The sequence below is a fragment of the Pomacea canaliculata genome, linkage group LG7, assembly GCF_003073045.1.
Source record: "Pomacea canaliculata isolate SZHN2017 linkage group LG7, ASM307304v1, whole genome shotgun sequence".
NCBI lineage: Eukaryota > Metazoa > Mollusca > Gastropoda > Architaenioglossa > Ampullariidae > Pomacea > Pomacea canaliculata.
The window spans coordinates 28,106,225-28,370,572 of NC_037596.1; the positions used below are offsets into that span (position 1 = coordinate 28,106,225).

The 264,348-nt window shown below is 36.0% G+C and overlaps 17 protein-coding genes and 6 long non-coding RNA genes across 37 annotated transcripts in view; 16 read left to right on the forward strand and 7 right to left on the reverse strand.

Moving 5' to 3' along the window:
* LOC112569271 overlaps window positions 1–1,546 on the forward strand; it is a 2,918-nt gene extending 1,372 nt beyond the window's left edge. The window contains exons 4-5 of the mRNA XM_025247011.1: window positions 459–575; window positions 1,193–1,546. Of these exons, the coding sequence (XP_025102796.1) occupies window positions 459–575; window positions 1,193–1,245 (170 nt within the window). The 3' untranslated portion in view covers window positions 1,246–1,546. The remainder of the gene's footprint in view (window positions 1–458; window positions 576–1,192) is intronic.
* A 1,218-nt stretch (window positions 1,547–2,764) lies between these two features.
* Window positions 2,765–5,435, forward strand: LOC112567582. Its single transcript, XM_025244278.1, has 4 exons — window positions 2,765–3,260; window positions 4,119–4,493; window positions 5,007–5,137; window positions 5,430–5,435. Exons 1-4 carry the CDS (start codon window positions 3,203–3,205, stop codon window positions 5,433–5,435), a joined length of 570 nt encoding a protein of 189 aa, XP_025100063.1. The 5' UTR covers window positions 2,765–3,202.
* A 1,228-nt stretch (window positions 5,436–6,663) lies between these two features.
* LOC112567584 lies at window positions 6,664–8,811 on the forward strand. Its single transcript, XM_025244279.1, has 6 exons — window positions 6,664–6,718; window positions 6,845–7,159; window positions 7,591–7,911; window positions 8,228–8,349; window positions 8,590–8,629; window positions 8,786–8,811. The coding sequence occupies exons 1-6, from the start codon at window positions 6,664–6,666 to the stop codon at window positions 8,809–8,811; spliced, it is 879 nt and encodes a 292-aa protein (XP_025100064.1).
* A 2,003-nt stretch (window positions 8,812–10,814) lies between these two features.
* LOC112567585 lies at window positions 10,815–15,060 on the forward strand. The gene is made up of 7 exons (XM_025244280.1): window positions 10,815–10,988; window positions 11,471–11,573; window positions 12,495–12,869; window positions 13,182–13,312; window positions 13,599–13,770; window positions 14,305–14,547; window positions 15,056–15,060. The coding sequence occupies exons 2-7, from the start codon at window positions 11,504–11,506 to the stop codon at window positions 15,058–15,060; spliced, it is 996 nt and encodes a 331-aa protein (XP_025100065.1). The 5' UTR covers window positions 10,815–10,988; window positions 11,471–11,503.
* Window positions 15,061–15,381: 321 nt separating this feature from the next.
* LOC112569467 lies at window positions 15,382–16,693 on the forward strand. Its single transcript, XR_003100434.1, has 3 exons — window positions 15,382–15,496; window positions 15,897–16,208; window positions 16,658–16,693. It is a non-coding gene; the product is annotated as an uncharacterized LOC112569467 (long non-coding RNA).
* A 129-nt stretch (window positions 16,694–16,822) lies between these two features.
* Window positions 16,823–53,466, forward strand: LOC112568878. Its single transcript, XM_025246392.1, has 9 exons — window positions 16,823–16,951; window positions 18,095–18,421; window positions 49,694–50,005; window positions 50,295–50,615; window positions 51,085–51,243; window positions 51,557–51,596; window positions 51,834–51,895; window positions 52,407–52,523; window positions 53,082–53,466. The coding sequence occupies exons 3-9, from the start codon at window positions 49,738–49,740 to the stop codon at window positions 53,132–53,134; spliced, it is 1,020 nt and encodes a 339-aa protein (XP_025102177.1). The 5' UTR covers window positions 16,823–16,951; window positions 18,095–18,421; window positions 49,694–49,737; the 3' UTR covers window positions 53,135–53,466.
* Window positions 33,954–35,660, reverse strand: LOC112568879. The gene is made up of 3 exons (XM_025246393.1): window positions 35,434–35,660; window positions 34,744–35,102; window positions 33,954–34,507 (listed from the first exon to the last, which is right to left on the reverse strand). The coding sequence occupies exons 1-3, from the start codon at window positions 35,610–35,612 to the stop codon at window positions 34,155–34,157; spliced, it is 891 nt and encodes a 296-aa protein (XP_025102178.1). The 5' UTR covers window positions 35,613–35,660; the 3' UTR covers window positions 33,954–34,154.
* Window positions 37,697–41,773, reverse strand: LOC112568877. Its single transcript, XM_025246391.1, has 6 exons — window positions 41,678–41,773; window positions 40,488–40,816; window positions 39,916–40,259; window positions 39,638–39,746; window positions 39,121–39,281; window positions 37,697–38,888 (listed from the first exon to the last, which is right to left on the reverse strand). The coding sequence occupies exons 3-6, from the start codon at window positions 39,946–39,948 to the stop codon at window positions 38,088–38,090; spliced, it is 1,104 nt and encodes a 367-aa protein (XP_025102176.1). The 5' UTR covers window positions 39,949–40,259; window positions 40,488–40,816; window positions 41,678–41,773; the 3' UTR covers window positions 37,697–38,087.
* LOC112568882 lies at window positions 41,884–44,019 on the forward strand. Its single transcript, XR_003100232.1, has 3 exons — window positions 41,884–41,991; window positions 42,475–42,577; window positions 43,651–44,019. It is a non-coding gene; the product is annotated as an uncharacterized LOC112568882 (long non-coding RNA).
* Window positions 53,467–55,024: 1,558 nt separating the features above from the next.
* Window positions 55,025–57,878, forward strand: LOC112568880. Its single transcript, XR_003100230.1, has 4 exons — window positions 55,025–55,237; window positions 56,290–56,653; window positions 56,933–57,063; window positions 57,696–57,878. It is a non-coding gene; the product is annotated as an uncharacterized LOC112568880 (long non-coding RNA).
* Window positions 57,879–60,645: 2,767 nt separating this feature from the next.
* LOC112568881 lies at window positions 60,646–61,722 on the forward strand. Its single transcript, XR_003100231.1, has 3 exons — window positions 60,646–60,705; window positions 61,184–61,294; window positions 61,642–61,722. It is a non-coding gene; the product is annotated as an uncharacterized LOC112568881 (long non-coding RNA).
* A 5,738-nt stretch (window positions 61,723–67,460) lies between these two features.
* Window positions 67,461–76,059, forward strand: LOC112568875 (hemicentin-1-like). Of its 2 annotated transcripts, XM_025246389.1 has the most exons (16): window positions 67,461–67,712; window positions 68,009–68,133; window positions 68,493–68,667; window positions 68,943–69,185; window positions 69,930–70,206; window positions 70,799–71,108; window positions 71,785–72,078; window positions 72,426–72,752; window positions 72,859–73,170; window positions 73,508–73,813; window positions 74,186–74,314; window positions 74,618–74,642; window positions 74,863–74,906; window positions 75,104–75,214; window positions 75,474–75,578; window positions 75,859–76,059. In XM_025246389.1, the coding sequence occupies exons 7-15, from the start codon at window positions 71,850–71,852 to the stop codon at window positions 75,572–75,574; spliced, it is 1,584 nt and encodes a 527-aa protein (XP_025102174.1). In that variant the 5' UTR covers window positions 67,461–67,712; window positions 68,009–68,133; window positions 68,493–68,667; window positions 68,943–69,185; window positions 69,930–70,206; window positions 70,799–71,108; window positions 71,785–71,849; the 3' UTR covers window positions 75,575–75,578; window positions 75,859–76,059. The 2 variants fall into 2 exon arrangements, with proteins under 2 accessions (XP_025102174.1, XP_025102175.1); XM_025246390.1 differs by lacking the exons at window positions 67,461–67,712; window positions 68,009–68,133; window positions 68,493–68,667; ... (1 more) ...; window positions 69,930–70,206; window positions 70,799–71,108 and having other exon boundaries at window positions 71,922–72,112.
* A 927-nt stretch (window positions 76,060–76,986) lies between these two features.
* LOC112568235 lies at window positions 76,987–82,494 on the forward strand. 2 transcript variants are annotated; one of them, XM_025245434.1, is made up of 8 exons: window positions 76,987–77,104; window positions 77,646–77,825; window positions 78,937–79,296; window positions 79,474–79,601; window positions 79,978–80,164; window positions 80,615–80,884; window positions 81,166–81,210; window positions 81,787–82,494. In XM_025245434.1, exons 2-8 carry the CDS (start codon window positions 77,750–77,752, stop codon window positions 81,918–81,920), a joined length of 1,200 nt encoding a protein of 399 aa, XP_025101219.1. In that variant the 5' UTR covers window positions 76,987–77,104; window positions 77,646–77,749; the 3' UTR covers window positions 81,921–82,494. The 2 variants fall into 2 exon arrangements, with proteins under 2 accessions (XP_025101219.1, XP_025101220.1); XM_025245435.1 differs by lacking the exon at window positions 76,987–77,104 and having other exon boundaries at window positions 77,451–77,825.
* A 1,086-nt stretch (window positions 82,495–83,580) lies between these two features.
* LOC112568187 lies at window positions 83,581–90,542 on the forward strand. 5 transcript variants are annotated; one of them, XM_025245353.1, is made up of 12 exons: window positions 83,581–83,845; window positions 85,171–85,542; window positions 85,893–86,023; window positions 86,749–86,935; window positions 87,535–87,777; window positions 87,874–88,182; window positions 88,530–88,850; window positions 88,953–89,108; window positions 89,269–89,314; window positions 89,488–89,540; window positions 89,891–90,004; window positions 90,390–90,542. In XM_025245353.1, the coding sequence occupies exons 1-12, from the start codon at window positions 83,788–83,790 to the stop codon at window positions 90,440–90,442; spliced, it is 2,043 nt and encodes a 680-aa protein (XP_025101138.1). In that variant the 5' UTR covers window positions 83,581–83,787; the 3' UTR covers window positions 90,443–90,542. The 5 variants fall into 5 exon arrangements, with proteins under 5 accessions (XP_025101138.1, XP_025101141.1, XP_025101140.1 ...); XM_025245356.1 differs by having other exon boundaries at window positions 85,899–86,023; XM_025245355.1 differs by having other exon boundaries at window positions 83,582–83,845; window positions 89,897–90,004.
* Window positions 90,543–92,637: 2,095 nt separating this feature from the next.
* On the forward strand, window positions 92,638–94,015 carry LOC112568525. Its single transcript, XR_003100115.1, has 3 exons — window positions 92,638–92,724; window positions 93,140–93,214; window positions 93,745–94,015. It is a non-coding gene; the product is annotated as an uncharacterized LOC112568525 (long non-coding RNA).
* A 14,281-nt stretch (window positions 94,016–108,296) lies between these two features.
* LOC112567586 lies at window positions 108,297–117,478 on the reverse strand. The gene is made up of 9 exons (XM_025244281.1): window positions 117,412–117,478; window positions 115,209–115,565; window positions 114,808–114,938; window positions 114,148–114,334; window positions 112,857–113,102; window positions 111,264–111,671; window positions 110,744–110,785; window positions 110,402–110,443; window positions 108,297–110,245 (listed from the first exon to the last, which is right to left on the reverse strand). Exons 1-9 carry the CDS (start codon window positions 117,476–117,478, stop codon window positions 110,178–110,180), a joined length of 1,548 nt encoding a protein of 515 aa, XP_025100066.1. The 3' UTR covers window positions 108,297–110,177.
* Window positions 117,479–120,761: 3,283 nt separating this feature from the next.
* On the reverse strand, window positions 120,762–139,554 carry LOC112568727 (deleted in malignant brain tumors 1 protein-like). Of its 6 annotated transcripts, XM_025246179.1 has the most exons (21): window positions 139,456–139,554; window positions 138,092–138,239; window positions 137,660–137,832; window positions 137,147–137,294; window positions 136,735–136,907; window positions 135,724–135,871; window positions 135,253–135,425; window positions 134,142–134,289; window positions 133,811–133,983; window positions 133,361–133,508; window positions 128,830–129,008; window positions 127,737–127,893; window positions 127,237–127,409; window positions 126,114–126,261; window positions 125,612–125,784; window positions 124,905–124,955; window positions 123,342–123,375; window positions 122,863–122,918; window positions 122,474–122,515; window positions 122,283–122,330; window positions 120,762–121,945 (listed from the first exon to the last, which is right to left on the reverse strand). In XM_025246179.1, the coding sequence occupies exons 1-21, from the start codon at window positions 139,499–139,501 to the stop codon at window positions 121,929–121,931; spliced, it is 2,556 nt and encodes an 851-aa protein (XP_025101964.1). In that variant the 5' UTR covers window positions 139,502–139,554; the 3' UTR covers window positions 120,762–121,928. The 6 variants fall into 6 exon arrangements, 4 of the variants coding, with proteins under 4 accessions (XP_025101964.1, XP_025101965.1, XP_025101966.1 ...); XM_025246180.1 differs by lacking the exon at window positions 124,905–124,955; XM_025246181.1 differs by lacking the exons at window positions 134,142–134,289; window positions 135,253–135,425.
* Window positions 139,555–141,876: 2,322 nt separating this feature from the next.
* On the reverse strand, window positions 141,877–154,233 carry LOC112568729 (deleted in malignant brain tumors 1 protein-like). 3 transcript variants are annotated; one of them, XM_025246184.1, is made up of 12 exons: window positions 154,090–154,233; window positions 152,972–153,143; window positions 151,718–151,865; window positions 151,284–151,462; window positions 150,519–150,666; window positions 150,021–150,193; window positions 149,729–149,764; window positions 149,208–149,243; window positions 147,532–147,679; window positions 147,035–147,207; window positions 146,173–146,319; window positions 145,742–145,880 (listed from the first exon to the last, which is right to left on the reverse strand). In XM_025246184.1, the coding sequence occupies exons 2-11, from the start codon at window positions 153,054–153,056 to the stop codon at window positions 146,267–146,269; spliced, it is 1,179 nt and encodes a 392-aa protein (XP_025101969.1). In that variant the 5' UTR covers window positions 153,057–153,143; window positions 154,090–154,233; the 3' UTR covers window positions 145,742–145,880; window positions 146,173–146,266. The 3 variants fall into 3 exon arrangements, with proteins under 3 accessions (XP_025101971.1, XP_025101969.1, XP_025101970.1); XM_025246185.1 differs by lacking the exon at window positions 149,208–149,243; XM_025246186.1 differs by lacking the exons at window positions 147,035–147,207; window positions 147,532–147,679; window positions 149,208–149,243; ... (5 more) ...; window positions 152,972–153,143; window positions 154,090–154,233 and adding exons at window positions 141,877–143,058; window positions 143,514–143,561; window positions 143,743–143,784; ... (2 more) ...; window positions 144,976–145,011; window positions 145,326–145,379 and having other exon boundaries at window positions 145,708–145,880; window positions 146,173–146,317.
* Window positions 154,234–173,132: 18,899 nt separating this feature from the next.
* Window positions 173,133–175,904, reverse strand: LOC112568363. The gene is made up of 6 exons (XM_025245641.1): window positions 175,742–175,904; window positions 174,965–175,351; window positions 174,414–174,458; window positions 174,052–174,096; window positions 173,705–173,758; window positions 173,133–173,269 (listed from the first exon to the last, which is right to left on the reverse strand). The coding sequence occupies exons 1-6, from the start codon at window positions 175,809–175,811 to the stop codon at window positions 173,232–173,234; spliced, it is 639 nt and encodes a 212-aa protein (XP_025101426.1). The 5' UTR covers window positions 175,812–175,904; the 3' UTR covers window positions 173,133–173,231.
* Window positions 175,905–180,476: 4,572 nt separating this feature from the next.
* LOC112568737 lies at window positions 180,477–184,629 on the forward strand. Its single transcript, XM_025246204.1, has 7 exons — window positions 180,477–180,540; window positions 180,924–180,998; window positions 181,357–181,463; window positions 182,866–183,033; window positions 183,223–183,269; window positions 184,143–184,235; window positions 184,518–184,629. The coding sequence occupies exons 2-6, from the start codon at window positions 180,955–180,957 to the stop codon at window positions 184,197–184,199; spliced, it is 423 nt and encodes a 140-aa protein (XP_025101989.1). The 5' UTR covers window positions 180,477–180,540; window positions 180,924–180,954; the 3' UTR covers window positions 184,200–184,235; window positions 184,518–184,629.
* A 3,203-nt stretch (window positions 184,630–187,832) lies between these two features.
* On the forward strand, window positions 187,833–233,427 carry LOC112568735. Of its 2 annotated transcripts, none has more exons than XM_025246201.1 (7): window positions 187,833–188,010; window positions 188,383–188,449; window positions 188,806–188,900; window positions 189,389–189,556; window positions 189,735–189,781; window positions 233,023–233,112; window positions 233,396–233,427. In XM_025246201.1, exons 1-6 carry the CDS (start codon window positions 187,860–187,862, stop codon window positions 233,077–233,079), a joined length of 585 nt encoding a protein of 194 aa, XP_025101986.1. In that variant the 5' UTR covers window positions 187,833–187,859; the 3' UTR covers window positions 233,080–233,112; window positions 233,396–233,427. The 2 variants fall into 2 exon arrangements, with proteins under 2 accessions (XP_025101986.1, XP_025101985.1); XM_025246200.1 differs by lacking the exons at window positions 233,023–233,112; window positions 233,396–233,427 and adding exons at window positions 190,514–190,603; window positions 191,663–191,769.
* A 12,841-nt stretch (window positions 233,428–246,268) lies between these two features.
* LOC112568738 lies at window positions 246,269–248,509 on the reverse strand. The gene is made up of 3 exons (XR_003100165.1): window positions 248,374–248,509; window positions 247,979–248,068; window positions 246,269–246,641 (listed from the first exon to the last, which is right to left on the reverse strand). It is a non-coding gene; the product is annotated as an uncharacterized LOC112568738 (long non-coding RNA).
* A 5,882-nt stretch (window positions 248,510–254,391) lies between these two features.
* Window positions 254,392–258,544, forward strand: LOC112568736 (calcium-binding protein-like). Its single transcript, XM_025246202.1, has 7 exons — window positions 254,392–254,455; window positions 254,848–254,922; window positions 255,280–255,386; window positions 256,780–256,947; window positions 257,135–257,181; window positions 258,074–258,163; window positions 258,438–258,544. Exons 2-6 carry the CDS (start codon window positions 254,879–254,881, stop codon window positions 258,128–258,130), a joined length of 423 nt encoding a protein of 140 aa, XP_025101987.1. The 5' UTR covers window positions 254,392–254,455; window positions 254,848–254,878; the 3' UTR covers window positions 258,131–258,163; window positions 258,438–258,544.
* The last annotated feature ends 5,804 nt before the right edge of the window (window positions 258,545–264,348 follow it).

Sequence of the window (264,348 nt, forward strand, 5' to 3'; positions counted from 1 at the left end):
ATGCTTCATAATTTATGTTTTTCAATAAACAGTATTGACAGAAAGCATCGTATAAAGATTGGTTACTTACTTTCTTATATATAAATAAATTATGCAAGATAATAAAGCAAACACAATTATTTTTTTATTATATGGTCACTGTACATTGTTGCTTAATTAGTCTTTAATACATAAAGAGTGACATTGATCTAGCAAAGATTCTGAATAAGTAAAAACAACAATAACACAGATAAAATTTACAAATAAGTAAAACAATTTATATCTACATATTATTTATATATTTTTGTTTCGGAATAGTTACTACTATCCCAGTGTGCCGACTTTACATCTTTAATCCTTCTCATTGTTTTTTTTTTAAGAGGTACATTAAAATATTTCAGACAAAACATTCACAACTTTTTCAAAAGACCTAAGAAAACATATAGAATGAGAAAAGGCAGCTGTATTTATGTTTTCAGTCGTAGCACAAGAAACTTCGCTGTATGCCGGATTAAAAATGCAGGATGTAGGCAAGAGATCCCACTATGAAGAGATTCAGCGATACCAGAATGCACCGGCAATGTCGCCGTACGAAGGTATTACAAATATAATTTCCCTTCAAGTTTATTTATTGAATTATTTTCTATTTTGATAGTAGGGAACACCCATTTGAGGGAAGTTGAGAATTAAACAGCTACCTCTTACTAATTACAGTCTCGGCCACTCTGTCATTCACGCTGACATTGAGGGATTCACCTTTTGCTGGCACAGAATCTGTTCGTCTATCCTTCTTGTCGTTACTCTAGAGAACATAATACTCTTCGCACCTAAGAACGAGAACGAAACAGGGACAGCCCTAAAGGGACAGAAAAGCAAGAAAAAAAACAAACAAAAAAACAAAAAACAAAACAACAACAACACAAAAAACAAAACAAAACACAACAACAACAACACCGAAATGAACTAAGAAAGAATAAACAACAGTTCTAATGATGAATAAAAACAAATAAACAAAACAGAAAGAAGAACCAAATAAGAAAAATATCCTTAGGGAAGGGTGTGAAGAAGGACTAGCATGATGGGAAAGGGTCTTAGGAATGATGTTTACGGAAGAGGCACGTGTTTAGTACACGTTTAAATGACAAATAAACCATGTTTCTCATGTTGTCTTGTGTATAATGTTTTGACTAAAAATAACAATATTTTGTTTCAGTTGTGAGTGACACATCGGGCACAGATAAAGAAGAACACAGCTACGTTAACTAAGATGGAATGATTTATGTAAATTCTGCTTCTCAAGAAACATAATCGCTAATGAAACACTGTTTGATCTTCAAAAAGCAACTTTCTATAAATTTAGCAAAAACGTATATTTTCACCTTATTTCCTTATAAATGTCAACAGAAATAAAAAGAAGGGGGAAAAAAACTGAGTAAAACAATGATAAAGAGGATATATGTGTATTATACTGTGACTACTGTTGCACTACTATGAATTATAAGAAGTGTAGACTACTCGTTAGACTAGGAAATACGTTTTATACAAACATAAATGTATATCTTTAATATATATATATATTCAACCATTTCTCTTTGCCTTTTCTCTGTCCCTGCCTCTCTCTCTCTGTGTGTGTGTGTGTGTGTTCGTAAGTGAATGCGAATTAATGAAGGAAAAGCGAGAATCAATTTAACACCAATGTCTTTTAAATTGTTTACTGATAGCATTTTGTCAGTTTGATTGTTAAAGATTTGTCTCCCTTTTATGACTATATTGCTAAATGCTTAATTGAAATATGTTTTCATTCAGAATTTTTGTGCAATAAAGCTTGTGATTTTGTCTTGCAATTATTCATTGTAATACACACCGGTTGTTGCAGTTTGACGAAGACTTTCAAATATGCATGTGTGGGATTGTTAGCACATATTTACACAAAAACAGGGCTAACATTATGTGTTTTATGATAAACATAGCAAACTCTTTTTTCGTTATTCTCAGCTAGGAGACCTTTACATAAAGGATGTTAGTCAACTATAAACGAATACTTAAACACAGTCACCGGGTGTAAGGTGAAAATAATGTTGCTGTGGGGAGAATTTAAAAGAGAAGAAGAAATGACAACAACTACCTCAACATTGATACAAAAATACTAACTTCAGGTATAGAATGGTACTTTGGCACTCAACCACAATCTGTTCTAGAATGCTTGTGCTGATCAGTTTGAAGTCGAACATTTTTTCCGTAATAAATATTTGGCAAATGTAAAATATTGATTTTATTGAATTTACACATATGCTTGAGGCAAGTAGCCTTTGGAGTGGAGAAAGTAGTACACGGGCATTAGTATAAACACCTGGAAACCGACTACCCGTTATATACTACGGCAATTTGTCTTTAGAAGGTGAGATGTAGATTAATTAGTCCAGTTACACTAATAAAGACAAACAGGAGCAAGTAAATAAAGTCGAATAATAATAATGTTAGAATAACTTCAAGCACCTGCTAAAGGGAGAGAGAGACAAGAAGCTCTGGTGTAAAAGTGTTTGCATGATCATTTAGTTTAGATTACAGTTTGAAGAAAAGTGCGACGAAAGAATGTTGAAGGCTGTCATGGGCCGGGTGTTTGACCCAGTTCCTTAGTGAATATCAGTGTGTAGTGTGAACAGGAATGTGGACAGGAGAGCGAGCGTGGTACAGAGACATGTCGAGTAGACGCAAGACTGAAATTATTTTGTTGAGGTTTTTTATTAGCTGTGATAAACCAGCCAGTGAGTGTGTATGTGAATAATAGATACTATTTATAAAGATTAACATGTATGTATAGATTGTTAATATCTTAAAACCCATTAAAGGGTGACAGAATAAAGATATTGTCGGTTGTGTTGATACATGGGAGTGGGCTGTGGTGATATCTGTGCTTTTGTTAAGCACATACTTGTTAGCGAATGCCTCTGTGTTTGTGAAGTTAAGAACGAACACTCGGGTATTGATATGACTACAAGTATGGAAATGTAGGGCATGACTGTTTGCCAGTGACAACACATACACCTACTTACTTCCTTGTTTGATAACACACGTGTCATATCGCTTAAATATTCTGTGCTATTTGATAAGAACAGGTCAAGACCGCGAAACAGTTTCACTTAATGATATAAAAATATTACTATGAATATTTCCTAATTGCTTTCAAGTATTGCAAAGATTTTTGCTCAATTGGATTAAAGCAATGAAGAGCAGCCTAGTGAAGGTTTGCTTGCTACTCGTCCTAGTGAGATTAACCAAAGGTAAGTGCATGACACATTTCCAGTTGTTTCTTAATATAAGCAGTTCAAGGGATGTCAATGACACATTTCTGCTAGCTTCTAAAGTGTTTAAAAACACCAGTCGTGATTAAACTTACAGTGTGTCTAGGGGAAGGGAGACAATCTCTAGAAACGCAGTTAATACCGCACGAGTTTCTTCCCTTGTCCCCGCTTTCCACAAATCTGCTGAAAATGTTTAGGGTCTAAGAAAGTTGTACTGACATCAATGAAAATCACTGTTACTGTTTCCCTAAACAAAGAAGCTCCCGAAGAAAAGTGTATGATAAATACAAATATCGAAGTCACCAGAAAGCCATACATCATCACTTAAATATATGAAAGATTCTGTACTTACACTACAGCACAAGAAAGCCCTAGAGGTAGTGTTGAGCGATGGATTGCGGGTAAAGATTTTTTTCTATGCCTACTGTCACATGGAACATTCAAATCACCAACAACTAAGGTCTAGATTTCAAATTGGTCATTCGTCCCCAGCTAAGGTACCGTTTCTTCTCCTCGTCAAAACATTTAGGCTGAGCTAGAGCTAGTCATTGCTCGGGTGAAGTATGGTCTTTCTCTTGTTTGTGGCCGCTGGTTGATGATAGGTGAATTGATGGTAGTTGTATGAATTTGCCCAGCCGTATCCTTGTGTGTGTGTGTGCTAGCAGAACATTTGGTTAACAAACGACAAGTCATCGTTTTTTTCCTAGTCTGGCCACCTCTAGCAAAATAAAAACATATGTTTCATTTGATAGAAAAATACATACGTTTCTGCATTGGTATCAAGGAAATGAAGTATTTATAATGATGCAATAATTATCAAAAAATTTTTTTTATCAGGAAACATGACATCGCAGTGTAGCACTAGCGACAGTTATTGGGAAGTGCAGCAGGACAAAAGGAACAACACCTTCACCTGTACTGGACTGACAGCACAGGACACTATAGAGTGGTATGTCTGGAAAAGCAGCACTGATTATTTTTACCTTGGCAATTGCAAACCTCTAACAGCAGAACCAACTCAGTTTGTTTGTGACAACTCGCAAGGGCAACCAATTTTTATAGCAAGCAGAACATCTGCTGACGCCGGTCTTATGGTCATCAATCCAGTTGCTGGTGGAGATGCTAGCCTGTATCAAGACTCTCGGCTTCTGTGCTATGCCACGCGATCAGGGACTGTTGTGGGGAAAGCGAGCTGTCGCTTCGACTATATACGTAAGACACTTTTACATGTTTTCAGTCGAATTTTATACCATCTTTCATCAGAAATCGCTCGTTTGTACTGAATATAGTGTAGCGAGATAGGTTGCATAGGGTAGAGCTTATCTCTGACTGTGTTTGTGCCCTCCGCCCATCACCCCGTTGGTCACACGAATGGATGATGCCGCACCCAAACTTTGTAGAGTAAATGGCAGGAAAAACTCGGGGCTTGCACCTGTTTACCGAAAGGTGACTGGTCCTGCTTGATAGAGCAGCAAAAGTTTTAGTTTTCGATAGGCGACTATAGGCTCTGCTTATATATATATATGTAATGCATGTTTCTTTGTGTGTGAATAAAAATAGAGATTGACAAATGTCCGTACAGATATCTGCATGATATCTTACAATTTTGTTACTTATCTAATTCTGCGTGTCTGACAGTTTTTAGCTCTTTCTTGATGCCAGAACTCTACATTAGCATGTTCCATCTTTAGATAAAAATTGTTTTTATTTTACTTATGTCGCCAGATGCCAGTGAAGACACATCATGCACAGTTCAGTTTCGTAACGACACGTGGTCTGTGTACGGCCAGTGTAACATACAGAAAGCCTATTCCGTGCAGAACAGGTATCGATGTGAATGGATTCAGACGAAAGAGGTAAATATTGATAAGTGTTTATGTCATAAAGAAAACTGTAAAGGTAATTAACTATTAACCATAACTTTTATGTTGGGTCGTGTATAACTTTACACTGTTGCAGTTATCTCATTACTGTAATGACTTTATTATATACACTTTTCTCAAAATTTGTAACAGATGATTATATTGGTTACATATTTATCAAAATGTGCTACTTACTAGTTATATACTAAAACGAAAATCTTGTTCACCAAGATAAAATTCTTAATCCGATATACTTTTTCCTATCTCTATATTAATCTCTTTGAAGTTTTGAGATTTTTTAAAGATTTTTTCCCTGTTGTCGATAACCTCAAAATTGAGTAAAATGTTTGTATTCTTACCATTTTTATAGTCTATGTTTCAAAAGCCTATTTTGTATAAATGTGTTTCCCTGTAAGCAGTACCTGCTTATATATATATGGGTGTGCGCAAAATTTATCGGAATATAAATCGAAATAAGTTTTTAAAGGAAATATTTACAGTTATTTTAACTTTATTTAAAGAATAAGACGCTCAATTTAGTTGATAACTCGAACATTTTTTTTCATGTTTATTAGGTAACAAAGGAAGAGAAACTTTTGGCCAATGTCTCAATGTCGACTGCTCCATCCGTCGGAATCTATGTTAATGGCTCTTGCAACTTCACCAGCTTCCTCCCGCCTGATGATCAGTACACTTACCACGTGACTGTTGTTCCCGGAGAAGTCCGGGTGACTGCAAGTTTCATCGGAAGTAATGTAATCCGTAAGTCGTTCTTACTGTCACAAGAACCGTTTGAAGTTGCTGGTTATCAGTTCTGCATCTTCAGTTCAGATATTTACGGAACCCATTTTTCTTCCGGTCATGCAGTTTTGACTTCAGAAAGCAAGTGTTTCAAAGTAATGTGACATTGTATACCTTAACCTCTTGTTTTAAGCTATTATGCGATTGATTGTTTTACTTGAATGTTACTTATCGGAACCATCGTCGAAAGTGGATGGAAAAAATATTAAGAATTGAGCTTTAATACAAATGTCTACTGATATCTATCACATCATAACAAAACAATAAAATATAAATACAAACGCAAAACTGCTAAGCTGGTTTAAGCTACATGCCTGAAATATTAAAAATAGACATAAAGATAGACTATTTCTTTGAGCTTCTAAAGTAATTGAAAAAATCGTATATTGTCTTTTGAATTTTTATATATTTACAGAAACGTATTACAATGATTCAATGTTAGTAGTATGAATAGGTGTGAGTTTTTATCTTTTTTCCTAACTTTGTGAGCAAGTGAGTAGTTAAGCTTTTGCTTTAAAAAGTTAAATATCTTTTTGATATTGTCAAGAAAGGTCGCCCCTCCGGCACACCTTACCACAACTGTCCACAGTATGTGCAAGAAGGTGGCGCAATCAACTGCAAATGTTTTATCAGTGACCTGGGTAGCCCACCTGGTAAACTACAATGGAATACTTCTCTTTCATCAGAACTACGTCTTCCAAACGTACAACAATTTGACTATGGGACATACACCTGTCAGCTACTTTGGAACAACACGGTTGTCCAATCTGTGGAGTATGTCTTAAAAAAGGGATGTAAGTAGACGTTATCATTATCTTTATGTCCAATTCTGTATTCATTTGTGATTTTTTCTCTCTCTTTCTTTTTTAAATTAATTGTGAATGTCACTGTTTCCGACAGACTCTGCAAAAGTGCCGACCTTTAATATAAATAGCTTTGACAGCAAGGCAGTCAACGTTGATGAGAAATCTCATGTGGAGATGAGATGTTATTTTGATGGAAAGCCCAATCCGAGCAGTCGACTGATAAATGCAGCAGAACCTTCTAAGTTTCTCAATCACAGTGAGCCTGCAGATGACGATGTTGGCGAGGAAAGGTCAGGGGAGGTCAGCCTCAGTATACATCAAGTACAGTGTCAGGCGTCAGGAGTGTACAGGTGTGAGGTCAACAACAGCATCGGACAGGATAGTCAGAGTCGTACACTACTGGTGTCCTGTAAGTGTTTGAAGCGTAAAATAATAGAAAAAAAACTTTCAGGGCTTTTAACTTGTTTAAAGAAACAAAATCTAACTTTCAAGGGGTTTAATGAATATTATCTAAAAAAAACATGGTATGAAAATAAACTCACATACAATATTAAGAACTATAAAATGTAAAAAAGAGTGTAGTTGTGAGAAAAATAACTGTTTTTCCTAGTTAAAAACCATATTATATTTTCTTTTGTGCTGTGAATTTAGAAATGGAAATTTTTTCTACAAACAATTTATGATGTAAGCTACGAAATTAATCTTAGTTTACATTTGTTGTTTTAGTCAATATAAATGTTTCTATAGTTTTAAGTTTTAATGTCAGTACGTATTATAACAGTCAGACGTCTTGTAATTTTTTTTTGAGTAAAATTACATCCTTAAAATATAATATTACAGGTGCCCCCAGGAGAACCAATATCGATGGGAATCCTCCATCTGTCAATGTAACAAATGGTTTGGGAGTGCTAACAGTTAACATGATGGCTTACCCTACACCACAGATTAAGTCATCAACCTATCTTGGCACAAACGACAGTTCTGGTGGACACCAAGTGAAAGAAAACAGTGTTTATGCTGCCTGTTCCACTACTTTGCTTGCACCAGCTTTAGTCACCTGTAATGTCATAGTCATCAACATAACACATAATGACGAGGGCTTCTACAGAATCGTATTCAGCAACAGTTTAGGAGACCTGCCTTTCACATTCATTGTCAAAGGTAATTGTAGCCAGGGGAACAATTTACAAACCCACGAAGGCTCTTTAATAAAAAAACAAACCTAGTCCTAAATGTAAAATCAAACACATGACCTTATTTAAAGTTAACTGTTTATTATTCTACTTCTTATAGACTAATCAGTATGAATTTGTATTTATCTTAAACTAATTTAAAATGAAGTATGTAAATATATTTCTTTTTGCGTTTAAGAATCTTATCTTTTCTGTATTATGCTAAAGATTTTGTTTGTTCTAATGAAATGGAAAATGGGAAAAATGAAAAAATGAGCTTCAGAGATTTTCATTGACCTATACAGTGTCAGAGAATGACCAGCAGGCCTGGGCGACCACAAAGACAGACGAGAAAATCGCTGGAATCGTCGTGTTGGCCGTGATGTTGTCCGTTGTCGTTGTGTTGATTCTTGTGACCGTCATCTGGGTATGGCGACGTGGATGGACTTTACCGTGTGCTGGTAATGATATACTGTACAACTTATCACAACTGTTGTGTTTTCTTCCTCTTTCTGTGTGTATGTGTGTGTGCTTTCTTTTAGATGTTGTGTTCATGTTCATGTTTATATCTGCATACATAGTTACAGTTAAGAAAGACATGACTGTTATGTCAACAAAATGATATATGTAAATAAACATGATTTAATATACTATTTTTGAATTGCAGATAGAGCTAATCAAAGAAACACGCAGCAAAACCAAAGAAGGTAAGTCGTGGTAATTTGTACGCAGTTAGTTTAACAAAATACAGCCTGAAAGACTATGGCAAAACTGTTTACTATTGGATAATATTGATACGAGCTCTCGTTATTCGGTTGTAAATCTTTTTAGTTTTTGAGAATAAAAGTTTGGTATACTTGCAGCGGCGTTATATCAGAACAATCCTTGACTCCTGTAACCACAGAAACTTCAGGCACAACAGATGGTAAGTCCCTCACAGTATGTCTATACTATCTCAAAATATAGACAGAGACGCAGTTTAATTTATTCTGATATATGCGAAGGTGTGATTATGTTCAATAGTTAATTTAAGTGTTACCACTGAACAATTTCCTCCTGACTGCATGAGCTGATTGATTAGTTTATTTAATTGTTTTTTTTTTACTTAGCGACGACTTCGCGCTTTTAGTGTAAAGGGACATAATGGAAGTGGAGAAATAAATGTTCCCCTGGTAAACTCGAGACGTCCGTTGAATAAATGCAGGTGCGAAAGATATCATTGACAAATGAAGTTTCAAAATATTTCAGAATTCTTTATAAAGAACAATAACTCTAAAAAATGTTTAGAGATCTGCTCTCTCGTAAAAAAAATGCCTCAGCAAAACAACGGCATCCTACTTAATAAAGAAAACAGAAATATTTGTCATTTATTGCTGCAGGAAGAGTGACTCCGCTTTATGATGCATTACAAATGAAAGATGTAGGAATGCGATCACACTATGAAGGAATACGGGGACAGCAAAATGTCTCGGAAATATCTTCTTATGAAGGTAGGACGCATATGAACGAACTTTTAAAATTTTGCTTGTACTTTGTGAATAGGCGATAAATTTTTCTTTGCAACCTTTGCTGAACAACCTGCAAAATTAAGTTTTAAAGTAAATTCCAATATACTTATATTAATTTTGTAAGAAAACTTTGAACTAAGGAAGTCAGAATTACCATCTTTTCACTGAAATATTGATCATAATTAACCTTAATGATTCATACTTACTTGTAGTATCGCTTTTTTTGGTAGTGCTGTGCCTGCTTAGAACTTTTAATTGACATATTCTAAATAAATACAACAAAAAGCTTAATGTTTTTAACAAGTTATAGATTTTTTAACCGCAATATGGTTTCAGATGTGAGCAGCCGTATGACGAGAAACGAACCCACATATATGAACTGAGGAATGCAGTTGTTTAAGAAGTGCTCCAAGTGCTAAATCAAGATTTTATACACATTAAAAAACTTTTCGCTATCCTTAAAAGTTGAAAGAGTTTTTTTTCAATATTTTCACCAACACAAACAACTTAACTATTTAATGATGCAAATTCAATTACTTTTAAATCTAAATTTTAAAGCATTGTTGAAGATTTACAAAGAAATAAAAGGACCTATGAATCCTCCTTTTATTGATCGAGAATTCAGTATCGCAGGGCCGATAAATATTGTTACAACATTACTGCAATACCTACTATGGAGCCACCAGAGAAGTAGCTTTTGAGAGAACAAAACACGATTTCAAAGTCTGATCAGAAAATCACCATACCAACAGCTAACCCTGTACAGAGTCGTCGCATCAAGAGCGAGCTATGTTGTAGCCGTGATGCTAGCCCACGAGACCCGAAGAAAGTATCAAACAAGCATATATTTTATTAGAATATATATTTGAATTTAAATATTACTTACTGTTTTTTTTCTCTCATTTTCGGTTGTTTGAGTACAAATCCATGTTGAATTGAGTAACCGGTAACCGACTTCGACATGGTGCTTGATCGACTAGACCTTCGCCGATTTTCAAACATAACGAAATACATTAGGTTTACTTTTTCCAGGAGTTAAAGGGAAGTAATCAGCAGTGGAACAATTTCTAAATATTCCAGTGTTTTCTCCCTTATGTCTTCATTCATTCACGCACAGAATTACAAGCTCAAGACTTCTATTGTGGTTAATGCATTGCATAGCATCGCATAGGTCACGAGCAAGGCCACCTGCTGTGGTGGCTTAGCCTCTACAGCATCAATAATACAGGAAAGTACTTACACATTTCCTTGAACAAAAACTAGTTGGCATTGATAAGTTCATAAACATAGAAATGTAGGGCATGTGTCTGCCAGTAACCACACACCTCAATTTACTTCCTGATCTAGAAGCGGACATGTCAGATGACTGAGCTCACAGAGTGCAAGCTCGCGATAAGTCCTGAGCAAATGAGAAAGACAGTGATATGAACAGCAGATGACTTACATTTTATATGTTTTTTCCACAATCTGGGACTGTCTTACACGAAGTTAGCCAAGACAATGAAGAATGGCCTGCTACAGTGCTGCTCCTTTTTCGTGTTATTAACTTCAACTCAAGGTAACTTCATTTATCATTGGGTGCATTAAGCATTTAGAACACCAACCGCCTGTCTATACATAGCCTGTGTTGGGAAAAAAGGAGATAAATTCTGAAATGTAAATACCGAAAGAGTTGTTTCCCATATCTTTCTAGATACACGTGGGAAAAGAATATTTATCAGCTGGACTGATGTTCATGACAAACAATCAGGCTGGAAATTGCTTGTTATCACCCGTTATCTTATTAAATAGAGGAAGTTATTCTTCTACGATAAAATGTGTTTATAGACGAAAACTGATTCTAAAAACATTTGACTCTGGCGGTATAGGGATTTAAAAAAAAATATTTATTTTGCTTTTACTTTCTTCTGCATATTATCTCTGAGTATCTAGTGAAGATAGACGATGTTTCCATTAAGTATTCAGCAATACAGCTGACTACGCAATATAATAGTTTGGGAATCATAATTATTAATATGATATGTTCTTACATTTCTTCAGTTGAGGTGTGGTCCTGACTATACTTCAACTCAGATGAGCCGTAGAATGGCGGGTGAATTACTGAAGTATTTCCTGCTGCTTGATTTGGTGAGATTAAGTCAAGGTAAGGTCACACATAGTAACTATTACATGTTTCATTTGGGTTAATTAAGTATGTAAGACTGTCTGCTTTTATCAAAAGAAGTGATACAAAGCGCATTTTCTCTGAAATGCTTGTCTCTGCTTTTGTATCGAAAACAGTAGGCATGATTTTCTCAGGAAAAGAATGGGTGAGCTTTAAATGGTACCACTAAAGATTGGGAAGTTCAAAATGCATTTCGGTGAAAACTCTTTTTATCAGTCTATGATCTCTCTATTTCTCTTCTAGAATCTAATAAACTACTTGATTACTCGACCTGCCCGCGCAGTAGTGAATCATTCCTTCACTTGCATTACAAGCCACCCGTGTGTGACATCTATATACGTAAAACTATTTCATACTGGGTTTCTTTTCACAGTTGGTGTAGCTTGAGGTAAGCTCCTCATATTCCTGTCCATCTTCCTTGGTCATTAATGGGACTAAGGTATTGTACTAATGCGCATTTCATCCGTGGCATAGGTTTATTGCAGCATCTCTATGACCATCGTTACATCAGCTATCAATGGTCTCTAACTAGACGAGTACCAATGTTGCTGGCCACTCATAAAAACCTTTGATCTCACCGCTCTCATCGATCTTGCCTCTCGCAGACGAATGAAATGAGTGGGCCAATACAAATGAAGTGAATGGACAAAGATGGACTGAAGAAAGGGAAGAGGTTTACCATAAAATCACGTATAGATACACCATAATGATAATTACACAAGATAGAAATTATAGCAGTATTTTAAAGTTCTGTAAAGCGAATCTAAACGTGACTTTTTAAAAAATGAAAATTCATTTTTAACAAAGGTGCTTCATATTAGGAAGGAAATAGAAAAGGGAAATGAAAATTTGTACTACTCAAGTGAGAATCAAACAAATATTTGTTTATTTCTTCCTCAGCAAACATTGCAGCAGTGTGTGCTACAAGTGACAGTTACTGGGAAGTGGACGGGAATAAACAGGATAACACCTTCACCTGTACAGGGCTGTCAGCACAGCACACAGTGCAGTGGGACCACTGGGCGCCTGCTACAGGAGCGAGCTCCAGTCTTGGTGAATGCAAGCCTCGTCTATCAGCCGGAAGTCAGTATGTTTGTGACCAACCAGTCAGCCCCCTTTTTCTACCGACCAGAACTTCTGATGACACAAGTGTGATGGTCGTTAATGCTTTAGCCGTTACAAGTACTAGATTATTTGACAATGGGCGACTGCGCTGCACGGCTGCTTATGGAACAACACTGAATGGATCAGCGAACTGCCGCCTGGATTACATAAGTAAGGCATTTATTGTACATGCTACATTCAAGCTTTAGTTTGATTATTTCAATGAAACTAAATTTTCTTTTATATTACAAAAACTAGGTTGCGAAAACAAGACGAAAACGAGCAAAATAAAGGAGGAGAAGTGGAGAAGTGTCGACTCAAAATAAAGGAAAATATATTTCCAGATCGATCATTACTAACTTGTATTCTTGTCTCTGATTACATCGCCAGCATTTTTGCTTTACCTTTAATCGAAGTTAGTAAAGTTATTTCCCTAATTCAATTTATGACTTTTGAAAATAACAATCTGACTGTTATTTATAGTTGCAGGTACCAATATATCATGCACAGTTCAGTTTAGGAAAGATACCTGGAGTGTGTTTGGTCAGTGTAGCACGGAAAAAATCTACTCAGCTCAAAACAGATACCGGTGCGCATGGATCCAGATTAAAGAGGTGATTACTGATCCACACAAACGCTAATTAAACAGGTTCAATGACAATTTTATTTACTGAAATGTCTATTAAATTATTATTTGATTTATGAGCTGATACGATGGAAATGGTAATCTACTGAAAATGAAGACCGACATGAAATAAGATCGCTTTACCAGAATTATTCTCACACTATTTTGTGCCTGCACAGTAGACCAATAGAAAATATGTATTTCTATCCCATCATGACTTAGTTTTACAAAATCATTATATTTATTCTGTACAAAATATTGTTCGTGGTTTGCAGTCAAGAGAAGAAATCCTTATCGCCAACACATCAATGACAGTTATGCCTAAGGTCAGTGGATGGTGTAACATGACCAGTTACCTGCCACCTGTCGGTCAGTACACTTACCGTGTGACTCTTGTTCCCGGTGAAGTGACAGTCAATGCGAGTTTCGTCGGAAATAACACAATCCGTGAGTGTTTATGAGACCCATACAAGGTTTTCTAACTGTCCTGCCATCTCACTCGTTGGGAGAGTACAAAATATACATTTATTAACGATAAAAGAACAAAAATAGAAAAAAGACTCCGAAAGAAAGAAAGAAAGAAACAAACAGATTAAAGGACCTAAACGCAACGCCACATAGGCTCAACGCGATTTTCTCCACACCACCTCATACTGCGAGCGCGGTGTCCGCACACCATGGGAAGAGTCCGCCCTATTCATCCCAAAGAAAAGGCAGAACTACGGGAGAGAAAGGGTCGCATGGGTCCTTTGTAATGAAGGCTTGTCTACCGTGGCCAAGGGACAGAACTAGTGTCGTCATGGCCGTAAGGCCCCCTCCCTCCCTAATCCCTTACCCCCACCTGTGCTGAGCCAGAAATGCGACACGCGACACACATGAACTCATACATAAATGCATAATTCATAAATGTGGATACCAAACACAGGTATACAACTTTCGAGGAGCTTCCATCTGTGGTTCAAGTTTATCTTTTTTTGACAGGTCTCCCTGGCAGTAAACCTTCCCACAACTGTCCACAATACATACCAGAAGGTGGGAATCTCAGCTGCACATGTTTTGCGAATGACCTGGGCAGTCCTCCTGGTGAACTGCAGTGGAATAGTACGAGATCATCACAACTGCGTTTTTCAGCTGTTCAGCCTGGAGATACAGGCACTCACACCTGTCAGCTCCTGTGGAACAATACAGTCGTGCAGTCCCTGGAGTATATCTTGACCGTGGCATGTGAGTTGAGTTTTTGTCTAATTCTCCGTTATGTCTACCTGTGTATGCTGTCCATGAATTTGTGAGAATGATCCGATATTATAAATGTTATAAATTGTCTGGGGAGACGCCAACACCTTGTATTTGTTACCCTTGACTCACTCACAAACTGCCAGGTGGGTATAAAAAAACCAATCTTGCTTAGGCTTCCACGAAACACGCTCTTGACAATAATTACAAAATACTCGTTCTTAAATGTGTCTGTTTAGCAAGATTTGTACATCATTAATAGTAATTATACAAGAGGCTTAGCGTTAGTAGTACTTACAGATATGCTTTAGCGAAGTTCTTTTGAGTTATTTCAAATATTGTGAACAACATTGGTACAAATAATCGACCAAATGTTGATATTTTCCTTGATCTATCCGCTTTAAATCTTTAATAAAACCAAAAACACGTGAATTTTATGAGATTTCTCAAAATTGTTCAATTTTATAAGCAATTATTAGATAATTTTATACTGTTGTAGGTTAGAATATTCCGTGGTTATCTGGACTGGGACTGAAAAAATGTCTGAAATGTAGTAGACTTTAATTTTGTACAACTTATAATACTTGAAATGTTTATGTAAATAATTTTTTGTTGTCAAGATTACGAAAATGATTGCTAAGTGTGTTCTGATACAATTTATTAGATGGACCAAGAACTGTGACAGCTACAGTGGTCAGCCCGCAGCCCTTTGATACAAATGGTTCACAGGCTATAAGTCTGAACTGCTCAGTCTCCGGGTCCAATCCATCCTCCACAATCACCTGGATCAGATCAGACAATAAAAGTGTTCTGTGCAACACTCAACTGTGCACCCTGACCCCCAGGCCTCCTGATGACGATGGTCTCAAGATTGAATGTCTGGCCACAAACCCTGTCACGAACAGAACCAACTCAAGCAGTGTGACACTCGCACTCAACTGTGAGTATTCAGCATCCTTCATTGTGTCTCCTTTAAACTGTTGGGACATGAAATATACATCTACTTATAAAGAAACGTGCAATACCCGGTCTGTGTCATATTTTACTCTCGTGGGTAGAAACAAGGCTGTAAAATACTGTTTTGTTCGAGTAGTTCAAATAAACGAACTACTTTAGCAGTACACTGCTATCAAGAAGGAGACTTTTATTTGTTCACGACACCACAATATTAGCAGGACACCTTTTTACTTTACTGCATTGTCTCTTCAATTACTTATGCACAGTTTTCTACCTAAAATGTTGTGCAGTGTAAAGGGTTTGATGAAGAAATATTTTTTTGCAATAAATAACTTTAATGTTTGCTAGCACCAGTAATTTGATATTCGTTTTGTTTTCTGTAGACCCCCCTACATCGCCGCCAGTGATCACAGGAAACCCGACTCTCCCTGAGGGCCAGCCTGTGTATGAGGGAGACACCTTCACTCTAACATGTACAGTACGAGGCAGTAAACCTTCTAACGATACTGTCATAACGTTTACCTGCCCCAACAGGACCGACACACCTGACAGCAGCTTGGACTCATCCAGTGTCACCAGCAGCTTGACCTTTGATCCCGTTACTTCAAACAACCATGGCAACTGCAGTTGTACTGCCGCATGGAAAAGTTATGATTGGTACAGACAAAAAGCTAACTGGATCATCAATGTATATAGTGAGTTTCACTAACGAATATTTGTACTAATGTCAATATAAATCTAAAACAATTAGGCAAAATAATTGTAAAATAAAATTCTACACAAATTTGGCAGTGACTATCTGCTGTCTTTAAAATATTTTTCGGAGGTATTAAGGATACTTATTTTTATTTCATCTCTTATTTTTCTACAAGCTTTTTTCTTTCTAAAGGGATTTTTAAAAGGACATTTTTCGTGTTAAACAGTTTATTATTTTATAATGAATAACATTCTAGTGATATATCTGTGTTGGTTTTTCAAACAGTATTTAAAGCTTTTGGATTTGATATACATTGTTCAAATATAATTCTGTTGCCTTATTAGCCTTTTATAAATTCCCTGCCTACAAAAGTAAATTATTATTATTATGACTTAATTTTATTGTCGACCTTTTTAAACAAATAAACTATGCCTCCTTGTGTTTCAGCTCCTCCATCTATTCCAGTAATTTTTCCACTCGGTGACACAACAGGAAGACCTGTGTATCCTTTCCTGGCGGGTTCGTCGGGTATCTTGAGATGTCAGAGCAATCAGACAGGTCGACCGGAAGCTGCATACACCTGGCCTGTCCCCGCTATAGGCCAGGATTCAGGGAGTAACCTGACTTTCTACAACCTGTCGAGAGAAGATAACGGGAGAACAGTGAAGTGCAGGGCCAGCAACGATTACACAGATAACAGGCGGCCTGTTGATGATGCTACTTTTGTCCTACAGGTCTACTGTGAGTCTCTGGCAACTTGAAATCCTTACCAATAGTACTGTTTTTTTAATTATCTGGTATACATAAGTGTCCACAAGCAAAGGGTTAGTAGCTTCTATTTAATATCTGCAGTGAACAATATGTTAACAGGCATCAGAATTTATAATTCAGACCCCATCTCTGATTCCTCTAAGCACAATACATTTTAGTATTTATGTCTTCGTGTCATCTGCATTACTTAGAGAATAGATATTGACCATTGACTTTTGACATGAGTATCCCACAAATTTACTTTTCATTTCTGTTATTCATCATTTCACTCTGAAGTCATCGAACTTAGTTGTAACGGTCTTGCTTCACCGCAAGATGTAGTCTTGTTGATACAGAAAAACGAATCAATTAAATGATACCAAGTCCCCACATAAATTGCAAAGCAATTTTTACAAGAGGCACAAGGCCAACGAGCATGACAGATCACAGTCACTTCCCTGTTGGGTCAGAAAGAAAAACCATTATAGCAAGCTTGCCTGGCTTGATTATGTGACACGGTAAAAAGTAACCAACACCATATTTCAGGATGTGGCTTGGAAAAAATACAAAATGTTCAGGGTATCGTTTGCAGAGCTTGATAGTCTTCACTCATGAAAAGCCAGAGATGCGAGCCTTGTCAGTAAAGCCATCTGTCAAGCTCTCATTTGGGGAGCTTACCAGCTCGGAAGTATTGTTGAGTTAATTCCATCAATAAATGAATTGTACACTGGTACATCAGGTCATCACCAATAACGTTTCATGAAAGCCTCATTGCAGCAAGTCTAGAAAGTTTTCCATGTCCTTTCTCAAACAATTCTCCTCAGTACTTCACAGGTAACATCTACTTCCAGGGCAGTCTGCAAACAGTCGTACTACACTAGTCTGGTAGGGTAGAATTTGATGCATAGGACATGTGAGGCTAAGAAGCTATCGGGACACCAACAAGGATATTGTGTCATGTCATAAAAATATTTTATTTCGAAATAATTAAAAGCGTAACTAAAAACGGAAAGAGAATTTGTAGACATACGGTTTACACTTTATTTGAACAGTGATTTTCCAAGTTTTGTCCAAATTGCATTATGCTAGTATGTGGAAAATTGTGTGACACGTGTTGTCTTTACTTTTTTTTAGATGAACCTGTCGTCAGCTTCACACATGTTTTTGATGGCAATGATTGTGTTGAGGTCTCCAGCCTGTCTGATTACAAACAGTGTGTTGTTGCCGAAGGAAAGAGGGTTCACATCAACTGTACTGCTGACAGCAACCCATCCCCTTTATCATTCCGGTGGCTGAGTGAAAACAAAGATGTCTACTCTAACTCAAGCGAGCTGCTAATTACATCTGCTAACCACACCATCCACAACGGTGACTACAACTGTACGGTGGTCACGAAACAAGTGAACAACGACAGCCGCTTACCTCTAACATCTTTTGCCATACTGACTGTTATTGTTGGTTGTAAGTAGAAATTAAACTTATCCACTAGTTTTATTACATTATCAATACATAACTATAACATCTTTTTCACATATTATCATTGGCAATGCAATGTTTATGTCTGCAGACTCTCCCAGTGTCCTGAGCTTTACCATAAACAACGTGGATGACATGACTGTGAATGTTCAGGAGAAATCTCATGTGGACATGCATTGCGTTTGTAATGGCAGACCTGCTCCGAGCATTCGACTCACTAACTTAACAAATCCAGAACAATCTTTAAGCCAAAGTCAACCTACAGACATCTCTGCTAACGAGCAGAGTTCAAAGGTCAACTTCAGCATTGAGCAAGTTCCATGTGAAGCTTCCGGTGTCTACAGATGTGATGTCAACAACAGTCTTGGACAGGACAGTCAGAGTCGCACGTTACTTGTGTACTGTAAGTTTTATCGGCAGTGCGAGAATTTACACTTCTCAAAACAAATTTTAGGGCTACATCTTGAAAAAAAACTTTTACAAAATTAGTAAGTTATTTACAGGAAATCTGCACAACAAAGTATGTTCAAAATGGTAATGACATACACACTCTAATCTATGATCATGAAGCAGCATATTCTTCACAGCAAGGCAGTGATGTAAAATTGTCTATAAAATTATGTTTTTAGAAACAGTGAATGTTTATGTGATTTTCAAATTTATTAGCGCATATTTTCTATTTTTACTGACAGGTGCTCCCAGAAATGCTGATTTTGATGGAATTCCCCCATCAGTCGTTTCGATAAATAGTAAAGGACATTTCAGTTTTAAATTGACTGCTTACCCCACACCAGTGGTCCAGAAATTAATTTATCTTGGCACTAATGAAAATTCTGATGGACATCTCGCGAAGGAAAACAGTATTTCTGTGGAATGTACTGGAAGCTGGTTGGCTCCTGCTACAGTCATCTGCACTATCAGAGTTGTGAACATAACACACCAAGATGAAGGTTTCTACAAAGTTGATTTGAGTAACAGTGAGGGAGAAATGTCTTTCATCTTCTCTGTCAAACGTAAGCGATATTTTACAAAGAATAATGAACTGTTTGTTGTTCATATGTTTTAGTATTGTCATATAAGGTTGATCCATCGGGTTGATAAATTTATTTTTCCAAAATTTAAAATCATTATGGCAACATGCTTACCCTTAAAATGTTTTGGGACTCGTTGACTCGGAAAAAAATAATATAGTTTATTGAACTCTGCCAAGTTAAAAAAATTGTTGCCCACAGTTCGATTGTTTTCTAGGTTAATGGCATATTTAGAAAAAAGTAAATATTTAAGATATATATATATATCTAACAGATGTATTTTGGATTTAGGTTACAGTTATGATTAGCCATCATTAACATAGTAGATGATAACATGGAACTTTAAGATTATTCGAAGGTTTAACGTGTACATGTGCGCACTCGTAAAGATACCGAGTGTCGTCTGACGACGAAGAAAACTAAAATGAGAATTTTCAGTGTTGATATGTTGACAGAAGCGACGTTAGACGAGGATCAGCCAGCAACAACAACCACAAAGACAGACGACAAAGCAATAATCGCCGGACTGGCCGTGGTGTTGGCAGTTGTCGTTGTTGTAATTATCGGTTTTGTCGTCTGGATGTGGCGATGGGGATGGATGTTACCATGTGCTAGAGGTTTACAGTTTTATGTTTCTCTGTTTATCTGAATATGTGGCAGGTACAATTCATAGCGTTATTAATGTAAATTAGAATAACTGGGAATATTTAGCAAAAATCTGATGAATTTTACCTACAGTCTAACCAAGTTCTTTAAGGTGAGTTTGCCTGCGTGCATGGACATGTTTGTGTGTATGTGAGTCTATATGTGTGAGTTCTAGCCTGTAGGTGTGTGTGACTATCAAATTTATACCAAGAAATACAGGCATGGAGAGGCTTAAAGTCAAATATTGCTCCAGATGACTAGAGGCATTTGTTTTGATTCACAGATGGTGTCAACGAAAGACGTCAACATCAAAATCAGACGAAGTAAGCATTTTCTTGCACGGGACGCTGGTGGATTTTGATTATTTTGTGCCTAGCACATTCATTTAGCATCTAGACAGAGAGATGTGCCTTACAAACTCAATTACTACTGCGACTGAGACCTTTCTTGGACATATGTGAATAAAATATAAGTATTAAATAAAGAAGGAAACCAGATTAATTCTGTTGTACTGAACATTATTTAATCAAATAACAACACTTTTATTATCATTCTTTTAGTGGTGACTCATCAGATCAACGCCTATCTTCGGCGATTTCAAAAGCATGCACCTCAAGAGAAGGTAACATCATTAGATGTTGTATAATTTAATCGGACATGATGAATGAATTTGATGGCGTCTTCATAATTTATGTTTTTTAATAAACAGTATTGACAGAAGGCATCGTATAAAGATTGGTTACCTACTTTCGTGTATATATATATATATTATGCAAGATAATAAAGGAAACAAAATTATATTTTTATTATATGGTCACTGTACAATGTTGTTTAATTAGTCTTTAATACATAAAAAGTGACATTGATATAGCAAAGATTCTGAATAAGTAAAAACAACAATAACACAGATAAAATTTACAAATAAGTAATACAATTTTTATCTACGTATGAATTATATATTTTTGTTTCGTAATACTTTAATCCTTCTCATTGCTTTTTTTAAGAGGTACATTAAAATATTTCAGACAAAACATTCACAACTTTTTCAAAAGACCTAAGAAAACATATAGAATGAGAAAAGGCAACTGTATTTATGTTTTCAGTCGTAGAACAAGAAACTTCACTGTATGCCGGATTAAAAATGCAGGATGTAGGCAAGAGGTCCCACTATGAAGAGATCCAGCGATACCAGAATGCACCGGCAATGTCGCCGTACGAAGGTATTTCAATAATTATAATTTCCGTTCACGTTTACTTCTTTGATTATTTTCTATTTTAATAATAGGGCACGCACAACTGAGAATTAAACAATCACTTCTTACTAATTACATTCTCGCCAACTCCGTCATTCACGCTGACATTGAGGGATTTTCTTTTTGCTGGCACAGAATCTGTTCGTCTATCCTTCTCGTCGTTACTCTAGAGAACATGATACTCTTCTTGCCTAAGAACAAGAACGAAACAGGCAGAGCCCCACGGGACAGGAAAGCCAAAAAAAAAACCACAACAAAACAACAACAACAACAACAACAACAACAACAACAAAATGAACTAAGAAAGAATAAACAACAGTAATAATGATGAATAAAAACAAATAAAGAAAAAAGAAAGAAGAACCAAATAAGAAGATCATAATAAAGACGAGCAGGGAAGGGTGTGAAGAAGGACTAGCATGATGGGAAAGGGTGTTAGGAGTAATGTTTAAAGAAGTACACATTTAAATGACAAATAGAACATGTTTCTCATATTGTCTTGTGTATAATGTTTTGACTAAAATAACAATATTTTGTTTCAGTTGTGAGTGACACATCGGGCACAGAGAAAGAAGAATACAGCTACGTTAACTAAGATGGGATGGTTTATGTAAATTCTGTTTCTTATGAAACTTAATGACTAATGCAATCTTGCTTGATCTTCAAAAAGTTACTTTCTGTAAATTTAGCAAAACGTCTTTTTTTCACCTCATTACCTTATAAATGTCAACAGAAACAAAAAGAAAGAGAAACCTGAGAAAAACAATGATAATGAGGATATATCTATATATACGGTGACTACTGTTGCATTACTATGAATCATAAGAAGTGTAGACTACTTATTAGATTAGCAGGTACGTTTTATACAAACATGAAATCGTATATTTAATATATATATATATTTTCAACCATTTATCTTTGCCTTTTCTCTGTCCCTGTCTCTCTCTATGCGCGTGTGTTCGTGAGTGAATGCGAATTAATGAAAGAAAAGTGAGAATAAAATTTAACACGAATCCCTTTTAAATTGTTTGCTGATAGGATATTGTCAGTTTGATTATTAAAGATTTGTCTCCCTTTTATGGTTATATTGGTAATAATAATTAATTGAAATTTGTTTTCATTCAGAATTTTTGTGCAATAAAGCTTGTGATTTTGTCTTGCAATTATTCTTTGCAATACACACCGGTTGTTACAGTTTGACGAAGACTTTCAAATATGAATGTGTGCGATTGTTTGCACATATTCACACGAAAACATCGCGGAACTGGAAGGTGAAACAATCAGAGAGTGTCAGGAAACTGTTTTAAAACTATTCTTGAAAAGCTGGGACTAAAATAAAAAATATAAAGAGACTTGGATGCTGTCCATCGACTATAGGGAGAAGGCTATACAGCAGAACCAGCCACGACCGATCATCGTCCGCCTTGTATCAAGAAAGACGCGTGAAGAAATAATCAAGAACAGGAAGAAACAGAAAGCACAGCCAGGACAGAGATCGGTGGTCATCGTGGAAGACCTCTCCAAGCACAATTACCTTCTTCTTCAGCAGGCCCGGCACACAGAAACAGTCAAGCAGTGCTGGACAAAGATGGGCAAAATCTTTGTGAAGACTCGCTCTGGAGTTAGCAAGCAGATCAGGGCTCTCTCTGATCTCAACAACGACAAGCCAGCACAGAACTTTACAAGAGAGAGAGACAGCACCACCAGACCGAACTGACTGACCAGAGGGAAAGACCTATCAGAGTCCAACAACAGGGTACGGCAAGGACTACTAAATGTCAAGGCCGAGGCCGCGGGCTGCACAAGGGGCGGTGTCAAAGGTCGTGTGACATGTCTCAGAGCAGAGCGGGCAGTCAGAGTGACATGAGTGACAGCGAATGGATCTCTCAAGGTGATAGTGAAGAAAACGAGGCATTCGGATTCCAATAATTTAAATGTGTATAGTATGTATGTGTTTAGAATGTAAACTTTCTACCCTTTACCAGATGATTTTTCACCGAAAGGATGTACTCATCATTTTGATATGCTCCCCCTTCACAAGCAAAAGATCGAGTGACAAGACTTGTTTAATAACCAGGACGGAAGTTTCTTCCAAATACTCTATAACAGATTACTCATAATAAACCGTCATATTCAAGAGACAGAGGGATTTGTGCAGGAGAGCTGCGAAACCCTTCTAAATGATTTGTAAGTGCAAGTGTGTATTGTCAGCGAGAGTGAGTTGTGTGTACCATTATGTGTGTTGGCTATGCGTTTCTATTCTTAACTCCAATAACTCTGCTATCCTCTTTTTGTCTCTTACTTCTAGCACTGACATCTCCAGGTCCACTTATGTACAAGCTATATAATTTAATATCTTTCTCTTTATTTCAAAATAATTGTAGAGAGTTTGGGACATTGAAAAGACCCAGTGAAGTTATAAGAATCATTGCAACATTTCTGATATTATCTCTTATTTAATGTTGCACTCACCGATAACCCCCCTATTTGGTATTAAACCAAGAGAAAACTTTCTCAACCATAGGCCTTAGCACTATTTTACAGTATTAACTAAAGTATTAGATGTCGATTGTCCAAATAATATTGCATCACATTATTGTATATTTCAAGGTCTTTTGCTAATTATTGTACAGTTGTACAACTTACTTATCTACTATAATGGATACTAAGAAATGCGTTAATATTTGTTCTTTTAACTGTAATGGCCTTGGGAACCATATGAAACGCAAAGATGTGTTTGATTATTTACGGCAGTGATGCCCAACCTTTTTCGGCCTGCGGGCCATACACATTTCCGACATGCGTGTCGCGGGCCGCTTCACCGCAAAAATACGAAAAAAGAATTAAAAAATAGAGCAGATACCATTTTTATTAGAAACAAGTTGTACCTACCATTAATTATGTAGTAACTAGTGGGATATTTGAAATTGTTTTCCCGAAACCAACTTCTGAATGTCCGGCTGCATCGTAGACACCAAGTTGGAGCACTGAATAGAAATGTTCGTCCATCGAAAAAAAGATTGAGAGACGCCCCTACGTGGGGATAAATACTTCTTATTCCCTTTTTTTCGTTTCTTTAGGTCTTTTTATATTACTAACATGCCGATTTCCTGCACTGTGGGCATTAGTTTCGCGGGCCGGATGGCACCGCGTCGCGGGCCCGATATGGCCCGCGGGCCGTAGGTTGGGCATCCCTGAGTTAAGGATTCTCCACAGAACTTTGCCAACTAACAGGTTTCTCTTTGTAAGAAAGATCGTAAATTCCCCCAAATGTGCTATATGTCTTAACGATGAAGAGACAATAAGTCATCTGTTATGGCAATGCCAACTTGTTAGTGCTTTCTGGATAGATTTACATTCAGTCATGATTAGTAAATGTACAACACTAAGAAATTTTAATTTTGCTGAAAAACTTATTTTATTTGGTGTACAGGACAACATTTGTACGGACAAAGTGTTAGACCTAATTATCTTGTTAGCAAAATCTTACAATTATGTATGCAAATGGAAAAACGATATACCGTCTATGCACGCTTTTTTTTTTGAAGACTGTAAAATACAGATATAATATAGAAAGATACCATAGTAGTTTAAGTAATAAATTAGACGTATTTGAAGTTATGTGGAAACCATATCAAAAATTATTAATAAAAGCACAGTTAGTAGAAGCTGGGATGAACTCACTAGTTCTATCTTTCACTCCTCCACATCTTTCCTCTCTACTCTTTTCCCCCCCTTCTATACTGAATGAATGTGTCTTGAGAATGGAAATGGTTTTGTAATAATGTGATAACTGTCATATCTAATAATAATAATAATAAATAGTAACTTCAGGTATACAATGGTACCTTGGCACTTAACCATAATCAGTTCTAGAAGGCTCCTGCTGATCAGTTTGAATGTCGAACATTTTTTCCATAACAAATATTTGGCAAATGTAAAAGAATTGATTCATTTACCTTTCTGTGTTTTAGTATTGCTGATATCGTCGATTTAACCATACTATACCGAATGGCGAATTTACACACACTCATGCTCGAGGCAAGTAGCCCTTGGAGTGGAATAAGTAGTACACGGACATCAGTATAAACACCTGGAAACCGACTACCCATTATATACTACGTAATTTGTCTTTAGAAGTGGGATGTAGATTAGTCCAGTTAAATTAATAAAGACAAACAGGAGCAAGTCAATAAAATAGAATAATAATGTTAGAGTAACTTTAGGCACCTGCTAGAGAGAGACAAGAAGCACTTTTGTAAAAGTGTTTGCATGATCGTTTAGTTTTAATTACAGTTTGAGGAAAATTGCAACGAAAGAATATTGTAGGCTGTCATGGGCCTGGTGTTTGACCCAGTTCTCTAGTGAATATCAGTGTGTAGTGTGCACAGGAATGTGGACAGGAGAGTGAGCGGGGTACAGAGACATGTCGGGTAGACGCAAGACTGAAATCATTTTGTTGAGTTTTTTTTTTTATTAGCTGTGATAAGCCAGCCAGTGAGTGTGTGTATGTGAATAATAGATACTATTTATAAAGATTAACATGTATGAATAGATTATTTATATTTCAAAACCCATGAAATGGTGACAGAATAAAGATATTGCAGTTGTGTTCATGCATGGGAGTGGGCTGTGGTGATATTTGTGTTTTTGTTAAGCACACACAGCTAATGCCACTGTGTTTGTAAAGTTAAGAAAAAACACTCGGGTATTGATATGACCGCAAGTAATGAAATGTAGGGCATGGCTGTTTGCCAGTAACAACACATACACCAGCTTACTTCCTTGTTTGACAACACACGTGTCATATCGCTTAAATATTTTGTGCTACTTGATAAGAACAGGTCAAGACCGCGAAACAGTCTCACTTAATGACATAAAAATATTACTATGAATATTTCCTAATTGTTTTCAAGTATTGCAAAGATTTTCTTTCAATTGGATTAAAGCAATGAAGAGCAGTCTAGTGAAGGTTTGCTTGCTACTCGTCCTAGTGAGATTAACCAAAGGTAAGTGGAAGACAAATTTCCGGTGGTTTGTTCATATTAGGAGTCCAAGGTATGTCAATGACACATTTCTGCTGGCTTCTAAAGTTTTTAAAAACACCAGTCGTGATTATACATGTACTTACTAAGTGCGTCCAGGGAAAAGGAGATAATCTCCTCTACAAACGCAATTAATGCCGCAGGAGTTTCTTCCCTTTTCCCCCCGCTTGCTACAAACCTGCTGAAAATGTTTAGGGTCTGAGAAAGTTGTACTGATATCAATGAAAATCATTATTACTGTTTCCCTAAACAAAGAAGCTCCCCAAGAAAAATATATGATAAATATAAGTATCGAAGCCATCAGAAAACCATAAATCATCACTTACATGTATGAAAGATTCTGTAATTACAACTACAGCACAAGACAGCTCTAGAGGTAGTGTTGAGCGATGGATGGCAGGTAAAGATTTTTTTCCATGCCCACTGTCACATTCAAATCGCCAACAACTAAGGTCTAGATTTCAAATATGTCACTCGTCCCCATCTAAGGTACCGTTTCTTCTCCTTATCAAAACCTTTAGGCTTAGCTAGAGCTAGTCATTGAGTGGGGTCTTTCTCTTGTTTGTGCCGGCTGGTTGATGATAGGTGAAACGATGCTAGTTGTATGAATTTGCTCAATCGTATCCTTGTGTGTGTGTCAGTGCTAGCAGAGCATTTGGTCAACAAACGACAAGTCATCGGTTTTTTCCTAGCCTGGCCACCTCTAGCAAAATAAAAACGTATGTGTTATTTGATAGAAAAATACATACATTTCTGAACTGGTATCGAGGAAATGAAGCATTTATAATGATGCAATAATTATCAAACAATTTTTTATCAGGAAACATGACATCGCAGTGTAGCACTAGCGACAGTTATTGGGAAGTGCAAACGGACAAAACGAACAACACCTTTACCTGCACTGGACTGACAGCACAGGACACCATAGAGTGGTATGTCTGGAAAAGCATCACTGATTATTTTTACCTTGGCAATTGCAAACCTCTAACAGCAGAACCAACTCAGTTTGTTTGTGACAACTCACAAGGGCAACCCATCTTTATAGCAAGCAGAACTTCTGCTGACACCGGTCTTATGGTCATCAATCCAGTTGCTGGAGGAGATGCTAGTCTGTATCAAGACTCTTGGCTTCTGTGCCAAGCCACGCGATCAGGGACTACTGTGGGGAAAGCGGGCTGTCGCTTCGACTATATACGTAAGACAATTTTACTGATTTTAATTTTATATCATCTTTCATTAGAAATCGTTCTTTTGTACTGAATATAGTGCAGCGAGATCGCTTGATTAGGGTGAGCTTATCTCTGACTATAGGTTATCCTTATATATATCTCTAATGCATGTTTCTTTGTGTGTGTGTAAAATAGTGATTGACAAATGTCCGTAAAAATATCTGCATGATATCCTAGAATTTAGTTACTTATCTAATTCTGCATGTCTGACAGATTTTAGCTCTTTCTTGATGCCAAAACCCTACATTATCATGCTCCCTCTTTAGATAAAAATTGTTTTATTTTACTTATGTCGCATGTCGCCAGATGCTAGTGAAGACACATCATGCACAGTTCAGTTTCGTAACGACACGTGGTCTGTGTACGGCCAGTGTAACATACAGAAAGCCTATTCCGTGCAGAACAGGTATCGGTGTGAATGGATTCAGACTAAAGAGGTAAATACTGATAAGTGTTTATGTCATAAAGAAAACTGTAAAGGTAATTAACTATTAAGCATAACTTTTAAGTTGGGTCGTGTATAACTTTACATTGTTGCAGTTATCACATTACTGTAATGACTTTATAATACACACTTTTCTCAAAATTTGTAACAGATGATTATGTTGGTTACATATATATCAAATTTTGCTACTTATTAGTTATATACTAAAACGAAAATCTTGTTCACCAAGATACAATTCTTAATCCGATATACTTTTTCCTATCTCTATATTAATCTCTTTGAAGTTTTAAGATTTATTACAGTTTTTTCCCCGTTGTCCATAACCTCAAAATTGCATAAAATGTTTGTATTCTTACCATTTTGATAGTTTATGTTTCAAAAGCATATTTTGTGTAAATCTGTTTCCCTGTAAGCAGTACCTGTGTACATGTATACATATATATGTGTGTGCGCGCAAGATTTATCGGAAGATAAATCAAATTAAGTTTTTAAAGGAAATATTTACAGTTATCTTAACTACTGTCAAAGAATTAGACGCTCAATTTAGTTGATAACTTGAACATTTTTTTCATGTTTATTAGGTAACAAGGGAAGAGAAACTTTTGGCCAATGTCTCAATGTCGACTGTTTCTTCTGTCGGAATCTATGTTAATGGCTCTTGCAACTTCACCAGCTACCTCCCGCCTAATGGTCAGTACACTTACTACGTGACTGTTGTTCCAGGAGAAGTCCAGGTGACTGCAAGTTTCATTGGAAGTAATGTAATCCGTAAGTCGTTCTTACTGTCACAAGAGCCGTTTGAACTTGCGGGATATTAGTTCTGCATCTTCAGATATTTTCAGATATTTACGGAACCCATCTTTCTTCCGGTCATGCAATTTTGACTTCAGAAAGCAAGTGTTTCAAAGTAATGTGACATTGTATACCTTAACCCCTTGTTTTAAACTATTATGCGGTTGATTGTTTTGCTCGAATGTTACTTATCTGAGCCATTGTCGAAAGTGGATGGAAAAAAAATTAAGAATTGAGTTTTAATACAAATGTTTACTGATATCTATCATATCAAAACAAAACAATAAAATATAAATAAAAACACAAAACTGCTAAGATGGTTTTAAGATACATGCCTGAAATATTAAAAATAAATATAAAGATAGACTATTTCTTTTGGGCTTCTAAAGTAATTGAAAAAAGCGTATATTATCATTTGAATTTGTACAGATTTACAGAAGCGTATTACAATTATTCAAAGTTAGTTGTATGAATAGGCGTGAGTTTTTGTCTTTTTTTCCTTCCTTTGTGAGCAAGTGAGTAGGTAAGCTTTTGCTTTAAAAAGTTAAATATCTTTTTGATATTGTCAAGAAAGGTCGCCCCTCCGGCACACCTTACCACAACTGTCCACAGTATGTACAAGAAGGTGGCGCAATCAACTGCAAATGTTTTATAAGTGACCTGGGCAGCCCACCTGGTAAACTACAATGGAATACTACTCTTTCGTCAGAACTACGTCTTCCAAACGTACAACAATTTGATTACGGGACGTACACCTGTCAGCTACTTTGGAACAACACGGTTGTCCAATCTGTGGAGTATGTCTTAAAAAAGGGATGTAAGTAGACGTTGTCATTATCTTTATGTCCACCTCTGTATTTATTTGTGATTTTTTCTCTCCCTTTCTTTTTTGAATTAATTGTGAATGTCACTGTTTCCAACAGACTCTGCAAAAGTGCCGATCTTCAATATAAATAGTTTTGACAGCAAGACAGTTAATGTTGATGAGAAATCTCATGTGGAGATGAGATGCTATTCTGATGGAAAGCCCACTCCGAGCAGTCGACTGATAAATGCAGCAGAACCTTCTCAGTCTCTCAATCACAGTCAGCCTGCAGATGACGATGTTGACGAGGAAAGGTCAGGGGAGGTCAGCCTCAGTATACATCAAGTACAGTGTCAGGTGTCAGGAGTGTACAGGTGTGAGGTCAACAACAGCATCGGACAGGATAGTCAGAGTCGTACATTACTGGTGTCCTGTAAGTGTTTGAAGCGTAAAATAATAGAAACAAAAACTTACAGGGCTTTTAACATATTTAAATAAACAAAATCTAACTTTCAAGGGGTTTAACGAATATTAGCTAAAAAAACCCATGGTATGAAAATAAACTCACATACAATATTAAGAGCTATAAAATGTGTAAAAGAGTGGTGTTGGTAGTTGTGAGAAAAATAACTGTTTTTCCTAGTTAAAAACCATATCATATTTTCTTTTGTGTTGTGCCTTTAGAAATGGAAATTGTTACTACAAACGATTTATGATGTAAGCTACAAAATTAATTAGTTTAATTTGTTGTTTTATTCAATATAAATATCTCTACAATGTAAAGTTTTAATGTCAGTACGTATTATAACAGTCAGACTTCTTGTAATTTTTTTAAAGTAAAATTACATCCTTACAATATAATATTACAGGTGCCCCCAGGAGAACCAATATCGATGGGAATCCTCCAACAGTCAATGTAAGAAATGGTTCAGGAGTGCTAACAGTTAACATGACGGCTTACCCTACACCACAGATTAAAACATCAGGCTATCTTGGCACAAACAACAGTTCTGATGGACTCCAAGTAAAAGAAAACAGTGTCTATGCTTCCTGTTCCACAACTTTGCTTGCACCAGCTTCAGTCACCTGCAATGTCATAGTCATCAACATGACACACAATGACGAGGGTTTCTACAAAATCGTATTCAGCAACAGCTTAGGAGACTTGCCTTTCACATTCTTTGTCAAAGGTAATTGTAGCCAGGGGAACAATTTACAAACCCACAAAGGCTCTTTAATAAAAAAAACAAACCTAGTCCTAAATGTTAAATCAAATGCATGACCTTATTTAAAGTTAACTGTTTATTATTCTACTTCTTATACACTAATCAGTATGAATTTGTATTTGTCTTGAACTAGTTTAAAATGAAGTATTTAAATATATTTCATTTTTCGTTTAAGAATCTTATCTTTTCTGTATTATGCTAAAGATTATGTTTGTTCTAATGAAATGGAAAATGGGAAAAATGAAAAAATGAGCTTCAGAGATTTTCATTGACCTATACAGTGTCAGAGAACGACCAGCAGGCCTGGGCGACCACAAAGACAGACGAGAACATCGCTGGAATCGTCGTGTTGGCCGTGATGTTGTCAGTTGTCGTTGTGTTGATTCTTGTGACCGTCATCTGGGTGTGGCGACGTGGATGGACTTTACCGTGTGCTGGTAATGATATACTTTTTTTGTACAACTTTTCACAACTGTTGTGTTTTCTTCTTTTTTCTGTGTGCATGTGTGTGTGCTTTCTTTTAGATGTAGTGTTCATGTTCATGTTTATATCTGCATAGATAGTTACAGTTAAGAAAGACATGACTGTTATGTCAACAAAATGATATATGTAAATAAACATGATTTAATATACTATTTTTGAATTGCAGATAGAGCTAATCAAAGAAACACGCAGCAAAACCAAAGAAGGTAAGTCGTGGTAATATGTACACAGTTTGACAAAATACAGCTTGAAAGACTATGGCAAAACTGTTTACTATTGGATAATATTTATACTTTCTCTCGTTATTCGGTTGTAAATCTTTTTAGTTTTTGAGAATAAAAGTTTGGTATACTTGCAGCGGCGTTATATCAGAACAATCCTTGACTCCTGTGACCACAGAAACTTCAGGCACAACAGATGGTAAGTCCCTCAAATTATCTCTATACTATCTCAAAATATAGACAGAGACGCAGTTTAATGTATTCTGATATATGCGAAGGTGTGACTATGTTCAAGAGTTAATTTAAGTGTCATCAAAGAACAATTTACCTCCTGACTGCATGAGCTGATTGATTAGTTTATTTAAATGTTGTTTTTTTTTTTACCTAGCGATGACTTCGCGCTTTTAGTGTAAAGGGACATAATAGAAGTGGATAAATAAATGTTCCCCTGATAAACTCTAGACTTCCCTCTAATAAATGCAGGTGCTGAGGAAAGATATCATTTACAAGTGAAGTTTCAAAAATTTTCAGAATTCTTTATAAAGAACAATAACTCTAATATATGTTTAAAGATCTACTCTCTCTTTAAAAATGCTTCAGCAAAACATCGGCATCCTACTTAGTAAAGAAAACAGAAATATTTGTCATTAATTGTTGCAGGAAGAGTGACTCCGCTTTATGACGCATTACAAATGAAAGATGTAGGAATGCGATCACACTATGAAGGAATACTGAGACAGCAAAATGTATCGGAAATATCTTCTTATGAAGGTAGGACGCATATGAACGAATTTTTAAATTTTGCTTGTACTTTGTGAAAAGGCGATGAATTTTTCTTTGCAACCTTTGCTGAACAAACTGCAAAATTAAGTTTTAAAGTAAATTCCAATATACTTATAGTATTTGCTGCTTGTCTTTTTTTGTAAGAAAACTTTAAACTAGGGAATTCCGCATTACCATCTTTTCACTGAACACATATTGATCATAATTAACCTTAATAAATCATACTTGTAGTATCGCTCTTTTGGTAGTGCAGTGCCTGCTTAGAACTTTTAATTGACATATTCTAAATAAATAAAACAGAAAGCTTAATGTTTTTAACAAGTTATAGATTTTTTTAACCGAAATATGGTTTCAGATGTGAGCAGCCGTATGACGAGAAACGAACCCACATATATGAACTGAGGAATGCAGTTGTTTAAGAAGTGTTCCAAGTGCTAAATCAAGATTTTATACACATTAAAAAACTTTTCGCTATCCTTAAAAGTTGAAAGAGTTTTTTTTGTAATATTTTCACCAACACAAACAACTTAATTATTTAATGATGCAGCTTAAATTACTTTTAATTCTAAATTTTAAAGCATTGTTGAAGATTTACAAAGAAATAAAAAGACCTATGAATCCTCCTTTTATTGACCGATAATTCAGTATCGTAGGGGCTATAAATGTTGTTACAATATTACTGCAATAGGTACTATGGAACCATCAGAGAAGTAGCCTTCGAGAGAACAAAACAAGATTTAAAAGTCTGATCAGAAAAACACCAAACCAACAGCTAACCCTTTACAGAGTCGTCGCATCAAGAGCGAGCTATGTTGTACCCGTGATGCAAGCCCACGAGACCCGAAGAAAGTAACCAACAAGCATATATTTTATTAGAATATACATTAGTATTCAAATACACAGGCCCCTGATGTGAATTCCAGTGACATTCCGACACAGGGCGGGAAAAGAAAAAGGAAACTGAGAGGATCTAGAGGAGGAGTCAGACACAGACTGAAGAGGAGAGGGTGCCGACATCCACTGCCAGCCATCACCTGTCGAATGTGCGTTCTCTTCACAACAAACAGGATGAGCTCTCTGCGCTCATTAAATTCGATGGAGACTACCGACGCTGTGACCTCTTCTGTTTCACTGAAACATGGCTAACAGAGGAGGAGACATTCGGACTTGAAGGATACACAACGATTCGATTTGACAGGAATGCACAAGCGACAAATAAGCATGTAGGGCAGCGGTTCTCAACCTTTTACTTGTGACGCCCCCCCTTACGAACACCTGAGATCGAGATTTTGGCTTTCGACTCCTGACTCCGATCGTCAATATTGGCCATGTTGTTGAGTCCCTGCCAAGCTACTCGGATGTTACCTGTAGCAAACTGAGACTCGATTTTGGACTTGTTCTTCACCTTGACCCAACGGATAGCATCATGGACCTCTCTATGTACAAATCTTCTGTCAGCACAACATTGACAAAACACGCATGCATACTCACACACACACACACACACACACTGTCATACGCTCCTTGCCAGCTTTTATTAAGATCTCATTAGACTGGACTAGACCCAGGAAGACATTTAATTTCACACTGTTATAATTTGAGGTTAAGTAAACAAAACTGAGTGTGTATGATGTTGATGTTGATGCTAGTTGTTGTGGAAACAGAGACACGGACTGCACCTCGTGTTGTGAGTATATATATAATTACGTCATGTGTATGATGTCATAAGGTGATGATGTCAGATGATCAGCAGTTTTTCATCAGCGGGAGACAATCACAAGCTGTGACGTACACCGTGACATGAAGTGAAGTCGAGAGAAAACATCATCAACATCATTGACACAGACGACGACTTTTCTCTCCAGCCCACGAACTAGACCTCCATCAGCCGCCCACACCACGTCACTGCGGGCCGTGGCCACGTCTTCAGTGTTATCATCCTTCATCACCCGCACTGGAATACCCGCTTTTTTAAGCGCTTTCACCAAACCCGAGTCGTCACTAACTGGCCACCCGTTCAACACTAGCAGGTCTCTCCACTGCAGGCAGGGTGAACAGGGTGATGTGTTGCCGCTGGTGGTCGTGACGCTCAAGGTAGTTGACGTGACATTCTCTGTTATTAACATACAAAGTGTGTTTCTTGTGTAAGTCACATGTCGTAGATACAGCGTACACACTGACAGACACATGGATATAAACAGTGACGTAATAACGTGGTGACATAACATGAGAGACACACGTGACAACACAGTTTTCTTCACAAGACCGTTTCTCACCTGCCTGTTATTTATCACATCGTTAACTGTTCACCTGTCAACTGACGTTACACTCCACAACACCCACACCTACCTGTAACACCAACACGGAGACTGTGTAGGAAGCTGGCCACGTCACGACCGCACGTCACACAGTCAACTGGCCTGCGACATGAGTGACCCTGACCTCGGTGATACAGCCGTCTGACTGACGGGCCGTCTGTGTGGTCGGGCACACCTCGCTCACTGTACTCCTGCACATTACGGTACTCAGTGATGTTTGCGTCCTGCTCGACTTCCCTGACGACGGACGGTGGAGAGCGGAGGGGTCTGGTTAAATCTTCCACTCGCCAGCCAGCGGGTGCGTGTCCATAGTAACAACTTGCCGCCCAAAGATGGAGATGAGGAACTTGTGTCAGCAACTTGTCACATACAGTCTTGAAGAGGTCTGACCTGTCACGTGTGTTACAGAGGCTGATAGACGTGCTACACCATGTACTGTCACTAATATGTGTGTTTATGTTAGTTCCTTGTCGGTGACGTCATCAATTAATAAAATCATAACTTTATGTAAACAACGTAAACATAATGACACCTGTTGCTATACAATCTGTATAACAGCCGATGTAAAAGAACAAATTTACTTTTACCTGTAGTACAACACCTCCATCAGGTGTGCCAGCCATTTAGGAATTATCACCTGTTAAACACCTGCTAGTCATTATGAGATCAAAAATAGCGCCATCTCCCTGGTTATCATCACATCACAAGCTGTGCTACTCACACCACTTCATCAGCGATGACGTACAAGGACCCTTCGCTCGACGCCTGTGACAAGTCGTTGACGGCCTTCTCCACGGCTTCATGGTCAGCAAGGTCATACAGCAGAAGGTGAGGCTGACCGGGTGATACACCTGCTGACTGTTGTGTCTTTACTGTCTGCAGCAACAGGTGATACAGCATGGTGCACGCTGCACGACTCCCCCACCACGTACTGACAACGTAGACGTGGTGACCACACTGCAGCCACTGTATGGCCATCAGCAGCAGCACCACAGTTTTACCTGTACCGGGCGGTCCGGTGACAAAGAGTCTGGAAGGCGCCGTGTGTAGCAGGTGAACTTGCTCCGGGAAGAGTGTTATTACAGCAGTGTAGCACTCTCCTGTCCACCACACGGCCTCACCCAGGGTCTTGACCCTCACACGTGGAGGACTTGTACATGGCACAGTCACTGTTGTCGCCGGACCACAGAATCTTGTGCAGTCAGTAAATAATAATGTATATTTCAGATGTTTTCCAAGAACAATTATTAAGAAGTACAGTAATGAAAGTATTTTAAGTTAATTGTTTGTTACCTGCATTGCCTCTAATAGTAAATTTGCCATTTTTCTCAAATTAAAAAAAAATTCATTTCATTTAAAACTAAAGAGAACATTTATTTTACCTTATTTATGCTAACTCCAGTTATTTCTGTAGCTTATTTCTATAGTGGACAACACGAACTGCTTGAAATTGAACATTTACATACTCCAGTACAATGCAAAGCAACAAACTAAAGAAATTTCAAGGAAAAGTGTGTTTATAATTCAACAAATTTATAGCATGCAATCAGTGAAAACAAAAACAACCAAAAAATTTGACGAAATGGAGTTACGATTTACTTGTTGGCAATGATTAATGAATACAGAAATATTAAATGTTATGATTCCAGATAAAAGCCAAACCTTGAAAACCTGATTTCATTGTCCGGTGACATTTTCCTACTGTACTGCCAGGAAGTGAAGCAGATGACAGTTCAGTGACATAAACACTCACTGACCTCAAGTATTAGACATCTTGTGATGTTCTTTGAGCGATGTGAGGTAGGAGAAGTACACAGACAGAATATTTTACAGTCTTACTGTTCATACTCCTCTGGTGTAAACACAACGTGAGCGGGAAGTAACCTTCGTTTGTTGAAAAATTCCTCCGCGTGTCATCCCACTGACTGTGAATCACTTTAAAGTATTTATTGCAAGTGCAATAACCTACGGACCGTTCCGAGGACGAAACACTTTGTTTTTTATAAAAAAAATTTTTTTTTGACGAAACATTATTAGACCAGACAGTTTGGTAACTGTGTTAACAGGCGCCTAATACAGAGAGTAAAAATTATGTGTGCCTCCGGACAAGATGTGAATTCAGGACCACTGTTCACTCCAGTTGTGACAAGCGAGCGTCTGACCAATACGCTACCAGTGTGCCTCCGTTCAACCCAGGTGCCTCACATCTGCTTTGATCATCTTTCACATGAACACCTTACGAGATTAGTGAGGTGAGGACTGATGTAACATCTAAGCAGCGACCTTGTCGTTCACTATAGGGCTTAGACTTCTACAGGGTTATGACTACACATTATTGTAATATTTACCTGGCTACAAGGGTCTTGTACAACTGAGATGTCATGTGACTGTCAGGTCCAGCCCCAGTCACACGTCGCTGCCACCAGTGTCCGAGTTCCCTCAGCACGTGACTACTGACGTCACACGGTGTCTTGGGGTCAGACAACTGATCAGAACACAGACACAGTCCAGTGATGTCGGTGGGCTCTCTAGTTCCCAGACACCAACACAGGTCCTGTAAAGGAACCACATGGTCCACATCATGTAATGTGAAATAAGTCAAATATAAGATGACAGATGTAAAATCGAGTAAAAGACAATAGCATTAAACTATAACCGAGTGGTGGGGTTTTGGTGTGACAACAAATTTCCAACACTCGAACAAAGTCAGGAACAACCAGGATGTGTGACCCTTTAACACGCGGGCTTGTACGATGACCAGGGTTGTGTCGCATCGTCAGAGGCAATAAAGTCAGGCTGTCTCTTCTCTGCCGCATGTCTGTCCTCTCTCTCTCTCACATCCGCCGGACGAGACCCTCGTCTCGGTTTTTTCAGTAGAAAAGTGCGTCCACCTTACAGCAATTTTGCAGTATAGAGGAAGAGGAAGAGGAAGAGGAAGAGGGAGGAAACCGGAATTCCAGGAAAAAAACCCCGACGCCAGTCACTGCCGAGTTTCCTCTCACACGATGCCTCCGCAGGTCCCGCCAAAAACTAACAACAAAACGCCAGCCCACTTGCCCTCTACAAAACACATTAAGTAGAATTTAAATACGAGTCAGTAATTTCGTAAGGTACTTACACTACAAGAATGTTGTTAAAAGAGCGGTCTACTTGTAATGACTTCATTTAAACAAATCATTTATCTCGCACAGGAGATAATGTGCATCGAAAGCGATGCCATATACTGTGTAGCCGCTAATCTAACGTCTTACCGCCCAGACTGCTTTGTTAATTGACAACATTCATTGGAGAAACACTGTCAGAACCAAAACCAAACACTTTACATATCATATGGTCTACCTGTGTTGAGCCCATTTCGAATAAATGCTAAATATGTCAGTTGACAAAGCGTTCATAGAAGGTAGAAGGTAACACAAGGGAGGTAAAAACCTGAATGAGGTTGTTGTCGCTGGAGATGGCCTGTTGAAGCTGATGACCCGTTAGGTTGGGAAAGGCGATGACCTTAGTGATGCGCAGACCGGGAGCGATGTCAGACACCAGGTGAAACAACATGGCCTCCGCCTTGTCCAGCTGTGACGCGGCGTCTTTTAGTTTCTTTTTAATGTTATTACTTACATCCTGCTGTGACATCTTCAAAACTCTGATATTATCACCAAATGCCTTGACCTCACAGACTACCAGTCCGTACTGTCGATGAATCAGAAGAACATCAAAGTCTCCTCGTTTCCAGTTTTGTGGTAAAGAAGAAGGGAGGCTCGAGGGTAGGGGTAGGTGCATAGCGGCGGCAGCGTAACAAGGTTCCCCCAGGTACTGTCCGAACTGAAGCTGAGTCAGTCCAACCACCACATCTCTGTTCTCTTCAAACATTTTCTGAAGACAGACAAAAATCCTTTGCATGGATGCATCGTCTCTGACATCACTGTCCTGAAGGCGAGGAGGGTGAGAAATGGATGGATGAGCAGCAGAAAATGAACTCGTAGGCACTTGGTTAGACTGACCAGCCTGTCCAGGTGCTGACTGTAGGACGAGAACATCCTGACCAGCAACCGACTGTCTAGTCACGGGCACGCGGTTGAAGTAGACAGGAGGCAGGAAGTAGGCGCGAGAGTGGAGATCAGGGAACGCGGCCTGGACCCACTGGAGCCAGAATGTCTGAGCCTGGTCTGATAATGTTTCCTGCATTAATACAATTTTTGTAAATTAAACAATATTTGTCTATAATCCTTAAGCTATTTGGTTTATTTTAGACTATTTTTATTCAAACATTTCTTGTGTTACCTACTACTATTTAATACTGGAGACGGCCCGTTGTATTATTGTGTCATCCAGTGAGGTAGTTTTGGTTTCTCCTCCGTTATAGTCTGTTACACTCTGTTGTAATACACGTGTGTTTTGTCAACAAACAAACCTTCGAACCAATCTTCTGACTGACGAGACCGACTGCCGCCTGGATCTGAGAAGGAGCCCCGCGGATGTTGAGAATTTTCATACCTGGTACAGGTGAGGGGTTGGAGTCCAACTCTACGTCAACGCCTGACTTCTTGACCTCTTCTAGGGGACTCGTGTTCACTTAAAACAGCCATTTCGTTAGAGATTGTCAATACGCACACACATTTATCTTAAAAATAACAGTTGCTTTTGAAATGGTCACTTATCATTACGAAGACCTGTAATGCCCTATTACGCTAACGGTAAGTTTTATTTAAAAATATTTAAGAAATACATCTAATACACACCATCACTACTGTAATCAAGATCATCAAGCTCGTCAATATTATTATCATTTCTCTGCAAGCTCTCCATCATTCTCATAGATTTACTGATTATGTTGCTTACATCTGAATGCTATCTTACTACTGTGGTATGCTTTTTATCCTACGTTCATCTATAGTTCTTTTAAAACAATAAAGTAAAAATACACTCACATGTATCAGTAAGTAATTCCGCCTGTTCATCAGTCACGGCGTGTAGGTATACACTGACCCGGCCACCGCCTCTAGAACTTTGTCTTCCGCCTCCTGTAGGGCGCTGTCCCTGTGATAGTTGTTACAGTGAGATGACAACATCGTGACACTGAGCGACAGATGCATCACTGAGATGATAATACACAGGGCGGGATATTGAATATGTGTACCAGCTTTACAATAAATCAGTAGAATAAGAGACTGACGGTGATGATGATGATCTCTACCCCTTGTCTCACCTGTTGTGGAGCAGACGACGGATGAGCAGCCATTGTTGACGGTCTTCCCTGTACAGGACACTGTTAGAGGCGGTTTACCTTCTCAGGACAGCAAACCTACAGAATACTTGTGTGCAAGGATTACCTGCGATTGTGCCAATGGCAGGGTATCAGTGTCGCAGTGTCAGTGTCAGTGTCAGTGACATAGTGTCAGGTCGATATGATGAGAAAGTCGCTAGGTGTCCCCATTCAAACGTGCTAATGAGCTTGGTATGTGGTGACTATGGCCGCCTCTTGTCATGGACATCAGCTTCCAAAGAGTAGACCGCCGTGGTCAGCAATATGGTAAATGACTTCACTGCCGTCTGGAAATAACGATAATTACAGTGATAATATTGTAACCACAGTGTAATGTTAGCATCACTTCTCGTTAATACCAGTACAGCGGCAATGCTACACCCGCAATGTCAATCGCTGTACAGCTGTTAGAACAACGTATTAAAGCGGGGATAATTCCACCCGTAATGTCAGAAAGTTTACAGACTGCTAGTACCCACATACTGTAACGACGATACGTACACATGAGGACCTACCTCGAACACCAGACTTGTGATTTTGCATCCCCACTGGTATGTGGCAAAACCCAGAGTCTATCTACATGTGAGTGTATGCGAGAACAATAACAGTTTCGGGGGAAGTAGGAAGGAAGAGAGTATGTGTGTCAAGTGTTACGAGTGCGTGTGTTCTTGAGAAGATATATAATGTCTATTATTGAGACAACCCGTCAATGGTAGAGCTGTCTTGTTATGTGGAGTAGAGCATGTAGACGTCAGCGCATGCGTGAGAGTAGGGATGCGTGACTTGACACCCTGTTAAAGCAAGTGATGAAGTCCTTTATTTAGGTAGAAGGCTCATCCCTCACCTGTTGTAAACAGAACTGATATAGTTTTGCACTTCACCATCTAACAGAGCTAACACAAACAAACTTTTTAAAATGTAAATAACTGACTAGGGTTCATTGGGATTTTTGAACATTAGTTCAAAAATGTTTGGGTCTTATAGTTTTCGATTCTCACGAACCTGGGGGCTTTGTTTAAGGGAAGTCACTCGCAGGTGATGACGTTAATCTTTCAAGCCTCATAGGGAACATAAGAAATTATGTGAGTGGTCAAAACCGCAATCAAGACCCAAAAGAGCTATGTGTGGCAACGGTACTATCTTTACGGTGTTTATCCCTTCTTCCACCCCTGTACGCGCAGTTTTGGCGCGAAAAACGCGTGGGGTTGTGGTGTGATCGATGGGTTCCAGCTTCTGGGAGACGTGGCGAACCCCACTATGTCGTAGCCGTGATCCAACCCCACGAGACCCGAAGAAAGTACCCCAAAAGCATATATTTTATTAGAATGTACATTAGTATTCAAATATTACTTACTATTATGTTCTCATTTTCGGTTGTTGGAGTACAAATCCATGTTGAATTGCGTAACCGGCAACTGACTTCAACATTGCGCTTGATCAAATAGACCTTCGCCGACTTTCAAACATAACGAAATACCTTCGGTTGACTTTTTCCAGGATTTAAAGGGAAGTAATCCGCAGTGAAACAATTTCTAAATATTCCAGTGTTATCTCCCTTATGTATTTATTCATACACGCACAGAATTACAAGCTCAAGACTTCTATTGTGGTTAATGCATTGCATAGTATTGAATAGGTCACGAGCAAGGCCACCTGCTGTGGTGGCTTAGCCTCTACAGCATCAATAATACAGGAAAGTACTTACACATTTCCTTGAACAAAAACCAGTTGGCATTGATAAGTTCATAAACATAGAAATGTAGGGCATGTGTCTGCCAGTAACCACACACCTCAATTTACTTCCTGATCTAGAAGCGGACATGTCAGATGACTGAGCTCACAGAGTGCAAGCTCGCGATAAGTCCTGAGCAAATGAGAAAGACAGTGATATGTACAGCAGATGACTTACATTTTATATGTTTTTTCCACAATCTGGGACTGTCTGACACTAAGCCAAGACAACGAAGAATGGCCTGCTACAGTGCTGCTCCTTTTTCGTGTTATTAGCTTCAACTCAAGGTAAGTTCATTTATCATTGGGTGCATTAAGCATGTCGAACACCAACCGCCTGTCTATACATAGCCTGTGTTGGGAAAAAAGGAGATAAACTCTGAAATGTAAATACTGAAAGAGTTGTTTCCCATATCTTTCTAGATACACGTGGGATAAGAATATTTATCAGCTGGACTGATGTTCATGACAAACAATCAGGCTGGAAATATCTTGTTATCACCCTTTATCTTATTAAAGGGAGGAAGTTATTCTTCTACGATAAAAAGTGTTTATAGACGAAAACTGATTCTAAAAACATTTGACTCTGGCGGTATAGGGATTTAAAAAAAAAATATTTATTTTGCTTTTACTTTCTTCTGCATATTATCTCTGAGTATCTAGTGAAAATAGACGCTGTTTCTATTAAGTATTCAGCAATATAGTTGACTACGCAATATAATAGTTTGGTAAGTATAATCATTAATATGATATGTTCTTACATTTCTTCAGTTGAGGTGTGGTCCTGAATATACTTCAACTCAGATGAACCGTAGAATGGCGGGTGAATTACTGAAGTATTTCCTGCTGCTTGATTTGGTGAGATTTAGTCAAGGTAAGGTGACACATAATAACTATTACATGTTTGATTTGGGTTAATTGAGTATGTAAGACTACCGGCTTTTATCAAAAGAAGTGATACAAAGAGCATTTTCTCTGAAATGCTTATCTCTGCTTTTGTATCGAAAACAGTAGGCAAGATTTTCTTAGGAAAGGCGGGGTAAGTTTTAAATGGTACCAGTAAAGATTGGGAAGCTCAGACGGCATTGCAGTGAAAACTCTCTTTTATCAGTCTAGTGAGAGTTGTTAACATGCGAGTTTAAGTCTCATCTACGCATTCTAGTGCAAATGTAATTTTAAAATCATTTAAAATCATACTTTAGGCTTATTTTTAAAGTTTTGGCTTATTCTAAGAAATGGTGTGTCTTTATGCGAGTTTCTGCGCCTATTTATAAGTTAAAAAAAGAAATTAATAAGCGGAAATTACAAGAAAATACCAATAAGTTGTACAAAATCTAAGACAAAAAATGTGGTTAGCAGACACTGCTTGGCAGATGCTGTAGTGTCCAGATACTTGCCGCGTGTACCAGGAAAGTAAAGTACTGGCCAGTGACGGTTAATAAATTATTATTATATGATCTCTCTCTCTTCTAGAACCTTCTAAACTACTTGATTACTCATTTAAGACGTAGGGCTCGACCTGCCCGCGCAGTATTCAATCATTCGTTCACTTGCGTTCCAAGCTACCCGTGTGTTACATCTATATATGTAAAACTATTTCAATACTGGGTTTTCGTTTCACAGTTGGAGTAGCTTGATGTAAGCTACTCTTTTTTCTTTCCATCTTGGTCATTAATGGGACTCAGGCCATGTACTAATGCGCATTTCATTCATGCGTGGCATAGGTTTATTGCAGAATTTCTCTCGGACCATCGTTACAGCAGTTGTCCACAGTCTCTGACTAGGCGAGTACCAATGTTGCTGACAACTCTCAACAAACCCTTTGATCTCACCGCTCTCAAAGATCTCGCCTTCCTTGACCTCTTGCCGACTGCTATTAGGGAGAAAATAAGAGTGGGAAATGAAAATTTGTGCGATTAAACAAATATTTGTTGATTTCTTCCTCAGCAAGCATTACAGCAGTGTGTGCTACAAGTGACAGTTACTGGGAAGTGCAAGGGAATAAACAGGATAACACCTTCACCTGCACGGGCCTGTCAGCACAGGACACCGCCCTGTGGGACCACTGGGTGCCTGCTACAGGAGCTACCACCAGTCTTGGTGAATGCAAGCCTCGTCTCTCAGGTGGAAGTCAGTATGTTTGTGGACAACCACTCAGCCCAATTTTTCTACCGACCAGAACTTCTGATGACACAAGTGTGATGGTCGTTAATGCTTTAAATGTTACAAATACTAGATTATTTGACAATGGGCAACTGCGCTGTGCTGCTGCTTATGGAACAACACCGAATGGATCAACGGGCTGCCGCCTGGATTACATAAGTAAGGCATTTATTGTAGATGCTTGATTCAAGCGTTAATTTGATTATTTCAATGAAACTAAACTTTCTTTTATATTACAAAACTAGGTTGCGAAAACAGGACGAAAACAAGCAAAATAAAGGAGGAGAAGTGGAGAAGTGTCGACTCAAAATAAAGTAAAATATATTTCCAGATCGATCATTACTGACTTAGATTCTTGTCTCTGATTACATCGCCACATTTTTGCTTTACCTTTAATCGAAGTTAGTAAAGTTATTTCTCTAATTCAATATATGACTTTTGAAAATAACAATCTGACTGCTATTTATAGTTGCAGGTACAAATATATCATGCACAGTTCAGTTTAGGAACGACACCTGGAGTGTGTTTAGTCAGTGTAGCACGGAAAAAATCTACTCAGCTCAAAACAGGTACCGGTGCGCATGGATCCAGATTAAAGAGGTGAATACTGATCCACACAAACGCTGATTAAACAGTTTCAATGACAATTTTATTTACTGAAATGTCTATTAAATTATTCTTTGATTCATGAGCTGATACGATGGAAATGGTAATCTACTGAAAATAAAGACCGATATAAAATAAGATTCCTTTACCAGAATTATTCTCACACTATTTTGTGCCTGCACAGTAGACCAATAGAAAATATGTATCTCTATTCCACCATGACTTAGTTATACAAAATCATTAAATTTATTCTGTACAAAATATTGTTCGTGGTTTGCAGTCAAGAGAAGAAATTCTTATCGCCAACACATCAATGACAGTTGTACCTAAGGTCAGTGGGTGGTGTAACATGACCAGTTACCTGCCACCTGTCGGTCAGTACACTTACCGTGTGACTCTTGTTCCTGGGGAGGTGACAGTCAATGCAAGTTTTGTCGGAAATAACACAATACGTAAGTGTTTATGAGACCCATACAAGGTTTTTTAACTGTCCTGCCATCTCACTCGTTGGGAGAGTACAAAATATACATTTATTAACGATAAAAGAACAAAAATAGAAAAAAGACTCCGAAAGAAAGAAACATAAACAAACGAACAGATTAAAGGACCTAAACGCAACGCCACACAGGCTCAACGCGATTTTCTCCACACCACCTCATACTGCGAGCGCGGTGTCCGCACACCATGGAAAGAGTCCGCCCTATTCCTCCCAAAGAAAAGGCAGAACTACGGGAGAGAAAGGGTCGCATGGCTCCTTTGTAATGAAGGCTTGTCTACCGTGGCCAAGGGACAGAACTAGTGTCGCCATGGCCGTAAGTCCCCCTCCCTCCCTAGTCCCTTACCCCGACCCGTGCTGAGCCAGAAATGCGACACGCGACACACATGAACTCATACATAAATGCATAATTCATAAACGTGGATACCAAACACATACAACTTTCGAGGAGCTTCCATCTGTGGTTCGTTTATCTTTTTATGGACAGGTCTCCCTGGCAGTAAACCTTCCCACAACTGTCCCCTATACATACCAGAAGGAGAGAATGTCAGCTGCACGTGTTTTGTGAATGACCTGGGCAGTCCTCCTGGTGAACTGCAATGGAATAGTACGAGATCATCACAACTGCGTTTTCCAGCTGTTCAACCTGGAGATGCTGGTACACATACCTGTCAGCTCTTGTGGAACAATACAGTCATTCAGTCCGTGGATTATACCTTAACCGTGGCATGTGAGCTGAGTTTTTGTCTAATTCTCCGTTATGTCTACCTGTGTATGCTGTCCATGAAATTGTGGGAATGATCCGATATTATAAATGTTATAAATTGTCTGGGGAGACGCCAAGACCTTGTATTTGTTACCCTTGACTCGCTAACAAACTGCCAGGTGGGTATAAAAAAAAACCAGTCTTGCTTAGGCTTCCGCGAAACACGCTCTTGACAATAATTACAAAATACTCGTTCTTAAATGTGTCTGTTTAGCAATATTTGTACATCATTAATAGTAATTATTCAAGAGGCTTAGCGTTAGTAGTACTTATAGATATGCTTTAGCGAAGTTCTTTTGAGTTATTTCAGATATTGTGAACAACATTGGTACAAATAATCGACCAAATGTTGATATTTTCCTTGATCTATCCGCTTTAAATCTTTAATAAAACCAAAAACACGTGAATTTTATGAGATTTCTCAAAATTGTTCAATTTTATAAGCAATTATTAGATAATTTTATACTGTTGTAGGTTAAAATATTCCGTGGTTATCTGGACTGGGACTGAAAAAAAGTCTGGAATGTAGTAGACTTTAATTTTGTACAACTTATAATACTTGAAATGTTTATGTAAATTATTTTTTGTTGTCAAGATTATGAAAATGATTACCAAGTGTGTTCTGATACAATTGTATTAGATGGACCAAGAACTGTGACAGCTACAGTGGTCAGCCCGCAGCCCTTTGATACAAATGGTTCACAGGATATAGCCCTGAACTGCTCAGTCTCTGGATCAAATCCACCCTCCACTATCACCTGGATGAGATCAGACAACAAGACCATTCTGTGCAACACTCAGCTGTGTACCCTGACCCCCAAACCTCCTGATGACGATGGTCTCAAGATTGAATGTTTGGCCACAAATCCTGTCACGAACAGAACCAACTCAAGCAGTGTGACACTCGCACTCAACTGTAAGTATTCAGCATCCTTCATTGTGTCTCCCTTAAACTGTTGGGACATCAAATAAACATCTACTTATAAAGAAACGGGCAATACCCAGTCTGTGTCATATTTTACTCTCGTGGGTAGAAGCAAGGCTGTAAAATACTGTTTTGTTCGAGTAGTTCAAATAAAAGAACTACTTTAGAAGTACACTTCTATCAAGAAGGAGACTATTCGTTCACATCACAATATTAGCAGGACTCCTTTTTACTTGACTGCATTGTCTCTTCAATTACTTATGCACAGTTTTCTGTCTAAAATGTTGTGCAATGTGAAAGGTTTGACGAAGAAATATTTTTTTTGCAATAAATAACTTAAATGTTTGCTAGCACCAATAATTTGATATTTGCATTATTTTCTGTAGACCCACCTACATCACCGCCAGTGATCACAGGAACCCCGACTCTCCATGAGGACCAGCCTGTGTATGAGGGAGACAGCTTGACTCTAACATGTACAGTACGAGGCAGTAAACCTTCTAACGCAACTGTCATAACGTTTACCTGCCCCAACAGGACCGACACACCTGACAGCAGCTTGGACTCCTCCAGTGTCACCAGCAGCTTGACCTTTGATCCAATTACTTCTTACAACCATGGCAACTGCAGCTGTACTGCATCATGGAAAAGTTATGATTGGTACAGACAGAAAGCTAACTGGATCATCAATGTATATAGTGAGTTTCATTAACGAATATTTGTACTAATGTCAACATAAATCCAAAACAATTAGGTAAAATAATTGTAAAATAAAATTCTACACAATTTTGGCAGTGACTATCTGCTGTCTTTAAAATATTTCTCAGATGTATTAAGGATACTTATTTTTATTTCATCTTTTATTTTGAAGTTTCTCTACAAGCTTTTATATTTCTAAAGGGATTTTTGAAAGGACATTTTTTGTGTTAAACTGTTTATTGTTTTATAATGAATAACGGTCTAGCGATATATCTGTGTTGGTTTTTCAAACAGTATTTAAAGCTTTTGGATTTGCTACACATTGTTCAAATATAATTCTTTTGTCTTATTGGCCTTTTATACATTTCCTGCCTACAAAAGTAAATTATTATTCTTACTTAATTTTATTGTTGACCTTTTTAGACCAACCAACTATGCCTCCTTGTGTTTCAGCTCCTCCATCTATTCCAGTAATTTTTCCAGTCGGTGACACATCAGGAAGACCACTGTATCCTTTCATGGCGGGTACCTCAGGTAGACTGGGATGTCAGAGTAATCAGACAGGTCGACCGGAAGCCACCTACACCTGGCCTGTTCCCTCTACAGGTCAGGCTTCAGGTATAGTACGAGGCAGTAACTTGACTTTCTACAACCTGACGAGAGAAGATAACGGGAGAACAGTGAAGTGCAGGGCCAGCAACGATTATACAGAGAACAGGCGGCCTGTTGATGATGCTACTCTTGTCCTACAGGTGTACTGTGAGTCTCTGGCTACGTGAAATCCTTACCAACAGTACTGTTTTTTTTAATTATCTGGTATACATAAGTGTCCACAAACAAAGGGTTAGTAGCTTCTATTTAATATCTGCAGTGAACAATATGTTAACAGGCATCAGAATTTATAATTCAGACCCCATCTCTGATTCCTCTAAGCATAATACATTTTAGTATTTATGTCTTCGTGTCATCTGCATTACTTAGAGAATAGATATTGACCATTGACTTTTTACATGAGTATCCCACAAATTTACTTTTCATTTTTGTTATTCATCATTTCACTCTGAAGTCATCGAACTTAGTTGTAACGGTCTTGCTTCACCGCAAGATGTAGTCTTGTTGATACAGAAAAACGAATCAATTAAATGATACCAAGTCCCCACATAAATTGCAAAGCAATTTTTACAAGAGGCACAAGGCCAACGAGTATGACAGGTCACAGTCACTTCCCTGTTGGGTCAGAAAGAAAAACCATTATAGCAAGCTTGCCTGGCTTGATTATGTGACACGGTAAAAAGTCTCCAACACCATATTTCAGGATGTGGCTTGGAAAAAATACAAAATGTTCAGGGTATCGTTTGCAGAGCTTGATAGTCTTCACTCATGAAAAGCCAGAGATGCGAGCCTTGTCAGTAAAGCCATCTGTCATGCTCTCATTTGGGGAGCTTACCAGCTCGGAAGTATTTTTGAGTTAATTCCATCAATAAATGAGTTGTACACTGGTACATCAGGTCATCACCAATAACGTTTCATGAAAGCCTCATTGCAGCAAGTCTAGAAAGTTCTACATGTCCTTTCTCAAACAATTCTCCTCAGTAGTTCACAGGTAACATCTACTTCCAGGGCAGTCTGCAAACAGTCTTACTACACTAGTCTGGTAGGGTAAAATGTGATGCATAGGACATGTGAGGCTAAGAAGCTATCGAGACACCAACAAGGATATTGTGTCATGTCATAAAAATATTTTATTTCGAAATAATTAAAAGCGTGATTAAAAACAGAAAGAGAATTTGTAGACATACGGTTTACACTTTATTTGAACAGCAATTTTCCAATTCTTGGCCAGATTGTATTATGCTAGTATGTGGAAAATTGTGTGATACTTGTTGTTTTTAATTTTTTTAGATGAGCCTGTCGTCAGCTTCACACATGTTTTTGATGGCAATGATTGTGTTGAGGTCTCCAGCCTGTCTGATTACAAACAGTGTGTTGTTGCCGAAGGAAAGAGGGTTCACATCAACTGTACTGCTGACAGCAACCCATCCCCTTTATCATTTCGGTGGCTGAGTCAAAACAAAGATGTCTACTCTAACTCAAGCGAGCTGCTAATTACATCTGCTAACCACACCATCCACGACGGTGACTACAACTGTACGGTGGTCACGAAACAAGTGAACAACGACAGCCGCCTGCCTCTAACATCATTTGCTGTACTGACTGTTATTGTTGGTTGTAAGTAGAAATTCAACTTATCCACTAATATTATTACATTATCGATACATAAATATAACATCTTTTTCACATATTATCATTGGCAATGCAATGTTTATGTCTGCAGACTCTCCCAGTGTCCTGGACTTTACCATAAACAACGTGGACAACATGACTGTGAATGTTCAGGAGAAATCTCGTGTGGACATGCAGTGCCTTTGTGATGGCAGACCTGCTCCGAGCATTCGACTCACTAACTTAACAAATCCAGAACAACCTTTAAGCCAAAGTCAACCTACAGACATCTCTGCTAACGAGCAGAGTTCAAAGGTCAAATTCAGCATTGAGCAAGTTCCATGTGAAGCTTCCGGTGTCTACAGATGTGATGTCAACAACAGTCTTGGACAGGACAGTCAGAGTCGCACGTTACTTGTGTATTGTAAGTTTTATCGGCAGCGAGAATTTACACTTCTCAAAACAAATTTTAGGGCTACATCTTGAAAAAAAACTTTTACAAAATTAGTAAGCTATTTACAGGAAAGCTGCATAAAATAGTATGTTCAAAATGGTAATGACATACACACTCTAATCTATGATCATGAAGCAGCATATTCCTCAGTTAGCAAGGCAGTGATATAAAATTGTCTATAAAATTATGTTTTTAGAAACAGTGAATGTTTATGTGATTTTCAAATTTATTAGCGCATATTTTCTACTTTTACTGACAGGTGCTCCCAGAAATGCTGATTTTGATGGAAGTCCCCCAACAGTCGTTTCAATAAATAGTAAAGGACATTTCAGTTTTAAATTGACTGCTTACCCCACACCAGTGGTCCAGAAATTAATTTATCTTGGCACTAATGAAAATTCTGATGGACATCTCGCGAAGGAAAACAGTATTTCTGTGGAATGTACTGGAAGCTGGTTGGCTCCTGCTACAGTCATCTGCACTATCAGAGTTGTGAACATAACACACCAAGATGAAGGTTTCTACAAAGTTGATTTGAGTAACAGTGAGGGAGAAATGTCTGTCATCTTCTCTGTCAAACGTAAGTTATATTTTACAAAGAATAATGAGCTGTTGTTCATATGTTTTAGTATTGTCATATAAGGTTGATCCATCGGGTTGATAAATTTATTTTTCCAAAATTTAAAATCATTATGGCAACATGCTTACCCTTAAAATGTTTTGGGACTCGTTGACTCGGAAAAAAATAATATAGTTTATTGAACTCTGCCAAGTTAAAAAAATTGTTGCCCACAGTTCGATTGTTTTCTAGGTTAATAGCATATTTAGAAAAAAGTAAATATTTAAGATATATATATATATCTAACAGATGTATTTTGGATTTAGGTTACAGTTATGATTAGCCATCATTAACATAGTAGATGATGAAATGGAACTTTAAGATTATTCGAAGGTTTTACGTGTACATGTGCGCACTCGTAAAGATACCGAGTGTCGTCTGACGACGAAGAAAACTAAAATGAGAATTTTCAGTGTTGATATGTTGACAGAAGCGACGTTAGACGAGGATCAGCCAGCAACAACAACCAAGACAGACGACAAAGCAATAATCGCCGGGCTGGCCGTGGTGTTGGCAGTTGTCGTTGTTGTAATTATCGCTTTTGTCGTCTGGATGTGGCGACGGGGATGGATGCTACCTTGTGCTAGAGGTAAACAGTTTTATGTTTCTCTGTTTATCTGAATATGTGGCAGGTAAAATTCATAGCGTGATTAATGTAAATTAGAATAACTGGGAATATTTAGCGAAAATCTTCTGAATTTTACCTACAGTCTAACCAAGTTCTTCAGGGTGAGTTTGCTTGCGTTCATGGACGTGTTTATGTGTATGTGCGTCTATATGTGTTAGTTCTAGCCTGTAGATGTGTGAGTGACTATCACATTTATACCAAGAAATACAGGCATGGACAAGCTTACAGCCAAATATTGCTCCAGATGACTAGAGGCATTTGTTTTGATTCACAGATGGTGTCAACGATAGAGGTCAACACCAAAACCAGACGAAGTAAACATTTTCTTGCACGGGACGCTGGTGGATTTTGATTATTTTGTGCCTAGCACATTCATTTAGCATCTATACAGAGAGATGTGCCTTACAAACTCAATTACTATTGCGATTGAAACCTTTCTTGTACATATGTGAATAAAATATAAGTATTAAATAAAGAAGGAAACCAGATTAATTCTGTTGTACTGAACATTATTTAATCAAATAACAACACTTTTATTATCATACTTTTAGTGGTGACTCATCAGATCAACGCCTATCTTCGGCGATTTCAAAAGCCTGCACCTCAAGAGAAGGTAACATCATCAAATGTTGTACAATTTAATCGGACATGATGAATGAATTTGATGGCGTCTTCATAATTTATGTTTTTCAATAAACAGTATTGACAGAAGGTTTCGTATAAAGACTGGTTATCTACTTTCGTATATATATATATATTATGCAAGATAATAAAGCAAACAGAATTATATTTTTATTAAATGGTCACTGTACAATGTTGTTTAATTAGTCTCTAATACATAAAAAGTGACATTGATCCAGCAAAGATTCTGAATAAGTAAAAACAACAATAACACAGATAACATTTACAAATAAGTAAAACAATTCATATCTACATACTATTTATATATTTGTGTTTCGGAATACTTACTCCTATCCCAATGTGCCGACATTACATCTTTAATCCTTCTCATTGCTTTTTTTACGAGGTACATTAAACTATTTCAGACAAAACATTCACAACTTTTTAAAAAGACATAAGAAAACATATAAAATGAGAAAAGGCAGCTGTATTTATGTTTTCAGTCGTAGCACAAGAAGCTTCGCTGTATGCCGGATTAAAAATGCAGGATGTAGGCAAGAGGTCCCACTATGAAGAGATCCAGCGATACCAGAATGCACCGGCAATGTCGCCGTACGAAGGTATTACGAAATAATTATAATTTCCGTTCACGTTTACTTCTTTGATTATTTTCTATTTTAATAATAGGGCACGCACAATTGAGGGAGACTGAGAATAAAACAATCACTTCTTACTAATTACATTCTCGCCAACTCTGTCATTCACGCTGACATTGAGGAATTTTCTTTTTGCTGGCACAGAATCTGTTCGTCTATCCTTCTCGTCGTTACTCTACAGAACCTAATTCTCTTCGCACCTAAGAGCAAGAACGAAACAGGGACAGCCCCAAGGGACAGGGAAGCAAAACAAAAAGAAATGAACTGAGAAAGAATAAACAACAGTAATAATGATGAATAAAAACAAATAAACAAAACAGAAAGAAGAACCAAATAAGAAGAATATCTTAAGGACGAGCAGTGAAGGGTGTGAAGAAGGACTAGCATGATGGGAAAGGGTGTTAGGAGTGATGTTTACGGAAGAGGCACGTGTTTAGTACACGTTTAGATGACAAATAAACCATGTTTCTCATGTTGTCTTGTGTATAATGTTTTGACTAAAATAACAATATTTTGTTTCAGTTGTGAGTGACACATCGGGCACAGAGAAAGAAGAATACAGCTACGTTAACTAAGATGGAATGATTTCTGTAAATTCTGTTTCTTATGAAACTTAATGACTAATGCAATCTTGCTTGATCTTCAAAAAGTTACTTTCTGTAAATTTAGCCAAACGTCTTTTTTTCACCTCATTACCTTATAAATGTCAACAGAAACAAAAAGAAAGAGAAACCTGAGAAAAACAATGATAATGAGGATATATTTATATATACGGTGACTACTGTTGCAGTACTATGAATTATAAGAAGTGTAGACTACTTATTAGATTAGCAGGTACGTTTTATACAAACATGAAATCGTATATTTAATATATATATATATATTCAACCATTTATCTTTGCCTTTTCTCTGTCCCTGTCTCTCTCTGTTTATGCGTGTGTTCGTAAGTGAATGCAAATTAATGAAAGAAAAGCGAGAATAAATTTAACACCAATGTCTTTTAAATTGTTTGTTGATAGCATTTTGTCAGTTTGATTATTAAAGATTGGTCTCCCTTTACGGTTATATTGTTGAATGATTAATTGAAATAGGTTTTCATTCACAATTTTTGTGCAATAAAGCTTGTGATTTTGTCTTGCAATTATTCATTGTAATAAACACCGGTTGTTCAGTTTGACGAAGATGCATGTGTGCGGTTGTTTGCACATATTTACACGAAAACAGTCTTAACTGCGTGCTTTATGATAAACATAGAAAACTCTGTTTTCGTTATTCTCAGCTCGGAGACCTTTACATAAATGAGATTAATCAACTATAAACGAATACTTAAACATAGTCACTGGGTGTAAGGTGAAAATAATGTTGCTGTGGGTGGAATTTAAAAGTGAAGAAGAAAGGACAACAGCTACCTCAACATTGATACAAAAATAGTAACTTCAGGTAGAGAATAGTACCTTTGGTCTTTGGAGTCAACCACAATTTGTTGTAGAAGGCTCCTGTTGATCACTTTGAATGTCAAAATTTTTTCCATAATAAATATTTTTGCAAATGTATAAAAATGATCTATGGACCTCTTTGTGTTTTAGTATTGTTGATATTGTCGATTTAACCATGCTATACCGAACGGAGAATTCAAACTCATGCTCGAGGTGAGTAGCCTCAGATTAGAAGAAGTAGTACACGGGTATTAACACAAACACCTTAAAATCGACTAACCCAAAATATACTACGGTAATTTGTCTTTGCCACGTTGGATGTAGATTAGTCCAGTTAAATTGATAAAGACAAACAGGAGCAAGTAGCTAAAGTCGAATAATAATGTAGGAGTAACTTCAGGCACCTGCTAGAGAGTGACAAGAAGCTCTGTTGTAAAAGCGTTTGCACGATCGTTTAGTTTTGATTACCGTTTGAAAAAACTTGCAACGAAAGAATGTTTTAGGGTGTCATGGGTCGGGTGTTTGACCCAGTTGCTCTAGAAAATATCAGTGTGTAGTGTGCACAGGAATGTGGACAGGACAGCGAGCAGGTTACAGAGACATGTCGGGTAGACGCAAGACTGAAATCACTTTGTTGAGTTTTTTTTTTATTAGCTGTCATGAACCACCCAGTGTGTGTATGTCAATAACAGATACTAGTTATAAAGATTAATATGTATGTATATATTGTTAATATTTCAAAATCCACCAGCGGGTGACAGAATAAAGACTGTTGAACTTACAGCAGAGGTTTCGTCTGCTACCTATATTGTCTGTTGTGTTGATGCATGGGAGGGGGTTGTCGTTGGATTTGTGTTTTTGTTAAACACATACCTGTCAGCGAACGCCTCTGTGTTTTTAAAGAACGAACACTCGAGTATTGATATGACCACAAGTATGGAAATGTAGGGCATGGCTGTTTGCCAGTAACAACACACCTACTTACTTCCTTGTTTGATCAACACACGTGTCACATTGCTCAAATATTCTATATGTTAGTTGATAAGAACAGGTCAAGATCACGAAATAGTCTCTGAATAGTTGAAGAAACTGTGACCACTAAATGACACGAAACTAATACTATGGATATTTGCCTGATTTTTTTTCAAAAATTGCAAAGATTCGCTTTCTGTTGGATTAAAACAATGAAGAGCAGTCTAGTGGAGTTTTGCTTGTTTCTTGTGCTAGTGAGATTAACTAAAGGTAAGAGGATGACAAATTTCTGATGGTTCATTGAGCATTATGTTTAAAGTTTAAGTTATGTCGATGACACATATTTGTTGGCTTCTGAAGTGTTAACTTGAAAACACCAGTCGCATGTCTGTTTACAGTGTTTCTAGGAAAAGGAGATAACCTCAGCTAGAAGTGCAGTTAATGCCGCACGAGTTTCTTCCCTTGTTCTCGCTAGCCTCAAATCAAATCAAGACAGACTTTATTGTCTGTCGAGGAGACCCAAGACAGAAATTTTTCTTTTGCTCACAAGGGCAGGTATACATACTCATACAGATATTTAACACACAGAGTTAGGGGTAAAGATACATTATCATGGCAGTTTATCATCCACAGAAAATGTTCAGGGCCTGAATGATCCATATTACATCTCTATATTATGTACAGTTCAGGTTGAGATAAAATACCGTATTACAATTTTTGTTTAAAACATTTGTTTTCCTTGGGTTGTTGTAAGTCAAGTATTTACTTTGGTGTTGTGCAGTTTCTAATTCTATCTAAGATGAATGAAACCTACTGGTGTAGACCGTAATTGTAGGTTCAGTCAGTTTTGTGTTTCTACTAAGACGTTTGCAGTCTAGGAACATAACTTGTGATGTAATGGTGAATTATGTGGATTACTCAATTTATTACTGTTTTTAATGCTCGTACATCATGTTGCGGCTGCCAGTTTAGTCTTCCAGAGTAGCATTTTCTTTCTCCCGTTACTGATCGTTGCATATATAAAAAGTGACATGATATACTGACCAGTGATACCCTTTCCCGCTCCCCCAAATTGCGATGTGAAAGATCAAACCTGGAAAAAAGAATGTCCAATCCATGCAAACTCATCTGCCATAGACGAGTCGCTTAGCGGATGAGTGTCGGGATTCTTCCTTTCACATGAATTGCAAAATGAAGGTTGGTCAGAAGTTTATATGACTAGATACAAATATTTCTGGTAATTTTACAAAATATTTTAATATGCAGTGGTAGACAACTCTTAGATGTAAATATAGAATAATTATTAACGGTCACTTTTTCAGGAAACATCAAGGCCTTATGTGGCACATCAGACAGTTACTGGGAAGTGAGAGAGGGTAAACAGGACAACACATTCACCTGCACGGGCTGTCTGCACAAGACACAGTGTCGTGGCTCTTACGAGGGATCACTCAGTGGACACTAACGTTGGCTCATGTCCGCCTCGTCCATCAAATGGAAGTGAACCTGTCTGTGAGATGTTTTATTTTCCTGTTTTCAAGCCAAGCAGAATTTCCAATGAAGCGGGTATAATGGTTGTTAATACAACGGTAAATTCATTAACGACATGGTTTGAGAAAGGACAACTGGTCTGCTCTGTTTTGGGGTCAGCTGATGCTCCTTCTGGTTGTCGCTTGGACTACATATGTAAAGTATTTTTAGTGACTTTGTAACATGTTTATCAAATAGATATATATTAACTCAAAAATAGCTATTCTAATATCTGAATAATATAAAATGTAGAAATTCAAAAAAAAGTAGAACAAAAAAAAAAAAAAAGATTTTAGACGGCGAACAAATTTTTATTTGGTTTTTCTTTGTGTGATCGAGTATATTCGTTTTATATTTGCTGCTAACTGGCATTGATTTTATCATAAATTGTTTAAACTATTCTATAGTAAAATGAGTCACTTCTCATTTTTCCAGATTTGGCTGAAAATATATCATGCACTGTTCAGTTCAGAAACGACTCCTGGACTGTGTTCGGTCACTGCGACATTAAAAACTCCCGTTCGTCACAAAAGAGATACAGGTGCGAGTGGATAGAGAGAAAAGAGGTGAGCATTTCAAATCCTTTATTTTAATGTCAGCCTGCCAAGTCGGAAAGGGACTTTTTGATTTTCTTGAGTTACAGTAAACACTTAAAACTTGTAAGAATAATCTTTATCCAGGAACAGTTATCGTACAGATATCATAGAACAGAAGAATACTTATATATCATAGTCTACGCTATTGTAAACGTCTTATAATCCCTTCTGGCGACTGGAAAGAGCGACACAAGCTAGTCTGGGTTGGAGCATGTCACCAAAATGACATTGTGGAAATCATTTCTTTATGCAGGAGATAGTTGACGAAGATTCGGACAGAGGGAAACATTGCTGGGTAACAATAAAGAAATGTCTGTCATGGAGTATTTACTTTCCTTTGTAGAAGTGAGGCCTATGTGGCAAACCTTTTTAACCCTGCCATCTATACTCTGTTTTCTTCTGATGATGGATCAGCGTAGTTAATACCAGTTATGGCAAATACCAGTTATGGCATAAAATATTAAATCCTGGAGCTTGCCAGTAGGATGCACTGTCATTGTTTATCCGGGCTTCGACCTCCAGTTCAGCATTTCTTCCTCATTTTGTCAGTCTGAAAGAAATAAAATAATCTTTAGTAAGAAACATTTTTTTGCGACTTGCAGTCACCAAAAGAAGAGATCATCATCGCCAACACATCGATGCTAGTTATGCCTCCTAATGGGACATACATTAACGGAACTTGTAACTTCAGCAGTTACTTGCCCTCTGATGGTCGCTACACTTACAGTGTGACTATTGTTCCCGGCGAGGTGACTGTCAATGCAAGTTTCATCGAAAGTAATGAAATACGTAAGTAATTTGCTACCTAACATCGTACAAGATATTTTTTTTCACTTTTGTATTGACATCGTTTTACAGAAGGAAGCTTAAAAGTTTCCGCAAAGCTGAATATTCAATGTCCGTTTGGGTAGACAATTCATAAGGATTAAATAATGCAGTTAATGCAATTTTCCATAACTCCAAAAAAATGTAACTAGATGTTTTGTGTATTTCTCTCAAAGAATTATCATGTACGAAGTGTATTAAGAAAATATATTTTATAATTTGTATCAGTGCGATTCTGTATATGCATATGCGTGCGTTTCTATGTGTCTCTTTTCCTACATTTGTGATCTAAAGAGAGCAAGTATTAATATTGATAAGCAATTTAATATCTGTTTTAATAATATTGTCGAGAAAGGTCGCCCCTCCAGCACACCTTACCACAACTGTCCACAGTATTGTACAAGAGGGCGGCGTCATTAACTGCAAATGTTTTATCAGTGACCCTGGCAGTCCACCTGGTAAACTGCAGTGGAACACTACTCTTTCATCAGAACTACGTCTTTCAAACGTGCAGCAATTTGATTACGGGACGTACATTCAGCTCCTTTGGAACAACACGGTTGTGAAATCTGTGGAGTACGTGTTACAAAAGGGATGTAAGTCTACTTTATTATTATCTCCCTTCCCTAATCTGTCTTCAATTTTGTTTCTGTATCTCTGTTGAATTGATTGTGTTCATCGTGTTTATTATCTATATCATTTTGTCCAACAGACTCTCCAAGTGTGCCGACCTTCAATATAAATAATCAGGACAGCAAGACAGTCAATGTTGATGAGAAATCTCATGTGGAAATGAGATGTTATTTTGATGGAAAGCCCAAACCAAGCAGTCGACTGATAAATGCAGCAGAACCTTCTCAGTTCCTCAATCACAGTCAGCCTGCAGATGACAATGTTGGCGAGGAAAGGCCAGAGGAAATCAGCTTCAGTATACATCAAGTACAGTGTCAGGCGTCAGGAGTGTACAGGTGTGAGGTCAACAACAGCATCGGACAGGACAGTCAGAGTCGTACACTACTGGTGTCCTGTAAGTGTTTCAAAGGCCGAACATGTGTCCTGCCTTTCCCCTGGGTGTAATCCATTTTTTTTTAACCACGAGTAAAAAGTTAAGGGCAGATTAGAAAGTTTTAGTGGTTTTAATGTCTTTCAACTAAAAAAAAGATATTTCATGAAATAAATCTTTTCATACACTTTATATATTAGTAGTTTTGAACATAACTGTTATATTGAAATTAATACAAAAGATTTTCTAATGTGTTATGACTTTTGTAACTGAAATTCTTGCCACAAACGCCTTATGAAGGAAGACAAAAATTTCTTAATTAGAATAAAACCTATCTGTGAATTAGTTACTTTATTTGGTGTTTACCGTATTATTTATGTTAGTAGAACTTGAATGTCAGTACGCATTACAGCAGTGAGAAGAGCTGTTTTCTAGTATTTAACTAAGTGAAATTATATGTCACGACACTGTCGTCTTACAGGTGCTCCTAAGAGAATCAACAATGATGAGAATCCTCGAAACTGCGAATGTAACAAATGGTTTAGGGTTGCTTGCATTTAAAATGACGGCTTACCCGACACCAAATATGAAAAATGTGAGTTATCTTGGAACACATGACAGTTTTGATGGAGTGAAAGTAAAAGAAAACAGCGTTTTTGCTGCCTGTTCTACCTCTTCATTGGCTCCAGCTTCAGTCACCTGCAATGTCATAGTTGTCAATATGACACACAATGACGAGGGTTTCTACAGAATCGTCTTCAGCAACAGTTTAGGAGACTTGCCTTTCACATTCTTTGTCAAGGTAATTGTAGCCAGGAGAACAATTTCCAAACACACAGATCTTAATAATGCACAAGGGTTCTTTAAAAACTCTTTTAATAACTTGGCCCAAAATGTAAAACAAATGACCTCATGCAAAATTGACTGTTAATCTACTTCTCACACATTAATCACACAAAGAATTTGTATTTATCTAAAACTATTTTAACTAAGGTAAACAAGGTATAAATATATTTTTCTGAGTTTTTTAAAATCTTTTTTTTGTGTCTTAAGATAAAGATAATGTTTGTTCTAATGAAATCCAAAATGAAACAATTCTAATATGAAAAAATGAGCTTCACAGATTTGCATTGGACCTATACAGTGTCAGAGAACGACCAGCAGGCCGGGGCGACCTCTAAGACAGACGAGAAAATCGCTGGAGTCGTCGTGCTGGCTGTGATGTTGTCAGTTGTCGTTGTGTTGAATCTTGTGACCGTCATCTGGGTGTGGCGACGTGGGTGGACTTTACCTTGTGCTGGTAACAATGTACTTTTTTTGTACAACTTTTCACAACTGTTGTATTTTCTTCCTCTTTGTCTCTCTCTCTGTATGTGTACGTGTGCATGTGCGTGTATGTGTGTAATTGCTTCAAGGTGTAGTGTTCATGTTCATGTTTATATCTGCATGCATAATTACAGCTAAGAAGAAAATGAAAGTTATGTCGACATATATATATATATAAACAGTATTAAATATTTTTAAATTGCAGACAGGACTAATCAAGGGAACACGTGGCAGAAGCAAAGAAGGTAAGTAGTGGTAATATGTATGCAGTTAGTTTGAAAAAATACAGCTTGAAAGACTATTGCACTTTACTAGTGCATAATATTTATTCATTCTTGTTTATTCAACTTTAAATAATTTCTAGTTGCATAGATTCATAGTTTGATATACTTGCAGCGGTGACACTTCAGAACATTCCTTGACTCCGGGAACCACAGGAATGTTCAACACACCAGAAGGTAACCTTTCCTGGCATTTTCTCCACACTATTCTTAAAATATAGACAGAGAAAAGCAGTGAAATTTGTTCTAATATATCGACAAAGGTTTGAGTTTGACTATGTTTAATAGTTAACTCCCCCTGTGTCATCACTTAACTATTTCGTATTGACTGCATAAGCTGATTGGCTGCTTTATGTAAAATGTTTTTCACCTCGCGATGATTTCGCACTTTAGTGACAGGAAAGATAATATGAGTAGAGAAACTAGAGGTCAACTAGAAAAATTTATACCTGTCCCTCAGATAAATGCATTAACGAAAGACACATATCATAAAAACACAAATGAAGTTCAGTAAAATTCAGAATTCTTTAAAGAACAATAACTCAAACAGATGTTTTAGATACTTGCTTTCTCTTAACTGAAATGCTTCAGAAAAACAACGAAAACCTAGTGAATAAAGAAAACAGAAATATTTCAGACACTGAATCTGTTGTAGGAAGAGCGGCTCCGCTTTATGATGCATTGCAAATGAAAGATGTTGGAATGCAATCACAATATGAAGAAATACTGCGACAGCGCAATACCTCTGGAAGATCTTCATATGAAGGTAGGAAGAAGATGAATAAATGGTTTTAACTCTGTGTGTACTTTGTGAGTATGCCATACACTTCCTTTACGACTTTTGTGGTACTGTTCCGCTTTCAGGTAAATACCAATATATACAGATCGCTTGCTTTTTGTCTCTATTTTGCAAGAAAGTTTCGAGATGTTAGAATAAACACATTTTTGTTAAACAAATTGATCATAACTCGACAATGAATCATGCTTACTTATAGCATCGCTTTTTTCGGTAATATAATCCTGCTTATAATTTTGATGAATATGCACCGATAAATATAACAAAAGCAACAATTTCAACAAGTTATAATTTTTTACGGCAATATGTGGTTTCAGATGTGAGCAGCCCTATGAGCCAGACGAGAATCGAACCCACATACGTGAACTGATAAACGCAGTTGTTAAAGTGCTCTGAGTGCTATGTCGAGATTGTTCACATATTAACGAAGTTTTCGCCATCCCTAAAACATATACCAAGGAATTTTTACTGCAATAATACACCACAAAAAATTGATATAAAATTGCTAATAAATATTTTGTCTAGATTATACTCAGACTTTTGAATTGTGCTGGGGGTATTTTTTAACTAGACACTTTTCTATCCATAAAGTGAGTGATTCTTAAGCTATTAAGTGACCTGCGAGCATAGTTATAATAATATGTAAGGAGATGTTTTACTGTGAAAAAATGATATTGTGGGATTTGAGATAAAAAGGTTTGACATGACTGTAGTGTATTTGGAAACCGCTTAATTTGAAACTCTTAATTTTACAATTTATTTGTATTACTTCCTATAGACTTTTCCTTCTAGAGAGTCATTAGCATCTCAGTGTCAGAGGACTTCTAATGTGTGACAGTATGGCAAATAGTTGATCGCAACCAAAGAGGAGACTCTCACCATGGATTATGAACATTTATAAAACGTATTATAATATCACCACAATAGGTAAATGTCAAGTGGTACAGCAGAAATACCACGTCATCGGATTTTCCTGATGTTCTTAAATTACACCTGTACTGACAGTTTGATTAAATGATCATGACAAATGCTGGCTATTGTGGTAGCATGCACGGTGGTTTGTTTTGTATTAACTGCAACTTTCATAGGTCTGACATGAGCGAATATTTTCCCAGTTCTAACTTGTTCTTACTGATGTTTTCCACTTGCTGATACTTTACGGTGTCTCGCTGCAACATCTGTTAACACTGCTTTAAAATTAAATTGTCAACTGTTCAAGGCTGTATGTAATTAAGATAAAATCGCACTTTCTTCATTCCATAAAAAAATTAGGGGCATGTCGATATGAAAGTATAAAACGATACCACAATGTATTATCACAACATTTATTTCCGCCAAACACCAACCACTTCTGCACTGATACCATTCTCAATTTAAAAAATGTAGGGTATGGGTCTTTGCCAGTTACTACACACCTCATACACCTCAACTTACTTCCTGATCTAGAAGCCGACCTGTCAGGTCACCGAGCTACTCACAGTACAGTTGATATGACAGTGATATGAACATTACATATATTTTTTTACCAATATCTGGGACTGTATCTTAAGTTAGCGAAGATGATGGAGAATGGCCTGTTGGAGTGCTGGATATTTTACGTGTTATTACTTCAACTCAAGGTAAGTTCATTGATCTGTTGGCCTGTTAAAAATTTAGAACACCAACCACCTGCTTATATACATGATCTGTATTAAGAGAAGGGAGATAAATACTGAACTGTAAATACCGAAGGAGTTGCCTCCCATCTCCTGCTGGATAGAAATGGGATGAGGATCTTTTTTACCGCACAGCTGTACTGATGATAAAAAAATCAGGTTAAAAACCTGCGTCGAAGAGCCTCATGATATTCTATATCACAAATGGGATTAATGGCTATATGTCCTTTAGTTTTTTTTCATCTGTCGGATATTTGATACTGGATGTGATTAATGAGATTAGTATCTCACGAGAAGTGAATCATGTAAACAAACTGTCAAGGACCAGTCCGTGCCTCCTGTGTTTTTCAAACTGTTTAACCCTTGGTGGCTCAGTGACTAAATGTATGTTTGTCGAGTGTTATTCGAATGTATGAAAATATTAGACTGAAAACTGTTAAAAGCGTGACCAAGGTGTTTAGTGAACATGTTCATCGGTAGCTTTGGCCAGACAGAGGTGTAGAATGTAACTCAGCCCAAAAATACAGAGAAAGAAGACGTGCTGAGTCACGAGAGAGATTTGTCTGTTGTGAAGAGTAGTGTCCATCGACGATGGATACCGCGTGGTACTCACCCGTTTATGGAGTAACCTCGTCTAGACGAGGTATGACAACTTTTGTCGGGTTTTTGTTCATGGCAATACAACTTATGGTTCTCTAACACAGATACCAGAAGCTGGTAGTAGAGAAGCAGCCAGCGTTTGAATAGCCATCAGCAACCGTAACATGTGAAAAAGGAGACAGATGATGAGGACAACACTACTCAATCTTTGAAAAAAAATTGAACAAACATCCTGTAACGAACCTTAACGAATTGTGCCCAGTTGCCAGCTATGATTTTCGTGAAGAACCAGGAGGTACCAGACTGAATTCGCTGTTCTTCATGCAACACTTCTTTAACAGGCAGAGGACGTAACAAAAAGAAAGCCAAATTCTGCGCTGCTGAAGCAGCCATGTAAGAGATGCTTGGTTTCAGCTTTGATGAAAACTTTAAAACACGATGTCACCAAACTGTCAAGGCTCAGGTAGCACTACAACACACTCGCACCAGACTAAATACGCGTTCTTAAAAAAAAACAACACAAAAATGATTGCCTGAGGCTGTCCAAATAATGTTATAAAGTTGTTGAGTGGCTCGAGGACTTTATACACTACCTGACACAGAAGCATAAATAATCATTCGCCTCAGCCACTCTGCTTCTACTGGCGACACACAGTTTAGGATAACTACAATAATTCATCCAAATGTTATAAAGTACGAAGTTCCGGCTCTTATCATCTTATCGTTGATAATTGCATTAGCAGTCTTGACAGCCTGGAATACTCTACTTACAGTTCACTGCTTTTCACATGTCTCGTAGCAATAATCCACAAACATGAATAGCACACACCCTGGTCACACACAGGCCATACACACTGGTCACACTCTGGCCGGACACAAGGGTCACAGGAGAGGTCCCTCAGTGACGTCACGGAGCTCGTAGCTCACGCGGAGCCAAACCGTGATCCCGGAATGGTCCTGTGGTTTTTCTTCTTTCCAGTAGACTTCCAGCTCTTGTAGTCCATACTCTTGAAACCTGTAACTCAAAGTTACACTATACTTCTATTTTCAACCATATTCTCTAATCCACGCAACTTCCTCTCATACGTTCGTTCTTTAAAATTTACGTAAGTTGTATTACCATAAACAAAAACCCAACAAAAAGATGTCATACCTCGTCTAGGCGAGGGTAGGTGAGTTGGAAGCTGAGTGAAAGCCTCCCCTCCACCGGCGTGTTAAACTCGGGCTGCTCTGGTACTCTCACTTCCAGAAAACACAACCAGTAATGTACATCCACCGTGGTAGTAGTACATCCACCGTAGTACATTCACAGTAATATGTCCAGAAATATCGCGGCCAAACCTATCGGTGAACAGTGTTCACTAAACTCTTTGTCACGTTTTTAACATTTTTCAGTCTAATATTTTCATACATTCCACATACACTCGACAAACACGTTTAGTCACTGAGCCACCAAGGGGTTAAACAGTTCGAAAAACACCGGAGGCACGGACTGGTCCGTGACACAACAACTGACTGTGTGTTTTGAGTGTTTAAGATTATTTTAAAAAAATATTCTTTTTACTTTTATTTGCTTGCCAGCAACAGTCCATGTAGCTACACAAGGAAAACAGCCTTGGTGCTGGCAAAGAAAGTAATTATTAAATAATTAAAATAACATTTCCATTAGATTTGAATCGATTTTAAATGACATCGAATGAAATCCTTTCTAATAAATATGTCAAACAGTCAGTCTTAAAATATTTTGAAAACTTTTATTAAAGTGTAATGAGATTGAAGAGTTAGCATTGCCAGCATAATAAGAAAGACATATCCTATATGAAACGTTCGTTTCGAATTTGTCAAGTCTTAACACCAATGTTGTCAGCTAATTTCGCGAAATGAATTCAGTAAAAACTCTTTTTAACAAACAGTTTTGGCCCTATTATGTGTGTCTGGTTCAAGTTAACTATGAAGGTAAACATCCTCTCTCGCCCCAATAATATAATAATGGTAAGTATAAATCACGTTTACTATTTTTTAAATTTCTTCAGTTGAGGTATGGTCCTCACTATGATTTTCATCAGACGACCCCTAGAATGGCGAAAAAATTACTGAAGTATTTTCCTGCTGCTTGTGTTGGTGAGATTAAGCCAAGGTAAGTTGACATATCAACCATAACTTGTATTAGTAGGAATACGTATTCAACACTATCCACCTGTACGAACACAACTGATACAAAGTGCATTTTCCATTTTCTTCTATGCAGGCAAATCTTCCCAACGTCTATAACTGCTTTTGTGTGAAAACCAGTAGGCAAGGTAAACACTCTCAGGAAATGAGATTGAGAGGAGGAGGGATGATAAAAGAAAAGATTTTTGTATCCTAAGCAACAAGGCGCAAATAGAAGGATGGGTGGTCAACCTTTCGACGGTTCCAGACCCAGTTTGGTCCCTCGACTGAAGGTAAACTGGACAGTTTACTGGTCTTACAAGGTATCCTCTTCTTTCTTTTTTTATGTCTTCCTTTTGGAAAAATAGAACTGGGGCTATTTCCATGGTGAACGAAGCTCGCGTCTCTATCTGATGTAGAAAATGGCGCAGACGTCAGGCCCTACAGACCTCTGAAGCTTCTGGAAGTTGTTACAAATTTTCTGGAGATTATTGGCATACGTATATACAACAAAGAAAGGACGGAGACAGGAAATGAATCTTTGATCGCTTGCTGGAGAAACCCACGTGTCAGTCTGAGTGCTCGGGGTGTAGGGTTGAGGGCTGGGAATTACCGGGGTGTACTACAGTCGTGTAGGTCCGTGACCTGTGTGAGGTCGGACGGTTGGACGGTTGGACGGATTTTATGACAGCCGGTACTCCTTCATATTTCTTCAGTAAGAGACATCAGGAGTTACTGGGTAAATGAGGAAAATTATTCCTGGCGCTATTACATCTGCTCTTCTGACCAAAATGCAGATGTCTATAATGCACGAATGTGGCTGCGAGGAAATATTTGTGAGGGGATTAGGTGTCTCTGTTACTACTTAGATGTAGCAGACGACTGTGTCAATAAAAACACTGTGAGAGAGGCCCTGGAGGGACAAGCCAAGGAGTAACATGGGAGATGGAGGACTTCACTCATTGCCAAGGAACATTAAACTGTAATATGTTTTATTTTCCTGCACGCTTTCTGTGTTCCATCGACGCTTTTTCCACGACGGATTTTGTTTTGTCGACGCATTCTTATTTAGTGATTGTTAATGCAAAAAATCTTATAAAGATATAAAAACAGAGTATTACATCTTACATATTACTTACTCCAAAACATGTGTGTTCTAAAATGACTCTCAGAAAAGCAGTCATCTGAGAATCGCAGAGTTAGCATAATTATGAATAACATAATTTGTAGTGCATTTTATTGTGTGGAAGCGAACGAAATGCCTTCTGATTAAAGACTAATAACAAAACGACATCTCACCTTACAACGAAGAAACAACAATTGCAGCAAACATTTGACATTGAGGCAATAGAAGTGCATGTTCAAAGATGATTAAATGAAGGGAGAGAAGAGCGATATCAAATACCGATATCAAACAGTATGATAATACTTGCAGGATGAAACAGACTATAGAATTATCTTATAAATTCTTTAAAGGTAGTTTAAAATGATATTTTATTAAAGTTTATTTCGAACAAAGGTGTTTGAGATTAGGGTGAAAATCGGGGGACATCGTGTACCGCAAAAGAGACAAACAAGCAATTATTTGTTGATTTTGTTTCCCAGGAAATCTGACATCAGTGTGTGGTACCAGTGACAGTTACTGGGAGGTGCACAGTAATAAACAAAATAACACCTTCACCTGCACGGGGCTGTCAGCACAAACACATACCAGTGGGATCGCTGGGAGCCTGTCACAGGTGTTAGCACCTATCTTGGTGAATGTCCGCCGTTAGCAGCAGACGGAAGTCAGTCTGTGTGTAAAAGACCAGTCAGCCCCACTTTTATACCAAGCAGAATGTCTGATGACACAGGTGTGATGCTTATTAATCCTGTAATAAATCCAGTATATACTCCCTTATACGATAAAGGTTTACTGCGCTGCACGGCTGTTCGTCAGAATTTACCTGCTGGAACCGCGGGCTGCCGCCTGGATTACATAGGTAAGGCACTTCATATGTTTGATCTAAACTTTAAATCTAAAAGAGATATTGCAGGCAACATAAAGCTAGCTTTCTCTAATAAACTACTCAAGAGTAATAAACCATTGGTTTGTAAAATCACAACCAAGAAGAATGAAGAAGAAATGGCGACTCACAAGAGAAAGAAAAACACATCTAAGACTATTTCTGACTTCGATCTTTGTCTGTGATAACATTAACAACAATTAACAAATATTCTCTTTTTCTGATTAAGTGTATGACTTTCTAAACACATTATTTCTTCTTTTTTTTTACAGATGCAGGTGCAAATATATCGTGTACAGTTCAGTTCAGAAACTGGAGTGTGTTTGGTCAGTGTAGCACAGAAAGAGCTTACTCAGCTCAGAGCAGATACCGGTGTGAATGGATCCAGACTAAAGAGGTGATTTTTGATGCATATATATGGTAATAATAGAGTTCTTATGAAAATATGTTCCATAAAAACAAGTTATTTAACTGATTCGATAAAAATAGTAGCTTGCTCAAAGGAATCGCCGCTATACAAAATTTGAATCTTCTCGATGAAATGGCTTTGTTGTACACAATCATTTCATTTATCATCCACAAAATAGTGTTCATAGTTCCAATAACGGATATTCATCTTCTTTTCGTAGACATACATTTTGTTGGAACTAAGAGCAACTGTGTACTGCAAAAGAGGCTAAAATACACTTCCTTAATATCTACCCTGACATGCATTTCTTGTAAAAGTTTGTAAGAAACATTTCTCGTTGTTTTCAGTCAACAAGAGAAGAGATCCTAGTCGCCAACACATCAATGACAGTTGTGCCTAAGGTCAGTGGATGGAGTAACATGACCAGTTACCTGCCACCTGTCGGTCAGTACACTTACCGTGTGACTCTTGTTCCCGGGGAAGTTACAGTCAATCCAAGTTTCATTGGAAGTAACACAATACGTAAGTGTTTATATCGAAAGAAGTTCGTGTAAAAGTTTCAAGCTTGACCTGCCATTGACTGAGGCGTACTAGATATAAGAGATCCGTCTTTTGGGTGTGGCTTTGCTTTAAAAAAATCTATAACATCAGCACAACCCATTATTACACCTCTGTAATCCTTATTTGCCTTTCTTTTATTTATATATATATATTGTCTGTGACAGATACACAATTAGTTTCACACATAAACAAAAGTAGAAACTTTTATTTGTTCTTTACATTGATTTCTTTGACAGGTCTCCCCTCCAGTAAACCTTCCCACAACTGTCCACAATACATACCAGAAGGTATTAACTTCAGCTGCACGTGTACTGTGAGTGACCTGGGCAGTCCTCCCGGTGAACTACAGTGGAATACAACGGGATCAGCAGAACTGCGGGTTCTAGCTGTTCATGCTGTGGACACTGGGACACACACCTGTCAGCTCCTGTGGAACAATACAGTCGTGCAGTCCGTGGAGTATACCTTGACTGTGGCATGTGAGCTGAGATTTTCTCTTATTCTCCGCCGTTTCTTTGGCACGAAGAAATAATTTACAATCTTCTATGTGTGCACACGCGCTTGTATAAAATCGTCTGGCTGCTTCCACATATTTAATTTATTTGAGATACCAATATTATAAATGTAATAAACTACCTGGAAGGCGTCAAAAGTTAGTGCGCTTGCTCAAGAACAAACTGACAAATCCTGAATTTGAAAAATGTTTGTCCACCATTTTCTACCCTTTTATCAAGGAAGGTATTAAGTCTACACTGCATAACTTTTTATAGTAATTATATAAAATGTGCGATGTTAGTATTTTCAGACAAGCGTTTGCTTTGATGACTTTAGATATTTTAAATATTGCTCACTTCACACTATTGCTACAAGCAGGTAATCAAAGTTTATATCTGATTCATACTGTCCATGTTAAATTATTGATGTCCAAAGTGATAATGTTGTGTAGTTTTATAGCTGTTGTATCACTCAATGAATTAGATCCTAGTGCTTGGTTAATATTATTAACAGATATTTTAACATAAATGTTAAATTTTATGAATGTTCAGATAAGTTTTTAATTATACAGACAATTATTTAACAGCTATTAACATTTTATATAAGCATTATCCTTAAGCTAATTAAATTGGTAATTCTTTTGTAAACATAATGAGTCCTTTTGTGATTATGATTGCGAGAATGATTAACAAATAAAATGATAGTTCTGGTACAATTTACATTTCCAGATGGACCAAAAACTGTGGCAGCTGTTGTGCTCAACCCCCAGCCATTTTGATACAAATGGATCACAGGATATAGCCCTCAACTGCTTCGTCTCTGGATCAAATCCACCCTCCACTATCACCTGGATGAGATCAGACAACAAGACCATTCTGTGCAACACTCAACTGTGTATCATGACCCCCAGGCCTCCTGATGACGATGGTCTCAAGATTGAATGTCTGGCCACAAACCCTGTCACCAACAGAACCAACTCGAGCAGTGTGACACTCGCACTCAACTGTGAGTATTCAGTATCTTCAATCGTACTACATCAAATTTTTTACACATTACGATTTCATAACTCATCAAAAAAGCACAACTCCATATATTTTTTTAAAAATAACTATTAACGTTAATTTATATAACACTTTACACTACCATCAAAGGCAGGCTCAAAGTAGCTGAGAGTAAGTACGATGTTTTTTTATGGAACTTCAACTGTCAATCCTTGGTGGAGTTGCTTAAGTTTTGCAGACAGAAATATGATTCCGTAATGATAACTTTTGTTAGAGCATCATGCTAACGGTCACAAACTAGTTTCAGAGAGATGCAAAATGTAAACCTATCAGACCTGAGTGTACTCTGTTTTTTTTTCTCTGTTATTATCTTGCTACTAACAACTTCTTCTCTATAATAACTTATTAATGAATTTTGGAATTAGCAGCCCGTTAAACTAGTTAGACATACATATTAACAGAAATAAACTGAATGAATCTGATGTTGTGTGTTATGTAGGGTCTGTTAAAGAATATTTTTTAGGTAAAAGCAACTAATAATTTTGAAAGCACCATTATCGTCAACAGTGCTTTGATATTTGGTTTGTTTTCTGTAGACCCCCCTACATCACCGCCAGTGATCACAGGAAACCCGTCTCCATGAGGACCAGCCTGTGTATGAGGGAGACAGCTTCACTCTAACATGTACAGTACGAGGCGGTAAACCTTCTAACGCAACTGTCATAACGTTTACCTGCCCCAACAGGACCGACACACCTGACAGCAGCTTGAACTCCTCCGGTGTCACCAGCAGCTTGACCTTTGATCCCGTTACTTCTTATAACCATGGCAACTGCAGCTGTACCGCCGCGTGGAAAAGTTATGACTGGTATACACAGAAATCCTGGTGGAAGATACATGTTTATAGTAAGTTGCAGAATACCGAAATAATTTCTGACTGCAAATTTACGATCATTTTGTAAGAATTTCCTTTTTTTTTTTTTTGATGTATTCTGCTCTGCTTAATTTTTTTTATTTATTACACAAAAATCGCTCATCATACAGTCACGAAAGTAAAACTAAGGCAGTAAATTTCTCCTGTTTTTTTGAGGAATGAATATGAGATTGGATGGAATTTTTGTGTCAAAAGCTGGATAAGCCCTGCCATCTCGACACTTAATGAGAAATACCAAAGTTTTAAGCTTTAGTAACTCATTACTTAAAAATATTTGTAAAACAGCTCAATCTTTTCGCAAGTAGTACAGAAGACACTGAAATACTTTCTTTTCCTTAAACGTCTCTTTCTTTGCCGTTTTTCTGAAAGGGTTTCTTGTAAAGTGTTTTCTTTTAATCAAACTTTTCATCTTAGACATTTTAGTGTTGAAAAATAACAAATGTGTATCTATTTATCTTAGTTGGTTTTTCTTTTAAAAAAAGTAATTTAAAGCTCGCACATTTATTGTAACAGTGTTCGAGTATAATTACTATCTATAATCAAGCATCATATCAGTTTTCCATCAGCAAAAATTCAAACTATTTTATTATAATGATATTTTATATTCTACTTTTTTTTCAAAAATGACCATTGTCATCTATGTTCCAGCCTCTCCATCTATTCCAGTAATTTTCCCTGTCAGTGACACACCAGGAACACCTGTGTATCCTTTCATGGCGGGTACCTCAGGTAGACTTGGGTGTAGAAGCAATCAGACAGGTCGACCGGAAGCCACCTACAGCTGGCCTGTTCCCGCTACAGGTCAGGCTTCAGGTAGTAACCTGACTTTCTACAACCTGTCGAGAGAAGATAACGGGAGAACAGTGAAGTGCAGGGCCAGCAACGATTACACAGAGAACAAGCGGCCTGTTGATGATGCTACTCTTGTCCTACAGGTCTACTGTGAGTCTTTCGTATATTTCGAAGTTTAAAAGAGGTACAAGTTCTTTCTTTTATTGACTTTATTGACTTTAAATGAAGGAAACACTGGTAGGGTAAAATTTGGATCTCGGACATGTGAGGCTAAGAACCTTTTGAAACATGAACATAGATATTATGTCTTTCAGTAAAACATATTTTATTTCGAAGTAATTTGAACCGAATTCGAAAATTGAAAGAGAGTGTGTATACATACATGATATACTTCGCTTTATACATCTCTGAACAGTAATTTTCCCATTTTTGGCTAAATCATATTTATGCTAATATGTGGCAAATTGTGTGACACTTGTTCTCTTTATTTTGATTAGATGAGCCTGTCATCAGCTTCACACGTTTTTCCGATGGAAATGATTGTGTCGAGGTCTCCAGTCTGTCTCATTACAAACAGTGTGTTGTTGCCGAAGGAAAAAGGATTCACATCAACTGTACTGCTGACAGCAACCCATCCCCTTTATCATTCCTGTGGCTGAGTCAAAACAAAGATGTCTACTCTAACTCAAGCGAGCTGCTAATCACATCTGCTGACCACACCATCCATAACGGTGACTACAACTGTACAGTGGTCACGAAACAAGTGAGCACCGACAGCCGGCTTCCTCTAACATCTTTTGCCATACTGACTGTTATTGTTGGTTGTAAGTAGAAATTAAACTTATCCACTAATATTATTACATTATCGATACATAAATATAACATCTTTTTCACATAGTATCATCGGCAATGCAATGTTTATGTCTGCAGACTCTCCCAGTGTCCTGGACTTTAACATAAACAACGTGGATGACATGACTGTGAATGTTCAGGATAAATCTCGTGTGGACATGCAGTGCCTTTGTAATGGTAGACCTGCTCCAACCATTCGACTAATTAACGTTTCAAATCCAGAACAACTTTTAAGCCAAAGTCAACCTACAGACATCTTTGCTAACGAGCAGAGTTCAAAGGTCAACTTCAGCATTGAGCAAGTTCCGTGTGAAGCTTCCGGAGTCTACAGATGTGATGTCAACAACAGCCTTGGACAGGACAGTAGGAGTCGAACGCTGCTTGTGTATTGTAAGCACTTGTTAATAATGTTTCTCTTTTTATATCAAAGACATTGGTGTTCTCAGAATATTATACAGTTTCATTAACATTGTAAGCGTCTTTACTATTGGTAAATGTGTCTCATGAATTGACTGCATTGGAAATGAATAATTAAATGTTTAATAGATGCAGACCTTACACATGTTCTATACTTATTAGACGATATGAAATTTTCTTTTCAAACATTAGTAGCAGAGAGGATTTAATAGAACTGATTGTTGAAGCTAGGGTGTTTGTACTGGAGCAAAAAGACATATTTTCAAACTATTGATAAATATTTACATAAATGACAACGTATGATTTGCAGGTGCTCCCAGAGGAATATTTGGTGATCAAGATGTAAATATAACTAGTGGGGAGCTTACTGTTAGAATGACTGCATACCCCACGCCGATGGTCAAGAAAATAACATTTCTTGGAAACAACAAAAGTTTAGATGGAGAACCAGTGAAGGAAAATACTTTCAATGTGCAATGTTCTGCCAGCTCGTTAGCCCCAGCTGCGGTCACCTGCAATATTAAAATGATGATGATAACAAACAACAACGAGGGATTTTACAGAATTATTTTCAGCAACAGTTTTGGAGATCTCTCTTTCACCTTTTTTGTCAAAGGTAATTGCATTTATTTGTGAGACACGCTAAAAGTCTCACACACTCCCACTCTCTCACATGTCAGCTTTATATTATGAGCAGAAATATAGTGATAGGTCATTTCGATTCAAACGAGAAAATTATATTGGAAAGGGGTTATTTTTTTAAATAGAGATGCTCTCACGCACAACTGAATAACATTTTTCCCAAACACTGACATTATTTGTTATTAACAATTTATATTGGAATTTGTAATCCATCAACAAAAATCGTTAATGAAAAATTGTATTTTTGTTTTGTCAAACGATCATCTTGCTGGCTATAAGTTAACCTTTATAAAATGACCCCTAAATAAGGTAATAATTTTTATTAGCCTTTTAATAAAATTTTCAGATAGTAAAGACCAAGACAAGGATCAGGAAAAAGGACCTAACATTCCAGCAATAGTTGGTGGAAGTTTTGCTGTTTTCATAATAGTTGTCGGGATTATTGTTACCGCATTTGTAGTGCAGCGTTACAGAAGTAAGTCTCCGATGAACACTAATTTGCATAAGAAAATAAAAAGTGAACAGCAAGTCTGTCTTGCAACGAAAGAAATTTACCTTATTTAAAGATATGTCAAAAAAGGTATTGCATTCAACATTACAAAAAAAGAAGAGTAAATTTATAAAATTTAAAATAAACATTTTGGTTTAGAAAAAGAAAACAATTATCCTTCTTTTCATTTATTTATAAATGCATCAGTCTTTACAAGATTTATAACAATCTGCACAATTTTATAAATGCTGCCAGACATAAACATGTTTAAAGTTTTATCTTTTACAGGAAAGGGGGGACAACAGAGATCAAGGCAAGTAAATAGTTTATATAATTATTTTCTGAGCATGACACATTTTGCAAAAACGCTATTTCTATACTCTGAATATGATTTAAGAATTCTAGTTCATCCAGTATGCTTAAACCTTTTAAGAACAGGCAAAACACACTAAGTTGAATTAAGCTTTAAATAAGCATGCCTCTAATTATGACAGAAAGTGAGACTAAGTCATACTTTGTTATTATTCATACAGAAGTAATGATCCTCCAAACATAAATCCACAGAAGACTGCTGATGGTAAGTAACAACTTTTAAATTGTTAGTTCTTAATGCTTTCTTTGTATGTAATTCAATTTATTACCAAAACTCTGTCAAGATGTCTTACCAAGTTTGATTTCTTCTAGAAAACGTTGACTGAAGAAAGTCACTGCCTTGATGATATTTCAGAAGTAAAAGAAACGGTGACTATTATATAATTCTATTCTTTGTTGTAGAAGGAGGGACAGCTCTTTATGAGGGACTACAACTGGACAATGTCGGGGAAAGATCCCAGTATGAAGAACTACAGCGATACCAGAACACATCGGCAATATCGCCTCCGAAAAGTATTGAAAATCATCATCATCAATCATCATCATCCATCATCCGTCATCAATCATCCGTCATCAATCATCCATCATCATCATCATCCGTCATCCGTCATTAATCATCCGTCATCAATCATCATCATCAATCATCATCACCAAGATTAAAATTTTAAACTAAGAATTGTAGCGACTTCCATAGTTTCGTTTCTTCATGGTGCTGAGTAGTGGTTCTTGAGTCTAACAACTATAGCTATAGTATTGTGTTGCCAACATGTAGCATCTCCGCTGTATGAAGCTTTACAAGTGCAGGATGTAGGGAAGAGGTCAGACTATGAGGAGCTACAGCGATACACGAACACCTCAGCAATATCACCATAGACAGGTATTATTAATGCTACAATTTTGATGTATTTAAATAAATAAACATTGTTGTGATTAACAATTTTATTCTATGAAAGTAGCATATTGACCATTCATTTCAATAAATATAAACAGTTGGGCTTTATCATGAACTATGGAAATACGCATAACTTGTAAATACCTTAAAGTGGCTAAGACAGCAAAATGACCAAATATATAGCTAACGAATGTAACTAAATGAACAAGGGGTGTTTCTGTGTCATTTTTGTTAAAATTATGTTTGAATATAATTTTTGTTTCAGTTATAAGCAACAGTATGCGAACAACCACAGATTAACACCTATGTCAACTAAGACTGGATGAGCTTTTTCGTGTACACTCCCTGCATCTATGCTTTAATATTTGATGGTAAAAAAATTGACCGTTAAGGAAACAAATCAATAAACAAAAACCTGGAGAAACAAGTTGTGCAAACAGTTGAAACCATAGAGGCTTTCATAAAACTCTCGATATTCTTTGGCAGTGCCTTCTCTTGTATGTCCATGTGTATGTGTGTGCGTGAGTGTCTTCACGTGATAATACTTATGTACTTTTTTCCATGTGTGTGCCCTGTATGTGTTTTAATAACATTTGCTTGATACAAGGGAGGCGATTGACTCGCTGATGCATTACTTCCCTTTACCTGCTTGACGCGAAGGTCGTGAAAGTAGGAGAAGGAGTTAAAGTATCGCTGTGTTTCCTGTTATGTTTTAAATTTTAAAATCACTGTGTATTTATTCCCAATATACTTAATGCATTTTTTAAAAATAAAATACATATACAATCATAACTAGAATTATCGCAAACGTCAATTCTTCTGCATACACGGTGAATGTATTTTCTGTTATAAGGAAACCTAGGTTGGTGAGCGTCAATAACATTTCTTTTTCTTTTTGCCAGTTAGTAACCCACACTGCTGTTAAACTGTATACAGATAGCGTTAAATAGTTCACAACATGTTGATGAAGCGCTGGTAGCTTTGCAAAACTCACTGATTCTTGTTTACTTTTGCTCGAGGTAAGGTGACAGATATTAACAACACCTAATAAATTTTACATATTTTTAAAATAAACAAATGCAAACGTGGGGTACTAGAGGCTCATGACTTATAAGGAAATAAATGTAAGTGGTTCCCTATGTTTAGGATTAGGTGAGAGAAAGGTGGAACAGAACCTCTGCCGTTTTCTATCTACACCTTTCCTTGATAACTCCGGTACCCGGACAGCCACTAGACGGGTGGGGAGAAGGGGGATATTTTCAGCCTAGGGTACGGCAAAAAAAGCCGTGGGTTTATTTGTTTGGTGGAATAAGCCAAAAGAAATTTTTTTCACTATAGACGGATTAGAGTACACTTGAATAGTTTCCCCGAGCTGACCTCTTTACAGAAGGAAAGTAAACCCTAATCAAATAACCAGCATCACAAACTGCGTAGAACACACAGGTGAGAGCAGGGCATGATCCTAACACACACAAGCTACCTTCTGTCAGTGGATTTTTTCTCTCCCACAAGTAAGTAAATTATTCCACTACCACACTACCATGCGAGGCGTTCAATGAAGAATGTGTTTGCAGGTATGAATGTTAGTATCTTAGTAAAGTGGTGGGTAAAGACCGTATAATATAAACACTATTATTTTATGTATTAATATCTAATGAAGAGGTCAGACTTATTTAGAAACAGTTGCTATTATATACAAACGAAAACCTTAGGGGAGGTCATAGGTAGCGAGCTTAAAAAATGCTGGGACAGCAAAGTTCACGGTGACACCCGACGACCAGGTTCAGGGTGGAATGTTTTCCCGTCCGTAATCACCGAAGCGAGACGAAAACTTTCTTAGGATTACGACAGGTGTGTAGTGTGTGCTCAGGTAGGAGTTGAATAGATGCTGGGGAACTATTCAATCTGTATTGCAGTTTGATAAAAAGATCGAAACACAAAAGTACTGCGGTAAGAGTTTCCTAGGCATTGACATCTGACGTATGATAAAGTAGAGATGTAAATATCGAGTATGTAAAACCTGTGAGCTTATACTGTCAATGGTTTGTACAGTTACATGTGGAATACAGCAGTACAACGACCGTTCGTACAAATTCTTTTAAACAATTGGCAAGCTGGCACTTCACTGGAAAACTTTAAAAAGACGAGATATATATATGGGGCCACTCTCTACAATGATGAAGATATTGGTGGAGTGCTGCTTCTTTCTCGCAATACTGAGTTCAAGTCAAGGTAAGTCTATAAATATTTATTAATAATTAACAATAAATAATTATTTCACAAAACACGTTTGTTGTACACAAATACAGGGTACAACCTTCCGTAGCTACTGAACCGATCAAAAGGTGAATTTTTCATATTGATGTGTGTAAAGAGTTTGTCTCGCGATTGCTCTGTGTTGGATAATGCGAGTACAGCGAGTCGTCTGTGCGTTTGTGAGTGAGTATTCATGTGTTGATGTGTGGGTTAGCTACTCTTGAATGTCCTGAATGTAAAAGATTTATAAAACATCATGTTTATGTGATATGACAAAGGTAGGAGTAATCCTCTAGCCTTTTCATGTCATATAACCCTAAAATTATTTCCTTTACGGCCTGCCTTTAACCAGGCACATAGACCTCGGTGGTCGGGGTGTATGCCTTCTAGGTCAGATGTAGCGAGATAAGAGACTGACGCAGGTACACAGGTACACTCACTCTCGCACATAGCCTTTCACACGTACACACATGCACGCACACATCTACACGTACGCTCACACGCGCGCACGCAGTGGGGCAGTTGGGTTGAGCACCCGGCGAATTTGATTTCTGCCATCACTGGTCAAGGGTGGGTTACAACAGCGAATATGGTTTGCTCCAACGCTGCAGTGGGGTAGAGGTAGTGGACTGTTTTCTGGATATTCGAGGGGTAGGGCAGTAAGCAACTAAGTTTTTGTTTCGCTCCCTTCACCCGCCGGGTGCTTCTGTACCCTGTACCCCGGTGACCTCAAGTGGCGCTCACTCAGGGCTGTGATACCATTCCCTTAGTTGGCTGGTTTATTTAGTAGAAAAGTACTTCCACCTTAATTTTGCACTATAAGGGGAGAGGGAGGGGTAGACATGGAGTACCTGGGGCCCGGTCCCACGGGCTGGTCGGCCTGCTCTGAACCCGACTGGTCTGATGATGTTGACTTTTTTTTTTACTATTACCTTCATGATCACTTTGCAATAATATAATTCGTGTGAGTATTATTCCCATTTTATTTATCCCTTCAGTCTACAGTGCATGAATTTTTTTTCTGATTTCTTACCTTTTGTCGCTTAGCTCATAGTCACATAAAAATAAAATTGCAATATCTTTTCAGCAAACATAACAGCTCTGTGCGATTCGGCGGACATGTACTGGGAGCTACGAGAAGACAAACAGGTTAATATGTTTACCTGTACTGGACTGGCAGCACAAGATACAGTGCGGTGGGTCCTGCAGGATCCAACTTTTCGGTACATTATACTGGGTTCCTGCCCTCCTCGCTTGATGGGAGGTGAAGTTGTCTGTGAGTCACAATTCTCCTATGCACCACCAAGCCGAATTTCTGATAATACAAGTGTGATAACAATTAACACATCTGGAATATCAACATCAATACTGGATGGAAAAGGACGCCTGATCTGCTCAGTTCCGAATGTACCCGGTGCTGAAGGAAGCTGTCGCATGGATTACATATGTAAGATGAAGATTTCAATGGTTATAACTTTTTTAACGAATTCAACTTCGTATACGTTTCAGGAAAACAATTGTCTCACAAGTCCGATTGTAACCTACTTTAAACACAGAGCAAATAAATTTATATAAAAGGTAAAATCGCTTTCACAACTTTCATTCCTTCTGACTGTTTTTCCAGATCCAGGTGAGAATATATCCTGCTCAGTTCAAGTAAACAATACCCAGACTGTGTTCGGCCAGTGTACCGTTGGCAAAATCCGCTCATCACAGAACAGATACAGGTGTGAGTGGATCCAAACCAGAGAGGTAATAATTTAAGTGTGGTAAACAGAAAAAATAATGATTACCTTACCTGGGCTGGTCAAGTAAATAAAAATACTGAAAAATACGATCTACAAAATAAATTACTTTAATTACACCATGTAAAATAAAATGTAGATATGCATGAACTCTACCAAGACATTGTATCATTAGTTTATTTTGTAGGTATCACTTAGTTTCAAATGTGCTGTTAGAATGATTTTTTTTGTTTATTTAAAAAGTGTTGTGATAAAAGCAGACGATACTTTCATGTACATTATTAGACTCTATAAAAATTGCTTGTAATATGCCAAAACAATCTGCCTTCAAAGCGATCATATTAATACATAGCTCCATCCATTAAAAAAATAATGGTTTGCAGTCGTCATCTGAAGACATCCTCATCGCGAACACATCGATGACAGTCGTTCCTTCTCTCAGGAGTTACTTCAGTGGAAGGTGTAACTTCACCAGTCACCTGCCATCAGATGGTCTGTACACCTACCGTGTGACTATTGTTCCCGGAGAAGTGACTGTCAATGCAACTTTCATAGGAAGTAGCGAAATTTGTAAGTGATTCATGATATCTATTCATTCAAATCATTGCTGAATATCGTCTAACTCTTTCGTTTAATATTTTGTGCTTTCTTCTGAAAATGTCAGTGGTTTTCTCCGGGTACTTCGGCTTACTTCGCGTGCGAGCGCCCGAGTTTTCGTCTAGTAGTTTGTGCTCCTGTATATCTTTATGTAAACCACTTTAAGCTCCAAATAAATGTGCATTTTCTTTGTTAGGGAGTGGGTTTCCGGAGACATTTTTGGTATAGCTTTTTATTAGATTTTAATGACTAATAGATATTTGAATAGCAATAAAATGAGGTGATCACATGCAATGTTATATTTTAATACATAATTGAAAAATGGTAACGGTACATTCACTTCTAATTTCATGACACAAATGCTATTTGTTATTTCATTTTCCTGGGAGATGTTCTTATTCTTTTTTTCTAAATATTTTGCAGTTAAAACAACAGTGACTACTTCAGCAGAATCATCATCAGCAGCAACAACAAAAACAACAACATTAAAAGCAGAAGCAACAACAAAAGCAGCGGTTACAACAACAGCAGAAACAAGAGAAGAAGAGATAACAACATTTGAAACAACAAAACTAACCACAGAAAATGCAGGATCAACAACAGAAGGAGCAACAGAAGCAGCTACAACAACAAAAGAAGCAGCATCAGCAATACAAATGAGTAAAGCAGCATCTACAACAACAGCAGTTAGTGGTAATGTTTATTTTTTCTTCTTAATTTGGTTTAATTAATGATGTGCAGTGTTCAACCTCCTGCAGCATTCATTACTGGTGTCAGTGACCCCGTGAAATACTGTACATTTTCTCACTACTCTTTCAAATTACCGCAATCGTTTTGGTGAATCTAAGGTAGGAAGTTACTAATAAATTATTTAACGCTTATTGGCGCATATGCCGATATCATAAACAGTTTTTGTCAACAAAGTAGGGAGAGTATTTAAAAAAGTAGGCGTACATTATTTTCATGTTTTGCAGACTATGCTACTAGGGACATCAGTGGTACTACAGTTACCAATACAGGTAAACACATGCTTCTACAAAACCTCTTTCTTATTTCTAGAAAAAGTGTACATCTGAAAAAGAAATGCATATAAATATAAATATCCGTTTTTGTTTTATTTCTATCGCAGAAGATGGCGTACCACTTAAAGTTTCTTTTTTTTATTTTTAGTCTGGGCATGCCTTTGAATAAAACCAGTAATATTTTTTTTCAAAACTAGTTTTGCCATTTCTAATACCACAGACTACAGTGTTTTATTAATGGTTGCGGAATCTTTGCAGCTAATGAGCTTATGAGTGATTCGAGTGGCAATCTTTCTTTCCTCCATTCATGCATGTACTGATTTTTATCCATTTTTCTATCCTGGAGTATTTTAAGTTGAGAATATTAACGAATAAGAAAGCGGCAATCACAAGCTCAGACTCGCGCCTTCTATCGGAATGTCTTGAAAGAGTTAGTTATAGACTATTCCACAAAGGAACATAGACATGCAAAACACAGAGGAGGTCCTGATTTTGTTAATCCATTTTTTTAATCAATTTGCAGTGTTGTGTATATTTTAATTAACCAACTAACTATTTTGTGTGATGTCACAGTCCTCTTGGGTCAGAGATGTCAGGAGCGGTGTTCAGCCTGTAAACGTGTGAAAGTGCAGCTCGAACTGGTGAGTGGTCCAGTGAGTTACCCTTCAGACACACAATCCTTCAGTTTTTCAAATTCTGGCTACTAATTTTTTATGGACCGGAAAAATCTACTGGACTTGCAATCCGTTTTACACAACATTGTCTATTCATCTGCCGTTCAAGTGTTCAATAAGGCCTTTATTGGTTTACACCTCATTTCTTCTACCAGCCTGCTTGGACATAAGTCTAGCTTCAACATGTATTTGATTCTGACATTGTTGATGCTTGTTTGATATTATTGATTAGTTTATTATTTAAAAATATTTTTCGCTTTGCTTGTGCGTGTGCGTGCGAGTGTTCGCGTAGGTGCATGCTCCCTGGCAAGAAAACAAAAACAAAACAAAAAAAAAAAAAAAGAAACAATTAACATTAAACTTTTTTAATGATAGTGGCGGTTGCGATTGTGGTGGTTGTGGTGGTGATGATGGTGATGATGATGATCTATAATCGCAGCTGCTTGTCAAGGATAAGCTTTAAATGCTGGCTACTCACATTTTATTTTTACAGTCATACATGTTCAGATAAATACAGTTGTCAATTGATTAACACTTTTTTAAGTACTTCAACAAATACTTTTAAAATATGTTTTATTGCAAAGCATCAATAAAGAATGTGACTCAGTGATTGTTTGAATATATGTGTGTGTGTGTTATGTAGACAGTGTCTTTTGTGAAGCGTGAACATTTCGAGTTGAGTTTTCCCCTGTAGTGAACAAACTGTTGATTCTCAGTTCACAGCACGTAACATTTTACTTACGACTTAAACTCCTTAATCACAATCATGTTTTCGAACATTGTATGTGTAAGGTAAAACATTAAAATACGATGAATCATTACACGAAACTTAAAAGATATTGCCACAGGAACATCAGTCATTTATCAAATACAGATTTACAAGTCTTTTGGTAAAGATTTTGCTCAACTCAAATAATTACAGTACAGTAGATACTTAAAAATTATTATTGTGATATTATTTGATGGTCATATATCTCTTTGTTAGGAATGAGAGGTTGTCGCCCTTGTCTGTCTTGGGAGACAGGGGTTGTCCCACTTTACTAAATGCTAGTGGGTACGCATGGAGTGAATGCATGCATGAGTGAGCGAACGGTTCATTGAACCCCTGTAGTTGGTGGGAAACTGAGTTTATTCCCACGCAAATCGTTGAAGAAGAGAGGGAACTGTAGCAAACACGTTTCTTTCATTCAACAGTCAACTTGATATTGATATGATCCAGTGGGTGCACTTGTAGGTGACAATAGTTTGCCGGTAATGTCAGACAACAGTCTACTCCCTCTTTTAAAAACACACCTCAGGCTTTTAAGTCAGACAAACAAGTACTTGTAAAAAAGAGTAGTAGAAACTCAGAGACAGACCCGTTAGTGCTCAATAAGCTATTTCCCTTTTCCTGGTTGACACTGCTTAGGTTTTAGAACGACAACCCCAACATTTTCTATATTTTAGAATTTATCTGGATAATACAGAATGCATTTCATAAGTTGCATCATTTCACCCTTTAACAGATATAAGGCTGGATTATTTTTTAAAATGTGTATATACTTAAAACCGACTTTTGCACTCAAGTGAGGATTCTGAACTTCAAAGAATGTTCCTGGAAGCAATTGTTGACTCCACTATCTGACGACTGTACAGGTTACACGGTTTGAACCACTGAGTCTATTGAGTCCCCTGTGAAAGTAGCACAAGACTGTATGTAGTGCAGTGTGTGTCTCGGGTACCTGTCTACTTCCTCCTCTAGCCACCCAGTGGATTGTACAGAGTGTATTTATAGCTTCAGTACGACCTCGCATAATATCGAGGTGTCTGATCAGACCAGTGACCTAGACGATATCCTCTGTTGTATTTGAACAGCTCAGGTGTAGTCAAGAATACTCCTGACAACAAATGAACCTACGGAATGGCGGATAAATCGCTAAGGTATTACTTGTTACTTGTTTTGGTGCGATCAACTCAAGGTAAGTCGAACGATTTAATTGTTACACCTTACAGTTTAGTAAAAGCTTAAGCAAAGTTGGATTTAATTTTAACTTAAGTATATAACTCCAAACACAAGTTAGATATTTCGGTCCCTCCACTTTCAACCACGACGCTTTATTATTATTAACTCTTATCACCGCGTCTATGGGGAAAAAGTTAAGGACACTAACTCTTAACGAAAAGCTTGTTAAGGTCGGAAGAGTTGCTTACCTTACTCCAAGTGACAAGACGCTTACAGCATGGTGATCTTAGTGGTTTATTAAATGATGTGGCATTTGAACAGCGTTGTGTTAAGAAGAAAACTGTCATCAGTCGAACTGGGTTTAAGGTCTCATCTCGCGACGAATGCACATCACTGCTGCAAAATCTTCCCTAAATAGAGACTAAGACATCAACATCAACTGTCGGCAGTCTAGTTCAGACATTCACTAAGTGTATTTAGGAGGGTATGTCTTAGCATTGAAGTAGTAAGCAATGCGTTAGGATACATGCCCACAGTTGCTGAAAACAGTGTTCTACAACCCAACGACTACAGACCGGTCGCTCTTACATGATTCATCATAAAATCACTTGAGAAAAATATAAGGAGCGAGATTATGACAGCTGTTGATGCACATCTTGACCCGCTGCAGTTTGCTTACAGAGCTAGAAGAGGTGTCGATGATGCTATGTTGTTTATACTAAATACTCGGTACAAGCATCTGGAGAAACGCAGAGCTCATGCCAGGCTTATCTTCTCTGATTTTTCTTCTGCTTTTGACACCGTGCAACCTCAGTTGTTGGCTAAGAGTCTAGTTTCAGACTTCCATCTGTCTCACCAAATAACTCTACGGATCCTGGATTTTTTATCAACAGGGAAACGAGTCCTCTGTATTTCTGATCATGGGTTGGCATGAGAGTTTTCACTCTTACTATTTGTGATCATGTGTTGACATGCGAGTTTTCACTCTTGTAGTCTGGCTGGAGGTACGCGATGTCTGTCTACAGAACCAATCGTCACCGAAACTCATTCACTGCACGTGCCATTCACTTGATCAACTCTACTGTCCGTCATCTTGTACTAGGCTGAGGTGGCTTGGTGTCACCCACTGTATCTGATGTTGTTAGAAATGTGTGTATATATTTATAGTGTGAGTGATATGAATTATTTCAACAGGTATATGTATGTACTTATCTGTATATTGCTAGCAAACTAGAACTAGCTGGAATTTACGATGTGTATTAATAAAGTTGTATAGTAACTTGAGTATAAGGGCTTAGTTTTTCTTCTGTTAAGCTAATGCTTGTTAATGTTTTTCTTCAGGAAACATCACATCAGAGTGTAGCACTGGTGACAGTTACTGGGAAGTGCAGGAGGGCAAAACAAACAACATCTTTACATGCACTGGTATGTCAACACAAGACACCATACAGTGGTATTCCTGGTATAACAACACTCGTGTCTCTAACCGAGGTTCATGTCCACCTCGCACATCTGAAGGAAGTCCGTTTGTTTGTGACACACGAGGGGAACCCGTTTTTATAATAAGCAGGACTTCTGATGACACTGGTGTGATGGTCATTAATGCAACTGCTGCTCGAGATTCAAGTTTATTTGACAAGGGGCAACTGCAATGCCACGCTTATCAACAGGGGATGAAAGTTGGTGAAGATGGTTGTCGCCTCGACTACATACGTAAGACAGAGCTTCTTTTGTACGTTTTAAAAAGTGTAAGATATATATATATATATTGAATTTTATATATAAATACTGATATATATATATATATTCAATATTATTTATAAATACTGTATATAATATATATATACTCTTTACATACAACTTCTTCCCTCTCTCCGATAACAGTCCATTAAAAAAGGTATGCAGCGAAAAATGTTTATAATGAAAACATTAAATATCTACTGCATTCTCTTTTTTTTCTCTTGTATAATTTAAGATATTTTCGTTCCTCTAAAACCCTAGAATATACTTTTTTATACATTATTTTATCGCTTCAAATTGTAATCTCCTACTTATATTACCAGATACAGGTGAAAATATATCATGTACAGTTGAGTTCAAAAGCGACACGTGGACTGTGTACGGCCAGTGTGGAATACAGAAAGTTTATTCGGCACAGAACCGGTATCGCTGTGAATGGATTCAGCTGAAAGAGGTAATCATCGCATTATACTCATGTCAAAGACAGTAAAAGGTAAAAGTAATGGTTCAAGAACGTTGAGGGAGTACAGACAACTGTAAGCGTACAGAGGTCACACTATAAGCATGTAGGCATATTTCTGAAAGGACCTATTAATATTGAGCAAATAATTATGGTAATTCAGTATAAAAGGATGTAGTAGCACCATTTGACCAGCAAAGGTAGGTCGAGACTAGTCTGTTCGATACTAATTTTATTGATTTGAAAAATTATTTTGTAAATAAACTTTAATGATTATATATTAAAAGGCTGCCTTTCACTCACATTTGGTATATAGATAAACGTTTATATACGCATGCACACTCCGAAAAGCTCCTAGATAAACAGTCAATATATAAAGGGATGAAAACGACAAGCATTTAAGTTTATATTTCCGACTTTACTAGCCTCCCTTAACCATTTCAAACAGCAAAACCACGATCAGGAAAATCAACAAAATGAAAAAAATTTAGGAAAATATTGTGCCTAATATTCTGAATGATGATTTTTGAACTTCTTTAAAAAATGTATAAGTGATCTATTTAATACTAATTAATTATGCTACAATTATTAAGTTTTATTTTTAGTTGAATGGCTTGGTGTGTTTACATAAAACAAATATTGAATTAGGAGAGGATGATGATGATTAAGATTTTGATGATTCCCTGATAGTAACTTTCAGTAGCATTGACATTCAACAGGTAACAAAGGGAGAAACACTGCTCGCTAACATCTCAATGACTGTCGTGCCTCTTGTGGATAAGTACGTCAGTGGATGGTGTAACTTCACCAGTCACCTGCCGCCGCCAGGTCAGTACACTTACCACGTGACTGTTACTCCGGGTGAGGTGACTGTCAATGCGAGTTTCATCGGAAATAACGAAATACGTGAGTGCTTCATGTCAAACCCTGTTTAGTATTTCAAACAATAACTTGTCTACAGTATTAAGAATCAATCTTTCTAAACGCTATTTGTGCAACTCATCTAAAATAAAGTTTTGTCTTTTGTAAAAATATTTTTCAGAAATAAGGTATCAAGCACATTAAAAATGTTTAATACTAGTGGACATGTACGCGAGTGGTTGCTAAGTACTCTCAGAGTAAACTTTACCTGGTAAAAAAAGCCGCTGTGATCACCAATATATTTTTACATTCGGTAAACATAAGTAGTTTTTAAAATAACTGCAAAAATAATAAAATTTGCATTTTTTACATTAAAAGATGGAATCGTTTCAGACAAAACTTTATGCCATTTTGTCTTTTAAAAATATTTCAGTAAAATAAACTTTGTACAAAATAAATACATTATATTATACATTGAATTTTTTTCTATATCACATATTTTTGCTTCAATGTATATGATTCCGTGATTGCTTGTGTGTCTATTTTTAAACGTGTACGTGTACGCGTGAGTGTGTGCGTTAGTGATTGTTTTTTGTCTGTATTGTTTAAACTCAATATTTCTTTGTATGGTTTTGCTTAGAAAGGTCGCCCCCTGAGTACACTTTACCACAACTGTCCACAATATATACGACCTGGCGACTGCCTGTCATGTACGTGTTTTGCGGATGACCTGGGCAGCCCGCCTGGAGTTGTAGTCTGGAACACAACTCACTCAGCAGAACTACGTTTGACAGGTGTGCAGGTTGTGGACAATGGCACACATGTATGCCAGTCCTTCTGGAACAACACAGTTGTGCGGTCTGTGGAATACTTCGTACAAATTGGAAGTAAGTTTCTGCTTTAATGAATTCATTGCTCCCTCGCCTTTTTCTTACTATTTACCACGTGATTTATCATCATTATCAATTTATTGTTTCTAACAGACTCTCCCAATGTGCTGACCTTCAGTTTGAATAATGTTGCCAGCAAGACAGTGAATGTTGATGAGAAATCTCAAGTGGAGATGAAATGCAGTTCCTATGGAAAGCCCACTCCTAGCATTGGACTTGTAAATGTAGCAGACCCTTCTACACTGCTCAACCAAAGCCAGCCTACAGGGGGCATCTTTGAACATTCAAAGGAGGTGACTTACAGTATACATCAAGTCCTGTGTGAAGCTTCAGGTGTCTACCGATGTGACACCAACAACAGCATTGGACAGGACAGCCAGAGTCGGACATTGCTTGTGTCCTGTGAGTGTAATCTGGGCAACATAACAGTTTCTAGTGGGTTTTTTAAAAGACATGTTACACGGTGTATTATGTGTTACTGAGAAAAATAAATATCACAACAATTATTTATGAGTGGTAACATTGAAAATGATTTTTTTTGCAACATAAGGCTGAACGGCATACATTCGTTCCTGAATTAAATTGATGGAATAGTAATAACTTTGGTTTCCTTTGTACGTAGAGTATCCTAAAGTGTTTTAGTGAAACTTTCTAAGATGTAAAACAGTCTTAGAACTGATAGTAATAAACAGACGTTGTCACTATCCAAGTTTCATATATAATTATATCACACAAGTGTGACATTACAGGTGCCCCCAAGAGAGCCGATGGTGACGAAAAGCCTCAGACTGTACAGGTAACAAATGGTGTAGGAGTGCTGAAAATTAAAATGATGGTGTATCCTACACCAGAGCTGAACATTATTACCTACCTTGGCATGAATGACAGTTCAGATGGATATCCAGTGAAAGAAAACAATGTTTATGCTGCCTGTTCTACAACTCTGCTGTCCCCAGCTTCAGTCACCTGCAATGTCATCGTCATCAACATGACACACAATGATGAGGGTTTCTACAGAATCGTCTTCAGCAACAGTTTAGGAGACTTGCCTTTCACATTCTATGTCAAAGGTAATCTTATTTGAAATATGTACGAATGGTGAGGTTCTTTTAAAAACCACTTTAATAACACTATTACGAATAAACTACAGAGATTTGCATGGTATTGTGCAGTGTCTGAAGATGACCAACAGGCCTGTGTCATCACAAAGACGGATGAGAACATTGCTGGAGTCGTCGTGCTGGCTGTGATGCTGTCAGTTGTCGCTGTGTTGATTGTGGTTGTCATCATCTGGGTGTGGCGACGTGGATGGACTTTACCTTGCGCAGGTATCGTTTTCATTTTCACATTTTTTGCGTATTTTACTTTTATAAAAATAGATGCTACAAAATAATGGAGATTTTTATTTCAAATTCGTATAGAAGGGAAGGTACAAGGCGAAAAGGAAGAGCATAAAAACCTAACATTATCTATCTTTCTTCTTCTAAGTTGCAGATGGAACTAACCATACAAACACGCAGCAAAACCAGAGAAAGTAAGTCGTATAAGCCAACATGTTGTTAGTTTTACAAATACAGTAAGCCTATTGTAAAAAATAACATTACATAATATTTTTACTATTCTCTGTAGTCAGTTTTTAGTACATCTTCAATACCTTGACAAAATAGTTTTCAAATTTCTAAGAATCACAATATTATATTCTTACAGCTCTGACGCATCAGGACAGTCTTCGGCTCCAAAAATAATGGACGCAACAGGAGGTAAACATTTTTCACAGAGTTACCTGTATTGTAAAGTTTATAAGACCGTGTAGTTGTTCTGACATTTCTATTTAATTTGGTTGCCACCGCTTTTAGTTATTTTTTTAAGGCTGTCTCAGATAAACGGTTTGTTTAAATTAAAAAAGCTAAATGACTAATTTATATGTTCCGACGATTTCTTATTTAGGGCAAGGGGAGATAAACTTAAAAACTAAACAAAAAAGATGCATTTTTGTACTGCTTCCATGTAAAATTGTAAATGCAAATCTTTGTCTTGACATCATTCTCACTTAATAAATAAAGTAATTATAACAAAATAGTTGAGATAATTATTTGAGTCATCGAATTTGTTGTAGGAAGAGCAGCTGGGCTTTATGATGCACTACGAATGGAAGATGTAGGGAAACAATCACACTATCAAGAGATTCGGCAAGACCAGAACGCCTCGAAAACATCTTATGAAGGTAGGTCTATATACAATATACTTCACATGTATGGTATTTTCCTGCTCGAAGTAATTTAATTACTTAAAGCATCTTGATTTTTACATAACCCTAACCCTAACCCTTCGTGGACCTTTGGCATATTTTAAAATTAAGTACGAATCAACCGTAAACAAGCAATTTAAATACCGTTTGCTGCTAGTCTCATTTTTTTATTCATTTTGAGACAGTAAAAATAAAATTTCTGCTGATTATTTTAGCATTTAGCGATTCTAATGAATACGATTTTTATGTAGTATTGCACAAATCCTATTGGTTTTTTTTAAACTGATATGATCTAAATAAATAACACAATGAGGTATTGGTTTTATTAAATAAAGTGTCTTTCCACTATATATTGTTTCAGTTGTGAACAGTCCTACGAGGAAAAGGAGAGAAGAACCCACTTATATGAACTGAGTGCTGTTGTCTCCATAGTGCTATACATTTCAAAGACATTTCTGCATCGCTATTTTATTTAAGTAGCAGCAATAAAATAATAAAATTTCCAACAATAAAAGTTGACATTATCAGCACTTGTTTTTGTTATTCTTTTGTATTGAGGACTTCGATGTATCACGATTATATTAATGATGTCTGCTACAAGCGGTGTAAGTAGTTCATGACAATAACATAAGGCCAGTTAATTCATACTTTTCTTAGAGAAATTACACTTAAACTAGTGTAGGTCCTCAACTACTTCATCTTTTTGTAGAAAAGTGCCCTCGTTACAGTAGATTATAATATTTACTACACTTTATATATAATTATATACATTTCTTAACACTTTTTGCACTATAGAGAAAGATTGACCCATCGTGAAGCCGCACCCTTATATTTCTATCTTTTTTATTTTTGATTTTGCACTCCGTGAAGAAATCATCAGTAACATGAGAATGTTGGACACGACTCTTCTCCAGTCAACAGACCACACCTACATACACTTCCTCACTTTCATCACGCTCACACATCTCCCTCTCACCTGTTCTGTGTACACAGCTATTTTCTATCACAGAAGAAGCTTGGGAAAGTCAACGGACGGTTGAGACATTAGAGACTAATTAAACAAAGCTGTCACAAACAAACTTTCCTACATCCTATGTGACAGACACGATGTTCATATCTGGCATCGTTGTGCTTGTCTGTAGTCAGAAGACGCTTGCTACCCAGGGTGCAAACACAATGATGGTTAGAGTGGTGATGCTCGACTCCCAATCGAAGATTCACATGACCGATAGGCTTTATTTTTCTTCGCTTCATGACAAGACGTTTGGTTTCGCTGCTGTGCCTTCGAATAGTTTGCTGATATTTTCAAAATATCATCGGTCGTGGTATAAAATATTTTAAAAATATCAGCGTACTAAGAAAAATAAAGCCTATCGGTCATGTGAATCTGTCTATTCCCATTGGTTGGTCTGTTTATCACAAAGTATATATATTTCGTCCCTCTAACAAGTGATTAACACAACTCAAGCTTTGTTTGTTTTGTGGTCCTGCTACTTCTTTGCAAGGTAAGTGCGCTGTAACAAGAAAAAATATAATTAAAAAGTCTTGTTTTAGATTGTGCAACGGTATGTTATTATTAAGATAGGTAACTACGGCTTTTTGTTCTTTCTATTCTTATAATGTACATGCAGTTTGAAGAAGTCGTGTATCTGTGGATCCACGATAACTTGAGCTGTGATGTGTGCGGTCAGTAGACAGGAGGACGAACTAGATGCATTGATGAGTGATTAACAGACAAGAAAATCAAGAAAAGGGTTTTTAGAAAGAAAATTTCCACTTCGTTTCAGATAGGAACTGAGCTTGACAGGCGACAGTGTGCTCAAATCGACAGTCCCATAATGTATGAGGAAAAAGGATGATAATTAATCTATAATCTAATCCTGATTGCAAATAATTTTCCAGCAATGTTTCCGCTTCTTTATTTTAAGCTTCAATGAATTTACGATTTGTTACATGCATTTGACCAAAGCAGCTCTAGTCAGAATAATGCGTGTCTGTTGTTGATGATGATTGTAGGCGTTAAGCAGGAGAAGCAATGAGCCGTGGTATATTGTTTGTTGTTGGGCTTGATCCTTTGACGAACACACGTGCAGCTCTTGGCGTTTTGAACGTCCTTTTTTTCGTAGTATGTAGACATGAGTCAATATGCGAGAAGGCAGTGTCAGATGACACTTCTGAAAATGAGAGATGATGATGATGACGACGACGACGACAATGAGAGCCACGTGTGTCGAAGTCCGGTAACTAGCCACGTGCAGCAACACGGATGATTGCGTCCCCTGCCTGACGCCTACACATACAAACAAGGACAGACACGTATTGCGAGTAGAGCTGCTGCAGATCAATGTATGAATAAAATTCGTTAATTCACAGAAATATAAAAATATATACGCGAAGACAATGCTGGAAATCAATTGCCATCAAGGAAGGCTTTCTCCCGGATAAGGATTATTATTGTTCAAAACTTTTTCACATACATAACGGAATTGTCTTTAAGTTATCTTTGATCATCCCACTCACCTGTCAAACTTATAGTTTAAAATTCGTCAACGGTTTTCCTTATGACAAGCTTAGTCTTGATTTATTAATCTCTTCCTCACGAAGTAAAGTATATATTTCAACCTGCTATCTACTAACGGCACACACATTGCAACCAAAGTTCTCTCTGTTCCACTGACTTGCTCCTTCTTCAAACGGTAAGTACATTGTAAAATGCAAAATTTCATTGAAAACCTTAATTTATCTTTATACAAACATTTAACTAAACGATATATCTTAAGTAAATTGTCGTGCTGCATTTGTATAAACCATGCAATGATGACCAACTGTAGAATTCCTCTTTGCGACTCAATCTACCTGATCATTAAGGTGTACCTAGGTACTACTGTTTATATTTGTGTTTTCAGACATGATTTTCTGTTACAATATAACATTTTGCATTCAACACGTGCAACATGTTCTCTCACACTTATATTTACATCATACAATTGTTACCCAGTTTGGCCTCAAGAACCAATATTTTTGTGATTATATATAAAAAAAAACCAAAAAAACCCCAAAAAACCCCACAAAAAAAAAAACAAACTTTTATTTCCTTTTTTCCAAACACAGATGAAACTTCTTGTGCTTCTGCTGGTGATGGCTGTAGCCACAGAGTGGCAGATGTCTGAAGCACAAACCACTAGCGTAAGTAAATATTGAAATGATAGGTTATTCATCTTGACAAGAGGAGAAATTAGAAACATGTGATTCCCGTGTAACTAGCGGTCAAAGGTGTGGGGATGTCTTCCCTTGTCAGAGGTTTCTAACTGTATACTTAGTACAGTATGATGTGTGTGTGTGTGTGTGTGTGTGTGTGTGTGTGTGTGTGTGTGTGTGTATACGTGTGTGTGTGTGTGTTGCAGTATCAACCAAGAGAAACGTGAAAATGTAAAAAGATTTTCTTCTTAAGCTCGTTTTTCAACATTTCAGAAAGTTATTTTTTATCGAGCTGCTTTCAATGTAGGTATATAAAAAAATATTTCGGTTTATGGTTTCTTTGTGTGATTTTACGTTTGTGTGAGCGTGATGTAATATCTTGATAATTTTCAATACATTATAAAGCGAGATACATTTCCATATTATCGTTCCCTTACATGAAATAATTAAGTACATAATGAGCGCTTTGTGTGTCTTTGTGCTGTGTGTGTTTCTGTGTGTGTGGTTGTGTGTTGCAGTGTCGAACAGCTGGGCAAGGTTGTGGTGTTGGCACATCAACTATTACCCCTTGCTGTACAGGTCTGACCTGCGAAAAACGCTCAAGTTCAAGCAGTGTCAGAATATGTAAGTGAGCTGCTGGGACAAGCTGTTGTGTACGCTGACATGTTGCATAATGTGCAGTTCACACGAGCTAACATCTTATCGTGTACTCAAGCAGTTTTGTGTCAGCCTGCCTCACGCTCTCGTCCTCATAACTGACTGACAGTCAATAAAGAAAATGATGCAGTTTCTGGTGTGTGGATTCGTGATGAAAATGAAAAAGTGAGAACGATTTGTGTTACAGACGATTGTTTTTAAAGCACGTAGGAGACCTATCTGCTCAGTTCGAGTAACTTGGTGTGAAGAATGCACTCGGGGATGTAGGATAATGGTCGGCAGTATCAGGCCTTCATCGCGAAGCTGTGTAAAAGGTTATAAACAGTTTGTCTCTTGTGAGGTGTAGAGAAAAAGCGCGAATACTTTTTTGAAAAAAATGTAGTAAATGTTAGTGTCTGTGTGTGTGTGTGTGCGCGCGGGAGATAGTTTAGTGCGTATGTGTACACCAATGAATAATTTTTTCTAACAATAATATGTTTATCAATCGATTACATAAATACTCTCAGATACAAAATTTAGTCAAAGTTGGTAATGCAAAGTTAAATTTTTGTTAAATAGCTTTTAACGGGTTTTAGCTAATAAGAGATTGTAGATAAGACCGGAAAGAACAAACAACCTGCATATAGCTAGGTATGTATAAGTGAGTTATTTTTGTATAACGCGGAAGTATATAGAAATATATATCAAAACTGCCATGGCTTACATCGCATTAGACCTATGTGCATATCCCTGCCAACTTTTGCACATGTCTACTTGCTCACTATGAACAAAGAAGGGTATTAATATACATATGAAGACATCATTATATGGGACCACTATTTTTTTTTTCTCTCTCTCTCTCTCCACACACACAAACATACAAACCACACAGACACTTACTCTCTCTCCTTTTCCGAAAAACATAGACACACCAACGTGCGCACTTACACAAGAACGAACACACATACACACACAAATACGATTTCCGTAAAACATAGAAGCTCAGGCACACAGACGGACACATTTACGCACATAATTTCACAAAACACACACAGAAACTTATTCACCCACTCAAACACTTACACATAACATATTTAACAAACACAATTAGTATGTAGAAGGTGAAAGTCCGGGCACTAAGCAGAGTTAACACGCAAGAACAGCATAGCGGGTACAAGTACACAAACACAGGTGACACACAAACACAGCATGTTTGTGACAGTAACACCTTCACATCAAGGTGAGCAGAACCACTTTACTTAATGTTGATAGAAATTCTGATTTATTTCCAGAAAGCGAAAGGCGATTAAACTATTCTAAAAATTTAATTAGTTAATGCTGTTGTGTTTGAAGTAAACTCGCAGAGAGACCGAGGGAACACATACATGGGTCTAAAGTGAAACTAGGATACCCCGATGATGTTCATAAAATATGAGTAGGTTCGTTTGTGATGATTGTAGGAATGTAAAACTTAAGTGCAGTGTGCTGACTTTGTTTTAAAATAAACTGGCGTTCCACACAAGGTGGTAAATGATGTTCTAATCTTCACTTCAATGACAAAAAATTTGAGGTGAGTACATGATTGACCTAACTTATTTCATGTGATAAGGAGACATGCGACACATATTTTACTTCCTTCTTCTAAAATGTCGGGTTGACAAGCACATTGTACCCTAGTGTGACAACACACAAACAAGGTCGCTTGTAATCTATGAGTAGATAACAGAAGTATGATCGAATACATGTGTTATAATCAGTCCAACGATGATAAAACACTACAAGTGTGGTGAGAAAATATTTGTACTTGAAAGAAAATTTCTTACAGCCGGATTGTTATAATCAATGTCTCATTTGAAAAAAAGATAAATAAGATACTGAAATTCTTTGAACAAACTTTATATACACGGGTTAGGCATGGTAGTATAGATTTAAATTAACATGATAAAATACAAAATCAACAGTAGATTGAAATACAACAACGGCTGGTAGGCGGCAAGAACAGTTAAAAGTTGCGACACACCTAGAGAACTAAAGATGAAGCTGTCATGGAGACAAGGACGCAAACCATCTGAACTGTCGACAATTGACAAAGAAACGTTTACTAGATGTATAAAAAAGGAACATATAACAATTACAGTGATGCATCATTTAAATATTAAAGTCATGTAAGGTTCAGTAACTCATACTTCTTCCAGTTCGAAAGTGCTGTAAGGATTATGAACTCCAACGTCCTCCAATTTCAAAGTACTGTACTGTTCATTACATCTATCCTCTTCCAGTTTTAAAGTACTGTAAAGTTTATTAACGCCCACCTCTTCCAATTTCAAAGTACTGTAAAGTTCGTGAACTTCCACGGCTTCCATTTTGTGAAGTTTAGCAACTCTATAACTTTCCGTTTGATAAGTGGTGTAAGCTTCAGTAACCCTTGTGTCTTCCTTTGGTAAAGTTACCTCACAATCGGTGATGTACGCGTCTTTTTTACCTGTGGAGCAATATATTTAGTCAAACTTTCTACAGAAAGAGCTTTTATCACCCGGACCAAAGAGATGATAAATTAAAGAAAGAAATAAATGAAGATGGAAATCACTAAGGGATTTAATTTTGTAATTTTGAATTAGTTTCTGAAAGTAAATATATAAATGAAGGAACAATCACAAGTACACATGGGCGAACGCAGTTACCATTCTTCCTTTTTTTTCTTTCTCTCTTTTTCACACGAACACACATACATAATGGTGAGCACGTAGGCATTCATGTGCACTCAAACAAGAACTTGGAGATACATATACCTCTGTTCGATTTAAACTTTACTGCACACACATTGCACGGTTTTTCATCTGACACATTCGTCCTGAAATCAAAGAACCAGAATTTTAGCAAGCATTTTAATGAGTACATCTAATGGAAAAAGACTCGTCACATATTTTCATCTGATTATACGTTTTCTTTTTATCCTATATTAACGTTTAGGGCATTTTCTACACAAAACACGGGTTTCTTTTTATCCATTGTCGACATTCCTTGAAATCTTCAAATAATATGACAAATCTAGAGAGTTTAGGGGTATTTTACACACTAGGCTAAGCTAAGAAATAGCCACTGTCTGTTTTCAAGATTAAAGCCTATATGCAAACACAAAAGAAGGTCAAAACACACTGAGATCAGGATTCTTCTGGGATATGCTACAATGTAAAGGCAACAGGATACAAGAAAAGTAAAGCCATTGATTACGATCTCGTGCATTAACCACTTTTTGAGCATGGCGGCTGCGTCTCGGGAAGAGGAAACGGTTATTCATTAGGATTTAGGAAAGTATTTTCTTTTATTATGTTCTCTCTAAAGAAGTTACAAAAGTGTATTATAAAATGACTTCACATAGGAAATTCGTGAATGCATCGACCTAGTCGGAAAAAAAATTGTAAAATAGAAAATATGTCAAAAATATTTATCTGAACTATAAATAAAAACCAAGAGTTTACATTTATGATAATTTTCTGGAGATTATTTTTATGTAAAAAGTTTTGAGGTATATAATTCTTTTATATATATATATATGAAGCTTTTGCTGACCTGGGGGGTCTTTGTTGTGTCCTTTCATTGGACGTACCTGAAATAAACGTGTTATATATATATAGATATTAAAGTAACGGAGAAAGGAAGAAAGAAGGATAAAAAAGAGAAAGTTTTAAATAAAAATACTTATAAGAACATTTATAAATTTGGACAGGGGCAGATGAGAGATCAACATTAAGGTTGCGAAAGAACACTGGTACTTCAAGATGACCATTTAATGTAAAAGTCCAACCTCGTCGGCAGGACCAGATGAGGAAGACACAAAAGAACACTGTTACGCCCAGTAGAAAAACATAGACGATCTTTCCGAGTGTAGATGGCTTTTCAAATGCTTTTTGCTTTTCATCTGAAGAAAACGGATGGTAAACACATGACTAATGTGTGTAAATATGTTTGTGTATACCCTAATTATTCAAATCAACAGCATTAATGAAGTGGTTTTTAAAAGATTTAATATATCAGTTAAAGCGAACTGTTTTGCCAGAAGAAAAGATGACCCCCCTCTGTTTTTTTTTAAAAATCGTCTCAAAGCACTTTATGCTCAATCCGAAACCTTTTTCATATTCCCAACAGTGTAAATTGTAGGTGTAAATTTATTCAAAATTGACACTGATACGCTAAAGAAATGTTAGTAACAGTACTGTGGCTGCATTGCTTACCACTAAAGGTTACAATCCATCCCCGTCCCCAGGACCAGACGAAGAAGAGAACAGAGAGAGAAGTGGGCGTGACCATCACCACTGATACAAAAACGACGAATTTTCGGTCTTTAGCTGCCTTCTCACCTTCATTTTGACTTTGTTCTGAAGTATACATGGTAAGTGCATGAACCAACTAGCAATTTGTTGCATAAAAATTAATTTATTGGATGGTACATTGAGCATTAAACACATTGAACATTATTACATTGAACTTTTTCAGCTTCTAGAACATATGATGACGCGCTAGTTGAATATTTAATATCCATATTAAGACCCTCCGTCACTCATTCGTAAATCCCTTCACATTTAAATACCTTTTTACGTTTGATCTCAATAGTTTAGTATGTATTTAATTAAATTTTACCAGCATAACTAGTAAAAGTGAAAAAGTCTTAACCAAGAAATACCTATTTAACAGAAAATTGTTTTTTTGGTTGATTCAAGTGACTTGCTGAACCTACACATTTAACAGTGGTCTGTCCCAACACTATTTTCTCCTATTTTTGTTAAGTGAAATCGGGGTTTACAGCGATATATAAATGAGCTTATATACTGTTACGGTAAAAGAAGAAAATGTGATATTAAATGGCGACGAAGCTTAAGTCCCAAGCACTTGTGTCACCGTAGCAACCTCTCCAAAAGCTTTTGCAGTCAAAGATATTTTCAAATACAGCAATTGCATACAGTGCAGCACAAAGTCTTAACTTGCGAACACGCGGAAAAACCGGGAATACACACCGGAACACACGCTGAAAACTAGATTCCTCTCGATCAAACACTAACATATGCTGGTTGAAGGTGACACACACCCGACATAGCTTCTCTTGAGGTTTATATAATGTAGAGGTATCTATAAACATCAATCTAGAGGCGCACGGTAGTGTAGTGGTTAAAACACTCGATTACCACTGCACTGAGAAGCTCTGGGTTCAGATCTCGTCTTAGGACTCTCTCTCTCTCTCTGTTTTCTTGGCACCTGTCCCCCTGTCCCGGAGGTTTTCTTCGCATAACTCGGTTTACTACCCTCTTCATCTTTCACCATGGTGCAAAATCAAGGTTGAAGCACTTTCTTACTTAATTCAGTGACCCAACAAGAACCATCTAGCACCTACTAATCACGCATGCGCTTCATTGCACCGAACATTTCAGGTACCAAGGTTTGCGTCAGTCACACTAGCTCGCGTGCCTGCTAAAACGTAGGTGTGCTCGTTCACAGCCTGGGGAACAACAGGTCATGCGGGGTCAGACACTGGTTAGAGCGCTGGCAGCAGCTCCCACAAATATCTACAGCATTTTAATTAGTAACATATGAAGATTTTATATCTAGGTACAATATTTGTTCCTACTATCAGTGAATATGACTAATTTTGAACGTGTGTGTGTGTTTTTTTTTGTTGTTTTTTTTTTGCTATTAGAACATATTGCATTGGAAGATATATATCTTCTTGTGTAGTCTGAAGATTTTAGCAATATCTAAATATACTAAAAACAAGAATTTTATGTCTCAAAATTACAGCTTTGATCAAAGGAAATGGAAATACTGAATTTATGAAAGGTGTAATATTATTATGTTATAAAATAAAGCAAAGCATACACTTAAATTTTAACTCACCTATCATTTTTAGAAAAGTCCTCAGAACACGCTAGGCGCACTAAACAATGATCATACCTTCCATTTCGGAACTTTCTAAGTGTGCTGTCAATGTAACATGAATTTCATGTTGTGCACTTTGTTTAGGTTTTAAAAGGCACTTATTCAACTGGCACTAAGCCAGCCGTTTGATAAGATTAGAATGTTAAATTGTGGCCAGGTGCTGGACGTAGAGATTTGAATTTGTTCTAGAGGTGCTACTTTCTAATTTATTATGTGTCAGTTAAGGGTGAATCGATAGGACAGGACAAAACCCAAAATCTTCCGCTACTCAAACATAAGAGACCTGAGTGTAGCTGGATCATAATTTATTTCTCTAACTGTTGGTGTGTGAGAACTATCTAAAGGTCCTTCGCGCAAGGTAAAAAAGCATTTAGGGGATTGTGTGCTTGTGTGGGAGTGCATGCGTGTGTCCATGAGTGTGAGTGTGCGTGTGTGTTTTTTGTTGTGTGTGATCCCTCTCCAGTGCGTTTGTTTAAAATTATATGAGCGAGACAGTATGTGTGTGTGCTCGCATATACGAGAGGTTAAATGTGTGTGTGCACGTGTGTGTGTGTGTGTGTTAGTTTGTGTGCACGCGCTCGTAAGTTATAAACTCTTTCTAAAATTACTATTCCATTACCTTTTTGTTATAAGACTGCTCAAAATCAGACAGTATTTATCTTGATCTGTATTGACTATTACGCTTACTGGTAATTTAGTTTAAATCACAATTATTAAATGGTAGCTTTAAAGCAGATTAGAAAACTTTGCTACCTTTTTATGTCCATTATTTCGATTTTACCGTGTTTAGGGTGCATGGAAGATTAGGGGGGGGGGAGAGAGAGAAGACAGTGCAATACAAGGTAGGGCTCATTTGCTAATAATATACAAAAGGTACATGTATACATGTTGATATAATTTCTCTCCTTCTCTCTGTCACACATATACACATATACAATACACGCGCGCACTCAAACTTTCTCCGTTATTCTGTCTCTTTTTGTCTTTGTCTCTGTCTCTGTCTGTCTCTCCCTCTCTCTTTGATCTACGTAGTCGCTTAAAATTAATACAACCACTAGATTGCTTTAAAATAGCAGTTGATGTTTTATTCAAGTTATTCCAAACCTCTAATCTGTATGAATCTAAGACTATTAGCCTAAACGAAGTATACATTAATAAGCAGACAATACCTAATTACTATAAATTTAGCTCTTAAGTGATGATACAAAATATGTACAGCAAAATACTTCGGCTATACATATACATATAGTGCATATATGTATATATGATAAAATGGTGATAATGATGATAATGATTGTAATGAAGATAACTTTTTAATATTATACTGATCTACATATAATATAGTCACGAATTACAGTGGGCATTCATAAAGTACAGTCATTAGTCATTCAACTAATCTCTAAATTTTAAAACACTATATGTACATTTATTCACATTTTGAACATGTAATATACCTTTGTTAAAAATTAAGTTGTAGTGTTAGGCAACATGCTAGTTCTACTAAGTAGTGATTTTTTTCGTAGATAGCTGTTTACAACTTAGAAAAATGCTTGTAAAACAAAGAATTAAAACTGGTATGCTTGAACATATTTTTAACATCAATTTTAATAAAACTTTATTATTCACCCAAAAAACAAACTATCGCCGTGAATAAGGTATAAGGGAGGCAAGTCAGATATTGACTCATTGCCTGATACGGTAAAAGTTGTCGGTCCTTCTGTTTACACTTAAGTCTTTGTTACGAGATTAAAAACGACGAGAGAGTGAAAACAATTTACGTTTCTTGAAAGATATAAACAATAATATGTACAGCAGTCTCTTCGTACACTGACGGGATTTGCTGAAAAAAAAGACATGGCAATGAGGTTGAGGTCAAGTGCCAGTTCCCGCCATAGTGAGTGGAAATATTTTCTTATTTTTGCTTGATGAAGAAAATATAGGGCTAAATTATTTTAGTAAGTGGGAAATCTTTTTATTAGAGACAACATCTAATAGTTTACAACAATCGAACAAGAAAAATAGTTATACTTTAAAATAAGATGTACTAAGAAAATAACTTACAATGAAGATGAACTTTCGTATATTGTTGAATAAATAACTGGTCTTTAAAAATATTATCTCGTTGTCTTATTAACGTGAAATCAATATTTTAGGGTTATAATATTAGCTTGAAAAACTGAAAAAACAACATTTTTTTTTGGTTTATGTATCTATGCATCTACCTAAATACTTACTTTTATGCGGTTGTGACAAAAAGTTAGCGGAAAATCACTCTGATTATAACTTCTTTCTTTTTATCTGAAACAAGTATTATGAAATCATTAGTCTTTTTTTCATAATCACCTTTTACAAACAGTTTTAAAAAATGCTATATTTTCACACAAACTGCTTCTAAATCTTGTAAAAATATACTAAAATGCTTGCACATAACAAGTGAGCTAATACAGACAATTTACGTACATCTATTACTTTTCCTAAATAAACACTTTTGAGAACGTTAACAATATTTCTCTTGAACAATAAAATACCATTCCATTTCTGCCGTATGGCATGTTAACTTATTTTTGGTTGTAATGTCTGGTAGCTGTGTCCTTCTCCCTAAACTTGAAACAAAAATAGTTTTTAGTTCCGTTGTGTTCGTTAAAATGTGTACTCATTGTCAAAACATATTTTTTTTTTGTTAGCAGCAAAGGCAAAACCATCATTGTTTTGGTAGTTTTCTTTTTATGTTGTAATACAATTAAGAAGTAATAAAGTTATATTGTAATTTAACAGTATAGTTAGAAAGTAATCAGTAATGTATTCATAGGTATTGTTTAAACAACCATATGCCTTTATGTATTTATGCAAAAAATGATTATTGCAGTGTAATATGTAACACTAATGAACACTTACAAGCTCCACCAGCAAGAAGAAGCAGCAAGCCACCCCCAACGACTGCACCTGCACAGGTTGTGTCACAGCCACTCGACCCCGAAGACCCCGAATGACCTGAACCTGAACCTGTGAAAGCTAAACAGTCAAATAAAATTCAACGTATAATTTTGAGCACTTAAAGGCTTCAGAATTTACTAAAAAATAACTTCTTTAATTTTTAATATTTATAAAGTCAGATCCTAAGCTAACAAAAACCGTCAAACAAAATAGACTAGACATGCATTTAAAACAAAGAAATAAATATACATGAATTTACATACCAAACATATTTGCACTTAGACAGTTTGGAGTGACGTATTCCTGAGGAAATGGTGTCAGATATGGAGAGAGTCTACAGTATATCATTCCTCTTTTGTAATAATTAGCGGAGGATGAATACACCATCATGTTGTACTGGTATATATATGTATTGTTAGTTTTGCTGGCACAAAAGCAGGGGGTTGACACTGTGCTTGGCATACATGACCTGGGAGGAAACGAAGTCGAACACATTACTGTTGTCTTGTAATTAGTGCTTCTGTGTATGAAATCAAGGCTTGTATTACGACCAGTCGAGTTGATATAAATACTACTGTTGACTTCGCAGGTGATGTTGTTGACCTCATTCGTCACAAATATTTGTGGACACGAAGTCACAATATCTGAATCATTTGGACCTTTGCCTGCACAATGAAACATTAGATTATGCATATTATGGTTAGTTACAGAACATACCCAGCCAACATGCAAGATTCGGACAAGCTTGGGCCAATGTTAAAGCTATGCCCAAGCTTGGCCGAAGCTTGGCCGAATCTTGCGTTTGCTGGGTACTGATTTAAAGACGGTAGCATAATTGAGGTGACAGAAGTAGCTAACTTAGATATTTTAATGAAGGCATGATATGCAGCTTTATAAATCCGTAAACAAGTAATTAACCGTGACATACAAGTCTCTTGTGGTTACACAGGATTGGGTCAGTCGAGCAAGAAATCACAACATCAAGCATAAAAAATTACTCCTTGTAACAACCTAGTAATTATGTAACTCAACACAAAAATGCATCTTTACGAATCTTTAGCAACTTGAGAGTTATATAAATTCTAATTTAATAGACAGAAACATATTTTATGGGTTTCATTAGAACTGTAGCTAAATTTTGTTGCAGTTAAAGATTATGTCATGGTGTGCGTGTGTGCCGATTAAGTTCATTACAAAAAATAGAAATAATTCGAAAAGGAAGATATTGACGAAGTCTACGTCTGCAAGTTTGTGATGAACATATTTAGAGAATTGTGTTTGTAATATTGTTCAGGAATATATATCTGTACCGAAACAGTAAATACAGATTGAAAAAGTCGTACATACCAAACTGGATGTTTCTGCAGGTAGGGCTGACATATACTTCTAGAGGTCTTGCAGGTAATGGTGACAATCGACAGTTGATCGTTCCTCCAGTGAAAACATGAGAGTCATTTGCCTTAATTAACATGTTCATCTGATATATGTATGCATCAGCAGTTTGATTTGCGCAAAAACAATACACTGTACTATTATTATTTGTAGGAGCACAAACTGTGGGAGGAAATCTAGCGAAACATAAATCAGTATTTCGAGGATACAAGTTAAAAAACAATACTGTGTTAGAAGCATTAGAGCCAGAAATATGTCTTTTGTTGACGACACAGGTGATCGTGTTGACTTCCTCCCTTTCTAAGTACTGAGGGCATGATGTAATTATGTCTGTTGTATTGCCTTTACCTGCACACCAAAACACAAGGCAACAACGGGAGATTTCAATGATAAGAACATAATTTTGCTATTTAAAAAAATTGCGTATATTAGAACTAATGTAAACTACTGTCTTTTAGCTGTGTTCAGCTTGAAATTATATATTAATATTCGTACAACATAGTCATTACTAATAAACATAATTCGAAATGCTTTTGTAATTAAACATATCACAGTAATTTTGAAGTATATTACTCACAACCGATAAAATAATTGCTCCAGAAAAATACGCCAAGGAGGACAAGATGCCTTTTTTGCATGATGAAGAACGATTTGTCCTAGTGCTACAAGACAACAAATTATTTCGTTGGCCGAAGAGATCTTTGCTTTTGACTACAGCAAAGGGCGGTGGGCTATATATTCGTTGTAGTAAAGTCACGTGACTAACGATCCATCTTTTCCTGGGAGGAAAGTTAGTTGAATACTCGCAGCTGCGCATGCGCAAATATATGCAAAGGTTGCGGCTAACGCACATTTAACGTGTGTTTCTACAATCAAAGCCATAAGCAAAAACATGCACAGAGGAGGGACTTTGGCCTTGTTTGATAGCTAGTTACACGCCATTTCCAGACATAAAATATAAAACGATCGAAAATAGTCTTTTTATTGCTAAGATGAATTACCTGTAAAAGTTAGAGCCATGTAAAAAAAAAATTTTTTTGCTAGTATTTCTCAGAACCCATCTGCAGTCTGTAAGCTCTATGATTTTTATTGCCTTTAGTTCGTGATCCCTGCATATCGACAACCCTTTGGCTTGGGTGGGTCGCCAATATTTTGTAGAGGAGACATAACACCTGGCCATAAATCTGGTCTCCGCAGGTGCTTAAGGCGGGATTTGTTACTGTTGACCTTTTTTCCGAAAAATTCTAAACTCTGCTTAGCGTAGTTTTTTATCATTAAAACAGTTTACGTAGCAAAGTTTAAATTACATGCTTGTTCATTCCGATATTATACCACATAAAGCAGGTTTTCTCTTACTATGAGAAGCAAATTTACAAGTTCAAAATAATCTACCGGCCACTATATTCGACATAAATAACAGATGGGTTTGAAATGACAGTAACTCTACTTAGAAATAAAATATTTTCAAAGATGTGGTTTGTAAAAATCATTTCATTAAAATGAGGACATTTCAAAGTATATTTAGTTTCCTTTTTAAAAATGATTTTACATAGGATTGCTTAGTAAGTGAAGACATTAGACTTTAATAATGTTTTTGGGACAATAATAAAAAAGCGTGTATTTAAAAAAATGCAGAGCTTTAAACTAACCAGGAAGAATCAAACTTTTGTCTTTTCCATACTATTATATTGATATAATAACGTCCATACCTTACATCTCACTGCAATATTTACAAGCATTATAAACAATATATAGAATTTAATAGCAATTGTTGTAATGTGCAGCAAATTCTTATTGTTATTCAGATTACCAGCCTTACGTGAGTCCTTCTAACGATCTGACTTGACAATAAAAAAAACTAGATTATATGTTCTTCAGTTAACACCCATCCGGCCACAGTTTGTTTAGAATCCGGAAAAGTCCAAGGCTGTTAAGGCCATATTTTGTGCTACATGTGACATATGGTGATAGCTACTGACTGCAACGGGAAGAAATTTATGAGTTTATTGCCGACTTCGAAGAGAAGGAGCTAGGCGTTCCCCAAGAAGTGCCCGATGAGAGGGTGCTTCTAAGGTTATACAGGAAAACTTGAAACCAATTGCTTTGTATGAAGTACTATTGAATTACTTGCGGGACATTTACTCGAAACGCCCAAGCATCGTAAGTTTGTCTACTTTGACATTCCTCAAACGACCTTTACCAGCACGGAAATGAAAAAAATAAAATAATCATTTACAAGTTTTTCCTTCATTGACTGTTAAACTCCCCCAAACCTTCATCCTCCAAGCACCTTTAAGTTGCATCACAACGGGTTAGGGTTAGGTAAGCAGCACAAAAGTGTATTTAAAATAAATTGACATCTTTGATTTAGTGTACTTTATATCACAGTAACAGAAGTGATAGTAAAAAAGAGTGGCAGGTACAAATGAAACAAACAGGTACAAAAAATAAACCTTTAATAAACAAAGCTTCTAGAAAAAAGTAATATTCTCAGGTGCCACACAAAAACATCTGGCCTGGCAGACACTTTCAATCTAGTCAACTTAATGTCACAGCAAAGCAAAAAGGGAATAATGTATAATGTTGTTTCCACCCCCTTTGATCTCCCCAATCATCTACCAGCACAAGTTACCAGAAGAAAAAGACTAAAGAACACTCAGCCCATACGTTTCACAAAATAATCTGTGCACATTTATGCAGGTCGCTGAGACGAATATGAGACGATGACTGCCTCCGTGATCATTTAATTCGGATCATAAATTTTTCCAGCAATCTTAACATTCCCTGGAGTATTTTCACATGTTCACGTATTCGTCAACAAACTATTTTTTATATGATGAAAGATGCATAAGATAAAGCACACAGTAAAGAAAGCTTCATGCATTTTGTAAAAACCTAAGCATGAACTGACGAGAGAATTTGTGTTATTAAGCTCAGGTAAACATTTCACCATGTCTATATGTAGAAGTACCAGACACCTAAACTCGTTTGTGCCATTTGCAGTCCAGCTGCTCAACATCAGATAATGTCAGTGGTGTGTGTGTGTGTGTTTGCGATGCTGTAGGTGCACACATGATTATTCTTGATGTAATATTTTGTTTGTTTTATATTTTATATGTATAATTGTCTCATGCCTTCCTTCCTGCTAATACTTTTAAAGTTGACATCATTTAATGCGGTACCTTGCAACCAATTTTATTTCTTATTTTTATTTTTAACTTTTACTTTTGTTACTAGAGCATCTTTTCATGTTCAAATCGCCAGCTTGGAAAAATAAAGTCGGTCATTGTCATTGTCATTGTAGGTCGTACCTGACCTTCTCTGCCATTCGAAAGTGGCGTGAGTAATATGAACTAAAGGATTTATATGCGCTCCATTCTCTGTCTCCTGTCTCGGGATTTACGAGCTCTAATAAGGACCTTGACAATAATAAGGACCTTAATAAGTACCTTGACACCTTGACACCAACTAGGAAGTATAGTATAAGCCTAGTGGTAGATATGCTCTTTTAACCAAGTATTTTTTATAAACCAAATGCATGCTTCTTAGAAGGACTGGTGCACACAGTGAGAATTTTCTTCTTACACAAAATTGAAGAATTTACTCAGAACATTCTCGAGTCATGTACACAGTACTAGCAAGACTTTCAGTAAAACGAAGATATTGTCTTCTTACAGAGTGCCAACTATACAAACGCACAAGCAACAACAACTGCTGGTAAATAGCTTCATAGATTTTAGGTTTGTTCTAGATTTTCTTTTTGATATTTTATTTATCTTCATAAACTTGATGAGTGTGTGGTTTGAGGACAAGACATCGTGCTTGTGGTTGGTCTCCTTGCCACTGAAACACAAAGTGTAGCCCTTGAGCATCTGCATCTAACAAAACCCAGTTGAGAGGAGCTTATCCGCAAGCAGATGGCCGTGTAAGGGAGCTTTCAGATGGTCCTTTGTCTCAAGCAGGCTCATCTCTGTCCGGGTCGCCGCATAACATGGCCATCATCAGGATTTCGTACATTGGGGACGAAGAGGTGAACTGTTCTACGAAAAAATGGAAAGGTTTATCCGAGAGCAACCAATAAAATACATCCTCACAGTGATAGAAGAATTTAATCCAAAGGTCATCCCATGATCTCGTCAGTATTGTGTCAAGAGATTTATGGTAGTATAGCCCACGACGGTGGAGACAGCTTGGAGCATGCTATCTGTTCTGTAAATCCTTAATTTACACACAGCCTTAAACATATAAAATGGCAAGAGATTTTAATTATTTATGCCGTTTATTTATTTCTTCGACTTCAATTAGCAGGCAAAGAAAGATATTTTTAAAACCTCTTTGTTGGGTAAACATCTAACAAATAATAGATAAAATACAACACATTACGATGATATAATAGGAAAATATAAACGACGGTGCGTGGCATACATATTGAGCTCACTTACGCCTGTCTCTTGTGAAACTGCGTTTCAGCGAAATTTCACTACTTAAAATGTTTAACAATTTCTTTAACTTAATTTTATGGTCGCCTTGACAAATACAGTTGCCGTTTCCTCAAAAAAGAACGCGTTGTTACATAATTTACAATCACAACAAAGAGAAAGTATTTTGTATTAATGTTGATCTATATGTTAAATTTTTAAGTTTGAAAAAAAGGAAACAGTAAACACTGTAAAGAATACTGAACGATAAGCCTAAGTAGTGTCAAAGCAAATTCATTGAGAAAGTAATTTAAAATCCAGTTGCCAATGCTGCTGAGGAATTGAGCTAAGACATTAGGTGTCTCATAACGGGCAAAGATACGAATAGATATGTAATAGGAATGTCTACAGGGGAAAAATACTAGATTACAAGTTTCGAAACTTTGTTATGGCTTTTAAAAATAAAGGGTTATTATTCAATAGAATTTGAACCTTACAATGCTGCGTGTGCTTTTCTGCGTTATTACTAGAAAGGAAACAACTATGACTTACACAACCTACCCATACTTAGTTGTTAGGTTAAAAGCAGTAGAAGGCTTTACCCAGTCACTGCTTCTTTGACTTAAGCATCAACAGCTGATCCGCAACTGTGTTTTTGTGCTCATTAAATAAATTGAACAAGTTCAAGGAATAAGCAAATAGAAAGATTGGTTACAAATATGCTCTAATAATATACAGAGTTCTGCTGAAAAACATATCTTATTCACAATAAATACTTCTTAACAATTTATTTATAAGTGACTTTAAATGTAGATGTGTGTCTTAGATATATAAATAATTATCATTATTGTCTAAAAATAATCTACATAGTTTAAAAAAGTCTGAATTACAATATATATATACTTATAATATACTGGATATACGTATAACATTAATTCAAAACATATTAACATGCAATACCTCACTGCAATAAGAATCAAAAGATCATTAAATTTAATTAAATAAACAGTATATGTAATCCACTACGTAAAAGTACTATATACAAAAGTTTACATGTATTTATTTTAATTGAGGGTCTTGTAATAATGAATAATTAATCAAGTAACTTTAAGTCATGTCTGCAGTTATTTGGCGTTTTGAGAATCCCGTCAACATCATTTTTCTGCAGAATTTGTTTCTTATGGCGCCGATTGTACTGCAAAAAATGATAAATATAATAACAAAATCTTTTAAAAAGTATTCTTGAATCTTATACTAATGAACTAACATTATGCTTACTGTTAATGTCGAAGCAGACATCTTTACAGGTCTTTGTCTCATTTCTCTTAATAAAAGATGTTGCTTAAGTTTGCTCTGCATTATATTGGTATCTCGCAATTTGCTCTTTGTTGTAAGCATTAAGTAGTACCTATCATTTAAATTTAGAGACCGGAAAAAACTTAAAAAGTAAATGTACCGGAGCAGCCTCCTCTAACGACACAATCTGTATAGACTACTAACCCTGGTAAATATAAATATCAGACTTAAAAGACACCGTGAAAGCGCCGTGGACTTGCACGTGATTTTAAGAAAATCTTATTTTACACACAATCATACAAATATATATCTTTTTTATATAAATAAAAGACAGGTTTGTTTTATTACTATGAAAAGAAAAAAATACCAGTGGTAGTAATTTTCGTTGTCGTTGATGTTGTCACTGTTGTTGTTGCTGCAACAGTTAAAGTTACTGCTAAAATAAAAAGTCATTCATAATAAGTATAAATAACAAAAATCGTGAGTATATATATATATATGAAAGATATGAAAGAATATAAATATTTACATAAAAGAAATGAAAATGTCTATACTTTAAACTTGTTAGTACCGTTTGCGGTTATTGAAGTCGTTGTTGTAGTCACCGTTGTAACTGAAAACATAACGCAATGTGTCAATTAAATTTTTAGTTTTGAAATCCTTTAATGGCATTCATACGGAATGTTTTTAAAGTTTATATATTTAATTAAAACAAACGGAAAATTGAGGATGAAGGCTTTAGCAAGTGTTATTAGGTGTTCTAAATCAGTTTCAACAATCAATTGCAAACATAAATAACTAAGGACATAACGGGACTACATTATTTGTCATGTGATATATTTTAAATTTTATTATTTCTAGGTGTCATAACACACATACACACACGCATACAAAACAAAAGACTGCTCCTAACCTTTTTCTGTGGTTGTGGTTGTTTTTGTCACTTCTGGTGTTTCTGAAAACAGACATTAAGATATTCAAAAAGTAAATTTGTCTCGTTATGTTTTCCATTTACCTTTGAAGTCATTCAGTTATTCTTGGCAGAGTTCGAGGTGATTGAATATGTTATTTTATAATTGTCACACTAGCTGTTATTATATATATAGGTGTTTCGCTGTTCACAAAGAATGTTGGTGGTAAAAATCAAAGCCTTGCATTGTCATAAAATCGTAAAAGAAACAAAACTAACACCGATACTATATAGACAGTCACGTTTAGTGAACGTTCTTGGTCTGCAGTATACCACATATAAGACAAAGAATATAAACACCTTTGTTTATAATTGTATAGCTGCCGTAAACACGTCCACAAATATTTTTATTAGGTAGCAAAATATTGTTTTATTACGTTTTCTCTGCAATAACGTATTTAAATTTTTTTGAGCATTGTGATCAGTTAGGTATGCTAAAGTAAGGCGGATACTTCGTACTTACCAAAGTACACATTGGTACAGTTACCGGATGTTGCTATTGTTTTAGCTATTGTGACGTAATTTGAATCCAGGCATACAGGCACGCATGCCCAGGACCCTCCCAGGTGCATGTGGACGTCAGCAGTTACTGTGTACTCCAAGATGTACGTGTCATTGGCAGTCTTCTCTCTACACCGACAGCCCTGTTCGTTAAATACACCATCGCACGCAGAATCCAGGTAGGGGGTGATCATACAGGTGGTAACTTGTGAGCCCCCACGTGTTACAAAGTTGAACGAGATTTTTCCTGAAAGACCTGGACAAGCTGCGCAGTTCACATGTGAAGCATCGACTTCGCAGGTCAGAGTCACTGTCTCCTGGTCTTTCCACACTGACGGACATGTCAGAGTACCGTCGTTTTGAGGAACAGCTAAAAATGCAAACACTTTTAGATTACAATCAGCTTCCTTTCTAACGATACTTTGAGAAAAATACTTCTGTTAAATAGTAATATATTTAGTTAACATAATTAGGACACGGTGTTCTAGTAGCATAAAAAATTAAAATTACCTTTAGTTAGAGATGTTGGTGACGATGTTATTGTTGCTAAACTTGCTGTCAATAAATGCAACTTATTGCTTAATGTCATAACCTGCTGTTGATGCTACATATTCCTCTCTCACTCTCTCTTTCATCCCATCCCTACATACAAACACACAAAGAGCAATAAGAAAAAAAAAAAAGAAAAACTGTTCGGAGCTTACAGAAACAAGTAGCGTCAGATTACTTTATGTATTGTATTTTGCGGGAAAATATTTTACATCAAGAAATTTTATGGACTTCTTATCTAAATTCGCCGATGTGAAACAATAGATAGTGCGATTACTCTAATTGCTGTTGAGTTAAATTTGAATGATCGCGACTATAGCTGCATGAAAAAAAAAATTCAAAAGAAAGACTTCTGAGAGATGCTAATAATTGTCAGTCAATCGTGACCAGTTGAAAAAGACACTGTTAAGTTTAGATACTCTTTCTGTTGACGGCAAACGTTCTTGTGTTTAATTCTCTATTTACAAAGTATTCCGGACTCGACAGAATATCTGCGCCATGTTGCTATGACTGCAAATATAACATTCGTTCGATCGTATTTTAGAAATGCAAAAAAGTTTTCATTAATTTTGTAAAAGGTGTAACGCACAAATCTGAAAGTTAACGTCTTTATCTTGAAAATGAATTTAAATGATTTCTTCAGACCTAGATTCAGAAAGAAAAATTATAAGAGACTGAGATTTGTAACATATTCTTCTTTACTTAGTTGCAGCAGCATATCTCTTTTAGAGTTTTAGCGGTTACACCACCTGCGATGCAAAAAAACAAAAACAAAAACACAAAACAAAACAAAACAAAACAAAACTTTCCTTTAACTGGGTTAATACTATTTTTCTTTTCCCTGTTGTTGTGACATAAGCAAACTCCTCGGAGAGACTGAGATAATACCAACAACTGTAATGATTGTTTACAATGATTGTATGAATTTCATGCCGCATTTGCAGATACCTATTTACAAACAGTAATAAGAAGGATTAAGACAAATCGAGAAACTGTTTGAACCCACTTGTCAGTCTTAAAATGTACTCCACAAACTGAACAAGCGTATTGTTCCATATGAGCTGGCAGATGTGTGAGGAAGAATCATCGGAAGCCTGTACATTCGACAGTTGCAACTGTGCTAAATTAGTTAAATTCCATTGTAGTACACCAGGAGGGCTACCCAGGTCACTGACAAAACAAGTGCAGTTGAGGTCACCGCCTTCTTGTACAAACTTTGGACAGTTGTGGTACGGTGTGCTGTGTGGGTGACCTGATAAAAATAAAATAGGAAATTACACTAGCCAAAGCACATTGTTTTCCCTGCACTTATCTATTCCTCGCAAAAATACAGAATGTAATGGACTAACCATATGTATCGTTTGATTATTTTACACTTTAAGTCAAGTTACAAAAAATGTTCATACTTGAAACACTAAAAACACTAATTTCGTTTAAAATAACAATAATGTAAGACCTAATACTTAAAGATTAATGCATTGTTTGTTTTTACATTGCTTTCTTATACAGTAACACTCGACGACCATAACAAAAACCTCTCGTCTGCTAACCTTAAATGAATAAGTCGTACCCGCCCCAAGTCGTCTGTCTCAAAACAGTAGTCACAAACAACACTTCTCTATATCATGTAATCTGATTTGGCTTTGTTCATATTTCCCGATGCAAAAACCAAAAGAAAACAAAAAAAAAAACAAACAAACAAACAACAACAACAACAACAACAACAACAACAACAACAACAACAACAGCAACAACAAACCAAAACCAAACCAAACAAAAGAAAAGAATGATTCCCAACACAAGGCACACTAAAAAGAAGTTTAGTAACAGCGCACATATCTACACCCGACACTAACAGTAACAAATGCAAAAATAAAACATCCCCCAAAATACTTTGATAATTAAATGTAACCAATCAGCCGACCATCGTTCCTTCTGCGTAATAGCATCGAAGAATGTATGACATACAACAGTTGTGAAAGTTGTGACAAAAGAGTAATCGCCACTTTGCGAGGGTTTTCAAAAAAAGTTATCAAATAATTGCTTCTCAAATTTGTAAAAATCCTAATCTCATGCATACAAAACGATCATTCAAAAATCAGCTTCAGAGCTAATCGACTTTTATTAAAAAGTTTCATGGTTGTTTTCGCTTTGTAATATTTTTCAAGATTTTCGATTTTTTTTTGTAGGCTGCAAAACGTTTTTAAAATATCCTAAAAAGTAGTCTAAATGTATAACGTTACGATAAAGAGATACAGGTTGCACAAATATTAGTGTATATTCAACACATTACTTACGTATTTCGTTATTTCCAGTAAAACTTGCATTGACTGTGACTTCACTGGGAACAAGGGTCACACGGTAAGAGTACTGACCCACAGATGGCAGGTAGCTGGTGAACTTGCACCATCCACCGACAAAGTTCTCATTAAGATTCACAACGTGCATAGATATGTTGCCAAGAAGAACTGATTCTCTTGATGACTGTAATTAGTAAACAGTAGACAATAGTTCGAGAAATGTGGCTAATAAATAAGCTATTTTCCTATTTGTATCGCAAGAAGGCCAAGAGGTCGAGTGTATTTTTAATACCATTATATGCCAAAGCGAACGGTTTTCTTCTTATAAAATTCATACACGACAAAAGGGACCCTGACTTGAGGAGAGTTCAAAAACTTAACACGGATAATGGGCACCCCCCAACACACACACACATACACAATCCGACCGATCAAAGCGATTAAATTAGCTTGAATATATCTAAAAGGTATAATGACGTAAATTACATTTAGAATGGAGTGATTTTATTTTATTCAGTAGTATTCAGTATATGGTAAGTTAATCAAATTGCTTCATAAATTACATCTTGTGTAGTGCGTGGCTGAGAAGTATAGTCATTTATTTATTTACCTATTTTAAGCAAAATTAAGGACACATATTTGTACACAACAAATTACCTCTTTAGTCTGGATCCACTCACATCGATATCTATTCTGAGTTGAGCGTGTTTTTCCAATTATGCACTCTCCAATTACAGCCCAAGTGTAGTTGCTGAACTGAACCGTGCATGAAATATTTTCACTGGGGCCTAGAAATGTGAGTACGATAAATATACTCGCAAAAAAAGACCATTAGCTGATTGACATATGTTCAAAAAAAGGTAAAAGAAAATTAAGGCATCACATTTTAAAGCAGATAAAGAATGAATTTAGCTAAGAGAACTTTATTTCCTTTCTTGTATATCATATTTAAAGTCGATTATTTATAAATCAGAATCATGCCAATAACCTAATGCGTAGCCGAACCGAATAGGTACTACGCATTAAAATAAAAAAGAAATTCTCAGTAAAAATCTTACATATGTAGTCCAAACTACACCCGGCTGAAGTGTTTTGGACAGAGCAGATAAGACGTCCTCTTTCAAATAACGCAGTATTTGGCGCCGCGCTTGTGTTGAGGATTACTTTGCTAGTATCATCAGAAAGTCTGTGTAGACTGAAAATAGTAGAAGCTACCGATTGACAAACAGCTGGAGTTTTGCTGTCTGAAAGTGGAGGGCATGAACCGAGATTAAAGTTCCAAGAAGTTTGGTCCCAAATGTACCAGTATACTGTTTCTTGTGCTGACAGTCCCACGCAGGTGAAAGTATTGTCCTGTTTATCCTCTTGAATCTCCCAGTAGCTGTCACTTGTTCCACACAAAGCTGTTGGACTTCCTGAAGAATAAAGTTAAATATTTGTTCAGTTGGGCTACTTATTTTTTCTAATGTCATGTCGGGGCATTCCATAACATTGGGCTAGTACCAGTCGTAGGGTTAAGCTAATGGAGTGACGCACTCATGCCAACCTGAACGGCCTTGGGCTCACTCCTCCAGTGGTTATCAAGTCTGCTTATTTATGGTGTCACCCACCATTTAATTTTTTTTAAACAGCGTAAAGAATCTTTGTTCGTAGCACTGATGCATTGAAGCTTTTTAAATCCGTCTTGGAGAAAACACAAACTTGAACGATATCAACTGGGAACAGTATCACCATTTCCCTATGTGCGTTTTAAAAGTAACGAATATTGCTTATAAAGCTTTGTGGTTAAAATACTTTAATGTTTTCGAAACAATACAATAGACAACAAAATAGACGGTTATGAACAAGCTCTACCGTGTAAAATAAATCTTGGTTTTTAAATTTAAATAACAAAAAGTGAATTGTATCTTAAAATGCTAATGTGGACTTTATCTTCACTTTCCAGTCGTATACCTAAAGAGAACACTCCTGTGTGTAAAGAAAACAAAATGTGATAATAAATAGTCTATCGTTCATACATTTGTGTCTTAGAAATAAAAGTTATAATGATCTGGCGGCTTATACAATTATTGTTAAATTATAATTACGTATAAACAAAACTACATTTTATCATAGTCTAGTTGTTGTGGGTCATGCTGTGTACCGACCATTACTGTTTGGTGGGTAGATTAAGTTCCTCTTTGAAAGTGAGTATACTAATTCAAATACTATATAACCTTACTGTTTTCAAGTGACAATGTAATAATGCGTCGCCTTAAGTTGGCTGAAAGTCTGTAAAGTATGAGGAACCACTAAAAAAAGTAAAACATTATCAACGATTAAGATGAGCTCCCTTTCTAATGCTACCTTGAGTAAAAGCTAAATCTTAAGAGGATGAGAAAAAAAAATTCTAGTAGGATAAATAAATAAGGAAAATGTAAATTACCATTGGTTGGAGACGTTGGTGATGATGTTATTGTTGAAGAACTTGCTGTCCACATACAAATTCTTTTATTAAATTTCTTTAACTGGTGTTCATGTTACAGATGTCTTTATCCCAGAAACAGACGCGCACGCACGTACGCACAGACGCACAGATACACACAATCAGAGCTAGGTAAAAACTACACATTTCTTACTCTTTTGGTATAGGGGGTAGTGTTAAATAAATAGTGTATTCCCATAAGAAGAGAATTTTTTCGTACCGTGAAAGTTTATTTTATGAGTATACGAAAATCACTTGTTTGACATATAAGAGATTATAATACTTCTTTTCGTAATTCTGCTAAATTTAAACAATCGAGACTAAAGTCAAAAATAAAACAAACTTCAAATTAGCAACTTTTGATTGTCATATTCATTTTCCTTACTACTACTAGCAAGAGGATTGCAATAAAAGCTAATACACTACAAACACGCTTTAAACTACAGTTTGTTGTTTATGTAACCGTTCTATCCATTTAATGTATTGTAAGCTATACATACCAAGCTTGATTCTTGAACAGTGAGGACTGCTTTCTTTGATTGGAGGTATTAAGAATAGTGTACGGACGTCGCATGTAAAATTCTCTCCTTCATAGTACTTATTTGCTACGAAATTAAACTGATATGTCAACATGTCACCAGTGCGATTTGCACAAAAGCAAGTTCCTGATGTCCCCTGGGGTACGCAATGTGAGCTAGGATAGGCAGAAGAACATAAAATTCTTGGTATTCCAGAAACACTGGTGAACGTAAAGTCAATACTGTACGGTGGGAGAATGCATTGAGCATTTGAGATACTTGTCATGTTGACAACGCACGTGACTGTATTCACTTCTCCATCTGCGAAGTATTCCGGACACGTCATAATATATGCAGCATAGTTTTCTACGGCTGCAAAAAAAAAATCGTTTTATTTGCATTTTAGGAAAGCAAAGGAAGGCTTTAAATAGTGCTTTCAAATGTAACTTACAAACCTGCAAGTTAATTAACGTGTTAAAAAAGAGTTAACTGCAGGACATTCGTTTTCTAAATAGTACTTTTGTTTCACGAGGAAATTTTTAAGCGGCTAAAATTCATTAAGTATTTCAGTCTGCTGACTTGAATCAGTATTTATATTTTAGTGTTCACCATCGGCCATCGAACAACAGCAATCTGTAGCGACTAGAAGACTACATGATACACATGCAATTCCTTAGGATTATATGTAAATAAGCTGTTTGATTTTTTTCTTGAAGCAAAAAAATAGTTGTCTGCAGAAAAGGAAAACAATTTTGCCAACAGCAATGCATATATAAACAGTGCACTACTTTAAAACTAAAAAGAAACACACAACAGCGTTCTCTCGTTTCTAATCCAGTAAAAGATATTAGTCGTACATTTTAGTCCTTTTATAACAGAAAAAATACCTTCTGTTGTTGGCTCTTGTGTTGTTGTCGTGGTCATTGTTGTTACTGTTAAGATAGAAATATTGCTAGAAAATATTGTATTTCATTCTATTTTTTTATGCTAGTATAAATGCTACGATAACAATGATCGTGATAGTTGTAGTGGTGGTGTGATGATGTGTAAGAGGGACAAGAACGAACCACAGTTGTTGAGCAGTCCGTCTCTACTCGATAACACAAAACACTTAAGACGGTCGTTCACAAAATTCTAAGCCTCATCCAGAAAGAACAACGAGACTAATTATTTTTGTGGGAGCATAGTAACACTTCTTAAATTAATTCATAGAAAAAATGCTCCACTGTGTTGTCACAGAAGTGTTTATTTAATCCTTAAAGTCAGTGCTTCTCTAAAAACAAATTGTGAAAAAAAGCAAGAAAATTCTCGTAAGTTTTCATATCTAATAGGTTTTCCCCTCATTATCTCGTTGTGAAACATTTCTTGTCTTTGTTTTTGCTTTTTCCGTAATAAGGATTTGATTTCAACGGTGTATATGTGACAAAGTACGAATATTGATGTAATTGATAGAACATCGTTTAGAAAATGCTTACCTTCAAAATATTGACTCCAGAAAAATAAACAAAAGAGGAATAGATGCAAGAAATTTCTGGTGAATTTCATGTTGTACAGCCAACGCTAATGAATAACAACATCAGAAAAAGTAATCTTTGTCGTCAGGACAAATCCTTTCCTGGGCTTGTTTTATATATGTGTGTGCTATGTTTTATGATAGCAACACGTGACTAGCACTCATGTTATTGGAACAGGGCCACCATGCAAGGCCACTACGCCTATAAAAACCTTGACAACTTAACAGAAAAAATTTACAATGAGCAGTTTAACAAGTGAACACTTGAGAACACGAATGTTTTGTACTTAACGCACTATGGTAGCTAAGATACTAAGTAGCATTAGTCGTTATAAAGTCTTCAGCATAATCTTTAACCGAGAAACTATGCTATTAATTTTACAAAAAGGAACACCTGTGTCAATACACTTGGAAAAAAGCTTAAACTATTTTCTAAACCTCAAACCTAAGATTACATTTAAACAATGCAATAATAAAAACTAATGGTCATTGACCATGTAACTTTAATTTCAAATTTCAGTGCATATTTAAATAGGCTGTAGGTTTAGCAAAATTTGCAAGCATGTGGTGGATAAATACATAAATCGTTTTTACAATCAGTGTATTTCACTCTTTAATACTGAACTTATTTGCTTAATACCAAATGTGAGATTGTAAAGAAGTTGAGAACTACAGAAAGCGGACAGGGAAATTCATTTGGTCATTGTAAAGACGATTTGTTTATTATCCAAATTTCCCTTTCTGTTTCACATCAGGTTTTGTAATTTGTCTTTAAAATGTAGTTACAGAACAAGTAATATGCTAGAAACATGCTACTAAACCCAGTAATTTTATTGTCAAAATATAATATTAGCACAAACATATTAACGAAGGCTATCCAAGATAAAAGATTCTTATTTTACAAGTAAACTCATGTTATGTTACGAGAAATAAATAAATACACTGAGAAGAACCTATGTTATATTAAGAAGAGAAATGTTATACCTATGTTGTACAACATGTAAGTCGAGCTGGGTTTTAGTATTTTAGTTTCTAAGGCACTGAGATTTTTATAATAAAAGCTCTCTTATAATTCAGTGTGAGGCCTGTGAGCTTCCCACGTGATCATGTCAGAGAAAGTACACAACAGTGTGTTGTAATATATATAAACTAATAATATTCTCGGGCTATAAATTCTTAGCAGCAGCACCAGCAGCAGAAAGACTTTTAAAAAAATTTTATTGTCTTTTTGTCTTCTATAAAGCAGTGGTCTGTCTTTGCCTTTATTTTGCTCAATTGCTATAGGTGTATAACTGTGTGTATTTATTTGTGTGTGTGTGTGGCTTACTTGCTAGCTCTAAAATCTGATGATGTATCCGGATATCATTATAATAGTCATAGCACAGTGCACGACGTACACCGTTACCTGGGTCTTACCCAAGAGTTACTTAACCTTTAGGTCAAGGTTATGCTGCGCGAGGAAGTATTGTTTGTCAAAGGTGACCTAGAAATGATAAGAGTCCTCAAGCTCTCGTCGAGTCGCTGGGTTATTGTAGGCAACACACAGTGAAAACATAAGTGTCAAGTTATTAGCCTTGAAGATCCATCAATACATCTGTACTCAGTGATCAATAGCACAACTTCTACATTAACTCGCTGCGTCACAGGCGGGTCTATGATATTTTGTCAGAGGGGAGGGCGGGTATGATCTATTTTTGAAAGGGGGGCGCGGTACCTTGTACCTGGACTTGTACCTCCCTAAGGATAGAAAGATTGCATGCATTATTATTTCAGACCAAACACACCCTCTCTATTCAAACATTCAGCTGTATCCAACATGCAGGAGCTACAAACTGCCAATTGCGTGGAAACCTGCTTCCTAAAGGTCCTTTGCACCAGCATCTACAACCATCCTAAATAAAAGTCACAAGGACGTAGTACGTCTACAATATTACCTGGTATATTGTTTAGCATATTAACATGTGTGTGTGAGAGAGAGAGAGAAGGAAGGTGTATGTGTGCGTGTGTCTTGAATGCCATGTATGCGTTATGTTGTTGTTGGTGTTGTTGTTGTTGTGTGAGTGGTGTAGTAGCAGTAGTAATTGTGATCGAACGAAATAATTATATCTCAGACTTCTTTTGACAAGGAAAACAAAGTTTAATTTGACTTGATTCCAGTAGTATTTTTCTCGTAAAGGGAAAATACTTTGTAAAGCTCAAAGATCAATCAGCATTTACTTCCCCTTGACTACCAATCATATATGTGGAAAAAAAATGTTTATAACTGCGTAGTAAATGCTGATATCAATAACCACTGTACACAGTACATCACCTTATTGTTGATTATTAAAAGCAGATTCTTATATTAAGGTAGTAAATTCAATTTTTCTCTTACAAGTGCTGTTTTGTTTTTGTTATTGGATTGTTATTGTAAGCATGAAAACTAATACAACATATGTATAACTAGCAAAATGTCGCATATGTCAAAATCAGCTCGTCAGCCACCTTTCAGTTAGAAATACATCATGTCCAAATAAAATTGGAATATAGGAGAAGGTAGGACTGGTGACAAAAAGACGAGGTACATAATACGTTTGTAAAATCAAATTCTTAGGATATGGTTCACTCAACCAAAAAAGTATAAAAAAAAAACAAACCGAGAGATTGTTAGCTATTCAAGCACACGACAAACCCGAAGCAGATTTAACCATTAGTCTATGAAGACTGAAAAGACCTGGTAAACGTATAAAAGCGAGGCTAACACATTGTCATATAGCAACACAAATAAAATCCTCGGAAAACAGCAAGACAGAAGGAGTGCACTCCTTCCCTTAGCTGGCTATATGCAAGAACATAACGATGTAGCATGTTGCGGGTATCTTGTTTCTAATAACATTTAGAATATTGCTTTATTAAGTAGATATCTAAATAAAAGTTTATGGTAGAAAAATCTATGACATTAGGTAGATGAAGTTTACTGTCTTTGAAAAGTAGCTTACTTCGGTGAAGTGGGTCTCGAAACAAATGGCAATACAATATAGAAAAGAGACATATTGCTAACACGGATTACTTACTTGTTATACAGAGTTTGTAATAGTCAAATATAATGTTCACATAGCGATTTCAAAAATTGTACATTTTAGAAAAAATTAATTATACATAAAGTGGTGCAGCTTTAAATTGTGCAAATATTATTGTTTTACAGATCAGCTTTCTATAAAGAAAGGCCAATAAAGTGATATAATGAAAAGCAATAATTAAAAAAAAATATTAAAGTTGTAGACTGTAGTCTTCCAAAGTCAGCCTAGGGTTCCAGGGTGACTGAAAAAGAAAAACAGTAATTGTTCTTATGGACTTCTCCGGACATGATCATAATATGTGTTTAAAAACGTTTATAGACATTATGAAGATAATAGGTAAAGATTGATTATATCAATTTTGCACCCATATACTTTAAACAAAGTAAAGATCATTAAATGGTTATAAAGCAATAATTTTGTTAATGATTTGTGTGTAAAATGCGAGTTGTATATGTTAATTCTGAATAAAAACTCTTTTGAAATATCAGTAACAAAATGCTCTTGTAGCTGCCAACCAACTCAAACTATAACAGCCTAATGCAGAGTTCTTCGAAACGAATGAGGGGAAGAAAGTTTACCAGTGGTGGTAGTAGATGTTGTAGTTGTTGACGTTGTTACTGCTGTTGCTGTCGACAAAAATAGCATAATAAAATGAATTTTTGATCTTTAAAGAAAGTCTTTACATAAAATGTAAAGTTTTAGAATACTTCTTACTATAAATATTAAGTAATATTTTACGAACACTATTAAGGTAAAAATAGGCTTTTACCGTTTCCGGTTCTAGATTTCGTGGTTGTAGTCACCTTTGTAACTGAAAAAATAAATAAATCGAGAAAGCCGTTATATCGTTATTAGGTAATTTTATGATATAAAAAATTATAATGTTTATTGCAAATGCAGTATATTGAAATTATGTTTATGACTTTAAAATAACTCAATAGTTGTCATCTTCAAAAATGTTTTATATTTAGTTATATAAAAACATGACTGTAACAATCACGTGCATTCCGTCCCTCCACATTCTTACTCACTTAGAAGACATTGTAAGTGCTATAATGTTTAAAAACAAAAAGTCGTATTGCTTATCCCATAAGTTATAAAATGTTTATCATAGAAATTCTAAAACTATTTTGGTCTAGAACAAAAAGTTGTGTATACTCTTTTCCGTTGTAGTTGTTGTTGTCGGCGATGTTGTGGTTGGCAAGGATGAGTCTGAAAGTATGTGCCAACATTTGGAATGAATTTAAACAATAAACAACGATTCTCAGCATTTGATAGGAATCTTTTGTTTACTTTTTTATGTACAGGTGAAATATGTTTACATTTTTAGTTTTTTTCTTTTATATCTAATTTAAAAAATTGTGTTAATAAGTTTCAAAAGTGTAAATATATTACATGTGTACTGTTCCCACTCGTTCGTCCGTCAGTTGATCATCATTTATGATATTTGTCTTAAAAATGTCAAACATTTAGGTCAGAAAACTAAAGAAAAGATAGGTGTATACCCTTCTTTATTGATATACGTATAACGTATACGTTATTTTTTTTCTAATTGAAAAAGTGTAAGAAAAAAAAAAGGTTTGCAGAAATGTTGTATTTAAAAATATTTCAGTTCACACATAAAATATGTGCATACCTTTTTAATGACAGACTTAGTAGTCGGTTTGGTAACTGCAAAAAAATAGGAAAATAAAAAAAAAACTTATTAAATCAAAGCATTTAAAAACCGTAAAAAAGTTTAAACTCAGCTATAAGAAGTTGTTAATGTTTAGCTGAGGTGGTGTCAAGATATCACTCCTTGAAACTCCGTTACTGAACTATAATGGTTACTGCAATGTTTGGAAAACCTTTTACTGCTTCCTTGTCTAATTATCCAACAAACTGTAAGTAATATAATGTTTAAAAACAAAAAGTTGAATTATTTACGCTTATCCCATAAGTTATAAAATGTTTATTATAGAAATTCAAAATTGTTTTGCTCTAGCAAAAAGAGTTGTCTATACTTTTTCTGGTTGTAGCTGCTGTTGTCACTGTTGTGGTTGGCAAAGGATGATTCCGAAAGTATGCACAAACATTTGGTAGATATTTAAACAAGATATAACGATTATAAATATTTGATAGAAATCTTTCGTTTACTTTTTTCATAGAGTTTAATTATTCTTACATTTTTAGTTTCACTACCTTTTCTTTTACAAAAAATAAATATGTAATAATACATTTTAAAAGTGTTATTATAGGACATGTGGAGTGCTCACACCCGTTCGCCCGTCAGTCTAAAATCATTTATAACATTTGTCTGAAAAATGTCGAACATTTGGGCCAGAGAAACAAAAGACCCAGCTTTGGTGCGGTTGTTGTTGGCGATGATGAAACTGAAAGAATACCATGTTGATATATTTTACATATTTATTGCATATTTTACTTTTTAAGTCTTAAAATTAAAATGTGTTAAAAATGTATCTCTTAATCTATTACTGACAATAAAAGTAATAAAATCTGACTCACAATAACAAAAATTTTCATTGCAAATTATTGTACATGTAAAAATAAGTTTCTTCCATGAGCCAGCACATGTGTTGTCACTTTACCTCTAACCGGACAACGATAATATAAAGCCGTTGTCAATTTTGTCTACAACATCGACAATTTTCAAGTAATTTAGTGTGACATTTCTATGTTCGGGTAAGAGCAAAAGTAATTTTTATATTTTGTTCTATTAATTATTTTGCGTTTCTTTAGTTAAGTTAGTTATCTCTATATACGTTCGCACTTTCCTTTTCTTTTTGAGTGTGAAGAAGGATGAAGTTGCGGAAATGTTTTACTTATAATTATGTAAGTATAAACATAAAGTATTTGCATGCCTTTAGTAATGGTAGCATTATTAGTCGGTTTTCATTCAGTAATAAATTCGGGAATAAAAAACTACTTGTAGTAAAGCATTTAATTAAAAACCAGAGACCAACTTAAACTCAGCTATAGAAAACTCTGAGGTGGTGTCAATATTTCACTCCCTTTACTCCCTTACTGAACTATGCTGGTTACTGCAATGTTTATTAAACCTTTTAATGATCTCTTGTCTAATTATCCAACACATTGCTTCATCTTTCTATTGTTATCACCATATATGAAAAGATAACAAGATACGGCTAAAGTTAAAAACTGCTTTATTTTTGTAGTTTGGCACATAAAAAGGTGCTTACCCGTTGTTAGTTTAACAGTAGTAGTACCTGGGCTTGTAACTGTAGTGGTTTCTGAAATAAGATGATTATAAATGATTGGTTTGAACTATATCTTTAAAAAAACTTAAGTTGATAATATCAATAAAACAATCGCTTGCTAAATTACTCGTTATGTGTTTTTTCCATGCATACAAGTGAATCTTTATAACAATGCCTTTTTTTCAGCAGTTCCAGACCTCTTTTAATCAAATCAAATCAAAATCAAATCAGACTTTATTGTCTGTCGAGGAGACCCAGGACAGAAATTTGTCTTTGCTCACAAGGGCAGGCTTACATATACAGACATTTAACACACAGTTAGGAGTAAAAGTTAGGAGTAAAAAAGTGTAGATTGCACCAGTCCATCAAAGCAGTTTATGTTTATCCTAACAACAAACCTTGGGTACCCAGGGGCCTAAAAGCAGTGCTTAACAAAAAGAAACATGTGTTCTTCACGGATTCTGCCCACGACAGAAAATTGGCACATAGAGATACACTTACAGCTCTTTGTTTATAATAAATCAGCAAGGAAGCAAACAAATAAAAATGTTAGAGTTACAGCAAATAAAAGGAGACAAACTACGACTTTTTATCATTTCATATAGCTTAAAAGAGATTTTAACAAAAGCTTATTTTATTAATAAAAAAGAAATGAAAATAATAGTATCATAAATATAAATGTTTCTCGCCCTCTTTGCAGATGACCCCAATGTCATCGGAGTGGTCACATTCGGTGATATCGAGCTTTTTGTACCTGCAGTCCAACAGGCTGCTCTCTGTTCCTCTGCACTTCACATAATCAAAGATAATTCTTCCTGCTCCGGATCCGTATGCATTTGATGTAGCAGCTACTATTGCAGAACTGTTATAGATATATCAAAACTGACTTAAGCTTTTATTAGCAACACAGATTTAAGAAGACATTAAGTAAAATGTTTTTAATTGAAGTTTACTCGAGAAATCTTTAGTGTAAAGCTAGAACATTAAACGAAATGAAGTGTAGCATTCCTAAAAAAATGTTTAAATTAAAATATTTTTTACATTTAGTAGCATAAATACTTGTGTATATATAAATATATGTGCTTGTATCTATAATATTATGAATACTTTAAGAGGATCTTAGCCATGTAACAAGACTTTTAATCTTAGCTTATGAGCTATTTAAGACAAAATTATCCAATGCACAAAAACCTGTTAAAGCCTGCCATCCTGCAGGCCACCAAAGCAGATTTGTCTCCAAAGCGACTGCTGCAAACTGACTTCCATTCTCCGTTGTGAAATAGTTCTAGACGTCCCCCCTCTGCGTCTCCGTCAGCTAGTCGGGCTGCTACCGGACTATCTGTTAGTTGTGAAAACGAACAGATTACTTCTTTATAAACGGTTTCTACTAATGCATGGAAATATACAGAATGAAGTACAGGATACTGATTTTCTGTTAGTAGTACTAGCTGTTTCAGTGTATATAACACCTGAAAATCGAAAGGTACATCATATATTGTCAGAGGAAGATGACACTAGACTGGTAAATAAAAAAATGGTTCGGACAAAAGGATAAAGATTTTGTACTATTTTTGCTATTTAAAAAGAATAAATTTCTTTTAAGGGCTTCGTGAAGTTTTAAATGTCAATCCTATTTTATTGTATGTAGATATATAGATATAAGTTGTATAAAACTACATTCTTGATAGTAATAAAATATGTATAATGTAGAAACATGCATAACAGCAATGACTTTTACCTTTATCCAACCATATTTTTGCTAAATAAAAGAGATTATATTTGAATTTTTGTTTCACATCTACTAGCCGTTTGTGTACATCTTGACCAAAAAAGAAAAAAGAGTCGCCATCATTTACAGCATTAGCCATGTTTATAGGACATTCATGTATATGTTTTAGCACCCAGTAAACGAAACTTAGAGAATGTGGGCCATTTGACAAGATAATCTTATAAATAATAACAAAATACATTATATTTGATACAAAATTACAAACAACTTAAAGGTTAATCACTTTTTCTGATTAGTAGTGTGCTGAATTTGTAAAAAATATTGGTTGATATTTATTTTTCCTTATGTTAACAGTTTCAGACCAGTCTCAAAGCCCAGGATCCAGAGATAAAATAACATTAAGTTTTAGTTAAATTAATTATGTTTATTTGCATATAGCCTGGAAATATTAATGTTAAAGTAAATAAAAAAATTACATAAGACTGATTTAACTGCAAAAAACCCCCAAACAAAATTTAAAAAAAAAACCGTTAGGAGAGGAGGGAGGAGAGTAAAAGCTAATGTCATAAAATATCTCATTCGTGCCTTCCTTGCAGATAACCCCGACATCTTCGGAATGCCTGCAGCCGATGGAGTAGAAGTTAGAGACTTCACACTCCTCAAGACTGTTTTCTGTTCCTCGACACGCTACATGATTGAAGATAATTGTTCCTGCTCCTTGTCCGTATGTACTTGTGTCAACAACTGTTGCTCCAAAGCTGTTAGATAAATTAACAATTTCAGCAAGTACATTTTAACACATTTTAAACAGGTTAACACACACGATGTAGAGTTATACGTTAATTCTAGATTAGGTAGTTTTACAGAAAATATTATTTAAAAAGACACGCACAAAACCTTTGATTATAAACCATTTTTTTTTCTAAAATGCTGCCTATAAAATAATAAATGTTTAATAGCGCCAATACTCCCCAGCTGGGGTATTAGAATCCCGCTATGTTACAAAAGAGAACATAGCTTTTACAATTGGTTCATAAGCTATTGCTTTTAGACAAAAATTAATTTTATTTTAAAATAAGACAAACCTTTTTAAGCCTAGCATCCTGCAGGCTACCCTGGCCTCCGTGTCCTCAAAGATATCGTTGCAGACTGTACCCCACTCTCCGTTATGAAATATTTCTAGACGCCCCGACATTCCGTCCCCGTTAACTAGTCGGGCTGTTAGCTTCAAATCTGTGGAGTCTGAAGACGAACGGATTGTTTATTTATAAATGGTTTCCATGCATGGATGGAAATATATACCTTGAATTACAGGATGCTGATTTTCTGTTAGTAGTACTAGCTATTTCAGTATGTAAACATGGGGACATTAAAATCTACGCTGTGCTTTTGTCATTAAAAATTAACACAAGACTTATTAAAAAAAGAATAGTTAAGAGTAAAAGGATAAAGAAGGCCTTTAACTACTCTTGCTCATTTTGCTAATAAAAAGTATAAACTTGTTATGAGGTCTTCGTGTGCTTTTCTAGGTGTAAACATTCTTAAATTAAAATTGTTGTTAAATTTGTGAAACAAATTATTGATAGTTATGGCATATGTATGATGTAAAACCCAGTATGACAGCAAAATTACTGTAAGCTTTATATAACTGTATATTTGATAATTAAAAAATATTGTTTAACTTTATGTTAGCATGTCTACCAACCGTTTTCTACACCCTTTCGAGGAAAGGTGAAAAATTAAGAAAGGGCCTCGTCATTATTTACAGCAGTATCCGTGTTTCTATGACATTAATGTGTAATATCTTTTTGGAAACCCACGAAACAGAACTCATAGAATGGTGGAAATTTTACAAGAAATTCCAATAAATAATACCAGAAATCACCACCTAACAGAAAACGACAATTACAGAGCACAATCGCTTGCTTTCTAACTTGTTTTATGCTGCTTTGTGAAAAATATTGGTTAATATTTAGTTTTATTTTATTTTGAACAGTTACAGACCAGTCTCACATTCCAGCATCCAGAGCTAAAAAAGCACAATGTTTAACTAAATGAATTAAAGTTAATTGTGCATATCCTGTAAATGTACTAGTAACGGGGTTTAAAGTAAGACGAAAATACAGTTGGGGGAGGTGGTAGGAGAGAAAGCAAATTTCACAAAAACCTCTTTCTTGCCTTCATTGCAGATAACACGGACATCATCCTCATGAAAGCAGGAGGAGGTGTCGCTCGAGTAATCGCACTCCGCAACACTGCTCTCTGTCCCTACACAATTTACTTGACTGACGGCAATTCTTCCTTTTCCTTTTCTCCAAGGACGGAAAACACCTGCTTTATCAACTCTTGCATTAGAGCTGTATGATAAATAAACAACAATGTCAGCAAACAAACACGATGTAAAGCTATATGTTATTTTTTGACCAGGTAGTTTTACAGAACAATCTTCTAAAAAACAACATACACGACACCGATAAAAATAAGCTTGTATTTTTCTAAAATGCTGCTCAATAAACAAATCAATGACTGTGTCGATACTCCGTAGCAATGACATTATAATACAGATATGTTAACCTGGAGGATACATCTTTTATATTTGTTGAATAAGCTATCACTTTAAGACAGAAAACATTTTGATTTTAAGGTAAGACAAACCTGTTAAAGCCTAGCATCCTGCAGGCTACCCTGGCCTCTTTGTCTCCAAAGCGATTCCAAGCATCGCAGACTGTGCCCCATTCTCCGTTGTGAAATAATTCTAGACGCCCAAATCTTATGTCCCCGTCATCTAGACGGGCTCTTAGCTGCATAACTGTTCGTTGTGAAAATGAACAGATAACTTGTTTATAAACGTTTTCCATTCATCCATGCAAAAAAATAGCTGGGAGTACAGGTTGTTGAATTTTTGTCAGTAGTACTAGCTGTTTCAGTGTATATACACTTAGAAATCAAAAGGTTCACTATTTTCTATTACGATAAAGATTACACTAGACGTGTTTGGGAGAAAAGGACAAAAAAAAAAAAAAAACCTTTGTACTACTCGTGCATGTTTGGGAATTTAACAAAGATAAACTTCTTAGGAGGGGTTTGAATGTTTTTCCAACTGTAAATCTTTTTTTTTTTTATTGTATAAAGATATTCAAATATAAGTTGAATAAAAAGTTTCTTCATAATAATAACATATTTATGATGTAGAAACAAGTATGAAAGAAAAATTAATGAAAACTTTATAAAACTATGTCTACGAAAATTAAAAAAGATTTTGTTTGACTCTCAGTTAGCCTGACTAATAACTGTCTTAACCTTTAACGGAAAAAAACAAAAAACAAAAAACTGAAGAAAAAGAGCGTCGCCTTTATTTGCAGCAGTATCCACGTTTATATGACATTAATGTTTTAGCAAACCCAGGTAAACGAACTGATAAAATGGTGTCCATTTTATAAAGAAATTCGAAAAAAATAAAACCAGAAATAACTATACCTGATTGAAAACGACAAACAATTACAAATCACAAGCGCTTGCTTTCTTACTTTTGTAAATGATGTCAGATGATGTTAACTTTTTCTTATTTCAAAAGTTTTTGTATAAATCTTACATCCCGGCATTCAGGGCTAAAGTAACATTAGTTTTAACTTAATAAAAGATACTTAATTGCACATAGCTTGTAACGGTAATGTAATAGTAAAGGGGTTTGAAGAAGGACTGATTTTACTACGAAAGAAGCAGTTGGGAGAAGAAGAAGAGCGAGAGCCAATGTCATAAAATATTTCTTTCTTGCCGTTCTTGCAGATAAGACCGACATCTTCGTTATGACTGCAGTTGTGGGAGTCAAAGGTCGTGTGATTGCACTCTGCAAGATTGATCTCTGTTCCTTGACATTTTACTTTATGAGGGTAAATTCCACCTGTTCCTGCTCCGTATACACTTGTTGGAACAAATTTTGCTTCTCTTCTGTTAGATAAATCGACAACAACGGGAGCAAGTACAAATAAACATCACATATTAACACACACGATGTAAAATTAAACGTTATTTCTAGATTAGTTTTACAGAAAGGTCTATGTTGCCTCATAAAATAATAAGTAATATTAATGGTGTCGATACCAACTAGCACATGCATTATAATACCGTTATGTTAAGGTTGAGAACATATCTTTTACAATTGTTTGATGAGCTCTTACTTTAAGACAGAAACAAATTTTTTTAGGGAAAGGCAAACCTGTCATAGCCTAGCGTCCGGCAGGCCACCCTGGCCTCTTTGTCTCCAAAGCCATCGGTGCAAACTGTGCTCCATTCTCTGTTGTGAAATACTTCTAGACGTCCCGTCTGGTGGACCCCGTTAACTAGACGTGCCGTTAGCGGACTAACTGTTAGTTAGGAAAACAAACAGATATCTTGTTTAAAATACGTTTCCATTAATGCATGAAAATATAATGTAGCTGAAAGTATAGGATGCTGATTTTCTGTTAGTAGTTCTAGCTATTTCAGAGTATATACACATGAAATCAAAAGGAACTCTTTGTATTGTCAGAAGAAGATGACACTAGAGTGGTGAAGAAAGAATGGTTGGGAAAAAAATAAAAGACTTTGTTTTACTCCTGCTCTTTTTGCTAATAAAAAAGGACAAAGATTTACGAAGTATTTTTTAGTGGAAATCTTCTTTTATTGTGCATAATAAATGTTGTATAAAAATTAATTCTTAATCTATAAAATATGTATGCTGTAGAAACCAACATGACAGCAAAATGACTGTAAGGTTTATCAAGCCTTATTTTTGTTAATTAAAAAAGATTTTATTTGACTTTATGCTAGTATGTCTACCATCCGTTTTTATACACCTTGACACAAAATGGAGAACAATTATAAAAGGGTGTTACCATTGTTAACAGCAGTATCCATGTTTATATGACATTGATGTATAATATGTTTTTGCAAACCCACGTAAAGGAACTCATTAAATGGTCAGGTCAGGTCCCATGCCCTCGATAGGGGGAAAACGTCCGGCAGCAGCAACAGACAGAATTTTCCAGGTCCTGTCTTGAGCAGATGAGAGCAGGTCTGGCATCTCGCGTTCGGTCCATTCTTTAATGTTGGTGACCCTTTTTTAACAGCTTCACGACTAGGCTCCCTTCGAGGGTTCCTTGTAGGATCGTCTTGGACAGGGTGTGTCGGGTGACGTGACCGAACCAGGCGAGCTTGCGCCGCTTCACTGTTGCCAGAAGGGGCTCATGTGGGCCCACGAGGGAGGTTACGGTGCTCCGTACGTATGCGTTGGTCTTGTGTTCGCGGTACGAGATGCGGAGCAGCCTTCTCAAGCCCACTTTGTTCTCAAAGGCCTGGAGCTTCTTTTCCGTTGCGGCAAGCAGCGTCCAAGTCTCGCAGCCGTAGAGTAGGATTGACACTACGAGGGACTTGTACAGCCTGGCTTGGTACTGAAGCTGATTGAGTTGCTTCGCCAGATCCTATCCAGCCTGGACATTGCGGATGTTGCCATACCAATTCCTGATACGGATCTCTGCTGTACAGCAACCATCTCTAGTCAGGGTGGCACCCAAATACTTGAAGCTGTCTGACAGTTTCTGGCCGTTCATGAACGATGTTGCTGCTGCTGTCGGTGGTGGAAATAATCATTACTTTGCTTTTTTCTCGAGCTTATTTCCATCCGGAGGCCCCGCTCGCCTGGAGAGTCCCGAACACTCCTGAAGTTCGTTGTTACCTGCCACGTGAGGTCAATGTCATGCAAAGCGGAGGTTACGCATCTGCCACCAATGGAGATTGAGGTAAGGTTTTTTGTGTCGTCTGCATGAAAAGATCGTTAAAAAGCGATGGGAGAGTAGGCCTTGAACCCCTTTGATCGTCATGCAAGAACTCGCCTATACGGTGACGATGTTTAGTACGCGCTGGAGGCGTTCTTGTAGTGTGTTGCTATCAGTCCCTCTCTATGTTGAACTCATTAAATGGTGTTTTTAAATTAAAAATACATATAATATGAAAATCCACTCAACTGATAGAAAACACAGACTTTGAACTTTCACAATTGTAATGTACTCAAAATGGCTTGATATTTAAATTTTCGACCTTTTTTAACAGTTTCAGACTAGTCTCACAGCCAAGGATTATGGGTTAAATTACTAGTCACGGGGTTTAAAGAAAGAAAGTTTTTACTACAAAAATCACAGCTGTGAAAAGAGAGAGAGAGAGAGCGAGAGCAAATGTCATAAACAATCTTTTTCTTACATTTCTTGCAGGTTACGCCGACATCATCGAATGTTTGCAGTCGTGGTAGTAGAGACGATTGCGAGAGCACTCCGCAAGACTGCTCTCATTTCCTTTACAATTTACATCATCGAGGATAATTTCTCCTTTTCCTGCTCCGTATATATGTGAGTGAACCACTCTTCCTCCAGAGCTGTTAGATATATCAACAGCAATGTCAACAAATACACATTAACAACACAGATTAACACAAAAAGCAGTTTTATTTTGCCTTTAGAATTCCTTTAATAGTGTCGTTACTCCACAGCAGTGCCACTATAATACAGTTATGTTATTAAAGTTATGTTTTTAAAGTTATGTTATTAAAGTTATGTTATGAAAGTTATGTTATTAAAGGTATGTTACTAAGGCAAAGTTATGAAGAAAATATTTTTTTATTGGTTCATACGATATTACGTTTAGACAGAAAACAATTTGATTGTAGGGCAAGACAAACCTGTTAAAGCCTAGCATCCTGCAGGCTACCCTGGCCTCTTTGTCTCCAAAGCCATTGTTGCAGACTGTACTCCATTTTCCGTTGTAAAATATTTCTAGACGTCCCGCCTTTCTGTCCCCGTTAGCTAGACGGGCTGTTACCGGTCCAACTGTTAGTTGTGGAATTGAACAGATCTCTTCTTTAAAATACAATTTTCATAAATGCATGGAAATATAATATAGCTGAAAGTACAGGATGCTGATATCACATCAACTGATAGAAAATGAAAAAGCATTACAGAGCACAAACGATTGCTTTCTGACTTGGATTGCTTGTGTGAATGATATTGGTTGATATTTACTTTAAATTTACTAGTCACGGGTTTTAAAGAAAGAAAGTTTTTACTAAAAAAGTCCCAGTTGTGAGAAAGGGGAGAGTGAGAGCAAATGTCATAAAAAATCTTTTTCTTGCATTTATCGCAGGTAACGCCGACATGATCGGAATGTCTGCAGTTGTGGTGGTAGAGTCTATTGTGATAGCACTCCACAAGACTGCTCTCTGTTCCTTTACAATATACATCATTGAGGATAATTTCTCCTGCTCCTGCTCCGTATATACGTGGGTGAACAACTCTTCCTCCAGAGCTGTTAGATATATCAACAACAATGTCAACAAATACACATTAACAACACAGATTAAAGTTATATTATTAAGGCTAAATTATGAAGAAAATATTATTTTGATTGGTTCATACGATATTACGTTTAGACAGAAAAAACTTTGATTCTAGGGCAAGACAAACCTGTTAAAGCCTAGCATCCTGCAGGCCACCCTGGCCTCTTTGTCACCAAAGAAACCGGCGCACACTGTACTCCATTTTCCGTTGTGAAATATTTCTAGACGTCCCCCATCATGCGTCCCGTTAGCTAGTCGAGCTGTTACCGGACCAACTGTTAGTTGTGGAAATGAACAGATAACTTGTTTATAAACGGTTTCTATTAATGCTTGCAAATGCTAGCTGGAAAACAAGGATGCTTATTTTCCGTTAGTAATACTAGCTGTTTCAGTGTATATATGCCTAGATTAAAAGGTTTGCTATGTTTTGTCACAGGAAGATGACACTAGACTGGTTAGAAAAAAGAATGTTTGGGGGAAAAGGATAAAAAAGACTTTGTACTACTATAGCATTATATTGCTAGTAAAAAAGGTTAAAATTTTTATGAGGGTTTTCCTTACTAAGTGTTAATCCCACTTTAATTGTAAATACATATAGGTTATAAAAAAATCTCGATAGTAATAACATACATAGGATTTAAAAAAAAAACCAGCATGACGGGAAAAGGACTGAAAGATTTATCAAACTATATTTTTGTTAATGAAAAAAGGTTTAGCTTCACTTTATGTAAAAGTGTCTTATAACCGTTTTCCTAAACCCTTATCAGCAAAGGTAAACAATAAATAAAAGAACGACATCATTATATGCATTATTTTCCATGTTTAAATTTTATTTATGTAAAATATGTTTTCGCAAACCGCGTGAATGAACTTATAGAATGGTTGCTATTTTACAAAATATTCCAATAAGCTCTACCAGAAAAGACTATCTGATAGAATTGAGAAAAAATTGCAAAGCACAATCACTTGCTTTCTTATTTGTATTGTGCTGCTTGCATAAAAGATATTAGTTTCATATAACGTTCCTTGTTTTGCCGTTCCAGACCAGTCTCACAGCCCAGGATCCAGAACTAAAATAACATTAAATTTAACTAAATAAAAGATACTTTATTGGAGATAGCCTGTAATGGTTAATGTAATAGTAAAGGGGTTTTAAAAAAGACTGATTGTACTATTAAAGAAATATTTTGTAGAGAAGGGGCAGCTACAGCCAATGTCATTAAATATCTCTTTCTTGCCCTCATTGCAGATAAGACCGACATCTTTGGAATGACCGCATCTGCTTGAGTGGAAATTACTAAGATCGCACTCCTCAAGACTGCTTTCTGTTCCTTCACAATTTACTTCATGGGGTAGAATTCTTCCTGCTCCTTCTCCGTATCTTCTTGTTTCAACAACTAATGAGTCAGAGCTGTTAGATAAATCAACAACAACGTCATCAAGTTCATATCAACAACACGGATTAACATACACAATGTAAAGTTATACCTTATTTCTTGATTAAGAAGATTTACAGAAAAAAACAATAAAAATTAGAGATGCAGTATAACAAAAAATAATACTTTTGTTTAAATGTTGCCTTATAAATTAATTTAAAAGTTTAACAGCGTCGATACTTCTTATCAGGGCCATTACGATACCGTTATGTTATGTGGGTTTATAAGCAAATACTTTTAGAAAACACATTTTTATTTTAGGGGAAGACAAACCTGTTAAAGCCTAGCATCCTGCAGGCCACCCTGGCCTCCCTGTCCTCAAAGCCAATGTTGCAGACTGTACTCCATTCTCCTTTGTGATATATTTCTAGACGCCCGGACTTTCTGTCCCCGTTAGCTAGACGGGCTGGTCCCGGACTAACTGTTAGTTGTGGAAATGAACAGATTATTTTAACGGTTTCCAATCATGCATGCAAATATTTAAGTGGCAGTAAGGGATAGTAATTTTCTGTTAGGAGTAAAAGCTAATTCAGTGTTTATATACCTCGAAATCAGAAGGTACGCTTTGTATTGTCAAAAAAAAGATAGCACTAGACTGCTTTGGAAAGAATGGTTTGTAAAAAAATGATAAAGGAAGATTTTGTACTACTCCAGCTTTTTTTCAATTATAAGAATAACATTTTTATGAAGGGTTCTTGTGTTTTTCAAAGTGTAGATAAAAAAAAATTCTATAGATATATAGATTTATGTTGTTTGAACATTTTTTTATAGTTATGACATATTATGATGTAGATACCAAGCATGTTAGCTAGTTGAACTGTAAGCTTTATCAAACTGTGTATTTGTTAATTTAAAAAAAATTGACTTTATGTTAGCCTGTCTATCACCCGTTTGTGTACACCCTGGTCAGAAAAGACGAACAAAAAAGAAAAAGAATGTCGCCATTTATTTACAGCAGTATCATTGTTTATATGACATTCATGTATAATATGTTCAGCAAACCCAAGTAAGAGAACTTATAGAACGCTGGCTATTTTACCTGAAATACAATAAATAATACAAGATAGAAAACGACAAACAATTACAGAACAGAATCGCTTACTTTTCCGAGTTGTATTGTGCTGCTTGTGTTAATGATATTGGTTGATATTTACTTTTCTTTATTTTAACAGTTTCAGACCAGTCTCAAAGCTAAGAATCCAGAACTAAAATAACATTATGTTTAACTAAATGAGTTGTGAGAAAGAGGAGAGCGAAAGCCAATGTCATAAAATATTTATTTACCTTCATAGCAGGCAACAGCGACATCATCGGAATGACTGCAGTCGCTGGGGTAGAAAGTAGAGACATCGCACTCCGGAAGACTGCTTTCTGTTCCTTGACATTTTACTTCTTTGAGAAGAATTCTTCCTGCTCCTTCTCCGTATTTGCTTATTGTAACAACTGTTGCACCAGTGCTGTTAGACAAATTAACAACAAAATCAGCAACTACATATTAAAAACAGATTAACAAACACCATAAAACGTTATACGTTATTTGTTGATTAGACAGTATTACAGAAAATATAAACTATAATTTTTTTCCTAAATGTTGTAATAATAATACCGTTACTCTACCTTACAGAACCTGTTTTATACAATTCCTTCATAAGCAATTGCTTTAAGACAGAAAACAAATGTTTTAGGGAAGACAAACCTGTTCAAGCCCAGCATCCTGCAGGCCACCGTTGCCTCTTTTTTTCCAAAGCCTTTGTCGCAGACTGTGCTCCATTCTCCGTCGTAAAATATTTCTAGACGCCCCGAATTTTCTGAACCGTTTACTATACGGGCCACGAAATGCTTAGCTGAAAGTTTGGCAAAGAAAACAGATTCATTTTTTATTATATATTCTATTAAATAATGTATAGCAAAATAATAGTTTTATATAGTGTTCTTCTTAATGGGATTAAAGTTGAGTGGTTATTTCATAAACGATAAATTTGATACAATTCTCTAGCATTTTTACACGTAAAGGAAAAGACTTAAAGGTAATTAATATACATCAGAGATAAAATAACATTAAATGTGAAAGATATCTAGATGTAACGGTCAAGGTAATAGTAAAGGGGTTTGAAGAAAGATTGATTTTACTAAAAAGGACACAGTTTATGTAAATGAGTTGTGAGAGGGGGAGAGCGAGAGCCAGTGTACTAAAATATCTCTTTCTTGCCCTCATAGCAGATAACTCCGACATCTCGTCTATGACTGCAGTCGCTGCTGTAGTAAGTCATGTGACGGCACTCTGCAAGACTGTTCTCTGTTCCATGGCACTTTACATCATCCAGGAGAATTCTTCCTGCTCCTGCTCCGTATGCACCTGATGCAACAACTGTTGCTCTAGAACTAGTTAGATAATCAGCAACAACGTAAGCAAGTACATATTTACAACACAGATTAACACGATGTAAAGTTATACTTGTTTTGATTAGGCACTTTCACGCACAAAAATAATGCACGTTACCTAAAAATATAAACCATTTTTTAAATGCTGCCCAGTAAAATAACAATTAAGTGTGATAGCGTCGATACTCGGCCATTATAATCCCGTTATATACCCTATTACTTTTAAAAAGAAATATTTGTACTTTAAGGGAAGACAAACCTGCTAAAGCCTAGCATCCTGCACGCAACCCTGGCTTCTTGTATTCCAAAGCCATCGTGGCAGACTGTGCTCCATTCTCCTCTGTAAAGTATTTCTAGACGCCCCGCATTCGCTGTCCCGTTAACTAGGCGGGCTCTGAACTCTTCGGCTGTCAGTTAAAAAAACATTGATTATTCATGACAAGTTTATATGATATTATCCTTTTTTATTAAAGGATATAAAATACAAATAATAAGCACAACAATTAGTTTATATTTCATTTAGTATGAGACGATCATTGTTTTAGAATTGCAGTCCTCTAGTATATCTGTGTTAGTAAATAATTCTTGAAAAATGACATCTGCACTTGGATAGTAAGAGGAAAAAACATGTGTTTTATATACTTAAAAACATTTTGACTCAATGTCAGAAACATTTTCGATGATAAATAGGTAAAGGACGATATGTTAAAATAGGCACTAATAACTATAAATGGTTGCCTTTTTATTATGAAACTACAGTTAGTGTTTACAATTTTTTGTGTGACTTGTATCACTCCTTATTCATTGAATTTTTTTTCAGTACTACAAGTTATAGTAAGAAAATCCTAATTATGTGTGCGTAGTTATTAAACATTTAAATGATTATATGGATAGCACTGTAAATTTAATAACTTATAAAGGACCTTGTCCTGTCCCCTCTTTAATGCTAACAGCTAAATCGTCTGTCATTGAAGCGGGTGACACCGACAGTTTGGAAGTAGAACCATTACTCTTACTCTCTTACGTATATAAGTAAAGAGGCTTCAGTGCTGATTGACATAGCATCGGTCACACACACGACAAAGAAATAAAATAAATGTATTCTCTTGATTACTTTATTTTTTATCGTATTATTTGTCGCTTTAATTAAATTGTAACATCTTCCAGTACGTTTGTGTGGATGTGTGGATATGTTGAAGAGAGAGATAAGTAGTAAAGCCTTCACCTTAACGTCTTAATTCTTCTAATTATACAACTACTTGTCTTAATTATATATATATAAAAGGATAAATATGATCCATAAATGTAATATACATATATATATAACTTGTTTTAGAGTTATATAAGCGCTCACCATTGCGTTCTTGAATATAAAAACAAAGATAGATAACCAGTCTAATTACGATAAGGACATTGTACAATTTATTATATAATAATACAATAGAGCCAAATCTTCATGCTCTTGCAAGTTATACGTATTTACCAGCTGCATGTGCATGTCACTGCAGTTCAGTACATTTCTATTCTTCACAATAGTAGTTGTCAAGTTGTATTACATGTGTTTCCTGTTAACTAAATTCATAAAAGCTAACAGACACACTCAAAAAGAGGTTGCTTACTTACCTAAACCAGGGACGAAAAGAAGCATCATGAAAACAATCCTAGACATGATACACGATGGCTGGACCTTCACAAAAGTGTTGAAGCTGCAGGGATACCACTGCCTATAAAAAAAAAACAATGGCAGGCGAACGCTGGTCAGCAGGAAGCGTGGTACAGAGAATATCAAGATGTCTGAAGTGACTTGTCGAGAGCTTCAAGATGCTTGCTCTCAACAAGTGTACTTGAGTGCACATCGGCGTGTGTATTGTAATAGGCACAGACCAGAAAAACAGTAAAAACGTGAAAAGTAAGATCGACTGCATTTAGTATTGAACAGTTTTAGGCATCATCATTATCATCCATCATCCATCATCCATCCATCATCCACCATCCACCATCCACCATCCACCATCCACTCATCATCCATCATCCACAATCATCATCATCATCATCATCATCATCATCATCATCATCCGTCATCATCCATCATCATTCATCAATCATCATTAATCATCATCATTATCATCATGGCAGTTAAGATACAAAGTAGCATAACTCTTTAAGGTCTTCAGCCAAATGTTTAACGGAGAAACTACGCTCTTATTTTTATAAAAAAACACGTGTAAATACATTTAGAAAAAGCTTAAACTACTGCGTAAACCTAAGACCTAAGCTTCTAGTTAAATAATGCAAAAAATAAAGCTAATGGTAATTTACCATGAAGTTTTTTTTTTAATTTCAAATTTCATTGCCTATTTAAATAGACTGTGGCCTTTGCAAAATGTGGAAGCATGTGATGTAGAGCTGATTTTCTTTTCGCATACTTGTTGCTTAGACGATTTGTTTTTATTCTAATTTCTTTGTTTCACATCAGTTTTAAAATACAGGATTAACACATTGTACTTGTTTATTAAATTGTAGTTACAGAGCAGTTGTAATGTTCTACTAAACCCAGTCTTTTTAAAAAAAAATTTAAATGACAATCAAAATATTAAAATGGCTATCCAAGATAAAGGATTCCTAATGTAAAGTTAATCTTGCTTTATTTTCCAAACAAAAAATAGATACACTAAGAAATTTTACAGCTATGTTGGAAAAACATATATGTAGAGCGGAGTTTTGTTTTTCGTTTTTAAGGTACTGAGATTTAAATAACGACAGCCCTCTGATTATTTCTAATTATGCATTTAGCCTGAGGTATGTGAGCTTCCCATGTAATCATGTCAGAGCAAGTAGACATATTTACAGATTTCTTTAAATTTTTGAGCTATACATTTTTAGCAGCAGCAGCACCAACAGTAGTAGGATTTCTTATTTTATTAACTCATCTCTAGGTGTTTGTCTTCTATAATGCAGTGGTCTGTATTTGCCTTTTGTTTTGCTCAGTTACGACCTATGTTTAATTGTGTGTATTTATTTTTTGACTTATTTGCAATCTCTAACATGTATCCGGATATCATTATATTAGCAATAGCACAGTGCACGAAGTACAGCTGGGTCATGTACAAGAGTTGCTTAACCTTGAGGTCAATTCGAGGAGGTATTGTTTGTCCTCTAGTTGTCGTCGAGTCGCGCGGTAATTGTAGGCAACACACTGCGAAAACATCAGTGTCAAGTGATTCAGGCTTGAAAATACACCAGTACATCTGTACTCAGTATCAATGGCACAACTTCAATATTAACTCCCTTTGTCAAAGTCGTGTCTATGATATTTTATCCGAGGGGAGCGTGTTAGGGCGTGGAGTGAAGTTGTGTGCCGTCAATGAACTCTTTGATGATAAAGGAAATGTTAAGGTTTGAGGTTAGGTTTATGGTATGAAGTACATGAAGTAAGCAGATGGCAAAGGCCAAGGAGACGACATCAGGCAAGTGCGTAGTGACGTCACTGTTAACTTAGCTCCGCCTACAGACACATCATTGTTGTTATTGCCGTTCAGAGTTACTCTCTATCGAGGATGTTCTATGTTAACTGTGGAAAGATGTACATAACAAGATTAAGGCATTACAGATTCTGTAGGTGGATCACAGCTGCTACTTTCTGACTTGTACCTTCCTAAAGTTAGAAAGATCGCATGCAACATTATTTAAGGCCACACAAGCCCCCTCCATTCAAACTTTCAACTGTTTTCAACAGACAGGCGCTACAAACTGCCAAGTGCACGGAAACCTGCTTCCCAAAGGTCCTTCGCACCAGCAGCCATCACCATCGTAAATAAAAGTTTCAAGGACTAGTAAGTCTACAATATTACCTGGCATCTTGTTTAGGATGTTAGCATGTGTGAGAGTGAGAGAGAGAGAGAGATAGAGAAAAGGAAGGTGTAAGTGTGTGTGTGTGTGTGTTGAATGTCATGTATGCGTTATGTTGTTGTTGTTGTTGTGTGTGTGTGGTGTAGTAGTAGTAATAGTGATCAAACGAAATAATTCTATCTCCGACTTCTTTGGACAAGGAAAACAAAGTTTAATTTGACTTGATTCCAGTAGTATTTTTGTCCGTAAAGGGAAAATACTTTGTTATGATCAAAGATAAATCCGCATTTATTCCCTCTGACAACCGATTGTATATGTGAAAGGAAAGCTGACTATAACTGTGTAATGAATGCTGATATTAAATACCGCTGTACACAGTGCATCGCCTTATTGTTCATTATTAAAAGCAGACTCTTATATTAAAGTAGTAAATTATATTTTCTTTTACAAGTGCTGTTCTGTCTTTATCATACGATTTTTATTGTAAACATGAAAACTATTACCAACATATGCATAACTGGCTTAAAAATGTCGCAAATGTCAAAATCAGCTCGTAAGCCAACTTTCAGTCAGAAATACACCATGCCCAAACAAAATTGGATATATGAGAAGGTAGGACTGGTAACAAAGAGACGAGGATCATAATGCGTTTTTTAAATCAAATTCTTAGGATGTGGTCCATACATAAGAAATAGTTTAAAAAACGAAAGGAGGTAAGCTATTTCATCAAACAACAAAAACGAAGCAGACATGACCGTTAGTCGATGAAGACTGAAAAGACCTGGTAAACGTATAAAAACGAGTCTAACACATTGTCATATAGCATTACAAATAAAATCTTCGGAAAACAACAAAAAGAAAAACGGAGTGCACTCCTTCCCCTAAGCTGTCTACATGAAAGAACATAATGCTGTAGTATGTTGCGGGTATCTTGTTTGTCATAATATTTAGACTGTGTTTTTATTAAGTACTAAATGATTGTTTATCATAGAAAAAACTATGACTTTTGGGAGATGAAGTTTACAGTCTTCAAAAAATAGCTTTCTACGTTGAAGTGGGTCTCAAAACAAATGGCAATACAATATAAAACAAAAAGAGATAAAATTTCAACACGGATTATTTGTTTGCTATAAAGAGTTTGTAAAAGTTTAATATTATGTGCACTTATAACAATAGAAAAAATTGTACATTTTAGAAAAAAAAATGAATTATACGTTAAGTGGTACAGCTTACAAATTTTGCAAAATATGATTGTTTTACAGATCAGTTTGCTTTAAAGAAATGCCCACAAAGATAATATAATAAAAAGCGATAATTGAAAGTATATTAAAATTGTAGACAGTAGTCTTCCAAAGTCAGCCTAGGGTTGTAGGGTGACTGAAAAAGAAAATAATAATATTTCTAGATATTATAAAGATGTTAGGAAATGATTTATTATAAAATGTTTGCATCCTTAAACGTTTGTAAATTACGATTTTATGAAAACAGTTGTTTGAATGTTTTTACTGACGAGTTAAGACAGTTGTATAAGAATAAATAAGATTAAATATTTTTTTAAAATGTGTTCGCAGTAATAATAAAATCTGGGCTTTATAATGTTTGTATTCTCTATTGCACAGTTTAATCAAAATAACAATCATGAAATGATTTTAAAGCTGTAATTTTGTTAATGATTTCTTAATCAGCAGAATACGCGTTGTGTACGTTTATTCTGATTAAAAACTGTTTTAAAATATCAGTAACAAAATGCACTTGCAGCTACCAACCAACTCAAAATATAACATCCTAATGCAGAGTTCTACCAAAAAATATTGAGGGGAAAGAAAGGTTACCAGTGGTAGAAGTAGACGTTGTAGTTGTTAACGTTGTTACTGTTGTTGCTGATGAAAAAACATAATGTAATATAATTACTTTTAGAACTGTAAAAAATGTATTTCTGGTTGCATAGAAAATGTAAAGTTTAAGAATACTTCTTACTATAGATATTAAAGTAATAACTTACGAACTATAGACATTAAAGTAATAACTTACGAACACTACAAAACAAAAATATGCTTTTACCTTTTCCGATTCTAGATGTCGTGGTTGTAGTCACCTTTGTAACTGAAAAAAATATTCCGGTATATCATTATTAGGTAATTTTATACTAACAAATAAATTTAAAAATGTATGTTCATTGCGGGTATGGTATCTTGAAATTATGTTTATCACCTTAAAATAACTTAGTAGTTTTTATCTTTAGAAACTTTTTATTTTAAGTACTGTAGCAATCACGCACATATCGTTGCTCCACATTCTCACTCACTCAGAATTCAAGTGCTGTAATGTCTTAAAAACAAAATGTCCTTATTATTAATCTGATCCCATAAGTTATATGATGTTTATCATAGAAATTCTAAAACTCTTTTGCTCTAGCAAAAAAAGTTGTGTATACTCTTTTCCGTTGTAGTTGTTGTCGATGTTGTTGGTAAGGATGAATCTGAAAGTATGCGCAAACATTTGTTATATATTTAAACAATAAATAACGATTATAACCATATGATAAAAATATTTTATTTAATTTTTTTATACAGTTAAATATTTCTTACATTTTTAATTTTACGTCTTTTTTTATTTAATAAAACATGTATTAATAATTTTGAACAGTGTAACTATAGTACATTTGTGGTGTTCCCACTCGTTGTTCCGTTAGTTTATTGACATTTATGACATTTGTCTTAAAAGTGTAGAATATTTAGGCCAGAGAAACAAAAGAAAAGATGGGTGTATACCCTGTTTTGGTGCGGTTGCTCTTTGCGATGATGGGACTGAAAGAATAAAATTTTTCACTATTTTACATATTTACTGCATATTTTTATATTTGAATCGTAAAATTAAAATGTGTTAAAAATGTATCTCTTAATCTATTACTGTCGGTAAAAGTAATCAACTTTATATTCAATATGAAAAAAACTTGATTGCAAATAATTGTGCATTAAAAAAAGGCTTAAGTTTTCTCTAAATGTCAGCATATGTGTTGTCACTTTCCTTCCAATCTGAGAACGATAATAAAATGTCATTCTCGTCTACAACATCGAAGATTATAGAATAGGTTAGTCTGATATTTTTATGTCCGGTTAAGACCAAAATGTAATGCGTTTATATCTTCGCTCTTTTAATCAAATAGTGTTTCTTTAAGTATGTTTTTTACTATGTACGTTTGCAATTTTTCTTATTAAAAAGTGAAAGAAAAAAATAAGGTTGCAGAAATGTTTTATTAAATTTTTTAAGTTGACACATAAAGTATGTGCATACCTTTAGTAATGGTAGTATTAGTAGTCGGTTTTGTAACTGCAGGAAATTCAGAAAATAGAAAACAACTCATTATAGCAAAGCATTTAAAACCAGAGAACAATTTAAACTCAGCTATAGAGAGCTGTTACTGTTAAGCTGAGTAGGTGTCAAAATATCACGCTGTTAACTCCCTTACACAACCATGCTGGTTACTGAAATGTTTGGAAAACCTTATACTGCTCCCTTGTCTAATTATCCAACACATTGCTTCATCTTTTTAGCGTGATCAGTTTATATCAAAAGATAAGAAGATATAGCAAAAGTAAAAAAATTGCTTTTTTATGTAGTTTGACACATAAAACGGTGCTTACCCCTTCTTGGTTTAAAAGTAGTAGCAGCAAGTGGTTTTGACACTGTAGATGTTTCTGAAATAAGATAATTACAAATAATTGTAAACTATACCTTTAAAATATTATAAATTAATGATATAACAAATATAATCGCTAAATTACTCGTGATGTGTTTTAACGTTATGCACGCAAGTTTATCTTTATTACGATGCCTTCTCTTATCAGTTCCAGAGAGCTTTTAAAGCAAGCAGAAAAACAAAAATGTTTCAGTTACAACAAATAAAAGGAGAAAAACTAAGAATTTTAATCGTTGAATATAAATAAAAAGAGATTTAATCAAAAGCTGATTTTATTGGTAAAGAAAAAACGAAAAAAAGGTATGATAAAAATAAATCTTTCTCACCATCTTTGCAGATGACTCCGACGTCATCGACGTGGTCACATTCTTGGGAGTAGAGCACACTGTGTCTGCATTCCAACAGGCTGCTTTCTGTTCCTGTACAACTCACACCATCCAGAATAATTCTTCCAGCTCCTGCTCCATATGCATTTGATGTAACAGCTACTACTGCAGAGCTTTTATAGAGATTTCAAAAGTAAAATGAGCGGATTTAAAAGGACATTAAGTAAAAAATGATTTTAATTAAATTAGAAGATTTATCGACCAATAAACGAAACAAAGTGTAGCATTCTTAAAAAATGTTAAAGCCTAATAACTTATAGATTAAGTAGCATCATTTCTATTATATATATATACTTGTATTACATATTATAAATGTTTTAAAAGTATCTGAGCTATGGAACATGTCTTTTCTTATTAGCTAATAATCTCTCATTTTTAAGACAAAATTTTCAGAAGAAGACAAACCTGTTAAAGCCTAGCATCCTGCAGGCCACCCTGGCCTCTTTGTCTCCAAAGCCATAGTTGCAAACTGTGCTCCATTCTCCGTTGTGAAATATTTCTAGACGTCCCCCATTTCTGTCCCGTTAGCTAGACGGGCTGCTACCGGACTATCTGTTAGTTGTGAAAACAAACAGATTACTTGTTTTGTAAACAGTTTCTATTAATGCATGTAAATATATAGCTGAAAGTACAGGATGTTGATTTTCTGTTAATATTACTAGCTATTTCAGTGTATATTCACCTGGAAATTAAAAGGAACGCTATGTATTGTCAGAGGAAGATGACACTAGACTGGTTAATACAAAGAACGGTTAGGAGAAAAGGATAAAGAAGACTTTGTGCTACTCATGCTTTTTTTCTAATAAAAAAGATAAACTTTGTATGAGGGCTTTATTTTGTTTTCCAAATGTCAATCCCATTTTTTATTGTATAAAGATATATGTAGATATATGTTGTAGAAAACTAAATTCTAGAAAGTAATATGTATGATAGAGGAATTAGCATTGCACCAAAGTAACTGTAAGCTTTATTAAGCCATAATATTTTTATAAATTAAATAAGATTTTATATGACTTTATCTTAGAATGTCTACAAATCGTTGTCTACATCCTTACCAGAAAAAGGGAAGCAAAAAAGAAAAAAAGGGTCGCTATCATTTATAGCAAGTGTTCTCAAACGGTGGGGCGCGCCCCCTAATTGCACATACCTCGTAACTGTTAATGTAAAAGTAAAAAAAAAATTAAATAGAGACTGATTTTACTACAAAAACACAGTTGGGAGATGGGAAGGGAGAGAAAGCCCATTTCATAAAATATCTATTTCTTGCCATCCTTGCAGATAACACCGACATCATTGGAATGACTGCAGAGGTGAGAGATGAAACCCAAGTATTCGCACTCCGACAGACTGCTCTCTGTTCCGTTACACTCTATATCATCGAGGAAAAGTCTTCCTTCTCCTTCTCCGTATATACTTGATCCAACAGCTCTTGCTACAGAGCTGTTACATAAAGTAACAACAATGTCAGGAAAGATATTTTAACAAAACAGATTAACACACACGATGTAGAGTTATACGTTATTTCTAGATTAGGTAGTTTTATGGAAATATCTATTAAAAAAGAGATCAACGAAATTTAAAAAAAAACCCATTATTTTTCTAAAATGCTGCCCTATAAAATAATAAATAAGTTTAATAGCGTTGATACTCCCTAGCAAGGCCATTAAAATACCGCTATGTTACAATAGAGAAAAAAAGCTTTTACAGGTGGTTCATGGGCTATTACTTTGAAACAAAAAAGTTTTATTTGAGGGGAAGACAAACCTGTTAAATCCTAGCATCCTGCAGGCCACCCTGGCCTCTTTGTGTCGAAAGACATAGCTGCAAACTGTTCTCCATTGTCCGTGGCGAAATATTTCTAGACGTCCTCCCTTTCCGTCCCCGTCAGCTAGACGGACTGTTGGCGGACTAACTGTTAGTTGTGAAAACAAACAGATTAGTGATTTACAAATGATTTCTATTAATGTATGCAAATATTAAGCTGGAAGTACAGGATACGGCTTTTCTGTTTATAGTTCTAGCTGTTTCATTGTATATACACCTGGAAATCAAAGGGTTTGCTATGCATTGTACGAGGAAGACTAGACTTGTTAGAAAAAAGAATGGTTGGGGGAAAAAGGATAAAGAAGACTTTGTACTACTTACGCTTTATAATAAAAAGGTTAACATCTTCATGAGGGCTACCTGTGCTTTTCTAACTGCAAATCCTAATTTTTTTGGTATACAGATATATAGATATATGTTGTATAAAACTACGTACTTGATAGTAATAACATATGTATGATGTAAAAAAACATGACAGCAAAATAACTCTAAGTGCTGTCAATAAATATTTTATTTAATTAAAAGAGATTTTGATTGAATTTATGTTAAAAAAGTCTTATAACCATTTCTCTACACTCTTATCAGCAAAGGTAAACATTAAATAAAAGAAAGTCGCCCTTATATGTTTTAGCAAACCACGTAAACGAATTCATATAATTGTTGCCATTTTACAAAATATTTAAATAAATGATACCAGAAATGACTATGTCTGATAGAAAAGAGAAACATAGATAGAGGATACAAGTTACAAGCACAGCGATAATTGATATTGTATTTAGAGTCAGACGATCATTATTTTAACATTACAGTCCTCTAGTCTACACTTGGAGAGTTAAAGAAAGAAAACGTGTGTTCTTTATACTTAAAATGTGTGAGGTGACACTATTAACTACAAACGGTTAGAAACTACAACTGTTATTTACAAAAAGAAAATCGTTTCTTTTTAAAAATTTGTATCATTTACCGCTTCATTTTACTTTCCAATACTACCAGTTATAATAAGAGATTACTAATATGTGTGCATAGTAAATAGTAAAACATCTAAATGGCTCTATGGATAACACTGACAATGCCAATAATCTATTACAACTTATGAACTATCTTGTCCTGTTCCCTTTTTAATAGTATTGGCTAGAAACTTTTGTCACTGAAGCTGGTGATACCAACAGGATTTAAGTAGAACCATTGTTCTTATTCTCTTCCCTATGTAAGTCCAGAAGCTTCAATGCTGATTGACATTGCAGCGGTCACAGGCACGGCAAAGAAATAAAAATAATAATTGACTCGAATACCATTTTGTTATCATATTAACTATCCCTTTTAATAAATTGTTACCTCTTCCAATAAATGTGTATGGATGTGTGAATATGTGTTAAAGATATAAGTAGTTAACTTTCACTTTAACATCGTAATTGTTCTAGTTATACATCTGCTTGTCCTAAATTTATATATATAAGATAAATATAATCCATAAATGTAATAAATGCATAACTAATTTTAGAGTTGTAGAAGTCTGTGCTATTTTATGTTTGAATATCACAAGCAAGATAGATATTTGTTTTAAAGCTATAGCACATTTCGGACTAAGAAACAAACAAAAAAAGATGTGTCTATACCCTGTTTTGCTGCAGCTGTTTTTGACGATGATGAGACTGAAATTATAGAATGTTTACCTATTTTACATATTTACTGCATATTTTAGTTTTGAAATCTTACAAAAAATGTTGTGAAAAATTGTATCATTTAATCTATTACTGCCAATCAAATTATTAAAATTTGACATACAATAACAAACAAACTTTATTGCAAATGATTGCACATGGGACAAAAGACTTAAGTTCTTTCCAAATGTCAGCTTATGCGCTTTCAATACCCCTCTAACGAGAAAACGATAATTAAATATCGTTGACATTTTTGTCTACATCAACAATTTTCGGGTAATTTAGTCTGACCTTTCTATGTCCGGGTAAGAACAAAAAGTAATACGGTTATATCTTTGTTCTCTTAATTATAGTTATATAGTTATTTCCATAGGTATTTGCACTTTGTTCTTTTTTTAAGAAAAACGTAAGAAAAAGATAAGGTTAAAAAATTAAAATATAAATTTTTCAAGTTTACACATACAATATGTTCATACCTTGAGTAATGGTAGTATTAGTAGTCGGTTTTGTACCTACACGAAATGTGGAAAAAAGAAGACAACACATTGTAGCAAAGCATTTGAAAACCAGAGAACCATTTAAACTCAGCTATAGAAAGCTCTGAGTAGGTGTCAACATATCACTTCTCATACTGCCTTAATGATCTATCCTCGTAACTGCAATGTTTGGAAAACCTTTTTTATCAGTTCCAGACCGCTTTTACAGCGCTTTGTTCAAAACAATTTGACAAGGGAAAACAACTGGTATCATAAAAATTTACTTTATTACCGTCTTCGCAAATGACACCAACGCCATCGGAGTGGCGACAGTTGTGGGAGTAGAGCGGCTTGTGTTCGCATTCCAGCAGGCTCATCTCTGTTCCTGTACAACTCACACCATCCAGAATAATTCTTCCTGTCCCGGCTCCGTATGCATTTGATGTAGCAGCTACGACTGCAGAACTTTTATAGAGATACCAAAAGTAACAAGAGTAAGCATTTAATAGCTACACAGATTTCAGAATACAAAGTAAAAATGTAAAAACTCGAATTTCTATCAAAGAGCAGTAGTTTAGAACAAGCAAAATAAACGAACCTAACTGTAATATTCTTTCAATAACATTTAGATTTCCTTTTATAAATATTTTTATATCTTAATAGATATAAATACATATGTAAATACTCGTATATAGTTATTATAAATACTTTAGTAGAATCTTAGCCACGTAACATGTTTTTCACTAATTGCTGATAAGCTTTAATTTAAAGAAAAATGTTTAAGGCAAACCTGTTGAAGCCTAGCATCCTGCAGGCCACCCTGGCCTCCTTGTTTCGAATGCCATCGTCGCAAACTGTGCTCCATTCTCCGTTGTACAATATTTCTAGACGTCCCCCCTTTCCATCCCCATTAGCTAGACGAGCTGTTAGCGGACTAACTGTTGTGAAAACAAATAGATTACTTCTTTTAATGGTTTCCATTTACACATGCAAATATATAGCTAGCAGGATAGGAAGATGATTTTCTATTAGTAGTACCAGTTGTTTCATTGTATATACACCTGGAGCTCAAAGGGTACGCTTTGTATTGTCAGAAAAAGATAACACTAAACTGAATGAGAAAGAATAGTGTTCTGAAAAGGATAAAGAAGACTTTGTAGTACCTGACGTTTTCTTGCAAATTAAAAAAGAATTTTTTTTATAATAGCTTTGTCTGCTTTTCTAAGTATTACCTTTTTATTCTATATAGATATATAACTTTATGTTGTATAAAAAAACTTCTTGATAGTGACTACATGTATGAATCAGAAATCAGCATTGAAGAAAAAAATGACTGCAAGCTTTTTAAAGTATATTTTTGTTATATAGAAACTATTTGTTTGACTTTATGTTAGCATGTCTACGATCTGTTTGATTACAGCCTTACCCGAAAAAGTGAACAATAAAGAAAAAAAAAGCTATGGGTTTGTAGAAAGACTAATTTAACTAAGAAAAACAAAGTTGAGAGAGAAATGAGAGAGAGAGAGAGCCAATGTCATAAATATCTCTTTCTTGCCTTCATTGCAGATAACTCCGACATCTGCGTAATAAGTACCGTCCTTGTAGTAGAAAATCGAGAAATCGCAATGGAAAAGACTGCTCTCTGTTCCGTTACACTTTATTTCATCCAGAAGAATTCTTTCTCGTCCTGCTCCTGTTCCGTATACACTTGAGCCAACAGCTACTGCTCCTGAGCTATTCAAAAAATCATCAACAACGCCAGGAAATACTTATTTACACAATAGATTAACACACACGATGTAAAAGTTATAAGTTATTTGTAAGCATTTTTTACCCAAACGTTGCCTTGTGAAAAAAAATTACTAGCGTCAATACTCTCATGCAGGGCCAATATAATACCGTTATCTGATCGAAAAGAACATGTCTTTTACAATTGGTTCATAAGTTATTAATTTTCGATAGACCACAACTTTGAGGTGGAAGACAAACCTGGCAAAGCCGAGCATCCTGCAGGCCACCCTGGCCTCTTTGTTTCCAAAGTCATCGCTGGAAACAGTTCTCCATTCTCCTTTGTACAATATTTCTAGACGTCCCCCCTTTCCGTCCCCGTCAGCTAGACGGGCTTTTAGCGGACTAACTGTTAATTTGTTGTGAAAACAAACAGATTACTTGTTTAGAAAAGGTTTCTAATAATGCATTGCAAACATATAGCTTGAAGTACAGGATGCTGATTTTCTGTTAGTAGTACTATCTGTTTCAGTGTATATACACCTGGAAATTAAAAGAAACGTTATGTTTTGTTTGACGAAGATGACACTAAACTGGTTGACAAATAATGGTTGGGAGAAAATGATAAAGAAGACTGTACCACTTATGTTCCTTTTTGATAAAAAAGTATTAATGTTTTATGATAATTTCGTGTGCTTTCCTAAGTGTAAATCTTTTTTTTATTATAATGAGATATAGAGAGAATCGTTTTAAAAATTAAATATGTGATATAATACCATTGTGTATAATGTAGAAACCAGGATGACAAGAAACATACTGTACGATCTATAAAATTATAGTTTTGTGAATTTAAAAAATATTTTAAAGTTATGTAAGGCTGACTACCAGCTGTTTGTCTAAATCCTTACCAGATAAGTAAACAATAAAAAAAGAACATTACATTATTTACAGCAGTATCTATGTTTATATGACAGTCATGTAAAAATATGTTCTAGCACGCAGTATCCGACCTAAAAGAATGGTGGCATTTTACAAATCTACCAATAACTAATACCACAAATAATACATCTGATACAAAAAAGCAATTAGAAAGCACAATCGCTTGCTTTCTAACTTGTATGTGATGCTTGTATAAATGATATAGGCTGATTTTTACCTTTTCTTATTTTAACACGTAATAGAAAGCTAAGTAATACAGCTTATACTTTAACATCTTAATTCTCCTAATCATACATTTGCTTGTTCTAATTTATGTATACATGCATATATATATATACAGAAGATAAATATGATCCATAGATGTTTTAGATACATAACTAATTTTAACTAACTCAGCTATAGAAAGCTCTGACTAGGTGTCAATATATCACTCCCTTTACTCCTTTACTGATCTATCCTCGTTTCTGCATTGTTTGGAAAACTTTTTTTTATTCGTTCCAGACCACTTTTACAGCGCTTTGTTCAAAACAATTCAACAAGTGAGAAGAACGGTTAATATAAAATATACTTTTTTACCCTCTTCGGAAGTGAAATGGACGTCATTGGATTGGCGACAGTTGTGGGAGTAGAGCGGCTTGTGTTCGCATTCCAGCAGGCTCATCTCTTTTCCTGTGCACTTACGTCATCCAGAATAATTCTTCCTGTTCCGGCTCCGTATTTTTCTGATGTAACAGCTATTACTGCAGAGCTTTTATAGATATATAAGAAGTAAAACGAGTAAGCATTTATTAGCAACATAGATTTCAGAATACAAAAGTAAAACGTAAAACCTCGAAGTTCTATCAAAAACCTATAGTGTAGAGCAGTGATGCCCAAACTTTTTCGGCCTGGGGGCCAATACATTTCCGACATGCGTGTTCCTCCACCACTGCTAGCAAGCACTTGTTTACGCATTATCCTTCGGAAAATGGCTTCACTCCTCTGCTCAAAATGTGAGCAACTCTATAGCTTGCCCTTGCCTCAATTTCTTTTCTTTTCTCTGTAAATATTCTCGTCAAGCCTCCAATTTCTTGACGTTACTTAGCAATCTTGTCTTCGCGGCTCGAACCAAGGATGTCGCCATACTTGTTCTTGCGCTTTGTTTCATAGTGCCGTTTAATGTTGTGTTCCTTAAAATTAGCCACACTTTCTTTGCAAATCAAACACGTTGGCTCATGATCATGTTGAATAAAAAAGAAAAGATCTGTCCACTTGGAAGTTTCTGCACTCAGAGTCAACTCTTTGTTTCTTCGGCTCTCCCATTTCACCAGCACCAGAGCGCAAATGTTGGCCGCCACGACCAAATGACATTTTTGTACTAGAGGCACCGAAAGGTGTTGAGGGTCATTTTGTGCAGTTTGACTGTTCTTTAGTAACTGTGGGCAGAAGTTTCGCGGGCCGGATATGGCCCACGGGTCGTAGGTTGGGCATCCCTGGTGTAGAGCAAGGACAATAAACGAAACTAGGTGTAGCATTCTTTCAATAACATTTACATTTCTAGTATGAATACTTTTATATCTTAATAGACATAAATATATCTGTAAATGCACTTATATAATTATTATAAATACTTTAGTAGGATCTTAGCCACGTAACATGTCTTTTACTAATTGCTTACAAAAAATCTAATTTCAAGAAAAATGTTTAAGACAAACCTGTTAAAGCCTAGCATCCTGCAGGCCACCCTGGCCTCTTTAGTTTGAAAGAGTTTCATGCAAACTCTACTCCATTCTCCGTTGTACAATAGTTCTAGACGTCCGCCCTTTCCGTCACCGTTAGCTAGTCGAACTGTTAGGGGACTAACTGTTGTGAAAACAAATAGATTACTTCTTTCGTAAATTTTCTTCAATTATTCATGCAAATATATAGCAAAAAAGAGTCCCGTGTAAATTCTCTTATTTAACACAACATTCTGCTAAAAACCTTTAACGTTTCCCACATGAACACACATATAAATAGACGAAATTCAAATTTATCATACTCTTTACGCGATTCTAAGTAGTTTTATTTTGCCTTTAGGATCCATTTAAAGCAAAATGACTGCAAGCTTTTAAAAACTATATTGTTGCTATATTGAAACTATCTTTGGTTTGATTTTGTTAGCATAACACCAGAAATCACAATAACTAAGAGAAAACGACGATTACAAAGCAAACTCCGTTGGGTTCTGACATGTATTCTGCTGCTTTTATAAATGACATTGGCAGATATTTAAGTTTCCTAATTTTAACAGTGATACACGATTCTTACAGCCCAGCTTCCAAAGCTAAAATAACATTACATTTGACTAAATAAAAAATACCTAACTGCACATAGCCTGAAACCTAATGCTATAGTACATGGGTTTGAAGAAAGACTAACTTAACTAAGAAAAACACAGTTGAGAGAGGAATGAGAGAGAGAGAGAGAGCCAATGTCATAAATATCTCTTTCTTGCCTTCATTGCAGATAACTCCGACATTTTTGGACTGAGTGACGACCTGGGAGTAGGAGATCGTAAAATCACAATGCAAGAGACTGCTCTCTGTTCCGTCACAGCTTACCCAGTCCAGGAGAATTCTTCCTGCTCCTGCTCCGTATACACTTGAGTCAGCAGCTATTGCTAGAGAGCTGTTAGATAAATTATCAACAACGCCAGGAAAAACATATTTACAGAACAGATTAGCACACACGATGTAAAAGTTATACATTATTTTTTGATTAGACAGTTTACCTAATATATAAAAAAGATGCATGATACCTAAAAATATATACAGTTTTCTCTCAAATGCTGTCTTATAAAATAACAAAAGAGCTTAATACCGTCAATATTCTCTTGCAGGGGCAATATAATACCGTTATCTGAACAAAAAGAACATGTCTTTTACAACTGGTTCATAAGTTATTAATTTTAGATAGACCACAGCTTTGTTTGAATGGAAGGCAAACCTGTTAAAGCCGAGCATCCTGCAGGCCACCCTGGCCTCTTTGTTTCCAAAGCCACTGCTGGAAACTGTTCTCCATTCTCCTTTGAAAAATATTTCTAGACGTCCCCCCTTTCCGTCCCCGTCAGCTAGACGTGCTCTTAGTTGAATATCTGTTTGGTTGTGAAAACAAACAGATTACTTGTTCAGAAAAGCTTTCTAATAATGATTTGCAAATATATAGCTTGAAGTATAGGATGCTGATTTTCTGTTAGTAGTACTAGCTGTTTCAGTGTATATACACCTGGAAATCAAAAGAAACGCTATTTTTGTCTGACGAATATGATATATAGATAAACTAGGTGTGGTTTCCATAAAACTAACTTCTTGATAGTAATAATATATAAATTATATAGAAACTAGCCTGACAGTAAAATGACTATAAGCTTTATAAGCTTATCAAGCAGTAATATTTTTGTTAATGTAAAATGATTTTGTTTGACTTTATGTTAAAATGCCAACCGTTTTCTATACCCTGACCAGAAATAAAGAACAATAAAGAAAAATAACGTCCCTATCATTTACATTGGAATGTTTATATGACATTCATGTATAATATGTTTAGCAAACCTTCGTATACGAACTCATAGAATAGTGTCCATTTTACAAGAAATACAAATAAAAAATACGAGAAATACACCTGGAAATTAGTAGGTACGCTATGTAATGTCAGAAGGAGATGACACTAGACTGGTTGACAAATAATGGTTTGAAGAAAATGATAAAGAAGCTTGTTCCACTTATGTTCTTTTGTGATAAAAAAGGATATACGTTTTATGAAGGTTTCGTGTTCTTTCCTAAGTGTAAATCTTTTTTTTTATTGTAATAAGATATAGAGATATTTGTTTTAAAAATAAATACTTTATAGTAATACCATATGTATCATGTGGAAACCAGCATGCCAGGAAACAGACTGTACGATTTATAAAATTATAGTTTTGTAATTTAGAGAGATTTTAAAGTTATGTAAGGCTGACTAGCAGCTGTTTGTCTAAATCCTTACCTGAATACGAAGGAAAAAGCTACTGCCAAGACAGTGAGGGTTGAAAGTGAGTAAAAGCTACAGTGGAATTTTGTGATTGCGTTAAAAGAGCCATTGCCAGGACATGTTAATTCTATTATTCAGATATCTGCTTGTCCTACTTTATATGTATATATAAGATAAATATGATATGTAAGAGTAATAGGTACATAACTAATTTTAAGTAATTCAGCTTAAGAAAGCTCTAAGGTTTCAATAAAGCACTCCCTATACTCCTTACTGATCTATCCTGATGACTGCAATGTTTGGAAAACAGCGCTTTGTTAAAACAAAAAATCAACAAGGAAACAACTGGTTTCATAAAAATATACTTATTTACCCTCTTCGCAAATGACAATGACGTCATCGGTGGGGCGACAGTCGGTGGAGTAGAGCGGCTCGTGGCTGCACTCCAACAGGCTCATCTCTGTTCCTGTACAACTCAGACCGTCCAGAATAGTTCTTCCTGTTGCGGCTCCATATTCATCTGTTCTATCAGCTACTACTGCAGAGCTTTTATAGAGATATCAAAAGTAACACGAGTAAGCATTTCTTAGTAACACATATTTCAAAATACAAAGTAAAATGTAAAAACTCGGAAGTTCTATCAACAAGCTAGAGTGTAGAGCAAGCGTAAGAAACAAACAAAGTGTCATGTTCTTTCAATAACTTTTACATTTCCTAGTCTGAATACTTTTATATCTTAATAGACATAAATATATCAGTAAATGCTCGTATATAATCATTATAAATACTTTTGCATGATCTTAGCCACGTAACATGTCTTATAATTGCTTACATAAAATCTAATTTCAAGAAAATGTTTAAGACAAACCTGTTGAAGCCTAGCATCCTGCAGGCCACCCTGGCCTCTTTGTTTCGAAAGTCTTTCTTGCAAACTCTACTCCATTCTCCGTTGTACAATACTTCTAGACGTCCCCGCTTTCCGTCCCCATTAGCTAGACGAGCTGTTAGTGGAATAACTGTTGTGAAAACAAATAGATTACTATTTTTAATGGTTTCAATTTAACGATTCCAATATAGAGCTAAGAGTACAGGAAGATGATTTTCTGTTAGAAGTACTAGTTGTTGTAGTGTATATACATCTAGAGCTCAAAAGGTACGCTTTGTATTGTCAGAAAAAGATGACACTAAACTGAATGAGAGAGCGAATGTCATAAAAATCTCTTTCCTGTTTCATTGCAGATAACACCGACATCTTCGGAATGAGTGCCATCCTGGGAGTAGGAGATCGTGAAATTCGCACTCGAAAAGACTGCTCTCTGTTCCGTTACACTTTACTTTATCGAGGTGAATTCTTCTTGTTCCTGCTCCGTATACACTTGAGCCAACAGCTGTTGCTCCAGAGCTGTTAAAAAAATCAACAACAACGGCAGGAAATACATATTTACAACACAGATTAACACAGACGATGTAAAAGTTATACGTCATTTCGTGATTAGACAGTTTATCTGATCTATAAAAAAGATGCATGATACCTAAAAATATAAACGGTATAAAAATTTTTGATTTTTAAAATAACAAAAATGTTTAATAGCGTCAATACTCTCATGCAGGGCCAATAAAATACCGTTATCTGAACAAAAAGAACATGTCTTTTACAAATGTTTCATAAATTATTAATATTAGATAGACCACTGCTTTGCTTGAGGGGAAAGCAAACCTGTTAAATCCCAGCATCCTGCAGGCCACCCTGGCCTCTTTGTTTTTAAATTCAGTCATGGAAACTGTTCTCCATTCTCCGTTGTAAAATAGTTCTAGACGTCCCCCATTTCCGTCCCCGTCAGCTAGGTGGGCTGTTAGCGGACTAACTGTTAGTTGGTTGTAAAAACAAAAAAATTACTTGTTTAGAAAAGGTTTCTAATAATGCATTGCAAATATATAGCTAGAAGTACGGGATGTTTATTTTCTGTTAGTAGTACTAGCTGTTTCAGTGTTTCTACACCTGCAAATCAAAAGGAATGTATTGTCTGCGGAAGATGACACTAGACTGGTCTGTATGTTAAAGGGATACTCAAGGCTTGTGATATGGCTCTGGCGACGGTCAAACATTTCAAAAATATATTTAGTTACAATTACAGAGCACGAGAGCAATACAGGAGAAATAAATGATTCGTTTCTCACTTAACCACCACTTATTAGCACTATTTCGGTTGCCGATGTTTATAAAAAATTTTAAAAAATACAGTGACATCGACCCTTGTGTCCTTCCGCAGAGTAACCGCGATATCTTCCCAAGATGGTCAATAAGACGAGTCTTTTACGACATCAGTCTCCTTATGACGTCACAAGCACAGGAAATTTCTGTGGTCATTGCGAAAATTTGACGTCAGTTTATTCGTATGACGCACTCTGTGTGTAAGGCTTGTAAGGCTCTGTCTTTCGGAAACTGATGAAAATAAAATTTTGAATTTTTTCCCATCTTTTTCCGTGGCAATCGGGTGGCAGCAATTTCTCGAGGCATGGTTCTCACTATGGAACCACACGTCATAGGGTTCCCGTGGACGGAGAACGAGACTTCGTGGAAGCAAAAAAAGAGTCCCGTGTCATTTCTCTTATTAAACACAAAATTCTACTAAAAGCCTTCAACGTTTTCCACATGAACACACATATAAATAGATGAGATTAAAATTTATCATAATCTTTACGCGATTCTAAGTAGTTTTATTTTGCCTTGAAAATCCTTTTAAGCTAAACAAAAAAAAGAAAGACTTTGTATTAATTATGCTCTTTTTTGCTGATGAAAAAAGAGGGCTTCGTGTGGTTTTCTAAATGTCAATCTCATTTTTATTGTTTATAGATATATGTTGCATAAAATTAAATACTTGATAGTAATAATACATGTATGATACAGAAACTAGCATGACAGTAAAATGACTGTAAGCTTTATCAAGCCGTAATTTATTTGTTAATAAAAAAATGATTTTGTTTGACTTTATGTTAAAATGTCTGCCAACCGTTTTCTATACCCTGACAGAAAAAAAGAACAATAAAAAAATAACGTCGCTATCATTTACATCATTAGAATAGTAATAACATATGTACAATGTAAAAAAAGGGAATGACTGTATGATTAATAAAATCATAATTTTGTTAATTTTAAAAGATATGTAAGTCTGTCTACCAACTTCTTGTCTAAATCATTACCAGGAAAAGGAAACAATAAAGAAAAAGAAAGTCGCTATCATTTACAGCAGTATCTATGTTTACATGACAGTCATGTAAAAATATGTCTTAGCACCCAGTACACGAACTTAAATAATGGTGGCATTTTACAAAATCTACCAATAAATAATACCAAAAATAATAATCTTGACATAAAATGACAAACAATTACAAAGCACAATCGCTTGCTTTCTAACTTGTATGTGATGCTTGTATGTATGATATAGGTTGATTTTTACCTTTCCTTATTTTAACAGTAATAGAAAGCTACGTTTTAATAAATTGTTAACTCTTCCAGTAAGTATGGATGTGTGATTATGTGTTTAAGAGATAAGTAGTAAAGCTTACAGTTTAACATTTTAATTGTCATAATTATACATTTGCTTGTCCTAATTTATATGTATATATAAGATAAATATGATCTGTAAGTGTAATAGGTACATGACTAATTTTAACTAACTCAGCTATAGAAAGCTCTGAGTAGGTTTCAATATATCACTCCCTATACTCCATTTACTGCTCTGTCCTGATGACTGCAATGTTTTGAAAACCTTTTTTTTATCAGTTCCAGACCTCTTTTAATGCGCTTTGTTGAAAACAATTCAACAAGGGAAAACAAATAGTATCATAAAAATATACTTTCTTACCCTCTTTGCAAATGACACCAACGTCATCGGAGTGGTTGCAGTTGTGGGAGTAGAGCGGCTTGTGTTCGCATTCCGACAGACTCATCTCTGTTCCTGTACAATTCACACCATCCAGAATAATTCTTCCTGTCCCGGCTCCGTATGCATTTGATGTAGCAGCTACGACTGCAGCGCTTTTTATAGAGATACCAAAAGTAACAAGAGTAAGCATTTATTAGCAACACAGATTTCAGAAAACAAAGTAAAATGCAAAAGTTCTACCAAAAAGCTATATTATAGATCAGTGATGCCCAACCTTTTTCGGCCTGCGGGCCAGATCCATTTCGGACAGACCGTGTCACGGGCCACTTCACCGCAAAAATACAAAAAGGAAAAAAAATAGGCAGATACCATTTTTTATTAGAAAGAAAGTTGTACTTACCATAATTATATAGTATTAGTGGGATATTTGAAGTTGTTTACCCGAAACCAACTTCTGAATGTCCGGCCTCATCGTAGAGACACCAAGTCGGAGCACTGAATCGAAATGTTCGTCCATCAAAAAAAAGATTGGGAAACGCCCCTACGTGGGGATAAATACTTCTTCCTTTTTTTCTTTTTTTAAGGTCTTCTTTTATTACTAACATGCCGATTTCCTGCACTGTGGGCAGAAGTTTCGCGGGCTGGATGGCACCGCGTCGCGGGCCGGATATGGCCCGCGGGCCGTAGATTGTGCATCCCTGTTGTAGAGCATGCGCATTAAACAAAACAAAGTGTAGCATTCTTTCAATAACTTTTAGATTTTCTAGAATGAATACTTTTATATCTTATTAGATATAAATATATCTCTAGATACTCGTATATAATTATTATAAATACTTTAGTAGGATCTTGGCACGTTACATGTCTTTTGCTAATTGCTCCTACGCTCTAATTAAAGAAAAATGTTTTAAGACAAACCTGTTAAAGCCTAGCATCCTGCAGGCCACCCTGGCCTCTTTGCTTCGAAAGCGTTTCATGCAAACTGTGCTCCATTCTCCGTTGTACAATAGTTCTAGACGTCCCCGCTTTCTGCCCCCATTAGCTAGACGAGCTGTTAGCGGACTAACTGTTGTGAAAACAAATAGATTACTATTTTATGAATGTTTTCCATTTATGCTTGCAAATATATAGATAAAAGTACAGGAAGATTTTTTAGTTAGTAGTACTAGTTGTTTTAGTGTATAAACACCTGGTGCTCAAAAGGTACGCTTTGTATTGTCAGAAAAAGGTTACAATAGAGAGGTTGAGAAAGAATGGTGTTCTGAAAATGATAAAAACGTTTTTCTACAACCCATGCTTTCTTTTGCTAATTTAAAAAAGAAAAACTTTTTGTAATCGTTTTGTGTTCTTTTCTAAGTATTTACCTTTCTATTGTTTATAGATATATAAATTTATGGTATCTTTATTCTTGATAGTAACTAAATGTATGAATCAGAAATCAGCATTGAAGCAAAATGATTGCAAGCTTTTTTAAACTATATTTTTGTTGAGATTGAAACGATTTTTTTTGACTTTATGTTAGCATGTCTACAAACTGTTTGACTACAAGCCTAACCGAAAAAGTGAACAATAAAGAAAAAGAGCCATCAGTTACAGCATTAGTTGTGTTTATGTGACAATCACATATAATATATTTTAGAACTTAGTAAGCGGTATCATAAAATCGGGGCCATTGTGGAGGATGTTCAAATAAGTAACACTAGGAATCACAATACCTGATAGAAAACGACAAACAAGTACAAAACACAATCGTTTGCGTTCTGACATGTATTGTGGTGCTTGTGTGAATGATATTAGTTGATATTTACTTTTCCTTATTTTAACAGTGTCAGTCTTAAAGCCCAGCATTGAGAGCTAAAATAACATTACGTTTGATTAAATGAAAAATACCTAACTGCTCATAGCCTGTAAGAGGTAATATAATAGTAAATGTGTTTGTAGAAAAACTAATTTATCTAATAAAAACACAGTGAGAGAGGGATGAGAGAGAGAGCCAATGTCATAAAAACCTCTTTCTTGCCTTCATTGCAGATAACACCGACATCTGCGTAGCGAGTGTAGTCCTGTGAGTAGGTCGCAAAATCGCAATGGAAAAGACTGCTCTCTGATCCGTTACACTTTACTTTATCCAGAGAAGTCTTCCTGCTACTGCTCCGTATACACTTGAGTCAACAGCTATTGCTCCAGAGCTGTTAAAAAATCAAGAACAGCAGGAAATACATATTAACAACACAGATTAACACACACGATGTAAACTTACGTTATTCCTTAATTAGACAGTTTATCTGATGTATAAAAAAAATGCATGATACCTAAAAATATAAACGTTTTTTCTTATATGTTGCCTTGTAAAAAACACAAAAGTTTAACAGCGTCAATATTGTCTTGCAGAGCCAATATAAAACCGTTATCTGATCGAAAAGAACATGTCTTTTACCATTAGTTCAATAGTTATTAATTTTAGATAGACCAAAACTTTGTTTGAGGGGAAGACAAACCTGTTAAATCCCAGCATCCTGCAGGCCACCAAAGCTTCTTTGATTCCAAAGCCATCGCTGGAAACTGTTCTCCATTCTCCGTTGTACAATATTTCTAGACGTCCCCCCTTTCTGTCCCCGTCAGCTAGACGAGCTCTTAGCTGAATACCTGTTAGTTCTGAAGAAAACAGATTATTTGTTCAAAAATGTTTCTAATAATGCAAATGTAAATATATAGCTAGAAGTACAGGATGCTGATTTTCTGTTAGTAGTACTAGCTGTTTAGTGTATCTACACCTGAAATTCAAAAGGAACTCTATGTTTTGTCTGAGGAAGAAGACACTAGACTTGTTTATAAAAAGAATGTTAAGCAGAAATGGATAAAGAAGACTTTGTAATACTTATTTTCTTTATTGCTGATGAAAAAAGATATTTTTTTATGAGGGCTTGGTGTGGTTTTCTAAATGTCAATATCATTTTTATTGTACATAGATATGAAGATATCTGTTCCATAAAACTAACATCTTGATAGTAATAATATATGTATGTTATAACAACTAGCATGACAGTAAAATAACTCTAAGCTTTATCAAGCAGTAATATTTTTGTTAATTAAAATTGTTTTGTTTAATTTATGTTAAAATGTCTGCCATCCGTTTTCTACACCCTGACCAGAAATAAAGAACAATAAAGAAAAATAAGGTCGCTATCATTTGCAGCATTAGAATATAAATATATGGCATTCATGTACAATATGTTTAGCAAACCTTCGTATCCGAACTCATAGAATGGTGGTCATTTTACAAGAAATACAAATAAAATAAATCAGAAATGCACCTGGAAATTAGTAGGTACGCTATGTAATGTCAGAAGGAGATGACACTAGACTGGTTGAGAAACAATGGTTTGGAGAAAATGATAAAGAAGTTTGTTCCACTTATGTTCTTTTTTGATAAAAAGGATTAATGTTTTATGATAGTTTCGTGTGCTTTTCAAAGTGTAAATCTTTTTTTTACTGTAATGAGATATACAGATATTTGTTTTAAAAAATAAGTAATTGACAGTATTACCATATTTAATAGGTAGAAAAGAGCATGACAAAAAATGACTGAACGATTTATAACATTATAGTTTTGTGAATTTAAAAAATTTTTTGATGTTTTGTAAGGCTGTCTACCAACTTTTTGTCTAGATCATTACCAGAAAAATGAAACAATAAAGAAAAAGAACGTCGCCATCATTTAAAGCAGTGTCCATGTTTATATGAAATTTCTGTAGAAATATGTTCTAACAACCAGTATACGAACTTAAAGAATGTGACATTTTACAAAATGTACCAAAATATAATACCATAAATGATACACTTGATACAAAATGACAAACAATTACAAAACACTCAACATGCGGTGAAGAAGGCTCAACAACGCCTCTTCCTTCTCCGGAAGCTGAAGTCTTTCTCTGTCTCCCACCAATTTCTTCAGCTTTTTTACAGATCGCACATAGAGAGCGTACTGTCCTTCTCGTTTATTTGTTGCTACAACAGTTTATCGGTGAAGGACAAGAGCAGCCTACATCGGGTGGTATCCACCTGCTCCAAAGTCATTGGGTCAACTCAGAGTTCTCTTCAGATTCTGTACAATAGGCGGACTCTACTCAAGGTGTCCGCCATCCTTCGTGATGACAGGCATGCTCTGTCGACAGAAATTGTCCGACTCCCCTCGTGCCGCCGATGTTGTGTGCCTACATGCAGGACAAGCAGACTGCGGCTGTCTTTTGTTGTTTCTGCCGTGGGACTTTTGAATGGTTTATGAATGAGACATGAATAGTTTTGTGGATGCAACTGTGTTCAAATTTTAATTTTCATTTTAATCGAGCTGCAACAGAATTGCCCTCTGGGACAAATAAAGTTTCATCTTATCTTATCTTATCTTATCTTATCTTATCTTATCTTATCTTATCTTATCTTATCTTATCTAAAACAGAATCGCTTGCTTTCTAACTTGTATGTGATGCTTGTATATATGATATCGGTTGATTTTTACCTTTCCTTATTTTAACAGGTAATAGAAAGCTACGTTTTAATAAATTGTTAACTCTTCCAGTAAGTATGGATGTGTGATTATGTGTTTAAGGGATAAGTGGTAAAGCTTACAGTTTAACATGTAACAATTCAACAAGGGAAAACAAATTGTATCATAAAAATATACTTTTTTAACTTCTTCGCAAATGACACCGACGTCATCGGAGTGGTCACAGCTGTGGAGGTAGAGCGGCTCGTGGCTGCACTCCAGCAGGCTCATCTCTGTTCCTGTACACCTCACACCATCCAGAATAATTCTTCCTGTCCCGGCTCCGTATGCATTTGATGTAACAGCTACGACTGCAGAACTTTTATAGAGATACCAAAAGTAACACGAGTAGGTATTTATTAGCAACACAGATTTCAGAATAAAAAGTAAAATGTAAAACCTCGAAGCTCAATCAAAAAAAAACAAACAAAACAACAAACCAAACTATAGTGTAGAGCAAGCACAATAAGCAAAACTAAGTATAAATACTTTTACATCTTTGCACAAATAAATATATCTTTAGATGCTCGAATAGAATTATTATTAATATTTTAGCAGGATTATAATTACATAACATTTCTTTTTCTAATTGCTTCTAATTTAAAGAAAAATGTTTAAGACAAACCTGTTAAAGCCCAGCATCCTGCAGGCCACCCTGGCCTCTTGGCTTCGGAAGCGTTTCATGCAAACTGTGCTCCATTCTCCGTTGTACAATATTTCTAGACGTCCCCGCTTTCTGTCCCCATTAGCTAGACGAGCTGCTAGCGGACTGACTGTTGTGAAAACAAACAGATTACTTTTTTATGAATGTGTTCCATTTAGGCTTGCAATTATATTGCTAGAAGTACAGGAAGATCATTTTTGTTTGTAGTACTAGTTCTTTCATTGAATATACACCTGGAAATCAAAATGTACGCTTTGTCAGAAAAAGAGGACACTAGACTGTTTGAGAAAGAATGGTGTTCTGAAAAGGATAAAGAAGACTTTGTTATACACATGTCCTGTTTAGCTAATAAAGTTAGGAACAACTTTTTATAATAGATTTGTTTGCTTTTTTAAGTATTTATCTTTTAATTGTTTATGGACTTATACTTCTATGTTGTATTGAAAAAACTTCTTGATAGTAACTACATGTTTGAATCAGAAATCAGCATTGAAGCAAAATGATTGCAAGCTTTTTAAACTATATTTTTTAATATAAAAACTCTTTTTTGCTTGAATTTATGCTAGCATCTCTACCAACTCTTTGATTACATACAGCCTCACCCGTAATATGTGAGGAAGAAAGAAAAAGAGCTTCGCCATCAATTAGAGCAGTAGCTATGTTTAATGTTTATATGACTTTCATGTATAATATGTTTTAGAACTTAGTACAAAGTATCATAAAATCGTGGCCATTGTACAAGATATTCAAATAAATAACACAAAAATCACAATACCTGATAGAAAATTACAAACAATTAAAAACACAATCGGTTGTGTTCTGACATGTAGTGTGCTGCTTGTGTAAATGATATTGGTTGATATTTATTTTTCTGTATTTTAACAGTGTCAGACAGTCTTACAGCCCAGCATCCAGAACTAAAATAACATTACTTTTAACTAAATGAAAAATACCTAACTGCACATAGCATGTAACAAGTAATGTAATAGCAAATGGGTTTGTAGAAAAACTAATTTAACTGAGAAAAATACAGTTGAGAGAGAGAGAGAGAGAGAGAGAGAGAGAGAGTGAAAGAGAGAGAGAGAGAGAGAGCCAATGTCATAAAAATCTCTTTCCTGCCTTCATTGCAGATAACACCGACATCTTTGGAATGACTGGCGTTTGGGGAGTAGAAGATCAAAAGTTGCACTCCAAAAGACTGCTCTCTGTTCCGTTACACTTTACTTTTTCAAGGAGAATTTCTCCTGTTCCTGCTCCGTATACACTTGAGTCAACAGCTGTTGCCCCAGAGCTTTTAAAAAATCACCAAGAACAGCAGGAAATACATATTTACAACACAGATTAAGACAGACGATGTAAAAATTATACGTTATTTCTTGATTAGACAGTTTATCTGATCTATAAAAAATGCATGATACTTAAAATATAACTTTTTTTTTAGCAAATGTTGCCTTGTAAATTATAAAAAAGTTTAACAGCGTCAATACTGTCTTGCAGGGCCAATATAATACAGTTATGTTAACAAAAAGAACATGTCTTTTACAATTGGTTCATAAGTTATTAATTTTATATAGACCAAAACTTTCTTTGAGGGGAAGACAAACCTGTTAAATCCTAGCATCCTGCAGGATACCCTGGCCTCTTTGTTTCCAAAGTCTTTCATGGAAACTGTTCTCCATTCTTTGTAGTAAAATATTTCTAGACGTCCCCCATTTTCGTCCCCGTCAGCTAGACGGACTGTTAGCGGACTCGCTGTTAGTTGTGAAAACAAACAGATTACTTGTTTAGAGAAAGGAAACAATAAAGAAAAAGAACGTCGCCATCTTTTACAGTAGTATCCATGTTTATGTTACATTTATGTAAAATATGTTTTAGCAAAACGAAAAGCAGAAATTACAATTGCTTGCTCTTTAACTCGTATGTTATGCATGAATGAATGATATAATGTGATTTTTGCTTTTCCTTATTTTAACATTTTCAGACAAGTGTCACAGCCCATCATCAATAACTAAAATAACATTAAGTGTAACGCAATAAAAGATACTTAACTACACATAACCTATAACGGTTAATAGTAAACGGCTTTGAAGAAAGATTTATTTTAGTACGAAAGACGCATTTGGAAGATGGGGAAAAGGAGGAACAAACAGGAAAAAATATCTTTCTTCCCCTCCTTCCAGATAGCACAGATCTTTTTTATGACTTGTGTGTGTATGTTTCAGAGAGAGATAAGTTGTACAGCTTTAACTTATACATCTTAATTGTCCTTATTATACATCTGCTTGTCAAATTTATTATATACATATAAGATAAATATGATCCATAAATGTAAACATACATACTTAGTTTAGAGTTGTATTAGTCTGAACGATTTTTAATTTTGAATATCACAACAAAGATAGATAAATAGTCTAATTAATTTAAGGACATTGGCAGTACACTTATTTGATAAGAATACAATATAGCCAAATCTGAATTGTCTTGCAAATTATAAGTAGTTAGCAGCTGCATGTGCGTACAATCGCAGTTAGGTAAATTTCTATTCTTCACAATAGTAGTTATAAAGTGTTATTACAGGTGTTTCTAGTTAACTAAATTAATAAAAGCGAAAAGACATGGTCAACTCTTTGAATACTTACCTAAACCAGGGACGAAAAGAAGCATCATGAAAAGAATCCTAGACATGACACAAGATGGCTGGACCTTCACATCAATGTGAGAGCTGCAGCGACTCTGCTGCTTATAGAAACACAATATCGGGCAAAGGCACGTCAGCAGGAAGCCTGCTACAGAGAATATCAAGATGTCTAAGTGACTTGTCAAGAGCTTCAAGATGCTTGCTCTCAAGAAGTGCCCTTGAGTGTGCTTCGGCGTGTGTATTTTGGAGAAGAAAGAAGAGAGACATAAACAAAGGGAGAAGTAATATAGATTGCATTTCATAATAAACAGTTCTATGCATCCTCCTCCTCCTCCTCCTCCTCCTCCTCCTCATCATCATCATCATCATCATCAGCAGCAGCAGCAGGAGCAGCAGCAGCAACAACAGCATCATTATCATTGTAGTTTAGATAAAAAATAGCATTACTTGTTAAGGTATTCAGCAAACTCGTTCACAGAGAAACTACGCTCTTTATTATACAAAAGAAACGCCTGTGTCAATACACTTAGAGAAAGCTAAAACTGTTGTCTAAACCTCAGACCTAAGCTTCCATACTGACAATATCATAATTAAGTCGAATAATCATTGACGGTATATTTTTTAGTTTCAAATTTCAGTGCATATTTTAACAGGCTGTGGGTTTGGCAAAATGTGAAAGCAAGTAATGTATGAATATAAAATCTTTTTTGAGATCGGTGTGTTTGACTCTTTAATACTAACCTTACTTACCTGATACTAAATGTGAAGTTGTAAAGACGTTGGAGAACTAATACAACTGGACAGGAAAATTTATTTGGTCACATACTCGTTGGAAATATAATTGGTTTATTATTCAAATTTCCCTTTCTGTTTCACATCATCTTTTGGATGCAGGATTAACACTTTGCATTTTGTCTCTAAATGTAGTTACATAACTAGTGTACTATTCTTCTAAAGGCAGACTGTAATTTTATTGTCAACAGATAAATGACAATCAAAATATTAAAAGGCTATTCAAGATAAAAGATTCCTAATTTACAAGTAATCTGACTGTAGGTTCGAAACAAGAAATAGATACACTGATAAATATCTATGTTATATTACAAAAAGAAATGTTACAGCTATGTTTTAAAACATGTAAGTCGAGCTGTGTTTGATTATTTTAGTTTTTAAGGAATTGAAATTTTTATAATGAAATCTTTCTTATTATTTCTTAATGTGGATTTAGCCTGAGGTCTGTCATCTTCTCATGTGATTATGTCAGAGCAAGTAGACAATAGTGTGTTGTAATATAAAGCAACACTAAAAATGCTCCTGCTATACATTTCTGGTTTCCTCTGTTTTCAGCAGCAGCAGAACCAAAACAATAGGATTTTTCATTTTATTAACTTATCTTTAGGTCTTTGTCCTCTACAAGGCAGAGATCTTTCTAGGCCTTTAGTTTGGTCAGTTGCTATATATGTATAACTATATTTTTTTGCCTTACTTGCAAGCCCTTAACATCTGATGATGTATCCGTGACCTGAATCTTGTCCAAGAGTTACTTAGCCTTTAGGTCAAGGTTATGCTGCGCGAGGAGGAATTGTTTGTCAAGGGTGACCTAGAAATGATAAGAGTCCTCTAGTTCTCGTCGAGTCGCGGGGTTATTTTAGGCAACACACAGCGAAAACAGTGTCAAGTGATTCAGGCTTGAAAATACACCAGCACGTCTGTACTCAGACTTTATTATCAACGAGACAACTTCAATAGTAACTCACTGCATCATACGTGGGTGTATCATATTTTGTCAGAGGGAAGAAATAGATTTTCTCCCTTTTTCTGTTTTTAATCTTTTTAGTTTTGCCAAAAAATATTTTCAGTAAGCTTGTTTAATTTTTTTTCCCAGAAATGCTAACGCAAAGAAACTTCTTACACTTCAGTTCACCATGCTGCGGGCAAAAGAAAAGAGCGCAGAGTTGTCTCCTCTTAAGGCCTTTCTTTTTGTCTAGCCAATTACAATAAAATGCAATATGTTGTGAAGCTTCAAGATGCTTGCTCTCAACAAGCGCCCTTGAGTGTGCATCAGCACGTGTATTGTGGTGAAGAAAGAAGAGAGACATTGTAATCAAAGGGAGCAGTAATATCGACTGAATTTAATAATCAACAATTTTCATCATCATCATCCATCATCCATCATCATCCATCATCATCCATCATCAACCATCATCCATCATCATCCATCATTATCATCATCTTCACCAAGTGTTAATACAGTCAATTTTTTAGTCATACCTTGTGTCGTTTAGTTTGTTTCAGTCAAGCCGTTGTTCCTATTCCGTTCATTCTGTTGATTAGTTACATATTCAGTCTTTCTGACAGTCAATCGACACACTTACTTTATTCCTTCTTTTATTATCGTTTTGTTTCCATCATTTTTCCCATTATTATCGTTAATTTTAACTTATCTATACCCTTACTTGTTTTTTTTCTGTTTTCATTTAAAAAAGCTTCTTCTCAATTTAGAGGAGATAAATAATTCTGACGCGATTGTAGTACACCGTTCTTAAAGTTCATGAGAATCTGTAACTATAATATTTCTTTTGCTGTCTGTTGGTGGTGAACTTGGCTATGTACTTATCACAAGTACAGTGAAAATCGGGGGCATGACTTTTGATGTCGTGTATATCACACTATTTTTCTGCCTGTACTGTATATTTGGGTCTGGCTTGCTTGCCTTAGTTGTTCCACACGTGCATTGATGCTAAACATGGCGCGTGTTACGCTCATTCTTATCGTCTACTGCCATCAACTAGTAGTATCATCGCCATGTAGAAGTAGAAGACAATGTAGTTGTTGGCGCCACTGGTTTTGACCACAAAGACAGAGAGGAAAAACGGACTCAAGTGTAGCGAGCTAATCGTATGGAGGACCACTTGAGCTCAGTACTTACCGAAGAGGTTGAGGTTAAGGTTTTTTTCCTGCAGTGAAGTAAATAAAAAGCTTTTAGCAAATGGACAAGAATAAATGATAATACTTTATATTTTTATTAGTTTAAAAGAGTGATTATTCCTATTTCACTAAACTCTATCGACCTACAATAAACTTAAAGGTGACAATCGGATTTGTAAGTATATATATATATGTATCCTTATATATATAGTGCTTTGCGCATTTATGCATGCATATATGTATTGTGTTTAATTTATATATTTGGGTATGAATAGATTGATAGATGCAAGTTTTTGTTTATGAGTGAATGTCTGCATCTTTTGAAGTGTAAATAATGGAGTAGCTGCCCTTTAACTAGTTTTTCTAAGTCTCTAAGACATCACGTGTACACATCCCCTCCTTGGAAAGTGCTAAAACATAATGGCAGGTAAGTACAGGTTGAATTAAAAACACGAATCAGCAGTGTACAATGATTTAAAATTTTTTATCTATCACTTAATACAAGGTTAGTACGATTACAAAACATAAGTTTTGTTACAAAATGCTCACAGGGCATAGTTATGAGAAGTATGTAACCGAGGATCCTTCAAATCTTGACTTTTGTAGCTTTCGATTTAAAGACAAGTCAAACTAATTTCTTTTAGCCTGATAAACCACGTGTCAGCTATAAAAAGGTTTCTACATCGCAATCACTCAACCAGTCTGTATCCTTTGTCCAGAGTGGAAAGACCTATACAAATATTAGTAACATAAGTGAAATAAGTACATGTATTATCATACATACCTGATTGAAATTCTTTGTAATACGGTTAGTGATATTCTCAATATTTTGTTCTGTGCAGAAGGAAGCAAAAAAAAAGTTTAGGGATATCCAAAAGATCTTTTTGCAATACTCTCAGTAATATCATAAGTAATACTTAGTTTCATGTTTTGTGATGAAAGTCGCATACAGAGATAAAGAATATCCTACAAGCCTACATGCATATAAAATTATATTAACACTTATATTTTTATATGAACTTCTGGTCATATTAGATCAGTAAGAATTATCTAACATTAAAACACGACAAACTGATTGAAGGAAACATTTAAAAAAAATTAGGAAAAGAGAACTATCCAGGTCAAGCTAAATTCTGCATAATGACACGACGGTAAACTCTGCATTGACGGGAATAAACCTCATAATGGGGCATACACTGTTTAGTAAATAGTAAGCCAATATAAACGTAACTATTTGCAAACAAGCCACGAAGACCGCAATGGTCAAAGAGAGACAACCTCAAAAAGAAAAAAAAATATCTGAGACTCGAGCTCCTTGAGTGCCGTCCCTTTACACTTCTTCACACTCGCTCAAATATTGAAATATAGAAACGGTCGTGGCAAAGATAACAAGTATTTAGGTTGACTAGGTGGGACTATCAGGTGTTATATACAGGGAAAGTGATAAAAAGGAAGATAACTCATTTTGTACTAGATTGTAAACCTAGAAATATCTTTAACTGTCACTGTGTGTTTTCTTTGCGCGGTCATGTGTGCGTGTAAATTAGAGAGGGCTTAGTGAATAGCTTAAGACGTGACAAAGGTGTTCGAGGGTCTAGTGACCACGATTTGACTAAAGAAGTCCAGATAGGTCCTGCACCACACATTAGTGTTTCAAAGCCAGACTGTTGTTTGAGTCGACCCATCAAACCCAACTTCGCTACACCTTCTCTCCGACCTAAGTCTCATTGAAACTGTAACGGGATGTCAAGTAGCTGACTGTACTTTATTCCAAATGTAGAATGAATAAGAGTGCTTTTGAAATTGGTCTACTTTCGATGTTCATGCCTGCCTTTGACTAAGCTTGCTCGCTCACTAACGCCTTCACACGCTTTTCCATGCTTCCAACCCAAAAAAAAATTAATTGTGATGGTTAGTGAAATAATTGAAACTTTTTTGGAAATTTTTAAGTTTATGCGCATTTCGAGAAAGTTTTTTTTTCTAGTAGCAATCATAAGTAAGTAACAGACAGAAAGAAAGTAAGCTTGTCAACAATACACGGAGATCGTAGGCTGTGGGTTCAGATTTTGACTCAGACACGTGCAACTTTTTTCATGTTTATTTTTTAGCTTTATGTTAGCTTTTGTAAAAGTTTTAATTCTTGATAGCTTTACTGTAAAAAACATATCACAAGAATTTAAATTTTAAACAACAGGTTCCAACTGCAATGGTTCCGGAAGTACTGGAACAAATCAAAACATGAGATCACTGTTAACAAATGAAGCAATTTAAACCTTTTTTTAAAATTTTTATTTACATGTATGCTTCTGTTACTGATTGGTTCATACTGTTTTTTTTTTACTAGAGTTAAATGTAAACCCTTAGCTTAAAATACTTAAAAACTTTAGCTACTACAATTTTAGTAACAACAACACCATTGACAAATTGGACTTCTACTTCTTCTAATACAAAGCTCTTCACAGATTAAACAGTAGATAACTGTGAAAGATTAATACATTTTGTGTTGAGTAGGATGAAAAAACAATGTTTTATTGCAGTCATTACAAAATAATAGTATTGCAAAGTTTGATTTTCCGCTTACTGAATATTTATGCGCTAAAAAATAAAAAGTAAAGATGTTTCTATAAATCTGATGTTAAACTAAAGAACTGAATACCTGTAGTCGTTGTTACAATAGTCGTTGTATTCATTTCTGTTGTAGTTGTTGTGCCTACAACATAAAAGTACATGTGCAACAACTTTCAACACAGCAGGAAGGATTTCGTATGTCTTAATGACATACAATGCTAAAGGAATGTTGCTCAAGGAAAAGAAACATGACTGCTAAACCATACTCATCGTTTGATATCACCAGTCACAACTGGAAACATCAACACTTTGCCTGTTGATAACATATATTTAAAGCTCAACACACGCACAAACAAACACACACACAGATACATAGTTTCTCAGGGCTTAGCACCACATTTTTAATGCAAGAGAGTAAATAGTAAACGGACATACCGTTTGCGGTTCTCGCTGTGGTTGTCGTAGTCACGGTTGTTATAACTAAACATACAGAAGTCATGCTTCACCTTCTAGATAAAGAATATGTCAAACTATATTTTCGGGTAAATGATATTAATGTTTAATAAAGGTAGCGCATACTGCTGAAGAAGAGAAAGAAAAAGTGGAGAGAGAGAGTGTGTGTAATTGATCATGTGCGTGTGTTGTGTGTGTGGAAGAGAGAAATACAAAGAAAAATACATAGAATGAGCTAGTGTAAGAAATTACGGCGAAAGAAAAACAGTCGAAATCAAGTTCCGAATAACTATAACAGATCTGATAAAAAGAAACTTATTTATAATTCACTTAAAACTGTATACCTTTTTCTGTGGTTGCCGTTGTTTCTTTTGTGGTGGTAGTTGTCACTAAGACATTCATCATAACATGAAGAAGTAAGTTAAAAGACATTGTTATGACAGTTAACTCATGACTAATTAACTCATTGTATATCGAATAACAAATCTTAAGTAAGTACTAAGTAGTTAACGAAAAATCTTATTGGTGGGCGCACAAATGTACATTAAATACGTGGACTGTATTGTATCTTACTCATAAACTAGTCCAAATATGTAAAAGTGAGTGTGCCAGACAATTTACAAATACTTTTTTTCAATCACTGCAAGAGAAAAATCGTGATTTCTCATCTCAAGAAACCTTCTAAAAGTTACCTCTCTTTTCCGCAGTTACACATTTTAACCTTTTACAGAATATAGTGTAAAAACTAGGACAGATTCTTATTTACTAACAGCTTTTTAGACAGCGGTAACAACTCTACAAAAGCTGCTGCTGCTGCTGCTGATGATGATGAGGATGAGGATGAGGATGAGGATGTGGATGAGGATGAGGATGAGGATGAGGATGATAGACCTACCAACAGTAATGGATTGACAGCCAGCCGTGACATTCGTAGAAAGTGGTGGCACAGAAGCACAGTTGATGGAGCATGACAAGGATCCCCCTCTGTGTTCATTCTCGTTTGCTGTAAACAACAGCTGGTAAGTGTTTGTTCCTCCCACGCTGCTGACACACCCACAGTTGCCGTCTGACGCGCTGCTGCACGATCCCGGGTAGCTGGTACTACACAAGGTGTCGAACTCACCCGCCGACTTCAACAACCCGAACACCACAGTGGATGGCTGGACTGGACAGCCAGCGCTTGTCACAGCCGCTCTGTCGATGTGGCAGGTGACTGTGCTAACGACTCCTTGTGGAAAACGCTCCGGGCACACGGTAGTAATAACAGCTTGTCCAATGACTCCTGTAAGAATACATACAGACTAAATTGTTTATACAGACTTCCCATTCCAAGAGTAAGTTTTTACCTATCACTAAAAGTAGGTAAATACAAATTCTTACATAGTAGCAAACTACATCTAGCAGTCTATCGGATATGCTTGAGTATAAAAATGCGCTAGCCTTACATGTTTAGTACATTTTGTTACACGAGGTTAAATACAAAGAATTATAAAATGCAATTCATACACCGACAATAGTACGTTAAGAAAATAAGTTTTTACTTTATGAAGTGCACTAAAAAAGAGTGTCAATAAAGGTCATAGGTACATACTTCTGATAGTAAGACAATGTTACTAAATATAACTGTTACCACGATACGACTCCGGGCAATGTCGTTAGCAATATTACTTACCTGTTAGTAAATAATGACTGCAATAATACACAATGAGCACACAAGTCTTCACTTTACGCACGAAATCCATGAAACAAACTAAAACAACGATTGTTTACGAAACTAGATCACAAGAAACACAGTGTATTACGGACACCGTTGAGCCCGACATGTGTGTATGATTTTATCTTAGAAAGCACAGATGACAGAGACAATGACAGATAAGGTATAGACAGACCTGACCCTTGATGAGTCACGTGATTAACTGAACAAGTAGGTCTGTCACTTTATCACTTTCGTTGGCTGTATATGTATATAACACTCTCACACACACAAACACTGCGTGAAAACGTGGTTATCAGGACTAACGTGAATACACTGCGTTTAGAGACTTTTTAAGCAAAGGTAAGCAGCGAGAATATAGCCAAAACAGCTGTAAAAAATTCATTCTTTCACACACACACACACACACACACACACACACACACACACACACACACACACACACACACACACACACACACACACACACACACACACACACACACACACACACATAATAATAAAGGTTTTAACTTACGATCAAAATTAGTCAAAGTTCGGTTCAATGCGAAATGTTAGTTGTTTTTTTTAATTAAAAAATGATTAAATTGCTTTGATTGATGACAGGATGCAAGGTTAGCTACAACAAGTGAGTTGACGAAGCCAATAACATTGCAACAGTTGCTCCAAATCAAGGTTCCCTTGATCCGCTTCATCATGTGAAAAAAAGAGTAAAAGGCCAGAAAGATAAAAAGCATGGTAAAAAAGAAATTGGTCACTTGTAAATAACAAGATAGCCATATACAAATAAATTAACATATTAAATTGTACGTGTTACCACACTTACGTTACTAGTAATTATAGTAGTTAAACTTTTTCAGCTAGTTTTCTTACAAGAAGGTTTTTAAAGCATGTGATGATAAATAAAATTCCCTTTAAGTACACCGAAACTAAATGTTTTTCGCATTCTAAGCGAGATAAGCGATGTAATACTCAAGGCGGTAGTCACTACTCAGTAGCGGCCCCTGTCGTCGTACACCTTGTCATACACTTGCTCCAAGAGGAGGTCATCGGAAAGTTACAGCAGTTAGAAATACCGTTATGCCATCACCAAAACTGTTGATATCTGAAGAAAAGATAATGCTGACTTTTCTTTGCAAATTATGCAAATGATACATATTATTCACTCAGTGTGGACTGGTTTTATTCTAACGGCAGTGTTTAAATACAAGCAGGGGGTTCAATGTCATTATGTTATTAAGATATTTTTTTTATGTGTTTTATTGTGGACTCGTGTAACATACACTTGAGAAAAACTACAAAGTTAAACTAGAATTGTATATGCATTTATCCATTGGCAGCTGTACAATCCAAGGGGACGGAAAAGATGTAAATGATGGTAAGCTACTTATTACATATACACTAATTACCATCTGGAGTAAATACAGCTCATGTCAGGTTCATCTTGGATGATTTCTCTTCTGGTTTTAGGGTCGTTTGTACTCACTTGTTAGCAGAATGTCTAGTTTCGAGAAATTAATGTTCTACACCGAGTAAGCAACTGAGGTGAAATCACGGCAAGCAACCAGCAACACAGGTAAATCAGCCTCAAAACTATATTGTATAGACACACGTGAAGACAAGAATCACGTGATGTTGACATGGCACTCAGATGCTAAATAATATCTCAAAGTTTGCCCTTTTGGACACCAGGTGTGCTGCATACACGCGGATTAAAGCTTTAGAACTACCGAAAGTCGGTTAATGCTGGAAACAGTTGGCGTGGAACTAAGAGATCAACATGAATTAAAAATGTCTAAAGGACTGATGTTTGCCTACAGTTCGTGCAGTATATACAGAACTATAAGCAAACCACACACATATATTGATCAACATTATTCAATATTGGCGTTAGATGCCATGATTACACAGCAATAAAAACTAGCTTGAGAAGTCGTCTGTCATTGTTATATAAACACATACAAAGACAACAGCAGAATTTTTTAACCCTTTTGGTAATGGACACAAAGAGGTGTTGGCTTGGCGACAGAACAACAGACTGTTTATAAAGGATCATGTAGCAAAGTGAAACAGCTGGTGTGCCGATCTCTGCCGACAGAACGAATAACTATTCTCAGATCTTGTAGTAAAACTTGTTTAAAGACCAACTGGAGCAGTTTCGGTTTTTTTCGGGTTTCAGTAGATATCGGTGATATAAACCTATCCTGTAAAGTTCAGCCTCTAAAGCCCATTCGTTCATTTATTTTTCACTATGATTCTCACCTGCAATCAACGATAGCCGATAACAGTGTATTACGTCACGTTAATGCGCCAATCACAATCTCGTTAGAAGTCCACACCAATCAAAGAGACAGTTTATATTATTCGGGCACTGACAGTCTGCATTTCCCGTGGTTCTGAAAAACTGCTAATTTGTCATGATAAATGTAGATATTCAACGTCCAAATGACTGGAACTGTCGCTATGGTTGGTGTTGACGGCTAGCAATCTTGTGAATGGTGTACAAACGTGACGTAGTGCACTGTTATCGTCACGTAGTACACTTGTAGCGGCACTCGTTGTTCGCAGATGCGAATCACTTACTTTGCTAACGGATAATGAATTAATGGATTGGGTTTGAAAGCTGAAAATACAGGTTAGGTTTATATCGCCGGATATCTGCCAACAAACAAACAAACAAACAAACAAAACCACAAAGTATTCAGTTTGGTCCACTATAATGTACTGTTTGTTTACACTGGTTGAAAGTAAGATTTGACGGGAAATAAAACTTTTAAAAATTTGTTTTCCATATTTAGAAGTGACATTTTTTAGATCATTTGCTTTACATCTTCATATTCCCAGCTTAGATTGTGACAGCGATGATGGAGGAGTTAATATGCGTGCGTGTGTGTGGGTGGGTGACTGCTTGCACCTGATGCCGGTGATGGAGTCGATCCTCAAGTCGGCTTTTGAGCTTCATCTCGTTTTCTCGGATTAATGACTAGAATAATCGCCACCACAAAGTGTGAAAGTATAGATGCTATAAGGAAGAAGCAATCGTTTTAAAGTGCTTCTCACGTAAAGCTGTGTCTTTTATTACATAAAAGCTGTGTTTATACCTTATTCATGGCACAGTCACTGCTTAATCCAAAATATTTAGGAGTAAAGTCTTGATCAATGGATGAACACGGTTCTTGCTAAACTTTCCGACAGGACAAGCGCACAAACACATGCTTCTTGGTGTATGAATAAATCTTAGAACGCACATAGTCAAACCTTTTTGAACGCGATGCGAATGATTGAGATTAAACTCCATCCTAAGTCAGCTTTTAAATTTCATCTCCAATTCTCTAAATGGTTATCGTAATTACCGACATCTCAGAGGGTGACCCAATAAAGTGCAGATTCTCGGAAAAAAATTGTTAATCCATCTTAAGTGAAGTCGTGTGTTTTGATACCTAACAGCTGTGCTTTAAGCCTTGTTTATAGGACATTAACTGTTGAATTCAAATAATTTACAGCTTCAGACTAGGATGTGCCAGCCATCCGTGAAAAGCTGTGCTAGCTTATACATTCTTGCGAAAATTTCTGACGGTAAAAGTGAACAAAAACACTGTGAAGCTCTCTTACTCATAGTAAAGCATATCAACTTTGAAATCAGTCAAAAAAAGTCTTAGATACGCCCATAGGACCCATGGTCACGTAGCTAAGATATTCATGTTTCTGTTTTTAATCATATTATTTATATACAAAATACTTACGCAATAAGTATGTTTTTTATGTGATGGGTAAATCTTAGTAAAAGGTATCATTGCTTATTATTATTTTGATTATTTACATTTTAGACATAAAAGTAGCATAAAGGCTGTTAATTAAAAAAAGCAAAAACAAATGAAATTAGAAACGAAAAAAATAAGATTACTAAAGGTAAAACCACTCCACGGATTCCTTTTGTATTGTCAGGGTATCAGCAAATGAAGGAGATTTAATACTCTGTTAATTAGACATTTTAGAAATATACTTTACTATTTTAAAAATGTTGTTATGTTTACAAGTCTACATTTTGCATTTCAACTACCGGCACATATCAACATTAATACTTCTAACTCTACGATGATAACTATCATATAAATACATATGCTTAGAGGCATCCGAACTCAATTGCTCCCAATGTATCCAAACGAACAGAAACAATTTTAAAAAAAAACTTCTAACTAAAGTCACGATAGAGTAAAACAATGCTACTTGACCTGTTTTTAATTAAACAAAAGGATATATTCGTACATATTTCTCTCAAATTTTGGGATGAAAATATGTAGCGAATAATATTGACAACAAACTCATGCCTGAAACAATTTTTTTCAAAATGTATTAATATATGCATTTAATTAAACAGCTTCATAATTAGTTTCTTAGTAAAAATAGGAGACCGTCGTGTGCCAAAAACTTGATTTTTGACTTTATGGTTGTGTGTGCTTTCTTGATACATTTACTGTTCTTTTCTTAGTTATAATTAGGTATGTGCTAATACTTACCGCCATATTGTCATAACACTTTGTCATGACGTGGACGGTTTACAGTTCACCCATGTGTTGCTCGTTCACTTTTCAACCTTTAAGGATCAAATGAGAGAGGACTTTATTTCGTGGCGGAAAGCCTAATCCCTATTGATCTTGTTGCCGAGAGGCAGAGTATATATGTTGCCCTGCAATCATCATTAGACACACCAGCTCTCGAGCAAGCTACATTCTGCTGTTGTTTATCGAAAACAAGTGGTAAGTTTAAATTATTTTGTATTGAACACTTTAAGGGGAGCGTATAATATTTTACAAGTAAGATGACGTACCAGAGGGTGATACTAGTCAACTTGTTTAAACCACATAAAGTTAATCATAAATGTTAAATAGTTTTACATTAAACCATTATGTGTGTTTATATATATATTTGTAATGAGTCTATGAGTGTGTATGTACGCATGTGTATATGTGTGCTACGGAGTGTAAACTATTCACAGTCAAAGGTTATTCCCTCCAATAACACATTACATGTTTGGAAAAGTTATAAATAATGTATTCTTTTTAAGAGATTTAAACTTCAAGGAATGCAAACTACTAAAAACATTCAGATAATATGTTATGGCCATTTCGTACATTGACAGATCCCAACGAGATTATTAAGCCTGTTTCATCATGAAGATCATTTCGCTTTGTCTTTTTGTTGCTGTTGTTCTTGGGTAAGTGAGAATTTCCTAAAAGTAACAATACATGTATTTACCTACACTATTGCATGCTTCAAAGCAGGTGATTAATACGATTTGATAATTTGTAAAGTAAAATGTCATGCAGAAATAATTTTTATGAGTAGCCAATGGCAACGTGAGGGAAAAGATCGCGGTTATTAATTATCCACTACAAATTTAAACCAATGTTTTACATCATGTTGTTTTAGCAGTTGCTGTTACATTTGGCGTTAAACCACACAATTATCAAATTTATACTGGTGCAATTACTAGCATTACGGTTGACATAGTATGTCCAGAAGCTTTAGTAATGTATTCACACAGAGACGACACGACATTGTGATACTTTCAGGCAGAACAGCACTCATGAAGAAATGTTTAAATCCCTCGATCTTAATGGTGACGGCGTTGTGGTGTATCAGGAATTGTTGAGTGATTTCCTTGAGAAAGACACAAACGGTAATATTTCTATGTGTGTCATTGTGCCCATATATGTATGTAATAGTCCTCTTCATTCTAATCCTTCTTAGGAATAAGAGTGTAGCTGAGAAGGCCCGTCACTTTGTTTAGGTAAGACATGAACTTGTCAATACAGCTAACCCCCAGCATGGGACTTATGATAAAAGTGAAAATTTAGCCGGATCGTACTCACAAGCATCCATTTTTATTTATCGGAGTTTAGTCTCACACAACATCGTGGTAAAATGTCGGGAAAAACACATTCTCCTCAGCCATGATAATAAAAGAGTAATAAAGAGGACATCCCCTTGGTGCCAGGTTGTCGCCTCTACATGAATGTTGAAAAGAGAGAAAACTGCACACAGTGAGCGTGCCAAAGGTGTAAACAACATGGTCTCCTGAGTAATAATAATAAGAGAATTAAGCAAACAACAACAGCTTGGAGAAAAACAACAACGACCTGTCGATCAGATTTGCCGACTTCTCCCGTATATCTTTCTCATTTTAACCTCGTTATTATGTTTCTTAAATGTCTCTTCTGTCCTCCTAAAATATCCCTTTTCGCGATGTAGACATTATTTGCAAGAGGAGAGCACCTCTGGTTTCTTGAAATCCTACCTCTACCTTTATAATTTTTTATTCTAATGTCACAGTACACCCGTCCGTCACTCCATAACTGTAGTTGTTATATCTCTTTTTTTTACTACAAACGGCTAGGATTATACAAAGAAAAAATCAAATAACCCAATAATAAAGTGCTTTGAAATGAGTGCAATTTCTGCCTATTCCATCACTATTTGATTACCAGTTAGTAATACATTTTTAGATTCTATCTTGATTCATTATTTTTTTGAAATACGGTTAATAAACGAGAATTCAGGGTAACGAAATATAGTATGATGCTTCATGAAAGTAGGTAAACAAACAATATTTACTATTATGCTAGAGAACAAACAAAGTATGCAATTCTCCATGTGTGAGTGTGTGTGTTCGTGACGGAGCGCGTAAGACCGAATATCCGGTCTGTCAAGTATAATAAATTTCCATTCGATTTAACGATTGGTTTATTTAACATACTTTGTTACAAGATAACAACTTTTACACAATTTTAATTAATTTTAATTTATATAACAGAGCATATAACATATAGGTATATAAGCCATGTGGATGAATCTACTTCAATCTTGGCAGTATGCAAAATATACTGTTTAGCTTTCTTCAGATAAGTTTTTTTTTAAGTTACTAAATTTATTTTACTATTTGACGTTTCATTACAGACTATTGATTGTGAGAAATATTACAAAATGGTCGGTGGAGTTCGGATTCTAGTGTAGAACATTTGCAAGTAGGACAGTGACAAAAGGCTAATGAAATATTTTCTTTGTGCACATTCCCTTTACAGGTGATAGACGAGTCTCTCTTGAAGAGTTCTCTGCTAAATCATTCGTCGGGTCCATCCCTATTTTTGTCGAGTGTACCTTCAACTACTATGACAAAATGGATGGCAAGAACGACGGTATAATGGAAGAAATATCTTCTAATATTACCTACAGCATCCTGGATCCTGCCAGTGAGTGTGGTTATTTTCAAATTAGATCAAAACAGTCATAAAAGCGGCAAAATTATTTTTAAAAAGTTAAAATACCGTAACTACCAGCAATATTTTGACTAATTTATAATTTATTTTTCATTGTCGTTTGAATTACAGTGAATACCATACTGATTAATCGCCTTTATGTATTAATTTGTTTGTTTCCAGATGATGGGGAAATCACATTTGAGGAGTTTGACACAAACGTTGCACAAGTAAGACAAGTATATAGATTGATTGTTCAAAAAAAGCCAAAGCATGTTTGGGGTGTTGTATGCAGAAATGTCAATGATAAGCATGTGACGAAACAGAAACATTAGAAACATTTTTTAACATTCTTTATTATTATTCAATATTCAATAATAATGATTCATTGGTTCTTCCATACTTTATCTCCATTGGTGTATACAACACATTTACTACAAATGGCATTGTGACTGCGTTGGTTACAAACTGAAGCTAGTTTATTACTCTAAATAAAAGAATTAGTGCACTTTATCATTCATATTTACAATTGTAACATAGACATAAATATCTATAATAGACAGAAAGATATTCTCTCTGACAAATGTTAAGTGAACAGAATACTTGATTTAATAGTTAATAACACCAGACTCTTGCAATGGTGTATGACACCTTTATTACCTTAAGTATAATTATCTACATTCGGGTTTTGTCTTGTTTTGTTTTATTTTTATTTTTGCCTTTTTATTATTTCTGGATTTTGATTTAGCTTTGTTTTTGTTCTTTACTTAGACACATTTAAAGAATAAAGTATTGAAAATATATAATGTTACTTAAAATATAAAAAAATTAAGATATCTACATGAACTTGATTTACTTCACTTTGTAGAAAAATATATGCAACACTTCAATGTTACCATACAAAGTATAATATTAGTTTTACCTGTGCAACAGTGCAATAATTAAAATAATTGATATCTTTTTTATCTTAGAGTTATCAAACACGTCGTGTGTCCTGTTAAAGAATACTTAAATTTAATTATACTAGAAAATATATATTATGGTTATGCAACAAGTAATAATAATCATGTTTAACCATACTTTTTATATTTTGGTGTTGCCAGATTGAAAATGGAATCATAGCAGAAATGATGGCCTTATTAGAACAAGGTAGTTACTGATGAAAACCATACAAGCAAGAGGCTACAAATAAAAAGGTAAAATGTTGTTAAAGAAATATCAGATATTTCTTGTTGTATGTGTCATAATAGATTGTGTAATACTTGTACTAATAGTTTCATAGTTTCATATGTGTGTCATCTGCGTGATAGTGTGAAATTGTAATGATCTTTCACTATAGTAATGGCATAATAGTTTTAGTTAAAATATTTAAAGTGATTTTTAGACGTATTACAAGTTGCCTCCTATACCCGTTCGGACCATTACATAAGTAATCAAAATCTTGACATATAACGAGTAACAAACTGGAATGTTGACAGATGTGGATGGTGTTCCTAAAGCAGTACAGGCTTGAAAAAGATGTCTTACCCCAGTGGAAACTATACTACACACGAGCTTGGAAATAAAATATAAATTGCTCCAAAATATCAAGGAATTTGTTCTTTTTTATATTGTGATTTTGTAGAAAATACACTTGCTGTATCACAAAATCAACCACAACAACATCAAAAAGCTTACTTTTTTTTAAACAGACTGACATTTCTAGAGTGCATCTGCCTCTCCGTGGAGTTCTATGTGCATTACAAAATTTTCAGCACATTATTCTAAAGGAGTGTAGTCAAACTTCTACTACAAAACTTTAAAACAATCTGCAATGCCATTTGTACTGTCTAGGTTAATTGCTTAGGCAAGGAAAGACAACCCTTCAAATAGAAAGGGGGATAAGTAATTTATAGTATCGGGGGGAGAGAACCTGGATGCTTTAACTAAAAATGCAGTCGTTCCTATTCCACAAAAAGTGTAGTTTGCTAAATAAAAAGCGAAATTGGATGTCTTAGTGCTTGATTTTATTTCTAATGGACTTGACATTGTGTATCGTGTACAATTTTGTGTGTTTACGTGTCTGAGTATGTGTGTTTGTATGTCTGCGAATGAGTAAGAGAGAGAAGGAAACCAAAACACTAATTCACATGCATTCCTGCTTTTGATATTTGGTATATGGTCACTACCAATTCACATCACAGTTTTTTAAAACTTTTTTAAAGTTTATTTGTAGTTTATATGCTGCATACATGCTGTGCTAAATGTTTTGTTGCCTTTGTACGTACGGACATGAGTTTTCGATATCAAAGAGATTTGTATTTCAAGTTAAAATACCGGCGGAGGCCAATACTCACCACCACTCGATCCGCCTCCTCCTTCGCTCCCTAAACCCTACAAGACACAACAACAATAATAATGATAGCAACAATAATAATAACAAAATCAATAATAATAATAAAATCAATAATAATAATAATAATAATAATAATAATAATAATAATAATAATAATAATAATAATAATAATAATAATAAAAAAATGCACAATATGTGAAGCGGATGCTTACATACTTAAGGAGAATGCTCTTTTTAAGAAAGTAGAGAATTTAGCAGCAGATATGGTGCTGAGAGATAGGAGACGGACACCATCTTACTATTCTTTCCCTTCTCTGCACTGACGACCCTTTAGCTCTACTCATGCATTCAATACAAACTGTTTTATATAGGTTTAATTACTTTGTCGGCTTCTGCCTGACTATTTCTTTTCCCCATGTTTATAGCCAGACACCTCCTCTCTTTGTCTGAAGATCGTTTGCTATTTCATAACACTAGGACTATAACATCTGACCACGTGATAATATTTTTTGTTTATGCACAGAAAAGATACAAGTCTCTCTCCTTACATGTCTGCTGGCTGCCAGTTAACGAATGGTTTAAACGAGCACTGAAAACACATCTGTTTGACGAATATTGCAATATTCCCCATAATAATTCCCCTAGTCAATGTTCCCACCATCACTCTAACTGTTTTTGGTCTTTTGACTTGTCCCTCTGCTCACCTCCCTCTGCAGATTTCTAAATGCCACTCTTTTTACTTTGTTATCACAGGCCAACACTTTCGTTCATAGAAGGCGTTTTGTGCCGATGTCCTGTGGTTCTATGACATCTTAACATCACGAACATTAATTACTAAAAGACACCTCGCAGAATATTTTGGGGGATGCAAATTGTTCAGAACATCGAGAGGACATAAATTTCTGGACTTGGTGGAAATGTGCTAGTTCTCTTGAAACTTTACGACATTTGCTGCGTACACTTATTCAGGCTTATACATGCCAGTGAATACGATCTAAGTGTCCAAATGAAACTTTTCTGCAGCTTTTAAGGAAAATTATCGGTAGTAAGGCAACGCTCTAGATAGGAACACCTGCCGTTCTTGCTAAACTTTCGGACGGGACAAGCGCACAAACACATGCTTGGTGTATGAATAAAGCATACAACGCACATAGTCAAACTGTTTAGTACGCGATACGAATGATTGAGATTGAACTCCATTCTAAGTCAGCTTATAAATTTCATCTCCATTTCTCTAAATGGTGATCGTAATTACCGACATCTCAGAGGGTGACCCAATAAAGTGCAGATTCTCTGAAAAAAAGTGTTAATCCATCTTAAGTGATGTCGTGTGTTTTGATACCTAGCAGCTGTGCTTAAGCCTTGTTTATAGGACATCAACTGTTTAATTCAAATAATTTATAACTTACGACTAAAAAAGCCGTGAAAAAGCCGTACTAGCTTATACATCCTTGCAAAACGTTGTAACGGGAAAAGTCCACAAAAACACTGTGAAGCTCTCTTACTCATAGTAAAGGATATGAACTTTGAAATCAGTCAAAAGCAGTCTTAGATACGCCCATAGGACCCATGGTCACGTAGCTAAGATTTCCATGTTTCGGTTTTTATTCATATTATATATATATATACAAATACAAAATACTTACGCAATAGGTATGTTTTGTTATGTGATGGGTAAGTCTTACTAAAAGATATAATTGTTTATTATTATTTTTATTATTTACATTTCAAACATAAAAGTAGCCTAAAGGCTGTTAATTAAAAAAAAAACAAACTAATGAAATTAAAAAGAAAAATAGTAAGATTAATAAGTGTAAAATGACTCCACGTATTCCTTTTTTAATGTCAGAGTCTCAGCAAATGAAAGAGATGAAATCCTATCTTAATTAGGTATTTTAGAAATATCCTTTACTATTTTAAAAATGTTATGTTTACATTATGCATTTGAACTACCGCACATGTCGACATTAATATTTCTCGCTCTTCGATTATAACTATCATAGATAGACAATGCTTAGAGGCATCCGAACTCAATTGCTCACAATTTACCAATCGAACAGAAACACACAAAAAAAACTTTGAATTAGTGTCACGATAGAGTAAAACAATGCTACTTGACCTGTTTTTAAACAAAACGATATATTCGAACACATTTTTCTAATTTTGGGAAGAAAATATGTGGCGAATAATAATTACAACAAAATCATGCCTGAAACAATTTTTTTCAAAATTTATTAATATATGCATTTAATTAAACAGCTTCATAATTAGTTTGTTAGTAAAAATAGGAGACGGTCGCGTGCCAAAAATTTGATTTTTTACTTTATGGTTGTGTGCTTTCTTGATACATTTACTGTTCTTTTCTTAGTTATAATTAGGTATTTGCTAATACTTACCACCATGTTGTCATAGCACTTTGTCATGACGTGGACGGCTTACAGCTCACACATGTGTTGCTCGATAACTTTTCAACCTTAATGATAAAATGAGAGAGGACTTTGTTTTCGTGGCGGAAAGCCTAATCCTTATTGATCTTGTAGTCGAGAGGCAGAGTATATATGTTGCCCTGCAATCATCATTACTCACACCAGTTCTCGAGCAAGCTACATTCTGCTGTTCTTTATCGAACACAAGTGGTAAGTTTAAATTAATTTGTATTTAACACTTTAAGGGGAGCGTATAATATATTTTACTAACATGTAAGATGATTTGCCTGAGGGTGATACTATCACATTGTTTAAACCACATACAGTTAATCAAATAAGTGAAATACTTTTACATTAGAAGAATAATATATAATGTGTGTGTTTGTGAATATGTATGTCAACGAGAAAGCGCATATTTGATCTTTACAGTAAAATGTTATGCACTGTAATCAAATAAATTGTTTTAACACGTTGTATATATATATATATAATGTATCTATTGTGAATAGATTTAAAATACAAATAATAAAAACTACTTATAACAGTAATATGATATTTCAGGCCATTTTCGCACATTGACAGATCCCGACCAAGCCTGTGCGATCATGAAGATTTTCTTCCTTTGTCTTTTTGTTGCTGCCGTTCTTGGGTAAGAGAGAATTTCCTAAATTAACATGAAATGTATTTGCCTACACTCTTGGATGCTACAAAGCATGCGATAAATAATATGCGATAATTAGTAACTTGAATTTTCCTGCAGAAATATTTTTTATGCGCAGTCAGTGCCAACGTAAGGGAAAGATTTTGGTGAGTAATTATCCACTACAAATTTAAAACAATGTTTTACATCATGTAGTTTTAGCAGTTGCTGTTACATTTGGAGCTAAACCACACACTTTTCAAACTTATACTGGTGCCATTACTAGGATTATGGTTGACATAGTATGTCCAGAAGCTTTAGTAATGTCTTCACACAGAGACGACACGACATTGTGATACTTTCAGGCATGGAGAAAACTTCAGAGCCATCGATCTTAATTGTGATGGCGTTGTGGTGTATCAGGAAATGCTGAGTGATTTTCTTCAGAAAGACACAAACGGTAATATATCTATATGTGTTATTGTGCCCATATATCTAATAGAGTCCTCTTCATAAAAATCCTTCTTATAAATAAGAGTGTAGTTGAGAAGTCCCGTCGCTTTGTTTAGGTAAGACATGAAATTCTTCATATAGGTAACACCCAACATGGCACTTACGTACGATAAAACGGAAAATTTAGCCGAATCGTTAGCACTAACATACTCACAAGCATCCATTTTTTTGTACACCCGTCCATCACTACTTATTTTTTAACTACAAACGGCTAGGATTATACAAAGAAAAAAAATCAAATAACCGAATAAAAAAGTGTTTTAAAATGAGTGCAATTTCAGCCCATTCCATCACTATTTGATTACGAGTTAGTAATACATTTTTAGTTACTTCCTTGATTCATTATAGTTTTTTGAAATACAGTAAATAAACGAGCGTTTCAGGATAAATAGTATCATGCTTGAAATATTGTCTTTGTGCACATTCCCTTCACAGGTGATGGACTAGTCTCTCGTGAAGAGTTCGCTGCTAAATCATTCGTCGGTTCCATCCCTTTTTTTGTCGAGTGCACCTTCAACTACTATGACAAAATGGATGGCAAGAAGGACGGTATAATGGAAGAAATATCTACTAAAACTACCTACAGCATCCTGGATCCTGACAGTGAGTGTGGTTATTTTCAAACTAGATAAAAGCGCCAAAATTTTTTTTAAAGTTAAAATACGGTAACTTTACGGCAGTATTTTAACTGTAATTTATAATTTATTTTTAATTGTCTTTTGACTTAAAGTGAATATCATACTGATCAATCGCCTTAATGTATTAATTTATTTGTTTTCAGATGATGGGGAAATCACATATGAGGATTTTGCCATAAATGTTCCACAAGTAAGACAAGTATATAGATTGATTGTTGAAAAAAAGCCAAAGCATGTTTGGGGTGTTGTGTGCAGAAATGTCAATGATAAGAATGTGACTAAACATAAACATTAGAAACTTTTTTTAACATTCTTTATTATTATTCAATATTCAATCATAATGATTCATTGGTTTTTCCATACTTTATCTCCATTGGTGTATACAACACATTTACTACAAATGGCATTGTGACTGCGTTGGTTACAAACTGAAGCTAGTTTATTACAGCTTAATGAAAGAATTAGTGCACTTTATATCATCAACATCATCATCAATTATCTACATTCGTGGTTTTGTTTTGCTTTCTTGTTATTGCTGCCTTTTTATTATTCCTGGATTTTGATTTAGTTTTGTTTGTGTTCTTTAATTAGACATTGAAAAAAGTTATAAAAATATATAATGCTATATAAGTTATAAAAAATTAAGATATCTACATTAACTTGATTTATTTTACTTTGTAGCAAAATATCTGCAACACTTAAATGTTACCACACAAAGTGTAATATTAGTACTACCTGTGAAATAGCGCAATAATTATAATGTTTTATATCTTTTTTATCTTATTGTTATCAAATACGTTTTGTGTCCAGTTAAACAATACTTAAAATTACTTATACGATACTAGAATATATATATATATGTTTATGCAACAAGTAATAGTAATCATGTTTAACCATACTTTTTATATTTTGGTGTTGCCAGATTGAAAATGGCATCAAAGCAGAAATGATGGCCTTATTAGAACAAGGTAGTTACTGATGAAAACCATACAAACAAGAGGCTACAAAAAAGGTAAAATGTTTTTAAAGAAACAACAGATATTTGTTGTTGTGCAGTTTGTATATGTCATAATAGATTGTGTGATACTTGTACTAATAATAATACAGCTACACTTTATTTCCCTGTCATCCTGTTACGGAAAACGGGGGCAGTCACTTTCCCTGACCGGTCGGGCTGCAGTCCTCCGAGATGGTGTCAATCGCCGCCACTTCGACGCTCTGCGCCGCCTTCTACCTCGCCTGCTTAAATTCTGGAGCTTCGCGGCGTATTCGTCAACCACCTCATCACGTTGCTGTGGCACTGAATTTTTTTTTCTTTCCGTTCGCCGTACGCCTCCACTAGGACACCCAAGATCTTTCTCGGCGTATCTCTTGCGTCATGCGGAAGCATCATAACTCGACGTCTGGCAGGTCCCTCCAGCGAGCTCAAGATGTAACCACGAGCCGCATTCTGACACATCGGGTTTAGGGCGAGAGCTAACTCGACCTCTGTTTCAATCTCGTCGACACTCGTTGGTCCACCGGCAAACTACTGAAAGCGGACTAACTAGTATGCTCGTAGAGCCTCTGCCCACCCAACGGATAGCATCATGGTCCTCTCTATGTACTAATCTTCTGTCGTGGGCTTCTGCCCGTGATGAACAATGTTTCTTTTTGTTAAGCAGTGCTTTTAGGCCCTTGGTCACCCAAGGTTTGTTGTTAGGATAAACATACACTGCTTTGATGGACTGGTGCAATCAACACTATTTTACTCCTCACTTTTACTTCTAACTGTGTGTTAAATGTCTGTATGGGTATGTGAGCAAAGACAAATTTCTGTCCTCCTGGGCAGACAATAAAGTCTGTTTTGATTTGATTTGATTTTCATTTTAATAGTTTGATATGTGTGTCATCTGTGTGATACTGTGAAATTGCAATGATTTTTAGCTATAGTAATGGCGTAATAGTTTTAGTTAAAATATTTAAAGTTATTTTTAGACGTATTACAAGTTGCCTTCTATCCCCGTGCGGACCATTACATAAGTAATCGCAATCTTGATATATAACGAGTAACAAACTGGAATGTTGACAGATGTGGATGGTGTTCCTAAAGCAGTGCAGGTCTGAAAAGTTTTCATACCCCAGTGGAAACTATACTGGACACGAGCTTGGAAATAAAATATAAATTGCTGCAAAATATCACGGAATTTGTTGTTTCTTGCATTGTGATTTTGTACAAAATACACTTGTTTTATTGTCAGGGACCAGTTTATTAGGGACAGGAGGTTGTTGCCCCTGTCTTTCGTTTTGTTAAAGATTATTGCCTTGCATTTATGAGTGTGTTGGATACGTCGCGGTTTCGCGTCAGAACCCGACGTCATTTTATGACGCAAATTGTAGAGAGACGCAAGATGAAAAATATTTGGAAGAAAGCAGACGGCTGTGAGCAGGGAAGAGAGGCGGACAGAAAGTGTGTGTGGTGTTCGCTTGGGATATTGTGTGTGTGTCGATCCCTGCGAGTTTATTTGTGGTGCCAGCTTTGGGTCATGTGTTGACCCCCAGGAGTATATTTGTGGTGCCGGGAGTATATTTGTGGTGCCGGGAGTATATTTGTGGTGCCAGCTTTGGTTCATTTGTTGAACCCCTAAATTCGTGCAGTGGAGTGTCGAGAACACCATAAGACGGTACACGGACTGTGTGTATGTGTGTGTTGAACGTTAATGAGCACACGAACAGTGCAGATTGAAACGGACTTTGTATAGATTTCGTTAATATCGATTGCGTTAAAGTTTTTGTTGCCCTCGACAAATCTTTGTGTTATATGGTTGCAGGCCTGACGAGAGGGGGGGACAGGGGGGTCTGGTGTACCCGGGCCCGCGGCTGTCAAGGGGGCCCGGCCTTGGTCAGTAGATTTTTTTTTCTTCTTCTCCTTTTCTTTTTCTTTTAAAGAAAGGTGTAAGGACAGAACACCCAAGCATTACACATGCAGAAGTTGAGTTTCAAGTCTGTAGAATACAATTTCGGGGTGCTGGGGCCTGTCGTGAGAAGTGTAGTCAGCGGGTATCATATTCTCGCTGGACAAGCCAAGAGGTGACGGCCGCTGGACACTGAAGATTTTATCGCGTGTGAACCGCCCTGACGAACGTTCGTGCCATGAGATTGCTGGCTACAGGTGCCACTACGGGGAAGGGTGGCGTGGAGGAGGGGGCGGGCCCTGCAAGCAAATCGGACTTAACAGTGGAGATCAGGCAGGTATGTTACTGATGTGTGCACTCTGTGAACCGACATGGTGGGGGCCCGCCCCTGGCGCTGCAGCCTGTAAGCGAGAGAGATCAAGGCTGCTTTTTTTCGTAGTTACTAAGTAACACTGAGACTTTTTTTAACCGTATCTCCATCACCAAACAAACAACTACATTAGTCTACACAGTAGATCCTTGATACAATGAGACTATTTTATCCTGTAATACTATCGCAGCCAGCAAAATAGAACACATTATTGCAAAACATTTTAAAAACTGCCGTCCCGCAAATATTCGGTTTATAAATTGATCACGGTGGTGTAGCGGGAAGTTTGGAGCTGGAGGAGGATGATAAAGAGGAGGCTAGCATGAGAAAGGTAATTTAAGTGTAGAGACAGTGTTCGCACGGTGGGTGGATGGCCCGGATAAAGGTAGGGAGGACAGTTATGTCACCGGAAAGGGGAGGACTCTGACTACTGTAACTAAAGGTGTGGGACGATCGCACGACCTCCGGCGATGTACCAGCATCGCCCTGTAATAACACATCGGCCTCCGACCTTCTTTTGCTCTTCGCCGACAAAGCCCCCGGTAAAAAGGAGATACTATCTACCCATCATCCGTCCCCCAAAGCCACCTCGGAATCTTTCTTATTGTGCGCTAGTTGTCTTCAAGGAAGCTGTCATATATGATGCTGTATACAGTCAAATCTCGCTACTATGCCACCTACCGGGACCGAGCAAAAGTGGCATAGTAGCGAGGGTTCGTAAAAACGGCTTTATTTGCTCAAGTTACTTGTCAGTCCTATGCTCTCAAGAATCGTCGGCTGGCGCTAGCTGTCTCCTCTTATTCTCCCCCTCGCCTCTTCATCCTCCACCCCTCCCAACCACATCCGCGCACCTGCATCCTGTCGCTAGTCGACTCCCTCACACCTTCCCTCTGTCACGTGGCTGTCACCCGGCCAGCGACCACCCGACCCCCACATTGCCAGCCTCCACCCTCCCTGTGTGCGTGCTATGTTCCATCCCCCCTAACTGCGATGTTGCACACTACCTGTTACGAAATTGAGTATTCTTAGTTTGACGGGGCCTTGGCGGAAGTGGCGATGTCAAGGTCAGGGCGTACTGTGTCTTAATTTTTTATATATTTTTTAATATTTTTTTTATTTTGTATTTTTAGCATTTTAGAAGGCATCTATAAAACGCTGGGGTAGACCTAGGTGGTCGTTATTCGATTTTTCTGAGTTTTTAGTAGTACTCTGTGTTAGTTGGAAGTAAGAGAATGTAAGTAGCCTGTGTGGCAGTCCGCTGATTATGTGGTTATAACGTTGAGTTGTTGAACATTGAAATAATACTGAGAAATATTACAGTGTGAGCCGCTGTATACATGTTCTATCCTCTGTTCAACGGATGACTGAAGTGACTTTGTACAGGAAAGTGTGACACCGCAGATTTTCAGATCTTTAAACAGCCAAGTTACCGCTACAGTCGTAATACTGCCATACAGTATAATAATCGAGTTTATTGGCAAATAGCATTTGACAAGGCAGGAACATCAGTGTCAATGAGAGTGACTAGCGTCTCAAATTGACTGACAATAATGAAGTTTGTGAGAAAAGCTCATAAAGTTTTTAGTCAGCAGGTAAAATGACAATATTAGTACTGTATAACTTTGTTCTAGGAACTATTAAGATTCAGCTAAAATATGCTAAACATTTCTATTTTTCTGTCATTTTTACAAAACCTTCTAATCTCCTTAAATATTAAAAGTATTAACACTTACTAGCTAACTAGTCTTTAAAACAGTTGCTTTGTCTTCTAAAACTGAGCAGGTATTTTAACGGCTAGTGACTGATGGCGGTTGAAGTCGACCGAGTTTATGCTTCGTAAAAAGTTGGATGAATTCAAAATTTCTGCTTTAAAGAGTCTGAAGGCGACAGTTCAGTTCAGATATTTGTTTACGTGTAACAGCATGCGTGTGTGTAGCTATTGTGTGTGTGTGTGCGCGCGCGCGTGTGCGGTTTTGCTAAAGGAATAATATAGGAAGGGACTTTCGATAGGTGCTGCGTGTTTGTTATGTAAGTTGATAAAAATGATAACTGATGTGCTCTGCTGTTCGTCGCAGCAAACACTTTTTTTAATGAGGTTATTAACGACACTCGATGAAGACTTGTTTAGGCATTTACTTCTTCGGTTCTTCCTCTTTACATGTAGAAGTATAAATCACTTACATAGAGAACATTTCCTTGCACGTCAGTGAACTTAGTACAAAAGCGCAGCACTTAGAACAAAAGGCGATGTGATACTCTAGCCGTTGTTCTAATCTGTCGAGGTTTTGACATCGCTGCTGACGTAACAGTCCTTACTAAAGGGGGTGGGGGTCTGTGGAGCGGGGTGCTACAAGTCTGATCCTTTAACATCATTTTTCCTCATTTACTAACCACTCGCATGTAAACAACTTTATGTTCAAGTAGTGATGTAGATCCTAGTGCACTTGTCCTAATGTTTGCAGTCTATATTTCGTTACTGAATGAAGTGTAGATATTGAGATTCGAATAGTAAACATACATTATATACTGGGAAAATAATTTACGATTACAAGTACAAGGGGCCCGGAGAGGTCGTCTGTCCCGGGGCCCGGGCTGGCTCTCGGCGGCCCTGTATGGTTGAAAGAACACGCAAGGGAACGCGTGCGTGTTGTGAGAGAAAGAGATTTAAAACAGAGCGTTTCTGACATTTATAACAAAACCAATCACAACAACATTAAAAAAAGAAATAATAGCTTACTTTTTCTCAACAGTCCGACATTTCTAGAGTAGATCTGTCTGTCCGAGGCGTTCTATGTGCATAATAAAATTTTCAGCAGATTGTTCTAAAGGAGTGTAGTTAAATTTCTACCACAAAAATTAAAAAAACCTGTAATGCCCTTTTTACTGTCTAGTTTAATTGCTTAAGCAAGGAAAGACAACACTTCAAATAGAAAGGGGGATAAGTAATTTATAGCATCCGGAGGAGACAACCTGGATGTTTTAACTAGAAATGCAGTCGTTCCTCTTCCACAAAAAGTGAAGTTTGCTAAATAAAAAGCGAAATTGGATGTCTTAGTGCATTATTTTATTTCTAATGAACTTGACATTGTGTATCGTGTACAATTTTGTACAATTTTGTACAATTTTGTTTATAGAAGGCGTTTTGTGCCGATGTCCTGTGTTTCTATTACATCTTAACACCACGAACATTAATTACTAAAATAACACCTCGCAGGATATTTTGGGGGATGCAAATTGTTCAGAGCATCTAGACGACACGAATTTCTGGACGTGGTGGAAATGTGCTAATTCCCTTGAAACTTTACGACATTTGCTGCGTACACTTATTCATGCTTATACATGCCAGTGAATACGATCTATCTACGTGTCAAATTAGAACTTTTCTCCCCTTTTTTAAAGAAAATTTTCCGTTGTAAGGCCACGCTCTAGATAGGAAGACTTCCCGATCGCATATGAAGACAAAAGACTACAGTTTGCCTACGATGGTTCGAAATAGCGTGATGGACAGAACATGGTGTCCACTGAGGAGCTTTTTCAATCCATCTAAAGACCCAATTTATCAATGTGTCATTTCATTAAATCTTCCTTACGACTTTAACTACCTAGCCACCATGGAATGACATGACATTACATGATTGGACTCTGCTAACACAACAATACCAAACGATCCAACATTTTGAGAGAAAACATTTAAGAAGATTGTTCCCGATCGCATATAAACAAACAGACGGAATTTTGCTTTAGCTGTGACTTGTTTATTCGTAGCCCTTTGTATCTAGTCCATGTCTCGTTCTTTTCTTGTATCTTTATATGCGTGAAAGTGTTTTGTATAAATCACGAAGTTATTTATTTTTGTAAACTTGGCAAGCAGCTACAGACACTGAGCATGAATACAATATTAAAAAAACACACACACAAACAAACGCAAACGTATTAAAACCTCTAGAAACATTACTTACTACACCTACTCCAAGTACTCCTCTCTTAAATGCCTTAAGTGCAGTCAATGTGCAGGCGCTTGACAAAGTGTAAGTTGATTAAGAGAAGTTGAACTACTCACTGTTCATCGAGCATCTCTTTATATAGCAACTACCACGTGATGTCGACATGGCGCATACATTGTCAACAGAATATGATGAAAAAGTTTTTAATGCGATGTATTGTTGTTTGTTGGGAGTGTTCTTTCCGAAAATCTGAAGGACTTTTGTAGATTATGGTGGCATATGCTGCATAGGTCTTCGTTTTTTCTTTTGTTTTATCGCTTAATATTCTTCTCAGATCGTTTATTGTGTTGTATAAAACTGTTAGTTCGAGCGTGTTTGTGTTTTACACGGTGGCCATTATTTATGTTCCATTTAAAAAATGTGTCTACTTTATTTTTTTTGTAGGATATATTAATAATTAAATTCATTTGACCACTTCTTATAAGAAACCACGCCTCTTATTATATTATTATCCTGTTAAATTATTCAAAATATTGATAACACCTTTGAGTTACCTTAAGATATCTGACATGTCACATCGCATTTAAATATTTAGATAGATTTTTAATATTTTGAAAGTTACATCTATTTAAGAATAGCTAATTATTGCAGATAAAAATCAAATTAGTTTCTACATTAAAAGCGTTTATTTGTTTCCTCATATAATGATGTGTAAGCAAATGTATCACACTTCTTTGTGTCTTATATTTGTTTATTGCATCTGTAAAGTCTAATGTTTAACATCTTATTTTAGTTCCTTGCTGCACATAATGGATTCAGGTATGTTTTTGGAGTTTAATATCTGTTGTCCCAGCTTGCTTTTTTAAATGAATAAATGCACATTTGATAATGATATTTTTTACTTTTATTTTGTTTGCATATTTATGTTTAACACGAACACGTGAAACACAGTTTACAGCAAAATTTTGATAAGGGGAGGTGAACTCATTTTATCAAATACAAAAACGTGGGGTGAAAAGTTTGTCATGTTCTCTGTAGCATTTGATGGGGATTTAGATAGAAAACTTGGAGTGGGAGTGTTTACACACAGCAACAGCTTGTTATGGACATTTACTAAACCCTCATCTTATGTTCGTCAACGTTGAATACTTACAGATGGATGTTAATTCATTGCTGAGCTCAGTGAGCTGTCAGGCAGGAGTGGGATCTTTGTAGACATATAGAATAAGACCGCCTTTAGGCAGCAGACGGGAGTGGGAAAAAAAGAAATGGCGAAAGAATTATCGCTTAATGCGCTGACTGGACATATAAATACACAACGACAATTGTGAGTTAGTGGTCAAGATTATGAAGAATTGTCAGTAAAAATAAATAAATAAATAAAAATGTACTAATTAATCAGCCGTAGTTTTCGAGGACCATAAATGTCAGGTAGGAAGATCTTTTAGGCAGGAGACCGGAGCGGGAGAAAAAGTGCCTGTTTGTTCAAACCTCTTTCATTTCATCTAAAAAGTAGAAAAGAAATCTATGGTACTTCTTAAACACATTCTTAAGTAAAACGTACATCATGACTTACCAAGTAAAACGTAATCAACAACACAAACAACAACGTCTAACATATGTTCAACACACAACCTTTTTCCAGACAGCTTCGTCGACCTAAGAAGGTTCAGTGCGCTAAACGGGTTTCGATCTCAATAAGGCGGGAATGGAATCAACAATATTACATTGTCCCTCTAAGCTCTAGCCAATAGAGTATTATAAACAGCAAATGACATAATGACTACTTTTCGATATAAAAGAGATTTGTATTTAAAGTTAAAATACATAAAAATCCCACTCTCACTATTAAAAAGCGTAAAGACCAATACCAGTAATGCAAGTGACTGTTTCCTTTATTTCTCTTAGAAAAAAATTGTCGTAAATGCCTTGAGTTGGCGAGATGGAGTTTAGTTAGGAATGGTCGTCACATAACAAGAAGCCTCGAAGTTTTAAAGGTTTACTTTAGACATTTTTTTCACATTAAGCTATTAAATGTAGTTTGCAGTCAACAGCCAGAAAAGCGACTCTCCTCTCGATACTAGTGATGCTTTGAGTCGCCTGCACTACGGCACGACATCTACATCAGCTTCGTCTTCTGCGCTTGCATCGATGGGTTGGTTGCTGCGCCACCGCTTGTCAGAAAACCAGTAGATACCGGCAGAGGCCAATACTCACCACCACTCGGTCCGCCTCCTCCGCCCCCTAAACCTTACAAGACACAAGAACAATAATAATGATAACAACAATAATAAGAAGAATAGCAATAATAATAAAATGCAAAATTTGTGAAGCGGATGCTCACATACTTAAGGAGAATGCTCTTATTAAGAAAGTTGAGAATTGAGTAGCAGATATGGTGCTGAGAGATAGGAGACGGACACCATCTTATTATTCTTTCCCTTCTCTGCACTGACGACCCTTTAGCTCTACTCATGCATTCAATACAAACTGTTTTATATAGGTTTTATTACTTTGTTGGCTTCTGCCTGACTATTTCTTTTCCCCATATTTACAGTCAGACACCTCCTCTCTTTGTCTGAAGATCGTTTGCTTTTTCAGAACACTAGGACTATAACATCTGACCACGTGATACTATTTTTTGTTTATGCACAGAAAAGATACAAGTCTCTTTCCTTACATATCTGCTGGCTGTCAGTTAACAAATGGTTTAAACGAGCACTGAAAACACATCTGTTTAACGAATACTGCAATATTCCCCGTAATAATTCCCCATGTCAATTTTGCCAAAATCACTCTAACTGTTCTTGGTCTTTTGACTTGTCCCTCTGCTCGCCTCCCTCTGCAGTTTTCTAAATGCCACTCTTATTACTTTGTTATCACAGGCCAACACTTTCGTTCATATAAGGCATTTTGTACCGATGTCCTGTGTTTCTATGACATCTTAACATCACGAACATTAATTACTAAAAGACACCTCGCAGAAGCCTCGAAGTTTTAAAGGTTTACTTTAGACATTTTTTTCACATTAAGCTATAAAATGTAGTTTGCAGTCAACAGCCAGACAAGCGACTCTCTTCTCGGTACAAGTGATGCTTTGAGTCGCCTGCGCTACGGCACGACATCTACAGCCGCTTCGTCTTCTGCGCTTGCATCGATGGGTTGGTTGCTACGCCACCGCTTGTCAGAAAAAGAGAAGATAACGGCAGAAGTGAATACTCACCACCACCCGATCCGAATCCTAATCCGTGCCCAAAACCCTACAAGACACAAGAACAATAATAATGATAACAACAATAATAATAACAATAGCAATAATAATAATAAAATGCAAAATTTGTAATGCGCATGCTCACACACCTAAGAAAAATACCCTTTGTAAGAAAGTGCAGAATTTAGTAGCAGATATGATGCTGAGAGATAGGAGTCGGACACCATCTTACTATTCTTTCCCTTCTCTGCACTGACGACCCTTTAGCTCTACTCATGCATTCAATACAAACTGTTTTATATAGGTTTAATTACTTTGTCGGCTTCTGCATGACTATTTCTTTTCCCCATATTTATAGCCAGACACCTCCTCTTTTTGTCTGAAGATCGTTTGCTATTTCAGAACACTAGGACTATAACATCTGACCAAGTGATAATATTTTTTGTTTATGCACAAAAAAGATACAAGTCTCTTTCCTTACATGTCTGCTGGTTGTCAGTTAACAAATGGTTTAAACGAGCACTGAAAACACATCTGTTTGACGAACACTGCAATATTCCCCGTAATAATCCCCTATTCAATGTTCCCACCATCACTCTAACTGTTCTTGGTCTTTTGACTTGTCCTTCTGCTCGCCTCTCTCTGCAGATTTCTAAATGCCACTCTTTTTACTTTGTTATCACAGGCCAACACTTTCGTTCATATTAGGCGTTTTGTACCGATAACCTGCGTTTCTATGACATCTTAACATCACGAACATTAATTTACTAAAAGACACCTCGCAGGATATTTTGGGGGATGCAAATTGTTCAGAACATCGAGAGGACATAAATTTCTGGACTTGGTGGAAATGTGCTAATTCTCTTGAAACTTTACGACATTTGCTGCGTACACTTATTCATGCTTATACATGCCAGTGAATACAATCTAAGTGTCAAAATGAAACTTTTCTGCAGTTTTTAAAGAAAATTATCCGTAGTAAGGCCACGTCCTAGATAGGAACACCTGTCGATCGCATATAAAGACAAATGTCTACAATTTGCTTACGACGGTCCGAACCAGCGTGAGGGACGGAACATGGTGTCCTGTGAGGATTGTTTTCAGGCGGTCTCAAGACCTAATTTACGAATGTGCCACTTCATTAAATCTTCCTTGCGACTTGAACTTACTAGCCACCATGGAATGACATGACATAACATGAGTGTACTTTACTAACACAACAATACCAAACGATCCAAAAAAACATTAAAAGATCTTTCCCGATCGCATATAAACACAAAAGACTGAATCTTGCTTTAACTGTGACTTGTTTATTCGTAGCCCTTTACATCTAGTAGATGTTTCATTCGTTTCTTGTGTCTTTATGTGCGTGAAAATGTTTTGTATAAATCACGCAGTTATTTATTTTTTTAACTTGGCAAGCAGCTAAAGACACTGAGCATGAATAAAATATTAAAAAAAAACCAAAAATAAACGCAAACGTATCAACAACCTCTAGAAACATATACTTACAAAACCTGATCTTCTGACACATGCCTTCGAAGTCTGCCAGCCCGTGCTTGTCAGACAGTCAGTAGAAACTCCCGGTGAAGGCAGAGGAGGTATCGCCTAGAATCCAAAAGTGCCTCGATTACACTACAAGACACATTATTATTAACAGCAGCAGCAGCAGCAGCAGCAGCAACAACAACAACAACAACAACAACAACAACAACATCATCATCATCATCATCATCATCATCATCAACAACAACAACAACAACAACAACAACAACAACAACAACAACATGCAAAATTTGTGATTAGGATGCTCACATACTTAAGGTGAATGCTCTTAGCGCTAAGAAAGCACAGAATTTAGTAGCAGATATGGTGCTGAGAGCTAGAGCTTTTCCCTTTTCTGCACTGAAAACGCTTTAGTTCTACTAATGCATTTAATACAAACTGTTTTTATATTGGTTTCATTACTTTGTTGGCACCTCCTGACTATATCTTTTTCACATATTTACAACCAGACACCTCCTCTCTTTGTCTGTAGGACTGAATCTTGCTTTAGATGTGACTTGCTTATTCGTAGCCCTTTGTATCTAGTCGATGTTTCTTCATTCGTTTCTTGAGTCTATATGTGCGTTAAAATGTTTTGTATAAATCACTCAGTTATTTATTTTTTTTAACTTGACAAGCAGCTAAAGACACTGAGCATGAATACAATATTTTAAAAAACCACAAATAAACGCAAAGTTATTAACAACCTCTAAAAACATATACTTACTCCTCTTCCATCTGATAAAAATACTCTTTTATTTAATGCCTCCGAAGTCTGCCAGCCCGCCACCACAACTATGGCAAAGAGCAGCAGCATTTTCATCTGCGAATGAATACGCTAAATAATAAACTCCGACTATATTTAATAATGAAATTTATACCTGCTATCGTATTTTCTTAGCCTTGGCTAATCAAAATAGTAAATACATCCACTGCAATCTGCTTCTTTTTGCATCCACAGCATAATGGAGTTAACAGCACCTTATTGCATTAAATACGAATATCTCATTCATCCACACGAAGACACATAATACAGTGTACACACCTACATTCAGACATGTCTATATACAAAGCTATTTTGACAGAATCTCGTGAATATATATAGTCATAAATACTTACAGACATGTTGTCTTCTTGTACAGTCAGTGTGCAGGCGCTCGACGAAGTGTAGGTTGATTAATTTAATGAGAAGTTGAACTACTCACTGTTCATCGAGCATCTCTTTATATAGCAACTACCACGTGATGTCGTATTGGCGCATACATTGTCAACAGTATATGATAAAAAAGGTTTCAATGCGATGTATTGTTGATTGTTGGGAGTGTTATTTCCGAAAATCTGAAGGACTTTTGTAGATTATGGTGGCATATGCTGCATAGGTGTTTGTTTTTTCTTTTGTGTTATTGCTTAGTATTCTTCTCAGATCGTTTATTGTGCTGAATATAACTGTGATTTTCATTTGAAAAATGTGTCTACTTCATTTTTTTGTTGGGAAATATTAATAACTAAATTCATTTGACCACTTCTTAAAAGAAACCACGCCTATTATTATATTATTATCCTGTTAGATTATTCACAATATTGATTACACCTTTGAGTTACCTTAAGATATCTGACATGTCACATCGCATTTAAATATTTAGAACGGTTTTTAAATTTTCTAAAGACAGTTCTAATATTTTTAAAGTTATATCTATTTAAGAATAACTAATTATAGCAGATACAAATCAATTTAGTTTCTACATTTAAGCATTTATTTGTTTCCTCATATAACGATGTGTAAGCAAATGTATGACACTTCTTTGTGTTTTAGTGTATTTGTTATATCTGTGAAGTCTAATCTTTAACATCTTATTTTAGTTCCTTGCTGCATGCAGCGGATTAAGTTATGATTTGGAGTTTAAATTTTGTTGTCCAAACTTGCTTTTCTAAATTAATAAATGCACATTTTATAATGATATTTTTTACTTTTATTTTATTTGGATGTATATGTTTAAAACGGAAAAAAAACGAGTTTTCAGCAAAGATTTGATAATGGGAGGTGAACTCATTTTATCAAATGCAAAAACTTGGGGTGAAAAGTTTGTCATCTTCTCTGCAGCATTTGATGGGGATTCAGAAAGAAAACTTAGAGTGTGAGAGTTTACATACTGCAACAGCTTGTTATGGACATTTACTAAACCCTCATCTTATGTTCTTCAACGTTGAATTCTTACAGCTGGATGCTAATTCATTGCTGAGCTGTCAGGTAGGAAGTTGATCTTTGGAGGCTTACACAATAAGACAGGCTCTTAGCAGCAGACGGGAGTGGGAAAAAAAGGAAATGGCAAAAGAACTATTGCTTAATACGCTGACTGGCCATATAAACACACAACGACAATTGTGAGTTAGTGGTCAAGATTATGAAGAATTGTGAGTAAAAAAAAAATAAATAAAAATGTAATAATTAATCAGTCGTAGTTTTCGAGGACCATACATGTCAGGTAGGAAGAAGATCTTTTAGGCAGCAGACCGGAGCGGGAGAAAAAGTGATAGTGAAAAAACAATCGCTTTTTATGATGGCTGACCATATAAAGTCACACTGAAATTGTGTAATTTTCAATATGATTGAGAATTGTCAGTAAAAATGCAATAACTTGTTCTATTGAGCCAAAGACTCCAGAAAGAAATCCAGATGCTGCGCTTGACATGCCACTAGGCAGTTGGAAGTTTTGGAGGGTTTGAAGGAGTCGTCAGGTACTTAGTCTGGTAATTCAAAGTAAAATTTTCTCCTTTTATAGTTATGATTTCTTGTGTCTGTTTCTTCAAACCTCTTTCATTTCATCTAACTAGTTAAAAAGAAATCTATGCTTTTTCTAAAACACATTTTTACGTAAAACGTACATTATGACTTACCAAGTAAAACGTAAACAACAACAACACAAACAACGTCTAACATATTTTTATCACACGACCTTATTCTCGACGTCTTTGTCGACTTAAGAAGGTTCAGTGCACTACACGGATTTCAATGTCAATAAGGCGGGAATGGAAGCAACAAGAGGACATTGTCTCTGTAAAATCTAGCTTTATGCGACACTCATTCCGACTACTCCAAGTGTCATTGGTAATGCTTTGGCAGCAAATGAAAAACTGAAAAGAATAAAGACTTGACTCTAAAGGACTTTTGGAGAACATACAACATCCTTGATGCTGTGAATAACATTTCTGATTCCTTGGATGAGGTTAAGCAGACCAGTATGAATGGTGTGTGAAAAAAACTGTGTCCCCAGTTTGTGAATGATGTCACAGAGGTCCAAGAGTCAGTGACAAGCGTCATAAAGAACGATAATTATGTAGGATACTGTGTTAGGACAGGTGTTTGGATAGGCTAAGTGTTTGCAGTACTGTACTGTTGCTATGGTACAGTACTGTATGAACGTATGATCGACTTAACGTCGAAATTCTGTTTATGACTACAAAGAAGCCACGAAGAACGCAATGCTCAAAGAGAGACAACCACATAGGGAAAAATATCTGAGACTCGAGCTCCATGAGTGCCGTCCCTTTATTCTTCTCCGCACTCACTCAAATGTTGAAATATAGAAATGGTTGTTGCAAAGATAACAAGTAGGTTGACTAGGTGGGACCATCAGTTGTTATATACAGTGAAAGGGATAAAAGGAAGATAACTCATTCTGTACTGGATAGTAAACCTAGAAATATCTGTAACTGTCACTGTGTGGTTTTCTTTGAATGGTTGCATGTGCGTGTAAATTAGGGACTGTCTAGTAAATAGCTTGAGACGAGACAAAGATATTTGAGGGTCTAGTGACCACGATTTGATTAAAGAAATGCCGATAGGTCCTGCACCACACATTAGTGTTTCATACAGCATGAGACCTGTTTGAGTCGACCCATCAAAATTAACTGCGCTACACCTTCTTCCCGACCTGAGCCTCGTTGAAACAGTCTTGAAGGGATGTCAAGTAGCTGACTGTACTTTATTCCCAATGTAGAATGGATAAGAGTGTTTTTGAAATTGGTGTACATTCGATCTTTATGCCTTCGTTTGACGGAGCTTGCTCGTTCACTAACGCATTCACACGCCTCCCCATGCACACACGTATAAACATAAAACCCCAAAAAACTTAATTGTGTTGAAATAATTAAAACTGTTCTGTAATTTTTGAAGTTAAACAACGAGAAAGTTTATTTCTAGTAACAGTCAGAAAGAAAGCGAGCTGGTCAACAATACACGGAGATCATAGAAAAGAAGTTTCTATAAATCTGATGTTAAACTAAGGAACTTAATGCCTGTAGTCGTTGTTAGAATAGTCGTTGTATTCATTTCTGTTGTACTTGTTGTTCCTATAACATAAAAGTACATGTGCAAAAACATGCAACACAGCACCAAGGAATTCTTATGTCTTATAGTATCGATAGGAGAGAGCCTGGATGCTTTAACTACAAATGCAGTCGTTCCTATTCCACAAAAAGTGTAGTTTGCCAAATAAAAAGCGAAATTGGATGTCTTAGTGCATGATTTTATTTCTAATGAACTTGACATTGTGGATCGTGTACAATTTTGTGTGTTTACGTGTCTGAGTATGTGTGTTTGTATATGTCTGCGAATGAGTAAGAGAGAGAAGGAAACCAAAATAAGAATTCACGTGCATTCTTGCTTTTGATATTTCGTAAATATCAATTCACATCACAGTTTTTTCGGCTTTATTTATTTGTAGTTTATATGCTGCATACATGCTGTGCTAAATGTTTTGTTGCCTTTGTACGTAGGGACATGAGTTTTTCGATATAAAAGAGATTTGTATTTAAAGTTAAAAAACATAAAAATCCCACTCTCACTATTATAACGCGAAGAGACCATACCAGTAATGCAAGTGACTGTTTTCTTTATTTCTGTTAGAAAAGCATTGTCGTAAATGCCTTGAGTAGGCGAGATGGAGTTTAGTTAGGAATGGTCGTAACATAACAAGAAGCCTCGAAGTTTTAAAGGTTTATTTTACACATTTTTTTCACATTAAGCTATAAAATGTAGTTTGCAGTCAACAGCCAGACAAGCGACTCTCTTCTCTCGATACAAGTGATGCTTTGAGTCGCCTGCGCTACGGCACGACATTCACATCAGCTTCGTCTTCTGCGCTTGCGTCGATGGGACTGTCGGTACGCCACCGCTTGTCAGACAGTTAGTAGCTCCCAATGTAATCCGAGAAGACGGGCTAACAATAGCGCTGTGACTAAAGAACTAGACACATTATTAACAATAATAATAATAATAACAATAACAAACAACAACAACAACAACAAAAATGCAAAATTTGTGATTCGGATGCTCACATACTTAAGGTGAATACTCTTAGCGCTAAGAAACTACAGAATTTAGTAGCAGATATGGTGCTGAGATTTAGAGCCTTTCCCTTTTCTGCACTGAAAACCCTTTAGTTCTACTAATGCATTCAATACAAACTGTTTTATATTGGTTTCATTACTTTGTTGGCATCTCCTGACTATTTCTTTTCCCCATGTTTACAGCCAGACACCTCCTCTCTTTGTCTGTAGGACTGAATCTTGCTTTAGATGTGACTTGTTTATTCGTAGCCCTTTGTAGCTAGTCAAGGTTTCATTCGTTGCTTGTGTCTTTATGTGCGTGAAAATTTTTTGTATAAATCACGCAGTTTTTTTTTTTAAATTGGCAAGCAGCTAAAGATACTAAGCATGAATACTATATTAAAAAACACAAATAAACGCAAAGGTATTAAAAAACTCTAGAAACAAAATCTTAATCCACCTACTCTTGCCTCCGGAGTCTGCCAGCCCTCCACCACAACTATGGCAAAGAGCATCAGCATTTTCATCTGCGAATGAAGACCGCTAAATAATAAACTCCGACTATAATTAATAATGAAATTTATACGTGCTATCGTATTTTATTAGCCTTAGCTAACCAAAATAGTAACTACATGTAATCTACTACTGCAATCTGCTTCTTTTTGCCCACAGTATAATGGAGCCGAGCATTTACCCGCACCTTATTGCCATAAATACGAATATCTCATTCATCCACACATAGACACATAATACAGTATACACACCTACATTCAGACATGTCTACATACAAAGCTATATTGACAGAATCTCGTGAATATATATATAGTCATAAATACTTACAGACATGCTGTCTTCTTGTACAGGCGCTTGACGAAGTGAAGGTTGATTAATGAGAAGTTGAACTACTCACAGTTCATCGAACATCTCTTTATATAGCAACTACCACGTGATGTCGACATGGCGCATACACTGTAAACAGAATATGATAAAAAAGTTTTCAATGCTATGTATTGTTGTTTGTTGGGAGTGTTATTTACGAAAATCTGAAGGACTTTTGTAGATTATGGTGGCATATGCTGCATAGGTATTCGTTTTTTTCTCTTGTTTTATTGCTTAATATTCTTCTCAGATCGTTTATTGTGTTGAACATAACAGTTAGTTCGAGCTTGTTTGTGTTTTACACGGTGGTAATTATTTCTTTTTCATTTAAAAATGTGTCTACTTTATTTTTTCGTAGGAAATAATAATAAATAAATTCATTTGGCGAAACCACCCTCTCTTATTATATCATTATCGTATTAAATTATTCAAAACATTGATAACAGTTTCGAGCTACCTTAAGATATGTGACATGGCACATCGCATTTAAATATTTAAATAGATTTTTATTTTTCAAAGACAGTTCAAAAATTTTTAAAGTTACATCTATTTAAGAATAACTAATTATAGCAGATACAAATCAAATTAGTTTCTACATTAAAAACATTGATTTATTTCCTCATATAAGGATGTGTAAGCAAATGTATCACACTTTGTGTTTTAGTGTATTTGTTATATCTGTAAAGTTTAATGTTTAACATCTTATTTTAGTTCCTTACTGCATGCAGTGGATTAAGTTATGTTTTGGAGTTTAAATATTGTTGTCCAACCTTTCTTTTCTAAATTAATAAATGCACATTCTTTAATGATATTTTTTACTTTTATTTTGTTTGGATATTTATGCTTAACGCGAAAAAGTAAAACCGAGTTTCTAGCAAAGTTTTGATAGGGGGAGGTGAACGCATTTCATCAAATACAAAAAACGTGGGGTGAAAAGTTTGTCATCTTCTCTGTAGCATTTGATGGGGATTCAGAAAGAAAACTTGGAGTGGGAGTGTTTACACACACCGACAGCTTGTTAAGGACATTTACTAAACCCTCATCTTATGTTCGTCAACGTTGAATACTTACAGATGGATGCTAATTCATTGCTGAGCTGTCAGGTAGGAAGGGGATATTTGGAGACTTATAGAATAAGACAGGCTTTTAGGCAGCAGACGGGAGTGGGAAAAAAATGGCGAAAGAATTATCGCTTAATACGCTGACTGGACATATAAACACACAACGACAATTGTGAGTTAGTGGTCAAGATTATGAAGAATTGTCAGTAAAGAAAAAGTAAAATAAAAATGTAATAATTAATCAGCCGTATTTTTGGAGGACCATGAATGTCAGGTAGGAAGGAGATCTTTTAGGAAGCAGACCGGAGCAGGAGTACAACAATCGCTTTTTATGATGGCTGACCATATAAACACAGTGATAAATGTGTTAGAGCTCAATATGATTGAGAATTGTCAGTAAAAAAATGCAATAACTTGTTCTATTAAACCAAAGACCCAAGAAAGATGTCCCGATGCTTCGCTAGACATGCCACTGGCCAGGAGAAGTTTTAGAGCGTTTTATGGAGTAGCCAGTTACTCAGTCTTGTTATTCAAAGTAAATGTTAACAAAATTTTCTCCTTTTATAGTTATGATTTCTTGTTCCTGTTTGTTCAAACCTCTTTCATTCCATCTAAAAAGTAAAAAAGAAATCTATGCTGCTTCTTAAACACATTTTTACGTAAAACGTACATTATGACTTACCATGTGAAATGTAAATAACAACACAAACAACAACGTCTAACATATGTTCAACACACAACCTTTTTCTCGACAGCTTGGTCGACTTAAGAAGGTTCAGTGCGCTACACGGGTTTCGATCTGAATAAAGTTTAATGGAAGCAACAAGATTACTTTGCCTCTGTAAACTCTAGCCAATAGTGTATTATAAACAGCAAATGACATAATGACTGTAAACATCTCGGTTATTTTTTACTTCACGTTTGACTTGTTTATTCGTGCAACAACGCAGGTACCATGATATGTGTAACAAAGTGTGATGATACTGAGGAATGTTAGTAGTGTTGAACGACACACATTAATAATGTAATGTACCAAATGCTATAAAAGAAAAGATCTCAACGTCAACATCACACCTTTAAAGAAAATAAAAAATCCTTTCTTTGTTTTTTAGAAACTAAATTTAAATTGCCACTTTTCTGTGTTGTCTTTTTAAGTGACCTTTACTTAATCAGTGAAGAGTTGGAAACAGAAATTAAAAAAAAGAAATGGGATTATTTAGTTTTAGGTTAACCATTCTAGGATTAACTTTTCATCACTAATTATTCTCATTTCCATCATGTTTGTCTATATGCCTGAATATATTACCTTTATATATTTGTTTATGAATTCTTCCAGCGAAATTTCACCGTTTTCTGAAAATATAAAAAAAATGAAGGTGGAGAATAAAACATATAATTAAACTGAGTGTTACTTAAGTCTAAAAATATACAAAAATAACCGACACATTAATATCAAAGTTACACTGATAAAATTGAGGAAATGTAGGACAAATTAAAAAATGATTATAATTAAAAAATTAATCATTTTGTAAATAAGATTCTGTGTTGCAAAGATTTTTATTAAAAGCTATGAAACACTTTAGTTTCCAGGCCATTAAAAAGAACGACAACCGCAGATCGATCAATCTTTATGTCTTCCTGATTGTCTTTCTTGTCGAAGTAATCGAAAGCGTCTTCGATGTCGAGAGGAGGAGATGCAGGATGTATTCCAGTTGTGAATTCTTCAAGATTTGAAAAATCCATCGCCTTCGAAATAATACGTTTAAAAAAAGAGTTTTATATATTCTCTTCTTTTGGGTCGATTTGATTTATTGATACTTTCTCCATTGTGGATTAGTAGCTCAGTTGGTACCTTTTAGACACTGATATTCAAGAAAAAACTTTTCTACGTTTCATTTACTAAAGATATTACAAAGATATCTCATAAGTCTTCAAAATTTTCATGTATCCATGTTGTTAATGTCGATGTTGCTGTTATTACATGGGAATGTTTGTAGCACAAGAAATACAGGTAGTCCTCGCGTTACGACGGTCTCGAGTTGCGTCTTTTCGTGGTTACGACGCTTTATACGATGCTCATTCCGACTACCTCCGAAGGGTCATTGGTAATGCTTTAGCAGCAACTGAAAAACTGAAAAGAATAAGGACTTGACTCTAAAGGACTTTTGGAAAACATACAACATCCTTGATGCTGCGAATAACATTTCTGATTCCTGGGATGAGGTTAAGCAGACCAGTATGAATGGTGTGTGGAAAAAAACTGTGTCCCCAGTTTGTGAATGATGTCACAGAGGTCAAAGAGTCAGTGACTAGCGTCATAAAGAACGATAATTTTGTAGGATACTGTGTTAGGATAGGTGTTTGGATAGGCTAAGTGTTTGCAGTACTGTACTGTTGCTACGGTACAGTACTGTATGAACGTATGATCCGACTTACGTCGAAATTCGGTTTACGTCCCCGCGTAAGAACGGATCAACGTTGTAAGTCGAGGACTATCTGTATGTTAACACATATTTTTATATGAACTTAAATTCTGGTCGTATTAGATCAGTAATAATTATCGAACATTGAAACACGATAAACTGATTGAATGAAACATTTAACGAAAATATGGAAAAAAGAGAACTATCCAGGTCAAGTTAAATTCTCCGTAATGACATGACGTTAAAATCTGCATTAACGGAAATAAACCTCAAAAAGGGAAAAACAGTAAAGAGTAAGCCAGTATAAACTTGACTACAAACAAGCCACGAAGAACGCAATGGTCAAAGAGAGACAACCACATAGGTAAAAATATCTGAGACTCGAGCTCCATGAGTGCCGTCCCTTTATTCATCTTCGCACTCACTCAACTATTGAAATATAGAAATGGTTGTGGCAAAGATAACACGTATTTAGGTTGACTAGGTGGGACTATCAGATGTTATATACAGGGAAAGTGATAAAAAAGAAGATAACTCATTCTGTACTAGAGAGTAAACCTTGAAATATCTGTAACTGTCACTGTGTGGTTTTCTTTGAATAGTTGTATGTGCGTTTTAAAGTTTATTTGTAGTTGATATGCTGCATACATGCTGTGCTAAATGTTTTGTTCCCTTTGTACGTACGGACATGAGTTTTTCTATATACACGAGATTTGTATTTAGAGTTAAAATGCATAAAAAAATCCCACTCTCACTATTAAAACGCGTAAAGACCAATACCAGTAATGCAAGTCACTGTTTCCTTTATTTCTGTTAGAAAAAAATTGTCGTAAATGCCTTGAGTAGGCGAGATGGAGTTTAGTTAGGAATGGTCGTCACATAACAAGAAGCCTCGAAGTTTTAAAGGTTTATTTTATACATTTTTTCACATTAAGCTATAAAATGTAGTTTACAGTCAACAGCCAGACAAGCGACTCTCTTCTCGGTACAAGTGATGCTTTGAGTCGCCTGCGCTACGGCACGACATCTACATCAGCTTCGTCTTCTGCGCTTGCGTCGATGGGTTGGTTGCTACGCCACCTCTTGTCCGACAGTCAGTAGCTCCCAATGTAGAAAAAATCTGACCAAAGCCTCCAGCAGAGTCTGCAAAACCCTACAAGAAACAACAACAGCAACAATGACAACAACAACAACAACAACAACAACAACAACAACAACATCAAAAATAATAAACTGCAAAATTTTGTACAGCGCATGCTCACATACCTAAGAAGAATACCCTTACTAAGAAAGTACAGAAATTAGTAGCAGATATGGTGCTGAGAGATAGGAAACGGACACCATGTCATTCCTCTTTTCTCTTTTCTGCACTTACGACACTTTAGTTTTACACATTCATTCAATACAAACTGTTTGTACATATGTTTAATTGCTTTGTTGGCTCCTGCCTGACTATTTCTCTAAACGTCTTTTCCCCATATTTCCAGCCAGACACCTCCTCTCTTTGTCTGAAGATCGTTTGCTATTTCAGAACACTAGGACTATAACATCTGACCACGTGATAATATTTTTTGTTTATGCACAAAAAAGATACAAGTCTCCTTCATAACATATCTGCTGGCTGACAAATAACGAATGGTTTAAACGAGTTCGAAATGCCACTCTTATTAATTTAATATCACAAGCCAACACTTTCGTTGTTTCCTGGCGATGTCTTGTGTTTCTATGACATTTTAACAACACGAACATTAATTACTAAAAGACACCTCGGAGGATATTTTGGGGAATGCAAATTGTTCAGAACATCGAGAGGACACGAATTTCTGGACGTGGTGGAAATGTGCTAATTCCCTTGAATATTTACGACATTTTCTGCGTACACTTATTCAGGCTTATACATGCGAATGAGAACGATGTAAGTGTCAAAATGAAACTTTTCTGCAGTTTTTAAAGAAAATTGTCCGTAGTAATGCCACGCCCTAGATAGGAACACCTCCCGATCACATATAAAGACAAATGTCTACAATTTGCTTACGACGGTCCGAACCATAGTGATGGACAGAACATGGTGTCCACAGGAATTTTTTCAGGCGGTCTCAAGACCTAATTTACAAATGTGCCACTTTATTAAGTCTTCCTTGCGACTTGAACTTACTAGCCACCATGGAATGACTTAACATAACATGAGTGTACTTTACTAACACAACAATACCAAACGATCCAAAAAACTTAAGAAGATCCCTCCCGATCGCATATAAACACAAAAGACTGAATCTTGCTTTAACTGTGACTTATTTCTTCGTAGCACTTTATATCTAGTCCATGTTTCATTCGTTTCTTGTGTCTTTGTGTGCATGAAAATGTTTTGTATAAATCACGCTGCATTTTTTTGAACTTCGCAAGCAGCTAAAGACACTGAGCATAAATACAATTTAAAAAAAACACACAAGTAAAGGCAAACGTATTAAAAACTTCTAGAAACATATACTTACTCCACCTCCTACACTAAATTGTCTCTTAAATGCCTCCAAAGTCTGCCTGCCCGCCACCACAACTATGGCAAAGAGCAGCAGCATTTTCATCTGCGAATGAAAACCGATAAATAATAAACTCCGACTATATTTAATAATGAAATGTATACGTGCTATCGTACGCTAACCAAAATAGTAAATACATGCAATCTACTACTGCAATCTGCTTCTTTTTGCCTCCACAGCATATTGAAGTCGAGCATTTACCCGCACCTTATTGCCATAAATACGAATATTTCATTAATCAACACATAGACACATAATACAGTATACACACCTACATTCAGACATGCCTATATACAAAGCAATATTGACAGAATCTCGTGAATATATATAGTTATAAATACTTACAGACATGTTGTCTTCTTGTGCAGTCAGTGTGCAGGCGCTTGACAAAGTGTAAGTTGATTAAGAGAAGTTGAACTACTCACTGTTCATCGAGCATCTCTTTATATAGCAACTACCACGTGATGTCGACATGGCGCATACATTGTAAACAGTATATGATAAAAAAGGTTTCAATGCTATGTATTGTTGTTTGTTGGGAGTGATATTTCCGAAAATCTGAAGGACTTTTGTAGATTATGGTGGCATATGCTGCATAGGTGTTCGTTTTTTCTTTTGTTTTATTGCTTAATATTCTTCTCAGATCGTTTATTGTGTTGAATAGAACTGTTAGTTCGAGCGTGTTTGTGTTTTACATGATGGTAATTATTTATCGTTCATTTAAAAAATGTGTCTACTTTATTTTTTTCTGTAGGATATATTAATAACTTAATTCATTTGACCACTTCTATTAAGAAACTACTTCTCTTATTATATTATTGTCGTGTTAAATTATTGAAAACATTGATAACACCTTCGAGCTACCTTAAGATATGTGACATGGCACATCGCATTTAAATATTTAAATAGATTTTTAGTTTTCAAAGACAGTTCAAATATTTTTAAAGTTACATCTATTTAAGAATAACTAATTATAGCAGATACAAATCAAATTAGTTTCTACATTAAAAACATTTATTTGTTTCCTCATATAAGGATGTGTAAGAAAATGTATCACACTTGTTTGTGTTTTAGTGTATTTGTTAAATTTGTGAAGTCTGATATTTATCATCTTACTTTAGTTCCTTGCTGCATGCAGTGGAGTAAGTTATGTTTTGGAGTTTAAATTTTGTTGTCCAAACTTGCTTTTTTACATTAATAAATGCAAATTCTTTAATGATATTTTTTACTTTTATTTTGTTTGGATGTATATGTTTAACACGAAAAAAAAACCGAGTTTCCAGCAAAGATTTAATAATGGGAGGTGAACTCCTTTTATCAAATACAAAAACGTGGGGTGAAAAGTTTGTCATCTTCTCTGTAGCATTTGATGGGGATTCAGAAAGAAAACTTAGAGTGTGAGTGTTTACACACAGCAACACCTTGTTAAGGACATTTCCTAAACCCTCATCTTATGTTCGTCAACGTTGAATACTTACAGCTGGATGCTAATTCATTGCTGAGCTGTCAGGTAGGAGTGGGATCTTTGTAGACATATAGAATAAGACCGCCTTTAGGCAGCAGACGGGAGTGGGAAAAAAAGAAATGGCGAAAGAATTATCGCTTAATACGCTGACTGGACATATAAATACACAACGACAATTGTGAGTTAGTGGTCAAGATTATGAAGAATTGTCAGTAAAAATAAATAAATAAATAAAAATGTACTAATTAATCAGCCGTAGTTTTCGAGGACCATAAATGTCAGGTAGGAAGATCTTTTAGGCAGGAGACCGGAGCGGGAGAAAAAGTGCCTGTTTGTTCAAACCTCTTTCATTTCATCTAAAAAGTAGAAAAGAAATCTATGGTACTTCTTAAACACATTCTTAAGTAAAACGTACATCATGACTTACCAAGTAAAACGTAATCAACAACACAAACAACAACGTCTAACATATGTTCAACACACAACCTTTTTCCAGACAGCTTGGTCGACCTAAGAAGGTTCAGTGCGCTAAACGGGTTTCGATCTCAATAAGGCGGGAATGGAATCAACAATATTACATTGTCCCTCTAATCACCATCCTAAATAAAGGCACAAGGACTCAGGAGGAATCAAACAGACTGAAGAAGAGTGAGTGCTGACATCTGTTGTCAGCCATCACCTCGTGTGTCATTCTTGTCAATGACATTTTCTGGACGCAGCCGCGGTAAAGTTGAAGAAAAATGAACAATTAGCAAAATAAACAACTGATCAATGCTTACGTGTCATCTACGGTGTCACCGATCACCGCAACTAAAAAATATATCCATGGTATTCATATTGCCATGGCATAGCGTCGCACGAACTGTTTCATCCTACACTTTGTGCGAGTTTGCTGCCTGTCTCGCGGTAAGTCGCTGCGATCTGCGCGGTTCGGACACGATAGGGACTGTCATTTCTGGTACTGTCATCTGACACCACAGACACTGTTACTTCTGGCACCACAGGCATTGTCACAAGAGTTCTGTGGTGATGGTTTGGAAGAGTAGCATACCACCCTGGCGTTTCCTCTTCACTGTCGTCATCCTGAAGGTATGGCGCCTCCCGCAGTTGAATGTCCTTTATCTTGGAGTATACCAAATGATCGTCTAGGTACACAAGAAGGACTGAAATTAAAAAGTTCGGCATGGTGGTCTGCATTAACCTCTGGAAAGTGGCTGGTGTGGACGTCAGACCCATTGGCATCCTGGAACGGGCGTGTTGCCAGCGGCCCTAGCCAGTCCTTTTGTTGACAATGTCTTCTCAAGATGCGCTTCATGCACGGCTGCCTGTACTGCCTGCGCCACATCTGCGGTAGAGTCCATTATCCGATCAAGAACGTTCTTCCCTAGTAGCAGCGACACGCGCCTCCTGCGCTCACTTGTGACCACATCGACCAGGTCCTTGACCACCAGGATAGGAACGTCCTCAGACGCTGGCCGTAAACATGTCCACCACCGCCACTCCTGAGTTTGTTTTAGCTGTAAGTCCTGTATGTGCCCTCGTGCCCACTCGTCAGTGACCGTCGTTACCTCACTGCCGGTGTCGAGCAACGCCATCACTCTAATGCCATAAATGACAACCTCCGCCGTCGGACACTTTCCAGTCAGGCCAGCTACACTTTATTTCCCTGTCATCCTGTTACGGAAACCGGGGGCAGTCACTTTCCCTGACCGGTCGGGCTGCAGTCCTCCGAGATGGTGTCAATCGCCGCCACTTCGACGCTCTGCGCCGCCTTCTACCTCGCCTGCTTAAATTCTGGAGCTTCGCGGCGTATTCGTCAACCACCTCATCACGTTGCTGTGGCACTGAATTTTTTTTCTTTCCGTTCGCCGTACGCCTCCACTAGGACACCCAAGATCTTTCTCGGCGTATCTCTTGCGTCATGCGGAAGCATCATAACTCGACGTCTGGCAGGTCCCTCCAGTGAGCTCAAGATGTAACCACGAGCCGCATTCTGACACATCGGGTTTAGGGCGAGAGCTAACTCGACCTCTGTTTCAATCTCGTCGACACTCGTTGGTCCACCGGCAAACTACTGAAAGCGGACTAACTAGTATGCTCGTAGAGCCTCTGCCCACCCAACGGATAGCATCATGGTCCTCTCTATGTACTAATCTTCTGTCGTGGGCTTCTGCCCGTGATGAACAAATGTTTCTTTTTGTTAAGCAGTGCTTTTAGGCCCTTGGTCACCCAAGGTTTGTTGTTAGGATAAACATACACTGCTTTGATGGACTGGTGCAATCAACACTATTTTACTCCTCACTTTTACTTCTAACTGTGTGTTAAATGTCTGTATGGGTATGTGAGCAAAGACAAATTTCTGTCCTCCTGGGCAGACAATAAAGTCTGTTTTGATTTTGATTTTGATTAAGCTCTAGCCCAGGGGTGGGCAAATAGCGGCCCGCGGGCCGCATGCGGCCCGCCAAGAGGTTCTCTGCGGCCCGCAGAAGCCCTTTGGCAACACAAAAAAAAAAAAATTACCGAAAACAAGTTACGCTTAGTCCCTTTCCACGCCTGCTGCGTACGTAATGGCCGGCCTTGAACTGTCTCGCCGGTAGCCAGTGGACCCTTTGTTACACCTGAGTTACGAAGCGGCCTGACCAACTTAGGAAGGTCACGACCAGACAGTGCGGGAGGGGGGATGTAGACGCGCCGTTAGGTAAGGTGACCAGACGTTCATGTTGATGATGCACCTGATGAATTACAACTTGAACTGATACACCTTCAATCAGATCATGCATTGAAGGAAAGGTTTTATTCCCTGTCACTGGTTGAGTTTTATAAGTGCCTCTCCAACAAATCATTTCCTTGTTTAAGAGTATTTTGCTGCCCAGCTATTTTCAATATTTGGTTCAAGTTACATCTGTGAGCAAAGTTTTTCCTGCATGAATATAAACAAGTCAAAGAACAGGTCATTGTTTTCTACAGTGTTACATATTTCATGTGCTCATTATTAAATAAATGCGTTTGTTTACAATTTGGCGATTTTACGTCGTTTTTGTATTCAATTACAAGGTGCGGCCCTCGGACTAGTCATGACCCAGCAATGCGGCCCTCGCAACAAAAAAGTTTGCCCACCCCTGCTCTAGCCAATAGAGTATTATAAACAGCAAATGACATAATGACTATTTTTCGATATAAAAGAGATTTGTATTTAAAGTTAAAATACATAAAAATCCCACTCTCACTATTAAAAAGCGTAAAGACCAATACCAGTAATGCAAGTGACTGTTTCCTTTATTTCTCTTAGAAAAAAATTGTCGTAAATGCCTTGAGTTGGCGAGATGGAGTTTAGTTAGGAATGGTCGTCACATAACAAGAAGCCTCGAAGTTTTAAAGGTTTATTTTAGACATTTTTTTCACATTAAGCTATAAAATGTAGTTTGCAGTCAACAGCCAGACAAGCGACTCTCTTCTCGGTACAAGTGATGCTATGAGTCGCCTGCGCTACGGCACGACATCTACAGCAGCTTCGTCTTCGGCGCTTGCGTCGGTGGGTTGGTTGCTACGCAACCTCTTCTAGGAAAGACAGTAGATAGAACAAGGCCTCCAGCACCGCCTGCATTAGTCTACAAGAAACAACAACAACAATAACAACAACAACAACAACAACAACAACAACAACAATATCAAAAATAATAAAATGCAAAGCATGCTCACATACCTAAGAAGAATACCCTTACTAATAAAGTACAGAAGTTAGTAGCAGATAGGAGACTTACACCATGTTACTCCTCCTTTTCCTTCTCTGCACTGACGACCCTTTAGTTCTACTCATTCATTCAGTACTGTTTGTACATAGGTTTAATTACTTTGTTGGCTCCTGCTTGACTTTCTTTTCCCCACGTTTATAGCCAGACACCTCCTCTCTTTGTCTGAAGATCGTTTGCTATTTCAGAACACTAGGACTATAACATCTGACCACGTGATAATATTTTTTGTTTATGCACAGAAAAGATACAAGTCTCTGTCCTTACATATCTGCTGGCTGCCAGTTAACGAATGGTTTAAACGAGCACTGAAAACACATCTGTTTGACGAATATTGCAATATTCCCCGTAATAATCCCCCTATTCAATGTTGCCACCATCACTCTAACTTTTCTTGGTCTTTTGACTTGTCCGCCTGCTCGCCTCTCTCTGCAGATTTCTAAATGCCACTCTTTTTACTTTGTTATCACAGGCCAACACTTTCGTTTATAGAAGGCGTTTTGTACCGATGTCCTTTGTTTCTATGACATCTTAACATCACGAACAATAATTACTAAAAGACACCTCGCCGGATATTTTGAGTGATGCAAATTGTTCAGAACATCGAGAGGACACGAATTTCTGGACGTGGTGGAAATGTGCTAATTCCCTTGAATATTGACATTTGCTGCGTACACTTATTCGGGCCTATACATGCCAGTGAATACGATGTAAGTGTCAAAATGAAACATTTCTGCAGTTTTTTAAAGAAAATTGTCCGTTGTAAGGCCGCACCCTAGCTAGGAACACCTCCCGATCGCATATAAAGACAAATGTCTACAATTTGCTTACGACGGTCCAAACCAGCGTGATGGACAGAACATGGTGTCCACTGAGGAATTTTTTTAGGCGGTCTCAAGACCAAATTTACAAATGTGCAACTTCATTAAATCTTCCTTACGACTTGAACTTACTAGCCACCATGGCATGACATGACATAACATGAGTGTACTTTACTAACACAACAATACCAAACGCTTTAAAAAACTGAAGAAGATTCTTTCCGATCGCATATAAACACAAAAGACTGAATCTTGCTTTAACTGTGACTTGTTTATTCGTAGCCCTTTGTATCTATTCGATGTTTCTTCGTTCTTTTCTTGAGTCTATATGTGAGTTAAAATGTTCCAAATTTACAAATGTGCCGCTTCATAAAATCTTCCTTACGACTTGAACTTACTAGCCACCCTGGAATGACTTGACATAACATGAGTGTACTTTGCTAACACAACAATACCAAATACCAAACAATACAGCCAACAATACCAAACGATCCAAAAAACTTAAGAAAAAAAACTTAAGAAGATCCTTCCCGATCGCATATAAACACAAAAGACTGAATCTTGCTTTAACTGTGACTTGTTTATTCGTAGCCCTTTGTATTTAGGCGATGTTTCTTCATTCTTTCCTTGAGTCTATATGTGCTTTAAAATGTTTTGTATAAATCACGCAGCTATTTATTTTTTTTAACTTGACAAGCAGCTAAAGACGCTGAGCATGAATACTTTCATACAATATTTAATACAATATTAAAAAAACACAAGTAAACGCAAACGTATTAACAACCTCTAAAAACATATACTTACTAAACCTGACATTCTGGAACTTGCCAACTTAATCCTGTCGTCAGCCACCACAACTATGGCAAAGAGCAGCAGCATTTTTATCTGCGATTGAAAAACGCTAAATAATAAACTCCTACTATATTTAATAATGAAATGTATGCGTGGTATCGTATGCTAACCAAAATAATAAATGCATGCACTGCAATCTGCTTCTTTTTGCCTCCACAGCATAATGAAGTCGAGCATTTACCCGCACCTTATTGCCATAAATACGAATATCTCATTCATCCACACATAATACAGTATACACACCTACATTCAGACATGACTAAATACAAAGCTATATTGACAGAATCTCATGAATATATATAGTTATAAATACTTACAGACATGTTGTCTTCTTGTACAGTCAGTGTGCAGGCTCTTGACGAAGTGTAGGTTGATTAAGAGAAGTTGAACTACTCACTGTTCATCGGGCATCTCTTTATATAGCAACTACCACGTGATGTCGACATGGCGCATACATTGTAAACAGTATATGATAAAAAAGGTTTTAATGGGATGTATTGTTGATTGTTGGGAGTGTTATTTCCGAAAATCTGAAGGACTTTTGTAGATTATGGTGGCATATGCTGCATAGGTGTTCGTTTTTTCTTTTGTTTTATTGCTTAATATTCTTCTCAGATTGTTTATTGTGTTGAATATAACTGTTAGTTCGAGCGTGTTTGTGTTTTACACGGGTGTAATTATTTATTTTTCACTTGAAAAATGTGTCTACTTAATTTTTTTCGTAGGAAATATTAATAACTAAATTGATTTGACCACTTCTATTAAGAAACCACCTCTCTTATTATATTATTATCGTATTAAATTATTCAAAACATTGACAACACCTTTGAGATACCTTAAGATATGTGACATGGCACATCGCATTTAAATATTTAGAACGGTTTTTAAATTTTTAATTTTCTAAAGACAGTTCGAACATTTTTAAGGCTACATCTATTTAAAAGTAGCTAATTATAGCAGATAATTTCTACATTAAAATTGTTTCCTCATATAAGGATGTCTAAGCAAATTTATCACATTTGTTTGTGTTTTAGTGTATTTGTTATATCTGTAAAGTCTAATGTTTGACATCTTATTTTAGTTCCTTGCTACACGCAATGGATTCAGGTATGTTTTTGGAGTTTAAATTCTGTTGTCCAAACTTGCTTTTTTCAATAAATAAATGCACATTTTATAATGATATTTTTACGTTTATTTTGTTTCGATATTTATGTTTCGAACACGTAAAACACAGTTTCAAGCAAAATTTTGATAAGGGGAGGTGAACTCATTTTATCAAATACAAAAACGTGGGGTGAAAAGTTTGTCATCTTCTCTGTAGCATTTGATGGGGATTCAGAAAGAAAACTTGGAGTGTGAGTGTTTACACACAACAACAGCTTGTTATGGACGTTTACTAAACCCTCATCTTATGTTCGTCAACGTTGAATACTTACAGCTGGATGCTAATTCATTGCTGAGCTGTCAGGTAGGAAGGGGATCTTTGGAGGTTTACAGAATAAGACAGGCTCTTAGCAGCACACGGGAGTGGGAAAAAAAGAAATGGCGAAAGAATTATCGCTTAATACGCTGACTGGCCATATAAACACACCACGACAATTGTGAGTAAGTGGTCAAGATTATGAAGAATTATCAGTAAAAATAAATAAATAAATAAAAATGTAATAATTTTTTTTTTTTTTTTTTTTTTTTTTTTTTTTTTTTTGACTGTTTTTTTATTTTTATTTTACATTAACACATTACATTTACATGACAAAATCATCAAAATCATATTCCTTGAATTATAACGAGCATACATAACAATATCACAAACATTATAAAGTGCCAGGCCCTTTTTTTTTTCCCCAACATTTTGTGCAGAACTCTGATTTAAAGTAATTTCAATATACTATCTAGTATCTAATAACTAGCCTTCTATTTCACATATATAAACATTTATTTTTCTCCTTATTATTATTTACACATTATTTTATTTATTTTTTGAATATATAAACATTTATTCTTCATTTACCTATTAATCATATGGCATATTCTATGTTTAAGCCATTCACTCCATTGCACTATACCATATATAACAATATACAAGACATATAAGGTAGTGTATGTCAACATGTATGAAAGTCTAGTCACTGCTTAAGTTTTGGTCAACAAGTTTCATATAAGGTAGCCAAAGTTGTACAACTTTTTCTTCTTTCATTTCCAGGCGAGCATTAAAAATTTCAATTTTATACCTATATTGCAGTATCTGAATGAATGGTTGCAACTGAGGTGTGGTTTTTTTGAATCTGCAAGAGTATATTATAATTTAGCAAGTAGTAAGATTAAATCCAGTACATCATCAGTCTTAAAGTTATTACTGCATCCAAATAAAACCAGGTGTTCACATAATATCATCCTTGTCATAATCCCACATTTATTTGACACATAATTTTGAAAGTTTTGCCAGAAATCTTGAACACATTTACATTTCCAAAAAATATGTTGAATGTTTTCTTTTTCACTTCTACAGTGGTTACAAAAATCATCAATTTCTAGACCCATATTAAATAAAGCTATTTTTGTCCCCAGTATTCTATGCAAGACTCTGATTTTGGAGCCATTTTAATTTAATAATCTTTAATCTTGGCTACTTTCCTGAAGATAATGTGCCAATCTACATTTCTATTTAGTCTTGTATCCCATTTTGAGCAACAGTTAGGCACATGTGTATTAGTTACCATGTTATCATAATACAGTCTTGCACCTTTCTGTACAGATTGAATTACACTAAGAGTTTTATTTGTATCATAGTCAAGCGGTGATGGATCAGTTGCCTCCTCTCTGTCTTGATGCATATATTCCTTTATGGCTTCTATGCAACCATTTAGAGAGACAAAATTAATGTTTACATCATATATCCTTTTAACATCTTGACATGATAGAAAATTACCTCTTTCATCCAGCAAGTGTTTAATTAAATATATCCCTTTGTCTACCCAACTTCTATACAGAAATGGTTTATTCCCAATCTTAATTTTATTGTTACAAAAAATAGGCTCTGATATAATCTCTTCAATATGTTTACACACAACACTTTCTCCAAATATCTCGTACGCTTTTAAAACATCCTTCCAGAAACTATTTACTGTTACAAAAGAGCCAACTACTGGGCCAAGTTTGTCTAGGTAATTTAACATTTTATGTGAGGACATAATAATCATTTTCCAACTATGACTGGTTTTCTTTATGTTCCGCAACCATGTTAGTTTTAAGGCATTCATATAAGTTCTAACATCCGGTATGTCAATCCCCCCATTATATACTTTTTTAGAAGACACTTTTCTGCTAATTTTATCCTTTTTTCCACCCCACACAAACTGAAATATAGATTTTTGAATGTTGTTAACAATATGATCTGGGGGATTTGGCAGCAATAACCATAAGTGTGTTAATTTTGACAAGATTAAGGACTTGAGTATTGCTATTCTTCCTAATGGAGTTAACTGTCTTTTCAGCCAAATCTTATACAATGTTCTAATTTCGGCTAGCTTACTATCATAATTTAACTTTATACATGCTTTTAGATTATTAGTAAACCAAATACCAAGAATTTTGAACTCTCCTGGGTTCCACTGCATCTGTAAATGGGGTAAATACTTAGCTGCTGAATTTGCTTTGCTTCCTAGCCATATTGCACTTGATTTTTCAGTGTTCAGAACTAAACCAGATATTTTTTCGAACAATTTTAATGTATTCATTGATTCTTCAAAAGACTGTCTATCACCCTCTAAAGTCAATTCTGTGTCATCTGCATATTGTACAATTTTTGTTTCGCTTTTTTTGTATTTTTATACCTTTTATGCATTTATTTTTTCTAATCATAATAGCTAGAATTCTACACATAAGATGAATATATAAGGCGAAATTGGGTCCCTGACGGCATCCTCTTCTAAACATAGAACCATTCAGACAATGTGCATTAACTGACACACTAGACTTGATATTTGTGTAGAAAGTGCTTATCCACTTACAAAACTGTGAACTAAAACCAAAAAAATTCAAAACCTTCAGCATGAAGCTCCAGCTGATGCTATCGAACGCTTTTTCAAAATCAAGACATACCAACAAACCAGGTTCTTTATTTTTATCCAAATGTTCAATCAAATCGTATATCAGCCTAACATTATCTCCTAAGTATCTCCCGCGGAACAAAACCAGATTGGGTCTTCATGAATTAGGGATGATAAAACTTTTTTCATTCTGTTTGCAATGCATGTTGAGCCAATCTTATATACCACATTTAGTAAAAGTAATTGGTCTCCATTTTTAAATTTGGTCTCTAGGTTTATCTATCTTTGGGAATGCATATGATTACACCTTCTTTTTGTGTAGAGGATAATTCACCCTTACTAAAACCTTCATTCAGAGATCTAACAATGAAAGGTCCAAGTTGTTTCCAAAAGACCTTAAAAAATTCCACAGTGAATCCATCACTCCCTGGGCTTTTCCCATTACCATATTTTTAACTGCCTGGCTCGCTTCTTCTAAAGTGATATTTCCATCCAACAGATTGAGTTCAAGTTGTGTGAGTTTTGGTATATCCTCTTGGATATTAGTAAAGCTAAAGTCCTGAACAGCTCTCTCTGAGTACAGGTTGGAAAAGAATCTCGCACTTCTGCTCTTATTTCTTCAGTTTTTCTAATACTTTCCCCATTTTGCTTCTGTAATTTCCGAATTTGCTTGCTTACATAATTACGTTTTTCCAGTGAACAGAAATAATTACTTACTTTCTCTCCTTCTGCTATCCACTTAGCCTGGAGCGAATCAGTACACCCTCCATCTTTTTTCTCTAAACTAATGAGTTCACTTTTATTCTTTTCAAGTTCAAGGACTTCTTCTTCTTTTAACTTATCTTTAATTTCTAACCGTGTAATTCTTTTTCTAATATTTTTTTTATCATTATTTCTTTTTCTTTTTCTTGCTAGAGTAGGTTATTGTTTTCATTCTAATTTTCATTAGCATAGTATCTAGGAATGTTTGATCAGACACTACAAACTGTATTTCCATAGGGTGAATATTTGCTAAATTCTCCCTGTCATATGGGAACACTGAGTACTCTTCTATCACTTCTTTAATGACAGTATTTATTTGGGTTAGATAGTCTTTGTCCTTCAGATGTGAAGAGTTTAGCTTCCATAGATTAAATCTCCTTTCCTCTTTGTTCTGTAGCTAATGACAAAGTAATCAGTGAATGGTCCGTACGGTAGCCCGGAGTAATATTTGCATCCATGACCAAATTTGAGAGCGAATCTGACTAAGGAAAAAATCTAATCTACTCTGTTGGAATGGTCTTTTCCTACGCCAAGTATATCTTAGTGCTTCTGGTTTAGTTCACGCCATATGTCTACTAGATCCATATTTGTCATCATCTTATCAACTTGTTTCTTGCCCTTTAATAATTATTGTTATGTTTGTAATTATGAACAGTCAAGTTGAAAGTTTAAAAACAATGTTCCAATCTCCTCCAATAACATATTTTCTACTCCTATCTGTTTAATCATATTCTTCTAACTGAGAGTAGAATTTTGGGTCGTCTTTATTTTGGCCCATAAACACTACCAATTAAAAACTCTTTCTCTAATGTTTTTATCACTGCCATCACAATAATTTCCTCCATTATCTTATAAACTTTTTTAATTGAAAATTCAAAGTTATTATTAATATAGAATTGCTACCCCCCTGGAGGAAGAAGTATATGATGCGAATTATGCAGGAGTGACCCCATTCTGCGGCAATCATTTTTTCCTGTTTATGTTCGAAATGTGTGTCCTGTAACAGGTAGATTGAATAAGACTTATTCCGTAAGTAATGAAAACACATCTCTCCTTTTTCGCATATCCCTAGTCCCTGACAATTCATTGATGCAAAAAGTAAGTTGTAAGTCCGTACTCATATTGGAATGAATAAAAGGTACAATTAGCAGCAGCTAAAACCAATAGGTACTTAAACCAATATAAGCTCCCTTTTTGTACTTTTTGCTCTGCCTCTACTAACTGTTTCTGCAAACCTGCTCTAAAATTCATATTATAATTAGAAGGTATGAAATAATACAGTGTACAGCAGTGGCTAAATATATTTACCAAAAATGACAGCATATAGTGCAACAAGAATGAAATATGAATATTAGTGAGTAAACTTATATTAAAAAAGCATACCCATAAATGTGGGGCAAGCCCAGGCACGACAAAAAACCAGCTTGACAAGAACTCAGACAAAAAGCACAAAAAACATAGCAAAAATATGAAAAAAAATAAACAAACAGCACAAAGGAAAGGTAAGGAAGGTGACATAAAATAGTCACCATATTTTGCCCTGGTGATGATCTTATGTTTTTATGTTTTTGGACCCTTATTCAGACCCCACTCCCCTATTATATATAAAAAAAAAAAAAAATTCACCCACTAGTAGCTGTTTTAAACAATATTACATCAGAAAAAAAAAACAAAAAACAAAAACAACTACCGCATACATCAATATACATATCCCAACAAACATATTCCTGACCATTTACACAAATTTTCCTCCACCTTAACCTACCCTATGACCATCTTCACGGATATAAATTTCAAATAGGGGAAGGAAAAACCTGTCTACTTACAAACACTTTCAAGTAGGTGCAGCTATAACTCACCCACATATATTATCTTCCGGGATATAAATTTCAAACAGGGGAAGGAGAAATATGTCCACTCACAAACACTTTCAGGTAGGTAGATTATCCAGATTACGAGAAGACATAAGGGAGGTCACTGATAAGATATTTCTTGTGTAATGTTTTTCCCTGTTGTGTTTGGCTGCTCGGTGTCCTGCCCCTGCGCTGGGCTAAACACACTTGCCCCCGGATCTAGAGATGGCGTCTTAGTTACTGAAGGTGTGGAATGAGTAGTGGGGTCAAAAGTGGAAAAAGCAGTCCCAAGATGCCCCTCTCTTCCGTGTGCAGGTTGCTGATGATGAGGTTTTTCTCACTCTGTTGTGTTGCTGTCTTGTCGTCCGTTCCCGATTCTGTTGGAATTTCCTTTCGCTCCCTTCCCGTTGTTGTCGAACTATTTCGTCGTGGCTCATTCCTATCAGCATTTTGTCGATATAACTGACATCACACACCTTTTACCTCCCGCACAGACAGATTCAATAATTTCACAAATAGTTTTGCCGCCAGCCGTCGACCATGCGTCTAGGAACACCTTCATGCTGCTTTAGGCGATTTTAGTCTTTGGACATTTAAATGTGTAAGGTCTTCTGTGACAGACATACCTGACCCTTGAGTCGACTTCTTGCTTTCAGCACTCGGTCTCTGTCTTTACGGGAAATGAACTTCACAATCACTGGTCTTGGTCTCGGTCTGTCTTTTTATTTTCCCTACTCTGTGTAACACTGAAGATTTTATGAGTGTCGATGTCCGACAGACCAAGTCCTGACTGAACAACCTGAAGCACTTTCTTTTCACACTCCTCCGCTGTTTCATATCTATTGTCGTCCTGAATTCCATGAATTCTTACTGACTCTCTGCGAGAGTATTGTTCTAGAAGATTAACTCTTCTTTACGCTGATCCGAGTGAACTGTTAGTTTGCAAATTTCTTCTTTTAATTCCTCTGTTTGTTTTTGCAGAGCTGCGACTGTAGCTTTTAACACACTTCATTTTTCCTTTTTGACATCGAAAACTGCGCTTGTTAGCAGCTCTACTTGTCGTCAATCTGTTTTGCCAGTGACCGATGGCACTCCTCTAACTGTTGTTTCATCTTTTCCGTTGTTTGTTGTAGATTTTTCCAGTTTTTTGGAAAATTTGGTTGTTGGTTGTTTCCGAGACTGTAGAGGAGAAGGTTTGAGTTAGGAGAGTCTGTCTCTCGCGTGATTGGGATGGTCTACTTTTCTTTTTACGCTTCCACTCTCTCCTTCTGACGACTGTCCCTTGATTTCCTATCTCTTCCATTCTTCTGAGGCGTGCTGAGAGAACTTTCTTCGGCACTTGATTCTTGTTTCCTTTTCGTGTCCTTTTTCGAAGCCATTGCTTAACTTTCTTAGGAGACAGAAAGGAAGAACAACACAGCACCGAGAATCACTTCTGCAAACACAGGCCACACTATCGTCCAACACAAACTTCTTCGTTGATCACAGGTCAGCGCAGTTGTATCCTCGCATGTTGCACGGATCTCGAACCTTCACACCGCAAATATCTCTCGAATCACATATTTTTTAATAAAAAAACAAGTCTGAAGCGAGGTTATAACACATATATATCCATCAGTGCACTATCCTTTGTCATTTATAGGTTGCACATTCATTTAGGGTCCAAAAAAACACATTTTTTATCGGACGAAGTCACGCACACGTCCTTCCTCCGGTATGACCATCGCTCACCCCCTAAAAATGTAATAATTCATCAGCCGTAGTTTTCGAGGACCATAAATGTCAGGTAGGAAGATCTTTTAGGCAGCAGACCGGAGAGGGAGAAAAAGTGCCTGTTTGTTCAAACCTCTTTAGTTTCATCTAAAAAGTAGAAAAGAAATCTATGGTACTTCTTAAACACATTTTTACGTAAAACGTACATCATGACTTACCAAGTAAAACGTAAACAACACAAACAACAATGTCTAACATATTTTCAACACACAACCTTTTCTAGACAGCTTGGTCGACTTAAGAAGGTTCAGTGCGCTACAACGGGGGGTTTCCGATCTCAATAAGGCTGGAATGGAAGCAACAATTACATTGTCTCTCTAAAACTCTAGCCAATAGAGTATTATAAACAGCAAATGATATAATAACTGTAAACATATAGGTTATTTTTTACTTCACGTTTTACTTGTTTATTCGCGCAACAACGCAGGTACCATGATATGTGTAACAAAGTGAGATGATACTGAGGAATGTTAGTAGTGTTGAATGACACACATTAATAATGTAATGTACCGAGTGTCAACAAACATAAAAGAGCTCAACGTCAACATCACATCTTTAGATAAATAAGAATTCCTTTTTTGCTTTTTAGAAAATAATTTAATTGCTACTTTTCTCTGTCTTCTTAGTCATGACGTGGACGGCTTACAGTTCACACATGTGTTGCTCGATCACTTTTCAACCTTAAGAATAAAATGAGAGAGGACTTTTTTTTCGTGGCGGAAAGCCTAATCCCTATTCATCTTGTTGTCGAGAGGCAGAGTATAAATGTTGCCCTGCAATGCTCATTAGACACACCAGTTCTCGAGCAAGCTACATTCTGCTGTTCTTTATCTAACACAAGTGGTAAGTTTAAATTATTTTGTATTTAACACTTTAAGGGGAGCGTATAATATATTTTACTAACAAGTAAGATGACGTACCAAAGGGTGACACTAGTCACCTTGTTTAAACCTTATACAGTTAATCATAAGAGTCAAATAGTTTTACATTTAACCAATATATATCTATATGTGCACATATAATATATATATATGTAATGAGTGTATGAGTGTGTGTGTGTCAATGAGTGTCGGAATGTAAACTATTCACAGTCAAAGGTTATGCACTCTAATAACCCATTAATTGTTTGGAAATGTTATAAATAATGTAAGCTTTTTAAAGAGATTTAAACTTCAAGGAATACCAACTACTAAAAACATTTTAGATAATATGTTATGCCCCTTTCGTACTTTGACAGATCCCAACGAGATTATTAAGCCTGTTTCATCATGAAGATCATTTCCCTTTGTCTTTTTGTTGCTGTTGTTCTTGGGTAAGTGTGAATTTTCTAAACGTAACAATACTTGTATTTACTTACACTATTGCATGCTTCAAGACAGGTGATTAATGCGATTTGATAATTTGTAAAGTAAAATGTCATGCAGAAATAATTTTTATGAGTAGCCAATGGCAACGTAAAGGAAAAGATCTCGGTTATTAATTATCCACTGCAAATTTAAACCAATGTTGTACATCATGTAGTTTAGCAGTGGCTTTTACATTTGGCGCTAAACCACACACTTTTCAAACTTCTACTAGTGCCATTACTAGGATTATGGTTGACATAGTATGTCCAGAAGCTTTAGTAATGTCTTCACACAGAGACGACACGACATTGTGATACTTTCAGGCGGAAGAGCACTCATGAAGAAACCTTCAGAGCCCTCGATCTTAATGGTGACGGCGTTGTGGTGTATCAGGAATTGTTGAGTAGTTTCCTTGAGAAAGACATTGACGGTAATATTTCTATTTGTGTTATTGTGCTTATATATATAATAGTCTTCTTCATTCTAACCATTCTTAGGAATAAGATTGTACCTGAGAAATCCCGTTACTTTGTTTAGGTAAGACATGAACTTGTCAATACAGGTAACACCCAACATGGCACTTAGGATAAAAGTGACAATTTAACCGCATCGTACTCACAAGCATCCATTTTTGTTTATCGGAGCAGAGTTCAGTCTCACACATCGTGGTAAAATGTCGGAAAAACACATTCTCCTCAGCAATGATGATAAAAGAGTAATAAAGAAGACATCCCCTTGGTGCCAGGTTGTCGCCTCTACATGAATGTTGAAAAGAGAGAAAACTGCACACAGTGAGCGTGCCACAGGTGTAAACAACACGGTCTCCTGAGTAATAATAATAGGGAGAATTAGCAAACAACGACAGCTTTGAGAAAAACAACAACGACCTGTCGATCAGATTTGCCGACTTTTCCCTTCTCTCTTTCTTATTTTTACCTTGTTAACATGTTTCTTAAATGTCACTTCTGTCCTCCTAAGATATCCCTTTTCGCGATGTAGACATTATTTGCAAGAGGAGAGCACCTCTGGTTTCTTGAACTCCTACCTCTACCTTTATAGTTTTTTATTCTAATGTCACAGTACACCCGTCCGTCACTCCATAACTGTAGTTGTTATATCTCTTTTTATTACTACAAACGGCTAGGATTATACAAAGAAAAAATAAAATAACCGAATAATAAATTGCTTTGAAATGAGTGCAATTTCTGCCCATTCCATCACTATTTGATTACCAGTTAGTAATACATTTTTAGATTCTATCTTGATTCATTATTTTTTTGAAATACGGTAAATAAACTAGAATTCAGGGTAACAAAAAATAGTATGATGCTTCATGAAAGTAGGTAAACAAACAATATTTACTATTATGCTAGAGAACAAACAAAGTATGCAATTCTTTATGTGTGAGTGTGTGTGTTCGTGATGGAGCGCGTAAAACCGAATATCCGGTCTGTCAAGTACAATAAATTTCCATTCGATTTAACGATTGGTTTATTTAACATACTTTGTTACAAGATAACAACTTATACACAATTTTAATTAATTTTAATTTATATAACAGAGCATATAACATATATATATATAAGCCATGTGGATGAATCTACTTCAATCTTGGCAGTTTGCAAAATATACTGTTTAGCTTTCTTTAGATAAGTTTTTTTTTTTAAGTTACTAAATTTATTTTACTATTTGACGTTTCATTACAGACTATTGATTGTGAGTAATATTACAAAATGGTCGGCGGAGTTCGGATTCTAGTGTAGAACATTTGCATGTAGGACAGTGATTAAAGGCTAATGAAATATTTTCTTTGTGCACATCCCCTTTGCAGGTGATAGACTAGTCTCTCTTGAAGAGTTCGCTGCTAAATCATTCGTCGGGTCCATCCCTATTTTTGTCGAGTGTACCTTCAACTACTATGACAAAATGGATGGCAAGAAGGACGGTATAATGGAAGAAATATCTCCTAATATTACCTACAGCATCCTCGATCCTGACAGTGAGTGTGGTTATTTTCAAACTACATGAAAACATTTATAAAAGCGCCAAACTATTTTTAAAAGTTAAAATACGGTAACTACCTTCAGTACTTTGACTAATTTATAATTTATCTTTAATTGTCTTTTGACTTACACCGAAGACCATACTGTTAAATTGCCTTTATGTATTAATTTATTTATTTCCAGATGATGGGGAAATCACTTTCGAGGATTTTGAAATAAATGTTGGACAAGTAAGACAAGTATATAGATTGATTGCTAAAAAAAGCAAAGGCATGTTTAGTGGGGTTGTATGCAGAAATGTCAATGATAGGCATGTCACTAAACACATACATTAGAAACACTTTTTAACCTTGTTTATTATTATTCAATATTCATTAATAATGATTCATTGGTTCTTCCAGAACTTATTTCCATTGGTGTATACAACACATTTACTACAAATGGCATTGTGACCTGTTAAACAATGCTTAAAGTTACTTATATGATACTAGAATATATATATATGTTTATGCAACAAGTAATAGTAATCATGTTTAACCATACTTTTTATATTTTGGTGTTGGCAGATTGAAAATGGCATCATAGCAGAAATGATGGCATTATTAGAACAAGGTAGTTACTGATGAAAACCATACAAACAAGAGGCTACAAAAAAGGTAAAATGTTTTTACAGAAACAACAGATATTTGTTGTTGTGCAGTTTGTATATGTCAGAATAGATTGTGTGATACTTGTACTAATAGTTTGATATGTATGTCATCGGTGTGATACTGTGAAATTGCAATGGTTTTTCGCTATAGTAAAGGCGTAATAGTTTTAGTTAAAATATTTAAAGTGATTTTCAGAAGTATTACAAGTTGCCTCCTATCCCCGTGCGGACTATTACATAAGTAATCGCAATCTTGATATATAACGAGTAACAAACTGGAATGTTGACAGATGTGGATGATGTTCCTAAAGCAGTGCTGGCCTGAAAAGTTTTCATACCCCAGTGGAAACTATACTACACACGAACTTGGAAATAAAATATAAATTGCTTTAAATATCACGGAATTTGTTGTTTCTTGCATTGCGATTTTGTACAAAATACACTTGTTTTATAACAAAACCAATCACAAAAACATTAAAAAAGGAAATAATAGCTTACTTTTTCTCAACAGTCCGACATTTCTAGAGTAGATCTGTCTGTCCGAGGCGTTCTATGTGCATAATAAAATTTTCAGCAGATTGTTCTAAAGGAGTGTAGTTAAATTTCTAACACAAAAATAAAAAAAACCTGTAATGCCCTTTTAACTGTCTAGGTTAATTGCTTAAGCAAGGAAAGACAACACTTCAAATAGAAAGGGGGATAAGTAATTTATAGCATCCGGAGGAGAGAACCTGGATGTTTTAACTAGAAATGCAGTCGTTCCTATTCCACAAAAAGTGAAGTTTGCTAAATAAAAAGCGAAATTGGATGTCTTAGTGCATTATTTTATTGAACTTGACATTGTGTATCGTGTACAATTTTGTACAATTTTGTACAATTTCGTTTATAGAAGGCGTTTTGTGCCGATGTCCTGTGTTTCTATTACATCTTAACACCACGAACATTAATTACTAAAAGACACCTCGCAGGATATTTTGGGGGATGCAAATTGTTCAGAGCATCTAGACGACACGAATTTCTGGACGTGGTGGAAATGTGCTAATTCCCTTGAAACTTTACGACATTTGCTGCGTACACTTATTCATGCTTATACATGCCAGTGAATACGATCTATCTACGTGTCAAATTAGAACTTTTCTCCCTTTTTTAACGAAAAATTTTCCGTTGTAAGGCCACGCTCTGGATAGAAGACTCCCATCGCATATGAAGACAAAAGACTACAGTTTGCTTACGATGGTTCGAAATAGCGTGATGGACAGAACATGGTGTCCACCGAGGAGCTTTTTCAATCCATCTCAAGACCCAATTTATCAATGTGTCATTTCATTAAATCTTCCTTACGACTTTAACTACCTAGCCACCATGGAATGACATGACATTACATGATTGTAAAATGACTGCTAACAAAACAATACCAAACGATCCAACATTTTGAGAGAAAACATTTAAGAAGATTGTTCCCGATCGCATATAAGCAAACAGACTGAATCTTGCTTTAGCTGTGACTTGTTTATTCGTAGCCCTTTGTATCTAGTCCATGTCTCGTTCTTTTCTTGTGTCTTTATATTGCGTGAAAGTGTCTTTGTATAAATCACGAAGTTATTAATTTTTTAAACTTGGCAAGCAGCTACAGACACTGAGCATGAATACAATATAAAAAACAACACACACAAACAAACGCAAAACGTATTAAAACCTCTAGAAACATTTACTTACTACACCTACTCCCAAGTACTCCTCTCTTAAATGCTTAAGTGCAGTCAGTTGCAGGCGCTTGACGAAGTGTAAGTTTGATTAAGAGAAAGTTGAACTACTCACACTGTTCATCGAGCATCTCTTATATAGCAACTACCACGTGATGTCGACATGGCGCATACATTGTCAACAGTATATGATAAAAACGTTTTTAATGCGATGTATTGTTGTTTGTTGGGAGTGTTCTTTCCGAAAATCTGAAGGACTTTTGTAGATTATGGTGGCATATGCTGCATAGGTGTTCGTTTTTTCTTTTGTTTTATCATTTAATATTCTTCTCAGATCGTTTATTGTGTTGAATAGAACTGTTAGTTCGAGCGTGTTTGTGTTTTACACGGTGGCCATTATTTATGTTCCATTTAAAAAATGTGTCTACTTTATTTTTTTTGTAGGATATATTAATAAGTAAATTCATTTGACCACTTCTTATAAGAAACCACGCCTCTTATATATTATTATATCCTGTTAATTATTCAAAATATTGATAACACCTTTGAGTTACCTTAAAGATATCTGACATGTCACATCGCATTTAAATATTTAGATAGATTTTTAATATTTTGAAAGTTACATCTATTTAAGAATAGCTAATTATGCAGATAAAAATCAAATTAGTTTCTACATTAAACGCTTTTATTGTTTCCTTATATAATGATGTGTAAGCAAATGTATCACACTTCTTTGTGTCTTAGTATATTTCTTTGTTGCATCTGTAAAGTCTAATGTTTAACATCTTATTTTAGTTCCTTGCTGCACCTAATGGATTCAGGTATGTTTTTGGAGTTTAAATTCTGTTGTCCTAGCTTGCTTTTTTGAATGAATAAATGCACATTTTATAATGATATTTTTTTACTTTTATTTTGTTTGCATCTTTATGTTTAACACGAACACGTGAAACACAGTTTACAGCAAAATTTTGATAGGGGGAGTTGAACTCATTTTATCAAATACAAAAACGTGGGGAGAAAAGTTTGTCATGTTCTCTGTAGCATTTGATGGGGATTTAGAAAGAAAACTTCGAGTGTGAGTGTTTACACACAGCAACAGTTTGTTAAGGACATTTCCTAAACCCTCATCTTATGTTCGTCAACGTTGAATACTTACAGCTGGATGCTAATTCATTGCTGAGCTGTCAGGTAGGAAGGGGATCTTTGTAGACTTATAGAATAAGACAGGCTTTTAGCCAGCAGACCGGAGTGGGAAAAAAATGGCGAAAGAAATATCGCTTAATACGCTGACTGGCCATATAAACACACAACGACAATTGTGAGTAAGTAGTCAAGATTATGAAGAATTGTCAGTAAAAATAAATAAAGAAAAATGTCATAATTAATCAGTCGTAGTTTTCGAGGACCATAAATGTCAGGTATGAAGGAGATCTTTTAGGCAACAGACCGGAGCGAGAGAAAAAGTGATGTGAAAAAACAAGCACTTTTTATGATGGGTGACCACATAAACACACAGTGAAAATGTGTTAGCTTTCAATATGATTGAGAATTGTCAGTAAAAAAGCAATAACTTGTTCTATTAAACCAAAGACTCCAAAAAGAAATCCAGATGCTGCGCTTGACATGCCACTAAGCAGTTGGAAGTTTTGGAGGGTTTGAAGGAGTCGTCAGGTACTCAGTCTGGTTATTCAAAGTAAATGTTTTTACGTCAAACTTACATCATGACTTACCAAGTAAAAAGTAAACAACAACACAAACAACAACGTCTTACATATTTTTAACGCACAACCTTAATCTCGACAGCTTGGTCGACTTAAGAAGGTTCAGTGCGCTACACGGGTTTCGATCTCAATAAGGCGGGAATGGAAGCAACAATATGACATTGTCTCTCTAAAATCTAGCTTTATGCGACACTCATTCCGACTACATCCGAAGTGTCATTGGTAATGCTTTGGCAGCAACTGAAAAACTGAAAAGAATAAGGACTTGACTCTAAAGGACTTTTGTAAAACATACAACATCCTTGATGTTGTGAATAACATTGCTGATTCTGGGATGAGGTTAAGCAGACCAGTGTGAATGGTGTGTGGAAAAAACTGTTGTCCCAGTTTGTGAATGATGTCACAGAGGTTCCAAGAAGTGACAAGCGTCATAAAGAACGAATTAATTAGGGATACATGTGTTAGGACAGGTGTGTGGATAGGCTAAGTGTTTGCAGTACTGTACTGTTGCTATGGTACAGTACTGTATGAACCTATGATCTGACTTAACGTCGAAATTCGGTTTCTGACTACAAAGAAGCCACGAAGAACGCAATGGTCTAAGAGAGACAACCACATAGGGGAAAAATATCTGAGACTCGAGCTCCATGAGTGCCGTCCCTTTATTCTTCTCCGCACTCACTTAAATATTCAAATATAGAAATGGTTGTGGCAAAGATAACAAGTAGGTTGACTAGGTGGGACCATCAGGTGTTATATACAGTGAAAGGGATAAAATGGAAGATAACTCATTCTGTACTGGATAGTAAACCTAGAAATATCTGTACCTGTCACTGTGTGGTTTTCTTTGAATGGTTTCATGTGCGTGTAAATTAGGGACTTCAGTAAATAGCTTGAGACGAGACAAAGTATTTGAGGTGTAGTGACCACGATTTGATTAAGAAATGCCCGATAGGTCCTGCACCACACATTAGTGTTTCATACAGAATGAGAGCTGTTTGAGTCGACCACATCAAAATTAACTGTCGCTACACCTTCTTCCCGACTGAGTCTCGTTGAAACAGTCTTTAAGGATGTCAAGTAGGCTGACTGTACTCATATTCCCAATTTAGAAATGGATAAAGAGTGCTTTTGGAAATTGGTTTCGTACTTTCGATGTTTATGCCTTCGTTGACGAAGCTGCTCGTTCACTAACGCATTCACAGCCTCCCCCATGCAACACGTATAAACATAAAACCCCAAAAAACTTAATTGTGTTGAAATAATTGAAACTGTTCTGTAAGTTTTGAAGTTAAACAACGAGAAAGTTTATTCTAGTAACAGTCAGAAAGAAAGCGAGCATGGTCCTAGGCTGTGCGTTCGGATTTTGACTGAGACACGTGCAACTTTTTCATGTTTATTTTTTAGCTCGATGTTATATAGCTTTATTTTCAGTAAAAACAAAAAACAGCATCTAGAGCAAATGGTGACAATGATTGTATTAATCAACGGTAATTTATTATATAGGGTCAATATCCTGAGGAGAGGAAGAAGACTTTTATCTATATAAATATAAAGTTTAAAATGTTTTCTTTGTGTATAGAAAAGTCTATTAAGTTCTTTTTTAAAGGTTCAATTCTTTATAGCTTTGCTGTAAAAAATATATCACGAGAACTTAAATTTTAAACAATGGGTTCCAACTGCAAATGGTTCCGGAAGTACTGGAACAAATAAAAAAAAGGAGATCACTGTTAAGAAATGAACCAATTTAATCCTTTTTCTGTTTTTATATACACGTACGTTTCTGTTACTCATTGGTTCATACTGGTTTTTTTTTTACTAGAGTTAAATGAAAACTCTTAGCTTAAAATACTTAAAAACCTTAGCCGCTACAATTTTAGTTACAATAACCCAGTGACAAATTGGACTTTGTGGGATGAAAAAACAATGTTTTATTGCAGTCTTTACACAATAATAGTATCGCAAAGTTTGATTTTGCGCTTACTGAATAGCTTTGCACTTAGAAATTAAAGAAAAGAAGTTTCTATAAATCTGATGTTAAATTAAGGAACTGAATACCTGTAGTCGTTTTTACAATAGTCGTTGTATTCATTTCTGTTGTACTTGCTGGTCCTATAACATAAAAGTACATGTGCAAAAACATGCAACACAGAAGGAAGGATTTCGTATGTCTTATAGTATCGGGAGGAGAGAATCTGGATGCTTTAACTGAAAATGCAGTCGTTCCTATTCCACAAAAAGTGTAGTTTGCCAAAAAATAGCGAAATTGGATGTCTTAGTGCATTATTTTATTTCTAATGGACTTGACATTGTGGATCGTGTACATTTTTGTGTGTTTACGTGTCAGAGTATGTGTGTTTGTATGTCTGCGAATGAGTAAGAGAGAGAAGGAAACCAAAACAAAAATTCACGTGCATTCTTGCTTTTGATATTTCTTAAATTATTAATTCACATCACAATTCTTAGGCCTTTTTATTGTAGTTATATGCTGCAGAACATGCTGTGCTAACTTTTTGTTCTTGTACGTAGGACATTGCGTTTTCGATATAAAAGAGATTGTATTACTTTTAAATTTAAATACATAAAAAATCCACCTCTCACTATTAAAACGCGAAAAGACCAACACAGTAATAAATGCAAGTGACTGTTCCTTATTTCTGTTAGAAAAGCATTGTCGTAAATGCATTGAGTAGACGAAGAGTTAGTTAGGAATGGCGTCACATAACAAGAAGCCTCGAAGTTTTAAAGGTTTATTTACACATTTTTTCACATTAAGCTATAAAATGTTTTACAGTCAAACAGCCAGATAAGCGACTCTCTCTCTCGATACTAGTGAGCTTTGAGTCGCTCCACTACGCACACAATCTACAGCGCTTCTCTTCTGCCGCTTGCGTCGATGGACTTGACGCCACCGCTTGTCAGACAAGGTGTAGCTCCCAATGTAATCCGAGAAACAACGGCTAACAGAATAGCGCTGACTAGAACTAGACACATATTAACAATAATAATAATACAAATAACATAAAACAACAACAAACAACAAACAAAATCAAAATTTGTGATTCGGTATCTCACATACTTAAGGTGAATGCTCTTAGCGCTAAGAAACTACAGAATTTAGTAGCAGATATGTGCTGAGATTAGAGCCTTCCCTTCTGCACTGAAAACCTTTAGTTCTACTAATGCATTCAATACAAACTGTTTTTATATTGGTTTCATTACTTTGTTGGCACCTCCTGACTATTTCTTTTTCCCATATTTACAGCCAGACACCTCCTCTCTTAGCCTGTAGGACTGAATCTTGCTTTAGATGTCACTTGTTTATTGGTAGCCCTTTATATCTAGTCAAGGTTTCATTCGTTTCTTGTGTCTTTATGTGCGTGAAAATGTTTTGGATAAATCACGCAGTTTTTTTTTTAATTGACAAGCAGCTAAAGATACTGAACATGAATACAATATTAAAAAAACAAAAATAAAAGCAAAGGTATTAACAACCTCTAGAAACATATACTTACTCGTTCTCGACCTAGTACTCCTTTCTTAAATTCCTCCGAAGTCTGCCTGCCCGCCACCATAACTATGGCAAAGAGCAGCAGCATTTTCCACTGCGAATGAATACGCTAAATAATAAACTCCGACCATATTTAATAATGAAATTTATACCTGCTATCGTATTTTCTTAGCCTTGGCTAATCAAAATAGTAAATACATGCACTGCAATCTGCTTCTCTTTGCATCCACAGCATAATGGAGTTAACCGCACCTTATTGCCATAAATACGAATATCTCATTCACCCACACATAGACACATAATACAGTATACACACCTACATTCAGACATGCCTTAATACAAAGCTATATTGACAGAATCTCGTAGCTATATATAGTCATAAATACTTACAGAGATGTTGTCTTCTTGTACAGTCAGTGTGCAGGCGCTTGACGAACGTGAAGGTGATTAATGAGAAGTGAACTACTCATGTTCATCGAGCATCTCTTTATTATAGCAACTACCACGTGATGTCGACATGGCGCATACATTGTCAACATATATGATAAAAAAGTTTTTAATCGATGTATGTTTTTGGGAGTGTTTATTTCCGAAATCTGAAGGACTTTTTAGATTATGGTGGCATATGCTGTTATAGTGTTCTTTTTCTTTGTCTTATTGCCTTAATATTCTTCTCAGATCGTTTATTTTTTGTATAAAACTATTAGTTCGAGCGTGTTTGTGTTTTACATGATGGTAATTATTTATTTTTCAGTTAAAAAATGTGTCTACTTTATTTTTCGTAGGTTATATTAATAACTAAATTCATTTGACTACTTTTTAAAAGAAACTACGAATTTATATATATGATTTCAGTTCAATATTCAAACATTGATAACACCTTTGAGTTACCTTTAAGATATTTGACATGTCACATAGCATTTTTAAATATTTAGATAGATTTTTATTTTCTAAAGACAGTTCTAATATTTTTAAGGCTTGATCTATTTAAAAGTTGCTAATTATAGCAGATAATTTCTACATTAAAAGCGTTTATTTGTGTCCTTATCTAAGGATGTGTAAGCAAATGTATCACATTTCTTTGTACTTTAGTATATTTCTTGGTTGTATTTGTAAAGTCTAATGTTTGACATCTTATTTTAGTTCCTCGCTGCACGTCATGGATTCATGCTGTGTTTTTTGGAGATTAAATCTGTTGTCCAGCTTGCTTTTGTTTAAATGGAATAAAATGCACATTTATAATGATATTTTTTTACTTTATTTTGTTCGTATATTTTATTGCTAACACGAACACGTGAAACACAGTTTACAGCAAAATTTTGATAGGAGGAGGTGAACTCATTTTATCAAATACATAAAGGTGGGGTGACAAGTTTGTCATCTTCTCTGTAGCATTTGATGGGGATTCAGAAAGAAAACTTAGAGTGTGAGAGTTTACACACAGCAACAGCTTGTTATGGACATTTACTAAACCCTCATCTTACGTTCGTCAACGTTGAATACTTACAGACTGGATGTTAATCATTGCTGAGCATACTTCAGCAGGACGGGATCTTTGGGAGGTTTATAGAATAAGACAGGCTCTTAGCAGCAGACGGGAGTGGGAAAAAATGGCGAAAAACTATCGCTTAATACGCTGCTGCCAGATAAACACACAACGACAATTGTGAGTTAGCACTATGGTCCAGACTATGAAGAATTGGAGAAAAAGTAATAATTAAACAGTCGTAGTTTCGAGGACCATAAATGTCAGGTATGAAGAGATCTTTTAGCAGCAGACCGGAGCGGGATCAGAAAAACTAAGTGATGTTAAAAACAATAACTTTTTATGATGGTGACCACATAAACACACAGTGACAATGTGTTAGCTTTCATTATGATGAGAATTGGTCAGTAAAAATGCAATAACTTGTTCTATTAAACAAAAGACTCCAGAAAGAAATCCAGATGCTGCGCTCGACATGCCACTGGGCAGTTGGAAGTTTTGGAGAATTTGAAGGAGTCGTCAGGTACTCAGTCTGGTTATTCAAAGTAAATGTTTACAAAATTTTCTCCTTTTACAGTTATAATTTCTTGTTCCTGTTTGTTCAAACCTCTTTCATTTCATCTAACTAGTTGAAAGGAAATCTATGCTTTTTCTTAAACACATTTTTACGTAAAACGTACATCATGACTTACCAAGTAAAACGTAAACAACAACACAAACAACAACGTCTAACATATTTTTTACACAAAACCTTATTCTCGACAGCTTGGTCGACTTAAGAAGGTTCAGTGCGCTACACGGGTTTCGATCTCAATAAGGCGGGAATGGAAGCAACAAGATGACATTGTCTCTCTAAAATCTAGCTTTATACGACACTCATTCCGACTACCTCCGAAGGGTCATTGGTAATGCTTTAGCAGCAACAATAACTAAAAAGAATAAGGACTTGACTCTAAAGGACTTTTGGAGAACATACAACATCCTTGATGCTGTAAATAACATTTCTGATTCCTGGGATGAGGTTAAGCAGACCAGTATGAATAGTGTAGAAAAAACTGTGTCCCCAGTTTGTGAATGATGTCACAGAGGTCCAAGAGTCAGTGACTAGCGTCATAAAGAACGATAATTATGTAGGATACTGTGTTAGGACAGGTGTTTGGATAGGCTAAGTGTTTGCAGTACTGTACTGTTGCTATGGTACAGTACTGTATGAACGTATGATCCGACTTAAGTCGAAATTCGGTTTATGCAGCCGCGTAAGAACGGATAAACGTTGTAAGTCGAGGACTAGCTGTATATTAACACATATTTTTATATAAACTTAAATTCTGGTCATATTAGATCAGTAAGAATTATCGAACATTAAAACACGATAAACTGATTGACTGAAACATTTAACAAAAATATGGAAAATAGAGAACTATTCAGGTCAAGTTAAATTCTGCCTAATGACCTGGCGGTAAACTGTGCATTGAGGGAAATATGCCTGAAAAAGGGACAAACATTGTTTAGTTTAGTAAATAGTAAGCCAGTATAAACGTGACTACAAAAAAGTCACGAAGAACGCAATGGTCAAAGAGAGACAACCACATAAGGAAAAATATCTGAGACTCGAGCTCAATGAGTGCCGTCCCTTTATTCTTCTCCGCACTCACTCAAATATTGAAATATAGAAATGGTTGTGGCAAAGATAACACGTATTTAGGCTGACAAGGTGGGACTATCAGGTGTTTTATACAGGGACAGTGATAAAAAAGAAGATAACTCATTCTGTACTAGAGAGTAAACCTAGAAATATATGTAACTGTCACTGTGTGGTTTTCTTTGAATGGTTATATGTGCGTTTTAAAGTTTATTTGTAGTTTATATGCTGCATACATGCTGTGCTAAATGTTTTGTTCTCTTTGTTCTTACGGACATGAGTTTTTCTATATGTAACCGAGTGTTGCGTGGTGAGGGGAGTAGAACAGTGACCACAACAGTCCAGCACTCAAACCAGAAGGCAGGAGCCTGTCAGCAAGTTACACAATTCTTTTTAATGCCAATAGATCTACATCACGGCTGCGTCGCTTGTCTCGCACCTTCTCTGCGGAGTTTTCTCCCCTGTCCTTACGTCTCAGCTCTGCCCTTATATACCTCGCGGTGGGTTACTTTTTCGCGCTCTTTTGCATCAGCGTTACTTTTCGCGCTCTTTTGTATCAGCATACTTTTCGCGCTCTTCACAATCGTACCTTTACTACTGCATTTGCATCAGCAGATCTATCTAACAAGCGCTTGACTACTGCCCTCTACATCCCGCCAACTCTTCTCTAACAGCGCCCTCGCTGATGAACTTTTGCTAGCAATACTAGGCTGGTATACAAACTCGCCTAATATGCTTACGACGGTGGGCAGGTATCTTAAATATTTTAAATCAAGAAACATCTGTGCTGCTTAGGCACAATGTGTCTATAAGGCAGGCATTCCGTCAATGTCTCGTGTGTCATCCCTGTCAATGACATTTCGTAGCGCAGCCGTGGCAAACAAGAAGAAAATAAACAAAATATCAAACTAATCAATGCTTACACCACATCTATGTTATCTACAGTGTCAATGAATAGTGTCACACAACCGTTTTCTCCACATGTGAGTTTTATGCCTGTCTAACAGCAAACCGCTGCTGGGATACTGCAGGCACTGTCACTTCTGGAATCACAGTTACTGTCATATTAGGAACCACAGATACTGTCATTTCTGGAACCACGGGCACTGTCACTTTTGGTACTGTCATATCTGGCACCGCACACACTGTCACTTCTGGAACCACAGGCACTGTCACTTTTGGTATTAATCTTGTTCTGGCTTGATGGGGTGGAAGAGTACCATACCAGAACGGAGTTTCTTCGTCGCTGTCGTAGTCCTGACAATTCTGTGTCTCTGGCAGTTGAATATCTTCTAACTGCAGAGACGACTTCGCTGCTCTGTTGTCGCTATTGAGGGTCAGTGCAGGGCCGTCAACAAGAGGCCTGACTGTATACACAGCACTGTCATTAACTGGCCGGCTGGTGATATTACAGGTACTCCGGCCGCTCCGCCCATGGAATCTGTCCCGTTGCAGTTCTGCTTGGCTTTGCCGTCGCTGTGGTTGTTGCTGTTGTAGTTGCACCACTGGCTTGTTTTGAAACTCTTTCTTTGACATCGGCCGGCGATCACTGTCCCGGCATTTCACTCCTCCGATACCACAGACGAACGTGGCTTCAACGCCCTTGTATGACAGTCTGGGTTCAAATTCCACCACTTCACCTTTGCCGAGGCTGCGAAAGCCTGCCTTGTGAATAACTGAATGGTGGACAAAGACGTCTTGATCGCCATTATCAGGTGATGAATCCCCATCCCTTTGCCACGTTGAACCACCTGCAGAAACCTCGCCTTCTGCCCCTCCACCATCGCTGTCATCCGAGATGTTGTTAATCGCTGCCGCTTGTACGCCGCGCCGCCCTCCGCCTCGCCTGTAAAAGCTGTTTGTGATAGGGCTGAATCTTTGACCATCTCGTTGTCTTGCCTGCTGTCGTCGCAAGTATCTCTGTTATGCTGACAAACAGCCTCCGGTGCCCCTCTCGTTCGCACCAATAGCACACAAGTGCCGCCGTCGTGCGGTGCGGTGGAGGGGATATTATTTGTTGGATCCTATGAGGCTGGAGGCCGTCTCCATTTCCAGCTGCCTGACTCGTGCAGTCAGGCGATCTATCTCATCCTCCCTGTCTTCATTGCCCTCCTCCTCTCTCTCTACACGCTTTGCCGTCTTCAGTAGGTCGGCAAAGGAAGAGGACTCATTGTCAGCCAGGTGTCTAGAAGTTTCCCGTCGAACATGACAATTCTTCAGCCCCTTCACAAACTGGGCCGCCAGGTGGATATTTGACATAGCGCCGCTCTGCAGGCTGTTTGCTTTTGCCTGCAAATTGCGGAGCGTCGTGGCATACTCATCAACGGACTCTTCACGCCGCTGTCGGCGGTTATAAAAACTGGCGATGACATCGACGACATCTTTCCGTTCGCCGTACGCCTCAACCAACACATCCAAGATCTTTTTGGGTGTGTCGACAGCGTCATGTGGTAGCATCAATACTCGCCGTCTGGCCGGTCCCTCCAGCGCTCTCATGATATAACCGCCACGCTGCATTCTGCGGCATCGGTTCATAGTGAGAGCCCACTGAACTTCTCTTTGAACTCCTCCACATTCGGTGTTGGTCCGCCGGCAAACTTTTGGAGGCGAAATAACTGATATGTGCGTAAAGCCTCTACTGGCTGTCTCCTCTTCAGCCATTGTGCACTTTTTCCCGCTGACAAATACATCCTGCTCGCAGCGCCAATTGATGTAACCGAGTGTTGCGTGGTGAGGGGAGTAGAACAGTGACCACAACAGTCCAGCACTCAAACCAGAAAGGCAGGAGCCTGTCAGCAGTTACACAACTCTTTTAATGCCAATAGATCTACAGTCACGGCTGCGTCGCTTGTCTCGCACCTTCTCTGCGGAGTTTTCTCCCCTGTCCTTACGTCTCAGCTCTGCCCTTATATACCTCGCGGGTGGGTTACTTTTCGCGCTCTTTCACAATCGTACCTTTACTTACTGGCATGCATCAGAAGATCTATCTAACAAGCGCTGGACTACTGGCCCTCTACATATATAAAAGAGATTTGTATTTAAAGTTAAAATGCATAAAAAAATCCAACTCTCACTATTAAAATGCGTTAAGACCAATAACAGTAATGCAAGTAACTGTTTCCTTTATTTCTCTTAGAAAAGCATTGTCGTAAATGCCTTGAGTTGGCGAGATGGAGTTTAGTTAGGAATGGTCGTCACATAACAAGAAGCCTCGAAGTTTTAAAGGTTTATTTTATACATTTTTTTCACATTAAGCTAAAAAATGTAGTTTGCAGTCAACAGCCAGACAAGCGACTCTCTTCTCGATACTAATGATGCTATGAGTCGCTTGCGCTACGGCACGACATCTACAGCCGCTTCGTCTTCTGCGCTTGCGTCGATGGGTTGGTTGCTACGCCACCTCTTGTCAGACAGTCAGTAGCTCCCAATGTAGAAAAAATCTGAGGAAAGCCTCCAGCAGAGTCTGCAAAACCCTACAAGAAACAACAACAACAACAATGACAGCAACAACAACAACACAACAACAACAACAACAACAACATCAAAAATAATAAACTGCAAAATTTTGTAAAGCGCATACTTACATACCTAAGAAGAATACCCTTACTAAGAAAGTACAGAAATTAGTAGCAGATATGGTGCTGAGAGATAGGAAACGGACACCATGTCATTCCTCTTTTTCCTTTTCTGCACTGACGACACTTTAGTTTTACTCATTCATTCAATACTAACTGTTTGTACATATGTTTAATTACTTTGTTGGCTCCTTCCTGACTATTTCTCTAAGTGTCTTTTCCCCATATTTACAGCCAGACACCTGCCCTCTTTGTCTGAAGATCGTTTGCTATTTCAGAACACTAGGACTATAACATCTGACCACGTGATAATATTTTTTGTTTATGCACAGAAAAGATACAAGTCTCCTTCATAACATATCTGCTGGCTGACAAATAACGAATGGTTTAAACGAGTTCGAAATGCCACTCTTATTAATTTGTTATCACAAGCCAACACTTTCGTTGTTTTCTGGCGATGTCTTGTGTTTCTATGACATCTTAACATCACGAACATTAATTACTAAAAGACACCTCGCAGGATATTTTGGGGAATGCAAATTGTTCAGAACATCGAGAGGACACGAATTTCTGGACGTGGTGGAAATGTGCTAATTCCCTTGAATATTTACGACATTTTCTGCGTACACTTATTCAGGCTTATACATGCGAATGAGAACGATGTAAGTGTCAAAATGAAACTTTTCTGCAGTTTTTAAAGAAAATTGTCCGTAGTAATGCCACGCCCTAGATAGGAACACCTCCCGATCACATATAAAGACAAATGTCTACAATTTGCTTACGACGGTCCAAACCAGCGTGATGGACAGAACATGGTGTCCACTGAGGATTGTTTTCAGGCGGTCTCAAGACCTAAATTAAAAATGTGCCACTTCATTAAATCTTCCATGCGACTTGAACTTACTAGCCACCATGACATGACATGACATAACATGAGTGTACTTTGCAAACACAACAATACCAAACGATCCAAAAAACTTAAGATCTTTCCCGATCGCATATAAACACAAAATACTGAATCTTGCTTTAACTGTGACTTATTTATTCGTAGCCCTTTATATCTAGTCCATGTTTCCTTCGTTTCTTGTGTCTTTGTGTGCATAAAATGTTTTGTATAAATCACGTTGTATTTTTTTTAACTTGGCAAGCAGCTAAAGACACGGAGCATAAATACAATTTTAAAAAAACACAAGTAAAGGCAAACGTATTAAAAACCCCTAGAAACATATACTTACTCCACCTCCTACACTCATTTGTCTCTTAAATGCCTCCAAAGTCTTCCATCCCGCCACCACAACTATAGCAAACAGCAGCAGCATTTTCATCTGCGAATGAAAACCGATAAATAAACCGATAAACTCCGACTATATTTAATAATGAAATGTATACGTGCTATCGTACGCTAACCAAAATAGTAAATACATGCAATCTACTACTGCAATATGCTTCTTTTTGACTCCACAGCATATTGAAGTCGAGCATTTACCCGCACCTTATTGCCATAAATACGAATATTTCATTAATCAACACATAGACACATAATACAGTATACACACCTACATTCAGACATGTGTATATACAAAGCTATATTGACAAAATCTCGTAGCTATATATAGTCATAAATACTTACAGACATGTTGTCTTCTTGTACAGTCAGTGTGCAGGCGCTTGACGAAGTGAAGGTTGATTAATGAGAAGTTGAACTACTCACTGTTCATCGAGCATCTCTTTATATAGCAACTACCACGTGATGTCGACGTGGCGCATACATTGTCAACAGTATATGATAAAAAAGGTTTCATTGCGATGTATTGTTGTTTGTTGGGAGTGTTATTTCCGAAAATAGGAAGGACTTTTGTAGATTATGGTGGCATATGCTGCATAGGTGTTCGTTTTTTCTTTTGTTTTATTGCTTAATATTCTTCTCAGATCGTTTATTGTGTTGAATATAACTGTTAGTTCGAGCGTGTTTGTGTTTTACACCGTGGTAATTATTTATTGTTCATTTAAAAAATGTGTCTTCTTTATTTTTTCCTTAGGATATATTAATAACTAAATTCATTTGACCACTTCTTAAAAGAAACCACGCCTGTTATTATATTATTATCTTGTTAAATTATTCAAAACATTGATAACACCTTTGTCTTACCTTAAGATATCTGACATATCACATCGCATTTAAATATTTAAATAAATTTTTATTTTTCAAAGACAGTTCAAATATTTTTAAGGTTACATCTACTTAAGAGTAGCTAATTATAGCAGATACAAATCAAATTAGTTTCTACATTAAAAGCTTTTATTTGTTTCCTCATATAACGATGTGTAAGCAAATGTATCACACTTCTTTGTACTTTAGTGTATTTGTTATATCTGTGAAGTCTAACATTTAACTTTTTATTTTAGTTCCTTGCTGCACGTCATGGATTAAGTTATGTTTTGGAGTTTAAATATTGTTGTCCAAACTTGCTTTTCTAAATTAATAAATGCACATTCTTTAATGATATTTTTTACTTTTATTTTGTTTGGATATTTATGTTTAACACGAATACGTGAAACACAGTTTACAGCAAAATTTTGATAGGGGGAGGTGAACTCATTTTATCAAATACAAAACCGTGGGGTGACAAGTTTGTCATCTTCTCTGTAGCATTTGATGGGGATTCAGAAAGAAAAGTTGGAGTGGGAGTGTTTACACACAACAACAGCTTGCTATGGACATTTACTAAACCCTCATCTTATGTTCGTCAACGTTGAATTCTTACAGATGGATGCTAATTCATTGCTGAGCTGTCAGGTAGGAAGGGGATCATTGGAGGTTTATAGAATAAGACAGGCTTTTAGTCAGCAGACGGGAGTGGGAAAAAAAGAAATGGCAAAGAATTATCGCTTGATACGAGACCGGAGCGGGAGAAAAAGTGCCTGTTTGTTCAAACCTCTTTCATTTCATCTAAAAAGTAGAAAAGAAATCTATGGTACTTCTTAAACACATTCTTAAGTTAAACGTACATCATGACTTACCAAGTAAAACGTAATCAACAACACAAACAACAACGTCTAACATATGTTCAACACACAACCTTTTTCCAGACAGCTTGGTCGACCTAAGAAGGTTCAGTGCGCTAAACGGGTTTCGATCTCAATAAGGCGGGAATGGAATCAACAATATTACATTGTCCCTCTAAGCTCTAGCCAATAGAGTATTATAAACAGCAAATGACATAATGACTATTTTTCGATATAAAAGAGATTTGTATTTAAAGTTAAAATATATAAAAATCCCACTCTCACTATTAAAAAGCGTAAAGACCAATACCAGTAATGCAAGTGACTGTTTCCTTTATTTCTCTTAGAAAAAAATTGTCGTAAATGCCTTGAGTTGGCGAGATGGAGTTTAGTTAGGAATGGTCGTCACATAACAAGAAGCCTCGAAGTTTTAAAGGTTTATTTTAGACATTTTTTTCACATTAAGCTATAAAATGTAGTTTGCAGTCACAGCCAGACAAGCGACTCTCTTCTCGGTACAAGTGATGCTTTGAGTCGCCTGCGCTACGGCACGACATCTACAGCAGCTTCGTCTTCGGCGCTTGCGTCGGTGGGTTGGTTGCTACGCAACCTCTCTAGGAAAGACAGTAGATAGAACAAGGCCTCCAGCACCGCCTGCATTAGTCTACAAGAAACAACAACAACAACAATAACAACAACAACAACAAACAAACAACAACAATATCAAAAATAATAAAATGCAAAGCATGCTCACATACCTAAGAAGAATACCCTTACTAATAAAGTACAGAAGTTAGTAGCAGATAGAGAACTTACACCATGTTACTCCTCCTTTTCCTTCTCTGCACTGACGACCCTTTAGTTCTACTCATTCATTCAGTACTGTTTCTACATAGGTTTAATTACTTTGTTGGCTCCTGCTTGACTTTCTTTTCCCCACGTTTATAGCCAGACACCTCCTCTCTTTGTCTGAAGATCGTTTGCTATTTCAGAACACTATGACTATAACATCTGACCACGTGATAATATTTTTTGTTTATGCACGGAAAAGATACAAGTCTCTCTCCTTACATATCTGCTGGCTGCCAGTTAACGAATGGTTTAAACGAGCACTGAAAACACATCTGTTTGACGAATATTGCAATATTCCCCGTAATAATCCCCCTATTAAATGTTGCCACCATCACTCTAACTTTTCTTGGTCTTTTGACTTGTCCTTCTGCTCGCCTCCCTCTGCAGATTTCTAAATGCCACTCTTTTTACTTTGTTATCACAGGCCAACACTTTCGTTTATAGAAGGCGTTTTGTACCGATGTCCTTTGTTTCTATGACATCTTAACATCACGAACAATAATTACTAAAAGACACCTCGCCGGATATTTTGAGTGATGCAAATTGTTCAGAACATCGAGAGGACACGAATTTCTGGACGTGGTGGAAATGTGCTAATTCCCTTGAATATTGACATTTGCTGCGTACACTTATTCGGGCCTATACATGCCAGTGAATACGATGTAAGTGTCAAAATGAAACATTTCTGCAGTTTTTTTAAAGAAATTGTCCGTTGTAAGGCCGCACCCTAGCTAGGAACACCTCCCGATCGCATATAAAGACAAATGTCTACAATTTGCTTACGACGGTCCAAACCAGCGTGATGGACAGAACATGGTGTCCACTGAGGAATTTTTTTAGGCGGTCTCAAGACCAAATTTACAAATGTGCAACTTCATTAAATCTTCCTTACGACTTGAACTTACTAGCCACCATGGCATGACATGAGTGTACTTTACTAACACAACAATACCAAACGCTTTAAAAAACTGAAGAAGATTCTTTCCGATCGCATATAAACACAAAAGACTGAATCTTGCTTTAACTGTGACTTGTTTATTCGTAGCCCTTTGTATTTAGGCGATGTTTCTTCATTCTTTCCTTGAGTCTATACGTGCTTTAAAATGTTTTGTATAAATCACGCAGCTATTTATTTTTTTTAACTTGACAAGCAGCTAAAGACGCTGAGCATGAATACTTTCATACAATATTTAATACAATATTAAAAAAACACAAGTAAACGCAAACGTATTAACAACCTCTAAAAACATATACTTACTAAACCTGACATTCTGGAACTTGCCAACATAATCATGTCGTCAGCCACCACAACTATGGCAAAGAGCAGCAGCATTTTTATCTGCGATTGAAAAACGCTAAATAATAAACTCCTACTATATTTAATAATGAAATGTATGCGTGGTATCGTATGCTAACCAAAATAATAAATGCATGCACTGCAATCTGCTTCTTTTTGCCTCCACAGCATAATGAAGCCGACCATTTACCCGCACCTTATTGCCATAAATACGAATATCTCATTCATCCACGCATAGACACATAATACAGTATACACACCTACATTCAGACATGTTTAAATACAAAGCAATATTGACAGAATCTCATGAATATATATAGTTATAAATACTTACAGACATGTTGTCTTCTTGTACAGTCAGTGTGCAGGCTCTTGACGAAGTGTAGGTTGATTAAGAGAAGTTGAACTACTCACTGTTCATCGGGCATCTCTTTATATAGCAACTACCACGTGATGTCGACATGGCGCATACATTGTCAACAGAATATGATAAAAAAGGTTTTAATGGGATGTATTGTTGATTGTTGGGAGTGTTATTTCCGAAAATCTGAAGGACTTTTGTAGATTATGGTGGCATATGCTGCATAGGTGTTCGTTTTTTTCTCTTGTTTTATTGCTTGATATTCTTCTCAGATCGTTTATTGTGTTGAATATAACTGTTAGTTCGAGCGTGTTTGTGTTTTACAAGAGTGTATATATTTATTTTTCATTTGAAAAATGTGTCTACTTAATTTTTTTCGTAGGAAATATTAATAACTAAATTCATATGACCACTTCTATTAAGAAACCACCTCTGTTATTATATTATTATCGTAGTAAATTATTCAAAACATTGGTAACACCTTTGAGCTACCTTAAGATATGTGACATGGCACATCGCATTTAAATATTTAGAACGGTTTTTAAATTTCTAAAGACAGTTCTAACATTTTTAAGGCTACATCTATTTAAAAGTAGCTAATTAAAGCAGATAATTTCTACATTAAAAGCGTCTATTTGTTTCCTCATATAAGGATGTCTAAGCAAATGTATCACATTTGTTTGTTTTAGTGTATTTGTTATATCTGTAAAGTCTAATGTTTGACATCTTATTTTAGTTCCTTGATGCACGCAATGGATTCAGTTATGTTTATGGAGTTTAAATTTTGTTATCCAAACTTGCTTTTTTCAATAAATAAATGCACATTTTATAATGATATTTTTACGTTTATCTTGTTTCGATATTTATGTTTCGAACACGTAAAACACAGTTTCCAGCAAAATTTTGATAAGGGGAGGTGAACTCATTTTATCAAATACAAAAACGTGGGGTGAAAAGTTTGTCATCTTCTCTGTAGCATTTGATGGGGATTCAGAAAGAAAACTTGGAGTGGGAGTGTTTACACACAGCAACAGCTTGTTAAGGACATTTACTAAACCCTCATCTTATGTTCGTCAACGTTGAATACTTACAGCTAGATGCTAATTCATTGCTGAGATGTCAGGCAGGAAGGGGATATTTGGAGGTTTATAGAATAAGACAGGCTCTTAGGCAGCAGACGGGAGTGGGAAAAAAAGAAATGGCGAAAGAACTATCGCTTAATACGCTGACTGGCCATATAAACACTTCACGACAATTGTGAGTAAGTGGTCAAGATTATGAAGAATTATCAGTAAAAATAAATAAATAAATAAAAATGTAATAATTCATCAGCCGTAGTTTTCGAGGACCATAAATGTCAGGTAGGAAGGAGATCTTTTAGGCAGCAGACCGGAGAGGGAGAAAAAGTGCCTGTTTGTTCAAACCTCTTTAGTTTCATCTAAAAAGTAGAAAAGAAATCTATGGTACTTCTTAAACACATTTTTACGTAAAACGTACATCATGACTTACCAAGTAAAACGTAAACAACAACACAAACAACAACGTCTAACATATTTTCAACACACAACCTTTTTCTAGACAGCTTGGTCGACTTAAGAAGGTTCAGTGCGCTACACGGGTTTCGATCTCAATAAGGCTGGAATGGAAGCAACAAGATTACATTGTCTCTCTAAACTCTAACCAATAGAGTATTATAAACAGCAAATGATATAATAACTGTAAACATATAGGTTATTTTTTACTTCACTTTTTACTTGTTTATTCGCGCAACAACGCAGGTACCATGATATGTGTAACAAAGTGAGATGATACTGAGGAATGTTAGTAGTGTTGAATGACACACATTAATAATGTAATGTACCGAGTGTCAACAAACATAAAAGAGCTCAACGTCAACATCACATCTTTAGATAAAATAAGAATTCCTTTTTTTGCTTTTTAGAAAATAATTTAATTGCTACTTTTCTCTGTCTTCTTAGTCATGACGTGGACGGCTTACAGTTCACACATGTGTTGCTCGATCACTTTTCAACCTTAAGAATAAAATGAGAGATGACTTTTTTTTCGTGGCGGAAAGCCTAATCCCTATTCATCTTGTTGTCGAGAGGCAGAGTATAAATGTTGCCCTGCAATGCTCATTAGACACACCAGTTCTCGAGCAAGCTACATTCTGCTGTTCTTTATCTAACACAAGTGGTAAGTTTAAATTATTTTGTATTTAACACTTTAAGGGGAGCGTATAATATATTTTACTAACAAGTAAGATGACGTACAAAGGGTGACACTAGTCACCTTGTTTAAACTTATACAGTTAATCATAAGAGTCAAATAGTTTTTACATTTAACCAATATATATCTATATGTGCACATATAATATATATATATGTAATGAGTGTATGAGTGTGTGTGTGTCAATGAGTGACGGAATGTAAACTATTCACAGTCAAAGGTTATGCACTCTAATAACCCATTAATTGTTTGGAAATGTTATAAATAATGTAAGCTTTTTAAAGAGATTTAAACTTCAAGGAATACCAACTACTAAAAACATTCAGATAATATGTTATGCCCCTTTCGTACTTTGACAGATCCCAACGAGATTATTAAGCCCGTTTCATCATGAAGATCATTTCCCTTTGTCTTTTTGTTGCTGTTGTTCTTGGGTAAGTGAGAATTTCCTAAAAGTAACAATACATGTATTTACCTACACTATTGCATGCTTCAAGGGAGATGATTAATACGATTTGATAATTTGTAAAGTAAAATGTCATGCAGAAATAATTTTTATGAGTAGCCAATGGCAACGTAAGGGAAAAGATCGCGGTTATTAATTATCCACTACAAATTTAAACCAATGTTGTACATCATGTAGTTTAGCAGTGGCTTTTACATTTGGCGCTAAACCACACACTTTTCAAACTTCTACTAGTGCAATTACTAGCATTACGGTTGACATAGTATGTCCAGAAGCTTTAGTAATGTATTCACACAGAGACGACACGACATTGTGATACTTTCAGGCAGAACAGCACTCATGAAGAAATGTTTAAATCCCTCGATCTTAATGGTGACGGCGTTGTGGTGTATCAGGAATTGTTGAGTGATTTCCTTGAGAAAGACACAAACGGTAATATTTCTATGTGTGTTATTGTGCCCATATATGTATGTAATAGTCCTCTTCATTCTAATCCTTCTTAGGAATAAGAGTGTAGCTGAGAAGGCCCGTCACTTTGTTTAGGTAAGACATGAACTTGTCAATACAGCTAACACCCAGCATGGGACTTATGATAAAAGTGAAAATTTAGCCGGATCGTACTCACAAGCATCCATTTTTATTTATCGGAGTTTAGTCTCACACAACATCGTGGTAAAATGTCGGGAAAAACACATTCTCCTCAGCCATGATAATAAAAGAGTAATAAAGAGGACATCCCCTTGGTGCCTCTACATGAATGTTGAAAAGAGAGAAAACTGCGCACAGTGAGCGTGCCAAAGGTGTAAACAACACGGTCTCCTGAGTAATAATAATAAGAGAATTAAGCAAACAACGACAGCCTGGAGAAAAACAACAACGACCTGTCGATCAGATTTGCCGACTTCTCCCGTATATCTTTCTCATTTTAACCTCGTTATTATGTTTCTTAAATGTCTCTTCTGTCCTCCTAAAATATCCCTTTTCGCGATGTAGACATTATTTGCAAGAGGAGAGCACCTCTGGTTTCTTGAACTCCTACCTCTACCTTTATAATTTTTTATTCTAATGTCACAGTACACCCGTCCGTCACTCCATAACTGTAGTTGTTATATCTCTTTTTATTACTACAAACGGCTAGGATTATACAAAGAAAAAATCAAATAACCGAATAATAAAGTGCTTTGAAATTAGTGCAATTTCTGCCCATTCCATCACTATTTGATTACCAGTTAGTAATACATTTTTAGATTCTATCTTGATTCATTATTTTTTTGAAATACGGTTAATAAACGAGAATTCAGGGTAACGAAATATAGTATGATGCTTCATGAAAGTAGGTAAACAAACAATATTTACTATTATGCTAGAGAACAAACAAAGTATGCAATTCTCCATGTGTGAGTGTGTGTGTTCGTGATGGAGCGCGTAAGACCGAATATCCGGTCTGTCAAGTATAATAAATTTCCATTCGATTTAACGATTGGTTTATTTAACATACTTTGTTACAAGATAACAACTTATACACAATTTTAATTAATTTTAATTTATATAACAGAGCATATAACATATATATATATATAAGCCATGTGGATGAATCTACTTCAATCTTGGCAGTTTACAAAATATACTGTTTAGCTTTCTTCAGATAAGTTTTTTTTTAAGTTACTAAATTTATTTTACTATTTGACGTTTCATTACAGACTATTGATTGTGAGAAATATTACAAAATGGTCGGCGGAGTTCGGATTCTAGTGTAGAACATTTGCATGTAGGACAGTGACTAAAGTCTAATGAAATATTTTCTTTGTGTACATCCCCTTCACAGGTGATAGACAAGTCTCTCTTGAAGAGTTCGCTGCTAAATCATTCGTCGGGTCCATCCCTATTTTTGTCGATTGTACCTTCAACTACTATGACAAAATGGATGGCAAGAAGGACGGCATAATGGAAGAAATATCTACTAATATTACCTACAGCATCCTCGATCCTGACAGTGAGTGTGGTTATTTTCAAACTACATGAAAACAATTTTAAAAGAGCCAAATTTTTTTAAAAAGTTAAAATACGGTAACTACCTGCAGTACTTTGACTAATTTATAATTTATCTTTAATTGTCTTTTGACTTACACCGAAGACCATACTGTTAAATTGCCTTTATGTATTAATTTATTTATTTCCAGATGATGGGGAAATCACTTTCGAGGATTTTGAAATAAATGTTGGACAAGTAAGACAAGTATATAGATTGATTGTAAAAAAAAAAAAACAAAGGCAATTTTAGTGGTGTTGTATGCAGAAATGTCAATGATAGGCATGCCACTAAACACATACTTTAGAAACACTTTTTAACCTTGTTTATTATTATTCAATATTCAATAATAATGATTCATTGGTACTTCCAGAACTGATCTCCATTGGTGTATACAACACATTTACTACAAATGGCATTGTGACTGCGTTGGTTACAAACTGAAGCTAGTTTATTACAGCTTCATGAAATAATTAGTGCACTTTATAATTCATATTCAAAATTGTAACACATACATATATATCTATAAAAGGCAGAAAGATATTTTCTCTGACAAATGTTAAGGGAACATACTACTTGATTTAATCATTTAAACATCAGACTCTTGAATGGTACATGGCACTTTATTACCTAAGTATAATTATCTACATTCGTGGTTTTGTTTGTTTTCTTTTTGTTGTTGCCTTTTTATTATTCCTGGATTTTAATTTAGCTTTGTTTGTGTTCTTAATTAGACACAGATAGAGAATAAGCTATTGAAAAAAGTTAAAAAAAATATATAATGCTATATAAGTTCTAAAAAAAAATGAAGATATCTACATTAACTTGATTTATTTTATTTTGTAGTAAAATATCTGCAACACTTAAATGTTACCATACAAAATGTAATATTAGTACTACCTGTGAAATAGTGCAATAATTATGATTTTTTTATCTTTTTTATCTTAGAGTTATCAAACACGTTTTGTGACCTGTCAAACAATTCTTAAAGTTAGTTATATGATACTAGAATATATATATATATATATGTTTATGCAACAAGTAATAGTAATCATGTTTAACCATACTTCTTATATTTTGGTGTTGCCAGATTGAGAATGGCATCATAGCAGAAATGATGGCCTTATTAGAACAAGGTAGTTACTGATGAAAACCATACAAACAAGAGGCTACAAAAAAGGTAAAATGTTTTTAAAGAAAGATATTTGTTATTGTGCAGTTTGTATATGTCATAATATATTGTGCGATACTTGTACTAATAGTTTGATATGTGTGTCATCTGTGTGATACTGTAAAATTGCAATGATTTTTCGCTATAGTAATGGCGTAATAGTTTTAGTTAAAATATTTAAAGGGATTTTTAGAAGTATTACAAGTTGCCTTCTATCCCCGTGTGGACCATTACATAAGTAATCACATGACATATAACGAGTAACAAACTGGAATGTTGACAGATGTGGATGGTGTTCCTAAAGCAGTGCAGGCCTGAAAAGATTTCATACCCCAGTGGAAACTATACTACACACGAGCTTGGAAATAAAATATAAATTGCTGCAAAATATAACGGAATTTGTTGTTTCTTGCATTGTGATTTTGTACAAAATAAACTTGTTTTATAACAAAACCAATCACAACATTAAAAAAAGAAATAAAAGCTTACTTTTCTAAACAGTCCGAAATTTCTAGAGTAGATCTGTCTGTCCGAGGCGTTCTATGTGCATAATAAAATTTTCAGCAGATTGTTCTAAAGGAGTGTAGTTAAATTTCTACCACAAAAATAAAAAAAAACCTGTAATGCCCTTTTTACTGTCTAGGTTAATTGCTTAGGCAAGGAAAGACAACCCTTCAAATAGAAAGGGGGATAAGTAATTTATAGCATCCGGAGGAGAGAACCTGGATGTGTTAACTAAAAGTGCAGTCGTTCCTATTCAACAAAAAGTGTAGTTTGCCAAATAAAAAGCGAAATTGCATGTCTTAGTGCATTATTTTATTTCTAATGAACTTGACATTGTGTGTCGTGTACATTTTTGTGTGTTTACATGTGTGAGTATGTGTGTTTGTATATGTCTGCGAATGAGTAAGAGAGAGAAGGAAATAAAACAAAATACCTCACGTGAATTCTTTCTTTTGATATTTCGTAAATATCAATTCACATCAGTTTTTTTATAGATTTTTAAAAGTTTTTTGCACTTTATATGCTGCATACATGCTGTGCTAATTGTTTTGTTGCCTTTGTACGTACGGACATGAGTTTTTAAACTTAAAATACATAAAAATCCCACTAACACGATTAAAACGAGTAAAGACCAATACCAGTACTAGTAATGCAAGTGACTGTTTCCTTTATTTCTCTTAGAAAAGCATTGTCGTAAATGCCTTCAGTAGGCGAGATAGAGTTTAGTTAGGAATGGTCGTCACATAACAAGAAGCCTCGAAGTTTAAAGGTTTATTTTATACATTTTTTTCACATTAAGCTATCAAATGTAGTTTACAGTCAACAGCAAGACAAGCGACTCTCTTCTCGATACTAGTGATGCTATGAGTCGCCTGCGCTACGGCACAACATCTACAGCAGCTTCGTCTTCTTGCGCTTGCGTCGATGGGTTGGTTGCTACGCAACCGCTTGCCAGACAGTCAGTGGCTCCCAATGTAGACCAAAGCCAATTTCCCAGTCCAAAAGAGCCTCCATAAACCTGATGATGATGACGACGACGACGACGACGACGACGACGACGACGACGACGACGACGACAACAACAACAACAACAACAACAACAACAATAAAAAAATACAAAATTTGGAAAGCGCATGCTCACATACTTAAGGAGAATGTTGTTAGCGCTGAAGAAAGTACAGAATTTAGTAGCAGATATGGTGCTGAGAGATAGGAGATGGACACCATGCCAATCCTTTTTTCCTTGTTCTTCAATGACGAACCTATAGTTCTACTCATGCATTCAATACAAAGTGTTTGTACATAGGGTTAAGAACTTTGTTGTCTCCTGTCTGACTATTTTTTTTCCCATGTTTACAGCCAGACACCTCCTCTCTTTGTCTGAAGATCGTTTGCTATTTCAGAACACTAGGACTATAACATCTGTCCTCATGATAATTTTTTTGTTTATGCGCAGAAAAGATACAAGTCTCTACATATCTGCTGGCTGTTTCATGAATACTGCAATATTCCCCTTAATAATCCCCCTAGTCAATTTTCCCACCACCACTCTAACTGTTCTTGGTCTTTTGACTTGTCCCCCTGCTCGCCTCCCTCTGCCACAGTTATTACTTTGTTATCACAGGCCAACACTTTCGTTCATAAAAGGCGTTTTGTACCGAAGTCCTGTGTTTCTATTACATCTTAACATCACGAACATTAATTACTAAAAGACACCTCGCAGGATATTTTGGGGGATTCAAATTGTTCAGAACATCGAGAAGACACGAATTTCTGGACGTGGTAGAATGTGCTAGTTCCCTTGAATATTTACGACTTTTGCTGCGTACACTTATTCAAAATGAAACTTTCCTGCCATTTTTTAAAGAAAATTATCCGTAGTAAGGCCACGTCCTAGATAGGAACACCTGCCGATCGCATATAAAGACAAATGTCTACAATTTGCTTACGACGGTCCGAACCAGCGTGATGGACAGAACATGGTGTCCACTGAAGATTTTTTTCAATCCATCTCAAGACCTAATTTACAAATGTGCCACTTCATTAAATCTTCCTTGCGACTTGAACTTACTAGCCACCATGGAATAACACGAAATAACATGACTGGACTCTGCTAACACAACAATACCAAACGATCCAAAAAAAACATTAGAAGATCTTTCCCGATCGCATATAAACACAAAAGACTGAATCTTGCTTTAACTGTGACTTGTTTATTCGTAGCCCTTTATCTCTATCTAGTCCATGTTTCATTTGTTTCTTGTGTCTTTATGAAAATGTTTTATAAAATCACGCAGTATTTTTTTTTACTTGGCAAGCAGCTACAGACACTGAGCATAAATACAATATTAAAAAAAACAAATAAACGCAAACGTATTAACAACCTCTAGAAACATATACTTACTGGACCTACTACAGGTGCTTGTCTCTTAAATACCTCCGAAGTCTGCCAGCCCGCCACCACAACTATGGCAAAGAGCAGCAGCATTTTCTTCTGCGAATGAAAACCGATAAATAATAAACTCCGACAATATTTAATAATATAATTTAGCCTAGGCTAACCAAAATAGTAACTACATGCACTGCAATCTGCTTCTTTTGCCTCCACACCATAATGGAGCCGAGCATTTACCCGCACTTTATTGCCATAAATACGAATATCTCATCCATCCACACATAGACACATAATACAGTATACACTCCTACATTCAGACATGTCTATATACAAAGCTATATTGACAGAATCTCGTGAATATATATAGTCAGAAATACTTACAGACATGTTGTCTTCTTGTACAGGCGCTTGACGAAGTGAAGGTTGATTAAGAGAAGTTGAACTACTCACTGTTCATCGAGCATCTCTTTATATAGCAACTACCACGTGATGTCGACATGGCGCATACATTGTCAACAGAATATGATAAAAAAGTTTTTAATGCGATGTATTGTTGTTTGTTGGGAGTGTTATTTCTGAAAATCTGAAGGACTTTTGTAGATTATGGTGGCATATGCTGCACAGGTGTTCGTTTTTTTCTCTTGTTTTATTGCTTAATATTCTTCTCAGATCGTTTATTGTGTTGAATATAACTGTTAGTTCGAGCGTGTTTGTGTTTTACAAGGGTGTAATTATTTATTGTTCATTTAAAAAATGTGTCTACTTTATTTTTTTCGTAGGATATATTAATAACTAAATTCATTTGACCACTTCTATTAAGAAACTACCTCTCTTATTCTATTATTATCATATTAAATTATTCAAAACATTGATAACACTTTTGAGCTACCTTAAGATATCTGACATATCACATCGCATTTAAATATTTAAATAGATTTTTATTTTTCAAAGACAGTTTAAATATTTTTAAAGTTACATCTGTTTAAAAGTAACTAATTATAGCAAATACAAATCAAATTAGTTTCTACATTAAAAACATTTATTTGTTTCCTCATATAAGCATGTTTAAGAAAATGTATCACACTTTGTGTTTTAGTGTATTTGTTATATCTGTAAAGTCTAATGTTTAACATCTTATTTTAGTTCCTTGCTGCATGCAGTGGATTAAGTTATGTTTTGGAGTTTAAATATTGTTGTCCAACCTTTCTTTTCTAAATTAATAAATGCACATTCTTTAATGATATTTTTTACTTTTATTTTGTTTGGATATTTATGTTTAACGCGAAAAAGTAAAACCGAGTTTCTAGCAAAGGTTTGATAGGGGGAGGTGAACGCATTTAATCAAATACAAAAAACGTGGGGTGAAAAGTTTGTCATCTTCTCTGTAGCATTTGATGGGGATTCAGAAAGAAAACTTGGAGTGGGAGTGTTTACACACACCGACAACTTGTTAAGGACGTTTACTAAACCCTCATCTTATGTTCGTCAACGTTGAATACTTACAGATGGATGCTAATTCATTGCTGAGCTGTCAGGTTGGAAGGGGATCTTTAAAGACTTATAGAATAAGACAGGCTCTTAGGCAGCAGACGGGAGTGGGAAAAAATGGCGAAAGAATTATCGCTTAATACGCTGACTGGACATATAAACACACAACGACAATTGTTACTTAAGTCTAAAAATATACAAAAATAACCGCCACATTAATATCAAAGTTACACTGATAAAATTGAGGAAATGTAGGACAAATTAAAAAATGATTATAATTAAAAAATTAATCATTTTGTAAATAAGATTCTGTGTTGCAAAGATTTTTATTAAAAGCTATGAAACACACGTTAGTATCCAGGCCATTAAAAAGAACGACCACCGCAGATCGATCAATCTTTATGTCTTCCTGATTGTCTTTCTTGTCGAAGTAATCGAAAGCGTCTTCGATGTCGAGAGGAGGAGCTGCAGGATGTATCCAGTTGTGAATTCTTCAAGTTTGAAAAATCCATCGCCTTCGAATCATCACGTTTAAAAAAAGAGTTTTATATATTCTCTTCTTTTGGGGTCGATTTGATTTATTGATACCTTCTCCATTCTGGATTAGTAGCTCAGTTGGTACCTTTTAGACACTGATTCAAGAAAAACCGCTTTTCTACGTTCATTTACTAAAGATATTACAAAGATATCTCATAAGTCTTCAAAATTTTCATGTATCCATGTTGTTAATGTCGATGTTGCTGTTATTACATAGGGAAATGCTTTGTAGCCACAAGAAATACCAGGTAGTCCTCGCGTTACGACGGTCTCGAGTTGCGTCGTTTCGTGGTTACGACGCTTTATACGATGCTCATTGCCGACTACCTCTGAGGGTCATTGGTTAATGCTTTAGCAGCAACTGAAAAACTGAAAAGAATAAGGAATTAACTCTAAAGGACTTTTGGAAAACATACAACATCCTTGATGCCTGCGAATAACATTTCTGATTCCTGGGATGAGGTTAAGCAGACAAGTATGATGATGGTGTGTGAAAAAAACTGTGTCCCCAGTTTGAATGATGTCACAGAGGTCAAAGGAGTCCAGTGACTAGCGTCATAAAGAACGATAATTTTTTGTAGGAATACTGTGTTAGGAAAGGTGTGTTGGATAGGCTAAGTGTTTGCAGTACTTGTACTGTTGCTACGGGTACAATACTGTATGAACTTATGACCCGACTTACGTCGAAATTCGGTTTATGTCCCCGCGTAAGAACGGATCAACGTTGTAAGTCGAGGACTATCTGTATATTAACACATATTTTTATATGAACTTAAATTCTGGTCGTATTAGATCAGTAATAATTATCGAACATTAAAACACGATAAACTGATTGAATGAAACATTTAACGAAAATATTGAAAAAAGAGAACTATTCAGGTCAAGTTAAATTCTCCGTAATGACATGACGGTAAAATCTGCATTGACGGAAATAAACCTCAAAAAGGGAAAAACAGTAAAGAGTAAGCCAGTATAAACTTTACTACAAACAAGCCACGAAGAACGCAATGGTCCAAAAGAGAGACAAAAAATAGGGAAAAATATCTGAGACTCGATCTCAAGGAGTGCCGTCCCTTTATTCTTCTCCGCACTCACTCAACTATTGAAATATAGAAATGGTTGTGGCAAAGATAACAAGTATTTTGGTTGACTACGTGGGACCATCAGGTGTTATATACACGGAAAGGGATAAAAAGAAAGATAACTCATTCTGTACTAGATAGTAAACCTAGAAATATCTGTAACTGTCACTGTGTGTGTCAGGGACCTA

Excerpts from the sequence above, each read along its gene's own strand:
- LOC112567586 (XM_025244281.1), bottom strand. The coding sequence starts at position 117,478 with ATGACGTGTCCGGAATACTTCGCAGATGGAGAAGTGAATACAGTCACG. Across the intron at positions 114,335-114,807 it reads AGTGGATCCAGACTAAAGAG|TCATCAAGAGAATCAGTTCT; the intron begins GTAATTTGTTGT and ends TACTAATTACAG. Across the intron at positions 110,444-110,743 it reads AACCACAACCACAGAAAAAG|TTACAACGGTGACTACAACA; the intron begins GTTAGGAGCAGT and ends TTATGTTTTCAG.
- LOC112567584 (XM_025244279.1), top strand. The coding sequence starts at position 6,664 with ATGGGACATACACCTGTCAGCTACTTTGGAACAACACGGTTGTCCAAT. Across the intron at positions 6,719-6,844 it reads ACGGTTGTCCAATCTGTGGA|ACTCTGCAAAAGTGCCGACC; the intron begins GTATGTCTTAAA and ends TGTTTCCGACAG. Across the intron at positions 8,630-8,785 it reads ACGCAGCAAAACCAAAGAAG|CGGCGTTATATCAGAACAAT; the intron begins GTAAGTCGTGGT and ends GTATACTTGCAG.
- LOC112568877 (XM_025246391.1), bottom strand. The coding sequence starts at position 39,948 with ATGGCTGCTCATCCGTCGTCTGCTCCACAACAG. Across the intron at positions 39,747-39,915 it reads CGTCGTCTGCTCCACAACAG|GGACAGCGCCCTACAGGAGG; the intron begins GTGAGACAAGGG and ends CAACTATCACAG. Across the intron at positions 39,282-39,637 it reads GGAATTACTTACTGATACAT|TGAACACGAGTCCCCTAGAA; the intron begins GTGAGTGTATTT and ends GGCTGTTTTAAG.
- LOC112568736 (XM_025246202.1), top strand. The coding sequence starts at position 254,879 with ATGAAGATCATTTCCCTTTGTCTTTTTGTTGCTGTTGTTCTTGG. Across the intron at positions 254,923-255,279 it reads TTTGTTGCTGTTGTTCTTGG|GCAGAACAGCACTCATGAAG; the intron begins GTAAGTGAGAAT and ends TGATACTTTCAG. Across the intron at positions 257,182-258,073 it reads TTGAAATAAATGTTGGACAA|ATTGAGAATGGCATCATAGC; the intron begins GTAAGACAAGTA and ends TGGTGTTGCCAG.
- LOC112568878 (XM_025246392.1), top strand. The coding sequence starts at position 49,738 with ATGACTGTGAATGTTCAGGAGAAATCTCGTGTGGACATGCAGTGCCTT. Across the intron at positions 51,896-52,406 it reads AGCCTGCACCTCAAGAGAAG|TCGTAGCACAAGAAGCTTCG; the intron begins GTAACATCATCA and ends TTATGTTTTCAG. Across the intron at positions 52,524-53,081 it reads GGCAATGTCGCCGTACGAAG|TTGTGAGTGACACATCGGGC; the intron begins GTATTACGAAAT and ends ATTTTGTTTCAG.
- LOC112568879 (XM_025246393.1), bottom strand. The coding sequence starts at position 35,612 with ATGCTGTATCACCTGTTGCTGCAGACAGTAAAGACACAACAGTCAGCA. Across the intron at positions 35,103-35,433 it reads GTCATCGCTGATGAAGTGGT|GTCAGACCTCTTCAAGACTG; the intron begins GTGAGTAGCACA and ends CACACGTGACAG. Across the intron at positions 34,508-34,743 it reads TCTCCGTGTTGGTGTTACAG|AGAATGTCACGTCAACTACC; the intron begins GTAGGTGTGGGT and ends TGTTAATAACAG.
- LOC112568235 (XM_025245434.1), top strand. The coding sequence starts at position 77,750 with ATGGGGCCACTCTCTACAATGATGAAGATATTGGTGGAGTGCTGCTTC. Across the intron at positions 77,826-78,936 it reads AATACTGAGTTCAAGTCAAG|CAAACATAACAGCTCTGTGC; the intron begins GTAAGTCTATAA and ends ATATCTTTTCAG. Across the intron at positions 81,211-81,786 it reads TACTACAGTTACCAATACAG|TCCTCTTGGGTCAGAGATGT; the intron begins GTAAACACATGC and ends GTGATGTCACAG.
- LOC112568737 (XM_025246204.1), top strand. The coding sequence starts at position 180,955 with ATGAAGATCATTTCGCTTTGTCTTTTTGTTGCTGTTGTTCTTGG. Across the intron at positions 183,034-183,222 it reads CAGCATCCTGGATCCTGCCA|ATGATGGGGAAATCACATTT; the intron begins GTGAGTGTGGTT and ends GTTTGTTTCCAG. Across the intron at positions 183,270-184,142 it reads TTGACACAAACGTTGCACAA|ATTGAAAATGGAATCATAGC; the intron begins GTAAGACAAGTA and ends TGGTGTTGCCAG.
- LOC112568875 (XM_025246389.1), top strand. The coding sequence starts at position 71,850 with ATGGCGGGTACCTCAGGTAGACTTGGGTGTAGAAGCAATCAGACAGGT. Across the intron at positions 72,753-72,858 it reads ACTGACTGTTATTGTTGGTT|ACTCTCCCAGTGTCCTGGAC; the intron begins GTAAGTAGAAAT and ends TTATGTCTGCAG. Across the intron at positions 73,171-73,507 it reads TCGAACGCTGCTTGTGTATT|GTGCTCCCAGAGGAATATTT; the intron begins GTAAGCACTTGT and ends TATGATTTGCAG.
- LOC112567582 (XM_025244278.1), top strand. The coding sequence starts at position 3,203 with ATGAAGAGCAGCCTAGTGAAGGTTTGCTTGCTACTCGTCCTAGTGAGA. Across the intron at positions 3,261-4,118 it reads CCTAGTGAGATTAACCAAAG|GAAACATGACATCGCAGTGT; the intron begins GTAAGTGCATGA and ends TTTTTTTATCAG. Across the intron at positions 4,494-5,006 it reads CTGTCGCTTCGACTATATAC|ATGCCAGTGAAGACACATCA; the intron begins GTAAGACACTTT and ends TTATGTCGCCAG.
- LOC112567585 (XM_025244280.1), top strand. The coding sequence starts at position 11,504 with ATGAGCCGTAGAATGGCGGGTGAATTACTGAAGTATTTCCTGCTGCTT. Across the intron at positions 11,574-12,494 it reads TTTGGTGAGATTAAGTCAAG|CAAACATTGCAGCAGTGTGT; the intron begins GTAAGGTCACAC and ends TTTCTTCCTCAG. Across the intron at positions 13,313-13,598 it reads CATGGATCCAGATTAAAGAG|TCAAGAGAAGAAATCCTTAT; the intron begins GTGATTACTGAT and ends CGTGGTTTGCAG.
- LOC112568735 (XM_025246201.1), top strand. The coding sequence starts at position 187,860 with ATGAGAGAGGACTTTGTTTTCGTGGCGGAAAGCCTAATCCTTATTGAT. Across the intron at positions 188,011-188,382 it reads TTCTTTATCGAACACAAGTG|ATCCCGACCAAGCCTGTGCG; the intron begins GTAAGTTTAAAT and ends GCACATTGACAG. Across the intron at positions 189,557-189,734 it reads CAGCATCCTGGATCCTGACA|ATGATGGGGAAATCACATAT; the intron begins GTGAGTGTGGTT and ends ATTTGTTTTCAG.
- LOC112568363 (XM_025245641.1), bottom strand. The coding sequence starts at position 175,811 with ATGGATTTCGTGCGTAAAGTGAAGACTTGTGTGCTCATTGTGTATTAT. Across the intron at positions 174,097-174,413 it reads AACGGCAACCACAGAAAAAG|TTATAACAACCGTGACTACG; the intron begins GTATACAGTTTT and ends CTGTATGTTTAG. Across the intron at positions 173,759-174,051 it reads CACAGCGAGAACCGCAAACG|GCACAACAACTACAACAGAA; the intron begins GTATGTCCGTTT and ends TTTATGTTGTAG.
- LOC112568727 (XM_025246179.1), bottom strand. The coding sequence starts at position 139,501 with ATGTCTAGGATTGTTTTCATGATGCTTCTTTTCGTCCCTGGTTTAG. Across the intron at positions 137,833-138,091 it reads AGGATGCTAGGCTTTAGCAG|TTCTAGAGCAACAGTTGTTG; the intron begins GTTTGTCTTCCC and ends TTATCTAACTAG. Across the intron at positions 127,410-127,736 it reads AGGATGCTAGGCTTAAAAAG|CTTTGGAGCAACAGTTGTTG; the intron begins GTTTGTCTTATT and ends TTTATCTAACAG.
- LOC112568187 (XM_025245353.1), top strand. The coding sequence starts at position 83,788 with ATGGCGGATAAATCGCTAAGGTATTACTTGTTACTTGTTTTGGTGCGA. Across the intron at positions 85,543-85,892 it reads TTGTCGCCTCGACTACATAC|ATACAGGTGAAAATATATCA; the intron begins GTAAGACAGAGC and ends TTATATTACCAG. Across the intron at positions 89,541-89,890 it reads AATAATGGACGCAACAGGAG|TTGTAGGAAGAGCAGCTGGG; the intron begins GTAAACATTTTT and ends TCATCGAATTTG.
- LOC112568729 (XM_025246184.1), bottom strand. The coding sequence starts at position 153,056 with ATGAGCCTGCTGGAATGCGAACACAAGCCGCTCTACTCCCACAACTGT. Across the intron at positions 151,463-151,717 it reads AGGATGCTCGGCTTTGCCAG|CTCAGGAGCAGTAGCTGTTG; the intron begins GTTTGTCTTCCA and ends TTTTTTGAATAG. Across the intron at positions 149,244-149,728 it reads TAATACTACCATTACTCAAG|TCTCATCATCGTCAAAAACA; the intron begins GTATGAACATAT and ends CTATAATTTCAG.